The 288,358-nt window shown below is 41.7% G+C and overlaps 6 protein-coding genes and 2 long non-coding RNA genes across 28 annotated transcripts; 3 read left to right on the top strand and 5 right to left on the bottom strand.

The window, feature by feature from the left end:
• The first annotated feature begins 46,104 nt into the window (after positions 1-46,104).
• Positions 46,105-46,498, top strand: SMIM36 (small integral membrane protein 36). The gene has a single exon (XM_055726146.1). The coding sequence runs from the start codon at positions 46,169-46,171 to the stop codon at positions 46,496-46,498; it is 330 nt and encodes a 109-aa protein (XP_055582121.1). The 5' UTR covers positions 46,105-46,168.
• On the top strand, positions 46,484-90,332 carry MMD (monocyte to macrophage differentiation associated). 4 transcript variants are annotated; one of them, XM_027808213.2, is made up of 8 exons: positions 46,484-46,592; positions 68,477-68,650; positions 78,517-78,598; positions 84,308-84,468; positions 85,305-85,379; positions 85,763-85,864; positions 86,684-86,753; positions 88,063-90,332. In XM_027808213.2, exons 1-8 carry the CDS (start codon positions 46,552-46,554, stop codon positions 88,261-88,263), a joined length of 906 nt encoding a protein of 301 aa, XP_027664014.1. In that variant the 5' UTR covers positions 46,484-46,551; the 3' UTR covers positions 88,264-90,332. The 4 variants fall into 4 exon arrangements, with proteins under 4 accessions (XP_027664014.1, XP_027664018.1, XP_027664015.1 ...); XM_027808217.2 differs by lacking the exon at positions 68,477-68,650; XM_027808214.2 differs by lacking the exons at positions 46,484-46,592; positions 68,477-68,650 and adding an exon at positions 56,345-56,436.
• Positions 53,604-55,410, bottom strand: LOC129737315 (uncharacterized). Its single transcript, XR_008735033.1, has 2 exons — positions 55,098-55,410; positions 53,604-54,920 (listed from the first exon to the last, which is right to left on the bottom strand). It is a non-coding gene; the product is annotated as an uncharacterized LOC129737315 (long non-coding RNA).
• A 9,109-nt stretch (positions 90,333-99,441) lies between the features above and the next one.
• On the bottom strand, positions 99,442-134,882 carry HLF (HLF transcription factor, PAR bZIP family member). 2 transcript variants are annotated; one of them, XM_055726128.1, is made up of 4 exons: positions 134,533-134,882; positions 132,816-133,151; positions 104,927-105,147; positions 99,442-101,855 (listed from the first exon to the last, which is right to left on the bottom strand). In XM_055726128.1, exons 1-4 carry the CDS (start codon positions 134,636-134,638, stop codon positions 101,637-101,639), a joined length of 882 nt encoding a protein of 293 aa, XP_055582103.1. In that variant the 5' UTR covers positions 134,639-134,882; the 3' UTR covers positions 99,442-101,636. The 2 variants fall into 2 exon arrangements, with proteins under 2 accessions (XP_055582103.1, XP_055582111.1); XM_055726136.1 differs by having other exon boundaries at positions 99,442-101,852; positions 134,533-134,879.
• Positions 134,883-138,802: 3,920 nt separating this feature from the next.
• Positions 138,803-150,312, bottom strand: LOC114016387 (uncharacterized). Of its 3 annotated transcripts, none has more exons than XR_003560811.2 (4): positions 150,194-150,312; positions 142,851-145,465; positions 142,031-142,230; positions 138,803-141,094 (listed from the first exon to the last, which is right to left on the bottom strand). It is a non-coding gene; the product is annotated as an uncharacterized LOC114016387 (long non-coding RNA). The 3 variants fall into 3 exon arrangements; XR_003560812.2 differs by having other exon boundaries at positions 142,031-142,932; positions 145,259-145,465; XR_003560810.2 differs by having other exon boundaries at positions 142,031-145,465.
• A 4,815-nt stretch (positions 150,313-155,127) lies between these two features.
• Positions 155,128-231,414, bottom strand: STXBP4 (syntaxin binding protein 4). 11 transcript variants are annotated; one of them, XM_027808190.2, is made up of 23 exons: positions 229,619-229,741; positions 225,752-225,800; positions 222,199-222,272; positions 221,916-222,011; positions 220,888-220,957; positions 219,952-220,026; positions 217,693-217,778; positions 216,880-217,009; positions 216,188-216,320; positions 213,992-214,098; positions 213,411-213,591; positions 212,517-212,595; positions 209,632-209,714; positions 209,065-209,161; positions 207,611-207,723; positions 206,865-206,951; positions 205,316-205,381; positions 198,301-198,477; positions 196,099-196,215; positions 195,518-195,567; positions 194,241-194,374; positions 173,698-173,755; positions 155,128-158,130 (listed from the first exon to the last, which is right to left on the bottom strand). In XM_027808190.2, exons 1-23 carry the CDS (start codon positions 229,623-229,625, stop codon positions 158,019-158,021), a joined length of 2,181 nt encoding a protein of 726 aa, XP_027663991.1. In that variant the 5' UTR covers positions 229,626-229,741; the 3' UTR covers positions 155,128-158,018. The 11 variants fall into 11 exon arrangements, with proteins under 11 accessions (XP_027663991.1, XP_027663992.1, XP_027663989.1 ...); XM_055725987.1 differs by lacking the exon at positions 225,752-225,800 and adding an exon at positions 231,281-231,414 and having other exon boundaries at positions 155,129-158,130; XM_055726000.1 differs by lacking the exon at positions 225,752-225,800 and adding an exon at positions 230,645-230,667 and having other exon boundaries at positions 155,129-158,130.
• A 63-nt stretch (positions 231,415-231,477) lies between these two features.
• LOC102052554 (cytochrome c oxidase assembly protein COX11, mitochondrial) lies at positions 231,478-240,846 on the top strand. 2 transcript variants are annotated; one of them, XM_055726067.1, is made up of 5 exons: positions 231,478-231,828; positions 231,905-232,060; positions 232,782-232,907; positions 239,433-239,471; positions 240,628-240,846. In XM_055726067.1, exons 1-5 carry the CDS (start codon positions 231,493-231,495, stop codon positions 240,694-240,696), a joined length of 726 nt encoding a protein of 241 aa, XP_055582042.1. In that variant the 5' UTR covers positions 231,478-231,492; the 3' UTR covers positions 240,697-240,846. The 2 variants fall into 2 exon arrangements, with proteins under 2 accessions (XP_055582042.1, XP_055582039.1); XM_055726064.1 differs by lacking the exons at positions 239,433-239,471; positions 240,628-240,846 and adding an exon at positions 233,436-234,826.
• Positions 234,828-273,208, bottom strand: TOM1L1 (target of myb1 like 1 membrane trafficking protein). Of its 4 annotated transcripts, XM_055726046.1 has the most exons (18): positions 273,118-273,208; positions 272,780-272,887; positions 264,029-264,123; positions 261,734-261,865; positions 259,770-259,854; positions 257,509-257,587; positions 251,410-251,559; positions 250,860-250,979; positions 249,182-249,289; positions 248,384-248,500; positions 244,777-244,910; positions 242,296-242,356; positions 240,687-240,804; positions 239,722-239,818; positions 239,165-239,225; positions 238,171-238,258; positions 237,817-237,889; positions 234,828-236,867 (listed from the first exon to the last, which is right to left on the bottom strand). In XM_055726046.1, the coding sequence occupies exons 5-18, from the start codon at positions 259,805-259,807 to the stop codon at positions 236,804-236,806; spliced, it is 1,308 nt and encodes a 435-aa protein (XP_055582021.1). In that variant the 5' UTR covers positions 259,808-259,854; positions 261,734-261,865; positions 264,029-264,123; positions 272,780-272,887; positions 273,118-273,208; the 3' UTR covers positions 234,828-236,803. The 4 variants fall into 4 exon arrangements, 3 of the variants coding, with proteins under 3 accessions (XP_055582021.1, XP_055582029.1, XP_055582015.1); XM_055726054.1 differs by lacking the exon at positions 273,118-273,208 and having other exon boundaries at positions 272,780-273,084; XM_055726040.1 differs by lacking the exons at positions 261,734-261,865; positions 264,029-264,123; positions 272,780-272,887; positions 273,118-273,208 and adding an exon at positions 259,988-261,052.
• Between the last annotated feature and the right edge of the window lie 15,150 nt (positions 273,209-288,358).

The following is a 288,358-nucleotide window of genomic DNA, read 5'->3' as shown; positions in this document are numbered from 1 at the left end:
CATCCCCTGCGCATGGCAGGCAGAAGGAGCAACACTGTAAATTGTATCAAATGGTCTGATTAGGGTTTTTTTTCCAGCAAAATGTAAATCCACATTGAAACAAACTTTTCCCTAGGGCTAGTGCAGCAGTTCAGCTGAACATAAAAGATGCTATTGAAGCAATTTTTGGCATGGAAGAGATTAAGTACCGTGAAGTCAGAACTAAAAGCTTGCAGTTCAGCAACACACATAGCATGAAATTACATTCCTGAACATGCGAATTATATCATGGTCAGAACTCATGGCCATCTGACAACTGCCTTGGGAAGTTTTATATTAAAGTCCTGTCAAGCATTACCAGTGTCCTAAAGTGATGATGGAATGACTGATTAGAGAGGGGCCTGTAGCATAGCTGGCAGCTGCTAATGAATGGCCTTGAACTGCAGAGAAATGCTCCAGGCTCCTAAAGGAGGAAGAACATATTCTAAAACATTAGCTTATTTTAGAGGATTTTTAAGTCTGATTGTAAATGAACATGTACATTCACAAAGCGGCCTCGCTTTGTGTGACCAATAGGCATACCTAGATGCTAGAAAGGGAGAAAATAAAAAGCTGTGTTGTTTTTTGAATGGAGACCTTGATGGAAGGTCCAAGAAGAGAACTTAGCTCCTGTCTCCATCTTCTCTGAATTTACTTTTTCTTGTGGAGAATGGAAAGAAAAGCCTTTACGTTTTGATAGGATCTTTTTAAATACTGGCATGTTCCCATCATCTTATTTGATATATGAAGCATAAATAGGCAACTTTCTCATGCGTGGTCTGTGTTTATATTAACTCAGTATTATTATATGATGTTGGAACATTGTGATAGTGTTTGCCAAATATAAGCTTGTGGCTCGAGTTTCTGGATATATTTAAAAATTTCCAAGATGGGCTCATTAGCCACACTTCCATTAGAAATTTGTTCTTAACTGATGAAATTAATTCTGATTTGATTTTCTCAAAAGTTATTTTTTGAGACATTATTTCTTTTGTTATTTGTTTGTTTTAAGCATCTGTTCAGTTGAAAAACACATTATTCTTGTGCATATAAACAATCATCTTGTTATGCCTTACCTTCTTCACTAAAGTAGATGATCTGAAAATATTAATTCTCCAAGTTTAGAAACGTGCCCTTAGCAACACACCTATAAAAATATAAAATAGAAAGAAACTACTGTGCTTCCTTTATTCTGAATCCACCAGATTATATCTTTGTGTCACTGATAATAATAACACAACTTCCAGATTTCCATAAAACCAAGACTGTACCCACAGTTGTCTGTCGACAACTACTTTTTCATTATAGAAGGACTTTTATCTTCATGACAGTTTTATGGAACTGAGGAAAGAAATTTATACCGTTCTCTAAATCAAAATAGAAAACCATTTCTCTCAACCAGATTTGAGGAACTTTTTAGTAACAGATGTCTCCGGCAGAGTCACCTGGAGCCAGCTCCAGAATGCATTAGTGATCTATCCGTGCTTTCTGTGGGTTTTACCCAAAGTGCATTAAGAAAGAAGGTTCATTTGCTACAAGCATGATACTGCACTAGAATGTGTTAAACCAATTCAACTGCAGGGAATTCAAGTTTCAGGGTTTTTTTTCTCATAGCAAAAGCCATTTGGCTTGGGGCCATCAATTTAGCAATCAAAAAATCAAGCAGAGCCACAGTCTACAATCTAATCACATTGCAGTGAAACTGCAAAATAATCATAGTTGTCATTGCTACACAAAAGGTTGCTGTTAGCTGTCAATCTTTCTATCACCAACAGGAAAGTCAACGTCCACACTTGCTTAGGGAACCTTGGGGCTAAATCCTGAACAAACTTCCTCTGCAATAATTGCTAGCATAATAGCACGATGTGGAGACTTTGTCACTAGAAGAGCATTCTTCTTTAAATTGCCATATAGCAAAGCCAGCTCACTCTTCTTCAACACTCATTTTGTCTGTTCGGCTGCCAGAGGTTCTTGGTAGTATCACAGTGAGCTGAGAAAGCAGCCTTTCCAAAAACTAGCATTACTTGAATGCATCCAAAGAATAGCAATTAAACTCAGTATCAAACCCCCTTAACCCCTGGTCTACGTATTTTATTTGGAAACCATTTAATACATTTGTTCAGATAAAAGTCACTGTGAGAACTGTATTTTGGGATGACTTTCTGCTATTGTTGCAAATTCAGCAAAGAATACAGAAACGCTTAAGGTTAAACTAGGGTGCTGGTGCTATGCTGAACAAAGACTAAGCTAGTGCATGTAACTCCTGAACCAAACACTGTTCAACTTGTACCTCTGCCCTTCAGTGATAGGTCAACTGGTAAAGCAGAAAGGTGAACAACACATCATGGTTCGCACAATTAAAGTTTCACAACTCATTGTCACTATGGTGAATTTTTCCCATAGGGAAGGAATTTGCATACAATGTGAATATTTTTTCTAAGTTAAAACAAAACACAGTCTTATTTCATGTCTTTCAAGGAAGGTTTGGAGGATAGCCATATACATTTTGAAATCCCTGGACCAGAAATAAGCCACTAAAACAGATTTTGCAAGACGTGGGTTTTTTACAGTAAAGGGAGGGGATGGATCTCTTGTTCATTTTGGATCCTGGGAGTAAGATTTCATTACTCCCTTTCAAAAACAAAAGTAGAACAAATTGATAGCTTTAAGTTCCTTATTCAGGAACATTCTAATAACATCACACCTTACACTTTGGCTTCTGTAATAGCTTTTCCCTGAGCTCTTCACAGCAGGGTTCTGACTTTTGTTGAGTTAGCAGCATGTTCTCCAGAATAATGGTTCTGGAGGTAATAAGGAAACTGTAAAATGGAACCTGGATACAAGATACAATATGTTTGATGCCTCATACAGGCTGCTGCATGTGTTGCATGGTCAGTCTTAGATTTTATGTTTAAGACTAAGGAACCAACACTCACAAGGCCCTTTGTAAAGGTCCTCCTACATTTCTTCATGAAACAAATTCTCTTGGGCTTTTATATACATCTGTGGGTGAATGGGTATGTGTATGCATATATATGTATATATATATACATAAAATCCAGCCTTTAATATTCTCCCTTCAAAAAGTGATATAACCTTTAAAAGTACTTTTATAACCAGAAGCATCAATTTCTTTGCACTTTAAAGCTAGTGATTAACTGAATTATTTACAGCTGCCAGTGATCTTAATTGGTTTTAATGAACCAGAATGCATTATAAATGTAACTGCAAGGCAGCCTGAACTCCCAGTAAACTGAAGGCTCTTATTGATCTCAGTAGAACATGCAGGTTTGTAAGTTTGTGATACCTGGGGTTTTTTATTTTTTTATCTGAAAGAGCTGCTTCTATAATTGTTTAGTATACTGAAAAAAAATATGGGTTTAATTAAAAAGATAGTAAGCTACGAAAATAAAGGTGGGTTCTGTGCATGGTCTAGTGTCTGTATCCAGTTTGCATCTTAATAGATCTGGAAGAGTGCCACTGAGTATCCTGTTGCCTAGCAGTTATCATTTTTAGTCATATTTATTGAGCCTCTTGGTGCACTTTGATTTCTAGTTCAATTATCTGCTGAAATATAAGAAAGCTGCCTAGAAAATATATTTTTCCTACAATGTGATGTTTTCTTCTATAAAGGTAAGCATATAGGTTAGTTAGCTTTGATGCTATTGCATAGCAGGATTTAGTTTTGCTGTGTGATGATCGGAATGCCCAAATTATTTTGGCTTTCGCAGGGAGTTAGTACCTGTAACACACTGGGCTCTGAGCTGGTGAAGCCAACATGCTGCTTCTAAAATTTCCAAATTATTCTGTATCTTTAAAGAGTTCTGGTAGGATTACATCCTCCGTAGCAGTATACCTATACATGGGAAAGAAAAATGTAACCAATTCCCCTGCTGACCTTTATCTTATTGTGCCTATTTAAAACAGGAAAAGCATGCCCATTGGCTCAGCTAATACCTTAAATAACTAAAAGGCACCCTGCTATTTCCAATTCCTGACTACTTCCTTGTTTACTTCCCTCTTGGCTAGCAGCAGTTTGCATATATATTTATATATGTATGCAAATTTTCAATTCCAGACAGGTCTTACCCAAGAAAACAAAACAATCTGGGTAGCCCTTCCAAAAGCACTGCCGGGTTAGGCCTGTGGAAGGCTGAGCCATCTTATGCCAGCCCCATAGCGTTCCCTGAGCTATTGTCTGAGGTGGGCGATTGCCAGAGCTTATGTGTTTGGGACTTCCCATACATGAGCATCCTAGCTGACTCGGATGCTGCTTCCCTCTGGAAAGCTGAGTGCTCCAGCACCCATCAGGTGGGTGTCCTTGTCACAGCCTCCCAGGAACATTAGCAGTCCAGGTGCCCTGAGCTGACCTAGCGGCAGTGGTTCTGCTTTTTTTTTTTTTTTGGCCTGTCTTGGTAGTCCAGTTATTTTGAATTTAGTATCTTACTGTGTAGGCTAAAGAAAAATGCTCTCCTTCACATAAAATAATTAGTGGTTGATGGGGTGGAGCAGAATGGTGAGGGAGGTATGAGCCCACACTAGTGGGCTTCTGGCCAACTGTGTTGGGCACCTTCCTGCGTAAGAAGAAACCCGGGAAGTTAGTGTGGGCCAGCACTGTTGCAAAGTCAGGTTGTTACCGGGTGTTGCGATGGGAACCCCTGCCAAGGCTTCTGAGGTCAGGCACTCAACCAAGGAGTTATATGAAGAAAACTATCTGAGTCTCATTGCCTAGGTTCTGTTGGATATTTTTATTTACCTTGCTGAGTTATTATCTGTTGGTAAGAAGCTTACACTCTTGCTTTCATTTTAAGCTAGACAGGAAATGTGTTTAATGTATGATTATATTTTAAAATGTATATATATTATCCCTTTTGCATCTTTCCACCATTATACACAGAACTTCATAACTTTGTTAATAAGACTGGGTGTATGTTGGTCTTGAACAGTGTTCTTGGTGTAAGGAAGCAGGAAAATGAATGCACTTAATGGAAACCACTAATGTTCTATGTCTGTCCATTCGAAGCAAAGGTCCTGAGTGCCTTAATTACTTACACCTGGATACCTCTCCCTTTCAAAGGTACCTTAAAATACATATAAGGCCTTTAGGGATTTTTAAAAAAATCGAAAAAGCTTTAGCTTTTTCCTAAAACCCTTTAGGAACCTGGTGCCACTCTGAGCATCTGGATCCTTCGGCGCTTCTGTGAAATGTGTGATTTGCTGTTAGCCTGAGGGATCTGGATGGGATGGAAAATGAGTACAGTCTGGAAAAGCTGAACATCCTGGTGTATGTCTGGAGTTCACTGCAAAATGCTGAAGTCAAATGCTCTTTTAACAATTCCTGGTATGCCAGGTAGTAAATACTGTTACCTGGACCTGCAGGAGCCGATACAAGCGGTATGCCAATGGATTGGGGAGTCACTCGCACAACTTCTCAAATCAAAAAAGCTGGGGTAGATCTTGACTGCAGGGTCTCAGAGCAGCGTTCCCTGTACTTCACTAGCTACATTTGGTGCACGTCTGTTTGGTGCTTGTGGAGATCCAGCGGCTTTCCAGGGTGAACAGCTGACTGATGAGACAGAATGGCAGACAGACTATAGCAGTATGAGCAGATGGTTGTTATTTCAAATGGGAACGTTTGTTTTTTATTTGTAAAGTATGTTCCCAAGTAGATAAAAGGATGGCTCTCTGACTGTTTGTTGTGAGGCTTGAGTACTGTTTACTGAAGGGAAGGCTGAGAAAGGACTTGGCTATCATGCAACGCAGGGCAGGAGGGATGACTGGAGAGTTAGCTTTTTGCCTTGGCTGATGTTTGTGGGAACTGTGCATGACTCAACAGGCTGGTGTTGTGCCTATGCTCATCTGCCTGAACATGTGGGGGGCAATGTTGCTTCCTCTGCATGGGCTGCATCTGTGGGGAACAGCTGGGGAAGGTGAGGTGCTAATGAAAATGAAAGCTCCTTCCAGGTTCCCTGGTGAACAAGGTGAACCCTAGCTCATCCTCTTGCCATGTCACTACAGGCTGACATGTCCTCTCTAATTACCCTCTTGCAAGGGTTGTCAACCATCACTTTTAGAACAGAAGGCTGCGGAGGTGTTGGCCATTGGCAGCCCCTGAGCTCTCTGAGCTGCTGGTTCACATGGCTCCTGGGCAGTGGCCAGGGGTGTGTTTTGGCATGTCCCATACGGTCTGGACCTCTCCCGAAGGTGGTGGCCGGCAATCCTTGTGGTTTGCCAGACAGACATGTGGTGGAACTGCCATTATGAAACATGTAGTTTTGGGAAGGGAACTTACTTGTAAGAGTGACTATTTTGGAGTGAGTCAGTAGATCCACATCAGCACAAATGTGAGGCCAGTGGGAAGAAGAATCCTTCCAATCATGTGTATAATCTCGGCTCAATTTTTTAGAAATACTAGAAGCTTGCAAAAGCATTTACAGAGATACAATCCCTATGTTTTAAGGGAAGGCAGCAAAAAAGTCATTGTAGAGTTAAAAATAATCAACCACCTTTATTACATGGAGGAAACATGGCATGGGATGAAAGGAAGAGCTTTATTTGCTGTTGAAGATGTTAGATTCCATACGGTAGACAACATCCAAAACTATGAAGTCACTTCCAAAAAACACAGCTGCTCTCTGAGAGCTATGATTTCCATGTGACTGGGCTGCATGAGAACATCTTGGTGGCAGTCTCAGGACAGGAATGTCGTCATGAACACTGCTGAACTTTAGAGACAACTGGATTGTTTTTCTGGTAGTATTTAGTGACACTATTTTGTAATGCTAGCCTTTTGGAAAAAATACATTCCCCTGAATTAGCACATTAAGAGCTTGTTTAATGAATGTTCTGCCTTTTAAGACACAAGATTAAGCAGACTGTTCTATTGCTCTAAAACTATTATAGATTTATCTTAAAAGGCATATTCTAACTTAGGCTGTTGGCAAATTAAAGAAATTACTGGATGAAATCCTGGGAATGGTGTTTTGCTCAGGCTCAGCTTAGAGGGCCTTAGATGAAGGGGTGTGATACTCTCCCGAGAGACCATTGCTGTAGGAGTAAAATTCTAAGTACTTCAGTGCTACTGAAAGTCATTAGGACTTGGCAATGATTTTTACCTTCCCCAGTGTGTTTTTGTAGCTGCACAGTGGGATCTCACTCTGAGGTAGAAGGCGCTGCTCCTCTTCCACTTGCATACTAAATTCTGTAATCATAACAGTGATGTTTTCTGTCACTTGAAACAGACCTGGTATTCAGGTTTCCTTGTAGAAAAAAAGAGGTCCGTGTCCCGTCCCCCCCCCCCCTTCGCTCTTGCAGTGAAAGGGCAGTAGGATTTTTTTGTTTAGACACTTGTGTTAAAATAAATTTGTCAGCCACTGCTCTGAAAGATTGATCGACGACTAACAGAACTGAGTCCAGCTGCCTGTGAGGTCTGGGCTGTGCAAACCCCAAAAGAGCCTAAACACACTCTGCGTGTGGGAGAGGAGCCTCGGCTGCCATGCAATCACTTATGTCAGCAGACATGGGATATTCCAGCACTGGGCAAACAAATATACCAAAAAATGAGTAACCTAGTGAGAGAAAGTGACAGCTTTGGGAATGAAGGTGGTGAACCTGTTTGAATGTAATGTATACTCAAGCAGCTGGGGGAGGAGGACTGGCGTGGGCTCTCTGGTTTCAGTAACATGTTGGGTCAAGAAGTGTTTGAAGAGAAAAGAATGACCATGGTGTTCTTGCGGGGATGTAGTCAACCCAATTAAGTATGGTTTCTTAAATTGCTGACAAGTCTGTATAAACAAAGCTTGCATGGACTGATCTGAAGGTTACCAGAGGTCGTTGCCTTTAATTATGGTTCAGCAGAAGTTAGAAATTGAGCTAGAGGTACCTGAAAGGTGGAAAGCTCAGTGCTCCCAGCCTGGGTGGGTGTTTGTATTTCATGGGTGTTACTAAGCAGGCTTTCCCTGTGTGCAGTTTCCATCAGATCACAGCCCGCAACTGGTTTGTTTGGGCTCTGTGCACCACGATAACAATTTCCCCTGGAATTATGTATGTAGACAGGTAGCACTGAATAGTCTTATTTTCTGTAAATTTACAAAGTCTTGTCACCCAGCTACTGAATGAGTGACTGATCACTTCTGAGGACAGTACTTCAGAGAAGGCAATGTGGGGTTCTTACTGATTTTGCAACTTGCATACTAAATATAAGTGACTCAAATATTCCAGGCTTACACCAGAGCCATAGATAACAGTTGCAAACACTCCTTCAGTGGACCACGCTAGTTTTCTAATCGTGTTTTGTTTCTCTCCATCCTCCCTTGTCAAGCTTCAGAGTTTGTTGGCAAGGCCTCCAAATTACTGAGCTTGTATCAATATTCAGATTATTTCCCTTCACACAAACAATGGAGCACTTGAGCAAAAACCTATCCAGGGTCTTGGGAATTTCCTACAGACCTCAAAGGGCTTTGGAGCTAGCTCATAGGTGAGCAGACTGTTTCAGTTGGAAAGGCTATGTTATGAACGTAAACAATGTAGAGCAAGAAACAGCCTGCTGCACCCAAATCCCTAAGCTGCTTCCTTCTGTTCTTGCCTCCTCTTCAAACTACTAGAGAGCTTTCCAGCATGTGATTAGTTTCTCGTGGATCATGGCTTGTATCTTAATTTTCTTATTTTTAAACCAACAACCTTGGATGTGGCCTCACCAGACCTAGAAATTGTAACGATTCAACAAAGACGTGGATGTGGGCTCACTGGGTGCTTGTCCTCTGCAGACAGTGTGCTGCGTGTTCAGTAGCATGCCTTGGCTCACAAGCTTTCCCAGCAGGAAGCTTATAATGAAAGGTTTATTGAGCAAGAAACAGAAAGATTTAAACTAAAGTCACTCCCGACTGAACAGCTGGCTTTGTTTTTAATTTGTGCTATCAAGAAGGGATGGGGGTAGTGGGGGAGGGCGTTTTCCCTCCTTCATGCAGAGGACATCCATGACCTTCAGGTGCTTAATCACAGCATCTTACCGCTCACTTCTAACACTTCCCCATCTGTTATGTCTCTGGTCTGAAGTAGTAAAGTGCTTTAAAATTGTGATTAATTGTGAAATTAATTGCCACCCCCCCTTCCCAAAAGAAGCTAACCACAGCCAAAGCAGAGAGAATAAATGACTGGCCCTGGGAATGCTAAATGCCGGAGCTCAGTGCTGGAGGCAGAGCTGGAGCCCAGGACACAGCCCTCCTCCTTGCTTTCTTTCCTGATGAGTGTATTTTTTTTTTGGAGGCAGAATGTGTGTGTCAGGGTGGAGGGGAAGGGTGGAAATCTGGGGATGGAATTGTACTTGCCAGCTCTTACCATGAATTAATTGCATTTGGCTTGCCCAGCAAGTATTCATTGCCTTGAGAGAATACAAACAGAATTTTGCAAGACTGAACCAGCTCCAGCTGTGATGCTTCCTACCCCAAGCACTCCAGCAAAAAAACCCTGTGCTCTACCCTTCACTTTTTTGAAAGCATTAGTGATTGTGCACTTGATAAATGCTTGTTGCCACTGTATCCATCCCCAACTTCTCCCCTTCTCTCTGCAGCATGTCTGGTACTAGCTGTTAACTCCTTCACCTCCAGATATGGCTGCATTTCATGCAAGATCTGTAAGTGGTATGAAGTTCATAAAAAAAAAAAAAAGTGTGGAGCTCTTTAACGTGAGAATTGCTCTGTCAGTCTTGGGTATATCATTAATATGGCATCCCTTACCAAGTGTTGCTGCACTTCTCGCATTGAAAGCATTGCCATGAATTCCTGCCGTGCAGAAAAGGCCAGCACTTCCTCACAGATGTATTCCCATTGCTCAGGGAGGGGTCTGAAAGTGGCTGGGCAAAGGGTCAAAATCTCCAGGCAGCCAGGGAGCTACTGCCCAAACCAGCTGCCACCCTCCTCAGACTGGGAAGGGGATCCTGACTCTTCTGCCCCTTGTGGATGATGACAGTTCAGACAAAGAGAAAAATGAAGTAAATTATTTATATCTTGCATTAAAGCTACTGCTCCTGGGTGATAACTGTATCTTCTTCACACTGTACCCAGTCATACAAGCAGCTTCAAAAGAAAAACCTAAAAATCTCACCAAAAACCCAACAGAGGGTTTTCTGTGCTAGAAAAGGGAGAGGAAACTGCTTAGGCTTCAGGCTGATTAGAAATCCTTGGTTTATCAAAAGAATAGGAGCAGCTGCTGCTTTCCTTTGGGAGCCCTCAGTACTTGTGAATTGCTTTAGGTTCAAAGCTTCCCTTGCTACTGCACTTGCATTACTGACCCTTGCCTGGCTCACTTAGGGTAGGGGTTTCATTTCAGTAGCTCTTGGCTGGAAAGAGTAGACCTCAAGTCCTTACAGCTGTGTGGCTTTCTAAAAACTTAGTTTGAATAGGCATCTTCTCCCAAGGAGCAAGTACTACCTTGCTTCTCTTGTCCCCACTTTTTGTCGGAACGGTGTTAAAGATGTACCTTCTCTGTTCAGACTTCCTTCTTCCTTTTTCTCTGCCTCCCATGTGATGCCCTGAACTCCGAACAACTATGTGCTTGGCTTGTAGTGTCTGGTCTTCAAATCCTTAACGCGCCGGGCAGGAAAATTCCTATGGGATGCAACACTGATGCAGTGTTTTGCACCTGGAAAAGTTGGAAGATAACTGAAAGTCAAACCAAATAAGGAGGAAGTGTCTGTGCTCCCAGCTGTGCCATCCATATTGGGTACAGAACAATTTGTTGGCAGGTCCTGTGTCCTTGAGGATGCCTTCCACAGCTTCCTTGGAAACGGAACAAAAATCCAGGGACCAAAACCACAACTGAAGGCAGAATTCTTTCTGGCTGCAGCATACCTGGGGCCAGTAGGCTCCAGGAGCTCAGAGGCTTTGTAGGTGGATGGTGAAGCAGCAGTTTTGTGGTCCTCTCTCATCACTCAAACCAGAGCTATGTATAGACTATACATTCATCTGGGAGAAATGTCAGTGATACTAAGCCTATCCCCATCCATGATTACTGGTGGACAGGCAGTGCCGCGTGAGGGGAATGGCCAAGGCCATGCTGTGTGTGTGACTCCTAAGACTGGTACCAGCAGGAAACTTGTGCTGCTGCTGTGCTTCAGCAAAGGGGCTTTAACCTGTGATCTGGATGATTTTTGATACCTAGATTTGAGGGTAGGTGCTATACACCCTTGTCTCTTGACGTCTGATAGTCTCCTGGGGCAGGTATGTCCCCTTCTAGTGTCCGTGCTTGCATCCAGAGTCTTGAGCCCTCTTGCTTGCCTCCCCCAGCCCCTCCAGAGCCCATCCTGCTTCTATATAATAAATAAATCTGTTTTCTTTTGCCTTGAAAGGAAAAGGGCTGAGGGCTTCCTAAAACAAATTGGGTAAATTGTTTATTGTGCAAATTTCAATAAGGATTTTAAAAAGGAAGTGGTCTGTAAGCCCTGATAAACATTGTGTGGTAGATAGCAGTAGGAAAGGGTTGCAGTTCCATCTGAATGTATACACAGACCTGCGTGTCTCATGGGTACATGAGAACAATGAATTATATATCATGTGCTGCAAGGCTGGCTCCTGGGCTGTGAACCACCATCTCCCAAAGCCACAGGCACTGGAGGCCAGTGGGGATGGGGTACTGGGTTGACAGGACCTGTCTCTGACTTGGGGCAGCAAGGACATGAGTTCCTGCTCAATAGGTGGTACAGTTAGTGACGCTAATGGCTGTGGCTGGCTCTCCAACAGAGACAACTGCTCCTTAGCAGTGCAAAAAGAGAGTAAGCATTGAAAGGAGAATAAATACAGGCGAACATCAAGTCCCACTCTGAGCTGGGTCTTACGTGTGCGTTTGCTGCTCTGTTGCCTGTAGCAGCCTCTCTCCTCACTGAGCTCTGACAGACTGGGAATCTTGGCTTGCAGCTTACGAGTCCTGAAGAGATGGTTTTTTTTTTTTTTTTTTTTGCCTGGCCAAGGACTATTCCCATAATTATGTGCTTGAAGAATTGGGTTCCAAATAAAGAAACGATTTTACCTATGAACACATAATCTTTCTTCAAAGCATTAAAAAGGCCCAGAAAGCAAATTTCTAACTCTATTAGCTTGAGTTAGTGTGTGTTTAGAAACTTAAAAATCAGTGAAGTAAAGAGGGCTCAAGTGACATTACAGCAGGAAAAGTTCAATGTTAAAACTGAATATAAATGAACGTTACCTACAAAAGATTACCTTTTTTGGTCCTGTTAAGAAGGACCATGGTACTTGGCCTAGTGGTTGTGTTCATGAACTTGTAGATGTTTATTCCAGCAATTGGCGCTCTACCAAAATTTTTTTCATTAAAATGTAGGTAAACCCTTGCCATAACTATTATCTTAAAAGGGCCAGGGGGAACCAAACCTGAACAAAAAGAAAAAAAAAATCCCAAAACTTTAACTGCCATGGCCAGAGCAGAATATTGTTTGGAAGATACATGAGAATCTCATAAGATGTTGATTTGTATTGGCTTTGAAGTCCTTTATATAATAGTTTCACTGTCATATTGAAACTTATACATCATCTGTAGCTCAGTTTCTTTTCCACAGTGTTGCTGAGAAATCCCTGGATACTGGTCAAGTTCTTTTGACAGATGAAGAGAAAATATTTGGTGTGCTAAGATAATGCTGGGATGGCTTAAATAATTAAGTGCCTGCCCCTGTGAACCCATATTAAAGAGCTGCCTTCACTGTATGTCCAGCTCCACTAACCCTGGTGAAACAGCACAAACAGAAACAACTCCTGTGAGTAAAGCTGTACAGACTCAGGCACAAACGTTCCTTTTAGAGAAGGATGAAGGTGTGTCTGATGCAGCTGCAGAGGGTCATGGTGCAGATCACAATGAGGTAACAGGAAGCTCTATAGTTACTCTTGGTCCAGATGAGAGAAGTGTTTGTTTAGGAGTGTCCTCCCCCGAGCTGGGTAGCAGCAGAGTCATAACACTTCACTTGCATTTCAGAGGTAGAGCTACAATTCTCCTGGGGTAGGGGTGGGAGCACTGCAATCAAGGCTCCTGCCCTCAGCATGATAGGAGAGGTGGAGGGGAAATGATTTTCCAAGTCACTCCTAGGAGCTCTGTGTTTTCACATTAAAAAGGCAGGCTTGACTGATCATGCTGCCAAAGCGTTGGCTGGAATAAAACTCCTCCTAGCCTGTTTTGCAGACAGGAGGTACCGGATGGCTACACTAGCTTCTTTGGGGTACGACTTTTTCTGCTTCACAAATTCAGAGTGTTCCATGGATACATTTGTGCATAAAGATGCTTCAGTGGAGCTCCACAAAAGCAGTTATGATCCCGAGAAGTGGCAGTACACAATGGCCCAGCCACTACAGGGTGCAATACCCAGTCACATGTGGTTGTGAACATCCTCTTGTTCAAGGAGTTCTGGGGTCAGTTGGAAAAGTTGGGGAGGAGGTTTTACTATGGATAGTGTACTAGCAAAAAACTAGGACCAAGAGACTGAACAGCTTTTTTTTTTTGGGGGGGGGGGGGGGGGGGGGGGCTGGGCAGCCAAGGGATATTATGGCGAAGCGGGGGTTTCCACATCACCCACATCCCAGTGCAGTGGCAGCAGGAGAAAGGAGCAGCAAAGCACTGCCATCTCACGCCCTGCTCCCTGAGCGCTGGCAGGATTACATCTTAAACCCCGAAGGATGACTGCAGGCCCCGGCCAACTGTTTGTTGTGGGGTTGCTACTGGAGTCTGTGGTGTAAGGGAGTTTCTCAGGCATGTTGGTGAGTCATCTGATACAGGAGGAGTCTGAGACAGGAGCTACGCGTTGCCCCCTCACCCAGCAGCCGATCCTGGATGGTGACTGCTATTTAAATCGACAGCAGAAGTGTCAATGTATCTGTGACATTTTTTTAAAGATGGCTGAGGAGACCAGAAGCTGACAAATTATTCTTCCACTTCTCCCAGCTAATTTTGGATTAGCTGCCTTTACAAACAGGTGCTGACATGTCTACAGGTCCCAAAATTCCTCAGTGTGTGTCTTCGGGGTTTCCAACACCCAGACCTGTGGAGTGGAGAGCAGCAAGCTCAGGGTCCATCTTTTGGAGCCATCGGTGTCAGTGTTCCATCCTTTGGAGTATATGCAGGTGTGTCACATGTCATCAGGTGTGATTTTAAATGCCTTCTTGGTTGATCACTTAGAAGGAAGCTAAGCACCTTTCTCCCAGCTGCTCTCTTCTGCCCATGTTGTTGGTGTAGACTGAGTTTTGCTCAGTTCTGGCCTGGTGCTCTATGTAAGAAGTGCCCAGCATACCCTGGAGCTTGACCCAGCAGGGAATTGTGTTGGGCACAGCTCACAGCAGAGAAACGACTGTGAGTGCAGCCTGTGCAGCGCCACGTCGAGCTACCAGGAAGCTGGATGTGATGAAATGGCTTTTACCACAAAGAGGCATATCCAGGAGGAGGGGATCTTCTAGGAGACTCACAAGAGTCCATAGCTCCCTGTTCAGCATTTGCTGCCAGGAGTAAGGGAGCCAGCATGCATTGAGGGGTGGGATGGCCCCTCAGACGGGGGCTGCTTCAGCTCTGCTCAGGAGTGCTGAGGCTTTGCACCAAGATGGAGCAGGAGCAGAGTGGTGCTGAGGGACATTCGGCTGCACACTCAAACCTCCCCTGCAGCCTGCTGCTGCGGTGCATGGGAAGATGCTGTATATGCAGCCATTTCTGAGAGCATGTTTATCTCTGAGGCATTTCCAAAGAAAATACTTAGTTTCCCCAGCTTTATTCTGGCACAACTTCTATGGAAAGAGAAAATGAAAAACAAACAGAACTCCTTTTCAGAGAGCTCTGGTGCAAACCACAATTCTGTCCAATCCTTCTCACGTGGCTCAGGGCTTGCAGAGGTAGTCACTTCTGGTGGTGATTGGGCAGCACTTACTGAACAGCTGCAATTAAACTTGTTTTCTTTTTCCCCACTAACTCTGTGCCAGTACTTTCGGTTCCAGCTTGCTTGAAGGAAGAGGCGATCAGGCCTCTTGGATGTCCCTGAACCTCACCTCAGAACACTGTGTGAGAATGAGCATCACCTCCTCAGGGGCAAGAACCCACAGAGCTCTTCTGGTGGGGAGAAGCACAACCAAAGCAAAGGCTGCTGACCCTGTCGGTTCAGAGCAGCATCCTGGATCTGCAACATGGTGGGACTACCTGGGAGACCTGAATGCAAACTGGCAGCCAATTTATGCACAGAAATAGCATACATACTGAGTTATCTTTGAAAGTTTACTAAGTTCTCAGGAAGTATGATATTTTTTCAGCTTTTATCATGATTCTTACAGGCTTCTTTTTTAAGTCCCTGTAGAGCCACAGCACCTACAGCCTTCACGGGTTCATCAGCCCTTCCTCATCAAAAGCCCTGAATGCCATCTCTCCCACAGGAGCCAGCATCCTCCCCAGGCTCAAGATGCTCCTCTCAGCATGTAGCATGAATTCAGTCTTTGAGTTCAGCACAGGGGATGGAAAAATTATTCAGTGGCTTTTCTAAAGAAATGTAATCTGCACAAGTTGACACCATTAGGACACTATTAGAAGGTTCATACTTGACAGCCTGTGGTATCGAAGTGTGTCTATTTATCAGTCTGACTTCTTGCTATGTTTACCTCAACTGTATGTAACTATTACTGGTGTAAGGCCAAAGAGATGAACTAATTTTTAGTCAGCTGTAGCTTCAAGTGCAGATCCAAGTAGAAAATGTTACAGGTGAGGATGTCAGTAAGAATTCAGAATCTGAGGGAAAAATACAATGTCTTTGACTGGCTTGTTTTCCACTTTCCTTTACTGAATTCTGATTGAAGGACTGTGAAGAAAAACAGTGCCTTAAATCAACATGCTATCAAGTAACAACACAGCAGAAAACAGAGCTCCTCAGAGCTGCTGTAGGCCTGAGCTGCCCTGGGAACCGTACAAGCCTAAGAAGTCAAAAGCACTGACCTGAATAAGAATGAGACCATTTGGGGCAGCTGAAATTCAATGTGGAGCCTGAATAAAAGGCCTTCCAGTTCACTGAGAGTAAATGTGAATAACTTACTGTTTCTTGGCTGAAATTGCGGTGTTAAGAGCAGGCAGCAGCATTACACAGCACACTTTTCATTACTGATGTCAATTTTTATACAGTCCCAGTGGGACTATAGAAAACTCTGCCCCATTATGTTTCAGAACAATAGGATCACTGCAAAAGAAAGACACCAAGTGAAACGTGCCAAGCTAATTCCTTTCCAATTAAGCTTAAGCAAAAACATTCAGGAGCAAGCATCCTCAGATCTTGAGGTAGACAGAATCAATATTCAGATCTCCGTGATGTGGCTTTTTATGGCCTTTCTTTGTTTGTACCGTAATTTTTGCAAGGATGATTTGTTACTTTTCTGCTCTTCTGAAACACCGTTACTTGTGTGTGTTGGAGTCCTGCTATTGTGTGAGCCCTGAATCAATATAATGGTTTGCGTTGGAAGGGACCTTAAAAATAATCTAGTTCCAACCCCTCTGCCTTGGGCAAGAGGCACCTTTTACTAGACCAGGTTGCACAAAGCTCCATCCAGCCTGGCCTTGAAATACCAACAGCACGTTAGGAAGAAAAGTTGTGGGCTATGATGCTGATCCATCAGGTCTTGTCTCCAGTAGTGGTTGCTGGTATGAAGGTATAAGATTGACTTTTAGTGATGTTTGGATAAAGATATGCATTTATAACTTACATCTCCATAATCCATGCTTTCTAGGATGGCAAAGGTGTTAAGGAAGTGCTAATGTTTTATTGACCTGGCTTGCAATAGCCATTGAGGTTTCAGTAACTTAATGGCAGGCTTATGATTAAAAGTCAGACTCCTCTTCCCGTATCCATTTTCAGAGAAGTTAACAGTGAATGAACAGGACAGTATCAGAAGGTGTTTAATAACTGTTTGTAAACTGTGAGTTGGTCCTGAATAGCCAGCTGTTGCCAAACTGTTGACTTAGGGTGAGCCACCAGGTGCAGTGAGCATTGCTTCTTTTTTTTTTTTTTTTTTTTTTTTTAGTGTCTTTGGACAAGCACTTACAGTTTCTGTCAGTAACAAAGTAACCAAGGGGAAAGATGTAAAAGCTTTCTGAATACAAGCCATCCTCATTTAACTATATCATAAGGGTAATAAATACATCAGAGGGGTAAGCACCAGGGAGGAAGAAGAGCTATTGAAAGAGGACAATGTTGGCACAAGAACAAATGAGTGTAGGCTGGCCATAAATATACTTGGGGTGGAATTTGGTAGAAGGTCTCTGGTCATCAGAGAGAATTTCTTTCAGTTAAAGGAGTGTGGAAAAGAAACAGACATTTCCCTCCCCCCCCCAGATGAAGTTTACTAAGTGTATATGAGCAATTACATGTCACAATTGCTGTCTGCAGTTCTTCAGATCCCTTCCTGATCTGTGTTCCTATTTCAAAGGATAAAGGCAGATTTTTGTCACCCTAGTTCAGTAAATTTTTGTAAAGAAGGACTTCCTGTGCAGTTCCTTGAAAATACAAGCAATTGTAATTTCAGCTTTCCACAAAGGAATTTAGATTTCCAATGACTTTTTGATTCAGAACAAATTAGAGCACCAGCTGAAGAGTAATGTGAAGAGCAGCTAGCAGAGCTAACTGGTATAATTCTGCACTTTTCCAGTGCTAAAACCAGCAAGTCACTGGAAACTGGAATTTGCAAAGAAAACTGTGTAAATAGATCATAAAATGCAGAGAGAACGTAGTAAATCTATCATGTCTCATCTCTATAAACCAAATTATTAAATCCTCAGCTTTATTCAGAGGACTGCAAGTGTAGTTTGTACTCAGAGCTGCATGCCTCTTCCATTTCTGAAATGTAAAATTTCATCACAGGATGGGATGCAACTCACAGACGTGTCCGTGTCCTCCTGTCTGCTCTGTTGCACTGGAATGCTCACTAGGGGACACACAAGAAACAGCTGTCTCTGCTCACTCTTCCCTGTCGTCTTCTGTACACCCTCGGTGTTTGCAGTTGCTTCTTTTCTCTCCTTTTCTCCCTAGGAAAAGGACCAAACTCAGCAGAAGTGTCCCAGAAGTTCATGACTCGGTATCTCCAGCTCAGTGGCAAACATCTTATGCTTCACAGCCTCCTAGTTCAGACCCAGGGGCAGGTCTACATTTCCATGTGAACCAGCCACCTTCTTTCCTGGCTCTCTGCACCCAAAAATTGCTTCCAGGCTTTTGGCAGACTAATTGCTAAGAGGGTCCCCCAATGTTCCCTATGTGCCTTAACCTGTCAGCCCAGGTAACAGTCCCAACGTGTCCTGCATTTGATTTTTCTCCAAAAAAATGCCTTTAGACTGAACTTACTCTAGGACAGGCCAGGAATTTGGCAAAACTAGCTTTTTCATGGGGAGGGGGAAAGTTTCCCACTTGCTGAAGCTGAACTTCTGTGCAGGAAAATGCTGTTTCCAACTAAACTTTCACTGTAGTTCTTTGATCCACAGTGGAATTTCTGGACAAAATTAAAGTCCACATGAGGCCAATTCTTTTGTTTTCTTTCCTCAAGATGTTTGGCTCCTTTGAATCCTTTGTTGCATCCTAAAGGCACAACTGTTTGCCTGCAATTCACCCCTTCAACCTGCTCACAGCTACTTTTTTTTTTTCTTTGGCTGGCGTTTCTCATTCTTTTGCTTGGGATCAGCTTCCCTTAGTCCTAATTTATCTTCATACTCAGTGCTTCTTTTAATCTCAGTTTTAGGAACTACCTGCTTTAAGACAGGGTGAACAAATGGTGTGGAACAAAGGCTTGTAGAAACTAAAAGGTCTGCCTCTGGTCACTGTTCCTGGACCTCAGGTAAAATCATTGATTACAGAATTTCACCCCTCCATCCTAAACAACTGAGTTGCAGAAGACTTTTATTCCTCCTCCTCCTTATCCCAATAACATATTTGAAATTGCTATTAAAATTAGTAGTTTCTCTGAACTTACTCTAGCAGCGTAACTATAATAGTGTCACCTGACAATCTATACTAATAATATCAGAAGCACACAAACGATTGTAGAACAAGCAGGTTTAAATTAATGTAAACAGCCCCTGCTACAGAGAGCTGAATGTACAAGCCATTAGGAATGCTGACACGCTAGATTTTGGTATGCCTTTACAATCAGATTTCCTCCCACGATATAACCTGATTTTACTTCAACTCTTGCCTCTCTGTGTAATTTCTTGTAATGAGAACTTACCCAGCCTTGGAGTTGTTTATGGTTCTCAGTTCACTGAGGACAGAACTGATGCCAGTGCTCACATCTTCCAGTTGTTCTCTGAAGATGCTGTTACTGGCCATGGGAAACATTGTCAAGAGGTGATCTGTGCTAATAATATTGTAGGAACCCCTCAGACAGATTTTAATGAATTTTTGTAGCCAGTTACCCTCTGTTTCTCCTTTTTTTTTTTTTTCCCCTCTCTCCCCCCCCCCCCCCTTCCCAAATGTACTCAAGGAATAAACTGAAAAGCACTGTATATGTTATAAGCCCACAAGGAAATGAGCCAGAAAGTGATAGGGTAAGTCTGAGTTATTGAAGTTGGGTCATACCCTGAAGGAGATTACAGCAAGACAGGCCAACATAAATATACACTATATTTCTGTCATATGTCTTTGTTACCCTGGGTGGCCTGCAGTCAATTAACAGGGCAAGGGGAGAGAAGTAGAATACATGAGTATTACAGGACTCTAATCCAGCTGATTGGAATCCAGTTCTCATTAAAAGACTAATTTATATTCCTTCTCTGGACCAGAGTTTGATATTAGTCAGGTGTAAATCTGCAGAAATGACTATACTTCAGTGTTTTACTGAATTCAAGTCCCATAGCTATCAGAACCTGCCCCTTTTCCTCTTTTCTTGTTGAACGTTCCTAATCCCCTAAATAACAAATGGAGGTTTTCAGTCAAACAAGACCCTAGTGATAAGAAAAGCCATGCTACGTTAAATGCAAGTCTTGCACAGCCATTCTATTTTATGGATTTTCAGACCTTGATCCCTGGATAACCTATAAAGGAAGACTTACAAAGGTTTTGGAGAAAGATGGGCAATGCTGGAAGGCATTAACATATTGGCCACGAGTACAGAGTGTGTTATCTCTTAAGATGTAGAGCCAAATTCTGGTTTTCATTACGCTGGTGCAAATCTGGAAAACACTGCTTGCAGTGCTGTCACTCAAGATTTGCTCTTGGTGTAATAAGAAAAAGAGAATTGGTCCAGACGTTAAACCACCAACCCACATGGAGTTAAGCTCTGCTGTTAGTCTGGGTATACGCAGATGTAAGCCTGATTTTCGCTTGGGACAAAAATGAAGGCTGAACCTGAGTTGCTCTGTGTCAAAAACCTTAGAGACTTTGTCCATAATATGGGACTTTAAGCACCCCATGGCAAAGTGTAGCCCTGGCCATGTTGCTCCAGTCCAGGAATAAATCGGGGCTGCACCGTTCACCACAGGGCTTGATTTCTGGTGGCAGCTCAAGGCCAGGCTATGTGAAATGTTACTGCTCGCCCTGGGGATGGCTGTCAGACCTTCTCCAGAGGGGATGCTGTGCTCGTCCCAGGACACTCTGTGGCAGCTCAAATTCAGGAGTGACTTCTCCCTTCAAGTGGTTTAGGAGCTTCATGCTTGAGAGCAGCCCGCAGCAAGTGTGCACTGCGGAGTGGGTTTGGATGCTGAAGCATGCTTGGTCTCAGCCTGCAGTCTGGGCACGTGCCCTGCTCTGAGCCAGACCTATGAAGTGACTGGGCTGAAAATGCGATGGAATCAGTGCCAAAAAGGAGCAAAGCCTTGCTTCCCTGCTTGGGGGGCATTTTAACTCTGCTTGTAAGTGCTGCATGGGGAAGGGGTGCTGGAGATACCCATGCAGGACAGGGCTGGGAGCTGTAGCACACTGGGTGCCCCTTGGATGAGCAGGGATTACACCTGTGACAGGAGGTGAAGGCTTCTTTCATCCTCCATTGGAAACCCCCATGCTGACCCCCTGAGTTTCCTGCTTGAATCCTGGCAGGCCTGGGAAAGGCTGTTCTAACAAGCTCAGTAAAGGCACTATGTGATTTCTGGGCCACAACAAGCCTCCTGCACAAGATGCGGCACTGTCCCTCTTCCTCGCCCTCCCGGGGAAAGCGCAGCAGTGCCTGCCAGCACTGCATGGCTGGCTACGGCAGGAGCAGGGCAGGGTGGGCAAGGGGAGGCTCCACACTCACCCTGCTCCATCCTGTGGCTGTAAAAATAAACAAACACATGGTGGGGGGAAGACCCTCCAAAAACATTGCTCATTTGTTTTGCTTGCCTATCGCAAATCTAAACACAATATTTTCTCATTCTTGGTCCTGTATGAATTTCTGACAGTACAATTGGAGGCCAGCGTCTGGAGCGTATTGTCTTGAGGAGCTTACCAAGGAAATCGAGAGTTTGGTCAGCAATTGTAAATATCCTCCTGTAATTGAGTTTGTTTGTTCTGCAGTGTGCTCCGGCGTCACAGGCTGTGGGACACCCTGGCACCAGGTTACTGGTGGGAAAGATCCGCTGCTCAGATAAGGATGGGAATAAACTCCACCCACAGAAATGCCACAGAAAAACCTCTGATTTATCCATTAATTGCTTTAAGGGGTGGTGAGTGTGAGTACAACAATGGGGTATTGACAATAATATGCCTCATTGGCAGGAAAAGGGCTTTCCCCTTGCTCTGAGGCTTTAGTGCGCTTGTTCTTGGAGTTATTAAAAGTTTGCAAATCCTGCAGTGGCTCGGGGATGCAAAATGAAAGACAAGTACCAAGCAAAGCAACCACATGTTGGAATGATTGTTTCCTGCTTGGGATGAAGCAAAATGCCTCTCTCGCTGTGAATTATGCCCAGTGCTGCAGGCTGGGAGTCCACTTCTGATGGAGTTTGTCACAAGGGATGTTTTAGGGGTTTTTAGGGTTCTTTTTGTGACCTACTCCTTATTTGTAGTTCACAGTATAGGTGGTGCCCCGGGTCCTAAGCAAGCACACTGAAATCTGTTTGTGGAAGAAAAATTGCTTATAAAACCCAGCCATTTTCTAAAAGACTGCACATAAAGATTAGTAGAAACTGGGTTTCAGACAGCAAAGGCTGTGGGGAGAGCAGGTCTGGCTGCTCCGTGTTGAGGTGCCAAGGAAGTGAAGGAGCAGGCTGAGAGTTCAACCCTGGGGGTGCCTGAGACACAGTAACTGCTGGGGCTCAAATGAGAATGAGTGCTAGAAAAAATTGCTTGAGCCTCTTTTAAGTCCTTTGAGAGAGACGCTCCTAGGTCATGGGGCTTTTGCTCCCTACCTGTACTCACACAGCGACATGATGTGGTACGTTTTCTGCCCACAGAGGCTGGTAAACTGAGGCACGGCTCATCATTCAGCCCACTTCAAAGAGGACAAAAATCCCACAGGATCAAAATCCTCAGCAGTGGCCAGGTCTTTGGATATAAGTGATAGTCAGCCAGTTAGGGCTCTGTTGCTGAAATCCACGCCAGGCTGTCCTCCAGGGCACCCGCTGCAGCAGTTGGCCTGCCTGCAGTGCGGGCAGCGTGTCCCCAGGGCTCTGCCTGTGCCACCGGCGCCCGGCAGCACCTCCTGCTTGGCTGGCAGCAGGGGATTGCTGTAGCTGTGGGAGAAAAGGAGCTACTTTCTGTCCTGTTTGTCTTACATGCTTGTGAAAGATACACGTGCCACTGGGAAGGGCACGCCAAAGGCCACCACCAGCCAGAAAGGATCCCCCTGGCCCTGCGCACAGCCAACCCACAGCAGCGTGCTCCTTCATGAAGGGTTTTCTTCCCAAAGCCCGGTACAAACAGGCTCCATTCTGATGAAGACATTAATAAATCAAACCCAATTCCAGTGGAGTTAGTAGGGAGGAACTAGATGTGATACACACAAGAAATACCCTGGGACTCTTGAAGTCCATGGTTGTGTGCTGCTTGCGCCATGCCATTGTCTCGGAGTTGCCTGCTCACCCAAGACCGCTCAGGGTCACGTAATCCCATGGGCAGGATTTCAGGGCTTTGAAAGGGCTTTTAAAGAGACTTTCCCTGTTTCACCTTTTCAGTGCTACAGAAATTGTCCGTTGTAGACAGTGGGTATCAGGCTACAATTTAGTGGCAAGTTGTGCTGTTTCCACAACCTAGGCAAAAAAAAGGGCTCAACAGATGTTTACCTACTGGGAATTTAATTTCAGTATATGTTTCCTTGCTAATGAGTCAGAGGTTCAAGTCTGTTCCCTATTACACAGTATGAATCTAGAAAGTACACCAGATCCTACTCTCCATTAAATTAGGTTATGCTGTGAAAATCAGTGGAGTTGTTCCAAATTTGCATTAACATAATTGAGAGCAGAATAGGGCCCAGCAGCTCAGCTGACAGCAATCAAGTCAGTGCAACTTAACCTGACTAAACCAGAGAGACTGTGAACAACTGGCTGGTTGTTTTATGACCAACCTAGACCGCTGTAAATGTTGCTTTTCCGCTTGGTGCATAAGGTGATTAGAAGATGCTTCAGTCCAGCAGTTTCTTTAAAGCCCTTGTGAAAGGCTTCACTATGATGTTATGTACATCTACGAACGGCTTGATCCCGAAACCTATGGTTGATGGGTACCTATGGAAGTGGAGTTGTGGAGAGGCATCTGCAGCCATTGCCATGTGTAAGACTGCCTGGTGGGCTTGTGCTGTTGAGCACTGGGAGCAGAGCAACCTGTCTCGGCTCAGCATGCAAACGTACCAACACCTAAGCTTTAGAAACCTGCAGCATTAGAAGGGGTGGGCAGAGGTGCAGAACCAGAGCCCGCTCTGCTCCTTTTAACATTGGTGGGACTCATTCACAAACAGCAGGAAATAAATTACGCTGTAGATCTGATATCATGGTGCTGACAGCTGTGCATAGCAGATATCCGAGGTTTGTGGGGAGAAGAGGCTGGGCATGTTGTATATCTTTTAAAATGCCTATGGTTCGAAAGGCAGGGCTCTATTGTTTTATGTTGTGCAGAGGCTGTTCCCTGGAGGATATCCTGTCTGAGACGACCCCGTGCCAGTCTGCTCCATGTCTGTGGAGGGGCTAGATGGTTAGCGTGAAAAGAATTAAGTCATGCCTTTGTAAAAGTAGTAATTTATCTGCAGCGGCGAAGCAGGCGAGGAAAGCCTGAGATTTTGTCCCTCTTGTTGGTTTTTTAGTAATGTGCCAGCAATCCCACTCCTCAAGGCATCCCTATAGGCTGCTGGGCACCCCCAGTGCTCACATAGGTGTGCAAGGATGTTTCAATGTCAGTGTTTGTTTGCACTGTCTCCTGTGGGGAACACGGCCACAAAGGGAATCACCCGACTGCAGCAGTGTGAGCGAGCCCTAGCTGGGGGTCTCCGTGTGTTGTGGTGCTATTTGGCAAACGCTCTGGGAAAAGTCATTTATTCCAATGAAACTGCCCTGCTCAAGGATTTTTGTAATACCCCAGCTCTGACTTATTTAGCCTGCCTTGCTGGATATGAAAAGGAAATATATCATTTAAACTAAATAACGCACCAAATTATTTTGTATGTGGTATACAGTTTTGCTCCTGATGACTTTTTCCAGCTGTGGTTTAAAGGATGTGCTCTACTGTGAGCCAGCATCATCCTTGGAGAGACAGATCCATGAAAATCTGTCTTCAGGGAGAGCAGCTGGTGAGGCTCCGGGCAGTTTGGGCTCCTTGCCCATCCTGTAACTCATCCCTTTGATGCTGGTGCTGCCAGCCACACCAGCAGAGCTGTGCATGTGGGAATGCAGGATGTTCCCAGTTCAAAGGGGATGGTCGGGAGGTTGGGATGGGATGGGAACAGGCCCCAGGGTGGGTGGCAGCAGCCATTCTGTTCCCATAGGTTCTCTGTAAACACAGGCAAATGGTTCTCACGCATCTTTTTCCAGTGAAAAGTACAGATTTGGTGACATCAGGATGTTTTCTGAGTCTGTGTTGTGTTTGCTGAAGCTTTTGTTTAGATTTTTAGGTTTTCTCTAAAAATAACTTCAATGTCCTCTTCTAACATTCTCAAAACTAAGATGGCACCCTATTTAAGAACAAGGTATTAGAAATAGCTTCAGCGTTTCCTCCAATCAGGTAATTTAAAAAAAAGTAGAAAAAAAAAAAAATTAAACCCCCAAAATTTGAAATAAAGAGTTAGGATTTGTTGAGCTATTTTTTTCAGTCAATCCAAAGTAAGATTCCAGCCTTGCTGCCCCCTTGCAAGTGCAGACACATGCCTGCACTGATGCATGCCAGGACAGAGCTGACCACTGCCGTTGGCCTCCAGTGATGCTTCTGGGAGGGCAGAGGCAAGGGATGAGCCATCGCATTTGCAGTTTAAACCCCATTTTGTGAGCGAGGCCACAGGACACGGCAGCGCCCATCATCCTGGCCGGCAGCCACAGAGCCACAGCCCATGGCAATTTAGCTTGGCCCCAAGGGTGACAATTTATCCGGCCTTTCCCTCACTTTCCCAGTCAAGTAGGTCATCATTAAACTTGCCTGACCTTAGCTTGCTCTTTTCGCTGGATTCTGGTTCCTGAGCAATGCCAGGGCAATTGGAGAGGATTTGTTGTATTAACAGTTATAAATCACAGCCCTGAGTTGAGCCACCTCACCAGAACTTTTCTTGTGGCTCTTTTGCTCTCCCATCCAGAAAAACAGATGGTCACCACCCTCCCCTGCATCTATAGAAATGCATCACAAATTACATGGGGTATGTGTTTGAGTGCATGTGTGTGGAAAAATCAGGTTTTCTCAGCTTTCAGATTTTACAAGAATCGGCAAAAATTTGGATTACACTTTCTGCCAAAGAGGGAAAAAATCTATTATTTGCTGCTGTTTGGCAAGTGTGAGAGGTGAAGGGGCATGCAGGCCAGCGCTGTGATCATTCCCTTGGGCTGCACCAGCAAGGATATTGCTTCCGCAGAAGTTTTAAAAGAAATAACTTGTTTCAGCACTTCATTTGGCTACAAGTTCCTTTGGAATTGGCTCGAGTCTGGCTCTTAATGAGCTGAGAAGACTGAACGTCTTCTGCACCCAGCCTTGATATTCACCAGAAATTCAGCTCTTCTTTGTTATATACTTCTGTGAGCAAACTAGAGATGTGGGCAAGGCAAAGATTTTTAATTCCCTGTTGGGGGGGTTGTTCAAGATGGTGCAGAGCTGCAAGTCCCATGGGACGCCTTCCTGGGGATGGGCCACTGCTGTGTGCTGTGGTCTAAGGAGTGATGGGGTGTCTCAGGCTCATCTTCTTCCACCCAGCACGGACATGATACCACAGGTCCTTGACTTTGGCGGGTGGATTATGATGAGGCTGCTGCAAATGCTGACTCATTTGGCAGCTGGACACAGCCCATGAGTCACCGCGAATCACGACCGTTGCATCTTGGGGTGCATCACTGCCCTTCAAGTCTTTGATGTGAGCTATATGTATAATTCCTTGGAAACAGCTACCCCTAATTAAATCAAAGGAAAAACATCACTGGAGTTCAGAGCCTCAATAAGCAGGAAAAGCAGACTCCAAACATGAGCATTTAAGCCCGTATCTGGCAGGACACACTGAGTTCTGCTTCATGCAGCCAGGAGCTTCCAAATGGCACCGAGTATTGCAAATGACACAATGAAGCAGATCACAAAAATTGCTTCAATATAGCTTAGAGATGACCAGACACAAGCAGCCAAGCTCAGCTTTTCCCCATGCAGCAGGTCCACAGGGCGGGGTTGCCACAGGCTACAGAGGTGTGATCAGGGAGGGTAACCTGGTGGCTGTGGTCTGCTCCAGAGGCCACTGAAATTATTCATCAAAGTCCCAGTGCTTTCAATTGACTTTTGCAAAGATTGCAGGCATGTAAATATGCTAATCGACTAATTCAGCACTTAAGCACATACTTGAAGCTATACAGCTTTTTAAGTGCCTTTATGACTGGGAGCCAAGACAACCAGGGAACACACCAGATCACTTTTCGCTGGCTTAAAATCAACAGCAACTTTGGCGTATCCAATACAACAGCCATCTTCAACTCCCGTTTCTTCCTTCCTCTCCCACATGAGCCAGAGAGTTCAGTTCAGAGCTGCCAAACTTGCTGCAATTATCACCTCCATGCTGGAGCCAATTGGCACCTTCCTACCAGCCTGGCCCCAAAGTGGCCCTGCCACTACTCATTGTCCCCAAAACCACAGTTTAACCCTAATAGCAACCCCACTTATATCCATGCATCTTTCTTTTTTCCCCAAGTTTTTGTGATTGCTTGAGGCTGCAGGTTTGTGGCAGACTTTTTGGATGAGCAGGGCTCAGAATGCCACGGGCAGCATTGCTGCTTGGGTTAGACCAAGGTCTGCACGTCTTGTGTGGGAGCCCAGTTAGCTGGTGCTGTGTGGTGCATCCTATACAGCAACCGGGCAGGAAAGGCCAGGTTGGTCTCTGTGGCTCCTACTCTTTGAGTTTTGATAAATACCCTGTTCACCTTTTCCTCCCCATTTTTCTTAGCTGATTCCTCTGGTTCAGCTTAGCTGAGTGGGAGAGCTGGGTAAAGCTTTCAGCAAAAGCCTGTGCCCCAGGCAAGCGCTGGGGCTGCCAAGCATTTCTCCTGAGTGTGCATGCATTCATGAACACAAGAAAGAGTAAGTTACACATCTCATCTCAATAAGAAGATGATAAATACCTTTTCCTCTTGGACATTTTATTATCAGGGGTTAGTTTCGTTAGTAAGTGCCTGCACTTCTTCCTCTCAGGCAGAGTTCTTGACTCAGTGATTTTTGCTTTGGGTGGTGGTTTATTTTGCACAACAGCTGCTAGGAGGCAGCAAAGGCTGTAAACCCAGCCATAAATCCAGGCTGTCAGTCCTCTGTGCCCAATTGTGACAAGAGAAAAAAAAATATTATTAAGCTGTCTGCTTCGTTGGCTCGACTTCCCTTCACTTGAGGCAATTTCCTTTTGCAGTTGAGTTAAACCATCCAGGGAGATGGCTGCTGCAAGGGGAGCTGTGTGTTAACTGGGATCAGCGTGTCCCTGAGTTTGACACTTTTGTTATTACAGATTATTGCTTTTAGTGCTTCTTTAATAAGGAGGGAAAAGTGCACAAACTAGGAAAAGCTAGTGAGTCTCCAAACAATGTGCACTAGGTGATATTCGAATTATCTTCTCCAACCCACTGTGTCAGACCATGCCACAGCTGACTTTTTTAAGAGGAGCTTCTCAGGGACAGTCTTTCCCTCTGTCAAGTGATTTTGCTCAGAAAGGGAAGCCAGAATTCCCTTTTAGCTTCTTGCCCTTGGGGTGCAAATCCATACACAATGAACATCTATGAGATGCATCAGTCCTTTTAACCCTCACTGGGGTGAAGGGCTGGTGGAAAAGCTATGTGTAGGAAAGCAGCAGGTGGGAAAGCTCGGCTGGTCCAGGGTCTGGACATCTTCCAGCACAACTCTGGCCCTCAGGGGCAGGCTGGGAATGGGAGGTGAAAGTGGGATTTTGAGAAGTGACATTAAAGAAGCTGTGCGCCCTGTGTTAGCTTTGGTGTGTGATCTGGTGAACCCAGACAGTGTCTTTCATCACTCCTGTTGCAACAAATGAGGAAACAAAAAAACCCCACAATATAAAGAAAAGTGTTTGGTGAGCAAGAGAAATGGAACAATTTATTGCCAGTAAGTAAAGGAAAATAAAACCAAATGGGCTTAAGGGATACCAGAAAAACAGCCCTCTGCGTTCTTCTTACCAGAAAGGCAGACACACTGTAGGGGACTGAGGCATGTGATTCCTACCAGAGCTGGTGTGGGTTATGTGGCTGTCTCCTGGCTGGCTGTAAAAATCACTTCCAATATGTATGTCTGTGGGGACGTGTAAATTAGGGCAGGGAAGACAGCCCAGTCAAGTTCACAGCCCTGATCCAAACGAAGATGTTATTATTTCTGACTCTGCTTGAATCCCTCTTGTTGCCACTAGCAAAATACTCTTAACTGTTGGTGCTCAGGTTGTATTTACTGTGAATGTGGGAACTCAGAGGAGGCCATCTGCCCACCTCAGGGCTGAGAGGGGCCCTACCTGCTGGTTTTATCGGATTGCAATTACATTAACATCTTGACGGTTGGATTTAAGATTTTCTGCTAATAGAAGTGTGGTGGTGTTAATGGGCTGGTGATCGGGAGACAGGATTAAGGGGCCATTGCTGCAGTGGCCGTGCAGGTGTGGGGCACAGTGCACACCCCACAGCAAGCTGTGAGTGCCTTGGCTGTGAACCTGCTGGCAGAGTTTGGGTTTGGTTTGAGTCTCTGTATAATTCCCACTTCTTTTTGTGATTTCTGGGAAGAAAACCCCAGGTTGGTTGCGCTGTGGGGCATGTTGTGCTGCTGACATGAGCGGTGCTGCAGTGGCATTGCTGTGGTGGTGCACAGCCCTCACCCAGACCCTCACCCACAGCTCCCAGGGTGCTGCTGCATCTCCTCTGGCACGCAGAAACTGGCTCGTGACCACTGCTTGGGCTTCTGCATGGATGCACAGCACCTGCACCCAGCCAAATGGTCCTGTCCCCTGTTTTGCACTGTGGTTCACAGGCAGAGGAGGGCTCATCCTTCGTGAGCATCTCTCCACCCTCTGGCCACACCAGAGGCAGGAGGGAGATTTCCTTTGCAGTTAGATGGGGCTGAGAGGCAGCTGTGACTTTCAAGAACATAATCAACACTTTAGACTTAGCTAAACATGGATATTGTTTTGGGTTACAGCAAGGTGTGTGCTTGAGGCAGGGCAGCTGTGCTGGTCTGGCTCCATATGTGGCTGCTTTTACCCTGGGGTCAGGAGAACCTTGGCCCAAGTTTGATTCAAGCCACGGAACTGTGTTTGTAGGATCGATGTCAAAGTGAAACATGGGCAGGTCTGAGGGTGCCACCACTAACAGCTACTGTCAGCTTGGGGGAAAATGAAAACTGGCCACAGAATACATAGTTTTTATATGTGTGCATGGAATTACTAAAACCAAAACCATCCATTTATATTTTTTAACAGTTCTGAACATTTTTACTGTCTAATCTGTTGCAAAGTGCTCGTGCTGCAGGTTCAGTCTTTCCTGGGTTAAAAGGAATGAGTGCTTTTCACAGGCTTTCATATGCTCCTTCTCTGTTTGTGGTTGTTGAGTTCAGCATTTTTGGTGTGTGTGTTTTAAGGAGTGATTCACTTATTTTTGCTCAGGGCTAGCTCAGTTTCAGCTAGGAGCAGGCCAAGGAGGATATGGGTTTGGTTTTGCAAAACCTCATCAGTGACTTTCAGTTTGCTAATCCAAACCCAGAACTAAAGGGTGGCTTGGGTCCAGCTTCCAATTTGTCTAAAATGAAGTGATTGAAAACCAAAGCTGAGGTTTGGGAACATGGATCTCCCTTTAACCCTTTCTTGTTCCATCAGTTCATCTTCTCTTTGCAGAAAGAATGAGAAAGAGACTTTCTAAATGAGCACCAAATACCAGAAAACTTTTGATGGCATCCTTTTTGGTGACATGCTTTTTTCCTGATTGTGACTTATTTCCAGCTGGTCTCACTTTTTGCAGAGCTCAGCAACACACTGCTTTGGAGGTGTAACTGCTCGGGGGGAGTCTCAGCGTGGAGCAGATTTGCATCCAGAGCAACACGGACATGGTGTGGCTGTGGTGCCGATACTAGTTTGCTTACATCCAAGGAAGGGCCTGGGCTGTCTCCAGGGACATGAGTGAGCCCTGGCAGTCCCAGCCACGCAGCCTCTCCCCAGCCCAGCCCCTGATAAACCCAGGATGTAACTGGGCAAAGGGACATTGTCCTGTTCTGTGGCTGGGAAACAAGGCTGAGAGACAGCAACAGTTTGCCCACGGAGACACAGCAGAGCCAAACCCTGAATTCAGGGTTTCTAGCTCTTTTTCTGCTGCCCCTGACACAGGCTTACCTTTCCTTGCTGGTCTCAGGGCCACTGCTTGTAGAGGGTACAGGGGGGAGCTGTGATTTCAGTCCTGTTGGGCAAGGGGATTCTTTATGTTCCTGCATAGGGAGGCTGTGCACAGTATAACCCTTTTGGCTCTTTTTTCCCGTCTCTCTTGGGTACGCTTCTGTGTAAGCAGAGCAGAGCCCTCCGCACAGCCTGTCGCCCGTGGCGTGGAGCAGCTCAAACAAAACAGTTCATGTCAGAGGATTTTATTTCCACTTCAGCATTTCAGATTTCCGAGAGCCTCCAAAACACAGTGCTGCAGTGTCTGCAAGTGAGCATGAATTGAACATCTGGTAAAGGTTAGGGTCAAACATATAAATGGGGGAAGCACAGCACATTTCATTAAAATACTCAATCTGTGACGTCAATTGAACTGATCAAGCCCTTCTGCATTGCAGTTTGGGAACCATTAACTTTATCCAGTGGAGAGTGTTTATATGGAAAATATGAGGCCAGGAAGTTTCTCCTGATTGTGATATTAAGGCTATCAAAGGAGCTCGCTCTTCCTTTTTTTTTTTAAATCTCTCTGTGTTGCTCTTCCACCCCGTTACTGTAACACCAACCTCTGTCCTGGCCCCTACGGGATGCCACTTGCTGTCTCCTCACCAGCTGAGCCATTGTTGCTGCCTTCTGCTTCTCATGGACTTGGATGCCACAGGAACCTGTGGAGTTGCTCTCACTTGTCCCATTTTGCAGGGAGCTGTGCAAGGCGGCTTCCCACCACACGTGCACAGATTGGCCACTGTCCAAAGTACACTTGGAAGAATTAAGATTAGGTTTAGGAGTGTAATAAAAAATAGCTTCCATGGGAACAAAATTTCTGCTCTTGCAGTTGTTTAAAAATCAAGACGGTATGTCTACATGGACATAAAATATCAGGGGACTGATGTGTGACACCCTGGTGTGCTCACAGAACGCTTACAGTTGTTGGTCTTCTGCACAAAACATTAAAGGTCTTATGTTTTTCTCCAGTAATTCTGATTCATTCAAAGCCTATTCGGTTCCTGCCAGGCAAAAAGAGGTCTTGATTTCTGTGCTCCAGGAAAAAAATAGCTGCCACAGAATGACTTGATTACAGTGTCTGGTTCTTGGAAATCTGACCTGTGGTAAAGCTGGAAGCATTCGTTACGTGCCCATAATGCCTATGTCCCCTTACAAGTTCCTTCTTGTTGTACTGCAGCCCAGCCGTGCTATGGAGATGGCTATCCCACCAGGACATATGGCTGTATTTTACTTGTGACCACTCATGGTTGAGCTTCTTTAGCTACTGTGATAGCACCAGGGTAGGTGGTCCCTCCTGAAGGACAGATAGAACTTCATGCTGGCACCTCTCTAGACCCAGGCAGCTGCCTTTGGGGATGATGCTATGGATCTTCCTCTCTTGGACCATATCCTGCAGGTCCTTTCCCAGGTCCAGTGGCCTGAGCATGCTCAGGACAACATTGCTGGGAAATGCTGGGGCAGGTGTCTGGCTTCTGACCACCTTCGAGCAGGGCAGAAGGGGTTACATCACCAGCTGGATGTATTTTGCTGGCTGGCTGCAATTTGCTCACAGCAACAGGCTATGCACCTTGGTCCCAAAGAGTAAAATCAGAGCAATTACTTTTGTTGTGTCCCAAAGTATCTGAGACCTTGGCAGATGTCTGGGGTGAGACCACCCGTTCAGGACAGTGCAAGATGGGCCTGTCTGTTTTCCCACTGAGCAGGGTCCTGACCCATATTCCAAGAAAAACAAGATTAGGAAAGAAACATCTCCTTCCCTTTACCTCCCGAGGGTATTCGGTGAAAAAAGGTGAGGATGGGGAGGAGAGCTGGGGCTGGAACTGGGAGCACCTCCTCCCTCTTCCCTTCTCCCTCGGTTATTCAGGTGACTTAGCTGCTGGTACCCTGCAACCAAGCTTTGATTTCAAACCCCTCAGTGACTAAGTGTTCCGAACACATGTGAAGTTTATGGCTGTGGTAGGAACTGAGCTTCTATGTTCTGGATCCATCCATTTGAGTTTTGATCTCCTTTTAGCCAGTCCCTTATGTCCACAGTTTTTCTGATCAGGAAGGGAGTTTTATCCACTGTCTTAAACCCTGGGTATATATTTCTGTCACTGAAGTCTTTTCTTGAAATTCTCTTACCTTAAAGAGATAGTCGAATCTCACCCACTGCACACACCTTGGCAATGTTAGTCATGGGCCAGTTCAGCCTTGGATTTCTTGTAGAAAGGCCTCCAAAGCAAACTCTTCCTCCTTGGAAAAGGGGGCTCCCCCCTGCAGGTGGGTTTTTTTCTTTTTTCTTCTTTTTAAATTTGAAAGAGCTTTTGTTTAAGTTCTGAGCAAGGCCGTTGCTTTCAGTGACCTGATGTCAGGCACACCAACCAGCTGGGAAAACAAGAGAGCTGTAAAAGCAGCAGTCCAGCAAAGACATGGATGAAACCACGAGAAAAATGGGTTTCTTGCCATGCAGCTGGGTGGTCCACATGAAGCCTGAGTGTTGTGCTGAGTCTTGTGAAACTTAACACACCTCTGAGTACAAATATCTTCTCTGCAGGATCAGATGTCTCATTTACCTCCTGTTACCTCCCAAGACTTTTCTTAAAGCCATGTTTTGGTGTTGCTTTGAAACGGCCCTTGTGAAGGTGAAGGACAGGTACTGGGGTTGGCTACTGATTCCTACCTGTGCTGTGAGGATCTGTCGCTTCTTAGGAGGTTTCAGCCTCAGATCTGAGAAACACTTTGGTGTGAATCCAGAGCATCAGGATGACTTTGTTGAGTCTACCTCCTATGGCAACAACTGCAGATACTGCCACAGAAGACCTGGGGATGTAACACACCCAGGTGTCAGAGCACAGCCTCTTCTGGTGGCCTGAGCTTATGATGGCCTTCAGCAAAGCTACTCTGGCTCTCCGACATTGTGGCCTGGGTCAGGTCATACAGATAAACCCACCACCTGTGAAGCAGCATACCCCTTCCTTGCTATCCTGTGGTCACCTTGTCTCCAAGCGCTCCCGGTGCAGATTGGTCCCAGCACGTGGTGGCTCAGCCCTTCACCTTCCCTGCTCCTCCCACAGCAGGGGTATGGCAGGCTTGTCATGAGGAGATTGACCCCTGCCCTTGGAAACAAAAATCTCAAACATGTACTCAACAGAAAGGAGAGAGGACCTCTAGAAAGTGGGGGGATGCATGGAAAGACCTGCAGCAAAATTGCTGTATCTGTGAAAAATATACATCCTCCATGCTTTTTCCGTGTGAATCTAATCTTTAAATCCTTACACTTACAGACACATACCATCATACAAGTGAGCCGTTCACTTCATCACTGAAGAACTGCCCATGTCTACTATGGGGCTTCTTGTACACTGTTTTGTGGTTGAGGGCCATGCAGTTAGGCTTGGGGTTAGGGTTGGGGTTGGGATAACGCACCAGTGTGGGTCATTCTAGACCTCTGTGTGTCTCCCGTAAAATAGTGTCAAGGGAGCATCCATTTGATAAGGCAAGGCACAAAACTTATTTTCAAAAACATGTATGTGAAGCTCATGAGGTCATGATCCAGGATGGGTCAGCCAACGTGCTGTTTAAAAAGCATTACAGTATGCAAAATGAAATAATTTTTCTCCTTTGAATCATGGCAAGCAACTGAAGTGCTTCCAGACCAGAGCCAACTGTTTGAAATTGGATATTTAACTTCTTTTGTGTAGTTTAGCGCTGAGTCTCCATGTTGTCTGAGAAAAAAAAAAAAATCTTTCAAAGTCAAAAGGATTTGCCAAGCATGAGAATATTATTTTGCGCTCTAATTAGTTGATCTGTCAGAATAAGAACGAAAACAACACTTGGCTGCACTTAGTTTATTGAGGTACTGCCCTAACCAGGACAATATTGATGGTGGAGTTCAGACTCTTCACTACCAGGAGGTTCAGCCACCACTGCCCAGACATAGCCCTCACATTAGCTGAAGTGTGATCAGCGAGGTGGCACCAGAGGGGACAATGGTGTGTACCAGTCTCATACTGCACAAAGCTTTCCTTTGGTTTGGTTATGTCTCTGCACCGAGTGGGTTCATGTGGGCTGCAGCTGCTGAGCTGCTGGTATGCATCATTGACTCACAGACAAAGATGGCACATCGCTAACAATGACTAGATCATCTATGTCCCAAGGGATTATTGATTATCTCAGTATAATTGTGACCAAGAACTGCTAAACATTAGACAAAAGACAGAATGGTTATATTAAATTGAAAATAGATGTCCCTGTACAGTGTGGCACTCAGCCCAAGAGCATAAATTGTTGTATCATCCTCCCTTTTCACAGGATGACCTACCTCTGACACAAATGGTGGGTTTAATGCCTGGGAGATTTAAAGCTTAAGCTCTCAAAATTTCCTCTTTGGCCACCTTTGCTACCTGAAGATTAAGTGTGCTGCTAATCAAAAGAAGTTGCTGAGCAATTGGCTAAAAATGTTGAAACAATTCTCAGAATATCATGTGTTTATATCAGTTTTGCTTCTGATTTGTCTCCACTGAATCACCCAATATACAGTTAAATGCTACCAGGTAGTTAATTACTTACTTGAAAGCATGAAAAGAAGTAATTTTATTCACGTATTTATGCATCAAGTTGGCCATCTGCTTGAAAATCTGGGAAACCAGGACCTCAGCAGCCACTTGGAGACAGGAAACGCGATAGTGTTTCCATATAAGATTTTCCATAGAAGAAGCAGTAAAGCAAAAGTAAACGCCAGCGAAAACAGGCGTGAGCCTCTGGCTGCAACCAGAGCAGCCGAGGGGCCTTAGAGACAAGGATGTACACACCCACGTGGCTCTATCCATATGTGCTTCCCCTTTTGGAACCAGTTTATTGACTTGTGGGCTGATGTAGACAACTGGCGACATTTTTGTGGGGTCATAATTTATTTTGATCTCTACATTTCAACTTCAGTTCAAGACTCGAGTGGATCTCATTTGTATCCTACCAGTAGATGAAAGTGTTATAGCCATTTTTAGGGAAAAGCAACCTGAAGTATCAGTGTAGAGCCCAACCAGAACTATGGCTATTGAACTGACTTTGCAACAAATCATGTAAAACTCTAAGCAGTGCCTGATTTCAAAGCAGAACCATATTTTTGCAGTCCATGCAGACGGGTCTGTAGAACACCACAGGGGTTTCGGCCAGCTGGACTCAGCTCCGTGGCTCTACGGAAGGCTCAGGGCAAACAAGTCCTCATTTCATGTGCTTGTGAACATTCTCATGGTCACCTTCCCACCACCTTGACTTCCACTTCAGGTCAGGGCTTTTTGGTCAGTCGAAGGATACATTTGATTTGAGTTCAGCTGAGCTTGCGTTCAGAGAGGCTGAAATACATTGACAGGAACAGAACAAACCCAGAATGTTATGAATTAACAGTAACAAGACGTCCAATGAATGACATCAAATCTTGACCGAAGCCAAGCCTACAGTGATATACAAAGAGCCAGAAGACAGATAGGAACTGCAGAGGAAGCCAAAAAGGAACAACGCAGCTATGATAAGACAGCAGCCAGGAAAGAACAATGAAAAAATAATTTGGTCTAAATTTGCAGCAGAAAACCATGCCTGGTGCCAAGAAAGATACCCAAGGAACACGGTAGGACTGACTGCAGTATAACTGATGGACCTAGACAAGAGAGAGAGTGCAAGTGGCAGGAGCAAGGCTGGAAGAAAGAGTCCCAAACTTCCTGACAGCATGGACATGGTTCCCTCCTTGTCAGAGATGAAAAACTCCCAGGAAAAGTCCCTTGCTGCAGACTGCAGTTCTGCTTTTGTCCGAGGGAACATAACATTGAAAGGTGGGTGTGGAAGAAGCAGAGGGAGGAAAAAAAAAGCGCCTTATGGTAAACAGAGTGGAAGTGGGTGAGGCAGGGGAACAGGATTCAGTTCAGACTGACACATCAGTTATTTATTACTGTTTGTATCCCGATATCGTACATCTCAAAAGGAAGGCAAAGGCTTTGTCCTCAAGGGTTAGTTATCAGCACCCGAGGGCAGCTGGCAGCAGTGTGGTTCCCAGGACAAGGGACCACGTCCCTGGGGTGGAGGTGGCACCAGGCTGACATTGGGCATCATCCACAAGGTGTGGTGATGGGAATGGGAGCTCGGGGTGCTGGGATGGTGACAGGCTGCTGTCACATTTAACATTTCCCTGTGGGCAAATGAACTAACTAAAAGAAATGCAGGTTGCTGTGAAAGAAGGAAAAGAGAGGTGACAACACTGGTTAGGTTTCAACACAGTGGGAATGGCACAGTCAAGGAGTCCATCCCTATTCGGCAAAACACACAGGCATGTAGCTGTAGGCATCGAACAAGTCCTGCAGCCTTGACTGAGTATTAGGTATAAGCCTTTTCTGTTTTTCTGAATTAAACTGATGCTTTAAAACCTTTGCAAACTGGAAATCAGGGACAGCAAAGCCAGTCTTGCTCTATTTTTCATATTTATTCCCAGAGGCTTGTTGGCAAAATTGTACTCTGTGTACTTTTACAAAAGGGATCTAGGACATAATTATTTGAATAGAGAGCTATATGTGATAAAAATCTGTTTATACCACAACATCTCCAGCCAAATGATTGACGTATACATTTCTGTCCTTCCATTGATGTAACTTTTCAATTTCCTGTTGATGTCTAAGCTTGATTTATTTTTCCATTTATTTGGGTTTTACAAAAAGCACTAAAGAGCTTGGCACTTGGGTCGCGTTTTTTCATCAGTTCAACCCTCTTAGTCCTCGATCACTTCATTGTTTCTGCAAACAATGAAAAAGAGAGATGGAAAGAACAGCTGTGAACAGCTGGCTTGTTCGCCAGGTGTCTGACTGGTGTTCAAGTATCCTCTTTTGATGGAGGCCTGTATTCCCTGAAAAAAAACCCAAAAAAATGAAATTCAGAGTTCACTTCATGTGCTGCCTTCACATGATGTGACACAGTTTTGCAGAGATCCTAGCAAGGAGCCTGAAAAATCAAAACAAACAAGAAAAGCTGCTTCAGGAAACCTCAGGGTTTTTTTTTCTCTCCAGTTGCACCCCAGCTGAATTGAGCAGAGAGCTCTGCGAGACCTTCTTATGCAGATTTTGCCAAGTTATTTTTAAAGAATCCTTCCTCTTCTCATCATCCAACTCCTCTCTGCCTTCTTCACCCAACATCATATGGAACAAAGCAGTGGTCGGGATTCAGACCTGGAGACCTCTGGTTGTGCAGACACTTCAGCAGTGGATGCTCACGACCATGGTGACTCCTGCATTTTATCCTGCCTGCAAACCTGCACACTTGGGCAAAGAGCCTCTATCTATTCCCAGCTCATAAGAGCTCTCTGATTCCTTGAAAAGTAGCTACATGTTGCCAGTTGTCCCAAGGTAGAAGAGTCTTGAAAGTGAATCAAGAAAAAGCAGATTGAACTCAAAAGCAAAACTGATTTATTGCCCACAGATTTGTAACATGATCATACCAGCACTCAAACATGTCCCAGGAACAGTGATGTATTCCTTACATCCTGCCCCATGGAGGTTTATCCAAGGCAAACAGAAAGAGAGGCAAACACACACGTCACCCTGAGGAAAGACATACAGATTCTGTGGCGAACAGAACCAGGGAACTGTTCAGCAGCTCTGTCTGCAATGGCAAAAACTGGCGTGCAGCACTGCCACAAGCTGGAGCCTTCAGTTCCTGACCTTCCCCCTCTCAGCCTGGGTACTGCAGTTTCTCCTGTACATCTTCAGCACCTGACTTTTCTGGGAGGTCACCTAAGGATGCCAGCACCTATTTTCCTCTTCCAGGCTGCAGTTGTGCTGGTGAAGACATTTCCATCCCCAACACACCCCCAGCTCTCAGTGCACCAAGTGCCTCTTGCTAACATGCTCCAGCTGCTCAAGTCATAGTGAGCCAGATCAGCAAAATCCTGATTTACTGGGAATGAGGAAGGAAAGAATCTTCATAATTAATCTTCATAATCTTCTGAATCTTCATGAGTGATAAAACAAGAAGCTGTAGCACTCACTTTGTGATTTCTCGTATTAAGTGCTTTACTACCTACAATAATAATTGCATTTCTGGCAGCCACAATGTAGTTAACAGCCCCAGTTCAGCTGAACACACATGCCTGAGCTGAGTGCTGTGTGCACCTAAATCCATCCCAGTTCGGCAAAGCGTATGAACATGTACTTCAGTGCCAGGGAAATAATGGAAGTGTGTCCTTAAAGTCCTGGCTAAAGCTATTTGGGCAGCACCAAGTCAGAACAGTGGAAAGGGTGGGATAGTTTATATGGTGTAATTTTGAGATTGATCGTAAACTCAGATGGCCTAAGCAAAAGGAGATTCACTGAATTTGGTGCAACCATGTCTATATCACTCTGGTTTTGTATCTGCATTACCTTGATTAGCTCTTGCAGAAGATACTTCATGGGACAGAAGATAAACCAAGTGAGCAGCCCAGCTCCAGCACAATTGAAACTCAGTTTGAGTCTACTTCACCCATGCCGGTAAGACCCATTCCAGGAGACTTGCATTCAATATTAAACATTTTAACTTCCTTCTTCCTGGTTTTTAGTCATTTTACCATTAATAATAAGGCAGCATTTATGTTTGCATATACTTCTCAAGCAGCTGAGGACAAATGGACTGACTCAATATTTGACAGCACATCAAACTAGATTTGCCACAGTTTGAGGTAGTTGACCTCTCATTGGAAAGTTACCTAAAGATAAAAAATTAAGCATATTCCCTTTCTTCAGGTATTAATCATCTATAGGCTCTCACCCTACAGAGTAGCACTGCTTAAAATGCACCTACACTCTGTTGATATCAGCCCAGTTGTGTTGATAAAGTTATAGAGATTTATCTCACATGTAGAATTGGATCACTGTTCTAAAATCAAGTCATGGGTTTTACCTTCCACATCAAATCTGTCTTCCCGGTTAAGAAAAAAGTCAACTAAATTTTAAACTATTTTATGTGAACATTCAGCACCATTTGAATTACAACCTACTGGAAATCACGACAAGGATTGCTGTCTGACTGTCACACCCTGTGACCCACTGGCTAGTGCCAAGCTGTCTAAACCCTCAGCCCCTTTTTCATGCATCATCCTGGACTTGTGCACACTCTCCTAGTAAAATTTTTTTTTTTTCCTGCAAAATCCCTATCCAAAGCAAAAAACATCACAGCACAAAATCAGATCCTTTTCGGTTTTGCATCTTGCAGCACCAAATAGAGCTAGTTCTGAGGCCAGCAAAGCCCTCCAGCAAGGAGCTTGGGTAGGAGTAAACACCAGCACCCCATTTCTGTTTGATACCTCTCAGCTGGGACATGAGTTTGAGGGATATATTTCACCTGGAGCTTTGAGACAAAGAAAAAGCAATCAGAAAAATAGCTGATCAGCATCTGCCACCTTATGGCCGCTGCCTTTATTTTACTGAGGACCAGATCCTCTCCAGCTAAGACTTTTCTAGTAGGTTGATTTGCAGATAAAGGAAATTGGATTTAAGTCAGTAAGTTGCTCTGCTGAGTACAATGGGCTGTGGGTGAAAAGCATTTGCATGAATGTGGTAGCAACGATGCTGAAGCTTTTGGGGAGAGGAGCTGAAACATGCAGGCAATATTAATGAGCAACGCTTAATATGGTAAGATTTCAGTCTCTGTTTTGAGCTTCTGGGTTTTTTTCAGCATGATTCAGGATATGCTTAACCTCAGGTGTCAGCTGTCTCCCTCACCTCTGTAGGACTGCTCGCAGTCTCAGCATCAGACGTTTTGCTGACTAGTGTATTTGTGGGTTTGGGGTCCCAGGAGGGAACTGCAATGCAAATAACCGAGTAGACCAGTTCTGTACCATAATGACTATTTTGTATTTTTCCTTTTCCTTCTGGAATTTCTATTCCTTTCTCAAAACCAGAATTTTTGTAACTGTTTTCTAATGCCGTAGAGATCAAACGGATGACAAATGCACCTCTAAAGCGGCGGGAAATGGTTTAACCGCTGCACTCAAGCCCTTCCTGAGAAAGAGCATAGTACAGACCCTGAAAAGTAACAGTGGAAACAGACTCGTTTCTCTCTTCAGATGCTGACAAAGGATTAACACCATTGAGCAAAAGAACTTAAAAAAGCAGAAATCTCCTTCCCAACAGGCGGTGCGGTATCTTGCACAGCGGGATCTGCTTGAAACCCGGGGGACGCGGGCACGGGCCGTGACCTTGCGGGGCCGCCCGCCGGGCGGGGGGCGGCGGCAGCCGGAGCGGCTCCCGGGCCGCGGGATGCTCCCGTAGGGAGAGCAACAGCACCTACGTGTGGTCGGCTGAGCTAGGTAATCTTACAAAGCCTGAGCCGAAAGAGGCCTGCAGGAAAAAGCAGAGGCATAAAGTGCTGATACTACCGTGTACAGCTTGCTGTGCTTCGCAGGGGCTGCTGTGAGTGCACGGTGCTGCCACGTCCCCCTGTGTGCTGCCGGGCCTCTGGCTAGCCTTTGCCTCTGGTTGGTTTTAGTGGTACTGGCCCCTTTCCACCAAAGTTCTCAAATATATTACTTCTTGCACTACAGAAATAAGCAGGCAACGGGGGAGACCTGGGCGAGCAGCCCCTTGTAGTGCAGGGGGGTGTAAGGGAGGCGATCCAAGCCCTCTTACACCCTAGTAGAGCCTGTGTTAGAGGAAGGCAAGACCCCGAGACCTATAGCCTAAATACACACTCATGTGCAGCCCCTTACAAACGCCAGAAGCAGGTGTTTTCAGCACCCCAGAGGTATCCCCGGGAAGGAGCCCAGCTCAGTGGGCACGTTTCCACCACCAGTGTCTGTGCATGATGTGCATAACAAATCTGTTTTCATTGGATTGGCTCTGAGCACTTGAGATTTGGACTGTAGGTACTGGAGTAACTGTGGTTTGGTTCCTGATCACACCAGGTTTCTCCCCACTGCCCTTAAATCTCTGCAGTTTCCCTCTTAAGTTATGCCTTCTTGTACAGGGAACGCAATGGACTGGGGCAGCTGCCTGCAGCCTGTATGTGTCCACCTTTGCTGTCCCCTGCTGCAGAGACAAGGCAGGACAAGATGCTATTCAGGACATAGGTCCGTCCTTTCTGATACCCTGTCTCAGTCCATTCATTATTCTGTTTGAAATATGCTGGGATTGCTGTCATCCATATTTCCCTCTTTCACACTGCACCAGGACTGAAGAGATTTATTTCCTAGGGGCCATTTTTAGCGATGACACTGCAGTTAAGCCAATTAAGCCTGGCAGTGACGGCTATCTCACTGGGTCGTGCTCCGAGGTGCAGCCAGCTGGAACTGGGTCAGCTGCGCCAGGCGTGTTGAGCAGTATTTTCTGTAGCACACAAGGCTCTGCTGGCACTCTGGCTACTCAGGCTTCATCTGGGAAGCACCAGGACTGGAAACTGCTTTTTGCTTCCATATGGCTGAATCTAGCAAGGCTGGGTCCCTTTTGGGTATCCTGCTGTGTACATTCATCTCCATGTGTGGTGTGATGGGTCACCCTTCTGAGCTCCAGTGTCTTGGATCTACTGGCCAAAATGCTGGTGTGATCAGACCTAACTTGCTATAGTCAAAAAAAGCTGTCACGGCAGGGATCTATTATTTAACTCCTGTGTTATATGAGGAGATGCTGTAGTTTCTCACAGACAGCTTTCTTTACTTCAGCCGTTGCCTGCAATCCCTTTGCAGTTTGTGCTGTAGTTGCTCTCAAAACAGAGCACTTGTAGCTCTCTCCCACTCTCCCCACTCTCTCCCCTAGACATTCTTTTCAAAAACTGTTTTTTCTGTGATCCTAGAGAAGTTTTTTCCTGTTTTTAATAACTTGTGAACTTTTGTACTGTGAAATTCACTGTACAATGGCTTCAAGCAAAAATTATTTAAAAATATGTAAATTTCTGTTATGTACATTCTATTCCCTCTTCTCTCATCCCAGTTGAACTGGGTGTTTGCAGAAGAGGTGCTTTCTGTCCAGAAGTGTCTATAAATCGAGGTGGACAAAACAAAAGAGGGGGGAAAACAGAAACCTGAGGGAAGAACAGAGTGTGGAGTTGCACTGGTGGCAGCTGGTGGCCTTGGGTCTCCAGCTGGCAGCTCCAGCCCTCTGGGTGGGTTTTTTGTCAGACATTAAATAATGAAATAGTGGAACAAAGAAATAGTGGGCTCCAGCCAATCCACTTTTAGAGGCTATATCGCAGGTTTTGTGTGACCCACCATCTCTGCACTCTGGCAGAGCTGGTCTGGCCTTTGAAGCCATTGTAGCCCAGATGAATTTTGGACATCTGAGGGAGGTGGGTCCCACAGACACTGTCTCGCCTGTTGCTGCTAGAGCCAGCCCGCATGAGTGCAAGACAGTGATTTTTCCTTGACCATCAGTCAGGTTCCCGGTACTGCCTGGGGAAGCACATGCACAACTGGCTTAGGCTTTTCCCAGTCCTCCAAAGGTCCTGAGACTCTCACTTGCTTGGGGGAAATGTGTTCCTGCTCACTGCAAAGCTGGAGGAGCTGTCGGTACTCCATCAGCACAGATGCAAACAGGGATTTGAACAACTTTTCTTAAGAAAAGGATGCAGGCATAAACAGTGTGAGGAGGGCAAGGTGCCAAAGGTTGGTGGGGGACAGTCAGCTAAGGAGCTGTGGCTGCAGGATGGGCAGGAGGGAGCAGCATCAGGCAGAGGAGGGGTCAGGGACACTGACCCTGGGACTACTGCCAGCTTGCTGCAGCGAGGCTTCACTATAAAAAGCCCCAGCATGTGTGCAGGCAAGGTCCCCAGGGTGGTGTGATGCTCCTTCTCCTGGGACATGGGTGCTGGAAGGTGGTATTAGACCCTGGCAATCCTTGGGCACGGGAATGTTAAACAGTGAACGTCTATGGTCTGCTCTGGACATGGGTTGGGAGGAGGGAATAAGTAACGGTATTGAAGTCAAATCCCTTTGTAGACTTCATTTTTCAATGTGCTGACTCCAGACGCAGGCTGCTTTTCCAGCTCAAGGACAAGGAACACAACGAAAGCATGAATGCTCCTTGCTGCAAACCAGGCCCTGGGTACAGCCTTCAGGAGGTGTTTTAAAAGTATAATGTATTTTCACTCTAAGACAGCGTTTTGAGAAGCTGCAGAGATGTAGAAATATGGAAGCTTTTCTCTTTCCAAGAGATCACGTCTGCGGTAACATGGAAGGTGGTGCAGTAATCTAGTACCAGGTTTTACACTTTGGAAAGTCCCCCTGAAAGCTGGCATGAGGCCTATCTAAAGTGAACACTTAATGTCATGTATGTCCCAGCTGCAATATTAGACAGGAATCTGAAACCAAGCTATTTGTATGGAGGACTTCAGAGGAGACAATTCAGGTCTGGCAAACTTGCTTGTACTAAATAATGGCAAGTGAGAAAAATCCTATTAACTTTCTTCTGTGAGCACATTTTCGGAATCCAGGCTGCCATCTGAGGACTACTTTGAAAGACTTTAACATAAAATCCCCCCTCTCTCTCAATGTGTGAACCATATTGTATTTACTACTTCGGTACTAAGTTTTTGTAGCGCAACATGATTGAAATTTAAGACCATAAACCCTATCGCTTTTCAAAGTTGCTTGTGCTTGTGAGGCGTTTTTGAGGGATTTTCAAAAGACTTTCAGTTTCCCAGTGAGCACTGAAACCAAATCCCAGTTCTGATCATTGCTTTGGAGGATAGTGCATAACTGAAAGCCTTAGCCTGTCTTGAAAAATTTCAGTTTCATCTAAACTGTACTGAACAGCCAGATGCCTGGTCTGCTTCAGAGGTGGCCACGTGATGTGCAACAGATACAGAACGTGAGGGTCACACAAATGTGTGTCTTTGGTGCCATGGGGTTCTCTCCTCCCTGCTAAGCGTGCCTCTTGCAGTGCCAGGCTTGGGATTACTTCTCTGCTAAAGACCCGTGACGGCAGATGATGAGAGATGCAGCTGATGTTGGCCTTAAAATGAATGGCATGTGTCGAGGTTGACAGCCACAGGATGGATGGCCTCATGACATATTTCTTACTCACAGCTTAGACACGCCAGATCGGATTCCTGCTGACACGTAAAGCCCTTTTCCACAGCTCTGGCAGTGCTAAAAGCTGAGGCAGCCTAATCTTTTCCAAACCCTCCTGCACTGTAACGCTGACCAAAACTTTGGAGTTTTGTGTCGAAGCAGTGAGCGTGCTGACATAGGGTCTGTGGTGCTCATCAGCGTCGCCTCCTGCCTTTTGTATGTGATAGCCTTCCTGCTAGCATATACACTGCTACACATTTTTGTTTTTTCTGGAGGAAGGGTGGTCTCTCTAGCGCAGTTTTCTAGGGAAACAAGTAAGCGCTCTGTGGGCAATGCATGGCAGCTATATGTGTCCCGACTCACTCATCAGCTTCTGTGATGCAAATCTGGAAGATGCAAAAAGTACTTGCATGTTTTGTGGCTGGGCAACCGAGCACTGCTGCCAGGCGGAGGACAGCCACATCACAAACTTCACCTTTTTTTTTAACAAGCAGAAGATCCACATAGGCAAAAGAAATTTGTGGTGCCCAAGCTACAGAAATGCCCCAGTTGTGTTGTGCTTTTTTCTGTGTGAGACTTGAAGGGGACAGAGCAGCCTGCGGGAAGCAGGCTTCTACAGCTGCGTTTGTGCAAGGACTGGCTGGGCAGTGTTTGATAACCGTATTGTGACGTGTCCCAGTAACCCTGATATGGAATTGGGTAATAAAAATCTTTAATTAATTTTAAAAGCCCTTCTGTAGCATTAGCACAGGGCAAAAAGGTCTTAGTTGAAATCGGAATCAGGCTCATTAGATTTTGAGAGAAGTTACTTTGCAAATGACTTTTTCCTTGATTTATTTCTGTATTCATTTACTAATTACACAGCTCAGTTTTCTTCAGCCCACAAGCCCAAACCCACTTGTAGAAGGGATGTTCTGCAAAATGCCCCTAGAGGAAACCCAGTTTGGTACCTGCCCATCAAGGAAAGAGTCCCTGAGCAAGGGGGCTGTTTTCCTGTCAATGTAGCATTCAAATTTAGCTTCTGCCACTGTAGGCAACGTGGCATTAAAAGAAGGAGCTTAAGTTATTAAACTGAGCTGCTTTAATCATCCAGTTCAGGGAAATCCATTGCTACAGGAGACCTGAGGATTAATGTATTTTTACCGCAAAGCCAATACATCTATTCTGATCAGTTAGCAGTCGCTCACTTGTGCATATGAAACTTCATTCTCCGGGTTTGCACTCAATAGTATGGGACCGAATGGAGTTTTATTTGGAGATTGACCCTGTTACCTTGAATCTTATCATTCTGGTAGCTAGTTATGTTATTTTGCTTCTGGTTTTCCTGATCTCCTGCGTGCTCTATGACTGCAGGGGGAAGGATCCCAGCAAGGAATATGCTCCTGAGGTCCCTGCAGACACCCAGCCTCCGATCCGGCTGGTGGTGATGCAGCAGGGCTCCCCCGGCACCCGCTGGGCAAAGGGGCTCGTCTCTGGCTACGAAAACTCCTCTGACCTGCCAGGGAAAAGGACTACTGTTGTGTAAGGGGACCCTGCCTCAGAGCTCCGGTTTCTGCCGATCAGCTTGCCTCGTCTGCTATGTTTACTCTCCGTTTGCAAAAGGATAACGCGTTCACAAGGTAAGTTGAGACGCCAATTTATTTGATACGGTGCCATTGCCAAGGGGGTCATTTTATGTTCAGCTATGCTCTGCATTGATATAGGCTTGCAGTCCTGCCTGCCATCCATAAAGAGACTAATTTCCATTTACGCTGCTGCTGCCTTGCAGCCCACTGGCAGTCAGAAGCAGTGATGCTGTTATCCACTCGGGCACCGAAGAGGCCTTGGTTTAATCTCAAGTCGTGCTCGGTACCATTGTTGTTGCAGGAACACAGTGTTTTTCAAAGCATCCCATCCCAACGGGCTGAGCTGCGCTGCTCTGCAGCCTCGGCACATCTTTCTCAGCCGGCAGAGTGCAAATGACCTTGGAAGGCTGTTTATCTCTCCTGTGAGAAAAGAAACGCTAGGGATTTTAAAAGGCTAGAGATAGTGTCTTTCTGATAGAAGCCAGCTGCTGCTCCCATCAGAATTTAATACTTTCCATGTTGTCTATAAACTCCCCAGAGGGCAGTGCCAGCCCTGCCTTGGCACTTATTTTCCGTAGGTAGAACATAAGCTCTGCTTTTACAGTCCGGAGCACCCCTTGCCCCACACAAATCACCTGACAGGATACAATATGCTTCCTGGGAAAGCTGGGTACAATGCCTCCTACCTGCACGAAAGCATGAACCGGGGTGAATTTACCAGTAACGATAGGCGTGTGTCTCTGCCACCGTCTGCCCCACTGAAACAGGAATTTCTGACCCTCTGCAGCAAGAGCGACCTACGTCCTGGCTTTCAATGTGCATCTCCACGTGTCTGACCTTGCCTCTTGCCCCGAGCCTTCCTCCAGCTGTGTCATGTTCCAGCTGGGCCACATGAAGGCTGTTACTGTATCTCCTGTAAATCTAATGTTATCTGCATCAGCTCCTGTTGTTCTTCCCATGATTTGTGAGCTATAAGCTAAAGGCCTTGGCTAGCAAGTTTCTTCCACATCTTCCTTGTTTTCTCCCTCTCGGTGCTCGGTAGACTTCAGTTCACATCCTTTGAAAGGAAGGGAAATGTTTTCTTTGTGGCTGCAGTGTTGGGTAGCTGCTTCTGAGCACAGCCAGCTCAGGTCCTGCCCTGTCCCCGTCAGCCTGGGCTGCAAAACCCACCCAAGAAGCTGGGGAGATGCTGCCCGGGTTGGTCCCTGCTGTGCTCCATGCTGGCAGAGACATTTTGCCAGCATGGAGCCAAACCAGATTTCAAAACTTATTTGGCTGCAGGGAATTTGTGGCTTAAGTTGGTTTGTTCTACCCAAACGTGTCCATGTTTGAGCAAAAAACTGAAATCTGTTTTCTGAAACTCTAAGATAGGATGCCAGGTTACTGTGTCCCTCTAGACAGTGCTTGAGTTACTGGGTATGGTACTCTTTAACTGGTGGATTTTAACTGGTTATTAAGGGAAAAATAGCATTGACCCCACACTACTGCAGGTGTCTGTCCCATATGCTATTTTACATAATCTTAATGTGAAGTACCCACAGGGTCCTACAGAAAGCTTAAGTAAACGTGGTGAGATTTACTACCTGTCTAGGTCAGGTGTCGTGGATGACTCACTGGATGCAGTGGTCCTAATGCCTTCAGGACAGGCATTTTAAATACTTCCAGAAATATACTGCAGCAAATCGAACCACAATCGCTGTAGCTGGATTGCATGGTTTGTACTCCAGCTGGGTAGTAACTGGCTGCCTGTGCTACACCCCCAGACGTACTGATTGATGCATCAGCTGGCAGAGCATCCTGGCACTGGCAAAGAAATCTCGAGGTATGGAGTATCTCATTATTTATCTGTATTTTTAAAAAAGAAACCAGAATGGTTAGTGGTTCTTTTGGTTTCTAACTTCTTGAGGGTGAGCCCAGGTTTTGTTTTCAAGCTGTCCTCTACACCCCTGTGAGTTGCAGATACACCTGGCTTTGGAGGGAAGCTGGAACTGGAAGGAAGGCTCCTGAGAGCTGGAGTAAAACCCTTGATGTGACGAAACTGGTAATAAAGCAGAAGTTTGTGGGATGATCCTCTGCCACATATCATCATGCTGAAATAATTATGCTGAATGTCTTATTTTGGTTATTTAGCACTGAAAAAGTGCAATCAGTTAACTGCAAGTTGTGGCTGCTTTGGCAAAACTTGGCAGTGACCAAGCTGCTGGTATGTTATGGCCACTGCCACCCACGCAGGCCAGCGTTATCTTTCCTTGGGCTCTCCTATCTGCCTTATCTTCAGTTTACAAGCTCTTAAAAGCTGTTTGCTTGTTCATATATCATCCCACCTACTAGGAGCCTTCTGAGTGATAAGAGATCCTTGGTGTTAGGGAACAGAAATAATAAACTTTGCTAAGAAGACTTTGGGGAGACTAAAAAGAGCTCAAAAATATCACAGGTGTGGCACAGCTGTTTTCTTTGGTGAGATGTCATATAAAATGCCACAATGCCAGCAGAAAAGCTCTTTGATGAAGGTCACGCAAATGATGTAATGATACCATGACACATCTGCTGTATCTTTGCACTGTGTTTATGTAAGTAATACATGCAGAGATAGAGACTTGCAAGGCTATGTTAATAAATACTTGTAGACAGCTGAAATTCTCCAGATACGTGTTTTTCTCTAACAGCAAACCTTTTGTGTATGCCAGCCACAGACTCTTGGCTCCTTGAAACTCAGTGGCAAAGTTGTTGATTTTTGGCATGTTCGGGTTTTCTTGTTTAAGCTTTAGGCAGCGGGGCTGTAGGGCAGCAGGCAGTGCCTGGGGAGGCTGCAGGCAGCGGAGCAGCTCCTGGGAGCACAGTGTTCACTCGTAAGGAAAGTTATCAGTTGTGATAGAGCTGGTGGACTCTGCCCTGAAACGTGGAGGTAAATGACACTTTCCTCCTGGCAGCATTTCTAAGCAGTAGGTAGAACCCCCTTCCAGAAAATGAGACTAAAGTGCATCAGGACTTTACCTTCCCAATAGGAATAAAATGACTTTCTTAGGTTTGTCTATACCAGGACAATCCTGGTGTATTAAAGCAGTGAGAGCGCCCTTGGGTACGTACAGAGAACTGCAAGTAATCAGTCGCTGCAAGTGAAATTACTGCTTTGTGGAGGTCTCCACTACCATGCTTTATTTAATGACTGTGGCAAGATTAATGCATGCAAATGGACTTCTATCAGGCCAAGCCTGCAGGAAATCACCCTTGAAGCTGCATTCCCTTGAGTATTTGCAGTGCCCTGCCACGTCCCTTGCATCCTTGCAAGAAAATAGACACGACTATTCTCATAGCGGTGCAGCTATTTTCCCTAAAATATGTGGCGTAAAATGCATATCCCTTGTTTGATTTCACATGGTATAAAAAGCACCGTAAACCCAGGCTTCGCCGATAGCTGTACCAAACTGAGCTGTGCAGGGGAGTTCTGCGGAGACTGAGCTGTTCCTTGGAGATATCTGCAGCATCCTGCAAGCTCTGCTCCACAGCTGGCAGCATGGGGAAAGCGCCGGGACGTCACGCTGTCGAGATATACAGCTGCAGTAAAACAGCACTCATGCAGCTCTTTGCACATTCTCTGTATCAGGCACTTCCATCGCTGTTCAGTTGACCAGTTTTGTGCCTTCCGTAATCTTAACTGTGCCTGTGTAGATGTGTGTTTTGCCTAGAGGATTAGATGGTATTTTAAGGCCTGGACATGTAGCGCAGAAATACTGTTTTGAAGTAAGTGCCATTAGCAAATGAATAAGATGTTGGTAAAAACTGTGTTAACATTTATTCAGAAGCAATGAGTTGGAGAGCGTTGGATAGATAGACAAGGATTTAGGAAAGATGCTCTGTTCCCAGTTCTGCCCTTGGCTTATGGGTCATCCCTGGGCAGCTCATGTTCCCACTACACTTCGCTCCACGTGTCTCTGCTCCGCATCAATTTTCTTTGCTCTTCTGCCCTCTGCACTGAGATTTCTCTCCTTAGACATTTGTGTGGTTCATAAGGGGGTTACTACAGAACTGGCATGCAGGGGCTGCACCTGAATTTCACTCCATGACCTAGCCCCAGTAGGTTCAAAGAAAACAAAATAAAATATATTCCAACAGAAAATGGCCGGAGCGGGTGGTGCATAGAAATCCACAAACAAGCCACAGTAAATCTAGGGAAACCATGGACACAGAGCCTCAAAGCACTTGCTTTGGGTGAGCTGTGGTCATGGTGGCGGTCTGATGTTTGATTTGAAGGGAACTGCGTGGTGGTGGGAGGATTTATCGCTGTTCCGCAGGAAGCAGGAATTCAGTCTGCACTGGCTCGCTTTCAATTGGCTTTAGTGCCTTTTTAAAGTTATGTATTACCGCTTCTGTAAGGCCTTTATTAAAGGGTTACACAGATAGAGCAGGAGGATAAAATCTCCACATTTCTAGATTTCTTCAACATTAGTTCAAGTCAAATGTGTCATTAAAGTCTATGAATATATGTCTTTCATGTGAGCCTGTTCCACTGTAAATATACTGTCTAAGCCTTCAGATATTTTTTTTTTAATCCCTAATAAGCCACTACATATGAGTAGAGGATTAGTCCTGACAGGCTAACCCATATTCACAAGAGAGAATTCTTTCATTTTCTTTTTATTAGCACATTGTTCTTATGATGCAAATGCTCATCCCCTGACAGTGTTGCGTATAGAAGCCCAGTAACACATCCAATTCAAACCCCTTGGCTGTAAGAAGAGATAAAGAATAGTTTTTACTGCCTAGAACCACATCACCTTGTGTTATCAGCTATTCAGCTTGTGTAATGTTGGTGCTTTGGTGGGAATGCCAAGAGGCAAGAATTGATATTGGGTGTTTAATTGGGAATAGCGTTCTTCCAGCCATGAGCTAACACTGCTTTGTGCTTAGGGGAGCCCAACAGCCCAGAGTGCTGTCTTGCAGAAGGATTAAAACCCGCAAGCCCATGTCTCAAGCTGCCTTTGTACTTTTTATAGGGTAAAGCACTGACCTCTGTCTCCTGGTCCTGCTCCAGTCCAAATGACTTTGTGACATTCCCAAGTGCCTGACTCCCTGTGCTGAATCTGTCCCGTCACATAGGGTCTGGGTGCTGAAAGCAAATGCATGCGTACTGCTGATGTCCCTAAGGGACTCCTGCAGCCCGTACCTGAAATAGCTGCATTTCAGCGGTGGATGGAATGACAGCCAGAGCTGAAGGAAGGATACGCACGTGAGGAAGGTGTGAAGGACGGGGGGGGCGTAGGCAGGAGTCTGCTGGTGGCTGCTGCTGCGCAGGAGGAAAGCAGGTGGCCTTCAGGGGCAGCTGTCAGGACTCTGAGGTAGAGATCTGGTCCTTCATGCTTGAGTGATAGAAAACTAAATTAATTGTTTATAAATAAACTGCTCTGACATTCACAGCAGAAAGCTGTCTAACTTGACAAGAGAAAATCATACCAGAAATATAAGAGAGAGGAAAACTGGAACGGCTGCCATCTCTAGCTTCTGTTCCAGCTCCTGGTTTTGTCTCCTTGCTCCCTCTTTCTCACGTGTGCTGGTTTCCTTGGAGATGCTGCTGCTTAGTTTCCTTCTCTAATAATGACACTTTTTGACATTAACCTTTCAAAGACACATTTCCACCCTAACATGACAATCCAGGTGCAGTTTTTAGAGGCAGATACTTGTCACAACGCATCTGAATCCAGCATCTGATCCCTCCAGTCAGGCTGCGGATGGGTCAGCTGCCTCCCCGATCTGCAGCAGATGCTCTGTGTGGGCAATGAAACTGTGCCCTAGTTTCTCCATCTGTTAATGGCAGTAATAATTGTTACACAACTGGGGTGTTGGGTTGATTTAATTAATATTTATGAAGGAACATGAGATCTTTTCACAGGCAGTGCTGTAGAGATACTGTTAATTATGAATGATCATTTATTTGTGTCTCTTCCTAGGCACATAGGAGACTTGGACATATTGCTTAAGCACCCGCATTTTGCACTCCTTCGGTATTGAAGCTTATCAGGCCCGCAGTATAGCTCTTCATTAACCTAAAAATACACTGAGCTTAGCTGCTATTGACTTCAGCATGAGCAGAGAATAATAGGCTTAGCATCCACCTCTATTTGTATTAATGATATTACCTAAATCATCAATTTTTTTTATAACTTCATTAGGTAATATTTTTCGTGTTCTTTTTTTAGCCTGGCCACTTATTCTAAATAAAATAAATGTACAAATTCAGACCAATCTCAAGAAAGGGGAGGGGAGGCAGCAATCAGGCACATCCTTCCACCTATCCCTTCCTCAAAAAACACAGTGGGGCCCCTGAAGTTCTTAGGGATTAATGAGAGTTGCCCCAGGTTTATTGCTGGAAACTGGGCATGTATAATTAAAATCTAATAAGCATAAAGGTGGATTGAAAAAAAGATCTGTGAGTAGCAGCACTTGGTTTAATGTCTACATGTGCCACGTTCATTGTACCACTTGCTTATAATAGCGCTTATTACAGGTGATTTCTTTCCTATTCTCTGCATATTCTTCCCCTCTCAGGGGCACATTAAGCACAGACTTGACATGTCACCTACTTGTTTCCTCAAAAAGTGGAAACCAACTTGTTTTCCTTCCGAAAGAGCAGACAGCAGCAGCCTTGGCTGGCTTGCTCGGGGGGAACACACTTCACCTGTCCTAGTCTGAAGGACACGTCCCTTAGCAGAGGGAAAGGATCTGTGCCATTTTTGGTTGGTTCCCTGCTTGGAGCAGTGCAGGGATGTGGTTTGCTATCTGCAGGGCTCGAGGCAACATTTCCATTGAATCATTTCTCTTCAGCCACCAACTGCTCTGCAATTTTCAGCCCTCCAGGCAAAGCATGAAGGTTACAGTGGCAGATAAGGTGTGAACCCAGGGACACTGGAGGGAAAGAAGAACTTTTTACTATGATGGGAATAGTATTTTATCACTTTTCAGGGCATTAGTTTTAGACCAGGTTTACACTGGAACCAGGGTGGTTTAATAATGGGTGGTGGTTTTATTATTAGCAAAAACTCTGATGCAAACATGATTACACCAGGAAAAAGTAATTTGACTATAAGCTTTATTTTGCTTGCTGAAACTATGTGTACTAACTTGGCAAATAACCTCCTTAATTAATTGAAGCTCTGTTTACAGTTGACGGAGAGAGACAGCTTGTTGGGACATGCCGTCAAGTCTTTTCTAGTGCAGACAGGGCTCTATAAAGCTGCATTTTTATTTATATACATCTGCAGAATTGAAAATAGGGGCAGTGCTTGTAAAGCCAAGTGTTTTGTCCCTGGGGTATCGAATGGAAGGCAAATCTTTGGCATCAGGAGGCTCCGTGTTTGTTTTGGGAAGGAGAGCTGGCAGGGATCCCAACGCAAACTCTGAACATCTGAGGAAAAGGCTGGCTGGAAAGAATTATGTTGTGACGCAGACAGGGGAAAGCCAGGAAATTCAAAGCCAGGACAGAGACTCCTACCTTAACTCATTCTGGCATGGAAAAAATAATTGTGAAGTGTTAACACCACTTCCTTGGGATATGGATTTATGAAACGTGCTGGTGTTTAAGAGTTCCTTGGGACGATGGAGGTTTTTATCAATTCGTTGTGGTAGAGGTTAGAGAACTGCTTGGACAAGTGGGAGCTTTTAGCCATAACTGGAGAAGATATGGCTCATCGCTGTCAAGTCTGTGTGGTTTTGCAACTGTCTTGGCAGGGTTATTTAGCCTGGGAGGACACATGCTGCTCTCCTGTTACTAGCTCTATAGAGTGGAAGGGACAAAGGAGCCTTTTTCTTTCCCTCCAGCTAACTTTGACTTGTCAGCTTTGCAATGTGGCAGATTCCAGGGGTTCTCTCCTCTTGCGATTTTGTGTTCTCAGTATTACAAAAGTCCATCTGCTTCTTGGGGTGACAGTTGCAGGAGGATGTAAGATACTGTGGCGGGCTGGTTAATGGGAAATGGTTTTGCAGATGGGTTCACTGCTCTTCCCCTTTTGCAAACAGAAGATGCTTTGCCTGCTTCATCTGCTTAAGGTGAATACGTGGGTTTATTTCGCTGCCTGTTTGCTCTGGTAGTGTGCAGTAGAAGAGAGGATCCCCCAGTGTGGCATACAGCATCCGAGAGCAGCGGGGAGCAAGCAGTGTTTGTGACAAGAGGGCAAAGAAAGGTTCCAGCACTGGGGGGGCTGAACAGTGCCTGTTAAAACTTCCCCCCAAAGGTTCCTGAAGCCTGTTCCGCAGGGCAGAGCTTCAAAGCACGGTCACGCTGTCAGGCCACCGTTTCCTGTTTTGTTTAACAGCTGCTTGGGAGGAGGTGGGTTGCGACCGACCGCGGGTGTTTCTGTGCCCTCTCTGCTGGGAAGCGCACAGGGTAACCTGGAGTAACAGCCGTTAGAGAAGCCAGGTAATTCCATTTGTTTTAGAGCAGAAGTCAAAGCATACTTAGTGGATGAAAAGGATGAAGGAAAATGGCTTGAAGCCAGGCTGTGCCCTCATCACACAAGGGTGAAGCACCTCTCTTTGGTTCTACACTTAGCAAACTCTTACTCTTACCTGGACTGGACCAGGTCCAGCTGTTTGCTGTGGTTACTTGCTTTCCAGGCAAGTGCACAGCAGCACTCTCAGCTGCCTGATGCAGACGGCATCCTTTGATCTCTGGGTACTTCCCATCCTGTGCAGACAGGTGGAGCGAAAGTGGGGTCTCAGCAGCCACCTGCACGTGCTCAGAGGCCAGACCCCGCAGGACGAGCCCCCAGACCTCACAAGGGTTGCAGTGGTGCGTGTCCTCAGCAGGGCCAGGCAGGACGGGTGCTGCTAGCGGCACAACCCCGAGTGGAGCAGCACATAACAAAGCTGCAAGCACATGGGGCAGCCTCCTGTCACCACATCCTCTTCAGCGCAGCGCTCAGAAGCATCCTTTTGGGTCAGAAGCATTTTCCCACTCTCATTTGATTTAAGCACTATCCCATCCAGATTAGCTCTGCTCCTACTGGGCACCAGCTTTTCTGTCTTAATGGATAAACCTCTGTCAGCCAGATCACGTCTGTCTCAAACTCACGGAATAACCTGCCAGAAGGCAACAGGAGCTCAGATAAGCTCTGAGTTCAAAGGGGCACTTTGGGCTTAAAACTTGCAGTGTTGCCCATTCATGACTTTAACCTGGGGCAGGGACAGCAAGCGCCCAGGATGACTGGAACAGGGCAAGGCTGCCACGCTTCAGAGAGAGAAATAGGTTGGTAGGTACAGCCCTGGCTGCTGACACACCGCAGGCTCCTGCAAGGGGCATGTGGTGAAGTCAGAAAATGCTTTAATGTTTTGCCATGGATTTAAAAAATGGAAACAATCATAGTGCATCTCTTCTAATAAATGATAATACAGAAAGAAAAGCAACTCTATCAGCTTCTATGGGTTCTATACCCATATTAACGTATAATGGATGTATATAGCTACAGAGAGACACATGCCTTTGTGCACATAATAACAGGTTGTTATATAAAGATTGCAGGTGCTTCTGTTTTAACCCTGTATTACAGCATCTTGAATTCAATACAGAAGCCACCCCGGCTGGACTCTCGTTCTTCACCTCACCTTGGATCACCCTCTTTCTCTTCTCCAGAATGTCATGGAACAGGGCAGATGATCTCAGTCAACTGCATAAAGCAATTACTGTCCTAAGCATCATCTTTCCAAAAAGCGCATTCTGGGATACAGGGACAGCCCACCGTGTGCGCTTTGTGTCTCTCCAAAAATCATTGGTCTTTCCATCCTCCACTTTTTTTGGATTTGCAGTGGCCAGATTCTGCTGCCTGGGAGTCATGTGTGAACCCGGACTGGCTCTGGAGCTGGTGGGCTGCGCTCTGCTCTCCCCGCTGCAGGCAGGAGGTTACTTGAGGTAATTCAACAGGATTTCAGAGGAAATACCCAGGGGTGACACAAGTGCAAGTGCAGTGCAGGACAGAAAGTCCAGATGTGCATGGGTAGGTACAACCACGATTAATATTTGGCTGCCATGCTTCAGAGCCTGTGTCAAGACACAATTTGCCTCCTGGATGTGCTGCCTGAGTGTTTCTGTCATCCGTCCCTGGTTTCAGGTTGAGTGGCTCTCTGGCTGTCGGTTTTCACACTCCCTTTGTTGCTTTCTGTACATGACCACTAATTACTCCAGCTAATTAACTGTTAAAAGACAGTGTCTTGGTCCTCAAACCCAACCCATGGATTTGAGGAAAACCCTCCTGAGAGGCAAGGGCAGCCACAGTTGTGAGCACACTAAAACATGTCATTGCAGCATGCACCTGAGAGACGTAGCACTTCATTTTCTTTGCCTTCCGAGGGCCTCGAGCCACGTTTTTACTTGGTCGTCAGTCAGGATGCTTCGTAGTGGACAGACAGCATTTTTCAAGTGGAGATGGGATGAATGAAATCAAATACTTGTTTCAATTTGAACTAAAATATTTCATCTAATCAGCCCATCTTCCTCTGACACCTACCCATGGAAATACAGACTACACAGTGGCAAGTAACAGCTCTGAACCTAAAACTCGAGTCTCTCCCTCAGAGTCTGAGTGCTGTGTTCAGCAGAGATTTCACTGCGTTCCCATTTTTTTGCATTATTTGAGGTTTGGTGCAGTAGGAAGAGTTGCTCCTTTTGAAGACTTCAGCGTCTGGCTAAGCATCTCACTCTCTAAGTAGCTTTGCACCTTCAGCACTGGGTTCCTGCACAAAACCTGCCGTGCAGAGGGGATGTGCGATGCTGCTGATGCAGCGGCTCTGGCTGCTCCTTGCCCAGCCAGGGCCAGCGGCTGGTAACAAGACCCGTGTCTTTGTTGACCTGAGATCTCATTTCTGGCGGACCTGTACAATGATCTGTGCATTACGGAAGATGGACTTGTACACAAGCTATAAATCATCAGGTCTTTTCTTGTACTGCCTTTTGCATATAAGGTAATAGCAGTCCTACATTTTTTTGACAGTGCAGTAATTTATCATTTGACAGTGGCTTAATGTAAACCTGCTGTTCTTCTCACTGGAATTTGAGAACTGACATTACAAAGAAGTCCTTCCTTGACCTTTCCCTCTTGGACACTTCTGGAAATTAGAGTGTCTTCATTTTAATGAGCTCAGAGGATTGGGGATTTGCAAGAAAAAATATCAGCTTCAAAAATACCTAGCCTCCTCTGGCGAATATGTCAGGACATGTTTTTAGATACAGAGCTCTCTTACCTGAACAGGCTTGTGCTCTCCTTATTCTGTGCCTTCTTCAGCTGAGCTACTTCTTGGCTCCAGCCTACAGTTTATGATGCAAGGCCACGTTTACTTTGCACGAGGTATGTTGCAACATATAGATCAAATCTTCAGTTGGTATAAATCACTCCAGTCTTTGCTCCCCACTCTATCGCTTCTGCAGTCAAATCTAGGTGGCAAACCACGGGTGACTTATCTGTGTCTGTGTACATACGTACATATATATGCATAAACACAGACACGTTTGCAATATATATATACATCTTTACAAGGCTTCTAGGAGCTGTGTTTAAACTGACAACGCAATCATACATGCAAAGTGGAAGAAAATGCAGTAAATGGAACTGACAGTAAGAACAGAATGAGGTCAGGAGATGCCGATTTGGGGGCTTTCCTCTTTCCCAAGGGTAGATGGAGGGGTCCCTGGAGCTGCTCGATTCCCTCCCTGCGGGTCAGATCCTTGGCCACACGAGCTCTGAACTGTGCCCATGTGCAGGGATGAACCACGGGGAACATGGAGGGAGCTCAGCACCTGGAAGTGCTGCTGGCCTGCGGTCCCGTGCTCGTGCTGTCTGGGACGTGACTGCTGCTTTCCTAGGAGTGATGGTTTGTAACTAACTAGCTACTGGCCACAGGAGTTTGTAAAGGAAAATTAAATATTAGTCAGGAGTTGAAAAAATTCAACTGAATTTTTAATTATTTTTTTTTTTTTTTAACTAAAAAAAGTTTCAAAACTGGCCAGGCATCTTGTCTTTGAAGGTATTGAAGTTTTTCCATATTTGTCCTTTTTTGTTGGGTGAGATGATTTCTTCCAGCACTAGTGTCACAGGGTCAGTCAAATTTCAAGCCCAAGCTCATGCCTATGGAAATCCCCCCTGCCCTTTTACCAACCTGAGTGCCTGATTAGAAATCCAGTCTGCTTTCACAGCCAAGGGAGAGAGATGGGTACCTCCAGGGGAAATTTGGATCTCAGCTCGATTTTGTTTCTTCTGAGAGAAATGTGAAGTGATGAGGCACTCCATTTGGATGCACAGGGTCCAGTGGGAGGAACGCAGGTTTGGTCTCTACTGTACGTTTTGGGTTTCTGGTCCTGGAGGTGGTGCAAGCACAGCTGCATAGAAGATCCACTGCAGCTCCTTGTCTTAGAAAATGTTTGCTGTGAGAACTATACATTCGAGTTTGTATAGGTTTGGATGTTGTGTAAATAATAGTCTTTTGTAGTAACACCACACACTATCTTGCATACAGATTTGTTTAGCAGCAAGACAGAAAGCCTGGAAGAGAACCATGTTTGCAAAGGGCTGTAATGGCAAATGTTTCCTTCTCATGTTGAGGTGCAGCACGTAACAGACACTGATAGGTAACAGAGAATCTGTAGGAAGGGTGGTTTATTCTGTCAATGTCAAATTGACATACAAAATAGTACGGCTTTGTACTTGTATTTGCTGAGTTTATTAGCGCAAATAACGGTGAACAAAAAATAAACCATAGTGAACATAAAATAAACCACAGTGAACATAAAATAAGCCATACTGAAATATAGGAGTGTCAGTAACCCTTTCTTTGCTGCTGCCTCGGTGCATTTGTCCAACATGAGTGCCGAGCACTCCCCAACCAGGACCGAACAGTTCAGCTCAAGGAGAACCAAGGAGGAGAAGATAAAGATTATTGTTTATGAAATCAGGGTAAAATCTGGGTGGAGCGGAGAGATGTAAACATGGACACTGCTATATGAAGAGATGAAAGTGCATATATAAAATTCCCTTAGGCATTAAATCACAAGAGGCTTGCAGTGGTGCTGTACCAGGGTGGGATTGCTCTGCACAGAGCAGGACCTGCCGTTATCCAAGGAGTTCTCTGATTAAGGATGGCTTTAGCCTACACTGGTTTTAGCCCATTTTTAGTAACAAAAAAGAGCTTTACTACCTCACCTGCAGGGCAGCAGAAGACAGGGCTCACTTCTTCAAAGCTGCCTGAAGTCCCAGTGTAAGAAAAGTGACTGCAATTTCCTTGATCATGTCAAAAAAAATCTGCCACAGCTGACAGTTTCTGACTGTGCCCTCTCTTGGGAGCTGGGTGTTGGTTTTCCGAGTGGGATTGTTACTAGATACCAGCTTTGCCACTACAAGGTGAGGAAAACAGCTGTAGTTTTTACAGTCAGGTAGCTAAGCATGGTCATCCCTGAGTAGACCTATTGCGTTACGCTCACCTAGCTGTGGCGCAGTAAAAATTATACACGCCTTGTCTCCCCAGGGATTTTACAGCTATGGAGCTGAGGCACATTAATTATCCTGCCATCAAAACAAGCCATTCTCCTGCGCTGAGGACAAAGCTGCTGGCCTCAGGAGCTGGAATAACAGGGGCTACGTGAGGTCAGGGCTGGAGGTGAGCTGGCAGTGCTCCCCAGGGCAGGCACGCAGAGTGGCTGCCTGCATTCCCACGTGCTTAGCTCAAGCTCAGGCTCCGTCCCCTGCTATCATGCCCACTTTTGACAACAAAAAAATCCCAGCCTCACCACCTCCTCTGGGTGAACACTGGAGGAAGGATGGGCATTGTCCCATTCCCCTCCAAGTTGGGAACTCTCTCCAGCGTGCAAGAATTTCCAGCTGGCATAGGCACACCTAGCCCATGCTGCGACAAGCCCTTTTTCGGCAGCTGGGTGCACAGTTTTGGAGGGGGTGTCAGCATGGGAACTCCTGCTGGGGGCCCATCCTTGCGAAGCTGAAACACTAGTAGCAGATGACTGGGGTGCATCCCACGTGGGCTGATCAGTCCTTCATGGTGCTAAGGCTAGAGGGTGATGCACAGAGCTGGTATCTTCATGATGTTCTCCATCCTTCCTCCATCAAACCCTGGTTGCAGTGGGTAAATTGTGACCGAAGCAGAGACTCTGAACTGCTTGGTTTGTGGTTTTGCATTTCAGTATAAAAAGCAGGATTTGGGATGTAAAGCTGTGCAGCTAATGAGCCAGAATAAAGGTCCAGAGAGCAGCCCTGGCTTACACCAGCCATGCTAGAGTCACAGCTCTCAAAAGCAGCTGAGGATCTACCCTTCCAGCTGAGCAGCAAGGCTGGTTCATTCCTGTCGTGTCATGTTTGGTGCTGAGTGCAGGACCGCTTTCAGAGGCAGGCACATTCCTCACCCGCAGCAAAGTTTAATGGAGGGCTGACCCTTTGGGGCAGCTTTTTTATTGCAGGGAGGGGAGAGGGTTTATGCGAACTAGATTTGTGAAGGTGGTTGTACAAATATTTGTTCTCTGCTCCTTAGCAGCAAAGGGATGAGTACAAACAACATCTCCATTTAAGGTCCCACTCACTCGTTACAAAAGACTTGATCCAATTTTGGTTTTGTTACAGACCTCCAGCTCATTTTGTAGGTTTTGTAACGCGTCGCTCAGCCCCCACGCCATAGCACCGAACAGAGGCAAGAGTGTTGGCGGAGCGATGCTGCAGCGATGGAAATGCTCCTGCACAGGGAAGAGCTTTGGTCTGGGCAGTGGCTGTAAAAAAGGCACCTTTGGGATACTCAGTCCCTAATACAAGTCCGTCTATATTTAGTTATTGTAAGCATCCATCTGCACCCTGTGAACGCAGGATCTAGCCACAAGCATCCAGGCAACCGCATACCCAGTGCAGGTGGTTATTTACCCAATGAGACTTGGCTGTTCCAGGCAGTTCTCCTGCAGTTACTACATCAGAAGATACTGTTCTTACAATAGGAAATTAAAAAATTTCTAAAGAAAAAAAAAAAAAACCAACACAGGAAAAATTTTACCATGCGAATTCAGTGCACAAGTTAGATTAGGACTGCTCTGCAAACAACCCAGGATCAGGTCAGATTTTCAAGACTGCAGTTTATAAGACCTCTCCCTCCCAGCTTGGATTAAACTTTAGACCACAAATTAAAAAGTAAAGAGAAAATGTAATATTAAGTAGCTGCTCCCAAAGTGAAAATAGTCTGTTCAGGGTGTGATTTTTCCTACAGGAAAAATACTGTTTGATTATGGTGTTAAATACTGTGCCATATTTGACATTACAGAAAGACTGAGCCACAGCTGACTTTAATTCCGGTACTCCCTAATGTTAAGGCCTTTGATTTTTCAATTTTAGTACTATTCCTTTATGCTATAGGTGGAGAGATTTTGTGCATTAAAATGTTTATTTTAAAACCACCCTTTGTGTGGTGGAGCACAGGTCTCTGCTGTGCCTTTAGGAAAACTGTAATAATAACAGTTTGAACAAACTATCTTGGATGATTCCAAAAACATTTAGCTTAATTTCCTTTAGTGATTTCGTATCAGACATATCACCACTGTAATTTGATATTAATATTTTTTAAGTTTAAGTACAGGAACATTTGTGGTAGTTGTTTTTAGTAAGTTCCCCATTAATGTCTGCTTAACTGGAGACAGAAAGAGTCAAGCATACATTTAATTATGGAGAGTTCTGCATTATAGCATAAAATCTCAAATGAAAAGAAACACTCTTTTAATATGAATAATCTAGGGATTTAAAAGTATGTAATCTTTAAATAGCAGCATATTGATGACTAAAAGCAGTACTAATGGCTATTGCACTATGCTGCCTGTAGTTTAACAACTATTTTTTTTAACCTTCTACCTTGCAGGCACGCAAGTGCAGGCACAGCGTACCCCACGGTTTGGGTGGGATTAACGTGACAGTCCCAAGGGCTGAGCCTCTGCTCCCCAAAACTCTAAAGCGAGGGAGAGATGAGCTCCTCCAGCATCTCACCTCCCCTCTGCTGAAGGGCATCCTTCCTTGAAAGGGATTCCCTCCTTTTAGTCCCGAAGGGCACTAAAGATCTTTTAAATAGTTAACGTTCGTTCAGATGTACCCAGTTTTAGCTCTACTGACAAAACATGGGAACTTGGATTTGCACTGAAAAACCGAAACGTGCCTTTAGGAAATCCTGATAAAACTTTTGCCATTTTCACTGAAACCTTTACAGAGGTTTTCCCAGTGCCAAGGGAGGTAATAGCTCTAGGTTTCTTTTCTACAATTTCAAAAGCTAGTATTTAAGTAAAATACTATTACAAGACTCCAGTACCATTACAAAGAATTGGTAGCAATTCAGAAACCGACACTCCTATTCATGCTAGATGTGAGGCTGTTTGAAACGTGGCGTGTACAGTGGGTAACAGCCGTGCGGGGCAGAGCTGGCAGCGAGGGGCCAGCCGCGGGCGCGGGGCGATGCCACCGTGCTGGGTGGCTGTGTGCCCGGTACTGCCGGCCGCGTGACAGCCAGCAGCGGCGTGCCCCCCATCCTCACTCTCACACCAGGGCTGTATCTCGCCCTGTCATTTATAAAATTGATCCTGCTAAAACCAAACAGAGAGGAGGAGAGCCGTGTGACCTCAGCCGGGAGGAATGGTCCAAGCACAGCGCAGGAACTCCCAGGCTTTCATCTGCTGCCAGCGCCACGTCCCAGCTAGTGGGGAAGCTACTGAGGAAACAGATTTAGAAAGCGTGCCCTTCCTTCAAGGCTCTGGGTTCCGTTCCCAAAAGTGTGGCCTTGCAATTTTGCACCCACGAGCTACAGATAAGAAGGTTGTAGCATCCAGTGCAGCAGAACAAGGTAAGCCCCGCTGAGGATTCCCACTCCTCCTTGTGGGTAACCAGAAGCAGCTCAGAAGTGACAGCCCCGGGGAAGCAGCAGTTTCTGAAAAGCCATGCTCTGTACACACAGAGACCTCTATTTCAGCTCTCCATAGGGACATTGTTTATTTCTTGATTTTGTTAAACCAACTTATCTTCTCCCTGTAAATATTGCTGTTGAGCCTCAAGACCCAGGAATCCAGAGGACTGGAATAGGCTGTCTGAGGGTCCCATCTTGAAAAACAGCTTGAGGTACTCCTGTGCCCCTCTGGGCTGTTGTTTACCCACTCACTGTCCAATTAGCTCCTCAACACCCCCCCCCCAATTATTAGGTGAGGGTTTTTTTCCTTTCAGGCCTTCAGCAGTTACACGGTGGGTCAGAGTCTCCCTGGTGTTAAGTCCAGTCACCCAGTTACATCACTGGAACGCTGTAGACTTTCATCCACCACGAAAGAAAGAGAAGTCAAGTCAGAATCTGCCTGAAAACTTATCCCTTCCACCAAAGATAATACAATTTATAATTCTATCTCAAGGGTGTAGTGAGAATTAACTGGATGGTGGAGGCAAGGACTCACAAAGGTTGCCAATAGTAGTAACATTTGGTTTGCACTCGCTCTGCCAGCCGAGCAGACAAATTTGCGCTGCAATCAAACCTCTTGATACCTTTGTCTCTTGCAAGTCCTTTAACCTCTCAGCAGTTTGGCCTGTCCACCAGTAATGAAATGGTACATACCAAGTGTCTCCCGTCATCCAGAAGGGACATTGCGAAACAGAACTCCCTCTGCTCTTTGTAACGTACCACAACCAAGGGAAAGAGCATTTGGATTTGTGATCTTGGATACCATAAGTTATTTCTGCAGAACCACTGGGAAAAAAACAGTCTTTCAACATATCAGAGAAGTTGCAAGTTGGACAGTCACCCAGCTCTTCTTGTCCCTGCCAGCCCCCCTGCTCCCTCATTCCTAGACTGGCAAGCGTTATTTAGATTGGGAGATATGGTAGGGACAGCGTATCTGATGTTTGTTGGGCTCTAGTAAAGAACATACTCATTTTGCTTCTGAGTTATATTTGCAAACAATAGAGCAAAATGGATTCATATTTCATTAAGCCTGTTTAGAAAACCTAGAAGACCTGAGATGATACTGTGCATCGGAGTACAGATGTTTTTTTACCCTTTCCAAATGTCTTTAAGGAACCTAAAAAAGAATAAAACTAACAAGCTGTCAGCAAGATGCTTTGTGAGGAAGCCCCACACGTTGCTGGCAGGAAGGGCAAAGTGAGCTCCCAGGCTGCCTGGCTCCGAGCAGCCCCCGCCACTGGGGCTGAGGCACCTCTTCAGTTTAAGCGACTTCCCTTCATCTTGATCTTTGTCCCCTATATTTGTTTTTTCGTGTTTTTTTTTTTCTAAACTATTGAGAAAACTAGGTACGATGTTAAACTAAATTACTGTCATTAAAAAAATATATAATTCAAGCAAACATTTTAAAACTCTTAAATGAGAGACTATACAATCAGAGTAAAATTTCAACCATTTAACCACTGACAAGAAATCAATTTGTTTTCTTTTGCTAAATATGTTTAAAATCTCTAAGCAGTCCAAATGGGATGGGGAAATAATTTCCTCTCAGATGACAAATGATAGGCTAAATTCCACGCCCCCTGTTCACTTTAGGCTTGACCTAGAAATGAGAGTCCTTCCCTTAACTTAAATGGATTTTATGTCAGGCCCATTAAGTAACAGCTTATTTCACTTTATTGATTGTGATGTCAAAAACGAGGTATTAAGAGTGATTATGGATAGCAGACACATTCACAGAGCGAAACCCTAATGGTGGGAAGAAAAAAGGAGGGTAAGAGTTTTCCATGTCAATGTCATAAACATTGATTAAAGATGGTCCACTTTGCCTGTGGAAAGGAATTTAAACATGGAACTGGTTTATTCTGGTTTTGGTATAAGTGTGAACATTGTTCATTTACTTTTGAAAAGGCAAAAATGTGTGGCTAGATAAAATGTTGGAGCCAAAGAGAAATAACTTGCTCTGCATGGGTAACACGTTGCTAAAAAAAATCTTCAAAAGCCTCCACTTTTGGAGCCTCAGCATGCATGCCAAAATCCAACATCTGCGAGAGGGCAATTAAGGCTGGGTTTTTTCCAGGAGTGGGGTGCAGCTGGTGATGATGCTTTTCTTTGCAGGCCACAGTAATGAGACCCCACCAGTGCAACTGGAGGATTGGGTGGGAGACTTGGTCTCCTAGGATCTACTGACACTGAAAGTATATATTTTTATAATACAGTTAAGAGCAATTCTTCATTCTCTATTGCAGACTTCCTAAAGGCAGGCTACAACAGAATCTCATGATTCTGTTATCCCTTTGGTTTAAGAAACTGAACTGTAATTTTTCAGGCATTCTTGACAGTATGGTGCAAACCAAACCTGAAGACAAAGGCAGCTGCTTAGCTCCCGACTCAGGTTATTTTTATTTGGCCTTTCATATAAAATTATCTTTATGAGTGAATTTTACCTTTATATTGCCTTTTAATAAACTCCTATTTGCCTGTTAGCTTTAATTACGTACTGATTTCTGGCCACTCAACCATAATCAGCAGGTTAAAATCCCTGATCATCTTTTTTATGGCGCACTTACTGAAAGCCAAGAAACGCTGACATTTGTTATTTCTAAACAAGCCTTGAATTCTGTTACTTTTATGACTAAAGCTTTCCCAAAGGAAACACTATGGAATCGATATCTGAAAGCAAGATATTCCTGTATTTTTTGAAGTAGAAGTTCTCTGCAGTTATTAACAGACTGGATTCAGCTGATGACTCAGAATTTGTGCAGCTGGTCCAAGGCCAGTATGGAGACTGACAAGTGCTGCTTTTCTCTCCTTCAGCTCTAAAGATGCAATCTTTTCTCAGTTACACAAGGCACCTCCTGCCCTTGTGTCAACTTCTTCATCTAAGAGGGCTGAATGCATAACATGCAACAAGAAGGAATTTGATTTTTCACTCCAGAAAGTTCTTTTTGTAACAAATAAGTCAGTGTGATCCAGCTAGAGAATGTTACTGATTGAAATACGTTTGAGGTACATCGGGGATCCAGATGAACCCAAGTTTGCTAACCAAAACAAGGAAAAAATGTCAGTGGTTTTGAAACAGTCTCAACAACTGACATATTTGAAGATGTGCTTTTAGGATCAAGTATGCCATGGGATCTCAGCAACTTGCCTTTTCATATTTTCCTTTGTTAAAAAATACAGATTAATATCAAATTTATCTTCTTTGGTTTTCTCAACATGCACTTTGAAATCTATGTAATTTTGTTTTCTACCAGAAATGCAATACATGGCAGGACTATTATTTGATACACAGACCAAATGACTGCAAAATAATGTTTCTCCATTATTTTCCTGAATATGCAATTAAATTCCATTAGTCACATAGATAATCAAATTATAATTTCATGTCTCTCTTGTTTAGGAGCTTAATACTCATTGATCTGAAGTCCCTAAATCAGTGAACAACCAGCATATATGCTTTCTGCATTTTGGCTTAAGTTTTCTAAACAATCAGAGCTTAAATTTTTTATGACATATTTAGGTTTTATTTTTATTATAAATTTCCAGACTCACACCAAATTTTAAAATGTTAATAACTCAGCCATTGCTTTCAAGGTCTCAGTTCACAGATGATTTAAATAGTCAAATAATTTGAAAACACTCTCTTCTGAGAGTTTATAGCTACAGTACTCATTTCCCATTATCTGCTCTTATATTAAAGATTCTATCGACTTGAAGTACTTTTCCATTATTTCCCCAAGGTACCTGTTTATTCTCCCCACAAAATCTTGTGGGTTTGTGGCCATGGAAAATACACTTTTCTCAGAAATACTGATAAAAGAGAGACCTTCAGCAGAATTTGACATTATCTAGCCTCATGTAATCTGTATTCTAACACATGGCACAACCCTGTAAACCCACTTGTTCTACTTGCAGTAGATCTTCTCGATTATATTACTGGGTAATGCTGTCATCCCATTTCAGGTTTAATGCTGGTAGCAAGAGCTCTCTGACTTCAGGTAAATGTTTATGTTTCAACATTTCCACTGCAAGTGGCTGTATATGCCAAGGAGCTGGCCCTTCTTAGATACCTGTGATCACCCTAGAAAAGTTGCCCAAGCCAGAACTAATTCCATTAGTGTTTGGAAAGCTATTTATAAACCTGCCATCAGTGGAATGACCTTATTAATTAGATTGGGGGAAGGCTGAGGGAGGGAAAGGTGCTTGTTACACAAGACCACTGACATGCATTTCAGTAAGAGATGCTTTGCCTTCAAGCTAGGCTCAAAAGAGACTATTAGATAAAGCTGAAATCTGGGTCAGTTTGCAGCAAGGAAAAAAAAAAAAAAAAGAGGCAAGCTCCAGCCATGCTGCCTGCAGGACCTTCGTTCTGGTTCAGACCCAGAGCGTAACTGTTCACAGGGTGTTACTCTGCTGCCATGTGTCCTCAGATGTGCTAAGAAAGCCCAAGGGGTTTCTCTGAAGGGCTTTGGGTTGATTTGACCACTTGATCTGTACTGCAGAGACATGTTTGAGGAGATGCTAAGAGGAAGCACAGCCTCAAGCTTTCCCCCAACAATCCAGAGCACCCCACAGCTTCAGCGTGAGCTCGTGCCTAAAGTGGAGCACGAAGTGCTTTATCTTGAGCTCTCCTGAGACCTATGGCTGTCCTGGTCTTACAGTCCATATTATTGCAAAACTGTTTTTTTGTATTAGAAACTTGAAAAACAATAGAATTTCCTTTAATTGCAAAAGTAAGTTATGTTTTACTCCTTGTTACTCATGTTACAACCACAATGACTCCAGAATTTGTTCTCTAAGGAAGGGAAAAAGCTCTACCTCTCAATTTTTTAAATCAAGCCTTACTGAAACCATCACCTTTTTCCATTATCACGTATACCCATAAGAAAGGAGAGCTAGATCCTCATATTCTGTTTGCTGTGAAGTCAAAAGAAGACAAAAAGGTATTTTTCTCCACCCTTATTTACCAGAAATGCTTAATTTATTCTCCCATGTAGACTGGGAGTGGAGAGGAGTTTCACCTGTAAAACTCGTTTCCCATGCCTCATTAAGGGCCCCGTGCCGCTCAGCCTGCCTCCCTGCTGCATTAAATTGGCTAAGAGCTTCGTGAGCCACAGTATGCTGCCCTGCTGCCTCCAAAGTCAGCCTGCCACCACCAGCAACTCCAAAAAGTAAGTACCTGGGAACATTAGCAGTGCCTTGTCACCAGCACATCCGCTTTGGCATCTGTGGGGCTGCTTATGGGTGTCTGCTTCTCTGTTATCTGTTTAACAAATCAGGCGACTAGTTATTGTGCAGGCTTATAATAAGAACTTGTCTGTGCGGAACAGCTAGAAGAAATGGCTTTGGTGTGAGATGTTTAGTTTTATTAATGTAACCTCCTGACAGAATTTCATTCACCACTGACATCTTAGTGCCACTTAAATTTTCATCTTGCGTGGGGAAAAGGAAGCTTTCAGCAAGTCCTGCCTATTTGTTTGATAGATTTGTGCAACCCAAGAGCATTTTGCAATGCAGTGAAAACTACAGACCCTACTTTTGTGTCCCTATTTGCATAATCCTCTAAAAGCGTTTGGTGTCTGATTCAGAAATTAGGCATGTTTCTGTGTGTCAATTTAATGCTCGTAAATAGCCCTGGAGTACAAATCCTTCATCCCTAGAGAAGTAGAATATGCCTGTGAAGGGCCGCAGGAGATTCTGCATGGGTAAATTTTGACCTAGAAATAACCAGGGCAAACCACACAGCTCCTATGCTCACCGGCTTCACCGCTCAGACTGTCAAGAATAGCAACTAGTAAGAGCTCTGCTATGCAAACACCTTCTGTCTGGTGTCACATGAGTGTCTATTAGGTATCAGACTGGGATCACCTAGTTAATTTTGGACAATCCATTTTACAAATACCTCACAGCCCTGATCAGAACTAAATTCTCTTTTCCCAGTTAAAAAATAATAGATTAAAATTCTTATTAATGAACCCTTGGCTGTTGACACTCAACACATTGCTCTTTCTTCCAAACGCACTATGTGGTAGTGGCCCACAGCAGGGACGCATTCAGTAAGGAAAGTTCTTCCATCTTCTTGTAACCCTGACTCATCTATTAAAATACATTTCTGGCTGAGCTCGCTGTAACATATTTCTAGTCTTAAGAACATTTTTTAATCAAATGAACATGGAGTATTTGAAGATATTTTTTTCTTTCATACTTTGTAAATAAGAATAATCAAACTAATTAGGTTTTCCTTCCTTAATTTTGTATGCTTAATGCCAATTTTTGGATGTAATGGTTGTTCAGCCCATAAATAAGGGGTTTCTTTTGTTGTGATTTTTTTTTTGAGGCATTCTGATTCATTACATCATAAAAAGCAATTACAGAGATTAGCTCAACAAGAGTTACTGGTACTAAAACCATGTTACTGGTCAGGACCATCTTAATAATATCTATGCTGAGTAATTTAGTGGTCTCCTTAAGAGAGACAGACATTCGGTTCAAATCTTCCAGTTTCATCACTGCTGTCATGACGCTTGGTGGTGGTCTTAACCTGGTTCCACTCGGCCAAGCTTCATGACCTGAATGTTCTTGGTTTTGTTTGAAACGGATTTATATTTTTTTTTAACCGTATCTTGAATCTGTAAACCTTTGATGCTCCAGCAACAGGAAGCTACACCACACACCACTTGTTGTTTTAAAGACCTTGCAATTTGTGAGATCTGTGACCACAGAACCAAAGTGGAAAAACAGGCTTTCAAAACTGTGAGGAGAAAAACCCGATGACACATTTGGATCAGATGTCAAAGGCAGCAAGGAAGGAAATCAAAATGAGAGTGGCTTGGGAAGAGACAAAAGAAAAAGGCAAAGGGCAGCAGAGGGAGCGAGAGAAGACAGAGACAAAATGCAGCGCCTCTGTGTGCACCTTTGAAAGTCTCAGCAGATTCATTTGACAGGAGTCAGTCCAGCTTTTTACCAGAACCACAAAGAAGCCAGCCTTCCAGCCATGGTGTCCACAATGTCACACATTCCTGAACATTTTTACAGCCTGAAAGAGCAAATTATTGGGGCAGCCATAGAGGAATGCAAGGATGGGCGTGTGGTATTGAGCAGGAAGGTAGCTGCGCCACCACAAGTTCTACCTCGAAATAAAGCCATGCTGTTGGGATACTACTGAAGCTTCAGACGTTCAGATCCAGCCGTGCGTGTGTGGCTGGGTTATTCAGCGGTGTCCTCAAACTTTATTCCTTTTGGAGTAATAGATAACATAAGCAATATGAAATTTTATTTAGCAGTGACACTGTTAAATCAGATGACAGATTGTACTGACATTAATAGTGATATCTCACTGAGATTAATGGAAGTATTTCTCCGGGAACTACCTTGGCTCTGCATTTCAGGAGCTTTCCTTTTCAGCAACAAGCTCTACCCTCCCCTTTGAGCAAAGCTGAGCAACTGACTCTGTGGTCTTCTGGCCCAGCCCCAGCCACTCTTGCTGCAAGCCCCTGTTAGAAACGCAAAACTGCAATTTGTACCAGGAAAGCCTACTCCAGCCTGAAACTGGAGAAACCGAGGGGCAAGCCTTGCTGTGGCAGTTTGCAAAGCTGTTACCACCTTGTCATTTGCTCCTCCTGGCACGAAGAATTAGTAACAGGGACCGAGGGCCATGAAAAGTCAGATGTAGCCTGACGGGCAGCCAAGCCACGATGCTCTCACTTCCTCCTGCTGCCTGTGGTGGAGGTGGTTACCTGGTGGTGACACCTTCAGCTGGGGAGGTGACTTTACGGACCACGGTGCAGCAGTCAGCAGATCCTATCTGTCTCAGTCCTACCATAAAAGATGTTGATGCCAGATACAGTTTATTTGTCTAAGCCGGGGGTTTGCTTTGGTGTGCCTATACTAATCGCTTTTGTTGAGGGCTGGAACCGTTGAAAATACCATTGTAAACATGATCTTAGGTTGGAAGACAGGTTGACTAGAACTTAATACTCTCCCAATTCATGCCCTGATTTGCACTATACAAGGCAATACCATGCTCATCTTACAGCAACACGCTTGCCACTGTCTCTTCACTTGGCACAACAGCCCTGGCTTGGAACAAGTTTGGTTTGGGGAGATAAGATTGTGGCTTACAGCTGGGGGGGGGGGCAGGGAGATAGCTGGGCAGGCTCCCACCAGCAGTCTGGCCACTGTAACCTCGACTAAGAGCAGAGTAAATTATTCCACGCGCGACTTTATGCGACAGCAGAGCTGCGTCTTTGCTGGAGGAGCCTTGTGCCCTGCCGTGCCTAGCCATGCTGGGCCATGCCGTGCCAGGCCCCGGGGCACAGCCGGGCCTGTGCCGCAGCAGGAGCCCAGCGCCCCGGTGGGGGGTGTCAGCCGGTGGGGGTTCAGCCTTCCCCCCCCCCCCCCCCCCCCCCCCCCCCAGGCCAAGCCTGAGGCGAGATGAGATCTCCCGGCCCCCGCGTGTCCCGGGGGGGTGGATGCGGCGAGACTTTGCCCCCGTCCCTCGGTGCGGTGATATCGCGGCCGGCCCTGCCAGGGCTGGGAGCGCGGCCCCGGCCGGGGGGAGCCCTCAGCACCCCCCGCTGCTGCTTCCCGGCCCGGCGCTGGGAGCCCGGCTCAGCCTGGGCCGCCCCCGGCGCGACCCCGCCGCCAGGCCGCGGCTCCGGCCCCCCGCTGCCCGCCGCAGCGCTGCGCCCCCCAGGGCCGCCCCCCGCCGCCATCGGCCCCGCGCCCTCCCGCCATTGCCGCGCCGGGGGCGGCCGCTGTGGGCGGGCCGGGGCGGAGGGAAGCGCGGCCGGGCGGGCCGAGAGCAGCCGAGAGGCCGGTTAAAGCGGCCGCCCGCCCGCAGCCGCCCGCCCGGCTCCCGCGCCTCACCGACGGACGGCGCCGGCCGTCGCTGCGCGCCGCGGCCGCTCGCACGCCAATGAGGGCCCGGACCCCGGCCCTCGCCGCCTCAGGAGCCGCCCGCAGCCTCCCGGCCCGACCCCCCGCCCGCCGCCCGGCTGGGGCGGGCGGCCCGGATCCATGCGGCGGCTCCAGGAGAGGTTCAGGAGGTGAGGTCGCCCCCGGGGACCCCTCACCCCACCCCGGGCCGCCCTGAGGGCTGGGATCCCCGGCCTGCCGCCCGCTCCCCTGACGGCCGGGCGGGCGTGGGGGCTGGGGTGGGGGTACCCGCCGGTCCCCGCTGCTGAGGCGCCGGTCGCCCTCCCCGGGGCCGAGGGCCGGTGGCGGGCGGGGAGGGCAGGGCGTGAGGGGGGCTCCGCGTGGCCTTCGTGGGTTTAATTTTCTCTTCCTTCCCCATCGCTTTACGTGGATGAAGGGCCACGCACCCGGCCGTGTGTCCCACCCCCGCCCCGACCTGTGGCTCCCGAGCCGCGCCGTGCCGAGCCGCCTCTGCCCGCCGCAGGGCCGGGCCGTGCCCCCGCGCAGCCCCGGTGCGGGCGGTGGGCGCTGCCGGCGGCGGGGGGCAGCGGCCCGGTGCGGGGGGTCGGGCACACCCGTACGGATGTGGCTTCAGGTGCTGGGTGGCACAAAGGCCAGGCGCGGGGCCGGTGAGTGTTGAGGGCCAGCCCGGCTTCTGCTGCGGCTTCCCTCAGCAGGTGCCCTGCGCCCGCCGCCAGCCTGCCTCTGAGGGTTAGCGGGGGAGTAAAACCCAAAGAGGAGCAAAAGAGAAATCTGGGGGGGTCAGGGGGTGCTGTGCGCTCCCCCCTCACCTCAGGTTTGGCCTCTGGCGCTGGCCGGGGGGCTGAGGCGGCTGCGAGGCCAGCGGGGTGCAGAGGGGCCCCTGCCATGCTGAGCGGGCACGCTGCCACGGCTTCAGGGATTCCCCGAGAATTGCAGATTTCATTTTATCTCCAGTACCGTGTAAGTACGCGCACCTTCCCGCAGCGGGTGACGGCACTGTTATTTCCCCATAAGTGCCCTGCTGCTGTACTCATCCCAGTCATTTCTCTGGCTCAGCTCTTCAGTGATAGCGAAGATTCTACGAACAGTTACAAACCACAGCTAGGTATGTTCTAATCCAGGAAGGAAGGTGCCTGGGCCGGAGGAATATGGCTCTATTTTTAACCAAATGGACTGAATTCATCAAGGGGAAATATCTGAAAGTTTGGGCAAGGAAAGCAAGCTTTTATAAACCTATTCATTCCTCTTCAAAATTTTACCTAAACAGTCATCATGAAAATACATTGCTGATCTATTTTGACCTGCTTGTGGTTTCCTTTGTTTTTCCTCTTGAGAACAAAGAGATGAGATAACATTAAAATTGCTTCAGTATCTAAATATGTAACCCCATTTAATGTATGCCACTGCTGGTTTTGTGGAGTTATCTCCACCTGGTTGCAGTTTCTCATACACTGTGTCTTACTAGGTCTGAACGGCCTCTCCTGCTGCTGGAAAGCACAGAGAAAAAAAAGATGCAAAAAGGGGTAATGAACTTTTGAGCTGGTGAAAGGAAGTATGAGGCCTTTTGAGCTGAATAAAGGCAGCGTACTTCCTGAAAAGACTAAAAAATCCAGATCTCTGAGGCTATTATCAGTGCTTGCTGTTTTTACTGACATTTTAATTCATGCTTGAAAGAATAATTCATTCAGCAGATGGGAATCCAGAATAAGGCAAGGTTTAAAGAGTGCTTTTTTTTTTCTTCTGCAGTTTGGGGTATATGAGCTTGCTGTGATACCAGACAAATGCCATACAGATATCTGCCATGGATTTGGGATTTTAGAATTTATTTTTCTAAGCTGGGCTTATGTGCAAAGACAAAGCATTAAGAGCCCTCAGATTTTCCTCCTGCTTTCTCTCCCAAATACTGTGGTCTCTTAATTCTGGAATCACTACGAAACATAAAGCATCTACTCCTTGGAAATGAATCGGGACTTGAGATTAGGGGTGTCTCACAAAGAATGGATCAGTACGTATGTTTAACATTGTAAATATTTGACGTGTTGCAAGATCAAAGTTCAAGTAGTGTAAAGGGGGAGATAAGAATTTCTTCCCTCTTGTTTTAAATTGCCGTATGTCTTTCTTAATACCCCTTTTCCACTTATACTGGGAATGTGCTCATCAGAGAAGGTTGGTTGTGTACTGTGAAATTATGAAGCTTGGATTTCCTTGGCTTCAAGTAGATCTAGGGCTTTAAGAATGCATTTAAATTGTGAAAATGAACGCATGCCTCTTCAGTGCAAAAGCATTGTGCACTTGTGGCTGGCTACGAGTAGTTGTTAGTCTACTGTGAAATGAAATGAAATTTCAGAAAATTCATATTCTGATATTGAGGGAGTAAATATTTTATCTTAGCAATCACTGATTGTCAGTATCTTAAATGGAGAAGTATTTATGGGTTCTTGTGAGATAATGCTGCATATTCCCTGATTAAATGGCTCTGGTTTCGTACTGCTTCTGTTAAAGACTACATTAGGGATTTATTGGAGAATCAAAAGGCTTCGCTTAAAAGATGTTTCCTGTAAACTGTAGCCCTCTTCAGTGGGAGCTTATCAGGCTGTCCTGTATTTGCTAATAACCTTAATGGTTGTGTTACAGAGAGCCTTTATTTATAGGAGTAAACAGCATCTGAATGCTGTATATTGGGTTTCCACTTTTAAGAAGGTGAGATTATATTCCTCACAATTATCTTTTTCAGAAGAGGCAAACTTGACCCATAGTTAGGAGGAAGAACAATGTCCCTGTGTTGCTGTATTCACGTGGCAGAAAACAAAAAGTGTCCGTTGTTGGTGGTGATGTGGGGATTATTTATTTATTTCTCTCTGAGAAAGAACAGAGCAGTTTCTGCCTCTGGACTGTAAGTCTGCAGCCAGGTTCTTCTGCCTTCATACTGCGATGTATGCATATATAGCTACAGGAGTATAGGACTGACTTGCAACAGCATGTGTCAGAATAATTTTTCCTGGGTTTGATGAGTACTTCAGTGTAGTATCACAAAGCAGCTATTTTCAAACTTCAGGTCTGTTTCTTAAGACATTAAACACGAACTGTCAAACTGGAAATGAAGCAAACTCAAGAGAAGCATTGGCTGGAATTAGTGCCCTCATCAACCACTTTTTAAATGACCCTTCCTCTAAAGTTGTTGCTGATCAACGTTTACGAATAGTGTTATCAAAAGGCATAGGGAAGTAAGTGAAGCTTTGCTCTGCTGAAAACGTTCTCTGTGAGTAGTGACCTGAGCAAATGTGCTCCAGCGTCTGCTCGCTGGGTCTTGCCGCATGTTGCAGGTACCTTTCAGAGAGGAGAGGTGCAGGTATGGCCAGTGTGCAGCAAAGGTAGGTGCTGGGCTGCTGCGAGATCCTTTTCTGGAAGGTCCTAACTCTTCCTCCCCTGCCAGAACACGCTAGTGGTGGCGTTATTAGTGTAAACATGTCAGTGAAGGGGGGTGAAGCGTTGCTAAGGGTGGTGTTCTGCTGGGACTCTCTCTGGTGGAAGAAAAGTGAGTTTCAGCTATTGTGGGAGTCCTGTAAAGCTTTCTGTCCAACAGCCACGTTGCTAACCGTTTTTGTTGTTTTAATTTAAATCATCAGAATTTTTTAAGAAAAAACAGTTTAAAAAAGTTTTGGAAACGTGAAGTTTTCGGAAACCGGATGCTTGTCTGTTTTCTCAGCCTGAAGTTGCCATGCAGATGAACGAATGCTTGCATCATTCCTGTGCTGGCACAAAGGGAGAAAAAAAACCACAACTCTTTGTCTAGATAACAGAAAAAGGATAGCTTTGTTAATGTGTTTATATTCTGTTTTAATGCTAATGAAACTGTCTTTAAATTAGTGAGAAGAAGAGGACCTAATAATAAATTGACTCTTTTTATGTGTTTGTTCATAATTCTGTCAAAAATCTAACGTTACCCCAGGCTCTGCTTTAGAAAGATCAGATACCTTTTCTACTAAATAACTATAAATTAAAAGTAAAAAACAAAAAATAAATAATTAAAAGTAGTGCTTTGCTGAATAACAGAAGGTCCCATTAGCGGTCTACCTTCAATTATTTATAGATTTTTAGATGATAATAATATCTGATCTAGAAATTTGGAACTACTGAAATTATAAAGCTAATACTGAGGATAAGCTTGTACCTTTTGGTTCTATATTTTTTTGTTTGTTGGTGGTTTGTTGTTTGGTTTTTTTAATTTTTGACTTCTTGTGAGACTTCCAACGTACCACCATGGCCTTTGGAGAAATGTAGTAATATTCTAGATGTAATCACTGAAAGGTTTCCCATTATTTTTAATTTACGGAGCTGGGCAAGGGCAGTCTAATCCTGGTCACTTAGCTGAGCCAACAGATGCTTTTATTTTTAAATGTTTTCCTAACTTGGAAGCAGAACTGAGTAAGCTGAATGTTCCATCTTTAGAGGATGCAGAGATGGTCTCCAGCAGCTGTTGAAGACCTGTACGTACTGGGCAACAAAATAATTTTCTAAATGTTCTGTGAGCCCGTGTATATGACTACAGTGTCGTTAAGCTCTTGGAGATGAGAGCAAGGAGTCATTTGTCACTGACAAAAGAATTGCCATTTTTTAACAATATATTAACTCCTGTGGAGTTACTAATTTGCTAACAACCATTTATACTTGGTGTCTGTGAATGATGTTCACGTTTTTCTTGTCCTGTGTATCAGTAACAGTTGAAACTATTTTTTGAAACTGCCACAATTTGGAGAGAGGTCATGACACTGTTTTATCATTGTTGTTACATCCTCAAATATGAGGTTAGAAAAAAAATTGTTTATAAATCATTTAATAAATCAGTCAGGAGAGCCAAGTGTCTTGTATCCCAGAAATCTGGAACTGCTTACTCAGGCTATGAGCTTCTGGTAGGGTTTTGTTGGTTGGTTTTCCCTGCTTTGAGATCACCCAGTATTTTATGGATGTCATAAAAATAGGACTGATTTTGACTTAAACCAGGAGGGACATGGGAGAGGACCACAGTTTGTCTAACAAGCCCTTTATGTAAATCTAGCCAACAAAGCTGCTCTCGGTTCTGAAACATACAGACATGTTCTGTATTTGTTGTGAAGCTGTTCCTGGCTTGTTGGATACCTGACTAACGGTCAATGCATAGTTTTATAATAGTCTGGAGTAAACTGGAGTTTATTAGTGAAAGAGAATTGCTTTTGAATGATAGTAGGCTGTGCTGGGATAACATACATGGTACTGTAGCTGGAGTAGTTCATGACTGTCTGGTTACATACAAATAATGTGCTGTCTTTCAGAGGATTTTATACACAGATTTGAATTTGTGAGGTTTCACAGAAACAACTCCAGTGTTTGGTTTTTTTAGAAATTTTAAAAGCAACATTAGTACTGGCAGGTTATTCCAAAACTTTCTCAGATTTTTTTATTATATTTCACTTGGCTTGAAAAGACTGTTTGTTGTGATTGTTTGTTAGGTAGTGTTTGAAAATTCTTGGAGGAAAAGGCAGAATGTCTATGTAAAGCTTCTTGAAACTTTGCTGCTTTGGAGTGAACCGTTAGAGTCTCCTTTCATCCCTGTGTAGCTTGGGTCTTAGGTACAGACAGAAGATAGGATTAGCCTCAAAGAAAAACTGAGCCACCTAATGCTTCAAACACAAATATTGCTCGCTATAGGAACTGAAAAGCCAACGTTCAAGTTGGTTTATTCCAAGGTGTTATAGAACTGGAATATTGCTATAGTTTCAAGAACTTCTTAAAAGAAGAGTAACCTTGGCAGCTATGATGAAGTCCATATTTCTGGAGTAATTTGTGTCCGTATTAGGTAACTTAAATAGGAAATAGTTCATTCTTCATCCAACCAAGCTGTCGGAAAAGAGGCAGTCTGACTTCTATGTGCAGAGTCTTGGTTAAAGATAACCATCCACTGTGACAGACAGTCACAGAGTTTTATCTAACATGTTTCTGTTACGAGACCTTATATGGGAGGACTTAAAATTTAATTAACAGTTACTTTTAACATGTCTGTACTTATAATTTTTCATACTACTAGGCTGGAGGTACTCCTTTGTGACACCCAAAAGAGATGGTTTGTTAACTTTCCTAAAAATATCTCTTAATTGTTCTACAGGTTCATGAACCACCCAGCTCCAGCAAACAGCCGCTACAAACCCACTTGCTATGAGCATGCTGCTAACTGTTACACACATGCAGTAAGTACTTCTTTTTTTCTTTTTTCTTCCCCGCCCCCCCCCTCCCCCCCCTCGAACCAAATGCTTCAGTAAATTTTTGTGGGTTTGGATGGCTCAGTGCTTACCTTTGCCCAAGCGTATTCGTATTTGAAGCCTCTGTGGGTTTTGGTGTATAAGCTTCAGCTATAACAGGCTAGAAAATGTAACATTAATTAGATAGTTGGTAATCACTAGTCCCGGTTCTGGATCTCTAGAAGCTCCAGACGCTTCTTAAGATTCCTTTTCACCTAAGTTTAAGTTACATGTCTTCAACTAGATGGTTTTCTTCTGTCCCAGTCAAAGGATGACTACGGTAAAGTGAAAGTAGGCCTATACTAGTCAGCCTTGCAAGGCAGATTTCCCAGTGCTATGCTGACGTAATATTTTGCAAATTGTATACTGCAAGTATAGGAAAGATTTATTCCTGTTAGAAGTGGAAGGCTTCATAAGACCATCATGTGGGTATCAGCTAGAAGAGCTGGAATGACTTAGTTCTGATACTTTATATCTACAAATTGATTCTTTGACAAATCTGCTATTTTGAAAGATGCACTAACGATGCTGACAGCCGTACTAAAAATCCTAGTCTGTCCTTATTTTCATAATGTAAGGCCCTGTACTAGATTTGAATATATGATATATACAAAATAAAGCAAGCAGTCCCTTCTCTCTCTCTCTCTCTCTCGTAGTGATTGGGAAGTTTAATTTGCTGTCTGGCACTTTGAAAAGGACTTAAAAATATGTGTGTGTGTTTTTTAAGATAGCATTTGCCCTTTTATAATATCAGCTTGTGCTTTTCCTCAATCCCTTGTTTAACTCCAAACATCTGAAGTATGTTTGACTTTGTCCTCAGTCTCTTATCTCCAGTGTTTCCAAGTAAGCTACAGATACGAATGCTCAGGGTAGCGCATGGGACTCTTCAGTTTTAGAAGGAGCTCTGTTCTTAAGGATCCTTTGTGTATATTTTATAAATAACCAACATACAGCTCATTGTTGCTGGTAAAAACAGAATCACCTAGGTTTACATATAGAAAAGCTAACTGAAGTTTATGTGTTTTTAAGTCAAGGCTCTCATGTACAGCATTATGTAAATATATGCTTATTTGTCTAGAGAATGAAGCAACATGCTGTTAGTTAGCACAAATATGTAGTTTATCTCATAATCCTTGTACAAATCTTATTTACTCTGGCCAAAAAGTTAGATTTCAAAATATCTGGCAGAAGCTGCTGTACTCCTTAGCAGTTCTAGCATTCATCTAATTGAAAAACAGGCATGTCTGATTCCTGCCTGTTAGCAGTGGGTTACAGCCAGGATGTCATATCAGTATTTTGTGGTGTTCTACAGGTTCTGGGGAAGCTCTCTTATTACTTTCAGAACAGTCAAGCTACGTGCTAAAACCTATCATGAACTGTTAACAGCTTGGAGATATACAATATTAACATACCCTTTGGAAGAAAATAAAGTGTAGTATAAAAGAGGGATTGTTACTTATTAAATAAAATTGTATGCAATAAATATTTTTTTATTAAACTTTAAAGCCTTGAAATAGAAATCTGATCTGGGAAAGCAGAGTGGATTATACAGAAGCAGCTGGGGGGACGCACTTGCTTCTGTGTGTTACAGACCATTTTACTAAATGGTAGATGGTCGAGTGGTTGAGTCTTTGCCACTTGATTACAGTATGAGTTTTCAATTAGACATTGATATAATTTCTACAAAACAGAGTTTAGCAATGGTTCTCCATGCATTTTTTCCAAAGCTTTATTCATAATTCAGGAAGCAGTCAACTTGAATTTTACGAGCGTGGCTGTACTCTGCTGTAGGTATCCCATCTGTTTTTTGACTTAAAAATATGCAGTAGTCAGTTTAGGCAGGTATTTAAAAGGAAAAAAAAAAAAAGAAAAAACAAAACCCTAAACCCAGCAATAACTGGAGATACAGAATCCCATGTGTAGCTTTTTGTTACAGTACTTTGAAGGTAACTTTGTGTACCATAGTAAGGTATTTTCAAATTTATAACTAGTAAGGCTATTTAAAATGTCTTGGGTTTCTTTTTAGCTTTAAATGAAGCACTGACTTGTCCTTAGACGCTAGGAGTTAGGAAGGGCAGCTAAAAAGTTGAATACAGGGACAGAAAAGACTGCTCTCTGTGTTTAGAAGAACAGGAAGGAAACAGTATATGAGAGAAGGAGGAGTTGTAAGAATTTAACTTGTGAGGTAAGCTAAATCTAAGGGGAGGGATGGCTCTTTCATCATGAAACTTCTGATGTACGTAAGGCTTATCAGAGAAAAGATACTGTGTTGTATGAAACCCTCAGAATTTAGACACGGCTTGCTTTGTACTGCTCTAAAAGTTTCTTCCAACTGGCTTAAAAGGAGGAACTGTTCTTAAAATAAGTTATAGTCTCTCTGTTCCAGTCATGGTTTGTGCAGTGCATGGAAAAAAAAGAGAGAGGTATAAATATTTAAAAAATGAGGCTTGGAGCATTTAGCAGGCTGTTTGAGCATGGAAGTAGGGGTCATCAAAATTTCAGAAGGGCTCTTAAGATGAAAATGTCTCTGTTCCACCTGGCTGATATTAGCAGTTCCTCTGCGCTCTGGGTTGCACAACCGATGTTCCCAGTAAGCTTCCCACTGCACAGCGCTCGTCTCCTTCCTTGAAAAAACTGGTGAGCAGGGAGGCACCGTACTTGGCTTCAGGACTGCGCTCCTGGAGCAGGCAGCTGGAGGTGGACACGGCCCTTCCTGGTTCCCTCTAAGTGTCACATGCAATTTTGGCTGATTTGTTGATCTTTCCATTGTCCTCCTTTCCAAAGAGGAAGCGTTGGGACCATCTTCATGCTGTCAGTGTTTCCCTCTCGATGAAAGGCACGTGAAATTGGAACAATAACGCCATGCTTTGCTACAGCGGCTTGTGCATCAAAAGCCATTGTTGCCGACTATATGACGTGCGTAGCCTTGCGTACAAAGAAAATAATGTAACTTGGCGTGAATGTTACATACAAAAGCAAAATTTTTAACAGATTTTTTTAACCTCTCTGCAGGAGAGATTGTCTGCAGAAATATGGGAAGAACACAGATAAAATACTGACCAACGTACCAGTATCCTAAGCAACCTTAGATAGATAGAAGATAGCAGATGATTTGCCATAAGTTAGTAACCAGAGAGTACAATTTCCCTGAAGTGTGGCAGATAAGTTGTTTCAGCATGCATCTTTGTGCCTTAAGGCTTTTGCAGTGGGCACTGTTTGTGACTGTAGGCATTGTTTCCCAAAATACATCACACAAGGGTTGTGCCCATGTCTTTTCTTAAAGATTCCTGCCTATAACTGTAAATAAATAGATTTTTATCTTTTGTCTTCCTCCTTATCGCAGAGGGTTTTGTAACTTCATGCTCTAATTTTGTTCTGGCATTTTTCTAGAAAACTTAGTGAAACTAAGTTGCCTGCTGTCTTGTTCTGTAGATCTCTCTCAGCCCCATTTCTGATTTAGCAACTATTAATGAAGGTGCTACAATTAGTAAGATGGAATATCATGGTTCTGGGTTTGTTCACAGTACATTAAGTTGCTGGGTTTGATGATATCTGTTGGGAAGAGTAGTGCTTCATGATGAAATAAGCAAAGCTTTTTGTGACTCCTAGCTAGCTTTTTTGCTAGGAATGCTGGCAAGTTAGAAATGCTATGTCATTGCTGTAAACTGACATGGCACAATCACACTCATTCTATTAGTTCTGATTCTTTGACTAATTTTTTGCTAAACAGCCCTCCTTTTAAAGGACTAGTTGATTGCTTCTCCATTCTGAAGATTAAAACACAGTTTTTGGGCTAGAGATTGTTTTCAAATGAACATGGGAAAATCTGCCTAGTTTTGTTGACTACAGTGTTATATTTCTTTTGTAAGATGGAGCTTAGATATAATGAAGTCTTTTGTATGGTATGTTATCTGTTATGGCATTAGTAGCTAAAGAACTTTTATCCAGTTGGCTGGAACAGCAGGGTATCATTTCTGGATTTTGTCTTTAGCTATTTTTGGTCAGAAATAGTAATAAAACATCTCTTGTTTAGTCTAACTGTTCCCACGAAGCATATCAGGCACAGAGGGAAAGTGTTCCCGAATAGAATACTTAGAAAACACAGTAAATCCTTCTCATGGTAGTATAGCGCTCTTCCCTGTGAGAATTAGGATTGTTCTTCAGAGCCTTGACAAGGCAGAAAAGCAATGAATTCAGGTCTTCATTCATGTGCTCAGTCATGGCTGTATTCTTCATTCTGAAGGTACAAAGAAAGAGGTGATAAGAAAATTGTTTGTTTAATTTAACCCTATAACTTCACATACAATAACTACTGGGAAAAGTGATTGGTATGAAACTCTTGTGTTGGCCCATTTGAGTATTACGTATCATATCTTAATTTGTGAAATACTTTAGTAGACTGGTAAAAGGCTGGGATATCTGTGTAGGAAAGACAAGTTGTTCAGTGTAATATCTAAATCTAGTTTCCAGAGAGGTCTTCCTACCTATAAAATGGTATCAATCAGAGCTCCAGGCAGAATCTCTGAGCAGTTCATGCTCAGGCTTTGAGCAGGGGATTTGCAGGGATTTGCTATTTTACCTAGCACTTGGGTTGATGATACTTGTGGGTACATAATCTCTGAAACCTTTTACTTCTCTGTCAAGTTTAGTCAAAACTGAAATTTGCACTAGAAATTGGGAAGGAAACTGATGACCGTGGGTACAGCATGTCTGCACAGCTTAAAGAAACTGCTGAAAAACGGTTTCTGGAGATCAGTATCTTCCTGTCCCTGGAAAAACTGAATGACCCAACTGCCACATCTCATCAGTTCCTTGCTGTCTCAAGGGCTTCAGCTGCACTTTGAACTGCATGTCATATGTGGAAAACAGGCGTGACTGGTCTCCTGAGGAGTGAAACACTTGAACCTTTCTTGAACGTGGGGGCTGTCCGGGATATGTGTATGGAAATTTATGGTTTGTGATAAATGAGAAGCCAGGCTGGCAGGCTATTTTTGGCCTCAGAGTGCATGAGGTCAACTTCCCTAGGCTTGTTACAAGACCTGGAAAGTGTTTTCACCTCTGTCCAAATGCTGTGGATATAGGAATACCATACTTTTCATTTCCATGACTTTGCAGCTTTTGGCATAAATGTACTAAATTTTGCAAAAAGGAAGGAAATGTAGCTAAAAAAAGGAAGGAATGGAGCTACAGTTGATGTACTTCAAAAGCCTAAAGTAAAAGCCACTTTTTTTTTTTTTTTAAATCTCTGGATTAACTAACTACTTCTCAGATTCATTTGGTATACTCTGCATCTTCTGCACTATAATTGTGATCAGAGCCCCAGTTTCTTCCAGTCTGTAGGTAGGGAAAGGGCGCGGGCAGTGCAGGCTGGCCCAGCTAGATAGTCCCAGCTATCAAACCTGTAATGCAAAGCAGAGTTGCCAGTTTTGTTTAAACATTATTTGTTCCTAGCTTTGTTGTTTTATCATGTGAGGCTTGGGTTAAACTACCGAGAATTTAACCTGTGAAACTTATTTACAGTTCACGTGAACAAATTAATATCTTAAGGCACAGCATAGGGCCTGGAAGGGAACTTTATCTGCCCCACTGGTGCGGTGCTGTGGATGGTACTACGCTGGCTGCCAGGGAAGACTTAACAGTGGCCTTTTGTTTTCTTAGTTCCTTATTGTTCCCGCGATCGTGGGTAGTGCCCTTCTCCACCGGCTGTCTGATGATCGATGGGAAAAGATAACAGCATGGATGTATGGCATGGGGCTCTGCGCCCTCTTCATTGTCTCCACAGTATTTCATATCGTTTCTTGGAAAAAGAGTCACTTAAGGTATTGCTATAAGATGTATGTTTTATTTTCATGTTCTGTGATGTTTTTCCATTGTGTTTCTTGGTCAAAAACATAATTTTACAGAAGGTTGGAGTGGTACCTTGTACTGAATCACGAAGAAAACACTCTTGATTCTGTTGGAAGAAATAGTGAGCCAGGCTCAGAATACAAATGAACTCTAATGTCTGCTGCTTTTTCACAAAGAAAATATGTGTTTTTCTAGGCCCTAGTGTCTCTTAATCCATAAGATGAAATGGGAAAAACACAATCTAACTGCATAGTGGCTATAATCCCACTGCAGAAGTCAGAACATTGTCTGGGACTATGGTGTGCTCAGATATTTTAGGGAACATGGAGTTTGCCAAGGGAATTAAAATACGACACACAGCTAACTAGCAGAAAGCCTCCTTGGGAGCAAGGCAGCAATAGCAGAACTAAGATGCGATTTGATTTGTTATTTTTAAATTTTATTTTACTTTTTGGTCCCATTATGACCCGTCTATAATTCTGGGCCATAAACTGAATTGTACTAGTAGTCGCTGAATGGTAACGGGTTTTGGATGAGGCAGAGTTAAGGTGACAGCTTTCAGCCTGCTTGCTGGAGAGCAGGATGCAGGGGGAGAGAAGGGGAGAGGAGCGGAGGAGTGCTCATCTCCTGCGTGTCTTGCGTGTGACTTCCTGAAGCTAAAGTCAGCTGGACAGTCTTCCAGATGGTTTTAAGAGGTTATGGAGCTGATGGTATTTCCCCAAAGTAATCCCAAAGTGTGTCAGGAAACTGAAATGATAAAAAAACCTTTCCAAAATCTGTCTTGGTGACTTCTTCTCTCTCTTACTAGGACAATGGAGCATTGCTTTCACATGTGTGACAGAATGATGATCTATGTCTTTATTGCAGCATCATACGCACCGTGGTAAGAAATCTGAAGTGCAGTTTCAAAACTAAAGCTTTTTCCAATGTAAATGTTTTATCATTGTGACTTTCCAAAATCTATAGGTGTCTTCTTAAATGCATTGCAAAATGCATCACAACGTAATCCCCTGGGATTTGCTGAAAGTAATGTTAGAAAACAGCAGGATGGAGTTTATATTCCACATACCCCAGTTTATGCCTCCCTTACATCAATGCAAACGCACTTTCTACCTGTCTGGATATAGAATGTCCCAAGTGTCTTCTCCCTGCATCATGCCTAACTTTACAGCTCTAAATATTTATTTTTATCAAACCCTACTAGTCTTGTGTCGGTTTGGTCCATTCATTTGTGACTTTTGTCTGTTTAAATCTTTGTACCTCCAGGTTAAATCTACGTGAGCTCGGACCTCTGGCATCTCACATGCGTTGGTTTATCTGGCTGATGGCTGCTGGAGGAACCATTTATGTGTTTCTCTACCATGAAAAGTAAGAATTATTATTTGCATTTAACTTTAAACTGAAATTAAAAGGTGTGGGCTTTCTTGCTTTCTGAGGGTTCTTATCCAGCCTTTCACACATTGAAAAGTGGAAATACATGATGAGAGTGATGCAGACTTAGGTCTTGTCAGAAGATAATTATATTTGCCCTGTAATAACATGTCTTTAGGCTATATTATTGTCTTCTCTTAAAGGACTGGGAGGGAAGTATCCACTTCTAAAATTTTAACTTTTGCTACAACAAAGCAGGGGTGAGAGTGGGTAGGGTAAGAAAGCAGTTGAAATTATGAGTTTCTTATGCCCCTGATTTATGTAGCGTTAGGTAATAATACAATATTGCAACATTATATTGTTTATAGATACCGATGCATATTGACTCCTGCTACCTTCTTGGTTTTGTTTTGGAGTGCAAGTCCCTGAGTTTCAGATATGAATTCTTGAGCCTGCTTTCATATCCTCAGGGAGCAAGCAAGAACCAACTTTTTTGTTTTGGCAATGAGCTACTGAGGTTCTTGTTAAATAAGAAAATAAGTTGTCTCAATGTTTTATTCTCACTAGTACTTAATGCAAATGCATGCATTTAGGCAGTATTTAGAGAGCAAGGTATTACCTGCAGCTGTACAATGCAGAGATAAAAGGCTAGCTTTGTTTATGTTATAAAACATTGGTTACTTATCTGCACAGAAAGCTTTTTGAATAGTTTAATGGACCCATGCTAACATAAAACCTGAAATATTTTGTTACTATTGACGGAAATGTTCATCCTCTTGTACACCTCCTTAGATGACTCAAATTGTTCCTTTTTAGGTATAAGATCGTTGAACTCTTTTTCTATTTAGCGATGGGATTTTCTCCTGCTCTGGTAGTGACATCCATGGTAAGGAATGTGACTATTAACATTACAAACATGCAGACTTTCCTTTTATAACTAGCTTAAGTTCCACTGCAGCTATCTTTCATCTGAAAAGATTTTAGTCCGCCATAATTGTAAATGTTCTCTGCAGAAGAACCAAATATAGTCATTTATATTTAGGGTTTATGATTTACATGTCAATGAAATGCTACCTCGGTTTGTTGAATCTGGGCCACAGGGTCCAGATGAAAAGAGCTTAGGTCCCGGACCTCACTTCTGAAGACCCTCACTTCTGAAAGGATGTTGGACGTAACAATTCAATTACTTCCGTTTGAGTAAAAATGATACAGATGTGAAGTACCTTTAACCTGTTGAGGAATATTTCTAGATTTTACTGTTTATGAACTTAATGCCCACTTATTCACTTACAAGTTGGGAAAGAAGCTTTTTCTTTATAGCAGCGGAGTGGATTTCTGATAGCACGTTGTCTTTTCTCTTGGTATGTGTAAGAGCTCTCTGGAAATCAATTAATGCTGTGGTCTGGACCAAGATGGGAGAAGTAAATTGACTCTTGCCCCTTTCAAAATTACTCAGGGGCAACAAAGCTAGAGTATTTTGTCTCTTACTAGAGGCTTTTTTTGTTAGTGAAGCAGGGGAAAATTTAAAAGCTGAGAAGCAGTTGAACTGTATCAAACTGACGCACCATATCTGGGATACTTGATCTCTCAGCAACTGGTGCTTTTGGGTTTTTCGGGTTTTATTAAGAAAAAGCTTCTTGGTGCATTTGTAAAGCATCTACACCATCTTGTCCAACTCAAAACTTTATTGTTTACTTATAGTTACACGTTTTGAATAACTTTGAATAACCCTGTCTGCTGCTGATACAAATCTGGCACATCTAGAAGATAATGCCTTAACTGTCCATGTGAATGCTCTGCTATGCCAAAACCTTGCCAGGTGTTTCATCCAGCCAGTGGGAGTTGCATTAAACTCAACGCTTGCACACGGTGCTGTGGTTTTCTTTTTCTGCATGTTTGTCTGCTCTGTTCATGAGCATGAAGCAAAGCATCAAATTTGTCTCAATTCTTGAGTTATCCTGCTGTTACCTCTACAGTGCTATTGCGAGATATTCTATAAATATATTATTATATAGTCACAAAGTATAATATAAATATACTGATTTTTCTCACTTGTCTGTCTGTCAAATCCAAGATGCTTGAAGTTCCGACAGCCAGCTTTCTTCTCTTGGGGCGGAAGGCACTTGCTATTTTGTACCTAAAATACCTTTCCCTCCTTTATACCACAGTTCTAATCTTTCCTTGTTAATTGACAGAGCAACACCGATGGACTTCAGGAGGTTGCCTGGGGAGGCTTGATATATTGTCTGGGTGTGGTGTTCTTCAAGAGCGATGGAGTCATTCCATTTGCCCATGCCATCTGGCACCTCTTTGTGGCCACAGCAGCTGCTGTTCATTACTATGCCATTTGGAAGTACCTTTACAGAAGTCCTGCAGACATAATTCGTCACTTATGATTGATACACGCAAAGTAATCTGCACTTGGCCTCTGTAACAGTATTATTTGACCTAAGGAATTCGGGGAAATTGGACAATTGCACAGAAAAACTGCACTGACGTTGGTAGTTCTCTGAACACAGTTACTGTGAACTGATGTTGTATGTGTCCTGCAATTGCCCATCGTATGGCAAGTGCTGTAAATAATCAAGATACTGTACTGCAGTACCAAGAGTCCATTCCATGTTAGTAGAACTGGCTACCTGATGTTTACAAATAAATTTTGTATTCTAGTTTAGTTTTACAATTTTTAACTACGTGAATTTTTCTAAATTAGTGATTCAAAGGGTGAAGTCAGTGCAATAGCAAAAATCTCTTTTGATTTGAAATTGGTTTCTATCGCCTTTCCACTACTCATTTATTAAACATGAATCGGACAAATAATCTACTTTTACCACCCATTATCTTGGTATAATAAGACTTTTATAGAAACTTTTTGTGTTTTTTGTAAACTTGGGAAGTACATTTATTGAACTGAAAACACACAACTGTCATCTATGCAGTTACTCATGTTGCAAAATCTTGCAAGAAATGGTTACATTCCACACACTGTACTGACAAGCAAACATTGTACCTCTTCCAAAGGTTGTATTACAGGTGTAATTGTAATAACCACTTTTACAGACTAAAACCTAAATGTGATTCTGCTGAGTTTTAACATGACAGTATTCTGCTCATCTGTAGTACCACTTAAACAGCACCTTAATTTGGCTTTATCAGTGATGGAAATTAAGTGCTTTAAGAGAGGTAGGCGATGTGATTTTTCTCCTCAAGATTCCCAGTTCTGCTCCGTGCTGCCCAGCTAGGCAGCAGCCTGGATGAAAGCGGGCTGGCGGAGCTGGCAGTGGAAGGGGACAGCTAACACCCCCTGTCCAAACCAGAGCGCCGCTTATTTCTCCAGAGTACGCGTACACCTAGTAGTGCTGTGATACTAAGCTTGGATTTTCGAAGGGATTTAAACCTGCCACCAGAACAGTTCCCAGCGGCTTTTGTTGGGGTGGTTCTGTTGGGAAATCCCGGTCGGAGCAGCAGGAGCAGAGCGATTGCTGACCGCTTTGAATTCGAGGTTGTTGGTTCTTCCCAAGCGCAGCCTTGCAGGGAGGAGAGCCTGAAGAACCTGATACGGTGTCACTTGTCATTCTGGGGCTTGACAGAGTCAGACTGGTCTTGATTGTGTTGCTGCCCTTCTGTACAGGAAACCCAAACTTGTGGTAGCAAGTCATGATTGTAGAACACGTGCGTTAAGTGACCAGAAGTAGAAGAGTCATTGTAATACTGTTTGTGCAACAATTGTATCCTGTCCCACTCCATAATGAATGTCTTATATTAAGATTGACTTTATCCTTTTTCTGATTTACTCAGTTTTTCATGTCAGTATTTAAAAACAAAACCAAAATGTGTTGCCTTTTTCAGATTTTGTTCTGGATATTGCCTGTCTGCAAACAATAAGTAGCAAGATAGGGATGTTTTTCAAGGTACCATTTAATATTTCACCTAGATTTGCCAGTGGGTTACGTATTTTAGAATATATATATTTGTATACAGAATTTACAAGAGGGACAAACTTTAAATTCAAGGCATTGAAGAATTTTGCTGTGTGGTGTTATCAGGTGGTTGGAGAAACGGCACCACTACAGCAGACTAGCTAACTGCCCCAAGAGAGGACAAAAGGAACAGCTGGGCAGGTAATTCCTAGTACAACAGTCTTGCACATCTGGATGCCTCAGTTTTTTTAACATTGTGTCTATTTTAATATTTTCCACTTTTTGTGAGTTCGTATATTTTGTTTAAATGCAGTAACTGTTAAAACCACTAAAATACATGTAAAGGTTTTCTGTAGTCAAAAGTGAAACTATTGCTTGAATATGTTTTAATTTTAAGTTAATTTTTCATGGCATTGCTTTTTGGAGTGTTTGAAATGGTTTTTAAAAAATTTCAATTCGCCAAAAATATTTTGAATTACTGTATTCTAGTCAATATGATATTGAATGTACTAGACTAACAATAAACATTTTGTGCAATTTGGAAACCATTGTATTCGTAGTGTTTGGTGTTTTCCCCTCCAACACTTACGCAGGAAAGTGAGAGACTTCACACTGTTGGCGCTCCTGACACAAGAGATCGAGTTGAACCCAAGGACCCTTGTGCTTGCTCGGTCAACTCTTTAAAACGAAAACAGTAGGAAAGAACACGATGCAAGTTACTCAGTTTGTGCTGTGGAAAAAAAGTAGATTTATGCCCAAATCTTGATGAATTTGGGGAACTTACTATGCTCCCTTTTGCTGTTCTGGATCAATTGTCGTAGTATATACTGGCTTTTGAATTTTTTTCAGTTTTATAACACTAAATTTTTTTTTCTCCTATCCCTATAGGGGTATCATTGCATAAAATACAGACAAGCTGAACTAAAAATGCATTTCTGTCTGGAAAACAAGTATGTCAATTAGCTTTTTCCTTTGTTTCTTTTTTTTTTTTTTTTTTTTACCCCCCTGCTCCCCTGTCTAATTACAGCTCTCCAGGCTGGTTCCTCCCAGGAGTAACAGTGCTTTTCCCGGTAAGGTTTGCTGCAGTAGCAGAGATGTAATTTCTTTGCCTTCCTGAAGCAAAATGTTTTTAAAAGCACCTGCTTTTCTCTGTTTTCCGTGCCTCTAGGTTTTAGAAGCGCAACAAATACACTGAGTCTAAATGAAGCGGTGATAACGTGCGTCCTAGTTTTGCAGATCCAGAGGATGTCTAGGATGCAACGAGTACTTTGAATACTGGACACCTCTGGTCTTATCACTTCTAGGTTCTATTTTTTCAATACAATTTTGTTTGCATCTGAAAAATAATTCTGTTATCTGCAGGGATTCATTTAAGGATTTATTCTAGAGTGCACTTCTTCGAATTGTATTGGGTTTTTATAATTCAACAGCAACAAGGAATGCACAGATAAACTATTTGTGTTTATTTCTGCTACCAAAAGCAGTGATAAAATTGGGCTGCTTTTCTAATTATGTCTTCCCCACATCCCTCTTAATTGTGATTGTGTTAAGATATTGTATTATACTCTTCCAGTTCTAGGTAAGCAATGAAGTCCTTTCAAAGGAGGTTTGAGTGTCTGAACATGGTTTTTGCTGTATCTATTTGAATTACAGTGTAGAAAACGGACGCTTCAGGCTCTTTGAAACAGTTGGTTATGGTGCTTTTCCAGAATTCTAAAAACGAAATTCTGTGTCGGTGTTAGCAGACAGACAAGGTGGTTCCGTTTAACATCATTTAGCACAGCTTTGTTCTGATTTATTGGTTTTTTTCCCCCGACTGGAAGCGCCAAGCCTGCGTCACGCTCACAGTGTTCTGGTTGTTCCCCAGGCCAGGAGTTCCTCCGTGCTGGCTGTGCTGGTGACGCACGGCGGAGGCTGAGGGCCGGCGCTGTGGTGGGTCATCGGTCACAGTGTGGTTCCTTACCTGAGTTCCACAGCTGGTAACAGCTCCCGCACGCTGATCCACGAATTGTGTAAATCACACAGCGTCAGCATTCTTGGAGCTGCTTCTTGGTGAAATGCGTTTGTGTCGGGCTGGAATGAACCAGTTAGAGAAGGTACTAATGTTTTTCATAGAGGTTTTTTTCTTTTTTTCTATTAAACCTCTTGCTTAAGTGTCCCTTATGCTCAGGACCCCTACACGATTCTTTAGGTCTGGGGTATTTAGCCACGTGATTTCTCCGGAGGCTAAGGCCGTCACGTGCACATCATGTGCTTGACTAAGTCTTTCTCGGTGCTTTGCTATTTTTAAAAGAATGCAGGATGTTGGTCTCTGCTCGCTAATTGCTTTTGCCATCAATAGGTGTCATAAGATTAAAGTTAAAAATAGTCAACAACAGAACGGCCAGGATGACAAGGTGGGCGCTTGCCAGCTCCGCGGTGTGGGTGCTGTCGGTCCTGCCTTCCCTGCAGCAGCCCCGGCTTGTGGCACACGCTGTGGTGCGTCAGAGCTGCCGGCTGCTCGCTGGCGTTCTGCTCCTTGAAAATGGTTCGTTCCTCGTCCGTCTGGATAAACTCACTAAGAACCGTCACAGTCTGGGAAGGGCAGGCGCCCAAGACACCCGAAGCGTGCGCTAGTGGCGAGCTGGAAGCGGTCGGATGCTTTTCGTTACGTGTCTGGCAGTGCTGGGAGGACCAGTGCCGCCCGGCTGTGGCACAGGCGGTAGAGCAGAGGTGACGCTGTGCCGGGGGCTAAACACACCCGCCGGGTTCTGGATGCGCTTTGCAGCCCGCCTTGAAAATCAAACACGAAGAAGTTTGAGGTGAAACACCTTCAGAGCATCTGTGCCACGCACAGCCTGAGCTCACCGAGTCTTACAGGCTTTCCCTCTCTGGGGAGAGCGGTGGCTTTAAAAAAAGAGGTTTTCAGATTCCTGTTCGGGTAGTAGTTTGTCGCGGGCTGGCGTTCCGCCACTGAGCAGTTTGCCAGCTGCTTCTCACACCAGGCATCCTCCTGCTTGTGGTGAGGGTGGCAGTGCCGGTGCGCTTCGCAGGACCGGGGCACCTGTTAGCTGGGTGAGCTGGGGCACCAGCGTCCTCTTGCAAAGGGCTATAGCAGCGGCGCCAGCACCAGTTCTGTAACAGCAGTTACGTCATTGACTAACGAGCCTAGCGTCCTCTCAGAGGGAGATATTCAGATGTCTGTGGCTTAGTGGCACGAGCCCCACTTGGTGGTGGATTTGGGTGCGCAAATCCTGTAGGCGCCTTAAAAAATGTCCTTTAAATTTCCACCTAGGTGAAAAGCCGTTAGTAGAGACCTACTGAATTAGTGAATTTTGCTCCAGCAGACGTCTCCACGCTTCCTGGTGGGTGGTGCTGGCTTCCAGGCGTGACGCAGAGGTGTGTGCAGGTGGTCACCAGCCACAGTATGTGGCTTCTGTGCCAGGGTCAGCCTGTGGCGGAGCCTCGGCTCCGAAGGACGTTCAGCCCAGACCACGGGATGTTTGGCCGGAGAGCCGTGGTTATTTGGGATGTTGAAACACCGAAACCCAACCCCCAACACCTCCTGAGCTGGGGCAACCTGTGGCATGTTTGGCTTCCAACAGCAACGATTTATAGTGTCAGAAATGCTCAAGGGTTGAACATGGTTACTGTGGGAACTCTACCATCTTCTCAAACGAGAAGCCAGGCACTTTGGAAGTGAAGGATTAGTTTAGGAGGGGGAATGTGGATTATTTATTTTTTTTTTAATATGTATCTTCGTATATGAACATATTCGGCTGAATGAAAATGACTTTTGTCTTGAAGCTGATGGTGGTGCTGAGCACCTTAATTAGCCTTCTGCTAAATCACTGAAAGCAAAGCTTGGAAGGACTCTCCGGTATTATTAGCCCACCCTCGGCTGCGGGCGGCCGAACGCTGCGTGCCGTGCCTGGCGCGCTCGGCCAGCATGTTCCAAAAAGCCTCTGACACCGGGGCTTTCACAATCCTCCCGGCAGTTCACGTCGGTGTTTTACCCTCTGCCCTCCCAGGCTTTTCTCCCGCTGGCCCAGCCGTGTTGTCTGTGCTGCAATTTCAGTCTCTTACTCCTTGTCCTGTCTGCGGTGGCACCGCCGGGGCCCCCCAGCATCCGCAGGGCGCAGGCGCTTGCACGCGGGGATCCCCTGGTGGCACTGCTGAGGGACGCTTATGGACACACATTTTGTGCAGAATGCGTAACACATCTACATTAAATCACAGGCATTGTACACCACTGAAGCCTATTTTATACATAGAAATAGAAATGTATTAAAAATAGGCTGCTAAATATGCTTCCTGAAAACTTCATTATTTGTTTGTAGCTGTTTATCAATATCAATACATACGCACATGCACGGAGACACTCTGCATTATAGCAAATAACTATATAGCACATATATAGTTACTAACTGTATATAACTATATATAGCAAATAACTAACTTCATGCATAATACATAACGTATATTAAATACAGACCTTTGTAGCAATAAATCATATAATTAGAGATACCTAAATATAAACCTAGATTATTAAAGGCTATGTTTGATATATAATTATATATAAAAGATATTTGAATTGCTAGCTATATACACAATAGTATATAGAGACATAGAGACAGGGCACTATATAGCCACACATGTATGGGTGCACACGCATATGCAGGTCTGTGCATTATGACAAATCTCTTTTGTGCATGATATATAGTGTATATCATAAAACCAGGCCTTCAGAGCAATAAAATCCATTTATATATTATTAAGCTATATTAATCAGTGAATTGTGATAAATATACTGTATGAAATATTATATTTTTATATATATGTATCTTTCCACAGGGAGAGTGCATGCAATACAGGCATGTGTGCACACATGCACACACGGCAGGGTCAAGGGTGTGTGCGTGCGTGTGTTTGTGCATTATAGCAAATCTATTTTGTGCCTAATATATAACATATATAACAAACCCAGACCTTTATATCAAAACAATGTATGTATGTTAAAAAAAAGATACAAAGTCATATTAAATGTTGCTAAATGTGCTATGAAAGTATAATTAATACAATTAATAGCTATAAAGTCATATTAGTCAAGTAAATGCTGTTTAATATGCTCTATGAAAGTGTAATGCTTGAATTTATCTCTCTGCCTAGCTATGTGCGTATGCAGCTAAATGTGCGTATACAAACACACAGAGATGAGAGCGGGTTAGAATGAATACACTTGGTATCTTACATGACATTTCTAAAAAACCCAAAGCTTCATAATAATAAAATCTACTTTCTATATTTTTTTAATACATACAAAAATGTAAAACTACTTTTAAAAATAAATCCAGCTAAATATAGTACGTGAAAATACAATTTTTAAACCTTTATCTAAGACACATTATTTTGTGCGTGTCTGTGATTGAGAGTATGTGGGAAAACAAAAAAAAAACCAACAATTTTTTTAAATAGATCTTTCACCCATGAGTGCATATGCCCTTGTGCATGCATTTGTATGGGAAGGGAGAACTCGTGCGCAACAGTTTTTCTGTGTCATTAAACCAGATTTTTGGTGCATTATATATACTATATATTTAAACCCAAAATAACTATTTTTAAACTAAAAAATTTTATTTAAACCCAGATAACTGTTTTTAGATGCATAGTCATATACAAATAATTTTTAAAAACTTACTAAAAATGTTACATGTCCTAGATGGAAATAAAATTATTATATTTCTACATGACTAGATAGACACAGAGACAGCGAGAGTGAGGTGTGTACACGCTCATGCATGTGCCTGTTATGACAAATAACATTTTGTGTTAATTAATAACATAATATTTTGTGCATAATACGTAATGTATATTAAAACGGTCTTTTTATAGCAATAAAATATACCATTATAGCTACATAAATATAAACGTAGATTATTAGATTCTGCTAAATAAACAGTAAAAAAATGTAATTGATTTTGTATATACCACAGTGTGTGTATATATATATATAATTGGGAGATTTAGCTGTACAGACACATGGATGTGTGTGAGAATGTGCATGCATATGCATATATTATGACATACCTTGTGCATAATACCTACCATTGATCACAAAAAGACCTTTATAACAATAAAATCTTTTTAACATATATCATAGAGCTATAGTCAAATATTAAATCATGATAAATACACCATATGAAATACAATTATTAAGTTTCTGTCTTTGTGGAGCTATGCCAAGAGCGTGCGCGAGAGACCCATGTGTGCACAAGTGTGTGTGTGGTTGGGTGCTACAGCAATTATGTTCTGTGCATAACATATATAGTAAAAATCAGACCTTTACGGCATTGCAATCTATGTATGTGTGTGTGTGTGTGTATATATATATATATAGTCATACTAATAAAGTAAATGTTGTTACGTATGTGCTATGAAAGTGTAATTAGCCCTACAGAGAGCTGTATGTGCAGAGGCAGAGACACAGATGGGCACGTGTGTGTGTGTGTGTGTGTGTGTGTGTGTGTGTGTGTTAGAATGAATATGGTTTGTGTCTCATTAAAACCAGACTTTTATATTGATAAAAATGTTTCTGTAAATATACATAAATAATTTATAGAATTATAAAAATATAACAATACTTTCAAAAATAAATTCTGCTATATGAAAATGGAATTTAAAAACATTTTTCTATAGATACTTTTAATATCTGTATGTGTACTAAAATATATCAGTTTATTTTTATATATTTTAGAGATAAAGCTAGGGAGTGTGTGCACACATACACAGGGTGGGGGGAGACTAAGCAAGAGTGAATGTGTTATTAAAATGTATTTTGTGCATAATATACACTATATATTAAAACACAGCCCTTTGTATGTGTCCGTATGTATGATGCTCTGTATCTAGCTGTGTGGCTACACAGGTAACAGTGAGCAAGAGATGAGCGCGTGTGTGTGCACGCACACACCTGTGAGTATATGTGGGTTTGCATGTGTGCACACACATGCGTGTGTTCTAACAAATAGACTTTCAGCATAATATATAGCATAGACATTAAAACCAGACCTTTGTATCAATGCCACCTATACCTACATATGTATATAGATACATACATGCACATAATTTAATGGCTAACTTGTATAAATAAAGTTAGTGCCGAGTTAGTTTGTTTCTCACTCGTACAAACTATGTGTCTAAAAGCATGTAGTATATGGTATCTGCTGTGTGGTCTATACAAAACTAAATATAATGGAGATTAAAATTAATGACTTATTTTCTATACTAAAATAAACAAAGTATTCCTTAATAAGCAGCATTTTTAGGCATGTATTACTGTATGTTCACACCTCATGATACATAGAATGTGTATGATGTGTATATATGTACATAATTACATGACGTAACAGAGCTTACAATGTAGCATTTTAGTGCTTAGTATATGTTACATATAATATTATTATTATATATAAGTAAAATAGTAAATGGCACTACATATAGTACAGTTAGATTTCATGTATTTCTGCGTTCGCTGTGGTTACACGCGGCTGCTCTCCCAGGCAGCCAGGCTGCTGGCAGCGCCCTGGGGGCAGCTGGGGGGGGGACGATGTTTGCCCCCCCAGTTACCCCCCTGGGGGGACACAGCCCAGACTGGAGGCTGTGGGCACTCGCAGACCAGCGTATAGGGGAGAAAAATTAAATAAACCCTCCCAAAAGCCCTGAGCCCCGAGACACCAAAGCAAGCACACAAGTGAGAGAAGAAAAATTTAAAAGTTTATTAAACATTAAGAATAACAGACAAAAAAAAAAAAAAAAAAGATTTGGGCTGAACAGCATACAGGATGCAATCCATTTAATGTCATACACTTAATTTGATCTTATTTGTTAAACTTGTTTTTAAACAGATGCTGTCTTGTGGTGTTGCCAGAAATACAATGGTTGATCACTTGTAAGTTTTAATACACTTTTTTTTTTTCTTCACATAGGAAAAAAAGTCAACAAAATAAACTGCACATCTCTATTGTAAATTACATGCAAAAATAGTTTTAAAGCAGTAACTGGGGTTATTACAAACCCACAGAGGCAAGCTATTCAAAGGTTAGGTCCTTGGGCACGGCAGAGCTCCTCGCAGTTGCGGTTACAGCGCACGTCTGTGCTGGTCTGTGTAGGCACAACCTCGCTCAGGTGCCTGCCTTTCATTTCGAATTTCTTGCTTCTGTGGATTCAAGTCAGAACTTTATTTCCATGGTGCTAGGTTTAGTGGCTTTAGCACCGCTCAGAAAAAGAAAATAAGTAATCCTTTCCCCGCCTCCTCTGCCACGGGCTTTCCCACGGAGAGCCCCAAGGTGCTTGTATTCACAAATACAGCTCAAATTAAATTTCTTTTTAGAGGGTATTCTTTTTTAAAAAGAAAAAAAAAAATCACTTCTAAGTTTCAGCAAAAACAAACAAACAAAGACAAGCATTTTACCAATGCTTATGGTTTAATAGAGGTCAGTGAATTATTTAGACAAGCTATTAATTATTCTGCAAATATATATTTTTCTATTTTTATAAAATTACAATTTCATATACCTAATACCTACAAGCTCCTTCGTGAGCAACACTGCCATCAGAGGTGAGATGAGCCCAGCTAAGCTGTCCCTGGGAATGGAAAATGAGCTAAACTTTGATTTATTTAATTTTTTAAAATTTTATTTTGGGGAGACAACCTGGTTTTTTTCCAAGTTTTAGCCCACATATTTTACCCCTTTCATTTTTATTTTTTTGGGGGGGTGGTGGTGGTGTGAGCTTTTCTGATGGCAAGTCCCCCAGGCTCCTCTGAAAGTCCTCGCTCCCCCAAGAGCGCAGCCGCCAGCCTGTGCTGCGCCAGCTGCCCCGGCCGCTGCTGGGGGCCCTTCCCGCTCCGTCCAGCACATTCCCGCTCCCTGAGCTGCACGCTGGCCCTCCCACCCACCTGCACGGCCGGACAGGGCAAGGTGGCACCGGAGCAGCTTTGGGACCACTGGACACGGTAGCAGCTGGAAACCCCTGTGCTATCCAGCCTACAAAAAATACCATCTCCCACCCCTTCCCTGCCCAAAAGAAACAAAGGAATTATCTGCAAATGTATTGATCTTTTTTTTTTCCAAGCTGCCTTTTACATTTTAAAGAAGGTTTTGTGGTCAGAATGCACCCTACCGCTGGTCTAGCTCATACGCACCAGCTGCTCTCATGCACGCCGTCCCTGCTGTGCAAGCGTCAGCCCAAGGACAATCAGCGTGAGGGTGACTACAAGCCGCTGCGATGTGCCACGTTGCTGCTAACGCTGTGCAGCAGCCGCTGGCCAAGGCCTGCCATGGTCACGCTTCTTCCAAAGGGGAACAAGAGTTAGAGTTTATTTTGCAGTGGCTACAGCAGATGCACTGACCTGGGCCGAGCACCGTCAGGCGCATTTCTCTACCCACGCATCCAGTGGCTCATACTGACCTTCAGAAAATAACTTACTAGACTTTAAACTTTGCTGCAGCACATGGAAATTCCATTTGCTGAATAAATAGTCCACAGGCAAGTACTGCACGTTAAGGGATGCTGACAAGTCGGGCACGTTTGAGGAAAAATACTGGAAAAAAAATGCCATTGATGCGAGGGTATTTTTATGCTGAACAAAATGTTGAGTCCTTTGTAACAATCTCCTGAAGCATGAATAATGATTTAATGGAATGAACAACCTTTTTATTTGAAAATAATGTCAAAACACTGAGAAAACTGTGAGCAAGACATGTAGCACCATATTTTCCTCACATGTTAATAACCGTATGCAGTACGTACACCTGTATACATGAACAGAGCTATTTATTAAAAAAATTTCAGCTGGAAACAGATTCTAGCAGCAGCAGATTAGAAATGACTGGGTTTTGTGTGTTATGTATTATTTGTCTGCCTTTACAAAATATTGTATTGTCCAATCAATAATTGACTAAAATCCACGTTGTGCTTTGTCCCTGTTAAACAGTTTATATATGTGATTCTGATGGAAAATAATAGTCTCTCCTTTTCAGTAATACAGAACATCCTGGAAAGCTATATTACTTCCATTAAAATTTCATTTAAAGCACAGAACATGCCAGTGTGCCTGTGGTAGGCTTAAAATATTAAAGATTTAAAAAAAAAAACCCCAAACAACCAACAACCAACAAACCCCTAAGCATTTCCTTTCTGTACAATAATGGAGAATATATATCTTTGCTATGTATTTTAAACATGGAATAGCTTTATCTTTTTGCTATATATATGTCTTTCAAAATACATTGTCAGTATTTGTACTTGAAAAATACTGTACAAAACGAACATACTATAATTATTCTGTATAAACTTTATACATTTTATAATATCTATCCTTTTGGTCTATAGTAAACACTTAGATTGATTGGATTAACCACAGTATATGACAACACCGTCCCCTTCTGAAATACACCAGTGTCTCTTACATTCATTTTTCAGAAGTCCACTTTATATTAGAACATACGTGTTCAAAAGCAAATAGTTTAAAACAACAGAGTTCAGAACCATCAGTCCATGTCACACTCAAAACAACAACCACTAGGAAAAATGGGCTTTGCAAACCAGTGACTTCTTCTAACTGAATAAAAGTGATTTTTTAAAACAGCAAGATATAATCCACAGAAAATATATTACAAAACATGGGAAAAAACAACTGAATTTAGGTATTTATTTAAGTTTTAATCACAAAATGGAACTTGAAGAAATGCGTAACTAACTGAAAACAGAAAAGCCCCTCTGATGTCAACATCGGATCTGATTTGATACTATTAATTTTGTTCTCGTTTCAACTAATTATCCTGCTTCTTATACATGCGCACCCTAGAGCAGGGATACAATTAGCATGCTCACGTTAATGTGTCTTTTACTTTTTAACTTTTCGTTAAAGACATTAAAACTCCTGTTGGGTAGGGAAACCATCCTACGTCCACTAGGAACATCCGGGCAGCATGCGCGCTAGCGTACAATAGGATTATTGCTTCAGGTACAGACAGTGCAAAACACACACTCTGTGGTCTATCGATAGTACTCCTACCTACCTGGGGTCTGTGGAAATTAAAGGAATCTTAATAGCTATAGAGAAGCCATTATGGGATCTATAATGAGTATAGCTAACTCAGTCTAACAGCACTTTAAATCTGAAGACAATTATCACCAAAACTTAAAATACAACAAAAGCGATCTATAAATTAATATTTCTGCAGTGTAGTACTAAATTATTATTTGTGCACTTTATTAGCATGTTAACTTTTCTGATTAGACATACTTAAACAATAGCTTGTTACTCTCGAAAAAAACTTGAGATCTACTTTTTTTTCTTTTTTCTTTTTTTTTTTTTCCTTTTTTTATAATTTATACTGGGATCTTTCCAAGTAAATCAGGAGGATGGAACTGGTTACAATAACATAAAAACCCTACTCTGAAGCAGCACTGAAAAAATATAATAAAAAGCTTACTATGGCGGTTCTCAACAGTCCAGGTAAAAATGTGGCACCCTTTGAAGAGGGTTTCGTAAAAATGGGAAGTGCTGAGATGCGTGCGCGCGCACACACATGCACACACACAAGCGCACACACACATATACAGACATGTGAACACACATGTGCACATATACGCAGGTACACACATACGCAAACAAAAAAAAATAACGTTAAGTCAGTTTTGTTTCTGCTTCTGGTAAAGTGCTGAAGACAGAAAGGTTGGTTTGGGTGTGGTGCTATCAAACAGGAAACACATTGTCCATCTAGTCAAATGCCAACCCGCAACAAAAAAAAAAAAAAAAAAAAGAAAGAAAAAAGAAAAAAAACCCCACTTCCCCCCGCTTGAATTTACAGGGGGCCGTGTCGAGCTTCGTACTTTGCAAGGACGTTCTTGCATTTGCCCAGCTCTTTCCGTAGGTCGGCCACCTCCTGGCGGAGAGCCGAGTTCTCCTTCTCCAGAAAGGAGGCGCGGATGGCAATCTGGTTCTCCTTCAGCCGCCGGGCGTCCCTCGATCGCTTAGCAGCCATGTTGTTCTTTCTACGCCTTGCCCAGTATTTGTCATCCTGCTCATTAAACACAGGAAGAAACAAACAAGATATTAGATTTCAATAAACCCAGCAGCCACCAGGATGTGCTCTTAGCCGCAGCCTCCGGCCCGGGGGTGACTTCACTCGCATTCTGCTGGCCGGGCCCAGCGAGCCCTGACAATGCCAGGCGCTGCTGGGACAGAAGTTACAGACTTACATGGCATAATCCATCCAGAGCGCACAGATGCCTGCGTGTGTTTCCGTCAAAATGTTTACGCTAACCCCCTCATCGTCTTGACTGTGAATTCCTCCAAGGAAAACTGAAGCAATATTGCAGCGGCACAATTCATCTCCCATCTATGCTGACCTAGTTAGCATACCCACCTTCGCGCGTCATGACTCACTCGCTACCGGTTGCTGGAGCAGTACTAATTACCTCCTGTACGTCCCTGCTCATCTTTGCCAGCCAACACCTGGTTCACTCTTTTTGTTGGTATCACCCATTTCATCTCACCGTTCAGTTCTTTCTTCTGTTCAAAGCTCTTTCTCTACCGAGCCCCGAGGCGCTCCTGTTTGCACCCCAGTACAGCCAGTCACTGGAAGGGGATTCCTTGGCACAACGATGATGCTGCTTTGGTACCATCCGCAAAGAGATTAATACAATAGGCTTTGACCATGGAAAAAAAGCATTTGCCAGAAATAGATCCACTAACCTCTGAAGTTTCGTAAGCTAACACATTCCCAAAGCGTCATCCCTAAAGAATTGCCTCTAGGAGATCGCCTTACTGCATTGGTGCATCAAAGACTCTAATGACGACTTGATTTTACCTGATTTTTCCACTCTTCCAAGGAGGTGGCCTTCAGTGAAACGGCAGCTTAAACATTGCTTTGAAATGGAATTAAGTTCCAGAAATTTGGAACAACTCAGTAAATACAATGCGGGCAGAATCTCTCACGAAAAGTGAAATTCAGTCCCCCGCACAGTAAGAGTGATGTCGCCATTCAACCCTCAAAAAAAAAAATCAGGTAAAATCAAGTCAAGTCGCAGAGTTCAGCCTTCCCCTCCAAAGTCACCCCCCCGGTTTTGCGGGCTTGCATGTCCTTGCGTGGCTCTCTCGTTTCACCAAGCACGGTAGCACTGCCCCACATCCGCTACGGGGCACAGGGGCCATCTGCGCCTACGCGGCACTGAGCGCGCAAACGCCCCACCGCCCTGGGCCTTGCAGCACGCGGCATGCCAGGCCTAACGCTGCTGCTCTGCATCTTCTCCTGCTGCTTGCGTAAGGCAAAGGAAGGGCAAAACAACGGCTAGAAGTACCCTAGAACTGCTTCATATTAGTTTAGCTCAACAAGGTGTGCAGCAACGTTGATTTGGAGCCAACATATCTCTAAATTGCTCTTCACCTGTACTTAGATGGGACCTCCAAAAATCCTCTTAAAAACAAGCGTGCAGCAAAAAGCTATGACCCAAATCTTGTTTATAATTTCCCATCTCATTCCACTCCATAAAAATCAGCTTTAAATAATTTATTAGTGTGCCACCTAGGCTTCATCCCTCTTTATTTTAACAAATTGCTATGGCAAATCCTTTAATCCAGGCCTGAAAGAGGTAAGGCTGGCATTTCAAAATCACATGCAACCCAGAGACGATTGACTGGCCTAATCTGCTTACCATCCCCCAGAACTCCACAGCCGCTCCACATGCCAGGGCAGAAGCAGCACTTGGGTCAAGCGCTCTGAAATGAGTCAAGGGCAACTAGTGTGATTAACTCAGAGAAACGAGAGACCCTGAACTTCTAGTTCAGTCTTAGGCTGAAAACTTATGTGCCCCACTGCCGCATGCACGACACTGGTATTCTCCGCCTCAGCATGGAGCATCCAACAGCATCTTTGGCAAAAGTTTGCTTTTAGGATTCCTAGGAGATATCACAAAATGACAAATGGCCCACATTTCCGTATCAGACACCTCTCATCAGGCAGACCTCTCAGCACACCACGATGCCAACACAGCATCACTAGTAGTAAAATTTGCCCAGGTAAGTAATGGCACAGTACAGATAAAATCTTTCTAAATGAAAGCTGAGGATATTACAAAGTGACACCAACTACCACCTGAACACTACTGGAATTGTGATTTCTGTGCTTTTAGCTTGCACAACAGTATCCTTAGGGATACAGACAGCGGATAGCATCGGCTTCTTTCCCGAATGCTACGATCTGGTGTAAACACATGGCATTCCAGCCTCTTCACACGCGCAGCCAGGGATTCCCAGCTCCTCAGTCTGTGTTGGACGGCAGTAGCGACAGCAGAATGAAATTCTGCACTGTCCATATCTGATAAAAAAGATCATCTTGGAAATCATATATTGAGAATAGAATTTTGCAAATAATGACAATTTTCACAGTTGTTTGATAAGCTGAATCAGTTGATCAGTTTGTTCTGCTTTCCTCATGCTCTTTGCTCTTCACATCTCAAGCAGTGAGAGGCACAGACAAGGATGCTTGATCTTTTTAAATAATGTATGATTATTGTATTTTAAATACTGCATTAAAATGTATTTCTTGGGAGAATAATTACGTTGTTTTCCTATAACTAGTCTTGATTCTTTCACCTAGATTAGTAGCGTTTACTGCAGTGTTCCCATTCATTATTAAACAGAGCTAAAGAAACTTCCAAATAAAACATAATATACTTAATTCTAACATTATCAGGGACCTCCATGGACCCTGTCAGAGATGGATTCTTCCTTGAAGAATTCACAGTCTGTGCTGATGAGACAGAGAATGGAGGAAATGGAAACATGATCAGAGTGTTTCATAAGTGGGAAATATGGGACAAAGTAAGCCTGTCCAAGGTCACGCAGGAAGTCTCTGGCATACAAAGGAAATGAATATCGATCTCATGAATTTCAACTGTTGCATAACTAATAAGGGACATCCTCCCCTCTGTCTTATTCAGAACCGTTAACAGTTTTATTCTACAACGAAGTCGTATTTAGTTTGGCAGATTTACCTTACATGAGAAAACAGATTCACGCTCCAAACCTGCACCTCACAGAGTAACGATCACACAGTCTGTACAAACAAGCTTGTCACCAGTTCCAATTTACCTTCAGGTCATCTGGAATGAAGACTTTACGAGCTTTCTTAATCATCGGCTGTGGTTTCAGTTCTTCTTCAGAGAATTTGCGCTTACGAGGGTCAAACATCTCCTGGCCAGGAATACTGGAAAGAGCAAGATCTGCAGGGTCAGGTTCGTAGCCAACAGGAACTTGGATAGTCTCAGGATCAATGGGACTTGGTGTGTTTCGGTTTGCTGGCAAGATCTGACCTACAGAAATAAAGGTTAAATTCAGCTATGTTAGGGGGAAAAAAAAAAAAAAAAGTAAATAACATCACTGACCATGGATTTTAAAACATTTCTAAATACTTTATAAGCAGTAACTTTTTAAGCTTTCACTGTGAATTTGGTATCTACTCTTGCTAAATATTAGATTGTCCACTTTGTAGGGTGCACGTTCAGATTCAGACATGTTCATGCCATTATTTTCAGAACTGGTTCCTAATTTTGGTTGCTAATTAAGATCACTGAATCCAACAACTTAGTTGCACAAGACTGTAGGCAGAAGACATGCTGCTCCAACCTGTGCCACTTCATTAAGATCACATCCTCAGGAACAAATCATAAGTACTGTCATTGAGCTCTGATTTATCTGCAGTCCTTCCCAGATTTCTCATACACAGATTTCTCCATATACACCTTTGAGGGTACGTTTAGCTTACAACCAATGGTGCAGTACTTGCAAAATTGTACTTTCTAGCTGTGCTGAAGTACTCCACAAAGGCCAGTACTATTTTCTATTAAATACTGTCAGTAATATTCTAAAAGACAGTGAAGGAAACTAGCAACACCAAAGGCTACAGTGACTACTTAGAGAAGCTCTGCAAGAATGAAAGAATGCCACAATGCTCTTTTTATGGTATATAAAAGCTAATAAAAAGGAGTCTATCCCCAGAAAAGAATGATAACTGCCCCCTCCTTTTACTTTTTTAATTGTAGATATGGCCTTCAAGATTCTACAACATCAATTCAGGCACCATTCCCATTAAATATCCAATTTAAAATCTCAACCAAAGGTTCCAAAAATAGGATCCTAAAGTCAGCTGCCTAAACATGGATATCCCTCAGGGCAGAATTTTCAGAAGTTTTCACATCCCTCAGAAGTACAAGCCTTAGAGACTTCAGAGGGAGGACATCTGATTGAAGCAGATATTCTTTTATAATTTTGGCTATTAGCTAATTCACTTTGACTTTAGAGATATGACGCCTTTCATAATAACTACACAAACATCCTGTGACTGCATAATATTTCCTTATTTGTGCCCACATCTGCAATATTTAGGGTGTAAAATGGTAAACATTAAATGTCATTTCTAATTCGAAAGCAAGGCCAGTATTAACAATGTCATTTTTATTTTAATACAGAAGATCAAAACAACAATATTGGAACTGCATAGAAAATGCACCAGGGACTTGCGCTGCACAAACCAGGCCTTGCTAACAGACAGCTTGTCTTTTGTAACTCCAGTTTTAAAATGGCACTGATAAAATCTGCTTCCAGGAAAGGCTAGTAAGGGCCCGGGAGAAGAGAAAAGGAGGATCAAAGTTATTAAAATATATACACATCTATGGGACGGTGAGCGAGAGGAAAGGATGCTGCTACCCGCACTGCACCAACCGTGCTTCCTCCTCTGCCTCCGGACCTGGCACACGGCTGCCAACACCCCGGTGCTGAAAACCTGACGTTTCCTGCTGTGCCCCGTTAATAAAATCAGAAACCACGGCCTGCCTGCCTGCTGGCCACAGGGGCAGCGGCAGGCCTGTAGGCAAGGCAAGGCAGGCAGGCGGGCAAGGCAAGGCATAGCATGGCATGGCAAGGCAAGAGGGCAAGGCAAAGCAAGGCAAGGCAAGGCAAGGCAAGGCAGACAGGCGGACAAGTCAATGCAGACAGGCGGGCAAGGCAAGGCAGGAGGGCAAGGCAAGTCAACGCAGACAGGCGGGCAAGGCGGGCAGGCAGCAGCAGCCTCTCCCCGCGCTGCCCGCCCGGGGGCGCTCTCGCCTCGGCGAGCCGGCGGCGCGGGACGGGGGCGCGTTCCGCAGCCCAGGCCCCGCGTGCTCCCGCAAGCGCAGCGCGGAGGAGCCGCAGGGCGGCCGGGGCGGGCGGGGGGCGCCTGAGCGAGCCGGCGGGCAGCCCCCCCTCCCCCTGCCCGGCCCGCAGCGCCCCCCCCCCGCAGCCCCCTCCGCGCCCGCGCAGCTGCTGCGGAGATCCCAGCCGAGGAGCTGTTCCGAGCCAGCCCAACCGGCTCCGCGCTCGCGGCCCCGCGCAGCCCCGCTGTCAATGGATGGCTGATCTCATCTCAGATATACGGGCTGGCAGAAACTGGCTTATTTAAAGGATTAAACGCAGGAAAGCTTCCTGTGATGTGAGTGCACTTGCACCAGAGCAGCCAGGTATTTCTTTAGTGCAGACAAAATACAGACATATGCGCAGACAAATCTTGCAAATTCTGTAATACGGAATAATACGAAGCAGGACACTAGCTCTGAATACTTTTACAGTATTTCTGGTGAGTATGCAGGGTGTTTCTAAAAGCCAGCCGGATTGTGAAATCTGCCCCAGCTTCCTAATTGCCCTACACAAAAGAGCCTGTATTTAAATATTGCTGAAGTTCTAAATACACAGTATCAGTTTACATATTATCATTTACCTACAATGTGCCATATTACACAATTACATGAGCTTCGTAATCATCAGCCTCAAGAAAAATCTCTCTTAACAAGGAAATGGCAAAAATGCCATTTTTAAACATGGGAAACCAAGGTATTGTATTGCATTTTACCCTTGCAATAGCAAAAAAAGGGAAGAGCAACGTGTCTTCGACACGATCAGGGAGAAGAACCTACAGCCATCAGCATCCTGCCTCGCTCCCTGCGTGCACACACTTCACCCCCCCGGCCTAAGAAGCTCTCAGTACTAAAGACCCGGTCCTTCAGCAAACAGAAGATGCTCCAGGCGCCAACGCGAAGCTCGTTCAAGGTGAATGCTATGCACTAACACAAAGCCTGAAAAATCATGCACACAGCTAAACGTTATCACCTAAGCCCAGAGACTGCTGCCTGTAAGTTACTCCTAGGCTGGCACTGCACGCGCACCTCTAACATCTATGCGGGCTGACTCCCCGTTCTGTCACGCTCCTGCAAACGATCAGTAACTCCACTGAGAACGACAGAGTTAATAAGGGTGTCTAAAACCCCAGGCAGAAAAACCAGAACTTCCTTGACCAGTGTTTTACATTAGGCAACTCCTGGCACTTGGTATCTTTCTCTTTATTCTGTCAAGTTTTGCCAATAATACAAGCCAGGAACCTGTCTTCATTAGTTTACTGGCTAATGGCCATTACATCTATGTGCCGCTGGAACTGGTCATAACCCAAGACGACAGCGTGGGCTGCGCTGGACTTGGCACTGATATTCCTGCAGGAGTACAGTACGTGGCCTCATGTTACATCGCTCTTCAAGCTCCTCTCCCTGTGTGCGCATGGCACTTTAGCTGTGCATCCTTCTGCCAAATTTGTTCAGGGTGTTATTTTTATGCACTAAATTCCTCGCAATCAGAGGTAGGTCAAATAAGCACAGCAATCTGCACGTCATGTGCCCAGCAGCCGACTAATCCTCACATCAGCAAGCTTCACAGCTGTCACAACATCCAGAGAAAGAGCTGGTCTGAGGCTGTAATGCACAAGGAATCAGCCAAGGAGCAAGCCTACAACACCAGCCGCCAAGGCCAGGCGAAGGTACAGCACCTCACTGCTCAGCATCAGGAGCCAGGTGCCTTTGTTGCCAGTCTCTGTATTATTTAACCACCGTGCTCACAACAGCGGCCAAATTTTCACTGCAGTGAAGTGGCTGGACTGTTTAATGTGCTTAGCTTTGTTCTCAATGGGGGCTGACGATTGCCAAGTGTTTTGGAAAGAACTTAGCCCCTCTATTTAAGTTGCTGAAACAAGAGCTCTTCCAGCATTAAGCTCTTTTGGAAATCCAGCTGCAGAACTCCACGGTGGTGGTGGATGCAAGCTGGGAACAATGGTTAATGGAAACTTCCCCTCATACCACCCTAGTGATGTGTCTCAACCATGGCCTGGAGAGACCGCAACTATGTCAACACTGGCCTTTTGTCTGGAGACCTTCCCACTTGTAGAGTTCCACTCAAGCAACACCGAGTATGCCAGGACAGCCACAGCTCCAGGTGTCTCCTGGCAAAAGAATCAGCAAGTTTGACAACTCCAGCAGTTACGGCTGCCCCAGCATCTTGCTGTCGCTAACGCTCTTGGTGTTGCTCTGGCAGATATTAGCAACAGCGGAAAATTTTGCAGAAAGGAGGACATGAAAGAAAGTTGGCTGTTCTAACCCTTTCAGTCCTCCTCCTCCCAGCTGAGACTGCCAGTGAGGAAGTCCAGCGTAATGGCAATATTTTCAGTGTGGTTCCTTGTTCAAAGAGAAATGGACTGAAGCCATTCACTTGTGTCATCTAGGTCACCGAACTGCTGGTAAAAAACCAAAAAGCAGCTTTTAATTGCTTGCAATAACTAAAATTCACAATTCAAAAGTATAGTAGCATTTTTATGTACCTACAAAACCAAAATGCTGATCTGGTATCATGGGGAGCTCAATCACTGTATCCTGACTCTTAATTTCCCCCATTTGAAACATCCCACCTACCAGCTGTGCCCAGGAGAGTTAAGACGGAAATAGCCTCTTCAACTGCACCACTGCTTGACAGGCTTCTTATTTGTATTGCAAGAGTTCCCCAGTAAATTATGTGGAACTCAATTTTGAATCATTCAACTCCCATAGAAATGTGCCTGATTTTTCAGAAAATCTCCCTTCTTGCAGCCCTTCCACACTTTTCATCAGCTCAACAGCTGGCTGGAGAACAGTAACGAGAAAAAGAAAAGGGAGTGGAAATGTTCTAATCAAAATATTTTCCCCTATTTTTTTATGTGTGTGTCTGGGAGGGAAAGAAGACAGGAGTTTCTTCTTCAATTTATTAGCAGCCCAGAGATAAAATACATGTTTGCTAATCATTTTTCTTTATATAAGCCAAAGGCACTCTGGGTACGTCAGTCAAGACTATACAGTACAGCAGTTAAATTGACAGATAATCCTCACCCAGAGCTGCTCCGGAGAACCCCACTGCTCTGCTGATATGTCTTCCAAATCGCCTATCTGCTTGGCAGCTGGCCAGCTATTTGGGATAGCTCTCTTACTCCAAATCACAGCCTGTCCCAGGCTAATCTGTCATCTATTTCTGCATTAACTCCTTCAGCCTCTAGGAAAAGTTATCTCACTGCAGAACACAAGGCAGCAGGCAGGAACTGAGAGAGGCAAAAAATCCCCGCAGGCTGCAAAGCAAAAGGAGTATTCTGCAGGTCAAGACTTATCTAAGGACAGTATCTTGTCAGGCTGTAATTCCTCACAGTATTGTAAGCAACATTTTATCTTCCTATCTAATTTCCCTACTATCAGGATTTTAGTGTCTTCCCAAAACCGAAATATTTACATGGATAGTAAGATCATCATCTAGACGAGCACTGAAGGGAGCAAGGAGCCACGCTGAATGATCTTCCAGCCCTTCCACATGGCAGGACAAAACTAACCACTCTGCCTGGGGACGAAGATGACACTTCACCTCTGGGTGTATTTATGTAAGCCATTATTAGAGGAGCTTTATTTTCTTCCGAAGCAACAGGAGATTAGTGTATTTTGCCCAGTGCTCCAACCTGGCACAGACATTCCTCTGTTTCTTATCTTACACAAACTTGATTCTGCCGAACACGGGGTGGCTGCAAACACTTCCTGCGGAAAGAAGGATCTTAATCCAATGCAACACAACATATTCGCTGCTGTTAACACACACTAAAACACTGGCACATAAAAGTGTTTTTAAAATGTGTACTTTTTAAAGATATCAGCATTGTTTACAAACCTTGTGCATTTAATTATGAAAGAATTGTCATTTCCCCTCTCAGCATTGTGTGCCTCCCGCTCTGGGCCTCTACAGTATTATTACAGGCAGGACTGGTAGCCTTATTAAGATTGTCTGACACTTCCCATTAGAGGATGCTGTCTTCAGTTCCTTAGACCTTTGCCAGATTTCAACCATTCTGTTTGGATTTCTGTGTGCCAATTATGTTTCTGCCAAAATGGCTCTACAGTTTCCCGAAAAAGGTTCAGCAAAAATACTTTGTTTTCAACCTGTTAAAAATTTCTGGCAAACTTCTCACTGAACTGTGCTAATGGCCTGTGCATGGGAAGAGAGGGCAGCTCCTGGAGCAATGTTCCTTCCCTTTCGTTTGCCTTCTTAAAATCTACTGTGTGCATGCTAAGGCTGGGTGAGAAAGGGGCAATTTCAGTACATGATTAGGACTCAAAGCTGAGAAGGGGGCAAGAAGGTGACGATGAGGGAGACTGGTAGCCGAAGAGGAGAGGGGGCGAGCCTGGAAGAGGAAGGTTGCTTCAGCTAAGGCTGGGATGAATGCATTCCGTAGAAGAGCATCGTTGAAGGGAAGCAGGCAGGAATGTGCCTGTGCTGATGGTACATACGCAGCTCCAAATTCCCAAGACCCACAGATCCTCTTCTATCAGTAACCAGTGAAGTGCACTGGCAAAGTGCCCTGTCCCCCTTCAGCTTCTTACAGGGAGAGTAAGTTGTCATCCTCTGCTCAGTCCAAGCAGCAGGATGCTGTGGGGTACTGTCAGGTCCGTTCCTACTCATTTCCAATGTGTAGGGCTGGCACATGAGATAATCTAGGCTGTCTTTGCAATTTGTTTTCAAAATTAAATGCAAGAGTAGTTTTAAAAAGCACAGTCATGGTTGCAACAACCTTTGAAGTTTCGATCACGTATTTTTTTTTCCAGATCCTTTCCTCATTCAGGAGTCACTTGTTTCACCCATTCTGATTTATCCTAATGGAGCCATTCATTATTTGCCACAAATTATTCAAACCTCCTGTAAAGACATGATTAGCAACTTTTCAGGAGTACTCTCCAGCACTGACAACTACTGCATCTGCATACTTCACAGAAATGATTTTTTTCCCCACGAGACCCCCATGAAAGAAGGGGCAGCACCTTCCCTTTGCAGAGGAAGGACAAAGTACAGACATTTTACATCACAAGTAGGCAGCCAGCTTCTCAGGCTAGCTGACACAGGCATCTGCATTTCAAATCAACTCTCACCAACTTCTGCTGCAGGTTGGGGGCTGTACACCAACAGAAGTGAGGGCCACCCAAGGTATCAAACTGGGCTCCTCACAAAAAAGAAAGCAAACACACAGTGTGACAAGCTCTTATAATCAAATGACTTGCTCAGAACTCTGCTGAAGCTTCGTGGCAAAATCCAGTCTCTCTCTACACAGTTCTAGTCCTTCCTGCCAGATTTTCCCTTCTCCTCCCGCCATTCCCGCATCCTCTCACATCTGCAGTAAATGAGGTCAAGATCCTACAGACAACTGCTTCCTTCCTGATACAGCCCTGATTCAACGCAGAGCTGGTCTGACCTCTGCATACAAAAAGGGAAAACGGGAAAAAAAAGAGGATATAATGTAATTAAAGCCTGCATCTCCAAGCAGACAAGGTAGAGGGGGGTTGCTAGCTGAAGCTGCACATGTGGCCGAGTGTTTGCAGGCTTTTGAGGGCTTGACTTGGAACTCCTGCATGTGGTTAGCATAACAACGTGCATGTAATAGGCTACGCCTTTTGTGCCAGTAACATTTTGCCCTTCAAAAGTAATAAACAAACAAATACGAGGCACCACCAGGTAAAATTTTCCACAACGTCTACCGGACTTAAGGCACCGCTCTCCTGTAAGATCCAGACTCTGAAAACCTTAGCCCATCTTTAGCGTGTGTGAAGGCAGCACTTAGCTCTGTGAGGCCCCATTTATGAAAGCTACCAGGAAATCAACCTTCTATTTGCTCCCAAACCAGCCCCTGCAAGATGTCTGAAAGCAGTTGTTCCTATTCTGAACATTTCCCTTGCAGAAGTGCTACACACAGAAACAGAGGGTTTGATCCAGCTCCCAGGATACTGAACAGGGATTTTCAAATTCTTGAAAAGCATGAAATCCACAGCCCTCCTAAATGCCTTTTTGATTTTTTGTAGGGTGCTGCTTTCCTTACAAAGATAGGCCAAGATGGCATTCAGTGGCAACAGGGCCTGAAATGAAACTGTAGGGAAGAACATTCAGACATGTATTTAATTTTGACTTACGCCTGGCTTAGAAGCACGTTTCAATTCAAGATGCTGATATTCTCTGGTGCATTGGAGCTTTGTGACATCCTTTGGCACATCTCTGTATATTCTTGTTAACTAGCAATTCACATATTGCTTCCTCAAAAAGTACAATTCTTTCTTTTCTTAAAGGGAAGGTTCCAGAGAAGGATGGGAATTGTTAACTTGTTCTGAAGGAGACGGAAAGATCCATTTTCCTTTCCTTGGACAATTACACACCCAGCTTTAATAAACCAATCTCAAACAGTAGATTTTAGATACCAACCCTGCTTTAGATAACAGCCTTGTATGGCATCCATAAATGTGCCCTCACATGGAATACCACTCAAAACAAAGACAACGCCTGTCCTCAAGATGCGTTCACGCCACTGCCAACGTGCCCTGCAAGACTCCAGACCAAGTAAGTTCCTCTCACATTGTTCTATTTATTTAGCTAATGAACATCCAGGACAGCACACTCTCAGTCAGTAAACAGGTCTTGCAAAAAGCCATCGTGTAATCCTGAAAGCATATGCCACCCGTGACTCATGTATCTATTACCTAGTTCTGGTACCCAAGCCTGTCTTGCTTGGGTGTGTTATCAAAACACAGTCAAGTGAGATTTCAAATGGCATGGAATAGCCACGTGAAACAGGTACATTGCCTTTAACTCCCAATCAGTAGCTAATGGCAAGCCTGAGCCACAGACAGCAGATGCTATCAGCCGCTCTCTGAATATATGCCTTAAGAAAACGTGGTCACTGGGCAGAGTTACAGGAACTTGCAAATCTTGTCTTCTCTTTTGATCTGTTCTGTACAGACAAATCTGAACTATCCATTGCAGCAGCTTTTTTTCGCTTTTTTACATTTTTTGTTCACTAAAACAAAGTACACTATGTGACCAAATTAAACTGATGCTTTATAGAGGGCGATTTGTATAAAATAATCCCATTTTAAGACGTAAAGATGCTGGAATGGGGACACACTGTTCTCATAACCTTCTAAGTAAGACTTCGTGTATTTCCTTTTCTCTCTGCCTTCAATTAGGACCCTCTAACATGTTTTGGAAAAAAAACCACAAACAAAACAAAACAGCAAAACCCGAAAATTCGGTTTGTTATAGCCCAGTAACTGCAGAGGTCTAATTTGCTTTTACGTAGTAGTTTCATTCCGAGTGAGCACACACAAAGAAAGCACAAGGGTCTGTGGTTGTGTGTGGTTCTATCTTTTTCTCTGTTGATACATTTACCTTCATTTATGAAGTATACAAATGCATCAGTCTCAGGCAGTGTGAAAAGCGCTTCAGAGGAGGAAGGGAACACGAAACCGCAGCTAAGGGAAAATTCCAGGAGAACAGACTGTTGTTGCCTACGGATGTTACCCGTGTGCCCGTAACTACTTCATAGCTGCTGCGTAATACAGGTTTTTGTGGCACATCAGACACAGACAAAACCAAGGAACTTCAAAAAGCAAGTCTGATTAAAAGAAATGACAACACTGAACACTGGGCAAGACATTGTCTTATAAATTAGCTCCTAAATGTGAGAGTCGTCTAGCACCAGAAAATGGCAAGAAACTACTATACTGAGGAGTTTCAAAAAACAAAACTAATGCTCGCAGAGACTTCTGCACCTAAGAACAGCAGTCACAGTTCTATAGAAAGATGAAGGTAAGCAAGCAAAAAATCTCAGGGAAAACAGGACCAGAGAAAGCAACATATACCAAAATCTTTATATTTTTATCTTTTAAAAACACTAGCAGTGGAAAAGGTTGATGATGGAACATTTCTTGAAGAAATGCTGGAATCCTAATACTTATTTTCCTTCTTTGTGACCTCCTCTGCAAACTGTCCATAGCCCTGAACTAAGACTCTGAACACACTAAGTATGCATGTTCTGAATACAAGAGATATGCAGAACCTGTGAAGATTTTGAACTACGCCACAAATGAAATGAAAATTCCCCAAGACACAAAAGTCAAAGCTCCTTCCATCTACTGAGCAGTGCATTTATTGTGATGCCTTCAGGAGGCATCTCAGCAAAACAGATCAGTGAAACTTAATTTTGCTGCCATCTGAGACTACCATTTCTTTCAAACTCTTTTCCCCCAATTTTCAAGCAATAGAGATCTTACTTTTGCTATCATACACATTATAGCTCTCCATTGCCAATCAAAGATAAAAATAATATCAATAAATTAAGTCAATGTATTAAAGAAAATCAATATATTACAAATATTTTTTAGTGTAACCTTGAGGCCAACATCAAATGGTAAATCACTACTCAATTCACTGCACATGGGAGCTTAAGCATACATGCCTGCATTTCATAAATATACATGAACATAGAGGGCCCTGTTCCCTGAAAATTATCATTAAGAAAAGTGCAAGCCAATAGCACCCTTATTTACAGTAACCATATTTTTAATAGCCTTTTTCTACCAGTAACCATAGTTGCAAATTTCAAAATTAGTTGCCAATCTGGACATACCAAAGAACTTTCATAGAACATCATAACACTGAAACATTTCTTTAACAGAGACCCTTCTAACCCTTTGAATACACTAATTTTTGCAGAAGTCCCTGCCCATCTGGGAACAAAGCGCTCTGCCTGCTGCGCTGCACTCGGCCCTTCCTAGTGGCCAGACAACCAGCTCAACACCAACCCGATTAAAATTAAAAATAACATGTGTTTCTACTTTCATATGCAATGTATCACTGGTATGGAACACCACCATTTCAGGTTTAATTTGAGGGGGGGAAGTGCCAATGTACTTCGCTGTGACACCTCCAGTCTCTACAATACTTAACAATTTATATTAAATATAACCGTGCTTTACTAAAAGCTGATATCCAAGGAAGTCTGCCTTCCTTTTACAATGGTGGTCAACCCATTCTCTATACGGTATACCTGTGAGACTGCATAGGCCTTATAATACATTGTTGTCCAAGGCTTTTGAGAGGATTTGAGGGGGGGGACAGGACACGACACAATCCTTCATGTTATTTCCCTCTTATTCACCGGGTCGCCTGGAGGCAAAGACACTGCAGGCTTCACCCGCTCCTGCAGAACTCCCGCTACATGCCCCTGCTGAATACAGGATCCAGTCTGCAGGAGTTGGCCATGCAGAAGAAGGTCTATCTGTGCCCAGATGAAAGGAGAAACACTGGAGAATTGGAATGCACTGCAAGCTGAGCGCAGCAACAACTCACAGGCTTGGAAAATTATGTGGGCTTTACCTTTTACACTCCCGTTAACTCTGATTTTCATGAAGTAGGTGGTGTTGCTACAGCAACTGTCGTATCACATCATTTCTGCTGTCTCTGTCACAGAGATCATCTTATTTTATCTTAAACTCAGATATGCAGCTTTTCTTCTATTCTAAAGCACTCTATATTGCAGATATAAAAAATTACACAAAATACAGCTGTGACATATAAACGATATTTTTTTAAAATGTAGCAAAGCTTACAGAACATTTTTATTTGTTCTCCTTTTATCAATGTAGAAGGAATAAAGAAAATGGCACTGACCAGATTTATAGTGCTCCAGTTTCAGAAATAAATTAAGAGCTGGTCTCATGATAAAGATGCTTTGTTCCACCTTTAATGTGTTTTTCCTACAGAAGCTAACTCAGTGTTCTGGTGCATCTCACCAGAAGTAACTCATCTATTCACAGGTGAAAACATCTTGCTTCCTCATGCCCAGGCCATTTATGTACACACATTCCACACAATTCACACCCAGCTTAGACGATGCTGCCTATCCACCGCACACAACATGCTGTTCAACTCATGTACCTCACCCGCTTAACCTGCAGCTTAGAAGAAGCACCTACCGAAGCAGAAGCCTCAACCCATCTTCACCTGTTTCAGGAGGTTCGTTCTAGCTGCTAGGGATGAGGTGACCACCTGGCTTTGCAGCTCCCTTGCTCGGTAACCTGAGAAATCTGCTCTACCTCCTCTGCCTCCATTTTGCTGCCTGGATAAGGTCTTTGAGGACTCACTGCACAAGCAAAACCTCAACAAAATCCTGACGATGGAAAGGCTCCATTAAATTTTAGTTATTAACATGCATTCCAACTCGTGCACTCACAGATCCTCCTTTACAAAAATAAAAAAAACAATGTGGAACAATAGTAAATATTCAGTTACACCCTCAGGCTGCTCAGGAAATGAAAGCAAGCCCTATCTACAGTCAAAGGTTACTGCACAGACCACTCAGCTGCTAGCACAGCTGAGACCACCAGATCAAGCTCTGCCACAGCCTAAGCTGGTGAGCATTTATACCTGCTTCTTGGCAAGTCACTTTCAAAACGATCAGCACAATTCACCAAATTACACTTCACTTCTACCAGACAGGTCCTGGGCAGATGGAAATGTGCCTGCGGGGATCTAACCTGTGGGCAAGAACTGCATCTTGTGTACCTGGTTAAAGGCTGTGCACACAATTAAGATACAAAACGGCCTTTCAGTTCTTTCAATTACCTCACAAGCTTCATTTCAGTGCCCCAGTACTTGACAGCTATTCTTCAGCTCAGTTTCCTAGAGAAATGAGTTTTGTGCAATAGAGCTATGCACATGTCTGTCTAGCCTCCTTCCAACAACTTCTGAAACCGTTGGCCAATTTCAAACAAATTTGGCAGACAGATATCCACATGTACTACTAACAAGCTTTGTGAAAACAACGTAAATGAAAGAAGCTCTTAACTCCCTGGCTGAAGGAAGACTGCAGGTGCCTCATTACACATCAGAAAACCCATGGAGATTTTGCTGCTCACGGAAATAATTTGTTGGGCAGGTAGTAGGAAGGAAAAAAGAAAAGTATTCACCAAGTTATTATTCGTTATGGCAGTCAGGAAAGTCACTTAATCCTCTTGTTCTCTACTGGAACTGAGAATATCTTTTCGCCTTATCTGACCCACTCATTTACTATTTTCAGTAATCACAAGCAAAATTATTTGACAACTGCACTGTCACTTGACAATCTCTCTGAATTCCACACAGACACATCTGGTATTGATAGCCATTAAAACAGTCATGCACATGCCCTGTCTTAAAAAATCAATGTAGAAGACAATCAGATGTGGACAACTCAGCTGTCTGGTATCATCTGAGCATTTATTTACTCTTATACTATGTAGTGAAAACCAAAGCTCTACTAGAAAGAGCTTTTTTATATTATCCACAGCACTTATTACACAAGCAATTTAAGTCTTCCAACCAAGACACAGCAGGAGTGTTTGGGAATCAACAAATTTGCTCTGGCAGCAATGAAACATTCATTACTGGGTTTGGAGTAGGGAGGGGTTTGGTTGGAGGGAGGATTTTTTTTTTTTTTTTTTTTTAAGATTTTGTTAAAATGCAAGACAAAAAAGCTAGGTGAGGGATGCTGGGTAGGACTCGTAGCTCAGAATCAGAGTGCTCTAGATTTATGCTGGAAACTGCATATATCAACCCACTTGAGGGATGCAAATACTGTGTTAGTGTCTAAGATCAGAGGTCCATTCTAACCCTTTTCTTTCTTACTCTCACTGCTGTGATTTCAATGTTACGAACATCCACAATTACCAAAGCTTGGGGAAGAATGGGTTAAACTTAGCAAAGGAAAAACAAGCAAGAGAAACACCTTTCCTCTTTCTGCTTAACTGGATAATTGGTTAGCAGGAACCTGCTTGATGAGTTACAGCATCTCCTAGAGATCAAGCAATGCTGCTTCTGAACTGTATAAACATCTTTAAGCCAACCAACAGGGTACCCCTCACTAAGGTCGTTTTTTTGACAACTAAAATTTCCAGAAGGCAATGAAGCAGTTTGTATACCAAAGATCCATCCAAACCTGGTAAGAGCAGGGAACTGAACGATTTTAAGCAAAATATTTTATAGATGTCACGTACATAAAACTGTCTTATGGTCAGAATAAATAAAGTGATTAAAAAAACATGTTTAAGTGAATGACAAAAGACTAAATCATTCTACTGCAGCAGGGCAAGCATAACAGTTCAAATGAAAAAATACCAGGTTCTGCCCCAGTAATTTAAGGGGCTAAGAAAATTCTAGTCCTGACGGTTCATGTGACAAATCAAAGGGCTTCACTAGATCTGTACAATCCTCTGGGCTTATTACTTGATGCCATTTATCTATAATGCAAAGATTTTACTCAAGTAATTAGTGATTTTGAGTCCAGCTGGCTAAAAAGAAAGTACATAAGGGTTGAGTTTCACATAGGGATTATCTTGTCCTGTATCAGATGTGTGCGGAGGCACGTGAGGGTAAAAAAAAAAAAAAAAAAAAAAAGAAAAAAAAAGAGAGAGAGAGAGAGAAATCCTGATAATATATAAGTTCAAACCAGTCACAACTGTACAACTGCATAATCACCAAAGCAGCACCTACAGCAATCAGTGCAAAATACTGGAAGAGATCTACTTAGCACTGTCCATATTATTGTCTTCATTTCTATTTATTCACCTTGATGTTTCAATTAACTAAAGACTGCAGCTGATAAATAGACATTTATACATGCTGAGTTTTAACATCAAGAACCAAGCTCTCCCCTCCTGAAGCTCTGCCAGCGGACATCAGCCAAAAATTGCACCACAGGAGCCTTTTTTTTCTCCCAGGTTCTCTTCCCTCTGACGATGCCGGCAAGACTAAAAGGCAGCAACTGTAAATTTATATCCAAAAGAACAAAGTACCAATTTGGGAAAAAGTATTTCAGCTTTTGCCAGTATTGATCTGCTTAGAGACAGCTCAAAGCGTCTGATAAAGTCACCATAAAACCAGACTGCCAGGCTCAGTACTGTCCATGTAAAACACACCAACCAATCCACACACACTTCAAGAGGGATGTCCCTTCATAAAGTAAGAAGAACTGCTCCTCAAACCCTACTGCTTGTGATCATGTTTTGTACACCCTCCCCAAGTGCTACATCTTTTTGTACTATTTTTTCATAGAAGGGTGCCCTCAGAGATGTTGGGGTTTCAAACCCAGAGCCAACTTTCCAAAACACGCTGTATTTTGAAAAGCCCATTTTGTTTCACAGAGAAATAAATGAGTTTGCATCATAAAGCCTTTATCCCCACAAAACCAAAGTCTCCCATACAGTTTAAAAATCAAATCCAGCTTTATTTTCCTGCATGAGTCAGGCTCCATGCAAACAGCTTCAGAGGAAGGCAGACTTGGGGTGGAGAATAGAACTGAAGAAAGAAATCCAGAGAGGGATACTTGTTCTTCTAACAGCACACTCCTGTTTTCCCCAAGACATCTGCTAATATTTTCATTTTAAAACTAGAGGAAAGCCACCCCCTTCCCCCCAAAAAACAAGTTTTAAGTATTATAAAGACACACAAGGACACACTTTATTATTTCAACAATTATTGCTATTTTCAGAGCTCCGGCACAGCTACTTCCTTCCATAATTGGACTTCAATCAAACCCCAGTGAAGCTTTTGATCTTGGAAAGAGTAACAACATAGCTCTGTTATCGGCACATAGGGGGCAAAGAGTAGGACATCCAGAATTTTTCAATAAAAGAAAGTTAATTGCTTTGACTTGTATTTATCAAAGGTCATGGCTACACGTTCTGAGTGCACATACATAACGGTGCACACTGAGAAATCTTGTATTGACTGGCCAAAGTAAGTGTTGGGATTATACTATGTGTGCATTAAAAAAAAAAAAAAAAAAAGAAGAAAAAAAGCAGCAAAACAATGCTAGATTACTATCCAAATATACCCCAGTGGATGTCCTGCCAAATAGCAAATATGTGGCTGTAAGCTCCAAACTGAAATAAAAGCTTGGCCAGAAGCCCAGAGCTTCACTGTATTTTGCTCAGCTAGCCATAGTCTGGCAGAACAGAGTGAACACATTCTCAGACACGTGACAGAGCAGCCCATCGGGCCAAGCTGATTTCCTTGTGTTGGTTAAATGTGATCTTCAGACTGTACACACCAGTGGCTTTGGGAAAACGTGAGAAAGTGGGAAACAACAAGCCATGGGCTATAAACTGAAGGGCAGCAAAAAAAATTACTTAAGGAGTCTGCTCAAATGCTAGTGTTGCCAGTGTTGTATTTTAATGAGGTGTTAAGTGGGCTTGTAGGGCTGAGCACATTTGGCAAGGGTGCTGAGCACCGGCATTCACTTGGATTTGGATAGAAGTGACACCCCAGCAGCTCTTTCAAGGATGCAGACCCTTTTTTAAAGGACCTATATGATAAATTCTTCATCATATAGGATAATAAGATCTTCCCATCAGTGGTTCAAAAATGCAAAACGCTGAATAACTTTGAATTCCATACTCATGAGAATCAAAGGTATGTAGGCCTCTCAGGATGTGAACCAATACAGGAAGGGTGTCAATCTGATGGTGGTATACATCCCCTATGGTTCAGATTTTGCTGACAAAACTTAAATAGCTACCAAGCAGCACTACTGAACACCGAGAAACATTCATGAAGTGAGCCAGAACTTGGCTGAAGGATTCAATCCAAATACCAGGATAAAAGTTGCCCTGATGATAAGGTATATTTTGATAGTAGTAATTGTAACGTTTTTAAGTAACTGACTTAGAGACAAACAGCATCCAAGATGCACGTGATTCATGAGAGCATGTTACGTGTGGAAGCAGAAAGAAAAGCCTCCAAACGCCAAGACCTCCACAAGTATATCCCTGCTACAGATAAGAGCAACTCGAATGAAACAGTCATGACAGTACATAAGTGAGATTTGTTTACTTTCCAACAGAAATAAATTGACAACCTAGACATGTGCAGCAGCTGGTGAAATCAGACACACACATGACAATTACACCTCCAGTTCTTTCCTTCTATTTGGTTAATGATTTCTTTTCACATGTTCAGAACAGCTTGCAGACAAAAACTACCACAATTTTCAACAATTACTTCAACCATGTCGCACTGAGAAAATTGAACAGATATGAGAGTTTGGAAAAGTGTTTCTTCAAGCTGGTGATGAGTCCAGTCCAAGAGAAAGACTAGCTTTTCAGAGAGCAGCCACAGATGTCAGGTCTGGGGGTCTGGACAATCCATGCCCTGATTTTTTAAGTGCCAAGATACCAACAGCTAAGGTGTTTCAAACAGACACCCAAACCACAGCTGTCCAAGATTTTAACTGAAAGCTTGTGGTTTAACCTCCTCAAAAAGGAGATATGCTGGTTAACTTCAAATATGCTGCACTCTTTCCTAGTTTTCCCATTTAAGTACACAGTTGAGTGATGCAGGTGTTCACAAGGTCAACTTCCTCCTCCAATTTACTCAATTTGTGTGGTGCTCAAAAAAATGCCTCAATCACCAGACTCCTACCACCTCAGAAAATCCTTCATCTAACGAGGCAAAAAACAACCAGGTTTGCTATGTGAATTAGAATTAGAGTAAGGCATTGTAACAACATACAGCTAAGGAACATGGCACAATCTTGATTACCTGGCTTATTAACCTTATCTGTTATGCTCTTCTCTTCCAAGGGAAATAATCTTCACTACAGGGAGGAGATTTAACTCCTCATTTTTCCACGTATATGTACTGATACAGAGGGCATGCCCCTAGACAGGGTGACAAAAGCCATGCTATGGGCAGTCCCTTGTGACTAACCTGCCCGGGTAGCTGTGATTCCTGGAGAAGTCTGGCAATCAAGAGTGGGAATTAAACAACAGTGCCCCACGGTATTTGTACTTTTAGTCACCACAGTCTGCACACTCTTTACTGGTCTTCAGAGCAGCGACCACGCAGCTCAACAGGGCTCTTAATTCCTGCCACCCTTCTCTAGCTGCCTGGTCGCAGTCAGTCATTACTCCACCCTCACTGTGCAGTAAGCAAAGAGAACTGGGCTACTCCATGGGGCTAGCCCAGCATATAAAATGGATACACCAAATTCAATTATCTCAGAACGCATGTGAAACAAAAAAACCACTGAGCAAATACATATTGCTGTGAAAATTTTACTTGGACATCCATGTGCCGCTGTGGTGTGCTTCAAACAACGAGCTCAGCACTTATGGTTATTTCTAATCTGTATCTGATTTTTAACCCTCCAAAAATTAAGCTCAAGGAAATGTCTTAGTTTAAAAAAAGAAAGGGGGGGGGGGGGGGCGGCAGAGAAATTTTGCAACATTTCCCAGTAAACTTTCTCCAACTTAACCCTGAGAAAGGAGGAAGAAACTCTAGTGTCTTTTCAGAGTTGTTTTTTTTTTAAAAAAAAAAAAAACAAGAGACACTTCATATAGTGCATGCCACTGCCAGACCAAACAGGCTTTCAGGGCTCAGATAGTTTACCTTACCACAAAGGGTATCAAAATGTGTTGACGCTGTGCTGGAAACAATGTCAGAACGTAGAGAGGTTCAAACAAATTTGCAAATACCCGAACAATTATGTGTGTTCAGGGGTAGAGGGAATGGGACGCTAAGGGAGCTGGGGAGTCCACCCAGCAGCGCTGCATTATACTGTGAGCGTGTTGTGTCATTACAGCTTTATTCCGACACACCCATATTTTACAGCACACAATGTACTGTACCATTCACAATGCCAAGAAACTCAACATATCTAATCTGGCAGAAAAACAAAGTCCTATCAGGTTAATCCAATTCTTAAATTGCACAACTTTGAAAAGCCAATAGGAAAACAAATCTTCCCCTAGCTTGTGCTCCCCCTAGTCCTCCTCTCAACACACAATACCCTGCCACGACCTGCTTTTCCTCTTTGATCCCTCAACACTTTTAGCCCACTCTCACTCTCCCCCATTTCTCATTCACTGCTAACCTACCTCCACCCCAGCCCCCTGTGGCAGAGTGGAAAGTTCTGCTGATTAGCGCAAGCCGTGAAAGGCAGCTTTGTGTGCAGCGTCCTGGCCAAAGCACGCTGTGAAGAATGAATGGCAAGACACATATACAAGGTCACTTGGACACCTGCCCGCATGTGATACTGCAATAATTGTGATAACAGGCCTCAAATGTGAAGCTGGCTGACTGCAAGGTGGTTTCAAACAAGGCAGCGGAGCTGGGGTGCTTCTGCTGCTCAAGAGGAGCAAGATACAGCATTGCAATTGTGTAAAAATTCAGAAAGTTTTCTGGTAAAATAACCGTGCTCTACTTTGGAGAGGTCCAAGATCATCCCATTGCCTGGCTTCAGCACTTTCAAGAGCTTGCCTAGAGACTTTACAGTTGGTTTTGTAACTCCTTAAATGAAACCTTGGAGTCTCATATAATCAGAAGACTCCAGGAGACAAGGAAATTCAAAGGAAAAATAATGGTGGAAAAAAGTTTATGATACTATCCCCCCCCTCCTCCCAACACACTAAACCAATTAAACCTGGTTCCTTGCAGATTAATTTCTGAAAATGAATTGACATCTCGTAGTGTCTGAAAGGGTGTCAGCTTTCCCAGAAGCATTTCACACAGATCAGGCATTTTAAAGGTCCTATGTAAATTCGCTGATGTAGAAAACGCACATTTGCATTACAGCTTATCCTGCTCAGTTGCATATTCCCACCCTATCCACTCATCTACTTTCATGAAATTTTAGGAATGCAATCGTTCTTTCAGAATCACAACTTTCTTGCCACATTTGGTTAAAATCAGCCAATATATTCAAAAACCATGAAGCAGGAACACACCAGAGACCTACAATGACTGCATATGGTTTGTTTTCATAGGAAACGAGGTAAAAGAAAATACCCTAATACTCATCTATCACGGAGAGCAACAGAGCTGCAAGAGTTACAGGCATGAAATGGCCAAATGCCCCACGCTGCAACGAGGGGCCGCAGCTGCAGGGATTACAGACGTCAGTAACATCTATATTTCCACTATGCAGCACAAAGGAAGAGGGAACAGTGGCATATCTGATTGCTGCAGGGTCCTTCAAATTAAGTCAGTTTAACCCTCTCTGTTTTGATGAGGAACAGAATTTATTTTTGAGTGCTTAGTTCCTACTTACTAAGCATTAGAAGCTAAGCATGCAGCTGTTTTTTAAGCTGACTTCTTGCTGGAGTAGGACTCATTTCCAAATGTTGAAATGGTGCGTTTATAAAATGACCAAGCTGTTTTAACTCACCTTCGCTGTTTCAATGCAGCCCTCTTGCTTTGAGATTGTGTTTTATATTCTGCAGCCTTGAGTAATGTACTCTTCCACAAGAAGGTTTAGTGCTATTATTTCCGTAACCTCACTGTGCTCAAAATATTAATTGCTCTGTCAAACAGTTCTGCAGGAGTATTTTGTGTTTAGAAGTTTCATATTATTGTTCCTTCTGTTTTTCAAAATGCAATCTACAGTTTCCTTCCTCACATCCTTAGAATCTCAAATTATAAGCAGTTACTAATGGGACTGCATTTAATTTCTGGTTTGAGTGCTTTCATCTGCATCATGATTGCCAAGTTACCAGGTCACCTCAAATGTAGCAATGTCCACATACAAGAATTAACAGGGAGCCTTACATGTAGAAGTAAAGATCCAACCATTACCACACAAAGTAATGGATCTTGCTACAGACAGAACCCTGTTCATTCATTTGTTTATTAAATTCAGGAGTACCAACCAGTTCTGTAATGAATTACTTAATCTTTGACCTATTGTCCACAGCCATGTTCCAGAACAAAGAATTTATAGCAAGCTGAGCTCCCTAAGGCTAACTGGGAAAGAACACACTTTTTTCCCCCCAAACCATTCTCCTTCCTCAACACATCTTTGCCAAACTATGTATTTTCACCTCTCTGCTTAAACACCTACATATCTAAGGATGACGTTTTGTTACAGATGAGTTACTGTTATATTCACTCTAGCTTCTGCTTGTAGTAAATACATGGTAATACATTGATCTGCAGCTCCTGTCAAGTCTTGTTTCAGTAATAATCTAGATTTGCATTCCAGTTAATAAGGACCTGAGTTTTCTAGGTCCCTAATCAATCTGGATTTTTTATTTCCCCCTACAAACAGCCATACACCAAAGCACAAGCAAGGAGCTTCAAAATCCTCAATGCCTGTTTTCATTAAATGGCAAATATGAACAAGAGAATAATACAAGTAAGATGAAAAGCTAAAGCAGTTTCTCTCAAAGTTGAGCGAAGAACCCTGAAGCAAGAGCATGCCACATCAGAGAAGCTAAACCATGGTGCTGGGTGGTACACAATGAAAATCTGGGCCAAATTTAGCCCTGGCAAAATTTAGTTCAGAGAATGGGGCAGGGAAGCATAACTGTACAAGTTTCAAGCATGTCAGAAATGCGAGAGGTTGAACAATAACTTGTATTCATTTAAAACTTGATGGATAGCACCTCACTTATGCAAAGCTGAAGCGCTATGAAGAGCTCCAGGAGAAAAGAGAAAGAGAAAAGAAGAAAGAAAACGGAAAAAAAAAAAAAAATGTTGCAACACACACTGCCTTACGTACCTGTGTTAGCTTGTTAGCTTTCCCCACATTAGCTTCAAAGCTCTCAGGACCAAATTCAGCTTTGTAATAAATACAGTTTCTTTAATGCCATTTCTTCATTAAAAAAAAAGGTGATAGAAGCTACAAAATCTGTCATGCAATCATTTTGACACAACCTTGCATTTTACAGTTTCTATACTGACTCATTATGTATAAGTTACTCCATTAAACGCAGTAGATTTGAGGTTTAAGTAAATGTTTTTTTCAGAGCTTTTATTATCTACTTAACATAGAAGAGATCAAACTACAGTTTTTCTTGAATATCACTTAGCTGAAATACTCTTTTCTAATCATCGGTCTTCTGTGAAACGCAGACAAAATATGGGAAATATACATTTGTTATGAAAGAGACTTCAAAAAAGGTAAAACTTATGATCATGTTTCTGTGATATAAACACTAAATAGCTCCATAGCATACTGCCAGCCAACCATGCTTCTGATTTCACGATGCTCTAAAGTCTTCTTTACCAATGTTGAATATGTCCTTTCATCCTGAGAAAACTCCACTGGAGCAGAGAGCTGCTGCCCCTCTTAAAAAAAATATAATAATCCAGAAAGATGAATGACAAGAGAGTGAATGGTGACATTTTGCTGCTCCACCTAGGAGCTGATGGAGAGCAGTCAACAAGCTGCTGGCCTGCTGAGAAATACTGAAATCAGTAAGACCACATGAGGAGTAAAGTACTCATTGCTTAGATTAATTGGGCAGAATCTGGCCACTGCTAGCTCCCACAATTGCCAATCTGCTGTCATATAAATATGTAGAGATTGAACAATTTAATGTGTTGCCTAGCAGCTTCATCTAATCAGATAATATCAATGTCTTCTTTGTATACATCTCCCGATGAGGTCTTCTCTCTTAACTGTAACACATTGTTTTATAAAAGACTTCAGGGTATACTTGCTTCTTGAAAAAAAAATACATCAAATCACTGCACTAGAGAATCATTCAATCACTTTCCAATGCACTGAGTTGGGAAACAAGGCTCCAAGAGAGACACTGTGCTTTTTCTAGATAATTGCAACAAGTTCAACACTCAGACATCCTTGAAACATCTAAGGAGACAAACACCCCTACTTGTTCCCTCTGCGTATCCTCCTCCTAGCACTGGATAGCCCTGACTTGCCTAAGTAGCTCTGTGTGGAAAGCACTATTCCCAAGTCAGGCCAGGTGTATTTTAAAAGTATAGCATAAAACCCAAGATGTTTCATGCTGTTTACTGTTTGAACTCTGAATTAACTTCAAGTTCCTTCATGCAGTCAAGCAATTATTTAACCAATAATCAACATTTAACAGTGAATATTAAAATTAGATCTCCTGAAGGAGACACAGTGTTCTTGCTTCTAGCATTAACAAGGCTTCTGTGTTCAGCACTTTTTCCCCGTTATCATGTGACAGGCTATTTTTAATATTTGCCTGAATGTATTTTGCATCTCCTTTTGATCCAGAAAGGAGTCGTGCGACTTGTCTGCATATTGCATTTTCCTTGCCATGGCAGTCCAGAGCAAAGCTTCTCCGTTTCACTGCAATTTCAGCATCGGCTGGTAATGGCAGAAGCAAACAGCCGTGTGTGCGTGCCTGCAGCTCTAGCAAAAGCCATGCTGAGCCCGCTGCACAGGGGACTGCCACGTGCCTGAAGCACATGGTCATGCAGGCAACAGCCATCCAGAGCCTCACGTGAGAGTCAATGTGAAGAGCAGCTCTCGGTACCAGCCTGCCTGACGGTTTAGCTGGTCATTCCCATGTTGTCACATGGGAGACCAAAGGCCAGGAAATTCCCAGCTCCTCTTGGTGCTGGAGGTAGAATCCTTCGACTCCAAAAGAGGGGGCTCACACTGTGGCTTATGCACACCTAGTAACGGCTTGTAAACAATGATTAAAGCTTAGGAGCAGATTCCAGGTACAAGCTGGCTGCTGGGAATGCTGCCTTTCACACTACAAAGGCTGTGCTGGAAGAGGAGGTCACGTTAAGAAACACAAGGGAAGGAAGACTGCAATAAAGGGAGTGTTGCACACACACCCTTTTGTGGGCTGCCCCGTTCACCAAGTCATCCCCAGTATGCACTTGAGAGGCTGCATGGAGCAAGAACAAACCTCTCCCAATTGCTGCTGCGCTTGTCGCAAACATGAATTAAAAGAAAATGCCAAAAACCACCCAATCATGCCTAGTGTCAATCATTACAGTTCAGTGTCTATGGAAGAAGTCGAAGGTAATGGATACTGTGCTCTAGATGAAATATCTCAGCTGAATAAATAAAGCATGGCATTTAATAAAATCCTTGTGTTCTTGAGGGGGTAGGGTGGAGTAAGTACACTTCATATGGAAACAATTTTCAGCTTTTTGATTAACATACCCCTAGACTTGCAGATACTGCATAGAGGTGCATTTCTGCAGCAGATTACAGAACTTGTTTTGCCTTTTTTTATTTTTTTCTCCTTAAATAATCTTTGGCTGATCCTTTGCAAGTAGTTTAATGCATCCAGGCAACACAAACTGAAAACTAGTGTCACAGAACGCAAAGAACGAGGGAGTTTCTCAAAGCCCCGACAGCCCTGTACTCCTTCAGGAGCAAAGCAGTAACAATACATGGGTTATCACTGTGTCAGCAGCATCCGCACGACACAGCCCTACATCCAAGGCTTTGGTAGCAAACAGAAAACTCTGATCTAAACCACAAAATCCCAAACACCTTCTAATTAGGGCCTTCCACCAGACGTAGCTGATGCTTCTGAACTCTAATTCACTCCGTTCAAACCCTTTACAGTAGCTGCCCCATTCACCCAAATAAGGCCGACACAGGGAAAAGAGCCAGGTAAAAGTAACCACCAACCAGTTACCAGCAAAACGTGAACCTCCCTTTACATACAAACAGCTACAATTACTCCAAATTTCCTTAAAAGACTCCACAGTTAAATGGAGATTTACATTCCACCAAAAAAACTAGCAAAAGACAACACAAGGTGAGTAACAGATGAAGAACCACAAAACAGTGTCTGAAGTAACAAAATTAAAGGTTAGCTTCATAAAACCTGTTTTCAACCAATTAACCAGCATCCAATATAGAGACTGAAAAGCAGTTTTAAATGCGTCTACACATTACAATGAATGGTGGTCTGCAATGCTAAAAATACATTAAAATACCATTTTTTATTAACAAAATTGGTACTGTGAAAGAGAAATAAATCGCATTCCAGTCTTGCAACAGCCATTATCCTGTGTCCCTCCTCTTCAAAAGAAAACGCAGTATTTGCTATAGGTACATTTTCTGAACAGATTTATGGGAAAGTAGATGCTTGCTTTATTCTTTGCTATAGTCCAGAGAACAGGGACAAACTAGTGAGCCTAAACATTTTTCCATCAACCAGACAGTCTGAGCTGGAAATACTGAATTAAGTTAAATTTATAAGAAACCTTTTTGTTCTTATTTTTTTTACCTTTAAAAAAAAAAAGTCAACAGTGAGGATTTTTGTAATGTCATGCTTACAGTCAGGATCAGCTCAGCTTTGCTGAGCCTGGCGACACTTATCAGTGAATGCCAACACAGATTTCAAGATCTCTTCCAGAGAGGGTATAAAATACATATTTGGGCAATACCATTAGCTTCTGAAGTCAGATAAGGCATGTATTTCAACACATGTGCAAAACAATCTTTTTATGCCACTCTTCTATAAACCCTCTACATCCAAGACACACCATCTATGTACACGAGTCACATGCGGTGTTCCACGTGCACATGTACATCCTCCCTGATACAGAGTACACGCAGGTATAGGAGTTCTGACCAACTGCACGTGATACACTGATGCTAAACACTGCAGAGCCACTTAAAGTAGGGATGTAAGCAGTACAGGGTTTGACCCCTCTTTCAGCCCAAGTCCACACACTCAAACAGGCTTCCATTGTAAGACAAAATTCAGAGGACACAACAATGAAACATTTTTAGAAGAATTACCACCACTTTAAAGATTCAGTTTTCCTAAAAAAAGTAAGATCACATGGAAATATTTTTTATTGAAATTGTATACACTATACTATTTGTTCTTGGGTTTATTACAACAATACAAATCACAAAGCCATGCATACTGGAATAGTAGCTAACACCAAATAAAAAACCCTTTCTTCATATGACAGTTTAAAAAAAAATGTATTTTAAAAGTCTTAAGATACATTAACCAAAAGGCTCCATTATAATGATTTTAATATTTACTTTCAGACTAAATTCTGTATTTGAAAGCAGCACATTTGCCTTGGCACTTCTTATGACAACCTAAAATGATCATTTTTACTTCTACTAAAAATTTGGTTTTTAAAATATATACTGTCTTACATTAAAACTTTCTTAAATGCTAAACTCTAAGATAATCTTATCTTCAGAACAGCTTCTCTAAGAAAGATTTTTACATGGCAGCACACAAAAATTTCAACAACCTGATGATAAACCAGACTACTGTCAATTAAGTCATAGTGCCTATTTGTGAGGGGAGGGGGAATACTGATTTAAGAAATTGAATGAGCTCCCTTTTTAAAAAAAAAACACACTAAACAGAACACACATTTAACAAGCAAATTACATTATTCTTAAGGCAAGATGACACAGGGAAAAGATACCTGCAACTTTAGATGTTTTAACCTACCCCAACAGGCATAACTTCTTTTACAACAGTAAAGCATGCAGAGTCTCTAATGAGAAAAGTTTGTAACCCTGAGCTGCAAACAGCTCAGGAAAAACTCAAAAAAAAAAAATCAATGAGTTGAAAAGTCAGGCAGGCAGCTGATTACAAATAAAATCTGACAGGTGATCATTAAAAGCCTGGCTTATAACCAGCCTCCTCTGAAAAAAAGAATGGGGCCAGATTATCTGCTTTTAATTTTATGTGTGCATATGCGACAGAAAAGGGTGTAGCATATATGCACTATTTTTAAAAACTGGCTCAGAAAAAGCAAGGGATTTTTATATTCTGCTCTTGCCATCTGCAAATATACTTTAACTTTGGAAATCCTTACAAGTTATTGGTTAACTATGAAACGCCTTGAAACTGAAATACAAAACAAAGTAAAATCCACCTACATAAAGTAAATTAAATTGACTAAATACACACCTCTGACACGGGGACACAAGGAGTCTGTTGACAGGTTTGGGGTGTTTTGGGGGGTATTTTATTTCTTTTTAACAAGAAAGGAATGTTGCAGACTTGTAAGACATCTATTTCACCCTCCTCCACAACTTTTGTCCTTCTATTTATTTATTTTGCCTCCTTATCAGATGATTCTGACAATAACTTCGCACGCTGAGCGTGGCAAATGATCAAACAGAAGGGAGAGGAGTGGTTTCCTGCTGCCAAGAGCACACTTTGCTCTTGCAAACCTTGTATGAGCAGAAGAGCACAATAAATAAGTCACCCTTGGTCTTTAAAAAAAAAAAAAAAAAGGCTAAGCTCCAAGTTTTCCAAACTTCAATGTTGACGCTATTCCACTGACCATGATCTCAGCCATGCCTGTGTCATGCCAGAGCTGCTACTCTGGACTCATACTAGTGGCTCTAAAGGGATGATTTCAGGTGCTAATAAACTAATGCAAGGCTTCCACTGACATTAAATGGGTTTGAATCATGCATTAAAATCAGAACTTGAACTCCAAGATACTTTATCTGCCTACAGCTTAAGGTGAGTGCAGATGCAAGTTACCAACTAGAGTTACACTCAGTTCATGCAGACATAAACACGATTAAAATGCAGCTCCAAAATTCCACTCCTGCCCCACACACTATAGAAAAATTTACTTTGCTCAATAAAGAGAAAGATTATGGCCAAAATGTCAAACAGAAAGCACTGTCTTTAAGTTTTAGCTTCAGAATAATTGACCACTTCTGTGTTCTCACATCAAACGCTGGCGTTTTCTCTTCTACCTGTTCATTTAACACCATGGCATCTATGCATTCCTACTACTCCATTTGCGGTCTTTCTACTTGCCAATAGCTAGGCTACCAAGAAAGAAAGATAGGCAGGTTTCCTTGGAATTCCCACAGCTTCCTTGCATAATTTAAACCAAAATGCCAGTGGAGCAACTTAACAATAACCAGAGCTATTATTTTCATTTTTTGGAGTGCGAGTGACTTGAATCATATTGGAGCTCTCTAAGCTGCTTGTCAACCATACAGGGAGAATAACGATTTACACTAGGGAGAAAGGCTCATGCCAAAATCCGTAAGAAGTTCTTAGGGCTGATTTACCTGGTCTGACCGGGCTCTGCATGCAGTTCTGTGACACCATGCTTGGATGGACTGAAGTAGAAGCCCTGCTGCTGAGGTCCATGACAGAAGGTGATGCTGAGGTAGCTTGCTGGAGACCTGACTGGTGTGGGCTATGCTCGTGCTGGTTTGGGCTGGGTGGAATGCCATTTTCTGAGAGGAATTCTTCCAGGTCCATGTATTCCAACTGGAAAGTGTCTCCATCATATGGCAGTGTCTTGTCCCATAATGTTGGGCCCAAGAAAGCTGACTGAGGGACTGTGGTACTGGTGCTGTCATCATCTAACTTCTTCTCTTTGTCTTTTTCTTTACCGAATGCTTAAACAAAACACATAATAAAGATGTAAGAGCTCAGTAATTAAAAATATTGGCTAGTACCACTTTCATTATTTCTGCTGCACTGTCAGTTTTAAGAAACAAGTACTCCCTCCACATAATTAACTCCTTAGATTCACTCTATTTAATAAAGAATTGAAGGGTCATGCCAACCAAGCACCTCTGCTGGATCTAACTGTGTTTTTGAGATTTTCCTCTATTTTTAGTTAACAATCCCACTACATGCATGGCTTTAAGCGTCAGTTTCAATAAATACTCACTTTTAAGTCTGCTGAATACTTAAGTTAAAGCAAACTGGAAGCTGTTGCTGTATTCTGTTGAAAAGGAACAGCCTTAACCTAAAATCCCTGTAATTTATTATCCTGTCATACTTCTAAATTAAGGTCTCAGTCTTGCTAATCCTTACACAAGGAAAATAGTCCTCAAATTCAGTGCTTCTTAACATGTACTAACTTAAAACAGCAGTGAAGCCTGGCAGAATATGCACTGTGATGTGCAAAGCCAAGGAACAAGTCAAAGGCGGAAGGAAAGCAAAAGTTAAAATGATGCCTCCTACTCATTCCCCCAACATTCCGTACACCTTTTTGATGGGCAGCACCCGATTTCTCTACAAGATTTGCAAGACTGTATGCCTTCGTAACTACCACGCCTTCGTAACATTTTCTTTTTAACCACTGGCAGCAACCCCACCGAACTGCTAAGAGTGGCTTTGCAATGAAATTCGGGAAGCTGAGGGTACAAACCGCCTTGGCTCTACAAAACCCTTCACAGATTTCTGCTTTGAACGCGCATTTGAGTCACTCGAAATCCCAGGTGCGATCGCACCCGCACTGCCTCAGCTTTCCCGAAAAGTTGCAAGTTCCCGGGCCCGGAGCGCCCTGCAGCCGCGGGGTAGCCCGGCGGGGGCCGGGGGCGCACGGAGCCGCGGGCCGCCCCGGGGAGGCTGCGGCGGGACCCGGGCGCGGCCGGGGGGTGGGGTGGGTGGGGAATGGCGGGCCGTGCCGCCCCCCCGCCGCTTCGCCTGAGGTAAATCGCGCCCTTTAATTTATTTTTCCAGGCGGCCGGAGCCGGTGGCTCCGCAGCGATGGAAAAACCGAGCGCCTTCCGTTAGGTCAGGCCGGCTGCGGCCATCGCTCGCCGCCTAACGTCCCCGAAATCATCCCATTACTTAATCGCCGCGGGGAGAAAGTGGGGAGCGAGGCAGCGGCCCCTGAGGTAGCGGCAGGAAGGGGGCTGCCATTTCGGGGCGCCTGCCCTCGGGGACCCGGGGTGCGGAGGGGTGCGAGGGGGCCCGCAAGCGCCCGGAGGGGCAGAGCCGGCCCCGGGGGGCCGGGGGAGCGCGGGCTGCCCGGGGAAGCCTCACCGTCTTCGTGAGCGAGCGGCAGCTTGAGCGGGTTTTCCAGTAGGGACTTCAGCACCCCGTAGGTGGGAGGTAGGAAGGTGGGGTTCAGCGGGAGCGGCCGCGACATGATGGGCTTTGCCTCGGGGCAGCTGCGCGGCAGCGGTTCCTTCCCCTTCCTTTCGCGGGCGCCGCTACAGAGCGCGGTGAGACGGGCGCCGGGCCGAGCCGAGCCGCGCTGGCGAGGGGCGCCCGAGGGCCGCCGGAGCAGGGGCGCGGGAAAGGCCGCTCCGCCGCGCAGCTCCGCCGCCGCCGCTGCCCGCGCCGCTCCCGCCGCCCGCTCTGCGCCGCGCGCCCCGGCCGCGCGCCCATGTGCAGGCGCTGCCGGCGCTGACGTCAGGCGCGGCGCGGCCCCGCCATTGGCGCGGGGGGCGCGGCGGGCGGCCCCGCCCCTCTGCTGCGCCCCGCCCCGCGCCCCCCCCTTCGCCGGCGCGCGCGCGGCGGCCGTTACCCCGGCGGGCGGGGGGGGCGGGGAGCCGCCAGCGCCTCCTGAGAGAGCGGGGTCGGTGAGGAGCGCGGCCGCCCCGCTGCCCCCGCCGCCGTCTCCCCGGTAACCGGGAGGAATGTTAATGAGCGCTGAGCATTTGACCTCGCTCGGTGCATCCGAGCGTGAGGGCAGCGGGGAGCGCGGCGGCGCCCCTGAGGGGAGCGAGTGGGCGAGCCCCCCCCGCGGCCGCCTGAGGGACCGGACAGTGCCGCGGCCGGAGGGGCGGCCGGGGCCAGCCCGTGGGGGGGCGGCCGTCAGGCTGCCCTGGCGCCGGGGGAGCCGGCCCGGGTGCTCCTGTGATACACGGCTCGGGGAACCGGTTCCCGGGCCCGTGGGCGCTGCGTGCCGGAGCGGGCCTGCCATACGCCCCGTTGCCGCAAGCGGATCGCTTCCCTCACCAGTTACCGGGACGAGCAGGGGTGACAGAGCTGCCACCACTAGCAGGAGGCCCACCAGCATGTCCCAGTTCTGTGTTGGAAAGGGCTTCCCGCTTGCCAAGTTCCTCACAAGTTGGGTTGGCTTCCCACCGCTCAGGCCTGCAGCCGCCCTGGCAGGCCGCGGGCCCCACCGCACAGACTGCTCCAGAGCTGCCATCGTGCTGGAGTAACTGCAGCCCTTCAGGTGCCTGTAGGCATCTGTATCTCCCTGCTTCTCATCATCCTTTTGGGATTTTTGGATGGCATTTTGTATAGCTTTACAATCTGTATTTAGTGTTCTTCAAAAGTCAGTTCTTCTGCCAGTAACAAATAATCATAAATACTCACTACAAGCAAATACAGATAAATCACGTGAGTAAGCTTTTAGTTGGGATGCCCACTATTTGGAAACAAAAGCTCCCTGAGGAACAGAAGTCTGGCTTGGACAGTTACGTTATCCCCATATGCATCTCTCTCTGATTGCGTGCACTGACTAGCGTCTAGTCAAACGATCCAACTAAAACAAACAACTTCAAACAACTCATCAAAGTCTAAAGTACGTTCAAATCAATAAAATTGCACTAGCACAACCAAAACTTGAAGACTGGCAACTGCACTCATCAGGCCCTTCAGAACCAGAGACAGCGTAAGATCGATGTACCTATGGCACAGCTGAGCGGGGTTATGGAAAACCTTCAAATGCCACAGGCTGGCAACTGGAGGGGCTTCAAGCAGGAATATGACAGTAGCAGCACAGTAGTTTCGAAGCCACCTAACCTAAAAAAAGCAGTAGATTATTAAATGATTGTACATATACCAATGTTGCCTCAGACGGCCAAATTGCTAGTTACTGGAAACCTTTAATTACAGAGGTAGAATGAGCGACATAAAGATTAGGGCGATCTGCAATCCATATGCAGATACAGTACAGAAGGTTTTTTCTATCCAGTATAAAGAATAAAACAAGATACATTTAAGAGATCTGGTAAGCAACAAAGAAGACTACACAGAATAGAAGATGTCCAAGTAATGGGGGTATTGGGAAACGCCAGTTACAAACAAGATTAGTTAGGGATGTAATGAAAGCTCAACTTGAGCAGAACTACTTAGGTTTTTATGGTTATTGACCACTACAGACAAAATATACTTGACAGAAAGAAACGGCATTTTCTATGCAACAGAATGGCAGGAAAACTGCAGTTTCACTACTTGACACTGAATAGGATGAATTCTGTGTAGATCTGTGCAAGTGTGGAACAAAACGAAGCAGCCAGACATTGAGGACTGCATACAGTTACAGATGGACCATGAAGTGCTGGGAATGTCCTGGGTGAGAAAGCTGGAACAACTCTTCCTGATACATGGACCAGCCAGAAGAGCTGAGCAAAGTACCTGAGTTAGGGTGCTGGAGCTGGTTTTTTCAGTCTTACGGTACAACAGGAGCAGTAATTTAACTCCAGCCTTGTCCTGGATGCAGGCTTCATTCCAAGCAGCCCGAATCGCCAGGCTGGCAGGACAGCACCCTGTTACTGAGTACTGGTGTTGGATTTACCCATGAGTTACCGATTTTCACTGGCTATGCTTTTCCAAAGGTGGCCCCCGCTTCTTTCATGCTATTTTGGCCACTGGCTGAGCCTGCACGCTGCACTCCAGGTGAGGCAAACACAACGAAAACAGAGCTAATGATACACTAACTGGATTTCTACATTTTCCAAGCAAAATACTAACACATGCCAATGTTTATTGGCATGTATTCTTAGCTTAGCATTCACCCGTGAAGTGTTTATTTTATGGCTTATGAACAACTATGACAGCTACTTAGGTTTTGTGTAGAAAATACCTTGATCGGTCCCCAATTAAAAAAAAAATAAATCTCAGCCAATGTTTATGTTTCTGCCCTTAGTGTTTTCAACACAGAAATGTGACCAGTTATATGGCCCAAAGATCCTAGTTTTTTTCAAACCAAATACATGTAAGCTAATGTACCATTTTCCAAGATTTTTTTTAAAAGCAATTCTTTTCTTTTAGCACACACAATTTGAAAAGAAAACTTTAAGCTCAAAAAGCCTGTACACTTTTAAGGGGTTCTTCTACCTACGCGCCCAGGGTTAGCCACCCCTGTGGCAGCAGGAGCCCCCGTGGCCGTGTGGGCAGCCCCGGGGCCACCCGGCGGCACGGCCCGGGGCCACCTTGGCCCTGCCTTTGGTTCTGGGCTGGCAGCCCACGGCCGGGCACGGCGGGGCCTCGCCACCAGCACTGCGCCCGGGGTCCCCTCACGGGAGCGCCGGCACCTGCCCGGGGCCAAGCGCAGCGCCGCCGGCATCTCAAACGATCAAGGGATCAACTAACGGTGGCCCAGCCGGATCCTCCCGGCCCCCAGCCCCCTGGCCCCTGACCCCCGGCCCCTAGCCCTAACCCCTGGTCCCTGATCCCTGGGCCCTGTCCCCTGTCCCCTGATCCCTGCCCCGTGTCCCCTGCCCCCTGCCGCGCCGCCGTCACGCGGAGCGGGGGAGACGCACGCGAGCGCCGTCACGTGAGCGCGCGCGCTGACCTACTTTGGGCCAATGGCAGGGCCCGGAGGCGCGGGTGGCCGCGCGCTCCCCCGCTGCGGCGGCGGCTCCTGGCGGGGCCCGCGCTCCCCCGCCCCGCCCCGCCCCGTGAGCCGCCCCGCCCCCGCCCCGCCCCCGGGCCCCGCGGCACAACGGCGGAACCGGGCGACGCAGCGGGGCCGTTCCCGGGGCAGCTGGGCTGCGAGCCCGCCAGGCGCCCCGACCCGCCAGCTGGGGGGGCGCTGCCGCCGTGCCCCGCTGCCCCCCGGCCCGGCTCGCACCCCGGCGCGCTCCGCTCCCTAACGCGGCCCGTGTCCGTGCGTGCAACGCGGAGTAAGGGCGGGGGCTGTCCCCGCCGAGGCCGTGTGAAACGTTTCCCAGCGGCGCGGGGCTCGGTGCAGGCAGAGCCTGCAGCACCGCGCCCGAGGGACCTGTGCTCCCCGCTGTGCACGGGACACCTGGGTCACGGACCTTTAACCCAGCGCTGCCACCCCCACCCACGCCCTGCGCACCGCGTCCGCGCTTCGGTGACCCCACCGCCTCCCGGGGCAGCCTGCTCCACCGCTGGGCCACCCTTCCAGGGAAGGAATGTTTCCGACATCCAACCTGAACCTCCCCCTGCAGCCTGAGCCCGTTCCCCCTTGTCCTGTCGCTTGTTACTCGGGAGGGGAGACGGACGCCCCCCACCTACAGCCCCTGCCCCGCAGCTGTGGGGAGCAGTAAGGGCCCCCTGAGTCCCACTCTCTTCCCTACTGCATCTGCACAGCTTGAAACGACTTCTGTTCAGAACCACCTTCTGGAAACGAGACTGCAGTTTTTCTTACCTATACAGAAAGCTTAGGTGACATTGTCTTTGGGGATCCATCTAACCAGTATCTTCCAGGGGACCTACTTGTATTTTCTCCATAAACACAGATAAAACTGGGCCAGGAAGGCTGGGCAATAATCACGGCTTAGCGGAAATGCTGACACTGCCAGGCGGAAGGATGCCTGCTCCTGTGCTGGAGGACAGGTCTGTTGCAGTCACCTTGTAACCTAGAGCTCCACATGCATTTAAATCTAGACTGGTCTGAAGAATCCAGCCCTTTCCTCTGCCCGCCTCATCCTGTCTGTCCCAGGGTTAAACAGGAGCCAGTACTGTACGTGCAGTCGGAGAAGCCTCTCAAACCTGAGCAAAACTTCCCTGATCAGGTATGCATACAGTCGCAGCTGGGCTGCTGATGTCACCAAATTCCTCTGTTAGGTTGTTTTCTTTTAAATATGTCCTGTGCGGAGAAAAGAACTACAAAAGCAGGGGGATGGATAACAAGCTACAAGGCGGAGAGGATAAATAATACAGGAGAACAAGCTTTTGGGTCAGGCACAGGACAGACTGGAAAAGCAAATGCTTCCCAGTACCTTAAATAGCTACTGGTTTATTGGTAGTGAGCCCCACCTCAGGCCTTTAGGAGCCAAAGTGATGGATGAAAGGACTGAGATGCACAGAAAACCAGAGAGAATCTGAGAATTTGAAGAGGCTCAAGATTCAGCCTTTGTTTTAGTTCTAATTCATCCTAAACCAGTGAAATGATCCCAGATTGGCCTCAGATGGTGGCACATCTCCAGCTATATTTAACACAGAACTCAGAAGTACATAAAAAGCCACATGAGGATGTTCAGATACCCACACCCTACGTGGAGCTAAAAAGCAGCAGCTTTTGAAGAGAAGGCTGAGAAGCACCAAGGAGCAAAGTCTGCCCTCCACTTCCTTCATCGTCGCAGAGGTTCTGGAAGTAGCCCTTGCTTGGCTTTCCAAGTGAAAGCTGCTACCAACAGTGCTAAATTATTTAAAAATTGATGTTTATTGCTCATGTGGCGTGCAGCTGAGCGAGTTGCTGTGGCTCCTTGCAAGAGGAAAAATGCTTGTTGAATGAACCATGATCTGCCCCCGCCTCACTTTATTTTTTTATTTTATTATTATTATTTTTGTTAGGTTTAATTGAATGTGGGAGAGACAGGTTTGGAACTGCTTTTGGCTGATGGCAGAGGAACTTCTCTTAAGTAATCTGGAGCGGTTCCAAAAGGCATTCCAGTTCTCAGAAAAATAGGTATTACTAGTCATTGCTTATATGCTATGAGTTGAAAGATTAATAATTTTCTCTGCCAAGGTTTGCAGTCAGCCTTTACCATGACAGTAGATCAAATGCATGTACTTGCCTGGGCAGCTGACCTGATTTGAACTCAGCAAGTGTTACTCTCAGTGATGACTACAGTTTTGGAACAAACACTCTGCTATGCTTTTTAAAGCAACCTTAGCCTTGTAAAGCATTAACCAGCCTCTCAAGCCTGTTTCAAGCACCTAGTGCCCTCGGTGCCTTGGCGAATTGTTTAGACCCAGTAGGTGTAAGCAGCCAGATGACAGAACTGGATTGAGACAAGCGATAAGCGAGTAGCTGGCCTGTTTTGCCGGCAGACCTTCCCCTGAATAAGGACAACTCCCAGCTGGTGCCAATGGGAGAAACAACTTGATCCTTCCATTTATTCCTCTGTGCTCCGTTCCTCTTCCTGTCTCACTTTTGGCTTGCATGCTGCAGAAAGACAGTTAGAAATAGCTGTTCTTACATGCTCAGGCTGTTTGATTTTGGAAGTTGGCATTGGTTTTACTGGAGATAGAAGAGCACCCACGAGCACAGAATAAAACAGCCCATCCCCAGGCAGAGCTGTAACAGGAGGGAGGAGTGAAAGGTGCAGGAGCTGAGCATCTCCTCCTTATTCAGAGTTTCTATTGAAGTCAATGACCCAGATTTCTCTGACTTCAAATGGCTGTTTTCAGAGCGCTTGCCGGAGGCAGGGTGCTGGGGAAGGTCAGGCACAATGTAGCCTGATGCATTCTGCATGCATAGGCTTATCAGATCTGGATCTGTAGAACTTGGTGCTGAAAACCCATGTTCTTCAAGGAGGTCTGTGAAACTCACTGAATTGACTAGTACCCCCCAAGCTTCAGGCTTGCAAGGTTGCCCTGAACTTGGGATCTCCTTCTGTCCTGTACTTCTGTGATCAGTTCTGTGACATCCACCCTGCTCCCAGGTTTCCCTCTGTAAAAAAAAAAAAAATAAAATAAAAATTGCAGAAACCCCAAACTAGTTTTCGATCCCAGGGGCTTAGATTATTAAGAACACAGACACATGGTAAACCTCTCTTATCTTTGGCAAGAAAGCCTGGCCTTCTGCAGAAAGCTGGGAAAATCCCTACAGACAAAAATCAGGCTTCTAAACATAAAGGCATTAAAGTCATGCTATGTCCCCTTGACAAAAGAATCATTGTTAACTGCACATATTTCAGAAGAGCAGCAAGTGGTGCAGAAATGAACACTATTAATCTGTATGCAGTTCATCCTGCAGGTTTAGATTCATGAAGACTCGTAGATGAGACTGGTTTTGGGTCGTGCCCTCCCCCCCCTTTTTTTTTAATGTACTCCCAGTTACAGGCGGCAGCAAAGCAGGTTCCCAGTGCTGCTGTCAGCCAGCAGTCCCCTTCCCTAGCCCAGCCAGGGGGATTCTCCTAAATTATCGTCTCTCGTGTGGCCCATTTCATTCTCTTTAAATCTCTCATCAGAACTTTCAGTTGGAAACTAGTTGCTATCTCAGTATCAGAACAGGCACATTGAATATGTTGAAGATGAGTGTACCAGGCTTCCCAGGTTTTTGGAAACCTACTTATGCAAGTATCATAATGCAACACAGAGACAGTAACAATGAACACTGTCTTAAGAGGCAAATGTACCCTGGATTCCGTGCATATATCTCCCTACTTTATTTGATACAGAAAGCCTGATTAGATCTGTGAAGATTACAGTTTAAAAGGGCTTGGAAAAAATGGAGTATTAGTAACTTGGATATTTTAATGTATATTCAAACGTGGAATCACCTTTACTGATACAGAGCATCCCAAAGCTGGATTTCAGTCGTATGACTGTTTATCAAAAGAAAAAGGAGGTATTTTCCCAGAATCATATGTTGGCTTTGTCTTACCAGTGTCCAGGGCTGCCGCGTGCTGTGACGCAGGATGGAGCAGCTGCACACTGGGGTTTGTGCTCTGAGGGAAAGGAACGGATTCGGAGCGTTCAAACTGTGAGTCCTCCTACCTCTCCTTTCCTCTGGGCTCAGCAGCTCTGCAAAAGTCCTGCTGCCTGTTTTATCTTCTGAAGGATTAGATTAATTGCTAACATCTCCTGCGAGGACAGATGTGTACAGAAAAGACGTACAACAGAAGAGATGCATCATATTTGCCATTTCAAACAGCGTTCAGCCTCGTAAAGTTGTTTTTATGCATTGAAGTGAAAGGTTTCAATTAGTTGGGACAAATACAACGATAGCTGGCAGCTGTATTATAATAACCCTTCGATAAACGTGCGGACACAAGGAAGCACAGAAGCATTGCTATTGTTTGTTGCTTAATTCTGTCTTTGACTTTATTTTTTAATGCCAAGTTTTCTTTTAAAGTTATCTGCTCTGATCTGCAGTGATGTGGGTGCATAACTGACTGTATTTGGACTGAAGATATTCTTGTCTGTATGTTTTCGTGGCCAGGCGTTTAGAATTTAAACTATATCAAAAGCATCAGGCAGAAAGTTGTACTGAAAATATCAGACATAACTAGTTTAATATTATACCAGCTTTGTATTATTTTTATTCCCATTCATTTTTAAATCATTTTTTTTTAAAAAATCTTTTAATTAATTTCCTTGCCGAGTAAGTTGTTTTTGAAGGCTCACAACTAGCATTTTCATAGGCAGTCTTTTGTTTTTTGGTGTTGTTTTTTTAAGCTGCCAAAGGGCACAAACATACTTACAGTTTTCTGTAGCCATCTGACAGCATGTATACAAGGAAATAAAGATGTCCTCCTCCTGTATTTTCCCTTAAATGGCTTTGACCTGGAGAATACATTATGTTGATTGGCATGAGAAAGAAGGCTGTGATCTTGTTTTTACTGTTTGTTATAGCAGTTTCAAACTTATCAAAGGAAGAAATAGAGGCTTTTTGGATGGCTGCTTGCCAACATCACTGATCAGAATTTTAATGAGATTTTTCTTTTCAAGGGCCAAATTAGGTCTAATTAACAATATATAAAGCAAATGTATAATGCCATAAAAGGCATGCAGCCTACTGCATATAGAATGTGTTTCAATCTCTTTACAAATAGAAATGTTGAACAAAATACACATTCTTATGCTGTTTTAAATATATGCAACTTTTTTTTTTTTTTAACTGTTACGCCTTAATTAACAAATTGCCTTTAGAAAATGTGGTCCTAGACTTTTATAATAATTTTGACACCTCTGAAGGGGATGCAGGTGCTTATGGCTGGACCCCTCTTATGATTTCCATTCACTTTGACACAGACCCCTGAAAACCCCCGTCTGACACATGCTGCTGTCACAGTGACAGTGTGAGCTGGGCCCTGATACTTCCCCTAAGTGCTCCGTTTGCCATCATCACATCTTTGGATGGACCATGTGTTCCTGTTTATGGGCTGGATAACTAGCCTGCAGCTCCCATTTCCCAACTATCACAAAAGGCACGGTTATATTTAGTCTACACACACTGGTTTTCCTCCAAGCATTTAAGACAGAAAATGATTAACAACTACAGAACGTCATCCTCAAAACACAGGGCTGTTTCTTCCCCCAAAGTGTATTTTGTGCAAAGAGGGGTAAACCCAAAGGACTTCTCCTTCCCCCCTGCAAGACTGTGTTGTTATTTATGATACCGTAGTTCAGTTCTCTCCTGATCTGTCTTATCTGTTCCGCATGAATATTTCAAAAAAGGAAAGCATCTTTAATCAGAGTTGGTCAGATGCAGCTTAATGCAATTAAACAAAGTACGGAATCGCAGCTTCTGCCTAAACAAGCCATTTTATTCACATACTGAAACCACTAACCCGGAAGTCTCTTGCAAAGCCTTTTTCCAAATTTCATGTTTAGTAAACAAATCTCAGTTCTTTATCCCAGGTAAATCAATATCTCCTCTGATTCATTTAGCTCATGAAACTAAAGATGAATAGCAGCAGTAACAATGCGGGTAAAAAACCCACCAAAGCACACCAGAACAGAACGAAAGCGAAAATCAAAACAAGTACCCACGTTTGCACCAACTCCAGGTCATCATTTCTAGTAGAATTGGGTTGAAGTGTTCAGAACACTTGGGCAGGACTTTAAGTGTTGCTGTGGACCAGGTTTATCTGGAAAGCTGTAACTAGAGTTTATGCTAATAGTAGTATCTGGAGTTACTAAGATAGTCTATCAACTGACTGTTAGCTTTGGAGTAACATTGGACATATTCTACATAAGCTTAAAGAGCCATTTCAGATGTGTATTTCTTGAAGCGTGTAAATAAATATATTCACAGCAATTTTAAGGAAAGAGCCAAACCACAGGGCAGAGGGAGTCAGAATCATTTTGCATCTGTTACAACACTCAGGATGATGTTTTGGTTGATTTATAGTGGAAATATTTGTTTTTCAGCTGGAATTGTGGTAACTCGGAACAGATGTTCACAGCAATGTTGGAATACTGTCTTACCCGTGCTTCGCTGTTAAATCAAGTGCTGTTACACATTTAATCTAGGAAAAAATTAATATACTGTGAAATTACTAATCTCACGAAACATACATAGTAATAGGATTCCAATTTTATTGTCTTTCCATTTCATCAGACTCTCAAGATATATAATAACGCATGCAAAAAACTACCGAAGCCGCTAGATTTCATCTGTTTTGTGACCCTGGGTGGAGGAGAGGTGCTAGTCTATTACTATTTTTTTTTTCCAAAGGCTTGTAATGTTGACCCAACTCAGCTTTCTGACTTTTTTCCACCTTCACTGAACCAACGAATATTTAAACAAGGGAAGCAAAGAAGGTTCTTCGTTATTTGTATCTCCTAAAAGTCATAAAGAACTCAGTAAATTATTTTTTTTTTAAGTCCTATTTATATCACTTAAAGGCCTTGACTACAGAGCAGCCACAAATACAATACTCTTTTCCCCACTGATTTCCTCCTGTCCCTCAACATTTAGCTAGCAAAGGAGAGGGAGGGCTCCTGAGCTCAGCAGCACTTCTGTCAGCGTGGAGAGGCTGCCTGGTTTTCCCTTCCCTTTTTGCCAAGGGAGGCAAGCTACAGCTCCTCTCCAAGCACAAACACCCAGAGCTATTTGCTGATGCAAATTCCAGATTGCCAGCAGAGCTCTGCCTGATGTCTTTACCTTATGAGGTCTGTTGTTTCTTCTAGGAACTTCCAGATACTCCAGTGCGATGTCCTTGCTTCCCAGGAAAGACCCAAACAGGCTGGCATGCAGCTGTTTAATGATTACCCCATTCACGGCTACTTTTCTTTCCAGGCGGTATCACTTTATTCTTAACGGCCAATAGCACAGGCAGCATCAGAGAGGGGCCAGTGACTTGTTCCTGTGCTGAAGTAAATATTTTGAATTACAATTATGGCATTAAGCTTTTAAAGCTGTACACAGAGACGTTTCCACACCGACTTCATGCACTCATAATGATGCACGCTGATGTGCTCAGCCTGGGGCGTGCTGCCTGCTGCCGGGGGTATGATGCTGCCAGGGGTACGATGCTGCCGGGGTACGATGCCCAGCTCAGGGCTCTGCTGGCAGCAGCGCAGTGGTTAGTGCATGGTGCCATGGCTGAGAAAGGGAGAGCAGAGCTTGTGGAGCATGGCTTCCTGGGGCCTCAGCTGTTTTACACTGGCATTTCATCCTGAGAGATGCACCATTAACACTGGAAGAAGTAGAACCTCAGTACAAGCTTGTTGTACAAATGCAGATTTTACCAGAATATATTCTGTGCAAGCTTAATATTTATAGTGGTGACATGAGTCACCTTCTTAGATACCATGGATACAGCATTTCATCCGCTAACTCCATGAAGTACAATCAGCTTTTCACAGAATTTTGCACTTGCACTTGAACATCCAAATGATTGTTCTGCTCCTCGGGGCATTCCTTCCTCTCTGTCCTGCTGAGAACTGGGGCCAACAGGCACTGAAATGCCTCTATGGCCAAGAACCTTCCATGCAACAGAAACAAAACTTCAACTGCTGCAGACTTCTAGACAAGACTTTTTGGAACATTTCTCTGATGCTTTGCTCAGACATGCAGCGTCATTATTTTATCTTGGTCATTCTTTGACTTGCCAACTGATATATTATGTGAGTTCTTCCTTGGAAGAGCTGTTCCTTCTGCACGCAGGGCCACATTGTCTCAGCCTCTGAATTCCCTTGAGCAGTGGGCGTTAGACCCGGGCACCCCAGATACCAGAGTGCGCGGCTCCCACAGCTGTCTCCATCCTGCACTCCTGGTCGTGGGTCTGAGACATGTATTCCATCTCAATCTGTTTACAATATTTGTAACAATATTTGGGTTTTAAGCTACAGGGCACCTCAGGACTGAGGCCCCAGCTGGGTGTGAAGAGCTGTGCAACAGCACTGAAAGGCGCAGACCGAAATGTGATGTTTATCAAACACGTGGTCCGGGAGTTTTCATCACTGGAAATGATCTGTGTGCTACCACACAGAAAAGTTCGGAAACATTTTTTTAATACTGTGTTTGAAGAATAAAATTTTCTTCTGACTTCAACCTTTACACCTGATCTGCAGCCTTGACTGACCAAGACAGTTCAGCACAGGGGTTAAAGCACCGGGCTGGTGACTGGTGCTCATCGCCCCAGCCTCTGCCACCGCTTGCTGCATGACCTTGGGTGAGTCACTCGGTTTCTGTCCGTCAGGGTTGTCTTGCTCGCTGTCCTTGTTCACTGCAGAGGCAGGTAGGAGGATTTTAGGAGTAACATCTGTATTCCAGGTGAATATTTGCAGGACTTAGCTGTGTGATTTCGTATGTAAATAAGGTAATGAGGTCTGTTATGATTGCAAGCCTCTTGTACTCGACAGCCAGGTCCTTGTTTCCAGTAGTAAGTCCTGTAGCAGCACACTGTATTCCTCTGACCCTCTCAGTAACATCCTCTGGTTGCTCTCTCAAGCCCTGTTAATGAGCTGCTGAGAGGCCACGAGATGGCATCTGCTTAGTAACAGAGTTGGTATTGATCTCAGCTATTGCAGATCTCCCCACCTTGCCAGCACAGACAAACAGGCTGATAATTGCTTGTCATAAGACATCTGAACTGCAGAGTTTGAGGGTCTCCCCACCTTGCCAGCACAGACAAACAGGCTGATAATTGCTTGTCATAAGACATCTGAACTGCAGAGTTTGAGGGTTTGATCCTGCTGCATGCTGAGCGGCTGTTGGGAACTGAGCCTTCCTCAGCCCATCAGGGTGGGTAAAGGCTGCTGGACCAGTCTGGCTTGGGCAGGGAACCTGTGCAAGATACTTTCCCCCAAGAAAACACCTGGATTACTCTGCGTTACTAATAGGCGAGACCAGTTTGCTTACGAGTTGCACTGAGGTCCTTTGGAAGTCAGTCAAAGGCTTTCTTATGCTAAGATTAGTAGCTCATGAGTAATCTCTACTAGAAGAATGCACTCTCACTAGGCTGTTGACATTTCTCAGGTGCAATACCTCACTGCCACATAGAGTGGTTTTTAAAATCAAAGAAATCTGGGGAAATGTTGCATTTGTGGCACAAGGGTCAGAAATGGGTCTGCTGTGGTCCATGCCACTGTCTTTTTTGGAAAGGTAACACTGGCTTTATTATAAATGTAGGATTTGCTGTAAAGCTGAAGATGCTTGAAAATTTTTAAAAGAAGTAAAATATGCATGAGTTCACAGGAGAGGATTTTGTAGCTCTAACACACATTGCAGCTACAGACACAAAATTTTGTGCTTTTGGTTCATTTAGAGAAGACATGTTTCAGCACTCAGAGACACCCTTATGATAAGGCATCAGCACACAGCACTAATGAGAGTTTGCAAATCAACTGAGAAAAATAATTTGAAACTTTCCAGTTTTATAACAGATAACAGGAGATGTGATTTCTTTTCAATATTTATAACAGTCCCCTCAAAATTAAAAAGCATCAGTCTGATTTAGCTTTCTTCCAGGTTGTAGGTGCTCCAGGGGAGTAACTGCTATTCCTTAGCAGAGGACGCTGCACACAGAGCACGCTGACAGCCTGTTCCTGGCCATCCCCGCACGGAGCGAGGGTGTCACAAAGGGTGGCAGGAGCTATTCCGAGCTGGTGCCTCCTCCAAAGTCACTTCCCTTTCATTCAGGAATGTTTGTGGGTTTTTTTTTTTTTCTTCTGCTCCAATAGCTGCCATTCCCTGTTGCAAAGCAAAATGCCAGCAAGGTTTTCTGCAGCAGAATTTTGCTCTGCTAGAGCCCTGTGTGAGAGCAGCTCAGGTTTCCCTGTCCCTTGGTTTTCAGGCACTGTTTTCCAGCTGTTCACGCAGCTGCCAGCCAGACCAGAACAGCCTGGCACCCACCAAATCCACCGCAATGTTGCCGCTGGGTTTTTCAAAAGAGGTAAAATTTCACTCTGGCTCTGGATCTTAACCAAAGCAGATGAGGTTTAGTGGCTTCCCCTTGTCCCTCAGTATTTGGGCAATAAGGATAACGTTTGCCTGCCTTGAAAACTACGGAGGAACGATGGCGTTCCCATGAGAACAGTCTTGTTATGAACGCAGGGGAGGCTTCCCTGGAAATGTGGTACCATTCCAAGCGGTGACTCCAGGGAGAAGTCTGCTAGCAGCCTTTTCATCTTCTCTGCACCCTGACTCATGAATATACATAGGGAAAGTGGGAGCTGCAGATGAAAAGCGGCTGGGACCCATGTTGCTGTAGAGCTGTGGATCTTCCCGGGCACCCGCTGTCATTGGCTCCCCTCCTCCTGAGCTACCCGGTGGTTCAGCAGGTGTTCCAGCACCTCCCCGAAGGGAGCTGGCGCAGCCCGTCGCACCAGTGCGCTAGAGCAGCTCCGGCTGATTTTAGGTCACATTAACAGCAAAGCAGAGGGACCGGGCAGCTCTGCTCCCTCTCCGAGCCCAACGGCAGGCAGCAGCTCGCTTGTGATCTGGCTTCAAGGAAGGCTTGAATCTACTGGAATCCCACCGTTATCTATGATTTCAACAAGTACCCTACCTCCCCAAACGGTGTGAAGTGGCACACAGCTATCATGGCTGAGGTTCTTATCCAGAATCTGTGTGTAGATGTGCGATAGTCTTAAAGATCTTGACAGGTTAACTTTCAAGAAAATGTCTTGTTAGGGAATAGTCACTACTAGCAATTACCGTGCTTTTATCTGTAGCTGTCAATGCCCTGTAAAAAGAGGCTGTTATTCCCATTTCATAGAAGAAACAGATGTTCTGGGGATGTCTGAATAGATTTAACACAGAAATTGCATGCCTAAAAGGTGTTCTAGAAAATCCCATCATTATCACATGACTGATTTTATTCAGTGCACCCAGGAATTCAGCAGCTCTGCTGGTTGTGCTTTGCTTCTCTTCATATTTGTTTTAAAGCAATAGTTTTGCTTTGAAGTTTTCATTTTTCTTGCCTTCTGGGGCAGAGGAGGAGCTGAAAAGAGACTACTGTAATTTTCTTTTTGAGGCAAACTTTCAGGTAGGGATTTATTTGAAACTTCTTGAGGTTTAATTCGGTTTTGTGATCAAGAGACAGCGAAGTCACATTTGTGAAATCCAATTAGGCTGCAGCTCTGGCAGGGCCACATGACATAAGGCATGTACATCCATCTGACCCCGTCCTTCCCTGCTCTTAAAGCCTTCAGCCTCCATGGCAGAGCCGTGCTGCTTATCTCAGGTATTTGGGATTACTGCAAACTCAGTTTACCTGCTCAAGAGTGGTCAGAGCGGCAGCCTTTCCCCTGGGAACACGGCAGAGGACAGGGGCCTGGCAGCTGAGAACTGCTTCACTCCAGGGGATCCATTGGCGCTGGGCAGGGCGAGAGGAGAGCTACAGATGGATGTTGTGTTGGCACCAGTACCTGAACAACTACTGAATGCAGATAGTACAGAGGATGGGAGGCTGTGCTGTGGCCCTGGTTTCAGCCAGGAACTACAGGCAATTCTGTGCATGTCTCTACTCATTCAACCTTCCTGCCTGGAGCTAGAGTTTGTCAGTACCTTTACAGAGCAAACATTTATTTTTTGGACTGAGGACTTTCCACTACAAGAAGCCAAAAATTGTTAGTGCAAGAAAGAGCTTACCTGGTAACAAGCCTGTCTCAGGAACCAGCTCTTGTGCACTCGAGGAGGTGATGATGCACCCAACTGCATGCCACAGTCCTCACTCCCAGCTGCAGAGTCCCTTGGCTTGCCATTCCCTTCTGGCTATAGCAAAAAAAAAACCAAAAAACAAAAAAACAAAGAAAAAAAAAAGAAGAAACTAGATACTTTCTACTTCTCCTTACTTGGAGAGCAGTAATTTCTCTCAGCCAGCTCAGAAATCAAATTGCTAATTACCCTGCTGTGCTGCTCACCTCTCTGGGCGACAGTTGTCCCTGGCCTGGAGGAGTCCTCTTGTAGCACCCACTACTTGTTTTCTTTCCTGTAGCAAAACTTCATTCCTGATGGCTAACAAGTTTTCTTGTAAGAGGGAATCTATATTTTCATGAATTGGTGAAGTTCCTAAGGCCTTTTGCTTCGCTTTCCTGAAATTGTTCACTTTAAGCAGATTCATTTCTGTACACCAAACAGTCGGGACAAGCAACGACAGCAAACCTGGGCTGCAACAGCCCTCCCAGTTTGGTACCAACCACCAGTTCTGTACCTCTGAGCACAACAGCAAACCAGACTTTTCCATTATCTTCAGCCAGCTGCAGGACTTCCCTGTTCGTGTACTTGACTTTGACTTGATTTTTGGGTTTTGTATCACTCACTGCAGGACTCTCAATGGTTATCGCAACGCCAGAGCCTGTATTACAGTGCTGCTTCAGCATCTGAAGGCAGAACGGGTTAAGCGTATGCATCAGCGTTTAGGCTCAGGTGACTGGATTGCATTCCCAAAGATGAGCAGATGGAGAAATGAGTGAGATGAGATTAACTGCATTGACATGTTTTCCTTTAAGAACAAAATGACTCCTTTTGGTTGTATCTTTCCAACAGCCGAATAACAAGACAGTCACACTTCAACACTGTTGGCGTCCTGTTTCCTGTTCCTCTGTATCTTAATTATTTACAACACTTTTGCATTTAATTTGAAGGAATAATGTTGTGAGAGTGACAGGCAGCTTTCTTAATGGGCTTCTCTGCTCCTGCTCGTGCCATGACATCAATTACGTACAGTTGTCTTTCACTCGGAACATGTAACCCCCGTGGTGACTAATTACAGTATCTACCATTAGGGTCCTCAATGGCACAGACTGGAGATGAAAAAGCCTGCTGCTTGGGGACAGAAAGTGTCGCCATCCCTGGAGAGCTCCATGTTCCTGCTTTTCTCAGCCCATTGGAGTTGGAAAGGAATGGTGATGCATTACCAGCCTTTCCAGTGAAAATGAAAACGTTAGAAGGAACCCCAATGCTTTGCCTTTCCTAAGATCCTTTCTCTTTCCCGTATCAGCGCTACTGTGGTTATATTTTATTTTAGGCTGCAAACATAATTTTATTTCTTTTTCCATTTTAATCATACTTTTTAATAAGTTCTCTTCATGTACAAGAGCAAGGATTGTTCTTGATGACAATAATAATTGAGCCATACAGAAATATTGACTGCCTAATAGCTGAAGAGCAGGGTACTTAAAAGAGATTAAGACATTTTGGATCCATGTGTGGCTTTTGGGGGTCAGGGTGAAACCGTGACTTATTCAAAGCAGTGACAAAACTACCGATCTTTCACGGTTTGCTTTGAGTCAAGAAGCCTGGGAATCAAACCGGTATCCCCCATAATGAGTCTTGAGAAAATGGATTCTTCCTTGTCAAGACGAGGGATCATTTCAGCAAACTCCCTGTTTGCAGCCCACAGTGAATCATAGGGCATCGTATAGTTGCAGTTCAGTATCTCTATTCATCGGTATCTTTCATAACTTGAAGGAAGAATATAGCTTATGGATGTTTTGGAAAAGGTGCTGGACTAAATTCTGTGAGTCTTGAGCGCCACTGTAACTACTAAACAGAGCTTTGTCCTTTCTGTTACGCTGAGAATAGCAGAACCTAGAAGATACATATGCTCTAACGCAAGAAAATACCCTCAGACAGGAGTTAACCCTATACATGTTTAAGCTCAGCTAATCCTGGAAGTTGTAAATGGTGACCCTTACCATACACATCAGATCAAATATGGCCTTAGGGCTTCAGGGACAGAACTTGCAGGGGACACACTAACCTCCCAAAACGTAACTGGGAGCAGGAGGGATAAAGATTTTTTTTCATCTAGTCTCTTTAAATTTAACCAGTTTGGGTTTAGCCCAGATACTGTACCACGGGGACAGAATCATTACTGGTTATTAGATTTCAACATCCCATCCTCACATTTGGAAACATGAGGCTCTATTTGCAACAGATTTTGGCCCATTCAATTTTTTTGAATGGTACGACTTAACGATGAATGACACAAAACTCATTGCATCTTTGTGGGAAGAGAATTCAATACTATTATCTTGTAATAAAATAACTTACCTGTAAAGAGTGATATGAACATATCAACTTATTAAATCCATGGCGACATCAGCCACTGTTTGGGGGAAAAAATGTAGGATGAGCAAAAAATAATCAAACAACCAAAAGATATCAACAGGATCTGGATGGTACAAGCTGTGAGATGGCTGGTATTTTTAGTATGACAGGAAAACAATCCCCAGGGAAAGGCAAAGCTGGTTACAGAGGACAAAGGTTAGGCTTTATCCATTGGTATTTGATTTTTGGTACGCTATCATTGCAAGCAGTAAGGGGAGAGATTTACTAAGGTATTTAGGTACCTAAACATGCCTAGCAGCATTTATAGCAGCATCTAAGTAGGTTAGGTGCCTAATTCCCATTAACTCCATCAACACGTTTAAGCTGCTAAACATCTTTGCAAAGCTGGCCACAAAGCCGGAGCTGACGGGTGTCTGTGGGAGCCGGCGGGGCTGCGCTCCCTGCCGCAGGTGGGGCTCCCTGGAGCGGGGCTCCCTGGAGCGGGGCAGCGCGGACGGCGCGTGAGGACCAGGAGTGCCGAGCGAACACGGGCTCCTGAGCCGGCCTAAGGCAGAGCCAGACACAAGTCACTCGGGGCAATATTTGCAAAAAGGCCACTGAATGTTGGTGCTTGGTTTAGAGTACGCATTAACCTTTCTGGCTCAGTGAATTTCTTGAGCTGGGTGTTAGGAATCCCATCAGCTCCCAGCAAAGACCTGGCAGGCCACGGCACAGCGGCGTTTCCGGAGCTTCGGGAGAGCCTAGTCCTGCACAGCCTGAGCTCTTCCACAGCCACGACCTTTTTCCTTAAAGGATTTTCCTTGCCTTAACTCAATGCCAACAGACACCCTCCTGTGTGTCAGAAACAGACTTAAAGAATTGCCCAAACCGTTTCTTTTGGCTTCACAAAGCAGCCTGTCACGAGAAGCGTTTAAATAGCTGGTGTACGTTACGTATGCTGCGGTGTACGTTACGTGCGTTGGGGTGTACATTATGTATGTTGGACAGACCGACGTGCGCCACACATTCTGCTTGGCCGAACCTGTCTCCAGGACTCTGGTTTGTCGGATCTGCCTCCCCCAGCAAAGCACCAGCGGCAAAACCCGGCTCCCTCTGCCAGCGGGTGCTCCAGCAGCTCGAACACCTTCTGAGGAGCAGACGAAGCCACCCAACAGATAACGCCCATGTAGCAAATATATTCTGCAGTAAACCAGCTAGTTAAAAGGCCAAGTTACAGGAATCACTCCTATTCTATTGCACTTCTTATTTTAGTGTAAGTAATTTCTTATTCCTTGGTCTTCAGTAGAGGCTAAAGCCTCCGAGTGATTCCTAGGCAGGGGACCATTGGCTTCTGGTCCTTGAGCTACAACCACGGGAAGCATAAATACAGGCTCCACAGAAAACTGCACAGGAATTGTAGCAAGCCTGATTTGCTTTTTTAGCTTCCTTTAAAAGTTGGGTTTTGGTAATTCTGAGAAGTTTTATGTCAGAGCAGGAAAATTGGGATTTATTCTCTCTCTCCCCTTGGCTGACCATTGGGGTTCTGCCCCATCACATACCTACAACAGCTCTCGAAAGTAAGCGTGAGCTGATTCAGTAACACGCATAGCCCAAGTAGATGAAGAAGTGATTTGTACTGTTTAATTTCAGAAGTACTTTCTATCACTGAAATCTGTACTCTGAAGTACACAAGAGATTTCCACCACCACAAATGTATTTTGAGTACAAAGAGGAATGAACGGCAGTCTGCATCGGTTGTGGTTTTAAAGGGGATGGTATTAAACAGGGAGCTTTCTAGACGGAGGCTGAGTAGGATCATCCTTTGAGAATAAAACTACTTGAGAATGACAGTGAAATTCTCTGTACGGAGCCTGGCACCACTGCACACCCGTGTGAGTCCTCAGGGCTCCAAATGAAATCGGTGTCAGAACAGATTTAGTGCTGTAAGGTTGTGTCCAAGGTGCTCCCCTTTGCATCAAATGCCTGTGTGCAAATAGCAACTGTTGCTTTCCTCCACCAGACTGATCATAAAAAAATCTATAGAGGCTTTATGTATTTGCTTACATAATATCTGTAGCTTTTCCATACGTATGTGCACCTGCCAGCACGTACACCTGACTACGATGTGAATATTTAAGTGATGCTTATGGAATGGCCAGCTCACATATGTATGTGTGCTTCTATTTATCTGGTGGGGTTGATGAAAGGATCATCTAATTTACAGAGACACTGAGTAGTGTTACAAGGAAGTTATTTAGCACCTGCGAAGCTCAGTACCTTATATGCCTGTGAAGGTATTTGTGTTAAGCTATTTGCTTTGATGGGAGAACATGGAATTTTAAATTTACTGGAATATTTGTGGTATTTGAAGGGCAGTTGGGCTGCAAGTATTCACGTAAAGATTAACACCAGTGTGTAGCAGAACAGTATTTTTCACAATGTCACCTTTACACAGAAAATAAATAGGGGTACAGGAATCATTTATGCCTCTGTGGCCATTCCCTCATAAAGCTGTAGTTTTATTATTTTAAAAGATATAACAGGCACTTTCATTTCTTTTCCACTTTTTATTCTGGAATAAAAATGAAAAGTTGCTGTTTACAGTGTTGCATATTTTGACAACTGCTTTTTACAAACTACTTTTAAGTTATCCTAGAACTATTTTCTCAATATACACAGTTCAGCTTAATCAAAATAATTTCACAAACTTTTTCACAGAAAGGAAGAAACAAGGGGAGATAGAGAGAAATAACCTAGGAAACAAGTATGCCAGTGTACAAAAATAGATTAGAACATTTGGAGATTGTAGGTATGAAAATGTAGTCTCAGTAACGGAACATTTGAACTAGCGGATTACCTGAAGAGGTAACGCTTACCGGAGAAGAAGCTAGAGAGATGCAGAGATCTATTTCTAACGGCTTTAATTTCTAGGCAAATTTATAAGAGAGAGGGAGAAAGAGTCTCCAAGTTTCTGAAACGTTCCCGTCCGTGGGTGGAGACAGTAAGCAGCGCAGGCAGATCGCCAGCATTTTGTCTCGATTTCTCCCCCTCTCGTGCACAGCAGCTGCGCGTCGCACGCTCGGGGCCAGGGATCGCGGCCAGCTCCCCGGGAAGGGCCGGCAGTATGTGCAGAGCTGTCCTCCTCCAGCTGATCTACCAGGACAGCTTTAAATTGCTCTCCATCAAGTTTCTGCTCATGCAGCCTGCCTGATCCATAGTCTCTGTCCTTAAATAGCTTCTCCTATGAGAAACACCCAGCTAGCTGTTCCAACGCCGCTAGCAGAATAAATCCAGACTGCGAGGGTCAAGTGGAGACTCAAAGCGCTCTTGAACAGAACTGGAAAACTGGAATCTATATGCAATTGGGTATCACGGAAGTATGAACTGCAAGCGCCTGTCATAAAGCATCCAAATGGCTACTACAGCTACAGCAAATACCGCAAGGAATTCAGAACCATATATATCCTCTATGGGTCATGAGTCTGTGCCATTTTCAGAAAAGGGATTTCAATAAAAATGCTTCTTGAGTGTCCAGCCCTGAAAGTGAAGCACAAGCTCTGTCCCTTCAGGCTGTGAGGCACGTAGGAGCCACTGGAGAAAATACAGCTAAAGCATTTCTGTGTTATTGCTATGAGAAGTTTTCTTAGAAATAAAAGTTACTGTGGGTCTGCTGAGCAAGCTCTTCTTCCTAATCCACACCACCTGTGTAGATTCACAGATAATTTGGTTCTGACCTAGTTAAAAGTACAAAACAATTTTTTCCTATTTGCTTATTCAATATATCCTGACATCTACTTCCAGCAAAGCCTGCAAAAAAACTTTTGCGAACTGCGCTTTGCTCCTCCAGCAAGACCATTTGGTGATCTGCTCTGCAGCTTACAGGCCAAATGCAGTAGCTTGCTGCGCTGCTTCAACGAAGAGACTTGATTAGGATCGTTAAAAAAAAGTATATTATTTTTGATTCAAAAGGATCAACAGCTACAGTGTGCCTGACCTGGCACAGCTCTGTAATGCTCCGGACAGAGTCTGGCATAGGCACCTGAACTGCAAGTCTGGTCTTCACATCCATTCCTCAGGGTACAAGGATTTTTAAATCCATGCCACACCTGCAGAAGACTGACCTCAAAAAATGTGACTGCACAGCCTCATTCCTTTGCGTCGGCCAGCAGAGGTGAGCGGGAGGGCAGAGGTGTGCCTGAACCTTTCCAGGGAGGTTCTGAAGCCCTTCAGTGCGTGGCTCAGGAAAATGCAGATTGCAGCCTGTGCCTCCCTCACACTGTTACAGTCCCATTCTCCTTGGGCTGAAGGTCAGAGAGAGTTTTCTTCGGCGTATTCATCAGCGCTTCTGCGACATTTCAGGTCTTTCATTCATTAGTCAACACCTACTATATATCATATACATACACACACATTATATAAGGAGCCTCCAGAAAAACCGTAGCATAAGAGTCATGTATTTGACAAAGCTGACATCATACACTGTGCTGTGAATATGAGATTTAAAATATCCTGTTCTATTGAGGTACAGTGAAACCTGTTCATTAGCTTGCACTAGCACTCCCTATCATTTTCTTTATCCTCTTTAAATCATCACCAATGTGTACAAAATGATTTTGTTCTACTTAAAGACCAACTTTGAGGAGGTGACTGATTTCTGCTGATCCTGGAGGTGGTTTCACAGGTTTCATTGTACTTGAAACTTCACAGCTTCCACTGAAGTATTTGATGCAAGTATGTATCGGTTTAGCAGAGTACAAAAGTAGAATAATTTTCATTCTTGCCTCATATTGTTGACAAGAGTATGGTGTCCTCTACCAAAACTGTTTCTTTTTACTTGACAACTTATCAAAGACTCATTTTTCTAAAGCCCAACCATCAGTCTTGGTAAGTATTTGTTTTAAAAGTCATCAGGGCTTCAACACTTGTAATAAATTGCTAGATTTCCTCCATAAAAATCCAGATTTTCAGTAGTTAAAGAAAAGGCATCCACATTACACTCACTAGCACTGGTTAAAAACCCCAAACACAGCTCACCTTGCATCTTGCAGTCAGCCATCAGCTGGAACCTCCCATGTGAAATCACAACCGATGGTCCCATCTTAACTCTCAGGCTGGTCAGAGCTGTGAAAATTCCACTTCAGGTCAGGACAGTTACGCCAGTAGAGAGGTCATGAGCAGAGAGGATTGGGCCCTAAGAGAAGACCGATCCCTGCACACCAAACTGGGACAGATGAAGAACTGAAGGGAGCAGCGCTTGCATCAACAAACCCAACCAAACAACGGCAGAACCTCCTCTGACTTCAAGGGGAGAAACGTCACCAGGTACTATTGCATTAGACTAGAAACTACGTAGATTAAAAAGTGTGCATCTTCTCACTAACGTGCTGAAACTAGACAAACTACTATCTGTCAACAGATGTCCTCAGCTCTTGGACCCAGGAAGCTCTCTTATTCCATCATCATCATCCTCAGAGCAAAGCAAGCTTAGGGCGCTTGTCACAGGATGGATCCATGACGTTGTCTGTGTTACATGGCTAAAAAGAAACAAGAAATGCCATTAGCAACCCAAAAGAGGTTTGCCAATCTCCAAACAAGAAATACCAGCTGGGAGTCTGGAGTTGTAATGATCATTGCACCACTTTCAAATACGGAATTCACTTTAAACTATGAGATTTTTACAAAGTGTGGAGTCTTCTGGGTGCCAGAACCTGGACTGAGGGTCCCATTTCCCAATACATTCGAGAGAATGCTTTTCTAAGAGACTTCTGGTCTAGACCGGTGACATTTCCTGTTAGTTAATGGAGCTGTTGGAAATTAACCCAGCAACAGTGTACAGCCCGGACTAGCAAAGGCTTACACAACTCCAACACGCTACCAAGGTACGAACATTGCCATCGTACCAGTTAAAGCCTGGGGCACAGTGGTCAAGGGGAAGCTGACCACCAAAAGTGGAATCACATCGTAGAAATACACTTGGTTTGTCAGAACACGAGCTAATATCCCAGCCTCATTAAGTCACTCCTCTTCTTGCAGAATAAGGCAGACGAGCAAGTCCAAAAAAGGATGTTCTTCTCACGTCCTCCAGACCAAAATCTGGACGTGCTTCCGCAGCCTTTACACAGGTAATAGGAGGGAGTCAGTTCTACTTTTTAAGGCTTAAACCCTACATCTGACATGCAGCCTAAGCTGCTTTATAGTTTTGGGTGAGCTTCTATATGAATGGAAAGAACCTGATCAAGGGCTCAGTAAGGACAGATAAATGGAATAGGCTGACTGTTTGCGGGTGAGAACGCTGCACACCTTATGCTTGGTAGTATGCATGCTAGCCATACTGTGTGTGGGCACGGCACAGCCTCTTCTCCCTTCTGGAATAACGTGTGCTTGGGAAAGGAAATAGCTTCTTTTCACTTAAAAAAATCTCGCTAATAAATTCACAGTTTTTATAGTCAAGTCAGTGCAAAGATTAGTTCTGTAATATAAGTTCATTACAAGAACTAGCTGAAAAATATTGCACGTATAATACACACTGTAAAAGACAACAGCTGTTCTCACAAATTCTAACATACAGTGCACCTAAAGCCCATGCCTACACTCCCCTTTCAGGTGCGTTAGTTTAAATATATTATATAAACATAATTAAATATGGAACCACTCTAGATTTATGTATTCAAGTGAAAACGGATTTTGTCTTTCTGTCTTCAGTACTCTCTTGAATATCTGATTATGGAAACTGATACGTTCAAGTAGGAATTTGAGTCAATATTCCGCTACACCAAGTTGTGGGTAGGGGGACCACTGTTCCAGTCAACATGATCCTGCTATGATCTTACCTTGTATTCACACCTTTCACCCAAGTACCCTGAGCTCAGAATACGTTAGGTATGATAGACACCACCACTGTTTAAGAGGCAAGTATGATACTACTGTAAATCACATCATGAGCTGCATGAGTAGATTAACGTCTCCCTGGACTGGTAACCTGTGAATTTAGCCACTATTTCAACTGAAGCAACACCTTTGTGAGGTGAGGACCAAGCAAGAAAAACAAAATGTGGAAGATAAAGGCCATTATCCTCAGTTCTTACCCTTAAAAACCAAACCAATCCGAAAGCTCCAGTTATGTGTAAAAAAAAAAAAAACCCAGAAAAAAATCCTAAGTGCTTTTCAGGTCAGAGCAGCACTGGATGGACTCCATTCCTTCAGGAGTATATTACAAAAATGTGCACAACCTTACTGGAGCTGTAGAGGTCAGTTTCACAGCAGTTAAAACAGAAGTGCAACCGAACAACAGTAGCTACAGAAAATACAACACAGCAGATACTGACCGCTCGCAAGTTCAGTCATCATTTCGTTCTAAGAAAGTCAATGTACCATTTTTACTAGGAATGACAGATACTTCCCAAAGGTTTCCAAAGTTTAACTTTAGAAAGTGAGATGATAGCCAACATGAAGAGAGTCCTTTTAACAATGTTTTATAAGATGTTTGTGAATAATATCTAATCAAGAAATTCCCATTATTCTACAACATAGGGAAATACGTCTTCATATTTCCATTATGAATACATATTTGTAAATATACTAAGGAAAATATCTTTGCTGTATTTTTCTGCAATATTTTCTATACTGTCAGGAAATAATTCTTTTTTTTTCCAATAAAACTTTTGTTAATATGGCTTAATACAGAAGATAGCACTCTAAATTAAAGTCCCGCACGTGATTTCATTTATCAGCATAACGCCACAGAATTCCTTCCAGTACCTGCGGAATCATGGGAGCCGAATGAACTGGATTCCATCCATTCCAGCTCTGCCAATGCAAGATTTACTGCCTGCAGTACTATTTTAAGTGTTTATATTGCCTGCTTTTATCAAGCCATTTCTCAACAATCCATTACTGCATTTAAATAAGAAAAAAATTATTTAAAAAAAAAATTATTTTTCCCATTTGACTTGCAGCATACCTTGACCTGCTGTGCACCTAAATCCTTAGCTCTATTTTCTCACGAGCATGCAGTATCGATCCTGTGAAATGGGAGGAAGTGCACACGAGTAGAGGAGTTACGTGGAAAAGCATTCACATGTCTTCGATGTAACCAACTAAAGTGTTTGTTAAGTGTTTATTATTCAGAAGATTTTCTTCCTACATAATTTAGGACCAGGAGGCAAATGATAGCATGCCTAACTTCCTGCTAACTGCTGTAAGAACTTGATTTTGTTCTCTTACAAATTAAATGCTAAAACTCTCCAGACATTTAATAGTGCAGAATTGTGGCATTGACATCAGGATTACAATTTTCTGTATTCCATGGCATAACGTTGTTAAATCACTGGTGAGAAAGAACTGAACTAGTTTCCATCCATTTTCAAAATATTTGGGGCCAAATTTTGCTCTGTCAATCTGCTGTAAATGCTTCTGATTTGAACTCAGGTCTTTTAAACTTGCACTAGACACTGTCCCATGAATGCTTCTGCTAGGACAGATTGTTTTAAAACCTTTGCCAAAATCCTTACTAGGAAAAGAACTCTTATAAATAAACATTTAAGTCCAGATACCACGTCTCACATTGTAGACAGACACACACAATACGCGCAGATTATTTAGGTACAGAATAAATGTGTAAACCCCCCTGCTATTTATTTTTAGCTCTCCAAAAGTGCTGTGGCTAAAGAGCTTTGACATAATCAGTCCGAAGAGATAATCCCAGATTTACTGGTTTGCAGAACATTCTTGTATTAGAAATACATCCTCTCTGATTTGTGTGTTAGGGCCAGCAATAAAAGTGAGAGGGAATCCAAACCTACCTCTAGGTTTTGCTTAATTGATGAAACTGTTTTGAATATTAAAGTAATGTTTGGAAAGCCAGCATTACAAGTTCTAAATGTAAAATGTTTTCCATTTGCGAATGTTCCTGCTCAAAAGATTAATTTCACATTTACAGAGCAATTAACAATATTTAAAGATTTTTAGGTTTTCAAACAAGTCATTGCTATCGGAGGGTAGCCAAATTTATTGTCAGAAAACAGAAACATTTCATCTGGAAATATGTCAGTAGCTTATTCTGTCTTTTTAACATTAGTAAATTGCAGGACAAATTTTAGAGCTTGGAAAAACAAAACATGAGAATACAGGGATTTATTTTTTGGCAAAGGAATGGTAGCAAATTATTTGAAATACCATTCTAATTACCCTCCTTATGGCTCTTCTTTGCACGGAAAAGTATTTCTTTTAAAATGAGAGCTTAAGACAGACTTTTAAGAAAAGAATAATGCAAAGAAAAACTAATGGAAAAAAAACACGTCTGCACCTTTGTTAGATTTTGAGCATTGTCAAGACCTGCTTTTCACCTTAAATTGTATTCTCCAACTAGGACCAAACTCTGGAGCCCAACAAGGAATCATGAAGCGTCCTGCAGACAACACAACTGCTGTATGTCACTCTGCAGGATGCTGACCTGCAAAGCAGTCACGCACTCTTCTTTTAAGTGGCTTTTTTCTTTTCCCTTTTGACGTGGGACAACATTACACCACCTGGCTGGATTCTTCCAGTGCACCAGGGTGACTTAGCTTTAAAAGGAGCAATCTTGCACAAGACCCATTTGCCTGAGATCTCTTCAGGAGACAAGATGCAGCCGTAAAGAGTTAATCAGTCAAACCTTCATAATGAGTAGGGACCATACTCGTTAAGGGCCAAATAGGACTTAGCTGTATCTGAACCTGGAAAGCCAAATTCTGGCCTCATATGAACCCTGTGCTTCTCTACCAGATTGAGCAGTACTGAAGATGAAAGTGAAAGCAGAACTCTGCTCACACGAAACAACACAAACACCAAGGTAGCTATTTTCCTCCCTAAATGAACATGCCCCAGTACCTAAATACACATAATCTACCGTAGCAATTTTGCTAAACTTGTAATCTTTCTTATGTCACGTTTTGAGTTCCCACCCTTCGCTAGCCCTTTAAAACGCTGTAACGCTCAGCTGAAGAGTACTGATGCTTGATGGAGCTTTTACCGATCCGTGCACGACTGAACGTTTTTGCAAAGCCACGGTCACCGGGCAGCAGTGCCGACAGCCGCGAGGCTGGGACACGGGAACCCCACGCTCCCAAAGCTTTACCCTTTAGCACTTCCACTGCTGTTATGGAAATAATCATTAAAAACCCACTAATGGCACTGCTAGATGTAGGTGCAACGGGCTGGAAGGGGTCATACTGTGTACTACTCAGAAACGTATTCCACACCGTGCTTTTGAGTTTTTAGACTTACACGCATATCCCAGTGGGAAGTTCTAGAGGCCCCACGTTCCTTTGGTACACGAGTATGCAGGCCCCCACGCAGCGGTGGTTTGGAGGCTAACGAGGCCCAGAGCAACAGGAGAATAAAGAACAATGCCACTGAGCGAAGATCCTGAAACTTAATCCTTCATCTAGAGGTTGTATCGTCTTCCCTGCTTGCCCTTGCACCGGCTCCATCTGTGTAGCTCTTTGCTGGACTACACACAGCTTTGCAAGGTTCGTTTTCATTACTTTGTTCTTTGGTGCTGCGTCTTCCTGTTTCTGCTCCCCTTCTGCCTGGAACAGCCTTTTGCTTCGCAAGGATCCTTCTTCTCTTAAAAACCTACTGTCCCAAATCTTACGCCTTTGACGAGGCACCCAGCTCTTCCACCTCTATTTTCCTCACACTTCTCTAACTTCCTAAGGCAAGTCTCTTGGGCCATGATCAGCATTCCTTATGCACCTTCTGAAACACAGCACAGTAAGAAAAAATACCATCAAAAATAGATCCTGCACAAAAATGGAGTAGTCCTAGCTTGCACCAGGCACCTTGAAGACCTTCATGTTTTGGTGGGATGAGACAGAATTACCCTTCCTCATGCCAGCAGGTGGCAATGGAGCATCTAGGAGGTACCACAGAGCTGTCCTGAGGGCGATCACGGGAACAGCAGACCTCCTGCTTACAGCCAAGCCCCCTCCCATGGCTGTGGAATTTAGAGAAATACTATACAGCAAGCCTTGGGACACAGGATGGTGAAAACGCTGGAAGCAGGCTAATGCTGTTGCCCTCAAATCTCCACTGACACTGTTTCTAAACTGTTTTACAATCAGATTGAATATAACGTGTAGTTACTGTGCTGCACCTGATGCTTTGTGAATGCACTCCTGATTTTATTTAGGATTGCATGATTTTTGGGAGCAGAACTATTTCTCAGCTTTCAAGAGCCAGTGCTTTTAACACTTTACCCGTTACGAATTTAAACGTGTTATTGAGTTTTTGTTTCTTCGACTCCAATGTTTGACCGTGAAACAAGCTCGCCGAGCCAGCACGCACGGGCAGAGCCAGTCCTGGTATCTGTCATGTTTGGTGCCCTCTTTGACAACGCCACTTGCTGGAAAGCAGAAGTGAAATCCTGTACGGGGATAACCAAGTCAAGCAACAGAAAACACTTGCTATTTTGAAGAGCAAATGCTGGGAGGATCTGCAAGGAATAACTAAAGGATTTTGATTTAGTAGATAAGCAATCAGAACAAAATAAAACATCTGAGTGATGCTGATGCAAGTCTATAATCAGTCAATCCTGAGAGCATCTAGGGAAGACAGTTTTTCCAGACATGGAACCTATAGGCAGTTTGGGAAGGGTTTTTGTATTATATTTATCAAAATCAGATTATCTTAAACTAAATGTTCCTTTTTTTCCCTTTCCTCCTTCGGTTAAAATGGGTTTAAGACGGTACCCTCTTTCAAGGCAACATTTCAAAAGCCACACAGAGCATGTAATAGTACCCCAGGAGATGCTGGGCAGCTCCTGGAGAATGGCAGTGACCTTAACTTCTATTGGCTGTAATAAGATTGAGAGCACTTGTCACCTCACGGAGCTGTGTCCTAAGGCAACATAAATGTTTCTTGTCTTTCCCTCAGGGATCATAGATTTTGCCTGAGTATTAATTAAAGATTGAGGGATATAAAGTGAAAACCCAGAAGACAGTCTCGCTATTTATTCCTTGATTAAACCGATTAAACACTTGTCTACTATGAAAAATCTATGAGCAATTTCAGAAGGCAGCTATCACTGGGAAGATTTATATAGCCAAACAGTGTGCTATATCACTGAAAATTGTCAACAATAAACAAATGGCCCAATCTAAAATAAAAACAGTAATAACAGTAGGATCTCAGCCAAGGCTGAATAAGCCCAAAGGTTTGAGTGACAGGATATGCAAACTTTTCACAGTTTCAAAGCACTACCTGAAATCTCTCTCACCCCGGTACTAGCCAACTGCAATTCCTCTCAAAGTGCTGGTTTAATACAAACTCACAATCCTGTGTCTCAAAGTGAACACCATATACATTGTGGTGCAGTTTATTTGCATCAGAGCATGCTCAAGGCTTATGTTTAAGCTACACACGTACTAAACCGAATCAAAGCTGGAGTGATGGCTTCAGATGAAGCACATACTGGAACACCCTTGCTGCACAGCATTCTGCTGCCGACGGCTTTCCCGAAACCCAGGGCGTAGCAGGACGACTGGTGGTGTAGGGCAGCGGTGTACGTGGCTTACTCCACAAGTGCCAAATCCTGCCCTTACAAAGGAAAACTTAGCAGGAGTTGGAACTTTCACATTTCCAGTCCTACTCACAGAAGTCACTAGAGAGGTGAGAATTAGAGCTTTGGTCACATCACTGTGAGAGTAGAATTACCTGGCAGAAGTAACAAAAATCAGCACACTGATTTCAGTGGGATTGGTAGGTCAAGAGCAAAAAAAAAAATCATTTAGCTTCACGTATTTTCTCACAGAAGAAATTTTAACAGCTGCCTCATATGACAGGCCAGAACCCAGACAGCACACAGTACCTGTGGAAGTTGAAAGAATGTTTCTCCATTTTGGTTCTTGATATTAAACAACAAACAACCTCTCAGGAAAAGAGATTGCTCAACCAAAAGCAGCTTAAGGTTTTAACATTCTTGTATTACAAGCTCATGTTATCATAAAATCCAATGCCAAGTTTCCTAGTTTTACATCTGAGATTATTTTCCTTATACTCATGCAAAATGATTTCAGTGAAAATCAGAGAAACTGAATTCTCTACAACCCAAATCTCTGGCAATAACTATTTTTAAACCTTAGAAATTATTTGGAATTTTCATCTGATCCCGGCCCTCTGTAGTCTTCATGAATTTTTACTTAGGAAAATGTCTTACACGAAATCATTGCTGTGCCTTTCAATAAGAAATCTTCCATCATGCAAGTGGCTGTGAAGGAAGAACAAGGGGGTGCAATTTTCAAAGAGGACTATTACTTCTGGATATATTTATGCCTAGTGACCAACTTGAGACACAGCACAGAGTCAGACACTTCAGATGGCAGGCATTAACACCGTGCAAATAAAAGTTCTGAGATGTCTCAGGTTGGTTATCCAAAACCCCAGAAGAAATATGTCAGGATTACCCAAATCCATATGGTTACGTCTGAAAGTGTTTGAACCGATGCTGAGCTGACGGATGCAGAGCGCTTTGGATTGTTATACGTTAAAAAGCACATGGTTAGTGCTGAGCTTTATTTAAATATTTGCAACTTCTTGTGACTATATAATTATTCTTTCCTCTATTTTCAGGTAGGAGGACTTCACGATGACAGGGAAAAGGAAACATTTTCAAAAGCAACCTCTATTTTTGAGTCACATGTAAAATAGGAAAGGTCCAATTTTAAGAGATGCAAAGTCATTGCATCTTCCTTTTAACTCCATGAAAAGAGTGCTCCATGTCTCAAAATACCCATTCACACTCACAAAAAGTTATTAAGATGAGGACACCTACGATGGTGATTTTGATAAATGAAAATTTTGGTGCAACCAACTTGCCTTCCACCGCACAGGGAGTGGGGAACCGAGCTGGTGCCGGAGTCAGGCCTGGGGGGGTGCAACCACACGCTCCATCCAGCAGATCAGGGTTTTTCTTAGTTTGCTGTTCTGAACTCACTGCAACTTGAGTGGAACATACAGAAGTTTCCTTTTAGATCAGCTCTGCTCTGATTTGAATTTCATTGAACTTGGTTTTTGCTAGGAAGGGCCACTCCAACCACTACTTAGACAACCTGCAGATAGCTACTATATTGTAACGTACTAGTATATACTGGAATGGGACATCAAAAGCAAAGCATAACACACCCTGCTATGTTGGGTTTTGGGTCCTTCTTTTGTAATGCAGTGGAAAGTGTAAAGTCAAAGGAACAGCTTATCAAAGGAACAGCTTTGTTTTTTTCAATTGAGCATGCACTAAGTAAAATCAACCGTGATTTATTTTCCTTCTATGATGATACCTTTAGCTCTAGTGCTATAAATCATCAATGTTTATACTACAGAAGTTCTTCATCTATCACACATGCTTTGCTATTCTTAGTTCAGTCATAAAATCATAAACAGTTTCTGCGAATGCCCAACTTTCAGTAAAATTAATGACGATTAATTTGCTTCCCAAGCAAACCCAAACAAAACAGAATGTTACAAATTATGTTAAGTACGATGTGTTGGCTTTCAAAGTGGAAGCCTGATCTGTTAGGTATTATTTCAAAAGCTACCAGAACACATTACGTGTGGTTTTTATTAATCTGTATTTTACAAGTACTGACTTTAGGCTCCTACTTAACATGAACTAAATTCTGTATCTACCAATGATATCTTCATTGCCAACCTTGTCACTCTGAAGCACAGAATGCTTCCATGTGAAACTTCTGATTCTGAGATGAACTGCTGAAAGACAACCCTAAAGCATATATTACTGTTTCCCTCTTGTCATAAGATAGAAAACATCACAGCCCCTAATACATCTAAAGGAAAAGATCTCCAAAGTTTAAAATACTTGGGAACTTTTACTTGTCTTTCAGGAAAATTTAAGATAAACGTTCTTGAGGAAAATAACAGTTAATGCGGAATAGTTGGAACCTAGTCCTATTAAAATGCTAGAAAAAGTGTGTTTACAGGGGCAAAATTCACAGCTGGTCCTTACAAACTGTATACATATGCAAGGAGTGGGTGGGAGTGGGAGGGAGAATAGCAAGGCCCTACCTAAATTTAGGTGCCAGTCTCATGATACAGAGCTGCCATATGTTAAAGGTGAACACAGTGGGAGGATGGAAGAGATTAACTATAATGGGTTTTCTGGGAAAAAAATTAAGTGTCCCAGCTACGGGTTTATTATACTGTTCCTATGTGATTCTAAACCACCAGTGTATAACCATTAATTAATTAGCATATATGACACTGCACTGGCAGAGCCGTTATGCACAGACACTTTCTCCTATTTTAAAATCAAACCCAGATGTTACTAATTCACAAAATCTGTTCAATGACAGAATACACTTTCTGTTCCCACTGCTGCAGTGCTGTAACTACCATGAGGACTTTTAATGCCAAAGCACACAACAAAAGTGAAATTTAGTTTTAATAGTGGTGACAGCACTTAGTAACCTCGTTCAGTGTTACACCTGAATGAAGCCTGGGCAAAACCAGCCACATGACTAGCTTTAAAAGTGAACAAGACGGCCTTTCTTTTACTTACAAAACTTTTCCCATCCTAATGCCTCCCAGCTGACTGGTAAGCGCATACATACACATCTGGGTGTAGGTGATACTTTATGGGGGCTCATTGGCCCCTTTGTTTCTGCAATTTACAGACAAAATGTCAATTTGGGACAGGAATTTCTATTAGAAAATCAGTAATTGAATTTCTTACAACAGAATAGCTTTAATCATCTAATAAGTAAAATTAATTAATATGAAACTTTTTTACCTTATTATGTGGGGTCTCTTCAATACACTGGTCTTCCAAGTTCAAGACAGACAATGGAAAAAAATGGAGAAGGTTCAGTGGAGGGTCACCAAGATGATTAGAGGGTTGGAGAACTTGGCATATGAAGAAATGTTAAAGGAATTGTGTTTAGTCAGCCTAGAGAAGAAAAAGCTCAGGGGGATGGGTGTCAAAAAAGTCTTTCAATACCTAGAAAGGTAGTTCTGAAGAAGAGCACTTTGCTCAAAAAGATGTATGGCAACAGAAAAGAAGCGATGGGCACAAGTTGCTTACGGGGAAATTCTGTCTAGATTAAAAAAAAATATTCTTCACTGTGAGAACAGCTAAACATTGGAATAGGGTGCCCAGATAGGTGGCAGAATCTCCCTCACTGGAAAAATTCAAGACTTGGTTTGACAGGGCTCTCGATAACTTACTCTTCAACAGATGGTTAAACGAGATGACCTCCAGACATCCCTTCCGATCTAGACCTCGCTATGATTTTATTCTGTGATTTCAGAACTGCAATGGACTGCTGAAAACCCTACTGGGCTACTGAATTGTCACTTTGGGCAAACGAGGTCAGAATCTGAACTCGACCAAGCTGGCTGATATGGACAGTGACACCAAATGTAGACCAGTGCGGAAACCAGGCACCAGTAACACATTCCTCTTACACATTAACTGATGGGGCATGAATCTGGTCTTATGTATGAATGACTGATTGTACTGCTACATGCAAAATAAAATACTGCTTGCCCTCTCCACTACTTGAAAGTATACCAGGTTATCTTAAAACATACCTGGGGCCAAATTCAACCATTACTCTCCAGCAGGAGGAAAGCACCGTTATAGCAGCAATGAAGCTTGTCCCTACCTTTGAGTCTACTGATGTGATTTTTGTGCTGGTAACTATTAATTTTTATTTATTATATTAAATTGTATTATATTATATTAGTAAGACACTTGATTTTGCTTTTTTCCCAATGCATACTGAGATGTAACTCAGAGACCCTTACATTACTATTTGCTATTTCACGGTAAACCTATACACATGACCTTAATGCCTAGCACAAAACCCTGTGAGTTTATGACACACCAGCAGTCTAAAAGGTAGTTTTCTCACACCTGCCAGTACTTTGTGACTGATCTTAGCAACCTGGTTGATTGGAAAGAATTTACTGAGACTGAAATGATTTCCTGAATAAAAGAGACCGTTTCAAAAATTGTTTTGAGGTGAGGATTCATGGACAAGATACAGCTTTCCCTGGTAGGTAAAGGGAGCTGTTCAGCCCCTTAGAAATATAGCCATGTAAATGTTTTATTCATGTCAGTTATTCACATAAGTGGGTTTTACTTTAGTGTGTAACACAAGCCAGCTGGTTTGCTTCTTTTAAACTCTGATTTCTCATGCACTTCATACTGCTACACCCCCTTCAGAGATATTTATGGAAATTTCTCAGCAAGCTGTCTCAAGCTTATGTGCTATTAAGATTCCATTCTGGGGTGTTTACTGCATTAGATTTATAACATATAGATTTATGGACTCAGCTACTTGATGGCCCAATAAAGCCTGTTGGAACTGAAGGCAACTACTAATTAAAATAATATTAGATTGTCCTCAACATCTTGTAAAACTGCTGTGGATTTCAACAGAGCCACTGCAGCTTCTATATAGCCTCACAGCCTAACTGCACAGTATGAAAACTGACAATTCACATACAAGATCAGTTTAATTGTGGCTACACTTTGGGAATTATGTTTTTCTGTTTGTATACATGGAAGTGGGCTAGTGCTGAAACACTGAAACACTCTTAAGCCCCTCATGGCTTTGGCGGTTCTAAACACTAATGAAAGGACTGAAATTCACAGCCAAAGAGAACAAGAAGGTTACACTAATAGTACCAGGGCTGCAAAGTATCAACTATTCTGCTAATCCCCCTTTAAACAATTAAGATTAAATCCCACTGAAAAGGATCAGTTGATAAGGTGCACCTCTAGTGAAGTTCCTTCTAGAAAGGGGTATTTTCAATGTTGGGTAGCGTTTTCATCTTGAAATCTCTACCATTCAATGTCAGGAACAAGGGACTTGTGCAACCCCTGCTCCTTGCTCTAAATAGTTAACTTTCTCTGACTTCATACACGTCACAAAGTGTAGTACGAGGTATGAGTTTTCAAGCATGCAAAAAACCCGGCTTACACTCTGTAAAGGCATTTGGAAACAGTGATGAAAGCAAAATAAGGAAACAGTTAAAATGAATACTAATTACCACGATGTCTTATTGCAATGCTCATTAATTCCATTCTAATGAACTGCATCTAGAGCTCTTAACACTACTTCAGCGTGGTGGCTTCATTCAGAACAGAAGTTTTTAGACAATGGTCATGAAAGGTGATCTCCTACCCGTCTCTGCAATTAAAAGACAGATTTTCCTTGCCTGCCACATAAAGACTGACATGTAGAACTTTACAGGACAGATTACACAGAAGGTAACAATGATGGAAAACCTGGGACACTATCACTTGTAATTAAAGGGAAGAACATTCACAAGTCATTAACAATCAAAGATCAACGCAAAAATTCCTGAAAAAGCTTCATGTGAACTAATGGATTCAAATCTGTAGTTTCAGCAAGTGCAGATAACATGCAAAACATCTGATGCTTTGTGCAAATTGGGCTTCCACCACCTAACTAGCTGAGATTCTACTGTTGCTAATATGCATCTTACTGTCACAGCAGCAATAGTTCAGCAGCCAAGTACAGAACTTCGACATTTCTTGTCCATATTCAGCAAATCTAGCTTTCTGCTGAGTTGTCAAGATAAATACTTTTGTATGAGCAGCACAGTAACAAAACCAGGGAAAAAAAAAAGGAGGGGGGGGGAATACTTCAAGAATGTGAGATTTCTTCTACTCAGTTTCTAAATTTTACTTGCCTTTATTGCTAGGTAATACTGTCTTCAAGTTCAGTTTCCAATTACACAACAGAATCCAGCATCCTCCTTAACTTTGCAACTGTCCTATAATGGCTCCCCGTGTCAACAGACAGGAACAGTGCTCTATTTTAATAGTTGTTCTTGTATTTATTTCCATGGCTATGAAACCGGCTTTGAGTTCACTTTCATTTCCTAAGTTATTTTTCTACAATTTTTTTTGGTATAAATCCCATATAGTAACCTACATCTGCCTGAAAAGGAAAGCCACCCTTTGATTACAGCTGGAATGCAGGATCATATATGGTGTGTTTGGAAAGCTCTGCAGAAGAAAACATGTCTGCTTTAATACATCTAGCTCGAGGCACCACGGGGTGAGTCAAGGACAACAGAGCAGTATGCTTGAAAAAAAAAAAGTCACTGCTTTTCTTGGCTAGCTAATACATAAACTTCACTGTTATTTACGTGATTTTTGTAAGAGTTGGGGATAAAAGTAATTTTATTTCACTGCAAAGAATTATTTGCTGCCCCTCCTGTCTTTTAGGAGACTGTGGAAGTCCACCTGCAAAACAGTGGCCCTTACAAGATTTAAACAATATGCAAGTCTTAGCAGCTAGAATAACTTGCTATTAATGATGATTCACGATATATATGGAATGAAGATGAATTATATTTTTCACCAATTCTGTCAATCTTTTAGAAGAGTAACACACACACCCCACCACCACCACCACCACCCCCTTATATGAATTAATTTTCCCTATATTCTGGAAAAAACAACAGCATACTGTACAAATAACTTCTTGAAGCTTCTGGGACATTCACCATGAGCTACTTTTTTTTTCATGCATTTTTCCTCCCGAATCAGAGAATACAATTGAAAAAAATAATCTTTCCTACAGAATACAATAAATTCCTATAGCTTTTATCAAGCATGTTGTTGTAAAAAAGCTTTCCATTCTCTACATGAAAGACATTAGCCGGATATAAACCATATTTTGGATTTGGTTAAAAGAATAATAAAATCTTTTTTTCTTTTTGTAAATAATCAATCTGCATTGCATTTTTTTCTTATATTCTTTCAGAAAAATGATCACTAAGGAATTTCCCCCCTCCCCCTCCCCAGACAATTACATCTCCAAATGATTAACTGCTTTTAAAGCCTTTGTAGAGGTTTTCTTTACGCTTTGGACACTGTTATATTGTAACATCTTATCAATGTCACCTTTCCTCTAGTCGCCGGAAAGTTCTGAAAAATGAATTTGTTTGCAATATCCCCCACAAAGCCACAGGTAACTCCTGACACAAACCTATTTTTCTGTATTTTTTTTTGGGGGGGTGCATAACTGCTTACTGTTGCAACATCTGTCCTGAACACCTGTCAGTGGAATTCATATTAGTTAATATAACTACTTCTAAGAAGCTGGATATGAAGAATATGCCTTTATCTTTGGCAACCCCTCAAATATGCAGAAAGTAAACCCTATGGAAACTGTAGGTGTAATTTTCATGGGGTAGACATCAAGAACAAAAGTAGTATGTATGCAAAATATGAGAGAAGGCTGTTGCACCTGCTGCAGCTTCAGTGGGATTATCAATGGAATAAAAGTTGCTTAACCTGTGGCCAGTGATGCTGTAAAACGTCAACATTCTGTGATACTCAAGTTAGTAAGCCTCCATTTATCCTCTGTGTGTAAAGTCTAGAGTAGAAATTTTTAAAAAAATTACAAAAAGGTCTAGAGGATAAAATGAAAAGTATAAAGTTCTTCTAAATGAATGGAATGGCAATTGGAAATCTCTCGATCATTTTATAAATGTAACCAGACACTTTCAGTCCTGTTCGTTCACCCTCTTGCAGGAACACAACAACTTATTCCCACACAACGGAGCAGGATATGACATCAAAAAACCCATCAGTAACTTTAGATTTAGGTGAAACCACACCATTAGCTTCTAAAAATCTAAAAGAATTCTAAGAATTTTTCCACTTCCCTGAAATATAAAGACATTTTAAAAAATAGATATTTATACTTGTAAACTATTTAGGGGACGAGATTATTTTTTTTCTTATCTCCTGGGTCCATTATAGGGTCAAACACGTAAGTGGGGAAGTTCTCAGTGATGTGGACTAGCATTTTCTAAGACATCTGAAGGATTGAGAGGGACAGTTGTCACTGATTTTCATTGGATTTGTGACTAAGCCCTCTAGGACCCTCTGGGCAGTGAAGTCACAAAAAGCAGAAAAGAACAAGTGATGTTGTAATAAAGACTTATATAAAACATATAACAGCTTTTGTTATTTTACTCATTTTCCATTAATTCTAGGTTTAAAAAAGTGTTTGATGTACTTTTATATCAACTCTGGCCCAGTTTTCCACAGAACTACTCACTTGATAAAATATTTGATTCCATCTGCTGTATAAGCTTCTTCCCATCCATAAGGCAGACCTAAGATGAAATAAAGAAATAAGATATCTGTCAAAGCTTAAGTGACACAAAGAATGTAGTTCTGAAATGGTGTAAGTTAGAGTGCTGGAATTTCAAACCATGTCATAAAAAGCTTATAAATGAATTCTTACTCTTTTCATAACAGGTAAGATAAACAATACAATTTAGTAAATATTTGCTGTGTTACAGAGCTATAAACCATTTGATGATACTTTTATTACTAGCATTTCTTTTATAGAAGCTGACAGTGTGGTCAAATTAGTTGCAGTTAACTCTTTTTTTATTATAATTTACACCTGTATGAAGTGACCAAAAATACTTCCCATGCCTGTGGTCCCCCAAGGTCTGTTTTTACAGAGGCTAATAACTACATGAGGGAGAAGTCTGGGCAGAATGAAATCCTCTGCTGTTTGGTTTATCACCAGCTTCTCTGTTTATACGTAATTCTTTGGGAATTTAGACACAAACTCCAAGATGCTTAGAGTCAGATTCAGAGAAAATATGTACAGCTATTTGTATGGATACTTACCTGTGTCTGCGTATCCTGACAAAGGTTGATTTACTAAATACATTGCTTAATTTTGTAATTTACACTAATGTTTCCGGGAGTTGAAGTATTTAATACTGCAATGTTTAGCATAAATTAAAATAAATAATTCTGAAAGGGTGCCATTTTTACATGCACTGAGAAACTGTGCTCTTTTCCCCTTTTGTAACTACTAGTCACGCTAATCTTAAAAACTAAAGTCTTGGACTTTGTTCTTAGTTTGAAAGGCCCCTCCATGAGAATGATGAGTAATGTTGGGTACTATGCTACACCACTTTAAAAATAAAATTTTCATAGCAAACCTTTAGCTTTTTAATTACTATTTGTTCAAAGTAAAGCCAACTGTTTGTAGGGTTGAAAAGTGTTGAAGAAAGAAGCATCAGTCATGTGCAAAAATGCTCCTGATGTATGGTTTTGCGATACTATACTGTAATGTATATAAAGGAAAGTGCAAGGTCCTGAAAAACTTCCCTTTTTTGGAGACTAGAAATATATATAAAAGTAAAATATGCATGGAAGATTGTTCTGGAAGTGCTTTAGCTTGAAAATCACCTCAAAATGTTAGTGCCTTAGGAGTTAAACTATTTTTGTTCAAGCCACAGTATATCGCAAAGACCAGCTCATTAGAACCATCTGTGAGACTGCTTTCGATATAAAACTTTTATTTGGAAAATGTGCTGGACTGCACGCACCATATGATCTTTGAAAGCTACTTCATACCAAGGAATGCCCTGAGTGCACACACATACATTTTTTGGGGAATTTCTTTCTTAAAAGGCTCATTTTCTTCTCTCTCATCATCACACCTTTGCCGCTAGTGTGGTCCTTTACTTCTTCAAAATATGGAAAGGGATAACTTCAGTTCTTAAAGATAAAGATTACAGCTACTGAATCATGACTTGGCATGCTGAAGCAGGTGCAAACCATCTGAGAAGTAATTATACCTGCAGGCATCAAGGGAAGAGCAACAAGTCTACCAGAACTCCAGGATTCTGGAAGGGAACTTGAGAATTGGTAATTGTAGAACAGCACCATTACTGTCTATTACAGCTTGAAAAGCAAAAAGCCCATTGGATTAACTTTTTTTTCCCCTTTCACTTTTACCCCGTATTAGTCACTTATCTCAGGCTTCTTCCCATTTTCAGTTCAGAACAGATCTATACAATCTGTTCCTCAAAACATGCCACCTACTACCTTTCAGAGAGAATAAGCCACAGCTACTTCCCTTTAGATACAAGGTAGCTGCTGCGTAACAGTTTTCAGGCTCTTACTTCATCATGAGGGAAGGAAGAAAAGGGTATTTTAAGTTCTAACTATGCTAGACACGATCACTGGTTCTTCCTTCCTCTCCCACAAAAGATGGGACCTTTATTTAACAGGAATATTTTCTAATGATCTAAATGGCAACAGCATTCACCCTTCAGTTGCTTCCGTCTGCCCTGGCCTTTCCTCATTCCTGCATGCAAACACATATCCAAAATAAATGACAAACGGATTTGCTCAATTATGAATAGAACGTCAGCATCTGCTCTGCGCTCACACAGATCCCCTATATCACCTGTTTCATTCATCAATGATAATTACACATTTTTCACTAGGAATGTGATTAAAATGATGCCTTTTTTTTCACCCCTAAATGAAGAACAGGATGCAGGTAGCAATCATAACCGATGCTCTGTATTTTTTTCTTAACCACAAAAGACTATGCTTTTCAAAAAAACTGAGCACATTTATCATCTATAAATGAAGCCCTGGAGATATCTCCAAAGCACTATTTGCCTCCTTGACTTTACACGCATTAGATGGTGTATCCTACCTACCTACTCTTTGCGTGCCTCAAAGTTCCACCTACATCTGTAGGGTTTTTAATGCCTTTATTTTCCACATTTTTAATCTTTCTCCACTAGTTTTCCACTGCTGTTCCCTTTACTCCTTTCCTTCACGGTTAGATTTGTACTTATATTTCTTGGTATTTCCCATGGTAGCCAGGCGGCTCTCATGTTTTGCATCGTCTATTTCCCTAGACATCGTCTTCACTTCCTTCAAGCTCACTTTCTCCATGAATCATTCATAAGTTGATCTACTTCCTAGTGCTCTATTTTTTCACACCCTCCAGGGTCAGATTTGTTGCCTGTCCTAGTACTTGCTTTGAAAGGCTGCAAAGCTCTCACCTGGAGTAAACAGGAGGTAAAGGAGCTCAAGCAGTCAAAAATATAATCTGGAAGACACAGGATTTAGCCTAGATAAACTCTGGCAGTCTCAGGTTGCCTACATATTTATCATTTCTTCTGTGAATTGCTACAGTCTTTGATGAAACTTCATAAATAATATATCTTGGTTGCAGTTGTCTGCATATATCATCTTTGAAGAATTACAGATTTACAATATTTAAAAATAATTTCTTATCAGCAGAATATACAGGGCTTCTTGCCATTGAAGTATTTGTGATTATTTACCTTTTGCAAGGTAAAGAAGAGGTAAAACTGCAAATGTAATTACACATGCAAAAGAAATGGATACAGCCCAAAGCACCATTTGCCCAAATAGAATAAACAGTCTCCTGAGAGTGCATGTTAGCCAAAATACATTATAACCTACCATTATTTTGTTCTGAGTATATGCATTTAATTAGGGTTAATGCAAAAGAGATTTCTGTAATTCCATGCGAAAACCAAAAAGAGCAAACCACTTGCTGTTGTATGTCTACCAGTAAGTACCCTTGCAGCTGGTCACAGAGCAGCAAGGCAGTATCCCTGGGGACTGCTTGCCTCCTCAGCTGCAAGATGCCTGCTCTGATAACCACTATTGTAAAGTTAACATTATATAAAGCAGAAAGGCAATGAAACCCTAAGGCAAACAGAATTTTCCTGCTGCTTGATACAGTGTGGATCTAATCGATCTTTATCACTTCCTTAGGCTTGCAGGACAAAGAAAAAACACAACGACTTAGCTGGCTGCAGTAAGTAGAAAGATAAGCATCAGCCCTCACTAAAAACTTGCGTGAAGCAACAGACATGTAAGATTTTGCCTACTGTTTCCAAGACAGAATGCATCTACCCTCCCTCAATAAAAGCTGCACATAGCATGATCAAAGTATATCCCTAAAGGAAGAAGGGGGAAAATACAGATATTAGGAAAAAGCCTCATTTTACTGGGCAGTTATCAAACCTAGAAGCCATGCAGTAATGTACTTGGATGTGGGGTTTTTTTTCCCCAATAAGTTAGTTAAAAAAACATTAAAGCAAAAGAAATGTGGAGATCAGCAGATGAAACTAATAAAAGCAGATACCATAGCATGAATATTCAGTTGACTCAAAATTGAGTTACTTCCCCAACATCTAAATACCACAGTCCAAATTTTTTTATTTTTCTTATTTTCTGATCAAAACATTCAAAAGAAATGAGAGATTTAGAGACTGTAGTAAGAATGGCTCAAAAATTTACTCTTCACAAGGATTCTATCTAGATTTGGCCTAAGTGGGACTATTTAGATGCTTCAAGATAAGTATGTTAAGTGCTTTATTTTGGCCTCAAGGCCAGACTTTAAAACCTTGTTTCCATTATAAGCAGTCACACAGACATTACTGATGCATTTGAAAAGAGAGCTTAGGGATAGCCACCTACCAGAGTTGGTAATCTCACCCTAAAAACTCTTTTGTGAAGCATAAACTTATTTTCAGTAGCATTCATAGCTTCGTCATCCACCATCAAAAGGATGTCTGGCTACAGTTTGTCTCCTGTTGGGGCTAAACAATCTTGTGGCTGTATCATTAAACCACCTCGTCTGGAATTAATATGAAGTATCAAGCTAAAGGGATGTAATATCTATCTGGAATTCAAAGGCCACACAGTACAAGCCTTCAGTTTCACAATGAACACATTCTTTGACCAACAACAGAAACAAGGACACCTTTTTTACATATCCTTTTACCTAGCTTGACTTTTCTAGTTATACATGTTTTTTTAAGACAGCATGAGCTAGCCCAGAACTGCCCTTTGTTTATTTCCTCATAGTTTATTTGTATTTAATAATAGACTCTCAAAAATGACAATGCTTTTTAAGAAACAGGAATTACCTACTAAAAGTATTTCTGATACACAAGATTTGCTAAAGGACATTATAAACAGTTGTCTCTGTCACTTGATAAAGGAGGTTTTGAATTCTGATCTTTTCAATATCCACCATCTACAGCTCTTACCAACATTTAAACCTGCCTCATGTGGCCTCACTGATAATGCAAAATTCATTAGCCAAGATCCCTCATGCCTTTGGCTCCTCTCTTTGAGCTTTCTGGGCAACGCAGAGGATGGAAAGCTCCATCCATCTGACTTGCTGGTTCTGAGTTATCTGGTCTTGGATTCTGAGCGCTACTGGAATACGGGAATATCCCAGATGTGAGACTAGAGGTATCGTATGATGTGAGGCTGGCAGAGGAACTCCTCTGTGAGTTACACAATTTGACACAGCTAAAGCAAAAATTTGTACAGAAATATGCAGCCTTGTTTGTTGACTGTATTCAATGGGGTGCAGGCATAAAAAGGCCCTTCATTTTTTGAGGCTGTCTGTAACATATACTGTATTTTAATGCTTATTTGTGAATTAAGTATAAAACCTCAGATTCAAAAATCCAGCTTTCAGAAGTGACTATGTACTTCTGGCATTTGCTTGTGTGCCACTTTATTCTTTAGACCATTTTGAGTGCTCTTCCCACGAACAAATGTGTTTCATTTTATGAATAATACTCTGCTAAGGGGACATTCCTTTCTTTCACATATCAAATTCCATTTTAAAGCAATTGTGCTTTTCCTTTTGTTGTTGGCAATTTAATAAAACAAAGATGGAGTAAGTAGTTTTCAAGTAGAGACATCTGGGAAACACTAGCAACTGAAATTTATGCTAATTTAAGGTATGGTTGGCAGATTGGCTCGTCTCCCTTCAGTCTTGTTCCTAGAAACCATGCTTCAGGAAAAACATTTTTCTTACTTTGGATATTCAGGGCACGCTGAAAGATGACCTTGTGTTTTCCCATTTCCTATTAATCATAAAATACTGACCCATCTCTGTTGGCAAACTCAATCTCTTATTAAAACACTTATCTCAAGTTACAATTTAGAATGAGAGTTATAAAATCGTTCACTTCTTGTGCTGAAGGATTATATTGTCAACTTCAAGATATTTACGGTAATTTTGACATTACAAACTGTTACAAATGTTTTTCTTGTACTCTAATACTTGCCTGTGAATAACTTGGTACAGTTAATTAGAAACAGTAAGGATATAACAGAAATTGTAGTATGTGAACAATGACCAGTTAACTGACTAATTTAAGGAAGTAAGAATGACCTCAATTAGTACATGTGACCAGACATTACAGTAGACATACTGCTTTCCTAGCTAACGCATACGAAGTCCAAATCTAGAACAGACTCTGCCCAGCATGTGCACTTTATTTCTTCAGAAATAAGTGAGAGCTGTACTCATCCAGCAATGAGGTTGCTGCTACGGGTCTTCAAGGATGAAGACTTACCTTCCTGAAACATTATTTTTAAAATGTGCCTTTTCACAAGCTGAGTATTTGAGACACTGTGAAATGACATATTTTTCAAGTAGAGACTAATATTCTCGTTTCAAATAAAGTTTTAGGTAATGTAGGATTCAAGCAATTTCGAATGTTACTGAAATGAGAAGCAGTCTTAGCTGATGCTCATTTTTATTCATGCAGGTTACTAGTGAAAGTAAAAAATAAGCACAATGCACTTAAAGGCAATAAAATAGTTTCTTCTGATTACTTGATGGCAAACGTGTAGAACCAATTATACAGCAACAGCAGAAGTCACTGGAGCCTGCAGTACATACTTTACAGTAACATCACTATAGAATATTCTGACTTTTAAAGGGAGCGGGAAGAGTACAGCAAATTAAGGACTGAGCTGTCTGCGTCACCAAATAGAAACTGTTCTTCTAAAGGACACTTTTGTGGGAACAGGGAAGGTAAGTAAGCCACTAGCAGCTGACAAAAGACACCATCAGCTTTGGGGTTAAGTCCTCCTTTTAGCCCAGAGGTAAACCAGAAGATTCATGCCCTTACCCACTGTCCCAGGCTGGAATCTGAGCATCTACACCAGCTACTGATGTGAAACTGGGAGCGGCTCTTAGCATACGAAGAGCTGAAGGAGGACTGCATTCCTTGAAATGCTGACATGAAAGGAATTCCACGTACTACTACTGATTACTATTTTTGTAACTTAATCACCTTGCAGAAAAAGTAATTATTCAGCAACTTACATTGAAAAAACCCAAGATTATTATTTCAATATGCTTATAATACAATCAATATGTATCACATCTGCCTTACGCTGTCTTTTCACAGAACACACATTTGATAGAAGTTCAACAAGCAATTTTGAGGCGGCCAAGATACTATTAAGCAGAATGTCCCTCAACATTATAGCTATTTTAGTCACGGATATGGTAGGTTTGTTTAGTCATTAGGTCAGGAGAGCATATGCCCTCAAAGGTAAGGTATAATGAAAGCACAGAGGAATTTAACACTAGCTCATTCCGAACAAACACTGGATTTTGCATGATCTACTGGCTTTTATTATTTGCTTTTTTAAAACGCATTTAACATACTGATTATCTGGCCATTATTTTTGTATTATTCTCCTACACGGCTTCTTACTTAAATGCTACTGGCTGCCCAGTGAAAACACGTAAGAATGTAGTGACCACCCCCCATATTTCTGTTTATTGTGGTTGAAGAATCTGTGGATAGGGCGGAGGCAATACAGAAAATTAGAAAACTGCAGAATGCAGAAATCTACCTCCTTCAGAGAGAAGGCTGCAAAGAAAAAAACCAAAAAAACCAACCAGTGCTACTTATCCCCTGGTGGCTCCCATCTGCTTTAGTTTGCCAACTCAAAGATGTTTCATTTTATGTTAATGTTAAAGGCTGCAGTAACAGTCTCAATCAGTGACACAGCAAGAGAAATACAATACCCAAGAACCATGCAAGTAGTAGTGCTCCCTCATAAGGTCTCAAAAATGGTAAGCATGCTTCCCATTACATTTTTTTCAGTTTCACCCAGCTTTAAAAAAATATTTCTTTCTATGAATTAATTGCAGGGTTTTTTCTATGCTCATTCAGTATTGACTATTAACATGATGCTGTCTATTTGTGATTTGTCAAGAACACATTATTATTTCCAGGGCTGACTGAATACACTACAATTTACAAATCAATTTTTGAGGCCTATTTGCATAATTTAATTTGAAATTAGTTTTGTTTATACCTAGGAATCACAAACTGCTGAAGAGAAGACAGAAAACATTATTATAGAATTAGGGAACTGGTCCATAACTGGGGAATTCTACACAAATGCCATGTAGGCTAAAAAAATAAGTTACATTCATAGAAGTACCCCCTTGAGAACATTCTTGTTCTGAATTGGTACAATCCACTTTCAACTGATTAAAAAGAATCTGGAATAACACATTTTTATTCCAGAAATACAAGCCTCTGCACATGGGGCATTCACCACCAGGACTAACTAGGCAAATCGAAATAGCCTGGAATATTTCACTCTGTGTCCCAGCTCTAAACCAGTTCTTTTTTTCCTCAGTTCCCCTACTCTCTTGCTCCCACAATTACTCTGTCCTGGAATTCATCCATCTTCTCCTTTCCTTACTCTATCAACTTCTCTTGTCACCATCTATTGTGCTATCCACCCACTTCCATCACTGTCATCTCACATTGCTCACTGACGCATGTGATCGTTAAATATAAGTTTAATTAGAAAGCATTCATTGGTAACAAATTATAATGACTGTCTAAAATTAGAGTTGAGCAGAAATTGTCTGAGATCTAAAAAGCAATAGTATTACATGATATGCCTTTCCTGCTAAGTAATATCTTACTTTTTTGCACTGATGATGAAATTAAACTGTGCAGGGGGCTGGCATGAACCACCTACAATTGAGAGACACAGAACTACTCTCTGCTGAGCTCACTTAAGAATAAGTACAGACCAAAGTCGTATTTTTCCCTTTTGAATCAAGAATTGTAAAAATACATTAACACAAGATATCCTTTTAGCCCATTAAAACATTGCAGCTGAAGAAAGGTTTTGTGTACAGAAAGACATGACTTTAAAGCCAGCATATTCTGAAAAGAATGTCAAAAGTTCTTAGAAATTAGGAAACCTTTCCTTTTTCTGTTATAAATCCCAAGTGAAGAAAAATGCACCACGTGCCTAAATTAGCATACTTTATTCTACCTTAACTGTAAAGGAATCAAACGTAATACCCATAGCAATCACTAGTGCAAGGCAAAATCTCCATCCTTAACTCCCAGTTAACAATGCATATGCTTTACAGGACAAGGTAAGAGATCTAGTACGAGACTTAGGCACATTTTGTACCTCATTTAGGTCTCCTTCATAAGCACCAAGCGATTATGTTTTCCTCTTGCAAACTCTCCTTAAAATATACTTTTCAAAAGCTTCCTATATCATTCTTGGCAATCAACTTTCTCTGTACTTCTTCCCATTTAAATTCTCACACTTGCGCACCATATATGTCTAAGTAACTCTGCTAGCCCTCAGCTTCTCACTCCTACCTACTGCAAAAAAGTGAAAAAATGTGACAACTGAGGGAACTGACAGAAAAGCACACCAACCCTCTTAAGGCTGATCGCTTTAGCATACTCTGACATTCGAAACAGAGGTCTTGATCATCCCCCTGCCAGCTCTCCCAGGATGCTCACAGTTGTGGAGCCACAGAAAATTAACTCAGCATTAACTGCACAAAAGTACGCACAAGTCCTTTGATTCAGCTCCATACGGTTATGGCTGGTTTAGTTTTTGGTACCTGAAATAACGAGCCAGTTGCTGCCTGGCTGGTGTGCACAGGTACCCGCAGGGAGACGTTGGGTTGCCCACTGCTCCCAATAACCAGCCAGCTACGTCTGAAATGCGCTTGCAGCTCAGGAGAGGGATGTCAGCCTTGAGTTCGAGGCACTGATCTGGAACTGAGAGGGACCTCAAGGTTCAATTCCTGTCCCACCTGTATATTTCCTCTGGCTTTAAGCAATGTGAATCTCCTTTCTACAAAATCCAGAAGTTTTTTTAATTCTCCCCTTATGCCAAAGCATCATACTATAATTAAAGATTAACATACCAAAATTCTAAGCATTATGTCAACAGAAATTAATAGAGGGACCATTTAGGAAGTATTTACCATCCAGTAAAATCATTGATGCTGGAGAGTTTTGACTTCAGTCTCCATAGTTACCAAGAGGAAGTACAAGTACAACTTGTATGGGAAGAGGCACAAAGTCAATTAATTTTTTCATACCAGGGTCACAGTATGAACTAAACGAGTCCCTAAGACTTCTGAAGGTCTGCTCTTTCATGAAGTCTTCCTTCAGAGATGCTGGAAATTAACCTAATGAGACTGCACTAATCTTGTTAGCTCATCTGCATTTTAAGGTATAATAATATCACTTACTTGTTTTTCATTATTAAAATGTTTTGATTTGAAAGTCGGTACAGACAGTGCCTATTCAAAAGCTGACTCATCTCTTCTCATTAAAGGTAAGTGAATGGAGAGAGAATAAATTGCTTTTCTAGCAGCAGCAACAGAGCTCTGAAATCTAGGTCACATTGAAGAGCTGTCTTTAAAGATTGAATTGTCTTTTTCCTTGCTGTGAAACATTGGGAATAACATAACCATGTTCAATCACCAATAAATTAGCTAGCAACTTGTTCATAAATGATACTTTAAATGTATTTTTTTAATTCGATCAGACTATAAAATATTCCATCCTTAACAGCGTCACCTTTTATCTAGCTTCTCTGCTTCGACATAATTACTGTAATGTTCTGATTCTCGGACAGGAAATTAACAAGTGGGGTCTAATTGCTAGGTCCTGTAACAATACCCACTAGTAAGACCAGTCAGGTGAAAACAATGTCATTCCTCACTCGCATTCAACAAAACATGGTTTTAGTCCAAGTAAGGAGGATAAATCAGAAAAATATGTAAGTTCAGGGATAAATCAGGATTGAAAGCCCACTTGTAAATGGACATTTCTTTGAAATGTCATTGAAAGACAGGATTAGACTTTTGTTAAGAGCTTGACTAATTCGATCAAATGTTTGAAATAAATAGCGTGCAATTCAGTAAAGACAAAAGCAAAGCCCTACCCTAGGTGTGAATAATCAGTTGCACAACAGCAAGTGGTTTGGGTTCAGCCTTCAAATGCTTCAAAAGCCTTCAAAAAGGCTCTGGAAATACAGGAAAGCCCAAACTTCATATGAATCAATAACCTCCGGCTATCAGGGAAAGGGAACACTATTTGGGGACGTAAGAGCTGCTGTGCTACATATTAAAGCAAACACACGTACTATTCCATTTTTGTCTTCTACAGGAAGGTTCCAACTACAGAACTCAACACAATTTTGATGAATTGGAGAGAATTCAGAGAAATAAAAGGGTGAAGAAATGGCTAGAAGACATGCTATGTAAAGGAAAAAATGACCAAACTGGTATTAGTTCATTTTGGGGAACAGAAAACAGAATGGAGACATGATATGGTCTTCAAACATGTTCAAAGCTGCCACAAAGGAAAGTAGCAGAGTATTTTCAATAAATATAGGAAGACACGCAGTAATGGGCTTAAACTGCAATGAGAACAATCTAGGCCAAAGGAAAAGCTTTCTAATGCCAAAGATAATTAAGGATGGGCACAGTTAGCCCACAAAAAATGTAGAATATGCTTGACAAATACCTGTTTGGATTAATGCAGATATAAGTCATGGTGCTGGAGGCAGGTGGATGCACTACTTAACTGCTGGAGGTCCTTTCTAGCTGCAACTTTTCTGATTCTTTGGTGGTAAAATACTATGTGGATGTTAGTTTTCTAAACTTTTGTATAATTTACATTACATGCAGAGATCTCTTCTGCTTCCCATCTGCAAGGCATTTTTATGTCTTGTGCTCATAGGAGTAATGCATTTTAATTATATTATGCACCAAACTACTCTTTGCTTGTCTCCTCCTTTGTATTTATTGTAAAACCAAACCAACCTGGCCAAGGAAATGGGCTTTACAGTATGTTTTTTCAGGCTTGTCAGACAGCACCTGAACTCACACCCCAATAATAATACTAAAACCAAACCAGACCACCACCACCAAAAAGACAGCCAAAGGTGAAACCGTGGAAGATTTTTGCTGTCTATCTACTACTTTTCTAACAAACTATTCAGCCTTCATTTGGCTTCACTGGCCTTATTTATATAACATTATAGGCACTGCTTTTCAGTGCAGGTATGCACTTCAATACTGCTGTTTCAGCAGTGGTGATGCTACAGCTCAGTGGTCTCACATGTTTAAATCAGAGATCACTACCCAGCCTCAAAAATTCTCATGATTATCATAATGAATCCTGTAATGAGAAAGAATGTAAAAGTATTAAGGTTCTGTAGACAAGCTGTAAATCAGGTGTAAGAGTTTTGTGGTTCAGTGGCTGTTGACAAACTACAGCTTGGAAACCACAGCTATAGATCCAAATTGCTTTGAAATATGTGGATAACCATGCATACAAAAATTAATTTGGATCAAGCAGACAGCACTGAAATACAGCATCAAGTAGTATCAAAATATAAAAAAAGGCAATAAACCAAAATCAGTAAAACTTTTGCAGGAAACTTTAATGGAGGCTATGGCTGTCTGTTCTTAACTCTGTACTTTCTCATTAGTCATTCTCCTTTTCTGATGAAGATTTTAAGAGGGTAAGACAGCGTAAGGGTGCTACTTGACACTGTTCCACAGGCAAAGCACCAATTGACATTTTTGTTCAGTGAAAATGCACTGCATAAACATACAAAGTAACGACAAACCAAAACCAAACGATTTTTTTTATAACTAACGAACTTGTCAGTTATCTAAGAACTCAGAAGAATATTATCTATATTGTAATAGATTCTAGCAATATAGGTTACCATCCAAGGAGGAAAAAAAGCTGCTTTCAGGATTTCCTATCAATATGACACCTAGTGAGAAAAATAATTATTAAATTTAGGAGACTTCTGTTAAATCCTTGCTTTTTTTTTTTTTTTTTTCTTTTTTCTTTTCTATGAATGAGTCAGCTGCTTCATGGCTTGAATTCCTTTTAAAATGGGGATTATAATTTTAATCAGGGTGTATAAATTATGTAAATAAAGCAGGTCATATTAGATTTACAGACTAAAGAACGGACTTGTCTCACAGGTCTAGTGCTCCATTTTTAATTTCCATGCCCACTCATTTTAACTTAATTTATATTGGAAATATTTTAAATATTATACACTATTACATTTCTGAAGTGGATGCGATGAAATATTTTCAAATTCTTGGACAGATCTCCTTTTTGGAATTACAACTCTTCATTTGTATCTACCATGCAGGCAACATTGGAAATTTAAATGATTTGCAGAAAAATTCAGTCTTGCTGCAAGTAAACAGCTATGTAGAATAAGGTTTTAAATTCTTGACTGTGTCCTTGTAAAACTGTATTAAATATGCTTGGATTTTTTTGGGAGGATTAGAGAAATATTTTTCCTGTTATGCAACTTTGAATTTTAATTTTTCTGAAAGTACGTAAGTTGTTCAACTTTGGGTTTCTTACTGTGATCTGATCTGCGGTGTGTCTAAAGAGCTGCTGATAAGCCAGCAGTTTTTTAATGAAACATTCTCATTTTCAGAATGAGGCAAAAATTCAACGATGTCCATATTACAGGGCAAAAGGGATCCACTTCTCATCTCATGTGTATTATGTATTGAAACAATTAAAATTAAGTCAAGGGTTATTCTCAGTTTACATCATTGAAGATATGAAAGGAAAATTACTACGTTCTATTTAAATTCCCAAATTATATTCCTGTGTGCACTAGCAAAGTTTTCAGATCAGTAAAGAAATGTGGCTACTCCGCAAATTAATTAAAATACCACATTAAAATTTCTTGCTACCTTAAGTTTAATTTTTGGACAAACTATCCGTTTGCACCATAGCCACTGTTTCTGCATAGCGTCACTCACTCACAGTGCACGGCTGACAGCAGGGACCTACAATCCAGAGCACACGTTGGACTGGAAGATAACTGATCCTAGCTCCTATAAAGGTTTCTGTTGAGCAGAGCTGGAAACCAGAAGACCACTGCCCCACAGAGACTACATCAAGTGATGCACTGAGCATTAAGCCCCTGTCTTGCTTTATCTTGTCTTTACAAGATGAGACTGAGAAAACAAGTAACTCAATAAATTCCGAATTCAAGACAAACTGGGAGATGCTTCAGCTACACAAGGAAGAGGCTTTGGGTCTCATGTTGCCTTCAGAACTCGGCGGAGGCCAGGGAGACACGTTACAGGCACACCTAACTCCTGCTCTTGTCTAAGGGAAAATGGATTTTAGAACATTGTTCTTCAGAAGTTGAAAACATTTGGTATAATGTCACGATGCTACGTGAGGAACACAGTGGCAACATTCTGTGGCAAAAGACAGCGGTCCCTATGAGCTCAAAATTAAAAATTCAGCATGACTCTGCAAGTAGAAGGAGCCACTGATGACCAGGTCATATTCCAAAATTACCAATGTGATTCTGGGATTTATCTTTTTTCTTAAAATGTCAACTCACAAAAGATTCAACAGTAAAAAGCTCATTTAATAAGTTATTGTTATCACTTCTACAAAAATGAAATTACCCTCCCATTAATTATTTTTGTTTTGAGGGAAAAAAAATATCTTCAACCTTCAGGGACTAGCAGGACTGAAATTTTCCACACAATAAAACAGCTGATAAATTACCTTTTGGGAAAACTCACCTCTTTTGCTGTTGTTGAAAGTTTCAAACAAACAATACATTTTAATTTCACCAAATTAATATTCTCTAATGGAAGTACTGTCTCAGAAAAATGTTTAACTGACAAACATAACCTCTTAAAAGCATACAGCACTGATTTTACGTTTTAATTCTTTTGCTAGTCATAAACTATTAAAAAGAGGAGCTGTACAGATGTGTTCAGGATATACATTGTATAATTTAATAGGTCTTTTCTATTTCGGATTTCAGTAATTCACTGAAATATTTATGGCCTTGCCAGAACAACGAATGCACAGAGTTATCTCTTTAATCGTTATTATGCTGCTCCTTCCCAAGCAGCAATTCCAGTAAGGAGGAAAAGGTATGGTTCTATTTTAATAGCTGAAAGAATATTAAAGGTATGCTATACTCGCAATGCAGAACTGTCCCCACAAAGATCATCTTGCAGGAAGTAATCTTCTCTTTCTGATACTAAAAATATAAAAAGACATAGCAGCATGACTTTCAGCAAATGCTAGCAGTGAGACAGTATTCTTGGGGGTCAACAGATGACTCAATTTTGATATTCAGCCTCTAAAAATGCATCTTTAACACCACTAGCCTAAGTAACAAAAGTCAAGCTAGCCAGGGTATGCCTGCCCATGTGTTAGTTACATCTGGATTTTGATGTACAGACATAAACCGAAAAGGGAGCGAGGAGGGGAACTGCCCACGCTTATATGACAGGATCTTCAGAACTCTCCTCGTGTACTAAAGCTGATGACCTGTACAAAATTATAGCAATGTTGTATCTTTAATTTCAAGAATGAAATAGTAATAATGTATATGGCAGTCACTCTGTTGTAACAAACAAACACACCAAGGCTGCAACAAAGAAATAAAAGAAATATAATTACTTAATAACATTAGCTCTTCTCAAAGTAGCAAAATCACTATTTGCTAAGACTTCCTACTCTACCTTAGATCTTTGTTCCACCCACATGTCAAAAGAACGGGAAGGGACACCTAACACTTTGCTGAATATGGAATAGTTTTGGCAATTGACCATGGTACAGTTTAAAAAACCCTAAACCTGAGAAATGGATAGATTCCGTATTTCAGCTTTTAATGCCTGAGACGTAAAACTTTGTCCATGGACTAATAATCAAAAGCGACTTAACCATCACGAGAACAAGCACTAATGGACGCTGACCACCAGCAGTTTCCATTGCCTTCTTTTTATAGATAGCATGCAAGGAGAATGAATACAAAAACTAGGCAACTAACATGCTGCCTGTAGGATCTTCAAAATCAAATGGAAACTACTGTGACTAACAAGATCAATAACAGTAAAACAAGTAGGATTTATGGAAGCTATATTCATTTGGTGATCATTTTATTGAACTTCAGCATGACTGCCATGTGTCAGATCCCAGGCTGACAACAGATTGGGAAAAATATAGTTCAAGATGCACTTCTTGAGTTCCTGCTGAGTGGAGAAGCAGGCTTCATAGCACTTAATGGATACTGATGACTGGGATTATACCAACAAGAGCAGGATTGTATTTTTGGATAGAAATTTCAGAGGCAGAGTGAGAAAATTAGTAGTAAAAATACTTGAAAGTTGCATTATGCTAGTGCACTTTTCAAAATGCCGATTGCCTGCTATTTTACGAAGAGATAAGTATGTTCCAGTGTTAATCAGATTTTGGCCATTACCAGTACCAAGTATATTTCTTTTCTAATTTTGTGACAGAAAAGAAGAAAATGCTTTCTCAATTCTTTTTAGCATGATTTGCACCATATGGTCTACTAAGTGCAGCCAGCAACTACTTTTAAATGCTGCAGTTCTTTCACCGAGGCATTATTATCCTTTGTATGATGAAAGTAATTTTATGTCTTCAGGAGATGCTTCTATTCTACAAAGCAGAAAGGCCTCTCAAGACTTGGTTTCTAAAAATAGCTTACAGTCTTTCAAGAAGATAAAGGATGAATCTTCCAGGGGATGAGCTTGATTATTCCGTTTATTACTTTCTTATTTGCGCTTCTGGATCTTGAGGATCCTGTAGTAGTAAGTGCTGGAAAATCAGGGGTTTCTTAGTTGGTCGTGTTGTTGTTGTTGTTTTTTTATGTTATTTTTTTTTTTTTAAACAGAGTCCTCACTTGAAGAATCCCCTAACTGACTTCACATTGCTGTCATTCAACCTACAAAGCTGAAAACCGATCTGCAGCATTATCACAAGGCAATATGTACTTGGAGATTTTCAGGAATACACTGAACTTCTTTAAACCCTCAAGCAAAATGTCATGCTGTTTTGGAGGAAGAGGATCATTTGTGTGGCTAATTCTTAAATATGTCATTTTGACCTGGTTGTCAAGGATGATCTTTAACAAGGCAAGCAGTTTTCTTTTGAAGAACACTCCACAAACTTGTCTTTGCACCTGGACTGTTTCACATACATTGTAAATGAATCAAAAAGGTATTTTGGTTAGGGCTACTTTACTTCATGTTGTACAAAATGAAGCAAATAATGAAAGAGAAGTTCCATTTACATGATGAAATATATCGTGATGGTTGCCCACCTACACATTTTAATCCATTTAGCAATCTCAAAAATATTAACACCCATTCCCTAAGAATTCATTAATAAACTATTATGTAGAGGATCTTTCTGGAAAAAAGGAAAACCTTCAATCGGCAATGCAATGTCGATAGTTATGAAATGCTATGTATGTAAGAGCCCCCTTTTTATGACAGCTCATCTGCAAGAAAACAGATGATCACATGGGAAACATTTTGTGAGAATCTGGCATAGAGGACTGCAGACAGACTGCTATTAAATAGTTACCCTGCCTTAACTACTGAGAGAGAGAGAGAGAGAAAGCGAGCAAGGTTTAAAGCTTTAATCTCACACACAAGCTCGTCAGAGCCCAAATCTATCTGTAATACTCTACAAATCAGAATGAACTCAGAAGGATGACGTTCAATCTTTAAATCCTTCTCTGCAGAGCTATTTTTAACTCTCAGGTTCACAAAATGGATCCCTGCTGTGGCTCCAGAGCTTTCTAACATGCACCCTACCTATTACATTTGACACAACCACATGTTAGAATTCAGTTGCCTTTAGAACCAAAAGTTTTTCTTGCACAATTTCCTATGTAGTGTGATAGAAACAACTCAATGCGACAGGACTCTACCACTGTCACTGGTGGAAAACCAATTATCTCCTCTCCTGGCCACTGTTATTCTTTTCATTTCCACCAGTAACTTTAACTCTAATATTCTGGACACTTCTGAACAACTTTTTTAACCCTCTTATTTTGCTTTCTTCCCCATAGAGTAACATAATAAGCAAGTGTTGCACATATGATGTCAAATAAGACATTTTTTGTATCTTGAAACATTTTCTCAACAAACATATTTATTCAGTCCCTTTCTAAATCAATTCTCAAACAATTGATACTCAGTCATCTCAATCATCTTTGATACAATCACTACTGTCAACCATAATCCACCAGCTTTCCAAAAACTCCTGTAATGTATCAGGCCATTTCTGCTTTGATTTTGCAAATCAATCCATCTAAGCTGGATTAGAACTGACGTGTCTGTTCAACTATAGGTGAACACGACCAAAATATATCATCATATCGATGATCTGAACCTGGAACCGTACAATAAGGCACCACTGCTTCTTAGATTTCCTACTGCATGCAGTTTATTATGTCAACTGCTCATGAACTAGTGCAATTTCTACCAATGGGCACGGATTTCTGCTAATGACCTGAGGATGTACACGTATCTCCAAATGAAACTGCAGGCTACACTCACTCCCCACAGCAATAAAATCTTCATTAAGACACTCTGATACATGTTCCTGTACATTCAGCAGAATAACATGTTGTAAACATTCCGGTATGAAAATAGAACACTACAGTGTTCAGGAAATTCTGTTAGTTTTACATGATTCTGGAAATCTTAATCTTGCTCATTTTGGCATTAATTTTCTGCCTTACATTTTCCAGGAAAAAAATGTAATCTGGAATAACTTTATATTCTGATTACAGTTTGATGAAGGGCTTCACTGAACTGACACTGAACCTGCACTGTCCTCGAGTGCTATGGATAATTTATTCTGCCAGTTCAAGTCCAGTTTTAAATAATAATGTCTATCTTTTTTGCTAATGAACTGATACAAGATTTAAAAGCTCTGAAGGATTTGTTTCCTCAGGGTCATTTCCTGACTTCAAAACTCACATTTAAAAATCCTTGACAATAATGCTCTGCTCTTCTAAAAATCTGGACAAATCTCATTCTGATGCATCCTTTGCATCTTGGAAGTAGGATCTGTATCTGTGTGGTTTCAGATACTGAGCTATTAAAACTTATATTCAAAAATCCTGTTGACTCAGACTGCATCACTACTGCTGCTTAAAGCCCATTAAGGCCAATGAAAATATTCCCACCAGTGAGATTCAGGTGATGTCTCCTAGACAAGGAAACCGAAGTCTCTAGAATCCCATGTGACGCTGACTTCTGACTATTTCCTCCTAACATATAGATCAAAATGATCTTCAACTACGGAAAGCCCTGGGTATATTGTTTTTGGAAGAGCTATACACGCTATTAACAGAACCAAAACAACTTTTTAGTATTACACTTCTATTTTTCCTTCCATGAGGTCTTTGTTAAGACAAAAGCCTGTCGATGAACCCAAAAGTTAAGAGGCTGTGCAAAAGGCAAGGGAAACAGAAGAACAGAACTAAAAAGAAAAACTGAATCCACTGAGAGATCTCCAAATGATCTGCCCTGTGGCAGCAAATCGCTGCAGTCTTCAGTGCCATCCATCCATTGGCTTTACTGCCCTCTGTGATAGGTGACTAATTTCGCCTTGCAGCCTTGCACAGGACTTACCACTTGCCCAGTCAACCCTTCCAGAACAGAGTGTATTGTGTACCTCTGAATTATTAGGTCTTTTCAGAAATGTCTACCACACCCAAGTTAAACTTCAGAACAAGAAAAAATTTCTTGACTTATTAAACCACCGTATTCTTATTAAAAGCTAGTAAAAGAATAGTTAATGAGGAACAAAACTTGCTTTTGGCTTCCAAGAAATTTTCGACTGACAATTAACAAAACACTACACATGCTATCAGAAATAACATGAAGAAATACCCAATGCATTTTCCCGGAAGGAAAATTACGGTCCAAAAATATTCTGTGATTTCATTATAATGCAAAACGCTGTTTGTTACAAAGATTTACTTAATTTATTTTTTGTTCTTTGTTTATATATTTTCTCTAAAAGTCTCACTATTATTTATTCCACAATCTTCAGTGAATCTGAAAAATATACCCAATGTACTTAAATAAGGTCATTATTATTACACCCATTTGACACTGGTAAAATGCAGGCAATAAACTGCCCTGGGATATCTGCTTAAAGTTAAGGAGAAATGCCCTTATTATTTTAAGGGCATTGATAGGGAAAACCACTTTAACTCTAGACAATAGTTTTCCCTCATTCTGCATTCTGTATCAGTCCTAGGAAGTACTGACTAAATCTTAAGCAGCCAGAATTAAGGCAGCTCTGTAATCTTGGAATGAAACGAAAAAATAATACAGTGAACAAACTCTGCTGGGTGAAGCACACAACAGAAATGTGGCCAAACCATCATCTGAAAACAGTCCAATTGCAGAAGGTTCTGACTGTGGGCAGGGTAAGGTTAGGTTACGCTGAGGGTTAGGGTTAAAAAACCAAAGGGGACAGCCCTTAGCAGCAGCAGCCCTTTTCCCGTGTTTGTAGGTTCTGCCACCATCTATAAGATGGACCCCTTACCTATACCACTCTGGACAGGTGGACTCTGGACCCCTTACCTATATACCTATACCACCCCAATCCAAACAGAACCTCTACTCACGCCACTTTTCCTTCATTTGGAAACACCACCACCCCCGACACACACACGGTGACTACTCAAACGTGCTACTCTCAACTGGCAAGCATGATGCGAAAGCCAGAACATCTGATGGAAGAAAGGAATTATTTATGTGACTGTATACATGCAGACACACACACAAAGACGCACAGACTCACTCACAATCTACTTCCAAAATGGCACGGACAGACTTTGCAAGGTCTCTGGCTTCTGCTGCAAGAGCTGCTGTGACAGTAGGTCCAATCCTTCCCAACCGTGCAAGAAGTGTTTTAGTAGACAATGTTGTTCTTCTGTCACTAAGAGAATAAAAACCAGTTGTGTTTATTTGTAAGATCATAAAAGAAATGGTTACTTTTAATAAAGTAAACCTGTGTTTCTAGATTTATTTTGGTGTCACTGAATGAACAAAAGATACTCATACTGCCAAACTGATGAGTTTACCTCACAGCAGTTCTGTCTGTACAATAAAGGGAATAGGAAAGTCCAATTTAAACAACACTGATGTCTCAAAATCTAGCGTCAAGAAAAGCAACATACTTAAAAGTAATTTTCTTATTAGCATTTAAGAAAGGACACTGCTTTAGGGGGCCCAGTTCTTATCTTCTCTGCTGTTAGTGAGCCAGTTTGTCACCTTATCTTTGTGTTTTATACTTCAACCCATTTACTAAAATAAAGTCTACAAACTTTATAAAACATGCAACATCAGTCTTGTGCACTGATGAGAACTGCATTTAATTGATTAGCATCTGTGTATTAAAACATTGACATCTACAACATAATAGTTGATCTGATCCTGCTAAATTCCAGCTAAATTCACCTAAATAGATTTGATTTCCTTGAGAGCTTTGCTGAAAAAGATGGCAGGACCAAGACTAAACAACTTTACCGTTACATGAATATTAATGGAACACTTATCTGAGATATGTAAGCACAATCATGCTGATATTCTGAAGGACCAAAGGCTGCTCTAAATCTTGTTGGATATTCCTAGCTACCTTTTTAAACAAGAAGAGTAATAAAACTTAAATGCATATGCATGTTATCATTTTATTTCTAGGCTACCGGATTAATGATGATGCAAAATTGCTTGGGCAAATCTAAAAATAAAAAAAATTATAGCCCACTGTTAAGGTTCCTTACAATTTTAACTAATCCTTAGCACATTATAATTACTTTATGGAAACATCCAGACAACCATAGCTATGTAATTACTAACTGCTTTAATTTAATTCTGAGGTTTTTAATGAAGCTGTATCCTGAAAGCCTAATTTATAACTCATGCCACTCCCTCTCCTCCAATAAAATGACACTCAGAAACATACAGCAAAAAATATGGAAAAAGTAGCTATAAGACAGTATTTGAAGGCTTTGAAACAATCGTAGAGTTTTCCAGTATTAATATCACCACTTCAATATTAACAACTATTCCATTTTATTACCTTAAAACTGTTGAGGAAGTGGAGTTATCTGAAAGTATTTCATGCACCACCTGTTGGCCATAGTCAAGAAGTTAACAGTTTATAAATCAACATGGTCAAAAAGTTAATACTTTATAATGTGATGTTGTATTTGGGTGGGGGGGATTTGATTTCTAATTAGAGTCTGGTCTCCCCAACCAGAAGTGCGGAAGTAAATCCCAAAATATTATAACCCCTTTAAATGAAATAAATGTAATAACATTTAAATATAAACCCTCTTTTTTTGGTTTCATAACATTTCAAAATATTAGCAGATATTACTTTTTCTGTCTTTTCCTCTGGTGAATTTCACAGAAGTTGATACGAGTTTGTGAAACATTAGGTGAAAAAAATTACCTGATATTTCGTTTCTTTAGTATAGCAAAACATAAAAGTAAATTCCCACATGGATCTGTACACAGATAAATACACCGTCTTTATTTGTAGCAATGAAAGGATCTCTGCAAACTAGTTTATAGTCAGTTTACTATGTTTATTCCTCAGAAACATCAACACAAAACTTTTCCAAATAAAATATTGCTTGAAATGAAAGGCAAAGCTACCTCTACAAATTGTAGCAGTTTTTCAGTAGCCACCTCAAAGGTCTTCCTAGCCAATTCCGATTTCCGCAGCTGGCAGTCAAGCACTGTAACTCTCTTTCTCAAGTCTTGGATGTTATCCTAGGAAAGATATTTTAAGGCTTTTAGTCTAATAATTTTCTCCTATGGCTCACAGAGATACATGGTGTGAATTGAAATGGATGTCTGAAACATTTAACTCAACAGTCTTTTCTACATTTCTGCAAAATATAGCTGCTTCTGCAGCTGGTACGCCTGATGTGCTAGTAAATCAGCTCCCAGACTGCAACAGATTTTGGCAAATGATATAAAGGTAAATTGAAAGTGGCAGCTAACAACAGTGACAGGGCTGAAACTTAAGACAGTTCGAAATGATTTATGAACAGATCAAAACCACCAACCTGACAGTGACACTATCTGTCAGCAGGGTGGCACAAATAGCCAATATGGGAACAAACTCAGTCCATTAGTTTGCATTTGTACATCCTTTGGCCAACAGAGTAATTATGGCGTATCTTGGAGAAAATTACCCCCTAGGATCTCTCTACATGCACTTGTATAACCTATTGATCAGCGTTATGCATCCCTCTGCATGTGAACCCCTTTTGATCAGGTTCTGGAGTCTCAAGGTTTCAGCTTGAGTCCCTGGCACTGTTCATGTAAGAGGACCACGAGTAATGTCTTCACATGTATATGGGCATGTTTGTCTCGTTAAGCTGTCTGTTGAACACAAGACCTAGACCAAAATACTCTCCAAAATCAAGAAAAAATCACCATCATCAAAAATAAACTTTTACCTCACTGTGGGTGATCTTTTCTGAAAGCCCACTACCTACTATAAAACTCTTATAGAAACCCACCAAAACCCACTTGAAGCAAACGAGTACACACTTTTCTTTGTATATATCGTACAAATGACCAGAATCACAACCACTCTGAATATCAAAGGATCTGTTGATTAAACCACCTGTCTTTGGCAATCTCACTGTCCCCTGTTGCAGAAGGAGCTGGTAAGCCTTCCAAGGGATTTCACTCTTTGATACTAACAAATAAGTATACTATAGAGTTGGTACCTACTTGATACTGCTTCTTATGAATAAGAAATGCAGAGAATCAAATCTCAATTCAGATATTCGAGTGCTTACTCAGAATTTCAGGAATTCAAGCTAGCATCTCAGAAACAATTATCTAAGAAAGCAACCCACAGGCTCAGAATTTCTTAAAAGTTTTGATATGTATTCAAGTCCTAGAAAACAAACCGCTTCAAAAATACCTGACAAAAGATGGGGCATCACACACATGTTCAGAAAGAAGAATTTCTAGGGTGTGATTCATCTCATCACACACCCTCAAAATGAAATGAGAAGGATTCCTCCCTTGGAGCTACACACACTTGCTGTATTGCTTCTTTGCAAGCTTGTATACCATAGAGCTTGGCTTTACCTTTTAATACCTTAGAAGATTGAATTAATTCTCATGATAAAATAAGGCAACAAACAATAGGTCTTCATCAATTCATATGCACATCAATTTTCATGAGAAAAGCAAGGTAAACACAGAAATGCCAACTTGCTTGCACTTGTTCAGACTGCGTGTAGGAAAAGGATCCACAGTTATAGGGAAAAGTTTAAAAGTGCCTCAAATATTTTACTTCTTGGCATGTTTTGAAATGCCTCACTGGAGATGAAGTGGTTTTAAAATATGAGGTTCCATTAAAACAGGAAAAAAATTCTGGCAGCATACTGCTAGTAAAATGCAAATGATTATTAAATCTAGATTTGCTTAAGAATGATATTGGGCTTTATATTGTTATTATTTGCCTCACAAACATAAATGTGAGGGCCATTTTTACAGAAATACAAAAGGATACAAATACATGTACTGTTTTCAAAGACAATATGTCTTCAGTGCAGAACCTGTTCCAGGCTTTGATGCTTGAGATGTGCCATTTTGACCTATGACCCACATATGCTTCTAGCTCTTATTTTTGCAGCCCAAAGATATCTGGATAAAGGAAGACTCGCACACTTCACATTACCCCCTTCACTACATATTATTCCAGTTATTGAATAATACAAGACAAACACTGACCTACTTTAGAAAAGCAGATGAAAAGAAAATGAAAACAAGATACATGACAACAGCAAGGAAACCATGGTAACCACAACAGGCGACTGCTTTGCTTACTTTATTTTGGCCAGAATGATCAGCAAGCTGAGCCTTCAGCTCTACAATTTCAGCTTCTAATAAGCGAATTACTTCTTCATAGTCCATCTCCATTCCACGAGCCTGTCTTTGTGCAGCTTCTGCAAGATGAATCCTACTTCGCAAAGCTCTTGTCTCTTCTACAGCTGCCTTGGCTTCCTATAGATGACAGAATTTAAATGAAAAGTTACAACTCCAGCTAACAAAGTAGCACGGATCTAGCTCAAAAGTACTGCAGTCGGCATTAGGGCTACCTTTTAGTATTTATAGTTAGATTTTTTTCATTATTAGATGAAAGTAGACCAATTGCTAATTTTAAAGTGTGTGATGTGCAAACAAAGAACTGGTATTTACAGACAGAGATAATTCTCCTAATAAATTAAATCATGAATTCTATGATTACTGTAAATCTAACTGAATGAAAGGCTTTATAGAAATGCATCTGATGCTGTTAATCTGCCCCACCGCTTTCATACTAAATACTTCAATGCGGGATTATTTCATTTTTTTATTATTACTGCCTGAATTCACATTCAATTCAGAGTTTGCACATCATGTAGCTGGACTTCTAATGCAAGTATTCAGTTCACACTCTTCTCAAAAAAAGTGCTGGTTTTTATTTTTCTGTCTAGTTCCTGCTGTTATATCGTTATTCTGTATTGTGACAAGAGAGTGTTAGATAAGATTTATATACAAATATTATATGGAAAACAGGAAATGAGAAACTGTTAGCTTTTAATTCAGCTAAAGTAATCCCTAAAGGTCATAAAATCTGATTTTGAGAAGGATATTCCTTAGTACATTTTAGTACTGAATATTAATTCAAGTTAATTTTGATTTGTACATTTAGAAAGTCAAACTAAAGGTCTGGACAACATATGAATTTACACTAGGAAAAAAACCAAACAAACTGTTCATCAAAAATGTAGACATACAGGCTCACTGGCACCAAAACCAACAAACATCTTTCCCCTTAGCTTTTTATTAATCTGCGGAAAAAGACTGTGTATTAATTTCCTGAATCATAGAAGTTATAAGCTTTAAATACAGAAATTCATAGAGCTAGAAATTCTTTGTACAAATTTTTCAGCTAAGGATACTTAGACTATTCCTAGTCAACCTATCATGTCTTATAATTATATCCTGGTTGGGAATGGAAACAGAGGGGAAACAGGAAGGGGTAGAGGAGAAATAGACTATGAATCTAGAAGTAGGAAATAACTTTCTAGAAACCAGGTTGAAATCACTGTTTCAATGAAATGACCAAATATTCCCATTCTTGTGGAAGAATTGTTATATAGTATTTAACAGGTGTCAAAATATAAATGCCTAGAGAGTTAGTCAAGCTTACAAAAGCAGATCCAATTCTATTATTTCCTAACTTGGAAGTATTTGTTCTGTGCAATCAACATACTTCAAGTCAGGTTTTCCTATACTTTGTCATAACTTTTTTTTTTTTTTGGTAAAATGAAATGACCTACCAATCTCAGTTTCAGATGAATTTTAAACTGTACACTGTTAGACTTAATAAACAATATATTTTATTTCAGGCCATAAGTAAACTAATCTCAATAACATATATATAGGACACCATCTTCCTTGTATTTGCAATATATTATCAATTTGGGTGATTGCCAGGGAAATTCTGGTCTCTTAGAAAATAAAGCATTAGAAGAAGTAATCACTTCTGTAGCGAACAGTTACATCACTAGTGAATACAGATGACATTAATGTTATACAATTTGGAGGTTTTTGTTATGAGAAGAGATACATTTAAACAATCTTTAATTTGACAGCAAGTATAACGTGGTTTTTTTTCCTTTTTTCCTTTTGGAAGCACAAAGCATTAGATGAGCCTATTTCTACATGGCGATCACCTCCACCTGGCAACACGGATTATTCAAAAGCTTGTGGCTGCGTGTCTTTCTGCTATTCAGCTGGTTTGTTTTACAACTGTCTGTCTGCACAGCACTAAAAGAGTGTGAGGGGCCATTACTGAAAGCACTCACTGACAGACCACCAGAACAATCCACCCCTCCTGCAAGTTGCTCATAGCAGTTCTTCTTCCTAGAAACAATTCAGAGAACACAGGGGCTTCTAAGAAGTTGTGAATTTACAAAAGTAGAGGTCAAAATGACTGCCTCTGTAAAGGGAATCTTCTTGCTGCTCTAAGAAACAGTGTGACTCAACAGCAAGAAAAGCCGGGCCCGACCGATACACAGGCTGATTTGGTAGCCTTCCGTAACGGGCTGAAGGTGGGAAAAGGGAGACAAAAGTGAAAAAGATGCTCTGATGTTAAGTTTGAGTAATATAAATGAACACAGAGACTTGAACAAAAGGTGGCATCTTGAAAATGCACACATAGGAATTATTTAAATAAACTGACATCAGAAAAGTCATGGGAAAATTGCTGTAATGAAAAGGTTTTAAAATAAGACCTCCCTGAGATAAAGGTTTAATCTCTTATAATCCAGAATTGCCTTTACTCCTCTACTGGTTTGTTTTTTTTTCAGAAACCCAACTGTTGACTATTAATTTCTCTGTAATAGCAGACTAAGTATGACCAGATTTCAACAGCGAAAGACCTAAAGGAATAATTAACGAACAATGGATTCTTACATTACAATGAAACGATTATCCACACTATAACTGAATTAGCAAAACTTTCTGACAAAGCAGAGCTATTTGCTAGAGCAGGAAGGCACAAAGGGTAACGATACCACCAGGCTTCCCCATTCTACAGTTTCTGGAGCTGGCATTGCAGCAACATGGTGGGCTCTCTTACTCATGCAGGTAAGGGGCCCCTACCAGTGAAGAACAGATGGATAACAGCATGCTTCAGCATGTTCTCTTGTCCCAGTCAACTGCTTGTATGAAATAAGACGCAACAGAAATTGGAATCTGCAGCTGCTAATATTTCATCTACATAAATGCCTGATGGGACGGTTTGTCCTAATCTGGTATGAAGCCACTACAACAAATAAACTGCAGGATGGAAGAGCAAAACTGAATCTTTACAGAATCCATTTCAAGGTACAGGTTTCTTTCAAAGCCAGGTTCTGTTACTTCCTTGGATAAATTCAAGTCTCAGGAGACTGTTTTATCCAAGTAATATTCCAGCCACAACAAGAACCAGAACAAAGATATTCCTTTAAACTACATGAAAAATCGTAGTTACAATTCAATTATGTTTATTCATTAATTCTCCAGAAATTGTTTGCAAAAACATTCTTTAGAAGAACTTAGATTATCTTTACCATATATTAAAATGAAGAAAAAAAAAGCTAATGAAAAAACCCACCCAACCCAATCCTTATTTCAGACAGGGTAAAATAAACTATATTCTGCTTCCAAAATATCAGCCATTCAAGTCCTAGTCTTCAAAGTACCACTTTTCCCCTCAGAAAACATAAGCACAGAATAGCAAATCTTAGCCCAATGGAATATGAAGTCCAGCTGCACAGGATACCACAGTGTCCTATCTTTGTGACCTTCCACATTCACTATGTTTAGCTGAGGTGCTCCAGCTGACAATAACTGCATTAAAAAAGCTCTAGTAAAGAAGACGAGATCATTCAGGCTGGCATGACCCAGGCCATCCAGGCAGCACAGAATACAGTCAAACTCATCCAGGAAGATAGAAGACATCATTACAGATTTCCTCATTCACGGTGTTGACAAGACTTCAAGTACTCAAAAGTGCCTTTCTGTGTTTTGTGCCAATTTCAGCTTCCACATGGTTTCAAAGAAGGCCCAAATCAAAATCTCAAAGTAAAAATATATCAACTAATATATTTTAGTTACCATAGAGCAATATTAGAAAATAATTACTACCTCATTTCAAATTTAACAATATTTCTAATCTTCAGAGTTTATCCTGTTAGCTACTGATTCAAGCACTGTTTAATGGACTGGTACTACCCAAACATGTTCATTAATTGGAATATTTGTACGCCTGTACTAATTAAGCTGCAATCTCTACAATTCACAATTAGTAGACAATAGAAATACCACAAAAGATACTCCAATATATGACTGGTAGTCTATATCCTCATTTGAAACATCGGGGGGTTTTTCAGGAAAGCAGTGATTTTTACAAAATGCTTAAATTGTATTGAATCCAGAAGACCTTCAGCACATAATTAAGCTAGCTTGTTTGTTTACTTTTAAACAGACCAGTAAGGCACAATAATGTACTCATTAACTCATTTCACTAACTTCAGCTCAAGCAGGAATGCACCATCACAAGTTACATAGCAACTTGTACTGTAAGTAGCTTTTTTTAAAAAAGAAACTTTGTATCACCATGAAACTCAGCATCAACATTGGTTCTGAACTACAAAAATAGACACGCAACCCTGGAAAACGCACCAAGTATCAACAGAACTAAAATTTCCATCAAAAGCCTGCTTCTGCCTCCTAAAATAGGTCGCTGTAATTACATATAATTTATGATTTCTCTTTCATTTCACTATGCGGAACCTTTTCAACAGCAGTTCGAGAAGACGCTTGCTACAAAAGCAGAGCATCCCTCCCCCGGGGGTCGCGCGGCTCGGCGGGCCGGCAGCAGCCCCTGACGGCGCCGCGGACAGAACTAAAGGCAGGACGCCCTCGTGCGGCAGCCGCGGGCACTGCTGCCCCGGCACGGGCCGCCGTGCGGACCGCCTGGGCACCAGCCCAGCTGCCCAGCGGGGGCAGCCACGGGGACCCCAAAGAATACCGGGCCCTGGCCACAGCCTGACAGTGGCGGGGGCTGGAAGGGCCCGCTGGAGACCACCCCAGCCCAACCCCCGCCAGGGCAGGCTGCACAGAGTCACCAGAGGAGACGCCACCGCTCTGGGCAGCCTGTGCGGTGCTGTCACCCTCGAGGTCCAGAAGTTCCTCCTCAGATTCAGAGGCAGTCCCTGTGTGGCAGGCGGTGCCCGTTGCCCCTTGTCCTGTCGCTGGGCACCGCTGCGAAGAGCCTGGCCCATCCTCCTGGCACTCGCCCTTAAGATACTTGTTCACATCGGTAAGACCCCCTCCTCCCAGTCCTGCCCTCCCCAAGCAGGCCCAGCTCCCTCAGCCTTTCCTCATCAGGGAGATGTTCCAGTCCCTCCATCATCTTTGTGGTCTCCACTGGACCCCCTCCAACAGTTCCCTGTCTCTCTTGAACTGGGGAGCCCAGCACTGGACACAGCGCTCCAGATGTGGCCTCACCAGGGCAGGGCAGAGGGGGAGGACCACCTCCCTCCACCTGCTGGCCACGCTCCTCCTAATGCACCCCAGGGTCCCACTGGCCTTCCTGGCCCCAAGGGCACGCTGCTGGCCCGTGGGCAACTTGCTGTCCTCCAGCACTCCCAGGTTCTTCCTCCTCAGAGCAGCCTTCCAGCAGGTGACCCCCAGCTGATACTGGTGCGTGGGGCTGTTCCCCGCCAGGTGCAGGACCTTACACTTGCCTTTGTGGAACTTCATCAGGTTCCTCTCTGCTCGGCTCGGCAGCCTGCCCAGGTCTCGCTGAATGGCAGCGCAGCTCCATCAGCCACTCCTGCCAGCTTTGTATCATCAGCAAACTCACTGAGGGTACGCTCAGTGCCTTCACCCAGTTGAATAAGTTGACAGGACTGGACCCAGAAGTGACCCCGGTACCGATCACAACCCTCTGAGCTCTGCTGTTCAGCCAGTTCTTGGCCCACCTTACTGCCCACTCATCCACACTTCCTGAGCTTACCTAGGAGGTCGTGATGGGAGACAGTGTTTAAAAAAAAACCAACAAAACAAACCCAAAAAACCAGCCTTGCTGAGGTCAAGGTAGACAATGTCCACTGCTCTCCCCACATCTACCCAGCCAGTCATGCTATCAGGTCGTCAGGTGTGAGTTCCCCCTGATGTCCATACTGTTTGCATTTCAGGGTTTGTACTTTGCCATAGCTTTAGTCTAGACTGATAGACTGAACAGCTGCTCTAGTCTAGGGCAACAGAATGCACACACATTAGTGAATGCAAACATGACGTGCTCCACTGGAACATCCTTCCAGTTACATTTTACCCAAAAAAGAATCAAATTTATTTTCCTGCTGTGCCACAGCATACAAAGGGCAACATCACAATATTAATGGAAAAAGCTCTCCCTTTCTCAAGCAGCTCTCTTAAATTCAAGGAATAAAAGGTGATAATGAAGGTGTTGAACAAATCTATGTATACAAGTGAAAACATAAACCTAATCTTAATATAACAGTACGCAGAAAGATTCTTAAACTGTATCTTGCATTTTTACATATGACATCTGATGGAACAGATAGCCATGAGAAACTGACAAGGAATACATGTAGCAGTACAGGAGGAAAGAAAGGTGGCCGGGTCATAGGAAGGAAAGAGCTGACAAGTGGAAGCAGGAAACTGGAAAGTGACTTGGTTTTGAATCCAGGCTATAAATGACATATAACTGGAAATATCCATTACGAGACACAAGAAGGCTCAATTTCATAAGAAACTCTGATTTCTTCTCTCATAATTATAAATAGATATAGAGACAGAAACAAGACATTCCTCAAAAAACACTTACTACCATTTATTCCTGGTAAATACCAGGTAGAGCTGTCAAGTGTGTTTATTTTTTCATACTTGAAACTGGTTGACATAAAGTAGTTAACGTTATGACTGTAGATGAGGCACACTGTTGCCTAAGAACAGCAAAATCACTTCAAGAACACTTATAGACCAGAAAGATAATACTACATTATTATCCAACTTGTCTGATCCAGCTTGTCTTACGGTTCCTACCTCAATTCAGCAGCAGAAAAGTACTATTGCTCTAAAAACTTAAGGATCAGTATTCTCCAATTCTAATCAAAAGCTTTGTAGTAATAAAAGAACCACTTTGTGTTGAAATTAGTGTGAAAGGATAGTCTAATACAAGCATCAAGACAGAAAGAAGTGGTCCCTTCTCCCTTGCACAAAAAAAAAGTAAAAAAAAAAAAAAAAAGAGTAATTATATTTTTAAGAAACTTCAACATACTTGCTTTACTATTTGTAGCTGCTCTGTTAACTGTTTCTGTAAATTCACAGATTCAGACAATTTTTCCTGTTAAAATAAAAACAAACAACAGAAGAAATAATTAATAATTAGGTCTGAAAGAGTTTTTATTCCTAAACCCCAATTAGCCTTTTTAAAACTACAGGTAGCAATACTTAAACTCTATCAATGTATTTACTGCTTTCTGTACACCTACTACATTTCTAGGCCACAACACGTGTCTGTTACTAATGCTGTATAATCAGAAAACACATATTATTAAAAAAGTTCTGGTGGAAATAATAAATAATCAACAGCTTTTATAAAACCTGTGACAAAACCAAATTTTTTTCTCTAAGGGCTGATTTTTCAGAGTTCATTAATACTGTTTAAGTTTCATGAGCATCTGAGGATTATTTACTGAACTGATTATTTCTGTGATATAAGTAAAATATATATTTTAAGTCTCTTGCTACCTAGCCACTTAAAAGAGCAGAATACAGACATTTCTGCAGCTTTTAACACGCCGCTGTACAATCTAATACACATGTCAAGTTACTGTCAACATTGTGTGTCTGACCTTCCACCCACTTATTTACACCAGACGCCTCTAGGTATACCACTTTCAGAGGTTAAAAGTTCTAACAATTTCAAAAAGATTCTCACGCTGAGTCAGACCAAGGGTATTTCTCACCGAGTATCAAGTACTTGACTGTAGATTAAGGGAAGAGGGTAAGAAATGAGGCAATTACAGATTGATCATTGCCAGTTTTTGGTATCAGCAATTTAGGGGCTCATGATAAGTATTCACTACTTCAGTGTTCAATGTAAATCAATTATTTCATTTCAGTACAAAGTTTTCAGAAGAAGAATATTTGCACAGAATGAAGAATACATTTTTGGGCATGCCAACCTGATGTTTTTGTAATCTATACAAGACAGATTATTTTTTGGACCAGGAGGTAATTTGTAGAATTGCTTGTATCCTGGGATCAATTTTCCTGTTCAAGAACGAGAGCTAGGTATGCTGGATAAAGATTCAGAATTTTTTATCTTTTGGGTTGTCAAAAAAAAATTCAGGAGCATAGGACCATGGTTGTAATGCAGGGTATTAAGAAACAATAAATGTATTTGTTTCTTTAGGTCTTATGTATTTTGTAATATCTGTGAAAATATCTATGAATTTTGAAAACACATTAATTTATCCTCTAGTTCTGACTTCTTGCAAAAGTATTAGCATATGCTTAGACACTGTGGTTACTAGGATCACACATTTCTAAATAAAATTGCTATGCAAATCAGTCACTTCTGCAAATTCACTTTTGTGAAATGCCTTTAAAAATGTGTTAGTACTCAGTATAACAAAATTCACTGTCTCCAGAAATACACTGTACACATACAATCTTCACACATGATTATGACCGTTTGCTCTGCCTTTTTATTTAGTCATTTAAAATGGCATGTAAAATTCAAAAGAAAACCAGTACATTCCTATATACACTCAGAAAGAAACCTGTCTCTTGAACAATTTGAAGGAAATAAAAATTATTACCTTTAATTTACTCATTTCTTTTAAAGCTTCATTTCTTTCTTTCTTAAGTCTTTCCACGTCATCCTCCAAAGAATCACAGGTTACAAACTGTGTATTTAAACACATAAGGTCAGAATGTATTGCTAACTGTATCTTCCATGATCTTTAACATCTTATCTTAAAAGGTCTTGTTAATAAAATGACACGATAATCTTAATTTTAAAATAATTTAAAGCTCTGAAAATACTAAAAATCCTTCAGAAAGTTCTGTCCATCTTATCTTTCAAAGGAATTATTTTTCCTGTTAAAAAGGATTAATAAAAATATTTTTAAAGTACCAGGAATACAATACTAATATCCTGTTTTATTCAGTATTTTAAATAATATCTCATTTTATTTTAGTATTCCTATGCTGCAAATGCTATTTCTTAAAGTCACCTCTAGAATAAAGTGCTTTTCACTGTAGCAGTAGTTTAAATCACTGGGCCCAATAATTGTTTATCACTCGTACCAATATGTATTCCACTAAGAAACCTCAATAAATCACCACTGTCCATACTTACAACAGATTACAACGTAATTATGTGAATTGATTTCTGCAACGTAAGTTGCTTTAAAAAGCTTCACAGAAATGAAGTTATCTTAAAGAACACCATGATATGGAGCTCTTCTAAACATCTGTCCAAGATTTGGAGTAATTGTACATATAATAAGCTCTCCAGTAATCTCCTCCCAACTGTTAAACACTGCACAGGCATATATTTTACCTGTGAATCCAGTAAGCTGGCAATTTCATTGACCCCAAATGTCACAGATTTTTGGTCATCACCTGTTGCATTCAATTGCATAGAGAAGAGATTCCTTGAAACTTCAAAGAAATCTGAAGAACAATTTAGAAGTTCAGTTCAGTAGCAGTATTACAAGATGCAGCACAACTACTAATACTACAATCTATGGCTAGACTTTTATAAATGCAGTATCTGCCCTTCATAAGCTTTCTAGAAGAATATATGAAAAACAAACACATCTCTCTGAACAGAAACTTTTGGTAAAGCTGGTAAGAGTAAGAACAAAAATGTTCAAAACAGTTATTGGGCTGAAATATCCCTGAATCAAGTCCTGAAGGAGAAAAGAAAACAAAAGGGGGTGTGAAGTTCATCTTCAAAGTACATGGTTAGAGATACTCTACATTTGGCAGAGCCGTGTGAAAAAATAAAAAGAAATTTGTACACCTGCCTGCCCTTCTCAATGAATTGACCTTACTAGAGGAGACATAGTGTCTCTGCAGGAAAAAGGAAAAATTGCATGCTAGCTCACAGCTCAGTTTCCTTCGCAGGCTCTTTAAAACCCTGATACACACCTGGTAAAATTGATGTTGATCAAGTTGAAAGTTTTAAATACAAACACTACAGCATTCTCAATCAACATGGCTTGGATTACCTGTTCATTTAGAATGTATACAAAAGAGATCTGCCTCAGTATGACAGAAAAGTAGAAATAAAAATGTCAGTTTGTTTACACCACATAAAATCTGATGGAAGATCCAGTATCTTTCTTGATAAGGTGCTTGAATATCCAGTGTATTTTGGATGGTTAAGTACAAGAAATTATTTTTCATATAATAGTGTTTGATGCTGCTTTTCATAAACTTTAGGAAAAGTGAAGTTTCCATCAGTTTTAGCATCAAAACCAGCATGTCTCACAGTTTATAAGAAATACTCTTACATTGTTAAATGTCAACTACCAAAGTTGTCATAACCAATGCAAGCAACTCATTCCCATCAGAATTAGGTTTAGCTAGAAGAATCATGATGGTCTCCACGCAAATTTTTCTATATTCAATAGTTGAAATGTTCTTGCTTCTCACAAACTAAACAAGTTAAATAATCCATCAGTTTAACTACTTCAAGAAGGCTCTTTAAACATCAGTACTGTCCCAAGTAATATTTGGAACAATTAAAGTACCCTATTGTTAAGGCAAAAATTTAGGAATTTGTGAGCACAAAATCAAAACTTTGTCACGGCTGCTGTTTATTAGATAAATCTGTGATTTGCTTTCCAGTTACTTAGTTTTATACAGTAGAATAAGGTTCTTATCACAAAGTATCATTTTATTTGCTGTAGCAACCCAAGACTGACAGAAAATATATTAATGGTTATTACCTATAATTTCTGTATTGCTACATTTAATTATTTTCCATGGTAATTAACAAATTATTACCTCCAAAAGACACTGTTCCTTTAGAATCTTTCTGAAGTTGCTGCCTTAGGGCTTGCTGCTGTTCATCTGTGGGCTGAATCCCAAGATAATTCAATGCCTGGAAGGAGAAAAGTTATTTTGGAGAAAGGACTAGGGATAATGACTGCAGGGACGTGGGGGAGTAATTAAAGAGCTATACTTCAAAGAGCCTTTGTATCATAGTACACTCTCACTGACAACTTTTATTCCAGAGACGCTCTGTGACTTTTCCTTCTAATTGAGAGATGTTCAGATATTATTTAACCTTGAATACGGATGAGTGTAATAAGCAAAACCCTTTGTCCTTAATAAGTGCATTAAAAAATCCTGAGGGCTGTTCAGATTCCCAGAAGAGTTAATCAGTAATTAGATTAACAAAAACAGTAATTTGCCCAATATAAAAAAAATGAAATATTGGCCTGCAACCTGAAAGAACTATCCAAATAGGAAATGTGGTGCACAATTTGTCAGTCTAGAAATATGCTCCAGATGTTTTACGTGCATTATGAAGGGAAAGAAAGGAAAACGCAAAATACTGTAAGTATTTACCCTTTCCAGCTTTTCTGCTTTGAGACGAATAGTAGAGGTCTTTCCTTGCAGCTCATAATCATCATTCTGGCTGGGGGCAATAGCTAAGAAGAAAAAAATGAAAATTTAACAATGATATTGTTGTAAATACTGCTCTGAAAATTTTGTTCTGAAACTCTGCTCATGAAATGGATGCCAGCTAAATACCCACTTGCCACAAAGAAACGTTAATATTTAGATTGACCTTTTTGATTTGACATAATTGTAATAAACAAAAGTTATGGGTATCTATCACTTAAAACTATTTTTTCACATGAGAAAGTAACAAGTAGCAAATTGACAGAAAAAAAACGTGAATAACTTTAGAGCAATCCATCAAGCATAGGGCTTATACTTGTGATATTTTTCTCGCTGAGATACACAGTTACTCTAGAAACAGAAAGGGAAACACACTTGCAAATTCCTGAAAGACCTTCAAGACACACCCTGAGCATAATAAGGGTTCGCAAAAGCCTACCTAGTGATCTAGCAAACACTGTGGAAAGAGAGGGAACAACCTGGTGCCAGCCAAGGGCTGTGTGGAGGTAGCTTAGACTGAATTCCAGGAGGCTCCTCAGTATTTTTTTCTGGGGAGGAACTCTTCTCCAAGAACTACCATCCATTAAGCCATCGTCCATCATCCCCTCTTCTCCAGTCATCACAGTCAAAAATACAAGAAGTTTGCATAATTTTAGCTAATGGCCTTAATAACTTATGACACATCTATTTTATTTCCAACATACAGAAATGATTAAGCTCAGAAAAGGAAAAGAAGCCAGCTGTACTAAGCAGTCCATAGGCAAGATTTCGGAATAACTGCTTTTTTTTGTGTGTGTGCTTAGTTTTCATGGAACTTGAGAAATGCAGTCCCAGCTTTGCCATGCTTCAGACACACCCATGGATACAACACAAACAGAAGCAACCTTTGGAAGCCATTGATTACAGACAGGAGGCAAAAGGAGCAGTTAACTACCAATTTATTTGGATTTTAGATGTATGTAAATAGAACTTCATTGCTTTTTTTTGCAGAAGAACATGGAATACTTGTTTGCATTCATTATTCAGAAATACTATTTAGATCTTAATTTGTTATTTCATTAATGGACTAGAAAGGTACTGAAACCAAACCCCGTATTTGAAAACTAAAGGATCATGCAGTTTGAGAATCTCTCTAAAGGAACAGAAGGAATTGCACAGAAATCTTCTTTTTTTTTTTTTTTTTTTTTTTTTTGTTTCACAGCATATCTGTTTCCAAGCTCAAAGTAATTTACATTCTCTCTATATGCCAAAAGCATAAACCAAAACATCTTGAAAATCTCTGACACTAACACCTCTCACATGCTATATTAAATTCTGAAGACAGTAGGCTAGAACCTCAGCTGAATTGGCACACTTCCTTCCAATTCAGAATGAAAAAGCCTTGTGTATGAATCTGTGCAAGAATTCCATAAAATTATGCTGATTTTTCTTAGAGCATTTAAAAAACCCCACCATCTAAGAGCTACTTTAATTTTTCAAGGTTATCCTTGAAAAAGGGCAGCATGAGAGAAGCGGCAGCTTTGACTAAGGATGTGCTTAATAAGACTGAAATGAAAAATGACAACAAACAGTACAAACCGGAGCTGCAAGTACTTCTTTCCACTTTACTAGCTATGTTATTCAGGTATGTTAAGAAACTGTGGCTGCCTTGGTCTCTTTAAGCAACGATGAAGCTCCAGTGTATTGCATTATATTAATCAAGAGTCTTGTATTCTGAGTATATTAAAAAATAGCCTTTTGTGTTGTTCCTCTCATTTAGTTGTTGTGTTTTCCATGATCAATACGAAAAACCTGTGTGATCATTAAACTCCAGATGTAATCAATACAACAAACTTTACAGTTTCAAAAGCTCACATTCCAAGAAATGAAGCCTCCAAGAAATGAAGCCAACTGGCCAGATTTGCAATATGGACACTGTTTCATTTAAAATTTGGGTATCTAATACAGTCTGTAACAAATGCAGGTACAACCTAAATAACATCACTGGAGCAACATCTAGAATGAATGAGATCCTGTACGTTTGTCCCTCCTCAGCACATTATACGTCAAGTTGAGAAGCACAGGTTATGCTTACTCACTACTGCCTGAAGAATAGTCTTCATACAGAAACAGAACAGCATCAGTTAATCGTACTGTGTCAATTGAGACTTATTACTATGTTAGACTACTGCATTTTCACTGTTTATAAATACAATGCATATTTGTTTCCCAAAGGAATTACAATTGTTTAGTTCAGATTTGGTTCTGACCAAATTCCACAACCTATGTTTTTCCTCAGTGTTGTTTCCAAAATAGGTATTTAGAGATATGGTCAAGTGACTATTGTCTTTGTTTGAATGTCATGACTCTCAAATAGAAATATACACATATATATTCTTTTTCTGATTAATTGAAAAACTGTGAAAAAGAGGTCTGCATGTTATTTCTATCCTTCCAATATGCTGCCCTAATTTAAAAAAAGAAGTGCAAGCAGTATACATCCACAGAATTTCATCAAATCAAGAAAGCACAGTTTCCACGGCAACCTAATTTTGATCTATATGTGAGTCTTCATTAGCTGGTTTCTACTGAGTCTATTATTATTACCGCTGTATAGCAAACGTTGCGATCACTCATTTTTGTTTGGTTTCAGCTGTTTGTTAAAGACAATGCAAATTACGTTTGACAGAAGCTACTAAACAATCCATTGACCCCAGTTCTTTACTTAGTACTACAAAAATAGAGCAATATTCCTTTTTTTAAAGACTATTGGGTCTCACTATATACTATTTTCTGTATGACGGTTATTGCAGGAAAAAAAGGTGGCAGGGAATTAAATCATCATTTACCAGTGACAGACACATCAGTAGGACTGCTGTCTAGAGAAGTAATTGGAGGTTGCTCTCCCATCTTGACTCCAGTTTCCATCTAAGAAAGAAAATGAAAAGACATGAAATACCATTTCTAAAGCAGATCACAAGCCAAACTAGAAATACACATTAATGTACAAGAGGGGGAGAGGAAGGAAGACCAGAGGAGAGACTGAGCTGGACAGAACAACACATTTTATTCTTCCTTGTTCAGAGACAATACTTTATTTAGTTTTAAAAATGCGATAAATTGAAAATGTTTTTTTAAAAATTAAAATAATAGAGTAGTTTTAAAATCTTCTTTCTTATGGTCAGCATCACTTCTTTACACTAATCACGAGCTGTATGAATGGAAACAATTGTTGCTTAGCCGAAACAAAGGGGAAACCCCCACATTCTTCTAGGACTGATTTTCAAGCAAAAATCTCATCATCATGGAGGAAGTGTAACTTGTGACATTGAACTGTTCTCACACATACACAGCAGTCCAAGAGTACCTTATCTCTGAAATATCTAACTATATCTATCGATCTATCTCTAATTCTGAAACTTTACTCCCTAGAGAAACAGTAAGAACTCTGTACCTAAGATTAATCAAGATAATTATGGTTAACGCTTATTTTATTTGATTTTTTTCCTTATCAGAAGTCAACTAATACTCTTATTCCTCTCATCAGTGTAGTTTGCTGTTACACATGTTTTCTGGAAAAGTCATGATATTCCCAAGAATTAATATTTTGCAGGAAAAAGAGCCAGTAATTTTCTTATTAGAATGGAAACCGGATTAAAATAACCCTTTATGGAATACCAATAAAATTAGGAAAAACAATCATTTGCTCACTTTATACTAAGAGGAGTAATAAATATACTCACAGCATTTGGAGTGAACATTGAAACAACCTTCCCATTAGGAGATGCATGAGAACTAACTACTGCAGCCTGTTCTCCATACGCTACAGAAGATGTCGAGAGGCTGGAAGGATGTTGCAGGTTCTCTGAATAACCGGGAATACTTTTTTGTCTAATGAAAGCTATCTCCCAAAAACTTTCAAACCTAAAATTACAATTAAAAAGTTTCAACATATTGTATACCATACTGTTCACAAGATCGTATGTTACTCTCACAAAAATTGCCTTTTCCTAAACACTGTGTTTGTTATCATTCTTCTAAAACAATGTTTTATTCCCCATCATTAAAAAAGGCAAATACTGTGGTTTAGGGTTTTGTTTTGTGTTTTCTTTTGAAAGGAATGAAAGTATCATAGTTATACAGGTCTAAAAGGTGCATTTGAGTGTTTTTCTATGAAATTTTACTGCAACTGAATATTTTGAAAAAAATAATATCCCTTGCATTTCCTCTAAGTACACATAACAAGACATTTCATGTTAATATGATCATAAATATCATATAATAAAACAATCTGGAGGGTTAGCTGTTTGGCAGTAATAGATACCTTGACTTTTTTCTGTTGATTATACTTTTTGCCTCCTCGTAGGAGACACCAATCATTGACTCTTTGTTTATGGATACTAGTTGATCTCCAGGCTTCAGTCGTCCATCCTAACATAACAAATAAAAAAACCCAAACCCATAAATTTTATATTAATTGCTAACACTATACAAAGAAGTGTACAATCTCAACACTTTAATATATCCCCCTGGAACTGTTAAGACAAGAAATATCAAGAATGGCTATACATTTTGCCTGACGATCTTCCAGAATCAAACAATCATTTATTCACCAAGATAGCAGTAATTATAAAAACTTCATCAGACACAACGGATCTCAGATATTGTGTTGTGTAGAGAAGAAATTTGGACCCAGATACCTATTTCTGTTAAGCTCCCCCCCCCAAAGAAACAAACCACAGATAATAATTTTTCCAGCATGGAGTACCAAGCCATCTGACCACAGGAAGCTTCTTTACTAATTAATTCAGCTGTGAGATGAATTAATTTTTATTTCAAACCCAAACGTTCTTGGCTATAGATGGTACTCTTCAAGCACTTACTAGCTATACTAATCTTAATGAGAAAATTAGATTAGCCTATTAGGAATTCAACAGTCAAAACCATGACAGAAATAATACTGTCAACTTTGTGCTTCTGTTGAATTAATTGTAAGCTTTCTACCAACAAAGGAACATATGACATTTCTGTCTCAGAGACTGTAAGACAAGACAAGACATTAAACATGCTTGGCTAGATTTCTCACTAAGATTAAGCTTTCGTCACTCACATTTTCAAAGAGGCCTCAACAATTTAACTGAAAATTCATATGATTCACCTATGATTACATAGTTATGACAGTTACCTAATATAACACACATCAAATTACACATAACATGTCAGTGTTCTTCAGCTCTTAAGAAATTAATCACAGAATCAATCTGACCGTGTGAAACTGTGTACAGAAAAATACACAGCAAGTAAGTAAAATGCCTTTTCAAGATCAGTATAATTTTACATATTAAATACCCAAACACCATAATTTCAGACCTATGATAGCACTTGACTACATTTTTGGTCACTTAGTGGTTTTGGTTTTGATTAAAGAAAAAAGTCGTAGAGCTTTTATTTTGCTTGCATCCAGCCTATTAAAAGATACCCGGTGTAATGCTGCCCTCACGTGGCAGACTGAAAATACACCTGCTACTTCGGTTTCTCAAACGGGATAACGAAGATTGGGAAATTACCTCTGCTGTTGCTAATGATATTAAAACCTACTGCCGATTAATATCTCAGCCTATCAATTATCTGTGATAGGCTTTACATTATATGTTTAAAACGAGAAAAACGGTTTAGAAGCCACAACAATAGGTGAAATCAAAGGAAGAATCATCTACTAAAAAGTCCTGGAGAAACACTGCATTTTTTCCTTCCATCTTGGCATTTTAGAATTAAGCTTAATCTACTAAAATTCAATCAAAAATAATTATAGACTGGTTTGGGGAAAAACTCATTGCTCGTGAAATTAACTTTCACCCTCTTCCTTGGCAAGAGGCAAAAACTGGTTATCTACACATCAAAACAACCATAGTAATTCAGGATGCAAAGGAAACACTTGGATAAAGAGTATTTTGTACTTGAACTAGACGGTTATTTATTTACTTTTAAAACTGACAGGCCCTCCTGATTTACATAAATCAAAACAGTAATCAGTACTGATTCATACATTTTATCAGTCTGCACTATCCGAATATCTTTTTTCTAATTTGCCTACACTGTGCTTTCCAACTACCAAGGATCCATCTAAACTAAGACTAAGGGAAAATGATTTTTTGGATGTCCAAGAAAAGAAATGTCAAAGTAAGGAAAAGAAAAAAAAAAAGGCAGTATACTGTTCTGTCCCATCCTTGCTCATTTACCTTGCATCATGCAACCTCTTAAAGAAGTTGATTTGTTACTTTCCCATAAGTATACTGGGGAATAAGTTCCTCATTTACCTCAAACGAACTCATGAATAATTTATGTTACCATGTAACCATGCTATGACCCAATGAGATAATTCTGTTTAAAGAGAAAGCAAGGAAAACCCCAAAAAATGTGTACTTAAAATATAACTGTATGCATAAAATACTAAGTAGGTAGTAAATGAAAGCAAGAATACATGTGACTGAAGGGGGAGGGAGGGAAAAAAGGTCTTTACCTTATGACAATCACCACCAGGGATAATTTCCTGAACATATACCAAAGGCCCTTCATTTCTGTTAATTCCTCCTACAATATTAACACCTAGGCTTGTTTCTTTGAAAACAGTAATAATCTGAAATGTACCATCCCTATGAAGAGAATGACAAGAAAAGCAGAATTACTTCACAGAACTAGATACTCAATAAAGACTTAAGCGATACAGCATCTTACTGATTTCACAAATACATATTACAGAAATAAATAGAAATATGGACATTTAATTCAATGCGCAAACATTACACTGCCTACTTACTACAAAACCAGCAACTTCAGGTGCTATTTCTGGCAATTACAAACAGAAACAACGTATCATTTCACAAGGCTAAAAGCTCCTCTCTACTGTATATATATAAGGCTTATGAGAGTACCTAGGTACGTACACACCAGAAGCATTAATTATTAAGAGAAACTAAGATCAAAAGTCAACCTGATTAATCAACTTCTACCATGTAAGCAATATATAAATGAGAAAAAAACCGAATTGCAAACTTTCATTTTTAATATCAATGGTACTCTAAGTTACAGGATTTTTTTAAAAAAAGTAATAAAAAAAATAAAGTTGAACACTTAGTGCTGAACTCAAAATTTTCCTGAGTAGCACTTTCTACAGCTCACACAGAAGAGTTAATAGTCAGTTTTGGAAATTACTTTGCAAGCTTTGGGGATGATGCTGGGACAGAATTATTTCTGCTGATGGTGGTGATATTATCCTTTGAATGCAACTGAGGACTCTGTGACCTTGAGGATGACCCAGAAGAAGGGCTGTCTGTAGATTTTGCTTAAAGAAAAGAAATAATCGGAAAAAAAGAAATAAAAGACACATTTTGGGAAAAGCACATTTCAACTCATATTAAGTAAGTTCAGTAGTACTATTCTTATGTTAGAAAACAAACTGCAAGCAATCAGACAACCAAAAGAAAGCTTAAATCTACACAGCTAAGAATTGCGAGCAACCTAGGGCTCCAAAAATAATTCTTTAAAACATAGCAAGTGATTACTTTTTTCAAACTGGGTGCAAACAAATAAAAAAATTCAACTGACTTTCCTAAAGAATAATCACTCATGCTATATAAAGGCATCCTAATCAGGCAACAATGCCATGAGGATTAGAATTTCAAGGTATTCTAGCTCAAATTTTGATTTATACTTCGAAATTTTATGGTACATTTAATCTACAAGTACCAAATACTTTTCACGTTCTTCATTAATTACAATTGCTGAAAATAAGTGGGTGGTAGTATATTTATTTTAAGAGTTGGGGAAACTGACACACAAATCTGTCAAAGTACATGTTTAGATTACAATCTAAATGTTGAAGTCTAAGTAAACGTGTGTTTCGCTTGACTTTCAGCGACTTCCTCCAACATACCCTCCTCCCAATTAAGTGCAAGCTTCTACCCCCCGAAGCATGACCACTGTCCTACAGGAATATGTCAGGTTAGCTAGGAAGTAATCTCTCACCAGCTGACAGCTGTGTCGGTGAACTTCTTGTGGAGTTGGTATCACTGTGAGAGCCATACTTATCCATGAGGTCAAGAAATTCTTTCCTGTGGCAATAAAAAGATCCTCTTCATCAGGATTTGGCATTAAAATGCACCCTTTGAAACCTGCTACTGCTTCTGCTAAACAGTTCCCCTTCCTCAGAGAGGGAAGCTCAACTGAAAGAGTAAAGCCCTGTCAAACGTTCAGAAGGGGCAAGAAGAAGATAATGTCATACGGAAGGATAAGGATGGAAAAGCAACCGACTATGAATGAAATTAACTGTCGGTATAGAAGCTTAATTATTACCTCTCTTTAGCCTGGATTTCAAAAATTTGAAAACTTCTAATTCACGTCAACTACAGATAAGACAGGGGTATTACTTAGGTCCAAAAGAAGGTATTTATATTAGAAGGAATCAGATAATACACCTATAGCATACTCGTATTTTAAAGAATGCTTTTGGTTCAACTATGCTGAACAAGAAGCCAGAAGAGACTGACAAATGTGTGTCACCTCAAAAAAGAGGACAGAATAAATATTTATTAATTATTCAAGAATAAGTAAAACAGATACAAATTCTTAACTTCTCTTTAGCTTTCTCAGAAATTTGCAGTCTATTTCATATGAGGTAGAGACTATTATTATTAAATATTGTATGTGCTTTGGTTTTGCTTATCTTTTTCATGATAAAATCTTCCTAAAGAAATCCCAAGAGTAGATATAATAGGCAATTCTTGGTCAGGTGCACTGTTCAAAAAATAAAAAAATGAAAGCAGAAGCCTATCATATTGTAACAAACTGACAAAAAAGCAGCTGAGATGCACATCCTGTATTACAAGCATTAAAGAGAAAACAAAACCTCTTGATTAATCTAATACTGAATGCAGCCTAATTAAAAAAGTTTATAATCTGAGATATGATTACCTCAGTAAGAACAGATTAAAACATATAAATAATCCAGAATGATGTACATCAGAAACATCAGCAAATTAATATTATAGAATTAGTGAGAGCACATAAATTAACTGATTGCAGGGAACATAATTCCCAAGTAATTCCAGTGACTGCAGAGGGTTGTTGAAATCTGCTGGATGCCTTATTTTTTTTAAAAAGACAAAATGTACTGAACTAAAGGCTGACCCAGGGTACACACATAAACACAGGTGAGTGTAAATCAAATAATCTTTTAGCAGAGGAAGGTAAAGTCACGAGAAATTAATTCAAGAGTGTCTGAGTGAGGGACTGTATGTAGTGGTAAATTCTGCACAGACCACTGGGCACCCCCGGAACAGTACTCATGGATTTTAATTATTCAAGGAGTTTAGCGGAACTAGGTCAGTATGCTTTAGACAAAAGCAGATTAAGAGTGGACCTCACATACATCTAGGCAGCCTGAAAAAAAGAGAGATCAGAGGCTAGAGAGTGATTTAAATGTCTGTCAAAAAATAAAGGAGCAGAAAGACGAAGCTTAAATCGGACTAAAGGCTAAAGGAATTTAGAGAAAATTCCTTTATGGAGAAATTACTCTGTAAGTGGAAAAGCAAGTAACAACAGATAACTCTTGCAATACTTATCAAATACAGTTACATAACAGCTGTTTCCTCCAGAGAATTAAGTCAAAATGGGATACAGACCTGGATCCCAGTGTTTCCGATGACTCTCTGCCAAGACTGGTTTATATGCCTAACTTTAAATAGCAAGGTTAAAACAGTATTTAACATAAGTGTCCTTATAATGGACGCATTTTGGACTACCTGCTGCAGTGAACAGTTTAACCTACTTATACAAACTAATTCAAAGCTCATTAAAGATTGAAAAGGAAACTTCTAAGGGGAAACAGTAACTATATCTGCCTTTTTTCAGAAGGCAAGACTACCTTAAATGATACAGTTCCGTGGTACTGTAGGTCTAATGGAGTCCTCACTTTTTCTTATTTTAAAATGTAAGAAATATTAAATAATCACAGCAAGCAATTTTTAATGGTATTAGCTGGTAACGTAACATTTCAGTCCTCTTCATTAAACTGAAATTAGCCTGAGTTTCCACTTTAATTGATGCAAATGGTCTCAGAATGAACTGGTATCAAATTCTACACATAAAAATGTGACATGTGCTGCAATTTTGTGATTAAAACTAATCTGAAAGAATAATACATGCAAGCCCACCCATCCAACCTTAGATATAGTGTTAGCTTTTTATTAGTTTTGAGGTTAAAACAACATTTTATTTTTCTCTTACTTTGCTTCTTCATCTCTAGCAACTAGCAGAGACATATGATTAGATGCTGATGCTGTTCGCAAGATGTCAACAGCCCTAGAAGGGAGGGAAAACAATCAAATAAATACACCAGGGTACTAGTAAGGAATACACGGTGAGTAACGCTAAAAGAGCAGGAAATGGACAAATCCCTGATGTAGTTAATAGTTTTCACTGCCAAATACAAGGAGAAAAGCTTGCTAGCAGCATAACCCAAATTAAGCACTGGAGAATGGAGTGAAAGACAGACTATGGTGAGTCAGTGCCTGGTGACAGGAGTAAATCGGGACTGCCTCTCTTCCCCTTTCCTTTTGTCCCCATCTCTCCTCAGTCCATCCTACTGCCTTCTTGGACCTCCTTCAGGATTAACAGCCTCCACCAGAGGAAAACTATTGCTCAGATATATTTCATTGCTCAGGACTTCCCTCAGCCACATACACTGTAATTTTTCCTTGAATTTTAAATCTAGGTCTCCAACACTGTATCGATCTCTGGTGATCCAGCTACAGACACCATCCAACATATTCTATAGAGTTTTCTAAACAACTTCTCCTTCGCTGTCCCATTACAATGATACCTGTTAGCTGCATCATTTACATTCACCAGTACTGAACCAACAGAAAGTTACAAAAATATTTTAACAGCTTAATGTTTTAATGCTATTTTCACATGCATTCTATAGTCTACATCATTAAGAAACTATCTCATTCTGTCGCCATAAAAGCATATAAAGTCCTGTCACTTTTCCACAATTTCCAGTTTTGCTGAATTAGATTTATAGGAAAAATTATTTGCCAGTTGAATTCCAAGGACCTCAGGGGAGTTGTGCTCTTCTAATCAGTGGTCAACAATCTCAAAAAAAACCCATATATAGTATTTCAAGCTCTAATAAACATTTAGTAATCAGTACAAACATACCTTTCATTGGTTACTCCAATTAAGTTTTCTCCGTTGACATCCAAAATTAGGTCGCCAGTGAGCAAACGGCCTTGCAATGAAATCAACATTAATGAATGAATCAAGAGGAAAATGGTGAACATATTATATAATGGTAATAGAACAGGGCTTTTTCTTTCAACTTTATGTGGCCTAATGCAATGGACAATCATGACTTTTAGCAGATTAGGTTCTGAACCTAATTAAGCTAGGTTATTGTGATAAGACTAATAATTGTCAAACAGTCTTATTAACCACAGAATAACCACTGAAAATAAGTGTTATTTAGCTATTTGTGTTATTTTCACATATTACAAATATTTGTGGGATGCAAATTTATATTTCACAGTTGTAGAATTAACTTTCAGCTCCTAACATACACGTAAGTTACCATGTATAGATACATTAACATTGATAAAAACATCTAAAAGATTTTTAGAACCAATTCTATTTTGACCCTTCTGCAAATCTCAAGATTAGGAACTATCACTTTTGAAGTAGATCTAGATTATTTTAAATTATCATTCTGCAAAAGACCAGATGCAAACTCAAAAAAACCCATATACAGACCTAGGACAGAAGTATATTCTGTAACTTTATTATTTCAAACTCTACCCAGTATAATTTCTTCTTCCACACCAAACATCATAACCACCTTTTAAAAATAAATTAAAAAAATAATTACCAGAACTCATTAAAAATACTAGTTCTATAAAAGAAACGCCACTCTTATCCCTTACAAATTAAAAGAAGTTCAGCATCTTAACACTTATTTAGCAGTGCTGAAAGACTGCCTGTTGCTTTCGCACCAGCCATATCTAGATTTGAACAGATTTTCAAGAACTGAGAGTATTAAAATCTTTTCCCATGAAGAGTCCAAGTTTCATTTCTCTATCTTAAGGTAAGCCACTATTTTAAATATGCTTATCCACAAAGTAAAATAAAGAGGACTTCTTTTGGCAGCTTTTTATATGCAGTGTGCTTGCAACAAGAAATTTTAAATTACTTACTATCTACAGCAGCAACCCCTCCAGGTAGAATTCTCTTTATGAAAATCCCATAATCTTCTGCTGTTTGTGCCCGATAACCTCCAATAATTTTAACTCCTGCAGAACAAACAAAAAAAACAAGCAAGAAATTGGCTATTCCACCCACTGTGCTAAATGGATTTACAGTCAAATCCATAAAAGCCAGATAAATTAAACTCATACTGATGACTGTGAATTGGAAAAGCTCACCAGGTGCCTTTAGATTTAGTTTACTCTGAATCAACAGAATGTGCAATCTAATTACCTAATCCATTTTGACAATCAGAAAAAGAAATGCGGTGAACAGCTCGATTGATTCCATGAGGGCCCATAATAGTCCTAAGGAATAAAATAAAAGTCATTAAATCCCTAATTACAATAAATGTATTTAGAGCTCTGTTAATATAAGAGAAATTACACTGATCATGTTTTTAACTCTTAATACAAGCCAAAACCAGTTTTCTCTACTGACAACTTTATATTGCTTGATACCTCTCCATGACTCCTTCCCGCAATAGATTAAAAAAAAATAAATATATTAAATCAATCTCCTCATAACAAATATAAGACGGCAAGGTAAAATAAAAGTATATGTAGTTTACTTCCTTTTTCCCCAGAGCATTTCAGGCTTAATTGTGAACGCCACTTTGTAATAAAAGGATTATGATTACATAGAAACAAAATTCCACAACCTGGTCCAGCTTAGCATTTAGACAAGAAAAACATATCATAATGTGTTAGATCAGGTAATGAATATTAAAACAAAACCACAGCTAAGACAGTGTATACAAAAACATTTTCTGAGATATCTAACATATAATTTTGTCTTTATTTACGAACATAATATTTCCCTACAGTCTCTCATTTCTTCACTCAACACTGTTTTCTTTCCCTGTTTTAAAAAAAATGCTTCTTTACAAACTCTATTGCCTGCTCCCCTGTGTACCCTTCCACCCCAAGACAAAATACCAGGATAGCACTTGAAATTGTCTAAAGGCAGATGAATATTTTGGAAGCAGGTGATAATGTTAAAGAATTAAGCAAGAATGTACAAAGTAAAATTAAAGAGTTTTGAAAACTAAATTTAAAGTTGAATTAGAAACATGACCAGCATACTGCTATGAGGATGAAAAGTGTTAAGAATTACTATAAATCCAGATTATCCTTTATCATTTTTTACTTTCATTTAGATGAATAACTACAAAATCATCCCAGTTGTATCATAGTTCCTTTGTCCTCCCAACTGTACCATTTTTGGAGAAGACTCACCAGACCCCTTATAGAAAACAGAAGCAGAAGCACCACTTAAATTTTTTCTGCTTTGACTTATGTACTGTTCTATATTGGACAGTAAGTTGCATTTTCTAGAGCATGATGTTAAAGTGAAATGGAACAACTAGAATTCATTAGCAGGGGGGAAAAGAAGATCAAAGTGGAGGACACAGTGACCCAAATCCTCCCACACAATCAAATCCAGCACACAGCCTGAAACTGCGTATTTCTGCAAAAGCCGGAGTACGTGTCATTAAAAGGTGCCATGTCAGAGGGGAAACAGAAATCCAGAAGGTCAAAACGTTCCTAAATTCTAGTACGAGGCAAGAGATCCAGCTTGTAAAGAACATCCATAATTCTTTTGGTTTTGTATAAGAAAATGGATGTTTTTTTAATCAAGGGCACTTGCTCTGAAAAGCAACAATTTGTTCCACAACCTCAAATTCTCAAGTATCTGCAAAATTAGTCTTTACTTTAGAAAGGCTGGCTGTAAGAACAGACCTAATTAATCTTTAGAAACAAACAGGAAGCCTCTGCTTCAAATACTGTATAATTTTCACTGTAGTATATCTTGAAGTATTTGTTTCACAGGCTAAGAGGAAATGGTGAAACCTAGTTAATTAGTGCATCTGGCCATTGACAAGACTGAACATGACCTTGCTACTACACGACAAGAGCATAAGGCACACTTTGTAAGGCTAAAAGTGAACCAAACTGCTTTTACTTAATCACAGCCTGAAAGGAAGAATAAATACTTAAGTCTATTTCTCTAACAAAACTTTTTTGATAAACTACTAATATACTACGACACCAAAGTATTTTGCATTACTGACTAGTACTGTCATCTGAATTATCCCATGAACTTTTAAGTGTTTTGAAGCTGAAAGACAACATACTACTCATGTTCCCCACAGCTTTATCCTGATTTGTATCCATCTTTGAAAGCTTCAACAACATACACTGATCTTTGACACAGGCAGACAGTTTAGTCTGGGTTTTTTTCCTGCCTTGCCTTTTGCTGCTGGCTGCTCTGTTTCTTGCTCTGCCATGCTTTCAGCAGTTTTCACACGGCATTTTTTTATTATAATAAAAAAGCAAGAACAAATGTTACTTCACTGAACGTTATTGCACCGAAGTTTACTTTTATGAAGTCTTAAAAGATCAAATCTCAGACTTGAAGTCTAACTTTCAGAGTTCACCACAAAAAGCAGAACCTATTTATATACTACCACATAAAATGATGAAATATGATCAAATCTAGGCACAGAACACTTAACAGGAAAGGATCTACATTTCTGTAAGTAACAGGCAATACTTTCAAAAGAGAGACCCTAACTAACATAAAGTGGATTCTGACAGAGAGCATATAGAGAATGTACAAACTAATAATTCACACTGGAGAGGAGCAAGATATCTCTGAAACCATGAGATTGCCATGATGTCGTCACCTACAATTAGAAAGAACTGACACTTTGAACAGTCACCTTTACAAGGCATTCAGTTCTGTTTATGCTCTAAAGACTAAACTCCCCCAAAACATACTATTTAAAATTACTTAATCACATAAAAGTAAAGACTATCTTCAAAAGCCCTGAATTTGTTTAGCATATCACATCTTGCTGATTTTTGGTGTTAGTTTTTTCTCCCAGGTAACTTAGAGATGGATCTTCAAGTCACTCTACTTGTCATAGTTCTAATAAAATAAACAGGGCTTTAACAGTTTCATTATAAAAAGACCTGGATTTAGCACCCATCCAACATTTATTTCACATTACCATTATTTAATATTCATCAAACGTTACGACTGCTTCCCCCCAAACATTAGAAATATGCTCAACACTATGAATAAGGAAATAGGCTTCTAAACCAACTGGCAGTAAAATGAAAAATAATTTCCATTTTCTTTGTAGAAAAAGATGCAAATTAAGTAATCAGATGTCGCTGCTCATTCCTCAAGAAGTCATGCAAAAATACTTGTAAGCAAGCTTTTAGCACACAGAAAAGTAGAGATGTGAGGCAACAGATGAACTAAAAAGGAAGACTACAAAATGTACACTGTAACTTTCTTACACTAAAAAATACTAAACTCAACACTCCAACTGAAGTCCTGGAATGCTGACAGACTACGTGCACAAAATTTTGTGTAATGTTCTAGTAAAGGCAATTAATATTAAATCTATTGATACTTTTTTCTATTATTTTTTTAGCAGCAGATACAAGGAAGTTCAACAGCTTTAGGTTTTATACCTTCTAGAGACTTATCAGAACAGACAGCTCTGGATAGTCTTCTGATCTGTATTCCTGAGCAAGTATCAGTTATTTATGTGAAGAAACAAAATACGTATCTAGGTTTATCAATGAAAGAATAATTTCCCTTCCCTCACAAAATATGTATTACTTGACACTTAAACAAAAATCTAAACTATAAATTCTGGCTGCTTATGAAAGGAAGCTGAAAACATCTACAACTTTCAAATTACCTTTACTGTACTTTTCCCCAGTTACAGACTAGAAAAAGGCTGTTGGAACCTAATGGTTAAGCATACCAGTATAAGAGAGAAAGACCATCAAAACGCTCTGGTTCATCTTCATCTCCTGGTGACAGTAAGGACATTCTTCAGTACAGCAGCAAAGTCAGTGACAAAGCAACTAAAATACACTGGAGCTTTTCGGTTCAGCCAGATAAAGGTTATGTGCAGGACAATTTCTGCTACTAACTGAAAAAAAACCCCCACCAACCCAGACACAGCTCCAGACGAGTGTCTCTGCCTATTTAATCTTCTCTGAAACCCTCTGCGTCATATGGACTAATTCACCTATGGAGGTAATGTTTACTTTCTCTCTGTTTGAAATGGCAATTTGCAGCAACTTGAAAGACCGATAAACACAAAGGGGAGAAAATTCACCTGCATTTACAACAACTGTGATTATGCAATCTCTATCTGGCTGCCAAAGGCAAATGAAATAATTAAAATATTTTCTCATGTTCCTCCAATAGTTTATTTACGTGCTCCCTCCAAACAAGGTCAAAAGCAATAACTTATGACCTTTCTGAAGCAATCTTCCTAGCAGACTGGATTATGTACATCCCCACACAAAAGGGAAAGCCAACAAACCAGACAGACTGAAAGCATTAATGAAACAAATGCCACTATGCCATTACTTTGCATTCTCAATCAGGGTATTGAACTGCGCCATGCTGTAACTTGGCTTTCACTCTTTCAATATACAACCGTCACAAGTTAATACAGAACTTGGGTTATATACTTTGCCTAGAAACAGAAGCTGACACATCTTTTTGTGAAAGCAATTGAAAATGGTGAATTTATATCATGACACTGAGAATAACCTAGTTGAAAAAAGTAAAAAGGATACCACTGTTCCCGAGGTAAGACTCTCTTCTAATACCAGGCTTGTTCTTGCAGAGATACACATATTTTCAGAAGTTCTGAGCACCTGACATCACTTTGGTTAACTACTATTCTCTTCCAGACTTGCATCAGAAGATGCACCCCTATTACTCCCCCTCTTTCTAAAATATCTTAGCAGTTTAAAATGAAAACCAAATATTCTTGCTCACCAAGGGCTTTGTTTAAGTAGAAAGGTGATTCCTCTCTAGCAGTGAGTAACCCCACGATGAGACAGCATCTGTCAGTGTCTAGAGCTGTACAGCAGGACAGCTTGGCTACGCGAGGAATGCATATGCTTATCTCATGCACCTTTTTTTTTTTTTTTTAAAGTTGTAGTGACTGTGGTTTCATTAGCACATGATCATTCTAGGGAAAGGATCATTTTGCTTACAGGTACCATGCTATGTAGTGTTCCATATACAACAGTCAGTCCCTAGAGCCTGCAATCTAGACACGCAAGAGGGGCAGAAGGGCAAAGGGACCCACCTTAAGGAGCAGATCAGTGATGCAAGCGGGAACATAAACCAGCCTTCCCAGCTCCTGAAACATGAAGAGCTCCAACGGCATTATTTGGATGGCTCACATCCATCCAGTGACAAACGTTTGGCCCTCTGTAGCCTTTTCTCAGCAATTTTAACTGTGCTGGTGTTTACTGACATTACAGTCCAATAAAAAAAAGCCACTGATATTTTAAGCATCATATCAATTAGATTAGCTCTAGGCAAGGTTACAGAAGATAAAATACCAACAGCCTTTCTCCTACAAAACTGTCACTGTTCTTAACACCAGTGGAATCCAATTTGTGGTATTAGTATCAGGAACACTTGTCAAAACAAGTCACTCAGACCAATATGGCTTGTTTCCAGTGTCATGTTTTCTGCAACAGAAACACACATGCACACCCCCCCTACCCCCGGTTAAATGTATGGCTCAAGGCTATGTATTTCCAATATTAAAAAATAAAAATGTTATTTTTAGTATTATCAGCAGTACATCGCTTGTTCAAGCAATTGCTCCACCCTCCCTTCTTCAAAGTAAACTATGCATTGCTCAGCTTCCTCACCCCCAAGGCTATCACTCTCTACCTTAAAATTCTGCTGCTGTGCTGCTTTTAATGTTTCCAAAGGATTCATCTAGGAAAATGGTATTACTGCTTCTCTTGCAAGTTTTCTGCCTTTCAAGAACATACCCAGGGGAACACAAAATAATTTTTACTTCCAGAAAGGTCTAGGAATACTGTAACAACTTAAAACTCCATAGAAGCTGCTACCAGTAAGTAAGACTGTATTTTTAAGAGACAGGTGTTATTTTATGCAGCAAACAAAGATTCTTTTTCAAACACCTAGCAAACTACTTTATTCTGGAAACATTATCAATTATGACTCATCTTTCCCAAAGGAAGTTTTGTAATGCTTTAGCAACTGAAATGGATTAAAGGATAATTTAGCAGATGACAAAAAGATCTGCAGAATCTTCAAAAGCAGGATTCACAAGATGCTTTTGTTATAAATAAAACAAAGGCCTTTTACAAAAGTTCTATACAAGTCAATCATGCAGTCATGTAGTCTTTCAGGTTCACTAACCCAAAAAGGTAAAATTTCATTGATAGTAAGGACCACAGCCAAGAGAACGCTGTATCATATAGCATAAATAAATTCTTCTAATCTATCCCAAGCCACTAATTATTCAAAATACCTTTTGCTGATTAGGTCATAAAGATTAAAAGGAAACATATGTCATTATATGGCAATTGTTAAACATGAAAAAAGCTTGAGCAACACTGTAATTGTGGAGAAGCATGAACGGTTTGAGGCTAAGCACTTGTGTAGAAAACAAAGGTATTATTTAAAGTTTAGGTAAACCTCAATTAACATATAACCAAGCACATTCTTGAAGCATTGTGCATTGATACTGTCTCCCAGGGAAAAAAAAAAAAAGTATAGAAAACTATAGTCTTCCGTCATCTTGTAGCTGAAGTGCAGTTTATGCACCTTTTGTGTTCATCTCTTACGTGAAAAATTGCCTTTGGAATTCAGTGATCTAATAACTACTCATATAATATACCTTCCACACAAACCTAGCAAGCTATAGCTGTTGTAAAAGCTGTTTATCTTTGTTATATACCACATATTTCCACCAGACAAGCAGAGTGTTTGCTTCTTTGGGTTCCAGTAAAATCAAGTTAATTTCTTTAACGTTTTGTGGATTTGATTTTCGAAAAAGTCAAGTTATTCAGAAAGGTGGTATAATTCAAAATCTATGGTAAATTGTTTGACAATACTTTTGAATAGTGTTTTCTGGATTCTGTTGCACAGCAAACATGATAGTCCAGCAAGAGCTGTCTGTGCCCATTTCTAATTATGGTTTTGATGACAGCACTGGCATGGTTACTTAGCAGTTTGGGAAGGGTCTGGAGTTATGATTTTCAATTATTTGTTTACCACTTAGAATCTGATCCGAGCTTTAAGTGGATAACATTATGGTTTAAAGAATTAATATAATGATGATTTTATATCCCATGGCACTGGTAAAACATAAGATGGTTCCAAAGCACTACATATAAAACATTAAAGGCATGCAGACGCAAGATTCTGAAAAAGTAATGAAATACAATACATAATCTCCATACAGCACCTTATGTTACTGTAGGTACCCTACGAGTACATGGAAGTAATTTGCTGTACACCTTACAAGTATGTTTTCATAGCTGCAGAAACATTAAGGAATTTCTGCGCTGGGTTTTATCTCTACAGAACCAGTCCCAACTAAGTGCTGATTAACTTAATAAAAAGCTTAAGAACTGTTTCTTCCCTTTATATGTAAATTCACTGGTGTTGGTATTAGCTTGTCTAAGACTTTGCTTCAGACTCTTTCAATATCGAAGTCATTTTTCTTTAAGACTTCATCAAAACAAGGTCGTACTAATGAAACTTCATGAATTGTCACATTACAATCCACTAATAGCTGTATTCCTGTGTGTGTGGAAAAAAAAAAAGTACTTACTTTTCATCTGTGTTTGTTAGGGGATCTTTACTGGACATCTTCTTAGGTGCACTACTTTAGTAAAAGTTGAAAATGAAGAATTCTGACACATGGAACACTGGCTCGTGACCAGGAAAATAATTGCTGTAAAAAAGTAGAAACCACTTTTTGAAATTTACATGGCAATAGTTACTTTCAGACACTGACAACAACTCTTATTTATTGCTGACTAGCTGAAATCAAGTGGGAAAAGAGTACTTTCATGATAAAACAGGTAATGTTTCATTGCTGAAAACAGTAAGCAGTTAATGACTCAGACTTTGCTGTATATAGTACCTAACAATCTGGCATCCTAATTTTCTCTTAATTAATGAGGTAGGAATTAGGGAAAATCTGAACCCCCTGTGATAAAAATCTTCTAAAAAAAAAAACCCAGAAGTAACTGTGATTACAATTCCATGATAAAAGTAATGTAACTGCTAAAACCAAAATCTTATCTTTTTTCCAGCTAAGATACCTTGGGGGAGGATACATTGTTTTGAACATGGTAAGGTGTTTTGTGCGTCTTGTTTTCTCACATCTTTTAAACTTACTGTCTAGTATTCAATGCCTATGGAATTCTCATGTGAAATATGTAAAATATAGGCCAAATTACACGCAAAATAAGAGTTACGTACCACTAACATAGCAAACCTCAAGTAATTCACATTGTGTTTTTATTAGCACATTCAACAGGTAGACAAGAAATACAGTCCTAAATGTACAGAGCTACCATCATTTGAAAAATTACTGCAAAAGTAATGCAAAACCTGTTTGTATCAGCAGCAAGGCAAGAGATGGCCGTGGGTGCCAGCGACATGCTACCTGGGCCAAAATCAGGTAGGGTCCCTAAGTGCACGGTGTCACCCTCCACAAAAAACATATTGACCAATTCCTTCAGGTCTGTATTTCTACAGGAAAAAAAAATGTGACTTCGCTTTGGAATACCACAGATTTTCCTGTAGTAAAAAAAATTCAGCTCTCTTGCTAAAGGATGAAAAAACCCACCACATAAATACAGAGGGAAAGACCGGAATGTTGCCTTGCTCTGGGCTCCATCATTCTCTTGCTCCACACCTGTAAAGGGAAGATGAAGCAGCATCCAGAGCCGTCTGTCACTGTCAGTCACTGCATGGTTCGTGTTACTGGAACCAGCACAAGAGCAAAGCACTGCTCTTAAAACAAGAAATTCAAGCACTGCAGAAGTTTAACAGAGTGGATGGGACTGTGAACAAAGCCCGTGTTTGAGAACTCGCCTGACCCTGCCTGTCCCAGAGATACTACTGTTTACCAGGTGTGCTCCATCACTTTGCAGCATTGCCAGAGCCTGTGCCCAACCCAACCCAAATCCACACACAGCACAGCGAAATGGAACTGAACCTGAACCACAGCACCGCTGGGCGGGAAAAAATAAATAATAATAAAAAAATACCGGTGCCAGTGCCTGTAGCCCAGGGAGACCTGCACGAGGGCAAAGGCCCGAAGCCCCCTCCGGGCCCTGCCTCCCTGGCTCGCTCCGTTACCCCACTGTGGCGCCTGGCGCCGGCCCGCCCAGGCCCCCGAGGCCGAGGCCCGCGCGGTGCGGGGCCCGCCACGGCCGCCAGCCCGGCACAACCCGCCGACCTCCGGGGCTGCGACAGTTACCTCGACACGCAAACTACGGCTCGAGCGGCCTGGCTGGGGCGGGAGCGAGGGATGGCGGGAGGGACAACCGGTGGGGCCTGACGGGCGCCTCAGCGCCGCTCTGCGGGGCGGCCCCGGGCGGCAGCGCTCCCGCCCCTCACGGCGCCGGACAGCCGCGCCGCCTTCTCTCGCGAGAGTTGCTGCGCCCCGCGCGGCGCGGCGGCCGCGGGGGCATGGGGCTGTGCGGGGGGGGCTGGGCGCGCTGCGGGGCGCTGCGGCTGCGGCTGCCCGGGGCGCGGGGCCCGCTCTGGGCGCTGCGGCCGCCGGGCCGTGCGGGCGGGTGGGCGCCGCCGCGGGAGGCTGGGCACTGGGCGGCGGCGGGCGGGCCGGCCCCAGCCTCGGCCCCGCGGGGGGCCCGCGGGCTGCGGAGCTCCAACCCCTTCACCCGGCGGCAGGAGGAGGAGTGGCGGCGCCGGAACCGGTCGGCGCTGGCCTACATCGTGGCCGCCGCCGTGGGCATGGTGGGCATGTCCTACGCGGCCGTGCCGCTCTACCGCCTCTACTGCCAGGTAGGCCGGGCCGGGCCCCGCCGCGCCGCCGCCGCGCAGCCCGGCGGGGCCGCTCACCGCCTCCCCTCTCCCCCAGGCCACCGGGCTGGGCGGCACCACGGGCGCCGGGAGCGGCGCGGAGCGAGTCGCTAGCATGGAGCCGGTGCGGCACCGCCGCCTCAGGGTCACCTTCAACGCCGACGTGCACGCCAGCATCCAGTGGGAATTCCGACCCCAGCAGAGTGAAATCTACGTGAGTTGGGGGGGTACGGGCCCGGGAGGCGCCGCGGATTGCGGGCCCGGTGCGGGAGGAGGCGAGCTCCTGCTGCCCGCGGGGTGTTATCCCCCTACATCCCAGCAAACTGCCAGAACAGGCTGGCCAGCAAAAAGCATATTACATATACACCTTATGTTATATACATATAGACGCCATCAAGTCCGTGTGTGCATATATATTTACACAGAGATAGAGAGCTACACTATACCTAAACCTGGGGGGGGGGTTCTTTCTCTGCTGGCCCCTGTCCTTGTAGGACTGTTCTTACATGGAAAAGAACCCCCAACCAACCAATCATTCTAATGTAACGTCACTGTTCAAAACTAGTTCTTAATAAAAAAACTCAACAAGTCATGCTTGCTTAATTACTGAGCCCAATACGGAAAAAATAACCTTAAACTGTATATGCAAGGGCATATTCAAGCTCTATATGCTGCTAAACTACTGACAGTAATAGAATTCTCATGGAAAACTGGTTAAGATTAAAAATGCACACAAACGACATTATTGATGCTTCTAATTTTGAAGAGGGGCGAGTTGTATATAAGCAAAATATTTGTCAAGTAGCGAAGTAACCAATTTGAAACTGCAAAAGAGAAAATGAACTAGTTGAAGTCTAAAGAACACTGAGGGATGGTGGGCTGCAGCAGATTAAAAAAAAATAAAAATAAAATCACTGTGCAATTATTTTATGCAGGTGGTACCAGGAGAGACCGCACTGGCGTTTTATAAAGCGAAAAATCCTACTGACAAACCAATAATTGGAATCTCTACCTACAACGTCATACCCTTTGAAGCAGGACAGTATTTCAATAAAATACAAGTAAGTGTGGACAAAGCAAAGATTACATTTTCCTCTACACGGAATGACAGTAGTTATGCATTAAATAACTTTGCCTCATTTTACTCCTGGATCCCATTCTTTGTATGCCAACATTTTAAGAAAACAGCTTGATTTTTTCACATGACTGTGCATCAGTTCGTTCTTGGCCGTACTGTCTTCATAAGCTGCAGTACGTGTCCAATTAGAGAAGTTCCCAAATGTATGATGTTTAATACCACTGACTTTAAGGGCAGATGGTAACAGTGTGAACTAGCCTGGCCAATTTGTACATTTGCACATTCATTAAAAGCTATTCCCTCCCACCCCCCCACCCCCCCGTAACACAAGAGGAACAGAACTGCTGTCTTGTTGCTCCTGTGCTTGCTCACTCCCTTGATTTTAGATGTACACCTGTAGATCAATGAGAGTAGATTTTAAAAGATGAAGCTTTCTCTCGTGTTGGCAGAGAAAGTTTACCATAGCTGCTGTTGTCGAATTGTTCAAGTGTTTTTTTCCTCCCCCCTGCAGTGTTTTTGTTTTGAAGAACAGCGATTAAATCCTCACGAGGAAGTGGACATGCCTGTCTTTTTCTACATTGATCCAGAATTTGTAGAGGACCCTAAGATGGCTAAAGTTGATTTGATCACCCTCTCTTACACTTTTTTTGAAGCAAAGGAAGGACAGAAATTACCACTTCCTGGATATCAGTAATGGGCAAACTCTACACAATTTGACTTCTGCTACCTGACTACCAGTTTCAAAACCATTTTTCCATGGAAGGAATAACTGCAGAGTACTGTGTAATATGAAATTATATTATTAAACCACCACGGGTACGTGGTGTTGTTATGAAAGGGTGTATTTCTTTTTAAAAATCCAAACTTAGGTAGTTGGAATATTATTTCTTCATCAGACAATAGAAGGGAACACTGTTGCTGGAAGAGAGGTTTTCTCAAGACATCTTTTGTAAGATGATATGTGTTGGCTGAATATTGTAAGACTAGACTGTATTGCTATGTAACACTCCTGTGGCACAGGAGGATGTGATGATTCAGAATATGATGCACCCTGTCGAATTATTACTGAATCAGTAGTTCATTTGGTAAGAGCAGATTGCTCTAGAACTGTTATAATTTGAATGAGGAACAGTAATTTAAGTGTAAGCACATCAGATCTGTGGTATGGTTTCCATTTAGAAAGACTATCTTCAAATTTCAATGTTGTGTTCAACTAATTTAAAATGTCTGTACTGCTAATGACCGCTCTTCCACTCTGCAGAGGGCCGTATGCTGGGCACCTCTACACAGAGACAGGCTCAGCTTATGTATGAAACGCGTAGAAGGGAGAGGCAGCACATAAACAACTGTGCTAAATTGCAGGCTCAATTAACAGCATGAATTAACATCAAAACCCAGAAGGAAATCAGCCTCATTCAGAGGTTAAGCCCCACAAAGCCTGCCCGGCAGCCTATCGGTTTTTCAGAGGTACTCATAGGTACTCTGTTTACCGTCAGAACACGTAAGCCTGTATTTATGTAACTTTTGGTCATTATCTGTAGGGATAATAACACTTTTATCATAGCTCTCTGCAAACGAGAAGCAAGTTGCAGAGCAAGTTTAAGTGACCTACTCGTTTTCAGACAGCCCAGTATCTCATCCCATATGCCAGTTCTTTCTACCCCTTTCAGCAGATGAGATCTAATAAAGACTACTGTTGGTGTGTCTGGACTCTAAAAAGGCAATGGGTATATCAGAAACAACTTACAGTCACTTTAGTCTCAATTATGTTTGTATACAGTAATTTAAAACCTGCTTTTTTGAAGATAAATGGATACTATCTTTAAAATGCGTTACTGTACCAGTTGTGTGTGTTTAAATAGATTCTGGATGACATTAATACAGTGAAGACCTGACATGAAAGTTTTAACACTTTTTGTTCTTTCATCTTTCTAATGCATTTTTATTCAGCAGAACACGTGGAGCCCACGCAAGTGAAATACATCTGTATGAAGATAGCAGCAAGCTTTATAAACTATAACTCCAATTATGCTTCAGGGGAAAAAAAATAAAAATCAAGGCAAATCTTTGAATCCAGGCTAGGGAAGAAAAAAAAAAAAGCAATTCTTACCTGGGTTGTCTTAGCCCATTGTCTTTTTGAAAGCTGAACTGATTATATCAGTTCTCCACATAGTGCTTTATTCTGGCCACATGCTTCGAAAGAAAAGGAATATCCCTCTGCCAGGTGCAAATTTCATAAAATGTGTGTCTTCTCTCAAATTTGAAAGCTCAAGTTTGAAAGCCCAAGTTTGCACAGATACTAAGCACGTTCCAGCTATAAAACAAGCTTCATAACCTCAACAATTAGCCAGTTCCCTTTCATCTATCTGTGACCATTTTGCTTCTGTAAGTACAGCAAAGTTTAGTTAACAGACACCCATTACGGATTGCCATACTGAAAGAGCCTTTTTAATTTGTTACACTTCAGTGTCCTAGGGTTTTATCAATACAACTCAGCTGTAGGGAAGAAAGGAAAGAAAAAAAAAATTAAAAAATTGATCCACCTCAAATCCTATTTTCAGCAGTTTTCTCAGGCTGCTGTCTAAAACATGGCAAATACATGAAAAATAATAATAAAGCAGCTTATCTTGTCACTTCTGCTTACAAACCCCCCAAACTTCTTCAAGGTTGTGTATCTGATAGAAGGTCTTCTAATGGTCCTACGGCAGACCGCCAAATTGCTAACTATGCAATGAAACTCCATGAATTCACACTAAAATACTTCCAATACTATCTGTGTTTGGTATTTCATGGAATACGCATGTCCTCATAAAAACTCAAGAAGTGATGGAGGTTAACTTCTCAGTAAGTGTTTGCTTTTATTTGGAATTATATGCTACAAAAATTGCAAAACTGAGAACTTCTTATTGCTTAAACAGTTAACATTTAAAATGCATATTTCATCAAAAAATTGCTTATCAGCTACGAACATGAACTAAGTTCTCAAATTTTATATCAATTATAAATTCAGAGAACTATACCTATTAAAGTGCACACTTTACATTCAGCATGAAAATAGATAAGGCACTTCAAATATTAAAAGACAAAACTTATTAACAGAGTTAAACCGCTTGATTAAAATAAATGGATAACTATTGCTCATCTGCATTGTAGATAATTATTTTTTCCTTCACCAGAACCACTTCTGCAGGGCAGGAACACTGAAAGAAATTACTTATCCCCCTCCAGTATTTATTGAGTAAATAAAAGCAACAACGACAACACAGGAACAAGAAGGGTTTTTTTTCTGTTCTGTTAATCATGGATGACAGCAGTTCATGTCCCACTTCAGGTTCTTACCAGGACAAAAATCCAACTATACTGCAGGAGGAAAACAGAATCTGTATTCAGAATATGAATGTAGGAGAGTAACACTGCATGTCTTCAGACATCTATCCAGGGGCCCAATTTTAGAGAAGTCCTATATATGAAAAACCCCTTATAAATTTCTAGGGAGATTAACACAGAGAGCAATAAGGCCAAAACAGAAACTGGATTCTGCAGCTTCTGTAAACAGCTTTTTTGTTTACTTGTGTCAGGTGTAAAGGATTAATTCATGCACAAGTGAATCTGGAAATCGTTTTAAAGGCCTCCAAAATACGTCAAAAATAATTATGCAAGTCACCTTGAAGAATACACAATTGAGCATTTAGGACAAATGATCAAGGTGTAGATCCAAGAGTTTTTCAGCTTCCACACAGTTTAGTGTTCTAATACTTATTGTCTGTTGTGTCAAAATACAAAACTCATTCTGTTATTCACTTGTACGTTATCGGAAGCACTGCACAGGACCAGCACCAGAGAATAAAGGGTGTTTAGCAGAAGACTTCACCCCCGCCTTCAGCATCCTGTATTCTTTTTAACTTCAGTCTTCAGCACATCATCAATTTCTTCATAAACAGCTCTGGAAGAAGAGAAACAGGGAGACTTCTACATCACAGTTGCTTCACTTTGATAAAATGCACCAGTTAAATCCTGCCCAGGCATGAACTGCCAAGAGTGTTTGCCTAACAGAGCAGCATCAGCTGCAGGATGCCCAGGTTTCCATGGAAACAAAGGGCCAATCCCACAGTGTCTCTGGGATTATACATTTAATGAGACACCTCTGGACATTGTCACTTTTGATTAAATAAAGTTTGGGAACAGGACTGCAAAACACAAATGGCAAGCAAGCCACGTGGCACGCAATTACTGCACTAGTTAAAAAACATAATTAAAACTTCATTGAATTTTTCTACCTCAGAATTCAATGCCACAGAAATAAATTTTGTGTAGATGACTCGGATTTTTTGCAATTTACTAGTAGAAAGGAGAGTTTTGCCATCCACTTAGTTTCATAGTACTTTTCTGGCTGACCATTTGACCCTTTAGAGAGTCCCAGCATCCATTCTCTTCTGCAGTTTATATTTAAATTGAGGATTTTCTTGATATGCAGAACAACATTCTTAAAAATCATGATTGCTGGGAACAGGAATTACTTTGGTTACCTTCCTCCAGAACCACCTGTGTTGAAGCGTCCATCAGCTTCCTCCACCAGGACCGTTACTGTGTTTTATGCACCTTTTCTAATTGCTGGATAGGACTTTAGTTTTTGACACAGCATTACTTCACCATTTTTACAGATGCTGTTTAATGAACACACTATAGGAGTTTATTCCTTAATGGGTTATGCCAGAAATATTGGAAGAAAAGAGTGGGTGCATTTTGTACATTATGTATACTGACGATCCAGTTGGGCAACTAACTCAGTCTAAATAGTGTAGTCTGTTTTCTCACTCAGAAGAAAAAGCCATCTCAGAAGCCTTGCCTTTGGCACCTACAAAACCCGTGTATCTATTTTAAAAGTTACTTACTCAGTAGGAGCCAAGGGATCAAATTCCATTATTTCGTAGTAATGAGGTGATTGTGACTTGTTCTTTGATGCAGCTGAAGAATAAAGATAGGCAGATCATCCAGATGTGAATTAAATGTAAATGAAATGTGTGCTTACTGCGTGTTACTTTTTTGCATCTTCCTGAAAATCGCAAATTACTTCCTCTGTATCTAGTTGCTTTAAATGCTAAAATGGACAGACACGTCTAAGAGAAGCCGTATGCAATATCAGATTCTGTCTGTCTGTTGCTGGTCCTAGTCTTTGACAGCCATTATGTAACCAACACAAAAAAATACACCTCCACGACAGTCAGGTGGTCTGCAGTACTTCTTACCTGCTAGTGACTGTCCGTTTAATGATGTAGTATGTCCAGTCTGCAGATTTACTGGATTCAGAGGCACTGGGCTTAAAAGAGTTGCCAGCTAAGGACATCAAGCAAAACAGTGCATAAGTGGATTGTTATATGAAAGAGAACTGGTTTGACTTGACTTATCTTTAGACTTTCAGACTACTGCAAATACATTCTAAGGTCAACAGTTACCAGTCTGATTAATCTCCATTCTCCACACACAGTTCAAAACATCTTTTTAGTTGTTATCTATAGCACATTTGTATGATTTACTTCTCTGTAATTTGTTACACTACACAGACTCAAAGGCCACAGTACTTACAATAAATACCTGCTTTTACTTGCGGTTTAAAATGGGAAATATGCGTGTGTTTGGAGTCTGCTTCTCATCTTTTCAATTTCATAATGCCTACCACAGAATAGCATTCAAATGCATAACATTATCTCAAAGCCCCTTTATATTTTTTTGCATTCTTCCTGTCACAGGTCTTAGGTCTGCAGCATATGCCATTTGTCCTGCACTGTACTTGGTTTTTAAGCATTTGAGGTTTTTGGTGTGGGTTTTTTTGGGGGTGGTGGTGGGTTGTTTTTTGGGTAGCGGGCTTGGTTTGGGTTTTTTTTTTTAGTATCTTCTTTGAGATAGCAAATACACCATAATCACATAATGGCAGCAGGTGATCTCCCCTTGTTCCTTCACACAGCAACAATGTCAGTACAAATAACAGTTTGTATTTTGCTTTCTGCAACCCCCCCGAGATTGTGCTGGACCCCAGAAATATGCTTTCATATTAGCATCTGTGGTATCAAAAGAGAAAAGTTGGCCTGGTCACCAAATGCAGAGTGTTCCCTGATGTATGGAGAAGGGCCACAGAACAGATCTTTGCATCCCATTTGGACAGCAGTTGGGGTAAATCCAAACAGTTCTCATTTTGACAGTTGCCAGCAAAGAATGATTATTCTGAACATGAGTGTTACTCACATTGCTATATGAATGTCCAGCTGGGTTGCTTACACTAGTGTTTTGTGTTTCAGTTGCAAATCTAGGAGAGAGTAATACATTGAAAGTAACTGAGAAACTATAAAAACTGTATATTCTGATTGTTACTTTGGGTTTTTTTGCTGGTCTGTTTTTACCTTATGTCACAACTGAGTGCAGCACAGATAGAAGGAAGGGAACTACAAGGACACCTGCTTTAAACTCTCCCTATTGACCTGTACAATTCATCTGTTTCTCCCTTTCACTGCAGTATTGGCAACACTCAAGCAGAAAATCATTTCTCTCTCAGGTATGTTTTGACTGTTGAGCTATGACTAAACAGTGCTGCAGTAGTAGCGTATTTCTAAGCATGGTAAGCAACATCTAGTACACAGGTAGTTTTCACTTGTTTTACTGGAGTAATCTGTACAAACAGTACATCTGTGGTCTCAGAGCTTTCTATAAACTATTAGATGAATTACTAATACCTGAGTATTAATTAGATGAAGTACTAATACCTCTGAACATTGGTTATCTGTCCTTGGTAAGAGATTACTCACGGAAATTGCTGAGCTTTTGTAGCAGGTGCTAAATCTAGCTGTGGATAAATAGATGGATGATGCCTGTTTTTATCTTCAGGGTGTGCAGATATGCAATCTGAAATTCAAAGCAATAATTAATGATCATTTAAACATTAAGCAAATGTTGTACTACGAACATTGAAAGAGTCAAGCTTTGTTTGGAAGGCATCTAAAGAATCTGAAATGAATTGCTGTTTATCACATGAAAGGCAGAATTTTAATAACTCTGAGAAGGTATTACGTGCAATATATTTATCTCCTTAAAATATCAGAACATCATCAGTAGTGTTATACACAGTAGATGCCACTTAAAACTCTTTTCACTATTTCTAAAAGATGAGAATGGAATTATAGGCATTTATCCCTGGGGGGACATTCACACCTTTAACTTCAGTGTAGGGACTCCCCTGGGATGGGTAAGGTAGGGACTTCTGCAAACAGTAATTTAGGGTACCAAAGGTAGGAGATTTCCCACTCCTCTTGACTATGAAAGAAGTCTATCTAGAGTTAGAGGAGATGAGTACCTTTCTCAAAGCGAGCTGTTTCTAACACTGAGTGCCTCCTGAAAAAAGCTTGGCCATCAAGAAGGTATGATAAGAGCATATCTGTGCTTTTTTCTTCCAAACCTACAGAACAAGCAACTACCAGACTGTCTTAAAGGCTTCACTGTAATAGAAAACAGAACATGTTCTACTGTTCAAATTTACATAACAGGGGAAAAAAAGATTGTTGCTTCCACTGTAAACAAATTACAGGGAACTTCATACTACCTTACATTTTTTTCCTATGTACACACATCAATGCTCCTTTTAAGGAGATTTAAGGTAAAGTTAAGGACTGTCTTTGTTTTCTTTCTTACAAGGAACTTCTTGATTCCTCCACTAGGCTTTGTTGGTTTGCATTAGGAAAACACACTGCAAGGCAAACGTGCATTCATTACTTACTAAGGCCTGAAGGAGACACTGCAGAGTCGGTCTGCACCGCTGCTGAGGTAGGAGATGGAGAATCTATGGAGAGGTCAAGCAGATCACTTGAGGGAGCAGATGGCTGTTTCCTGTACAGCTTTGCATTTGAAAAGGAATAAAGTTGTTTGGTTTTGTTTTTTTTTTGTGTGGGTTTTTTGTTGTTTTGTTGTTTTTTAAAAGGAACTTGTATAGTTTTAAACAAATTGCTATTTTCACAGAATATAAACTTAGTATCATAATAATATAATGAATATCACAATAACATAGTGAATATCATAACATTAAAAACTGGCAGGATTGAAAGAAGACCAGGATACTTGTGTGCATGTATGTGTGAGAGACAGCTAATGAAACAAGAAATGCTTTCCAGAAAAGATCAGTTTCAGCAAGTTTGCTATTTCAAAAAAATGAAGAAAACCAATTCTAAAATAGGAAATAGAACAGACTCAGTTCTAAAAAGCAGTTGAGCAATCATGAGCTTGTTTAGATACAGGCTTGGTATCAATCTTCTGATTGATCCTGTGCAATTATTTTCATGCTACTTATTTGTATTATTGAGTTTTGATACATACTAAGGAGAGATTTTTTTTCCCCCAGTCCTGTTTTAGATCGGAGAAGTTCAAAATCAAAACAATGTTTCCTAGGACACAGAAAAGGGTTCCCTTTGTTTCTTCTATGAACGTGTTAGAATTAAAAATGTAGCCAACAAAAGAGTTTAATAAAACCACCTGCTTGAATCATACAGGTTTGGTCACACCAGATTAAAATAAAATAAATAAATAAAAGATGATGCATTTTAAACTTGAAGACTGCTGAGTAATACAAAATTGCACAGACTGCACCATTTGGACTATTAACTAATCCAACAGAGCACCCATCAAGCAAAAACATCCACCTACATAACCAGAATGCAGTAATAGTGGCTTTTCAAGGAAAACAAGATCATCTTCTATCTTTTTTTAATAATTGTCAGCTCTATTTCAGCATTTCGAATGCAGTCATTTTCATATTGAGTCCTAGATGACTATACAATTATGGCTTAGCAGAAGCTGAAACGTGCAAAACTACTTTCGGCAATATAATTAACAACCATAATTATCAATCAATAAAGGATAATCATTAAAGAATTGCTACAAGCCAATAGTCACAATTCAGAAAAAGCTCTGACTCAGAAAAAACATCAGTAATAGTGAATTCTGATAGTGTAATAATATTTCAGCCTATATATGCTTAACAGGGAATAAATTAAAAGAAATGTTATGCCTCCTCATTTTGTATATGGCAGATAATGGTGCTTAGCTGCAGAGGTCATAAAACAGTATCTGCATAGGTGTCTGTCTCTCATTTTTCCTGACCAAGCTTCCACCTTAGATTTGACATTATTTGCTACTTTAGTTAGATGAATTTGCATGAAATTCTGCAAATGAGACTTTAGAAAATAATTGATGACTAGTATCAGCCTGTTGTCTCCTGTACCTCTCAACTAGAGAATAAAATTCTGCACATACCAAAACTGCATTTTTCATCATGAACAGAAAATGGAATGTTTACAGTCCTGCAGCTCACGAGTTCATCTATAATGACTTACCTCTGTGCGTTCACGTTGTATTCTCTGATTCTCCAAAAACCGGACTCTGTTTCGAGAGAACCTGTTGAAGTTGCAGAGTTAAATGTTCACTCATATACCTGTGATGTCACTCCTAAGAATATGAAACCAGTTGTGATCAAAGCCTGATTATCAGAAGACTCCAGAGGCACCAAACAAGCACTACAGATGCTTTTCTCTGGGGCACTTGTCTCTGCACTAGCAATTTGACCCTCTCTTCTCCAGGACCGTGGTCCTCTGATGACCTACACTAACACTAACATAAAAGTTTGATCTTGGAGACAGCCATCTGTTCCTTCCAAAACAAAACCGAGGCACAGCTGACAATAAAGTCTGCCTCTGTTCACGCCAGATGGGTAACTATGAACACGCACTGTGCCAAATCTGACCCCTTCTGACCAGAACACCTATAACCAAATCCCAGGAAGTTTCTGTCCTCAGAGGTCCCCACATTCCCTCCTACCACCTCAGGACAAACCACACACCTATCCTGGTATACAGCCCTCTCAGTAGTTCAGCCATTTGGAATATTTTTTTTAAAAAAATAATATATGGAAACCAAAAAATCCACCTATGTAAATATGTGTTAGAAGCTGTAACAGTGCTACAGTGGGTCCAGAGGAGACCCAGTCAAGTGATACTCGGCATCCACAAGGCCAATGTATTTCAGGAGTAAGAGCCCCTGGTGGTATGGACATGAAGCTGTCTGTACAACTCCATTTGCTTCTCAGGGTTACCATGCTGGTGGGGCCCACAACCATAATATATATGCAGAGAGGAACAGAAGGAAAAAAAACCCCAACCCTTTACAACTGCAAAACATAAACCATTTATCTGACATTTATCTGAAATGCAGAAAGACCTGAAGAGTTGCTAAAGCCACTAGAGGGTGTCATCGTTACATACATGAGGCCAGTTTCTCCCACAGTGGTGATTGATACCTGATTTAATTTGGACTCTACGCGAATAATCAGAAACAGAGAATGCAGCGTGATTTCTCTTCGAACAATACACACAGTATGAAACAGATGCAGCTAGTTAATATCACTTTGGCCTTTACACATCTCACTGTACAGAGGGAGTTTCAAAGAACAAACCCTCTGCAACAAACTACCCAAATCCATTGCAATACATACCAACTTAAGTGCAACGCATCTGCACCCAGGAAGACTCATTACATATAAACCATAATGTTACAGTCCTAAAACGCAGTAGTTTTCTGTCCAGTTTCACAATGGCAAATTAACCGCTCCTTCAATCACCAGGTGAGTCCTTCATAAGGAATTTGTTGAATTATACCCACAAGCTACTATTCAACAGGTTCTTGGCCTTGCCAGTATCTGTCAGTCGTAACAAAAATGTAAGCCCACATCTGACTTCAGTGGATTTACAGAAGCTGAACAGAATTCCGTTTTTGCTTTACTAAAATGAAAAGCTTCCTAAAGGAAGAAGTGAGCACACAATTTTTTCAAGGCAATACTGTAAAATAGGCCAACACTGCTGTAGACATAAAATATTAAAGCTAAATGTTGTCAAGATTAGGCCCAAAGTTTGTGCCATGATAGTTAGAACTAGTGGTATTTTTCGTGCAGCATTCAGAAAAGGATTGTAAAGAAAAGATGACTAAATTCTTTAAATCTGCTACATTTCATCATGAACCATTACACTCGATGCATAACGATTTCTAGAACATTTCTTAGCCATGGAGGAGATGAACTACTTCACATGGAAGGCTAGTTCCTATTAAACCAAAATGCTCTCTGTGAGTACACATGTGATATTTTGAGGGCTAACTGGAATTTTGAGTTTAAAATTAATTTCAGGTTTGCTAGCATCTAGTCATGCTACCAGTGACATAATACACAAACACAGCGGATGTTAATACAAGCACTGCGGTGCTTCCACGTGTGAAAGAAACAAACATTTTCTCCTGTACAAGTAGAACAGTGTGTTTCAATCCGGTTGAGAAAAGCAAGCGACTCTCTCGGGCACGCAATGAGGCAGAATGCTGCTCTGTGGCAGATTTCTGCAGTAATGCTGTCAAACTTGTTTAGAAAGGAGAACAAGTATTCTTTCCTGGAAGCATATGCACTCAACAGAGATAAGGACCATCACCAGTACCAAAGGGTTTGTAGCAGACTGATTACAAATTCACTGTGCACTACCAAAGAGGAACGTCAAATTCCAAAACGATTTTTGTTTGTGGGCTTCCATCTGATCTCCTGTCTATGCTGTTACCTTTTTTACCCGATTCTAATGGTTTTCTAACTACCTTTATGAAGCATTTCTGAAGTGTTTAGGAGAAGACAAATAGATGATTTTGTCTTTTTGCAATCATGTTTCTTTTCTGGATTTAAGGATAAAATATGTTTCTTTGTGGAGGATCAACATTAGATGTATGGATCACCGTGTCCATTAAGTGTGCTTATTTAGTTAGGACACCAAATGTATCCAACTACTTACCTTTCATGTCCCAGGAGGACATTATTCAGATCTTCATTTACTTGTATTAACTCAACTACCACATCTTCATTCTCCACTGTCACCAACAATTCCATGATCCTCTCCTGCATCATCCGACAGGTCTTATACAGTTTCTGCCCAAGGCAAGGGAAGAAAAAAAAAAAAATCTTAACTGTGGTCTCCCAGTTTGTCAGTTCTGGAGAAGAATGATAAGACACTTGAGCACTGCAGACTCACGGGTAACATTCCTTATATTACAAACCGCATGCATACCAAACATTGCAAATAGCGTAATTTTCATGTCTTTGATCTCTGCAAGGCAGGTTGACAACTCCTATCATCACAGCCAGCACTCCTACCCAATCCCTACCTCTTGACCCACCTTATTTCTAAAGATATATCTGTCTCTAAAGTCTAAATTACAAATTACAAAACAACGGAGACCCCTCTGGGTGATGCAGAGCAAATTTAATTTGATCCTGTTTGAAGCTGATTAAAGTCAGCAGGATACTTCACATGGATGTAATGGCTGCGATCCTGTTCAATGTCTGCTTGACCAAAGGACAATAGCAGACTAAAGGACAGAAGTGCTCGGTGACACAAGTCTCTACCTCTAACTGCTCCTCTAAGAGGGGAGGTTTGCATGCACTTAATCTTTGCATTTTTTGAGAAAGTAACACGAACCTAGCAGAATCAGCTGATACAAGAATTACGAGGGTTTACTGAGCAGAATTATGCATTAATGCCAGTTGAAATGGAAGATAGCTTATTTATATTCCTCTCCATTACAGCTTTTGCATGTTCAAAGAACCAAATTCTTTAGCAACAGGAACTTCAACTCAGCCAACACTTTCCCCCCCTGCAGTGCATGTGCAAATGCTGGCTGGCTCCGCTTAAGGGGAAAAATTACTCTATTTGCACGCTGCTATTAAAAAATTGCTCTGGCTAGTATTTTCAAAGTGATATGATTTTTCCTCAAAAACTATACTCTTCAGGTAAATATTTTATTTTTGTAAAAAGAAATTTTGCACCCTTTTGCCAAATCTGCATAAGGATTACAGAGTACTGTACCTTTCAGTACTGTACCTTCATAGCCAAGGATAAAACACACAAAAATTTATTCAGTGTAATGTAAGTAATTAAATATAAAACCTCTCCAACTCCGCACTTTACTACCTGATCTGCATTTTAAAAAAAGGCGTGTATTTCTTATGATTCCATTGTACAGGCAGCCTAGTTTTGTAGATGTTAATATTCAATAGAAAAGAAAATTGAGACACTCATTCCAAGCACAAATTTGCTAGACTTTGCTCCGACCCACAACGATGCATGCACTCATGTTTTGAAAAAATGGGAGTTTTAGAATGATGGACTACCAGCTGGTATAACAATCATCAGCAATTCCACGGAATTTGTGCTAACTCTTACCAGCTGATGATCCGGACTCAGATTCCTGCATGTCCCTCAAGTATGGCTACTCACTGCCCAGTACAAAAGTTTGTTACCTTCTTGGCTGATCCTGAGCTTTAGCTACCCTTTAACTACTGTTCCTAGCCAGCACAGCCTTTCAAGTGAGGTCTCCTATCTTAAGCCTTGTCCAAAACAGGGTGGAGAAAGGGAGGAGCCTAGCCACTAATGAAGCTACAGGACTGAAAATATGTTGCACTGATCACGTTTACCCTGTTACAGTTTTTATTGAAAGACTCCAGATAATCAGAAAGACTGAAATTAATGTCTCCAACTCACTCAAAGCCTAAACAAGCAGCTTTTAACGAAGGACACTGTTCTCCGACAACAAAAGCCTAATCCAAGCAATCCAGGTAGAACCAAAACCAAAAAGAAACACTAAACATTGTTAAAGGAACAGGCCAGCCACCCTTGAAAACAACAGAAAGAACAACAGTGAAATTAGCATAGAAGGAATGAGTTTTCAGTCACTCTCCCACAAATGGGAACTCCACACCCTGTCCTCAGACTTTTGCCAAAAATTTTATTACTGGGAGTGTCAATTAAGAATCCGCTGGTTTACTGTGGGCAACCTAATCTGTGCACCCCCATGCAGAAGGGGCTACAGCGGGAGACAGGAAAGGAAAGACATACAGACATACCGCTCCTGTTCCGCAGCCAGAAACACTTCCCTTGTCATGGACTGGACAGAGGTGGCCGTATATATTAAGCCAGTGAATTCTCCTACCTGGTGTATCTTTCACTGGCTGCTTAAGTCATCTAGGCCAGTTTGCACCTTGGCATCCTCCCTGGTGGCAGTAGCACTACAGAATTTAGGTACTGTGCGTAGAACCGCCATAGATTAGCTGCTTAGGTGGTGTCCTTTGCTGGAACAACCTATACTCAATCTTATACCGCAGGCAAAGCCAGCCCTCTGCAATCTATTGCAACAGCTATTTGCTCGTGTTTAAAGCCTACTCTGCTCAGACCTTTGCTTCTTAGGCCCTTCCCTCCTTGCATTTGTAGCTCCACAAACCTCTGCAAAAAAGACAGTGTTGGAGATGCGAGGCACTTCCAGGGGAGCAAAACCGGATTGCATCTGGTTCCTATCTGGTTCCCCCAGACCAGCAGCGCTGCCTGTCATTAAAGATGAGAGACAGTGGCAAACTGGTGCTCTGTCTCCATATCTCAGCTCCAGCGGTAAACTAATCCATGAATGGACACAGCTGAACACCATGACCTTGAAGGCAAACCAACAGCACTTGGTACGGGTTCCTTGCAAAGGAGAAATACTCAGCTGGGCAAGAGAAGCATACCAAAGGGTTGTAAATATTAGATCAGCTCTCCAACACATTTAATGCTGACAAATTACCAAAATGCTTCCTCATCACAGAAGTTCAGAGGTAAATTTAGAAAGAGAAGGATGTGATAAAAGCCTTTTAAATTCTTGCAGACAATAAGAAACAGAAAAATGTCCATTGATATAGGTCACTGTTGAAATACTAAAGTAATTCTGCATTTTTAATTTCTAAAAAAGAAAATGCAGCATGAGCAAGATGAAGAAACAACATCATAGGAAGAAGAACACCTGTACGTTCACTGTCAAATCTAAACTGGACTATTGCAATACATCTCCTTCAGGCTACGCTTTAAGAGCACATGGATTCATCTATAGCACAGCAAGCTCCCAGTCTTTGAGGTCACGCACATAAAACCAATGCTTTATATTCCACACTGGCCTTCAGTCTGCCTTTAAGGTACTGGTAATAATAAAGTGAGCACTGAAAACTCCAGGACGGATATGAGAGACTGTGTCATCATGCGTTTTCCCACAAGGCAACTGCGTTCAACTGGAATGTTCTCCGGGCTGTTTGACAGAACATGCTTAACAGAGAACGCTCCATTATGAAATTCCTTTGCCCTTGGAATTCCCTAGAGCTTAAATCTGCATTGCAAGCTGTATTGTCCTTTCCTGACTGTCTAGATGTCAGGGGAAGGTGAAAAAGACAAAAGAAAGCCAAGCAAAACCAGAGACAGAAACCTATTGTTGGATTCCATCTGGCAATCTGAATCCAGATGTTAAAAGAAAGGATACAACATATTTTAAAATCAACTTTGACCAAACCAAACCAATATGCCCTACTAATGAATTACTACATACCTGTAAAAGATTCATATCATCTGGATTTTCAGAGCCAGGAACATTTTCCTTTAATATTGTTGACATGACTCTCACATTCATTTTTGCCATGTCCAGTTCACTGTATAGTTTCCCAATCTGTTGAGTTCAACAGGACAGAACATTGTGCAGGTGAACAGAGTGAGCAGAATAATTCTTACCCCTGTAATATGCACTTTCTTCCCCATTAGGTATAATGATAGGTCTAATTAGCATTATTTTACTCCAATGACATGCCATGAAAATGAATGGAATTAGCTCAGCTTTTATATGTGCAATCTAACTAAGATCCAAGTCTGATAGTACGATGGTTTTCCTTACAGTTAATCCTTCTCACTATGTTACAGTTACTCTTTTTAGTTATGTTCCTGCTTAGCCTGTAGGTAAGTGAACTGTCCTTTCCTTCCTGCTTTTTAGAATAATCTCTTCACACAAGCCTTATGCAAAAGTAAGTTTGGCTTTCTCGCTTGTCTTTGAAGTAACTTTAATCAATTTGCATAACAACATCATATGACATCACTAGATCTTCTCATGCTTGAGTAAATGATTCCACTTTCTGGTTCATGTACAGCTTAGCATTTATTGAATTCACTTCTGCTTACTTTGTTTTGGCACACCACTACATAAAACACCTTCAGGAGAACAAACCTAAACCCATTAATATAGGTGCCACTTGAACTGACAGTCCCTTCCAGTGGTCTATGCACCCACGTTGTTGAAATCACACATTAACAGTATTTTTCCAGCAGACTCGCACTCCTTAAACCTGTAGTACTGCACCTGCTCCGAAGTCAACAATAATGTTGGGCCCGTGGGAAGAGGCAGCAAAGAACGTTTTGCAGGATTGGCAGAAGATGGTGATGACTTTGTAGAAGGCTGAGATGAAGTCTGTGGAAAGATAAAAGACAGAGCTTGGGTTTAACAAAAGAATTGAAGCAGACATCCAGATGAGCAAGCTACAAAACACCTTTGTGAGACTAGACAACCGGGCATTAGCTTTCTCATAATCAATGCTTCCAGGGAATTTAGTGAGCAAGGTCTATTTACAATAATAAATGTAATGGCTATTTTGTAATGAAATGAGGCTTGGAATCCAGATGTCTTTTAAACAGGCTTGCAAGTAAATTCCATCACAGGACAAAGCGGGAATGGCTAAGAACAGGGTAGCTCCTTGAGCTCTTAAGCCATCTAACAGCCACAAGTCCTTCCCAAAGTGCTGTTGCAATTTTACAGTGAAGGACAGTTCAGAATGGGATCGCACCTGGAAGCAGTGGAAAGGTTGGGGGGTTAAGTCTGGGTCTCTGCAGAAGATGAACTACAAAGGCCTTCTGGATCAAAAAGCTGGAACACTTAATCTGCAGAAAGCTTCGCTTGCATTGCATTTGAACTGACTGCTGTCAAAAAAAATCCAAATGCAAAACTCAGCCTGCACAAGACTACACACTTCAAGACCTTCACTTCCTAGAAACTAAGGTAAAAACTGTGTTCAGGTCCGCTGTTACTGAGATCAACAGAACATTTGCCACTGATTTTAATTAGCAGGCACATGTTAGTAGACAGAATTGTCGCTACTGTACTTGGCGAGGAAATAAAAAGTATTGAGAGCATTCTCCACACAGCTTGTTCAAACCACCTTTAAATACATAAGCTTTTCTGTACTTCACTATTTAATCATTGACTCAAACTCAGCATAAATCTCAGTCATTCCTGTCTGCACTGATTACAGACATTTAATTCTGTAATTGCAAGGTTTTACCCAGTGGTGGATGGCTTTCACACTCTCCGAAACTCCTCTAATAGAAAAAAAAAAAATCTGGAAAGAATGTCTTTAAAACACATAGTGTATTTTCAGCTAATGTCCAGTGCTCAAGCCACACTTATACTTAATATCCTAGATGCTCCACAATGGCATATGCCTAAAAAACATTTAGTGTGTACAGGCTTTGCAAACAGCTGGAGATATATATATAGACAATAGTATTTTCTTACAGATTTCTGTATCTCTTGGTTTAATTTTCAAGATAAACAATGCTCATATCCTGAACAGTATGCATTTTCATGAACATCTTACTCATATTAGTTGAGGCTTTCAGAAGATGGCAAGTGTGGAGCACTCAGCTCTCATTAATTTTGAGGCAAACAGCGTGCCCAAACGCTTTGCACACTGTGAAAGTCTCAAGAGAGAGATGCTTTCTTTTTGAGAATGTATCTGCTAATCTGTGGTTTGAAATAAAATGAACTATTATACAGGCCAGGCTTCTTTGTCGTTATCTTAGCTGTTATAATTGAAACTGATTCACGTGCTTAAATAGGTTGGTCATATTCTGCCCTGAAGCATTTAAATAAAAAAAAAAAAACACTCAAACAAACACACCTTCTTCATCTACAGGGTTCATGCAATTAACACAACCTCTTTCTAATTTACAATGGTTAATGAAGTATCCTTGTGTATCCCCACCTTAGGTCCCCCTCTGCTGCTGTCAGAAGATGGAAACTCCACTCCTTTCTTCAGCAATTCCAGATAAACTTCTTTTACTTCGCTCACATCCACCATTCCTTGGAAACCTCGAGCCCACGTCTAGTTTTGAAATAACAGGAGCGGGAACAGTCACAGAAATGGACAGTCAGTGGGTTAGAGAAGTGCTTCTAACAGAAGTGGTCCTAAGTGCAGGTCATTCCCTCCATACACTCCAGCTAACTCCATTCAAAGCAGCAGCAACCACGAATGCTCCAAAGTTACTTCTCATCCTGCTTGCTAAGTGCAGCCACGGAAGGAGCACATACACAAACTGAGAAGGGAGTATAAAAGGTGGAGGTTGACAGTTTTTCAGTTTTTCCTCTTTGTCTCCCAGCCTGTGGTACTCCTGCCGGAAGCAGGAGCAGCAAGACTCAAGTCTGCTTTAGGAAGAGGCTCCCATGAGTATGTTACAGCACAGAAATGGGCTGCATTGTTAAATGTTTCCCACATAGCAGAGACACAAACACTTAACTGTTTACTTTAGACTTACCATGACAAAGGTCAAGATTTTCTCCTGCATGTCAATTGGCAGATTGTATCTTGGATTCAGTAGCTTCACCAGCTTGTCTTTACAGAAATCTTTCTTCACAACTAAAGACTGGAATCTTGGGCCACAGTTCTCTATACACATATCAAGCAGCTGCACACACAAAAAGCTTGTTACACAGATACTGGGGGGGGGGGGAACAACCAAGCCCAATTTGACTGCTTTTGTTTCCTTTTGTTTAATTTCTCCCAAGGTGTTATGGGGGAACAGTATAAATGGATATGAGCAGATTATTGCCAGCTATCTCACTAGAATGTCTGATGAGGTTACTACAGGGAAACAGCGGCTCATTGTATGCACTTTTATAGCTATGCAATACAAATGAGATGTGTTAGCCAGAGTATACTACTTTTAATAGAGAAATATGGTCACGTTTGTTTCCATGTCATAGCAGTTACTGAACATACACTACCTTAACAGCATGAAATCTGTCCAGAGCTTAAAAAATGAATTGTACAGATTCTGTAATAGAATTAATCCACTGCCTAGCACATAGGTACCCTGATCTGGCAGATTCTGAAGAGCTCTACAAGAGGAGAAAATAAGATTACTAAATGCCTCTCTTCTAATCTGCCCTGAAAGTGAGAGACTAATGAAAAAACAGAAAAGAGCAAAGTCAAAAACTCCGAGTATGATTTCTCCCCGTGTTTTAAAGGTCACGCTGGTTTGAAACAGAATAGCCAAATTGTTCAAACTGTCAGATTCATCTTCATGAAAGAAGTCTACTTCCAAAACTCAGCTTGGAATGCTCAAGAGTAGGATCCCTGCAAGCAACATGTCTGCCTTACGAAATACAGCAGTATGGGATGACATAATACTTCTCCCTTGTACACTTGGAGTGGTCAATTACAATTCCCGTTTTACAGCAGACATATCAAAAGCTGTCACTATGTCCCAGTCACCTGAAATCAGGCCAATACCAGTCTTGATAGGAGACTGGGGTCAGTCTGATCAGGTGCAGAATCAGGAACAGCACTCATCTTGCCTGGCTCAAATCTGGAAATCAGCCACAGGACTACGATGCCCCATGTACAGAAACACTGTCACTCTTTGCTTTTTACTCTTCACCCATAACTCAACTTTCCCTCCCAATTGAAAAGGGAAGATGGAAAGGTGAAAGCAAAGGGTAGAAATTACAGAAGTTTACAATGTTTCATGGGTTGATACAAAACTTTCCCTGAATCATGCAACAGACAGGATATATCCTCAAAAGGATGCACAGATTTTAAGACTATTGTAATCTTGATAAATGTAGATTCAATATACTTTCCTATTTAGAGCAGACTATATTCGACTAAGTTGAAATCATTTTAGTAACTCATTTTCTAGCCTCACGACTTGGGGATTTTTCTCCCAGTGTGATCAGGAACTTATGGGAGAACAGGTTTAAGACCAGAAGAAAACACATTGCCGAAATGAAAACAGGGTAGAACAAAGAGACGCTAGCAGACTGCTGTGCAAAAAACCTGAGATATAATTACAAAAAAATCTTGGCTCAAATAATTATTTTTCATTTGAATGAGTACATGAAACATATGCTAATAAGCCAAGTCATTTGCCTGTGCAGTACTTCAAAGATGGTCTGTGTTAAAACATTTTCAACCCAGTGCATGGGAAATTTGGTATGCTACTCTCTATTATTAATTCCCTACTTAAGGGACTGAGTATTTACCCTCTGAATGGAAGTACTGAACGAGTGGGCTAGATCCTCCACTCAATTATGCCAGTCCAGCCCACTCAGGGTGAAACTAAGCTGGCGTAAGAAAGAAGAATTTGACTCAATTATTTTTAACTGGACCATCCATGAACAAGTCACTTCCATGCTAATAACACCTTTCATTAGAATTTCAATATGGTTAGTTACCATTGCAAATAGGACTTCACCTTCCCAAGCAGTTCCATTGGAATGAAGAGATCCAAGGTGGCCAAATCAACCACTGCTCCACATAGCACAATAGAATCTCAATAAAAACATGTTTTAATAACAGAACTGGCAAATTAACTTCAACCAAACCATTAAATTTCCTCTAAATGACAGGCAGGACCTGAGAACTGCTGAAATTGACAGAGCTGCTATGTTCCAAACTAGCTGACACCAGACATCCAGCTGAGAAGACATCTGCACTGAGAAGGGGCGTGAATTCCACTATCAAAGCCCTCTGGTTCACATGACAGCAACACAAACCTAAAATTATAAAGGGCATCTGAACAGAGGTGAAGCCAAATTGTAAGGCAGAAACAAAAAAGGGAGAAGTTGGTGGGTATTACAGAAAGTCAGCTGCATTCCTTATCAACAGAGGCCTCACTCAGAATTCAGTAGGACTATATGCGCATCTGAAGCAGCCAGGTATGGCCCATAAAGCTGTTTGGAGCGGATATAGTTTGTGATGGACACTTGTCGGACCCAAGGTGAATGCAAGAAAACACAGATGAACAGTTTGCTGCTTCGTATTTCTGACTCAGAGGGAACAAGTCATTAATCCATACCCAGGATTACACTCTACTGAATATATACTGATGTCTACCCTGTAGAGTGTTTGAACAGCGAGACACTATTTCCAAGTGCCAGCATTTAAAAGAAACCTGTATGAGTAGCTTTTTCAGCTGCTATTCATCAATTACAGTGTAATGGCTATGCAGACTTTACCAAGATTCTGCGTTTCAAAAATATTATTTTTTTTGAAGTTTTTGAATTTTTCAAATCACACATATAACATTGAAATATGGATTTCTTTTGCTGCCACTCAATGTCCTTTTCCTTTCCTCTTTGCCCATATATACCAGAAAATGCCATAAAATTGACTAGGACTTTTTAGATTGAGGAACCGGAGGGTTCTCTCATGTTCTAGGTTTTTAGATCCCCTGCTTTGTGAAATGTTAATTTAATGAAGGAAAATTTGAATTATTTTTTTTTTACATCTGAAAACTTACAAAATACTAAAACCAAAAAAAAATCATAAGACAAAAAACCAAACTCCAAAATATAAATCTAACCAATGACTTTAAAATATTTCCCAACAATGTAATGCAGAAATGAAACAATGATTTCATCTTAAATTTATCCCCACTGCTTTGTATGCAAGTGTGTGTGTGGATGCAGATACAGAGGGGGACACACTCAATAAACTGCTTCCCCATGCAAAGTTCCTAAGGCCTTACAGGCATCAGAACTGGGGCATTGCAGTAAATGCTTTACAAAACCAAGGGAGATCCATGGAGACAACTGAACACGTGTCTCAGCACTCACAGAGTTTACATATCCAAGGTCTATTAGTAATAAGGAGTCAAACAGCATACACACTTTGTTGGATTCCTGCCTAAAAGTTCTAACCCTCTTCGCTCCAATTGCAAAATCACCACTGCCAAGCCCGATCTCTTGGCTTTATCAAAGATTGTGCATGAAGCAACTTTATGGCCTGACACACATACACCTCGATCCGCGTGACTTCATAAGCACCAGGTAACTTCAGTCAATCACAGCACATGAAGTCAAGCCGCTGCCAACACATTATACAGCTGGCACTTGCCCTTCTTCCTCCAAGTAAATAAATAAGCGTCTATGAGCCAGAAGGAGAAAGACACTGTTGAGATTTAACATGCCTCAATGACAGAATCAGGGCTAACACGTGCAGTCACACTACTTCAGATGAAGACTTTCACATTTCATTCTGTGTATCCTCTGGAAACAAGCTCCTTAAGCAGTTTCACTAGAAAGATTAAGTTCCAGAATTTCAAGGTTGAGTAAATAAAACTGGATCAAAGTACATTTCAAAAGAGAAGTGATTTGTAGATTTGGTGCCGCCTTAGTTGTTATGTTCTCTAGAGGTAACTAGGTAGGAGAGACAATTTGATGTAGAGTCTCAAAAGCTGGAGGATCACATTTACTGTAGGAAATACAGGCAATTACTTACAGTTCACCCAAGAAGAGCCCTTATTTTTGTAGAAATCTGGGAGAAAAGCAATTTTTAAAAGAGTTGCACAGGGGGTCGGGGGCTTGTGTTTTAGGAACTGAAAATTATTTGTTTTTCCATTTGCAATTACTTGCTGTTCCAATCTAGCCATTTCAACATAGGAAATAGGAACAATTTCATTAAGGCAATTAAGAACATAAACCCAGAAGATATAGCACATAGAAAGGCTGATTTGGGAACAAAGGAGTTAGAAGTCATCCATGGTCAGTAACGATGTCATCAAAGGGAAGGTTTTACACATGCTAAACTGATGGCAGTACTGGTAGAAAACCAGAAAAAGGGAAGGAGCCAGGAGCAAAGGGAGGGGCAAAGGATGGAAGATCTTGCATAAGAACAAGAACAGGAAGAGAGAGAGTTAGAGGAAAGGCTGGCGCTTATTTTATTAAAAAAAAAAAAAAAAAGATTAAAGGAAGTCAGGGAGAAGAAACCTGTGGTCAGAAAACAGAAGCTGGTCCAAAAGGATGTCATCGCCTGGCAGGCACAGTTACGTACAGGTGAGTGGGTGAGAACTGACATGGAGAAAGGGGCCTATAATGGTAAAGAGACTGTGAGAATGTTTTGAACTACAAGTACAACTGAAACCTGGTACACACTCCATCTGTGAGCAAATACAATGAGTTTCCTGGTCAATGGGATAAAGTCCTTCCTTGGATACACCTGAAACAAGATCCTTCTCCCACTTTTATGTTCTTAAGAAATAAGCTATAACTTCACTGTGGGTATATCTACAGAGTAAATATCCAAAGAAAGGCTCCTAAATCTAAATGCTGGGCTATCCTGACTCCAGTTGACTGTGTCAGATATTCAGAAAAGGATTTACATGCACCAAGACTGTAGGAGAAAGAAACCAGATCTGATACAGGGCCTGGAATTACAGCAGAAACTGAGTGTTTCTGTTATGCAAACACATAGAAAACACCAAAAGGTGACTCATGAGACAGTGGAGGAGGAAGCCAGGAAAGAAGTGAGGAAATGGAATGAGCTGAAGTTAACGTCAGTATGTTTAACACATTTATCTACATCTCTTAACTTGTCAGAAGACACTTAGGCAATTGCTAAGTGACCTACAATTTGACACTATCAATCACCTATTTTCCTTAATCACATCTCAACATATATTGATATAATGATTTTGCACAACAAATACCAAACCGGTGAGTAACAGGACCTGGTACAATGCAGACAGACCTCTGCAACCTCAAAAGAGGAAATGCTAAAGAAAATACTTCTAGACAAATAATGAAAGACACAAATCCACAGCAACATGAAGTACAAATTGTATGATTCTTCTCACAGTTGCACTACTGTTAGTCAAGAGGAATTCAAGTTGGGAACTCTGGACTCTGGACAGTGTTAGGAACTTCCTGCTACTGCCTACATTATCATTGTAGTGGGAAACAGAGAACAGTTAACATACTCCAGTAAACCTTAAATTGACTGAAATCACAATACTTCCCCAAACTCTGGGATAGTTCAAAAACACTGTCAGATTCTGGAGGCCAGGTTATCAAGTGAGGATATTGCCCCAACCTTTAGTCATAACATCTAATGTGGCTTATCCTGTGTCTTGCTCCCTTGCTTAACTCACCATCATTACCCTTTTGTTCAAGTTTCTCATTTAAACGTGGTAACACTTACCTTTACAAAACAGGTACCGCACATTCCACTGTGCTGCATACCATGCTTACTTTAATTGAGATCAGTACCACAAGGTGAGCAATAGAATGGCCAAATGTAGCTTTTATGTAATATCCCAACCTCCATATCTTTCACAAATAGGTGGGGCACTCACAGAGGAACAGTCACAGGAGTAAATAAGAACTATATTGCTTTTATGCAGTACAAGTTGAAAAAACAAAAATGCAACAATAAATTTAAGAATTTGTGTCATCCAGGACTCTATGGAGCACTAGTAGACCATCTGATCTGTACCGTGGTAGTGCTGTACACACAAACAACAGAGACTGAAAACATCCTGGAGAGTTGTGTCAGTGATAATTTGCATGCCATCTTATCGTTTAAAATGTTTGCCTTCTTAGTGTCTAATTAATATAAATATAGCTGTACTTACAGACAAGGTAAGCCTGATCTCCTTATGGTTACAGTTTTTTGAAAGTTTTTTCTTCAGTGCTTTAACTGCATCTTTAGGCCTGTGACAAGAAATTAAGTAGAAAAATTTACCAGTGAAGGCAGACTAATTTTCTAGTTTTTAACTTCATCCAAGAGCCAAAAATGCTGGCCTGAGATACAAGACAAAATTCACTGCTGTATTTACACCCCTATAAAATCAGAGCAATTGCCCCATTGATTTTAGCAAAATCATTTCAGCGTTGAGCTAGATTAACAAAGCAGCGGATTATGTTTGCCACTACAGACTGTGCATTCCTCCAGAGATCTGTGCAGAAAAATAAAGTTATTCCCCTCTGCAAAGTCTCCTCCAAAATTATGTTATTTCACTGCTGTACAATAGATTTATTTATCTAGCTTTTACTGCTATGAAAGGGAGTAGCAATTGCCAGCTGTATCAAGAGTTGACTGGTACCCATTTTTCATGTATGATGCAATTAAAAAATATTCTCCTGGGAGTGCTGTCAGGAGTAGGGGTGTCTTGGCTAACTTCCAATCTTATAATTGCAGGATGCTTTTTAACTTATCTGAGTAATTACCATGTACGGATGGACAACCGATTCCGCCCCAGAGATAGTGGCATTTCTAGCCTAGTCGTTTTGATTTCTATATATACACCCTGTTATCTTTTAACTATCTATGTAGGAGGGAAAAGGTGGAAGATGGTATCAAGCTTATCACATGTGGGAAACTGTATTGCCTTATTAATATGGTCTATCTATAGTATACAATTATTAGGGCCAGCCCAATGCTCACGATCAACAAAAACAAGATATCTTAAAGTCTCTTTAGGATCTCTCTAGAATCTAAGACGGAGCAATAGGCACCTATGTTTCAATAAGGAAAAAAGAAATCTTTGGGAAAAAAAATCCAAGCAAATTAAAATTAAATAAGTATTTACCAATATTGTACTTTTCAGTTTGAAATGTTGTTGTAGTTCATCAGAAAAAAAAGAGGAGATTTCTCTGGTTCTCTTAATCCTGTAACATACCTAGTCATACCAGTAGAGCATCAAGTGATGTATGGAAAAATGTTTCCCTTGCAAAAAGCTGTACTACCACTATTCCAGTCCTGCTTCTTGCTTCTCTCACCGAGGCATCTGGAAATGCTCTGGTCAGGAGCTGGATATTGCATTAAAATAACAATTTTCCTAATTAGATACAGCAGTTCTGCTGTGCCTAGTATCCTGTTACAGACTGCGACTAGTAGTAGTTGCCCAGGAGGAAGTTAGGAGGAGTTCCTCTGTAACATCAACTGTGCACAAGAGGAAACAGTGTAATAAACAAAGGCTCTGTTGCATAGTAGCTCCAAATAAAAACTAACGCTGAGGGTCAAAGCATGCTGTTTCTTATGGCAACGGCGAGACGTGAGTTATTACTGACCTTCCAGGCTCTAAGATCCATGGGTGAGAACATGGGATCCGAAAAAAATGAAATGAAGGAAAAGCTGATACAAGAAAGATACTTGTGCAGAAACTAAGACATACCTCGATCTCCTGGAGAAAGCTCTCCAGTCGGTGTTAAAATACGCCGCTGCTAGCAGCGAGTTCTTGCAATGCAATGCCGAAGCAGATCTTACAGGAGAACAGATTTCCTTCTCCCCCTTTTACAGGTGGGAACAAGGAAGCACAAAGCAGCAAGTGGCCGCTCAGTGTCCTGGGAGCAATGGGTGCACGCCTGGATCCGATGGATCCCAGGAACAGCAGCCTGCCACGGCTTCACTCCTGCTGCGAGGCTGAGAAACTGCACAGTGGGGAGCTCCGATGAAGTTAAAAGCTGAGTTTTAAATAGTGTTGGAGGCAACCAAATGCTCGAGATCTTTTTCCAGGCTGGGTTTGCAGAGCGCAAGGGTACCCGTGCAGCTTGACGGGCGGTACAGGTTACCTGAAATACCTCAGGCTCCGGCGAGAAATTGTCACCCCATCCCTCTGCGGCTCGGCTGCTGGGAAAAGCCTGCAAGCCTCATCCCCGAGAGCCCTGACTGAGCAAAAGGCCCCGAAACAGGCAAAACTCTTCCCCGGGACCTGAAGAGCCCAGCTCCCCGCTGCTCCTTCGCTCTGGGTAGCCTCCCTGCGCGTCCCAGCTGCCGGCTCGGTTCGGTCCGGCCCTCAGCAGCGCCGGGGCCGCTGCCCGGGAACAAGCGGCGGCGCCTCCGTCCCGCCCGCGGGGGCACTGGCGGTGCCCGGGCGCCCCCAGCCCCGCTCACCCCTCCTCCGTCGCGTTGATCACGTCGCAGATGTGCATGAACTGTCCCCACTCCTCCGTCTGCAGCGCTCCGAACGTCGCCCGGTCTGAAAGGCAGAGGGGAGCCGCCGTACAGCCGGGCCGGGGCCGGGAGCCGCCGCCCCGCCCGCCCCTCACGGCCCGGCAGCCAGGCGGGAACCGGCTCCCTCAGGCGGGCTGCGGCGCCCCCTCGTTACTCACCGACCAGGCTGCCCACGGCCGTGCCGAAAGGGTCCTTCGGAGTCTTCCCGAAAGCCATGGCCGCTGCCGGCGGAGTGGCGCAGCCTCTGAGGGGCGGCAGCCCCGTCCCGTCCCGCCGGATCCGGCCGCTCGCTCCCGCCCCGCCGCTCGCTCCCTCCCCGGGACTGGGGCGGGGCCGCCTCCAGGTGCCCTCGCGTTTCCGCGCCGCTGCCCCGTGCGGGCCGGGCCGGGGGCCGCTCCGCTCGGGTAAGCGTTGCCGCGCCGACGGGACCCCCCGGGCCGCACCGGCGGGGCCGCTCCGCTCGGGTGAGCAACGCTTACCGACGGGACCCCCCGGGCCGCCGGCCGGGGTCGGGCCTGCAGCGCGGCCCTGGCAGAGGGGGGCCCGCCCCGCGCCCCCTCAGTCGCGGACACCGCGCTTCCACCGACCCACGGATCCCACCGACTTCCACCCGGCATCACGTCGCCACGTCCTCCCTTCCCTGCTCCTTGGCCAGCATCTAACGTGCGGCCGGGCCCTTCCACCGCCCAGCTCCATGGCGGCTGAGGCCCCTCAGCCACCTCCTAAATGGGACTGAACAGCTGGAACCAGGAGAAACTGGGAATTCCGTGAGGTAAAGCCTGGGCCGGAGGTACCAGGGCTCCAGCCCGCTGGCATTTCAAACCTGGAAACCTGCGTTAACTTCAGTGGAACGGGATAAAAATACCGGCCTGGCAACGCTCACCCCCACAGTTCTGTGCAGTGGCACAGAAGACTGGTGTTTTTTTGTCTTTTCAGGTATTTTGAGGAACTTTTTATAGCAGAACTGACTTTAAAGGATCAGCTTTTTAAGATCTTCCTTTCAGGTACAAAACCAGAAATCAAGCTTTTCAAATGCAGCAAAATAGAACATACACTATTAAACCAATACCTGATGCAATTTGCTGGTTAAATTGATTACACGTACTTCATTTTAGAGGAAGACTGCAAATGCAGTGACAGTGACAACTGCTGCACACTATGTGCAGAGACATTTCAAACTTTAGCGTCCACCGCTGTGAAATCGCCAGGGCTGACCAGTGCTCTGGCATATGTTTTCTTAAATCCGTATGTTCTTTTCTGTTTCACAGATTTAACAGTACAGATCTCAAAGAAGCAGGGGGAAAAAACAGCGCATGTAAGTTACATTCATCAAGTCATCCCTCGTATTATGTAGGAACCACTGACATGTTCCTTTTGCCACATACAGGTTTCCACATGTGGGACTTGCTGCAATTACTATCAATGACATCCACGGTGTCACTTCTTCACAAGTCTGACTATCTCAGACCTATAAAATACCTGGGAACACGTGGCATGAATGAAAATTAAAACCTCAGCTGTAATTTTTGTTGAAGGAGAGTTGTAATTATTTCAGTATCAAACAAATATGGAATCATATTAACTAGCATTTGAGTACAGCTTAATCACTTATACAGCCAGAACATCATACAACCAAATAAATTGTTTGCCTGACATTAGAATTTCATGAATTAACAAAGCTCTGTTTGCACTGGTTGAGAGTTCTGCCTGGGATAAGCTCTTTTTACTGGCTTTTGCATTTTGTGTAACTCTGTGGCCCCATCTACTGGATGGCCTTAACGTAAAGGCTGGAGGAGCACAGACCTTGTGTACCTGCAAGTATCTCTACAAAAAACAAGTTATTACAAGAACTTTCAGGAAGTTGATCATGCACAATAGATGTAGGAGCTGAGTCTTTTTCTTACTCTTTCTGTAGGAAATCGCTGGAGTTAATTATACAGCTTGGCGAGGTTCCACTTGAGGGTCTTTCTAATGAATGCATCACAGTTTTCCACACTTTTGTTAGTCTTGTCATTTGGTTACAAGCCAGATGTCATCTGTCAAAACAGGAGTTTATTTATTCTCGGCTGCAGGATTTGGGAAGACATCCTCTAAACTTAGGTATTTATTTCATTTGCTCTTCAACACTGAAACTGAAATAAGGGCCTATTTAAATTAGCCCTTGTTAAACCTGCAATATGAGTTACATCTTGTTTCAGAGACCATATTTTATTGAGCTACTCAGGGGCAAAAAAGCTTACGAAGCCTTTCTGTGTTGGAATTTACTGGTTAAAGTTACTCATTGAAACCAGCTACTGGTCTAGATCTATGAACTCCTAGTGGGCTTCAGGTTCTGCTTGAGACAAGCCTGCCTGACTCTTCACCCTTCTCTGGATTGGAGTCCTTGGTATTTGTGAATCAGTGGTCAGAGTCCCAGGAGAGTCCTAGTGCACTCCTTGCAACTTTACTATGATTGCAGATATAAGATTATACTTAATTATTACTATTAAGGGACATTTGCTGTCTTTTGCAAGCACACATCGTATGTTATAAAAAGAAAGAAGGAAGAGGTTAAATGATTTCTTTTTGTAAAATGTTTGGGAACAATAGTATTTGGTGGCATAATTTATGCCTGCCTCTTGAGCTAACATGTATTATACCAACATAAGCAGGCTTGTCAGCGTAATTTTATTTGTACTAGACATTTTGTTCATGTTGCTATGTCAATTACAAATACAAGATCACATCCCTAATTGCAGTAGCTATGCAGAGATTTTTTCAATCTAGTTTTTCTGTTCAGAATTGTGTATCATTAATTTAGTATTTTAAAAATTGCAGCTGTACCTTATTTAGTCTTCACTTCATTTTTCAAGGACTCACATACACAACACTGAGTGAAATACTTAAACAGCAGTCATATTCATAAACTGATATATGATATTGACTTGTACCTGCTAAAATTTGTTATATGAAAATTATGAACCACGGGGATGATTTTTGGTTTAGTTTAAAAACGAGAGAGATTCTTAAAAGATCATTATTCAGCAAAGATTAGGTGAGGAGTATTCCCTCCTCTGTCTCCCAAGAGCTGTATTTACTCTCACAATCTTCACCAGAAGTCTATTTTAGTGTGATTCTTCCTTGTTATCTAGTACAACAAAGATACAGTCGGCGGGATTCTCACTGTAGCTCATTAGACCAGATGCTGGTTATGGCCTGTGCTGGCAGCTTAACTTGAGCAAACAGCTAGAGGGCTAAATCAAATCCCTTCCGCATCATCTCCATTAGCTCATTGTCTTCGGATAACAGCAAACCTAATCAGGAGCTGTTTGGGCAAATTCATGTTTGGGACCCAGTCACACTAAAAATACAGAGGTGTCCCCAGTTTTATTTTTAAAAAATATCCAAACGCTGTTACGTTAGCAGCATATTTAATTTGCCTGTGTAGAAAAGGGGAACAAATACCGCAGGGAGGGAGCTGCCTGTGGGCTGCAGAGGGCAATCTTGTTCCACGAATCTCCTCAGTTTTCATGCGGTGGCTACTCGAAGTGAAGGATGGTTTCTCGAAAAGGCAATACCCTATCAGCCATGTTGGGTTTTCCTCACGTACACGGCGTGGGTCAGGTGCAGCTGTTTAGCATTATAATGCTTTCTTGTAATTTGAAATTAAATAAATAAATAAATCTCTGTATATGCGATGCAAAGCTCTCACAAGGTAGAAGAGGCAAAGGGATGTGGTATTTTTCAGGACTGACAAGTAGGTGACAATCAGGTTTCCTCACTCTCGGTTCTGCGCTGCATTTCCTGGACCACACAGCCTCAGCACACTGTCACTGCCTTGGGACTTTCTTGTGAAGTTGGACAAATCTGTTTTTCTCCCCCTTCTAAACCACTGAGAATTCCAAGTGAAAAGATACATATTTAATAACACACTATGGAAGTCACAGCTAATTTGAAACTAAAACCATGTGTACCTTGTTTTACATAAGATTGATTGTAAAATCTTTCAGAAATAGGTATTTAGCATCTATTCACTTTTTTTTTTTTTTTTTTTTTTTTTTTAAGATACTACATATTGCCTCCCTCTGGGATTCTACCCTAACGATGTGTTCATCTCAAAGTTTCCTGCCTCTCCTCTCTTTCCTTGCAGGATACAATCCTCCTTTTTCACTGAATCAAGGCTGGAGACAAATATTCTGTTTTGTATTTGGGAAACTTACCAAAGCCTTTTCTCAAGTTCACCTTCTCAGAGACAAAGATGCATCATCCAGTTCCCCCAGCTTCTTTCCAGAGGCATATTTTCTTACAATGGGTTCTAGATTTATAAAGAAATGATGAAATCATTATTATACTGCAGAATATTGTGAGTCTTGACTCAGCTTTCCATTATGAGGTTAATTATTAAATATACTTTATCCACTGCAAGGTAGAATCCTCTGCTTGAATCTCACAGGAAAACTTACAAAGAAATAAAAAACTCCCTGAATCTTAAATTACAGGAATTGTCAAGAGTTTTCCCATTAATGGAATACAATGGGATATATATATTGCGGCGTAAAGAGCAAGTTGGAAGTGGAGAATAAGGTATGAACTTGGTAATTCAGATTTACAGCAAACTAGCATATGTGAGGGTGGGAACTTTTCTATCATCTTGTCTGCAAAGGAAAATGGCAAATAACCGGTTCATATTTAAGCTGAAGAACCTATGACTTGGCAAAACATCTCTTCACATTAGAGACTATTTAAAGAAGTTTCTTTTAGAAGAGATCCTCTCTGAATTTGGACAGTAGTAAAACATAGTTGTCCAATGAAAACAGGAATGCCTTCTGAGTTACGACGAGATTTTTTTCTCTGTGGTACACAGCAGGACATTGAGATTACATATGGTATACATTACTGTGGGCTACAAGTTAACTTTGTTTTCAGATTATTGAAGTTCATGATAAAAATCTTCCATTTCTCACTCTTAGTTGCAATACAAATTTCTTTTTCTTCCTTGAACAAGCTTGAAAAAGTCTGTGATATTAATTGTTAGTGCACATTTTTAAATAAAAAAAAAATACTTGACAAGTGATGAGGTCTTCAAGTAGATGTTTTCATATATAGGTGTGCTGAAATGTGATATAAGAACAAATATTTTTGTCTGGTGTTTTAAAACAAAGTAAAAAGCAAAAAACCAATCCTCAAATCCTTACATATCAAGTACGTGGTATAAGAATCCTTCCAAAAGCTGCAGGAATCAACCTGCATGAGCCTGAATCAAGCTGATACTTTCAGTACCAACAACAGTCTTGATTACTTGGACACCATTGCAATTATCAGTGCAGAAAGCAATCCTGGAAGAAGCGAAAATTCTCAACCTTTGCACATTGGCAGCAAGTCTGGCTTTTACCAAGAAGGTAATTTTTCTCTTCGTGACACTCCCACTGCCACCTGAAGTGCAAAACAGCTCTAGGCAAGAGCTTAGTTCAGCACTGTTTCTTATTTTCATAGTTTTTAACAATAACTAAAACTAGATCCTTTTAAAACCACACATATTTAAAGAAAATGGTTTTCAGACACAGTGTCCTGATTAAATAATTTCAGCAATATTTTCTCACAAATAGACGTACTGGCTACTGGAACAAATATCGAAAAGCTTCATAGTTAAATCCCGGACTGGTAGCAACATGTCACCCACAGAGCCCTGGTTCAAATCCAAGCCTTCTCCAACTAATGTAATGCCTTGCCGCTCACATGGCTATCTCCTGTCCTAATTAACCAGGAGTCTCAGCTGAGCTCTCTGCTGGATTTTAATTACAGCATTATTAATTCATGGGGAAAAAATTGACAGATGTTTCAGGTTGGTCGTAGCAAATTAAAAGGCAGGTGCTTGGCATAAAAACTCAGAAAAGATTAAACAAATGACTCATGGATGTTTAGCTGTTTTACAGTGAGCAGTGTACGTAGTACCATTTAGTATATTGTAGCACAGAGTGACTTCTCAGGATAAAAATAACAATAGCAACAGATTTTGCTCTGTCTAGTTTGTAAAGGTAAAGAAGCTTATAAATCTGTGTTCTTAATTTGGTTTATAGCTTTTGTTGGGTTCATTTTACTCCTGTTTCCTCTAAAAAAAGAAAATCCACTATTTTCTTGGGTTAGTTTAAAAAAAAGTGTGATTAAAAAAACCCATAAATACCAGAACTAGTTGGTTACTCTACAATTACTCAAACTGAGCATATATATAATATGAAGTAAAAGACTAATTTTCATCTCTTACAAGGGACAACAAATGTCATAATTTTACTAATAACTTCAATCATTTCACAAAGCAGCTTAGAAAAATGTTAGCTCACATCAAATAAATGCATTACAGGAAACACAGGCATGACCTGAAAAGCTACCAAGGTCAATATTGTAAGGAAAGCAAGCAGAAGCCAGTGCCATGATTCTGAGCTCTCCATCAATTATGCTGTTCCACAGGAGTCTTTATCTAAAGTCTCAACAAGTCTCATCTGTCATGATGGTATACATGGTTTCTTAGTTGGAACTGAGCAAAGAGTCTTTCAGTAGAGGGTCATTTGGATACAGGTTCTTTGTTGGGGTGTTTATCTGTTAGGGAAGGAAATGTTACAATGTCTGTTTATTTTGTTTTTTGTTTAAACTGAACACACATAGGCAATTTATGCTACAATCCTTTTCAGAACAAGCCATTTTGCAGGTTTTTTTTCCCCCTGTGTTAGTATCATATAGAAAAAATGACAAAGGCATTTGCCCATGTTAGGATTTCCCTAGTGTTTTTGTTTTTTTTTCTTTAACAAAAGGACTGTGCAAACTACCCTTTTCATCTGAGTCAATCCAACAGTTATTCAAAGCCAAAAAAATAGTTAGGATTCATTTTGAGAATGCAGAATCAGATACATAGACAATTTCAGAACTAGAATTGAATGAAAACAGATTCCCAGGAACAGGTTTGATTTTGACAAATCAGTATTTGTTTATCAGAGGTGTTCTATTGGAAAAATTTCCCACCATCTGTAGATTTTACCACACATCAATTGCCTCAGAGCTAGGAACTTAAAAGAAAACAAACCAAAACCTCTTTCCAATAGTGGAGACTGAGCTATAGGGACCTACCAAAAGACCCACTTCAAAGGCAGTGATATTCCTACTGTCAGAGTGGAGGATGTAGAGAAAATGTTTCCAACTTGTTAAATGGCAAGAATCAGCTGTATATCTGCCAGTTAATAGAAGAAACAAATAAATACAGATTTTAATGCTGTAACTCAATGAAAACTGAAGAATATCTTTCCTGGTTGCTAAGGGAGGCAAATGTTCATCTGGTTTCTTAAAGTCTGCCTGTGTTTGGACTGAGCCCTCTTCTAAGGAAGAAAGTATTCAGGTTTCTTTTACTTCCACCACACTTCTGCATGGTTAGTGACTGCTGGCCAGTGCACGTGGCTCTGACCTACAACCTACAGTGGCTGCTAATAGACTAATGCATGTGGCCTAAGTGGAGATTCACGGCATTGTCACCTCTGTGTCATGCTCCTCGAGTACTGTGGAGCAGGGAATCACACACATTTCTCATGGAGTTCAGATTCTTACTCTGCATTGCAGTTCACTGGGTTTAGAAGCATGTATATAAACTGAGCAGGTCGTACAGCGACCTGTCATGGAGCCTGAGCTCACTGTAATTAAGTTCAGTAGGGAGAGAAATTGCAGAAGGTACGTCCGCTGTATCAGGATGGAGCAAGGTGAATTTATTACTGGTTGTTCCTCTGAAACTTAAGATAAATATCTCTGAATCTCTGTTCAGAACAGCTGTAAAACTCAAAATATACTCACTGCTTTGGCTGCATCTCCACACTGATGTTTTTGGCAAACATTTCTGTGCAGTACATTTTACCCAGGGAGCTAGAGCACTGGCATTTGCAAGACCATGCAGCTACCAGTAATTTAATGCTGTGTGAAACAATTCTCATTACGTCTAAAAGGTACAGTTCACACACTGCAGGAATCCCACCGGTCTTTCTAAAAGCAGAGAACAGTTTTGGATGCACTGTGCGTGCTCACTCTAAGAGACAGCACATGTCCTGTAGGTTAACTGGAAATTTCAGCTTGTCTGTACTGGTGTTTTCATCACAGCTATCACTGGATAATTATGCACCAATGCCAGCAACGTAGGAATTCTTTAGTGAAATAGTTACCTCAGTAGAAAAGTATCAAAATTATTTGAACTGTTTGTAGTGAAAACAGCTGTGAGGATGAGCCTCCAACAATTGCTTTTTCCACCATGATCAGTATGCCAGAGGTCTTCCCACACTGGACTGTTACACCAAGTCTGTTGCTGCTTACTAATGTGGTTAGTTCTGAAAACGAGAAAGAATTCTTCCATCTTTTCTTTTTTACTAAGTTAGGACACTCCTTTTTCCTTGCAAGGACATTCATTTATGTGCACTCCCTAATTCTGACCTTGTGAGCAGAAAAACTGCTAAATGGTACACATAGCTCTGCTTGAAAAGACGCATGAAATTCAGAGCCGAACTATACTTTTGACCTCTCAGCTTAGAAGAATCAATCCTTGGCTTTGCACTGATGCTTTCTGAAAACCATTGCTGAATTTCAGCATGAAAGCAGTCTTTGTGAATCCAGGCTAGGATCCAGCAAACCTAAACTCAGTTCCCACTCCGTCACGGTCCGTGCTTGTTCTGGCTAATCACTGCACAGCCCTGGCAGGGGGGAGGAGGGACACGGGTGTTTGCGTTGCCTATAGAAGTGGGTATGAGACATCATAGGGAAAGGCAAAAGAAGGGCCTCGTTACACACGTGCTGGCTGGTGCCAACGCCTGCTCAGCACCGCCAGTTCGGGCAGGAATTCCCTGCCTGAACAATCCCTGTTAGAGAGACGGGGAATACCAAGCAGAGTTCACAGTGAATTTAGTAGGAACTTTGTGCAGTTTAACAGCACATACAATGAATAAAGACAATTTTCCAGCTGCAGAGCAGTAACTTTCTGCCTTTGCTGCTTGTCTGGTACAGAAGGACCAGTTTAAGAAGGCTGGAGCATTCCTGTGTGTGCTTTGTTCTGTGCAAAGCCTAATGCCAAGAGTTATCAATAGTTTGGTGCAGGTTGTTCTCCTGCTCCTGCTGTTCTCATGTTCTCCTGCTGACACACTTGACAAATCACTGTCTTTTGGCAGTCCTACTTAAAGGAGCGTTTGAGATCCAGCAATAAGTAACTCAACTGAAAATTGCCACACTTCTCTCAAAGTGAGATTTTGTGTCAGAAAATGTTCCTTAACAGTCAAAGTGGATATCAATACCTGTCCTTGGTCAAATGTGAAGAGGGGGAAAAGGTGAGGCTGGAGAAAATGCTGTTAACATCAAGAGTAACAGAGAGCAAGTAACTTCCCAGTTCGTGGTGAGATGTCATTTGACAAAGCAGTATCCTGCAGGTGGGAAGCATGAAAGTTGTCTCCTGATATACTACATGCATGCTCACGCAGTCACCTTCCCTGGATACTTGTCCTATTTGCCAAAAAGCATTTCTCTGATTTCACAGAAGGCCCACCATACATTTCTCATTTAATATAATATTTTCTTGTGGTTGTTTCTAATTTTCTTTTGCCCTCTCAAATTGTTACCAGGCCCATTCTCCATGACAGAATTGTTCCCTAAAATGTTTTCCATCCACTTACCCATGGAACTGTGTCCATGGTAAAGGTTTCTCCCATCATGAACAGAAACACAAAACTACAAAAAGGGCACTGACATCACTGCTCACTTGATCGCTTGCTTACAGAGCATCTACACCCTGTATTTGCATCACTGCTATGAAGGTGCCTATTCTTGCAGTCCTCTTTGCAGGGTAGACCTTTACAGTCTGGCACATCTCCATACAATGGGCCCCCAGACAGCTCTACCTGTATGGATCAGAGATCACACTATTAACTCTGAAGAGCTCAAACCTTTCCACCATACGCACTTGTAATGCACTCTGGTGCTCAAACTCTCAGCAGTTATAAATGACAGCATCTACTAATTTTAGCTACTTATATGACCCCCATTGCTACAGTAACTGAACACTTTGATCCTCCTTAATGCATTTACCTTCCAATTCCATATTGAGGTTGTGAAGCAGCAATAGAAAGATTGAATGTTAGAGTCATTAATTTATCTGAAGTCCCTCTTTTGATGCCTAGTTCTAGAGATCTGATGCTTGGAACATGCTCTTAGTTGTGGCTTGACCACAGACTGGAAAATTTGGCTTCCATGCCTGCCCACAGAGTCTTTTGTCATGACTGAATGAAATAGCTAGGTCCTTAATTCACACCTGTCTTCCGAAGCAGTAATGAGGTGCTCTGCTGTTGATGTAAGCGGTACCAGAGGATTTTAATTGGAAATATGTGGGATTATGCCTTCTTTCATAGAATTGGCCTCCATATAGAAATTATGTGAGGGTGCTGAGGGTGCCTCCTTAGTCTCCAGCCACTGTGTTTTTTATTTTGCATTCCATTTAATGAGCCTCACTTTGCTTATGCATCATGTAGGAAGTCTGAGTATTGTTAGGATTCGAACTTTGTTTGATGCCTGCGAACTCTTTTTTTCACCTAGATATAAGGTATTTCCCAAGGTTACACAAAGAGATCTGTGGTAAATTAGGGAATTGAGCCTAAGCCTCTTATATCTTAGAGTAGCAGCCTGACTGTTGCTTTCAGAAAAGCTTCACTACATTACACCAGCTAAGTGTCTGGCTCAGTCACTATTCTGTGGATTACCAGAGGGCAGATTAACTGGAGTCTACTGAATTTTTAAAACATAAAATAAAGACCTGCTATAAGCTCTTAACAAGTTTCTCCTAGCAAGGTTTTGAAGAATTTCCAACACTGTCTTAATTCGGTATCTATATATATGCACAGAAATTGACAGCGCATGTACCTACATAGTAGTAGAGCAAAACCTCGTAACATTATTTAAGGTTAATGAAAAGCAATGTCATTCCTGACATCCCAGATAAATTATGTTTTCCATTGCTATACACAAATGCACTGAAATATAGTTAGCATTTCATCTGCTAGGCAAGAATAACCTCAGCCCCTTTCAATTTGGAATTCTCTAACCACCCATGGACGATAAGATGTTGAGCATTTACCATCAATTTTCTGACTTTGTGGGGAATGAAGGCTGAAAGCAAGGCAGACGGAGCCTCTCATGCAGTGGCTTGTTAGTTATAATTTCTTTACTGTGAATTCGTGCCTACCCCTCAGCTGAGCCAAATCCATATTCAGCTGTATCTGATAATACAACACTCACAGCTCAAGGTCACTAGCTCTAAATTGGTGCTTGCTTTTTAACTGGTCTCACTTGAATGGTAATAAGCTTCAAGTAGTGCTTAGTCTTAGCTTTGATTCAGTTAACAGTGCGCCATCATCTTGTGAACAGTGTGCTTGAGCTGCAGTTATTCATGTTATGCAGGTATTTGAGCTGTTGCTCAAATCAAATGCAAAAAATATGCAATATTGTGCAATATTGTCAGCAGACTTCTGAATATAGATGTATGTTTACCTGCACAGTAGGAAAGTGATCACTAGTTTCTCGGTGTTTCACATCAGTTCTAGTTTTTTACTAATTCCCGTGCCAGTGGAATACAGATACAATAGAGGAAATGAATTCTGCTGCCAGAACCTGAAACAGCAGCACAATGGGAACAGGTGCAACGGCGCAAGTGCAGCGCATGGCACGCTGGCAGGCTGTGATCCTGAGACTGCTCCCATGGAAGACAAAAAGAAATACCTTTCCCTTGCTCTTCTTTCAGTCCTTTTATTTGAGGCCTAAAGGCAAGCCCAGTAAAATATGGCTAATTAAACCTCTGATCTTTAACCATTGTGTGGCTGGCGTAGCCTTCACACAGTATCACACAGTGAAGCTGCTACAAGTAACATCCTAATAACCTGCTAGTATTCATTAACAGCCGTTATAGGGAATTAGTTTCAGAGCCTCTCTGTTTAACACAGACCAAGACCTTTAAGTCTGCATACTGAAACTATTTTTAAAAACCCAGCTCAACTGCAAAGTGGAAGAGCTAAACCCTGTGAGGAAACAGTAATGACCTTTGCTGGTATATAGTTTGCTTTGCTCAAGGATGTTTAACTTCTTGATTCAGTCAGTCATTTTAAACAATGCACAGTTTGGCAAGCCCTTTGTAATTTCCCTCATTCTTATGAATGCTGTTAATATTTAATATTTAGCTATCAGTTGAGTCAATCTTTATTCCCCTGTAATTTTTTTCAGTTCTTTCTATATTTCTGATAACTGATTGTAAATATACATTCTACAGAATGACTGATTTTATATTTTTAGCCAGAAAATCTTGGTGCTTAGCCCTTTGCTTTTTAAAAGGAAACTTATTAGTTTTTTATTAAGACTTTTTGAGTCGTACCATGATGTTGTCAATCAATACTCTACAAATAAACAGTTGTTCAATACTCTCTCTACACTCCCAAATAAAAACATTTTACTTAATGTGTACTTCATCTAATGCATTATTTCTAGCCAATACACATTTTTGTAGCTGTGGCAAGCGCTGCTGAACCTTACAGAAGCAACAGTTCAGATGCTTGCAAGTTCCTGCTCTGGATGGAAGTGTCTTCGGACTATCTTTATCATGAGAAACCACAGCTTTCCCTCAGGGTGAGGCATCACATGAAATCATGGGATATCCATGAGCTTGGCAGTATGGAAAGCTCTTCAACCTTTTTGTAGTACCAATGATTTTCCAAGTATTTCTGTACATTGCTGGCATCAAGTTAAAGACCACAGACACTGACTACTAAAGAAAAATTTAGGCTGATTGGCAAAACATTAGCAACTCTAATCCTATTGAGAAGCGCCTCCTCCTTCCCTTGTAATACATGGGGACTAGCACCAAGCATAGACACATCTGACTTATAATCAGAAATTGTATTTAATGCACCAAAATTACCTACCAGGACTCTGTTAAAACAGAGGTAGTGCAATGCAGGTTATAAAATGAGGATGAAGGAGCCAGGACCCTTGAGATCTTGCTTCTGGCTTTAAAGCTGACTTGCTGTGGTCTTGAGGAAAAAATGAAAAAGAAAAAAAAAATCACTTGCCTCTATGCTGTAATTTACTCATCTGAAAAAACAAGATAACTTCACTGATCTACCTCACAGGCACTGTGTGAGACTTCAATAATATTTGTGAAATTATACAGTGATCCTGGCAAGAAGTGTTCTAACGGAGCACAAATGTCAAAGATTGCTTTCAAATCAGGCAGGTTTGGGAGCAAGCGCTAAGTACGCACCAGACTGACATGGATGGTGCTGTAGTTATTTCCACTGTGATGCCTCTCTTATTGTTTCATTTCTGTTATGGCCTATTTCTTGGCCTATTTTGATGAGTTAGCATTGCCTAAGACTTTTATTTTTTTCCCCTCCAAAATTTCTTGTGTCCTCCTCAGCCCTGCTCACATTTTTTCACAAACTGCTCATGAATTGCCTTGGCAGTAAGACAGTAAAGTGATAAGTCCTCTTAGAATATGGCTCATGGTTCACTGGACATCAGCAAACGCTGTCAAAGCTGATAACCTTCAGCTGGGAAGGTAACAGTAGTTTCACTCATGCAATCATTAACCTACTGCACATGTTAAAGAGTTTTATAGAGTGGAGCCAGGCTAACAGCGTGCTCAGCTGGGCAAAGGCAGGCCAGGCCACTGTCATGAAATTTTATTCATGAAGGTGGCCACTGGCCATGAAATTCAAGTACCCAAGTAGCTTTGGTATTGTACACGGAGGGAAACAATCACCTTTTGAAGCAGCTCAGTGTGGAACTGGAAGGGTTATGGCTGCCCAGATAGACCCCCTGGGCCTGGGGGAGGGGGTGGCTCAGACAGTAGGCTAGAACAGGAGGCTGAAGCATCACTACTATGATAAAATATAAAAACATGGACAACCATGACTGCTGTCTCTCTCTGCAGCATGCAAGAGAACTAACTAGATTGATCTCAGAGGTTTAATACCATGCTTGTGCATTGAACTGGAGCCTCTTAAGTACAGAAAAAAGCTTCTGTGGTATCATTAGGTGCTTTCCTTAAATACCCATTTTTTTCAAAAGGCATTAAGTACCTACTTACCTTCAGCATGTGGCTAAATCTTATTAAAACCCACTGAGTTTAGGCATCTGCTTAAATGATTTAGTAACTTAGATTCTTAAATGAAAAAAATAAGAACTTATTTGTTCTGCTTCTTCATCTGTATCTCTATCTCTATGCAAGCTGTATGTGGTAAAAGAACAACCACCCCATAAATAGGAACAACAAAAGGAACTAAAAATCTTCTAGGATGAACAGATTGATCTAATACTGTATTTGTTTAGAACTTTCTGATGATACCAGATGCTGCTGATGACTAGCAGGTCTATTCCAGGAAGGCACAAATCTGCTGTGAAAAAATAAGTGCACAGTTCCAGTGACACGTCCTTTCACAGACTCCTGCTGGAAGTCAAACCTAGCGGAAGATTTACTCACTGCGCACAGCAGGGCAGTTGGCAGTGGTAAAAGTTCCTGATACTCCTTGCATGTTTAGAATATACTGAAGGTTGAACCATGTTGATTAATATACATTTGGGGAAGAAATCATCTCCACATGGTTCAACTGTGTGAGCAATCATAGTACATGTGAAGACACCATCACTCTTTCTCAGAATCACGGCAAGACCTTTTGGCTGCCCTTTCCCTTTCCTCTCTGTCCCACAGGGTCATACCCAGTCTGGAGTCCTCGCACAGCTCCTGCTGCAGCCAGAAGCCCCTCTTGCAGCATGGCACAGCAGCAACATTGTGCTCACAGGTGCTTGGGCACACACCTACTGCCGCTCGCTGCAGCTGTGAGTACTGTCCCATTTATTCCGATTTTGGTTATACCTACTTGACTTTTTTTTAAAATAGAATGTAAGTATATGGACTGTGATGCAGTATTTTCCACCTGCTTTCAGTTCTTGTTAATGTCTTTAAGGTGCTATGAAAATAGCAATGACTTTAGCCCTTAGATTTCAGGTAATAAGAACCAATTAAAAGTTATCAAATGTTCAACACTTCTCTGCCCTCTAAATGTTGCTTAGAAACAGAGAACTTTGTTTTATTTCAAAACCAATTTCCATTTAGACAACCTTGTATTTGTGAACAGAAAAATGCTAGAATTAAAAGTAACATTTCAAATTTATCCTATTCCACGAGACACATGAAAACGCTCCAATTCAGAATCAAAAAGAACTGTTGGAAAATAAGGAGTCTAAAAATCAGTCAATGTGGAGATCTCTACATGTCCAGGGCCAGTTTGGCTTCGGAATTGGAGAGAGCCTCGCTGCATTTACAGCCTGCGCTGAGAAGTAAGCCTGAAGTATATGCCAAATGACACACAGATGCAGCTTGTGTGTTGCTTTTGGGACTTGAGCTGGCATCTTCATGCAGAGCTGTGCAGGTCTGTGTGTGTGGAGCAGAGCGTGTCAGAGATCTCTGATGCACTGTGTAAACATACCCAAGACATCTGCATTTTTGTCTTGACTCTAGAGAGCTAATTTGATGAAGAAACAACTGAAATAGCCAAAAAGCAGAAAACATCTGTGGAACTGGACATGGCTTTCAGTCCTGTTATAGTAGTTAGTGTTGCTCAAAGCAAGATTTGCAGTATATTAACCCTTACTTGCTAAGGGCACCTGGATTTACTCACCTGGTGGGAATTTTATGTCCAGCAAGTTATTTCAGACTTCAATAACTGTGTGTTTCCTTTAGAATGTTTGCACTGTATTGCTTACCTATTTTTCTTAATATTCCCTACACAGTTACAGAGTGTAGGACCAGGAGGGTGGAGGAGGCGAAAATCCCATAAATTTGAAAGAAGCTAGAGACTGTATTCATGTTACCACATCTTCCCTGTGGCACAGTGAATGATCTTCTATTTCTGACTCCCATCTCCTGGTACTTACGGGGGAAAGAAACCATGCCTGTGAGATGTTAGTCACATAGTTTAGTGCAGTACCAAAAAATTTCTAAGGTGAGGAAAATGCTACGTGGATCTCTAAAAAAGAGAACAGAACAGGAGCTGAAGTTGTAAGAGGTTGCAGGAGCAGCAGGGACTGACTTTGAGACCAGGCTGGCAAAAATCCACTTACAGGGACAAGTTTAAACTGCACTAAACGAAGTGGGAGCTCTTCCATTTCTAGCCTAGAGGCTGACCACAGGGGCAAACACTTCCCCTTGTGTAAAGAGATTAATATTGCTTCTGCTTTATCCCTGGTTTTAGTTCGGCAGAAGTACTGAAAGGGAAAATTCAGCTCCATTAGAGCAACAAGAAGAGTTTAGCAGGAGTTAATACAGAAAGGTAATTAATACAGAAAGATCAAACTATTCCAAGTTTTTAATTTATTTGAAGCATATTTGAAACACATAGGGAATTTTTATCTAACCTCCAATATCCCACAATCACAAGCAAAACCTTCCTGAAAAAATTCTATATGATTGCACAGAAAAAAATAAATCCAAGCAGCTGACCAGCAAGGGAGGAGTAAGGTCAGACACTACTCCTGATTTTTTAACAAAGACTAGAAACATTGCTTTTAATTTCAGACCTCCTTGTTTCAATCAACTCTCCTTGTCTTCAACACACATCCCTTCCTCCCAGGGCTTTCCTGCTAAGAGCATGCATCAGCAGCTTGGGTTTAAGTTTGCATCAAGCTGGTTTTTATAGCAGTAAGCCCACTTGGAAGCTACAAAGACACAGCGTGTTTCTTGCTGCCCTGCTTATCAGTCACAACAAACGATTTATAGCTGCACTTAAAAAAAATACTAAAAAAACCACAACTCAGTACAGGCTTTAAATAGCGCCAGGTTTAAAAAGGAGTGAAGTGATTCTTTTCCAAGATTTTGGCACAAAACCTAGTTGTGAGTCAGGTAAGCTGAAAAATTACTACATGTCAATTTTTGGAAAACGTTTTAAATGACTTATTGAGACTTTAGCCTTCAGTCTCAGCAAATTTGAAAGCTGCTGTGTTAAATTATCCACGTAAAACAGGATGTGCTGAATTAATTTCATATTAGGACACAAGCTCCAATATTGATGGGGCTACAAACCCTCAGGCTGACCCTTTTACTTGCTCCAAAATCTAATTCAGATTGCCCTGAAATTCAATTTGCCAAGGGGAAGCACTGGATAAAATAAGTATTCCAAATTAGGCTAATGTATTTTAAAGAACGTGGTAATTCCTCTCCACGATCCTAAGAAAAGCACACAGCAAAAAATCTAACACAGAACAAAATCCACTGCAAAAACTGGCACCAAAGTTACTGATTAATTTTTTTAATATATATATATTCAGGTAATCCACCCGGGGTTTTCATTAGATCTTAAAACCATTTCACATGGGTCCCCAGACCTTGAACAGGTCTTCTGCAAGGTCTCACCTTCAACTACAACTAGCCAGAAGTGATACTATCTGGAACATCAGATTCTTTCACCAATTTCTTTTCTATAAGCAGTGTGTTCTATATCGCTGCAGAGAAGATCTAGTCAGCCAAATCTTTGACAGTGCTTGCCCATTATTTAGAGCTTGCCGCTGTAGCAGGATGGCTGTTAAAAATGGTGGGGTTTTGTGGAAATTGGCACACATTACCCTTCTTTCATATGTTTTGTTGCCTCCTCTGTTAGGATTAACCTTCTCAAATATCCACCCCTCTCACATCCGTCAGATGGTTGCTTTCCGTGGCCCAGTTTTCTTTTTTTTTGCCCGTACCACTGATCTGGATTTTGGCTCAGCTCTTGCCAAGCATAGCTGCCGTTCTCACATAATACTAATGCTGCTTCTGGAGAGAGCTCAAAAAGCCTTCCATTTTGCCTGGGTGCCTTGCTTGCTTGCTTTGCTTTATTCTTTCCCTTCACCCATTGATCTATACACACTTTCAGCTTGACAGGAAAACCTGGTCTTAGCAGGGACAGGCGTAATACCTATATAATCACTAAAAGGGGTCTAGGAACCAGAAGTTTTAGGAGGCTTGCCTAAGACTGAAGCCTGCAGAGTATTAATGGCATTGAACTTGATACCTGCACTCCGGTCTATTCAATAAAGACAGATGGGCAGCTCTAGTGGGAGATGCAGAATGCCTGTGAGATGGTACTTAAACAACTTAATCATGAAGATTTAAGCCAGCATTCACCTTTTCACAAACCTTTCTTTGCAGAAATCACAAGCACAGTCGATAAAATTTGTCCTAGGTATTTCTTCTGTAGATAAACCAGAGTGGAAGGCAGGGTTAATTATATCGCCTTAAGCCACAGAAATTGTCTTATTCTTTTCAGTAACATTTCAGTTGTCTTGGGCTATTAAATACTACTCACAGCTGCTCTCTCACTGATTCTTTGGAAAGTAATGTTGGAGATGCTTAGCTTGTGCCGTGGCAGTCACGTCAATGTTTGCAGGCAGGGCAGGACCTTGCCCTTCTAACCTATGTTTCAGCTTGGCGGCGGTGGTAGGATGTGGATCACTATTAGCCAGAAAATGCGCATATATCCCTCATTAACTCTTTTTCTAATTGTGATAAATCCTCCTTAAATTAGCTTTGAAATGCCGTGCCTTATACATTCCTTGTTCGTCTTTTGTCTCATGGGATGAAGATGTTTTTCCAGCACCAGGAATTACTATCTAATAACTTGGCTATTTAACCAAGATTAAAGTGAAGGCTTGTAGGGATCATGTGTACATTAATATCATTATAAACAGATCCCTTTCCAGAAATATCATGAAATTTGCAGAGGACCACTGTGTCAACAAGCAGCGGCAGAATCATAGAGGGTAATCTTTTATGGTGCTGCATGTAGGGAAGATACCTTGGCTTGAATACTCTTTGTAATTTAAAAAAAGGATTATAAGTCCAAGCAGCAGCAGTACCAAGCAATTAATGAAATTACTCTTTTGGGAGGGCTCAGTGTACACTCTTAAATATATTGAAAATTAGTCACAACTCCTTAAGGAGTCTACTTGGAACAAAAGCCAAATTTAAATTCTGAAGTTAATATAATAATGTGGAATAAATCTTCAGACTGCCAGTCCACAGGTTCCCTCAATTAATTTGGTTTCGGTTTTTTTAGTATCTAAAGTTAGTATTTTTAACTCACACACACATTTCTTTATCTCTTTTTTTTTTTTACATTTAGTTTAATATTTAATTCCTACTAAGATTGTTTCAAATGTAATACATTTAAATATCATAATCTCCCTGGGTGACGGCAGATAAAACAAAAGTGGGCTGTATGCAAACAAAATCTAGTCCAAAGCAGCCAGGCACAGTCTTGTATTGCTGCAAGCAACAGCAACCCATGTCACCAGCTGATGCCTTTGCAGAGAAAGGCAGGAGGTTTTTTGGGTATCCCTGGGAAGAGCCATTCCGCAGCATCACTCTAAGCTGTTTGAGGAGCATTGACAGTGGGAGATCAGAGAAAAATCCAGCTACTTTTTTTGAACCAAATTCATGAACTGTCATTTGGCATTGGTGGTGCTTACTGACCTTTTGAAACTGTTCCCCAAGTAGCTAGAGGAGGATTTAACAAGCAGGTCTGGATGGAGCTGTGCTGGTGCCCAAGAGCTGTACTGTCATCAGAGCACTTCTGCCTCTCGGGGGGCAGGGGTTTCTGCTTGTGTGTACATGAGGATGCCCTGTGACAACCATACAGAAGTCTTCCAAACATCCTTAAAGAAGGATACTTTTTTTTAGAAAATACAGGAAATTCTTTGTGTCTTTTCTTTTTTTTTTTTTTTTTGGGGGGGGGGGTGTGGTGGTTCATAGCTTATAACATCCCAACTACAACAGACTGGCCACATTCCAGTACTTCATTGAAATAAGCCTCTGTGTTTCATTAACGTTTGTCAGACATGGTTTATTCCTTTTTCTTTCATCCTGCCTCTGGAGAGCACTGTGTGAGACACGGAATGCTCGGTTTTATTTTCACAGGGTGGATGTGGTTTTGGGTTTTGGGTTGGTTTTTTTTTTTTGTTTACCCGCCGCTCTAGTCAGTGAAGAAAAGCAATTCAGAGAAGCCTGGTGGGTTTTGATAGTGAAGATGGAAAGGTCTGTGGAAATCATTTACTCTTAGTACTTTGCTTTGCAGGTTCAGACCAGTAGCCAAAAAAACTGTGTCTCCTTCACCTAAGAGGTGAAATTGCCTTGTATCACAGAAGGATTTGTGTGAGGAGAACAAATTCACTCAGGTGAAATTCTCAGGTCCAAGAGTTCAGGATATTTTGCAAGTCATAGCATTGTCTTGCAGCAGTAAAACTAAATATTTTTATGGCTCCTGGAAAAAGCTGGGTGTATTGACACAACATCATAGAGGTAACACATCAGTGCAAAGCTAATTTCAGGTAGAGAACTGGACCCCATCTAGACTGATATTCTTCACTTAAACAGCAGAAATTTTGTTTTTTCAAATGCTACTGATTTTTGGCTTATCTGTAGAAGAAAGGGGAGTTAGAGGAAAGACAGAGAAATTTTTGCCTAATACCAAATATTCATCCATATGCCAATGGCTAAACACCATTCCAAACCAAATCAAACAGCAGTTGTATTTATTAAGAGCTTAATTTATCAGTTACTGACGTTTATTTTGTACTTGTATAATATTGAATATTGCTTTTATGTAGCGTTTCCGTTTGACAAAGCTGGTGAGTGTCTGACTGGTTGGAAACCAAAGATTGCTATCACAGGCCATGGGAATACACGAACTGCATCTCTCTGGCTACACTGACAGCTGCAGCCCTGTGTTTAAGAAATACACTGTCTTGACTGGGGAGTACAAAGAGAAGGGCCTTAGAACGGGGAAGTAAGGTTGGAAGGAAATGGGTATAATTCATTGAGTATTGAGCAAGACAAAATAAACTACTTGTGAAAGCAAGGCATGGGCTGTGGTAAGCTCCACTGCCAGCCAAGGAGGGCAGCCCTACTTGCACTTTAAGGAAGATGTGCTTTTTCTAATAAAAGTCGTTGCCAGCTATAGTGGCTTTTGCCACAAAGAAAACTAGTAATATTAAAAAAGCCAAACCATTACTGTGTTCTATCTTTCCTTGACTAATTTAGGACTGTGATGGATCCAAGTAGTCTTTCTTTTTTTCCCATTACCGTCTCAAACCCCAGGAAGGCTGGAGAACTGAACGACTGGTGTAGGTGGTGGGTTTTGTACTAGAGACTGCTTCACTATATAAACCAGGGTGAAATTATCTTGCAGTATTTCAGACAATGACCTTTCAAGTAGACAGACCCAATGATTTTCAGTCAATGCTCCCTCTTCTTGATTTAGAAGCCCATTCAGGAGGTAAAAAGGCCAGTTCATTGTGGCAACTCATTATTCCACTGTGCTGCTACATCCTGATAGATAACAAACCTGACCTTTGCTACAGAAATAGGTTGTTGTGGGCAGTAAAAGTTCACTTTGAGTGACACCATGCATGCTAACTCTCCTGTAGACAGATGGCACGGAAGCAGAATATGCAATCAATGCTCCATCTTGTGGGGCTTGCTGAAAACCTGTATGAGAAAACCTGTGTCATCTTCCTAGTTCGACAGCCAGGACCAAGCCCCTGAGTCTCAGGCCTTAGTTTAGTGTCCTGGGAATACCTATAAGCCCAGAAAAAAAATCACAAATTACTTCATTTTTGTTTAATGAAGTGAGGCTCAGTTGAAATTAAAAAAATACAGAAAGGTCCTTCTTAGACCTAGTAAGGCATTGGCTGTGTGCTTGGTGCCAATATTAAAACTGTGCTCTTGAAATTCTGGCTGCAGCTGATGGTGGTGAGCACTTAAAAGTGAAGCCGAAACTATATGGTAAATTCAGCCCTGAAAAGTATGTGCTAATAGGTTTGTGAGGAATGCACTAATTATGGCAATGTTCAGTGGTTCCCTCTTCAGATAATTAATTCCAAGCATAAAAATTGAGTCTTGATATTCTTTATCACATCAATTTTATTCTAATGTCATCTGACTTGGTATAATGAGATATTATTTGTTCTCAGGATATTTTTTTTTCAGTTGGGCAATTGAACAAAAGCTTGAATAATCCATTTTGCAAAGTTTCCGAAGTGAAACAATAATATCATCCAATACCTATCAGTCTTCAGAACATGTAAGCTCACAAAAACGTTTCTCTGTTCCTCATGAGGCTCTCTACTAAATCAAGGTACTTCCATTCCTTGCCTTCCAAGTGAAAACAAACAAAAACCCTGATCTGTTTTTTTGATCTGGTGAAGTGTGACCGTACCTGCAAGAGCTGGTGTGCCAGAGATGTGGCACTCCGACTGAAGAAGGCACTGGCCACCACTGGCCAAAGCCGGCAGTAACAATGCAGAGAGACCTGCGGGCTGCTGACATCACCGCGGCAATTACCTAAAAAGCAGTTCACCTACAGAAACTCACCAGCAAATTAAAGATTCTCCCTAAGAGAAAGGTCTTTGGCATTCTGGAAATAATTACTGCTTTTCATTCTTTAAAGCTTGTGTGATTACCTTAAAGTTTTTCACTCCTATTCTGCTTCAGATGATGTTTTCAATGACACAAGTCAACAGTCTCTACCTTTTTACACTAGCTGAAGCTGCAATCAAATCATCTTGTTCTTGCTCCACCATTTAGGTGGTTTTTTTTTTTTAATTTTTAACTGAAACATCTGTAGTTTTGTGAACAGCTGGAACACTCAAGTTTCATTTCTAGCTCTTGTTTGGAGCCTGCAACGGCTAACGAGGGTGGTGCTTGTATGGCAGGGTTGGCTTGGTGGGAAGCAAGTGGTGTCAAGAAGCCAAAAGACTGAAACTCCAAAACTATTTTAAATACTACATCCTCAATGGCCACAAGACTCAGGACAGTTATCCTCCCTAATACAGGGTTGGGTTGTTTGTTAAGCACTGGTAATTAGACTACCCTTGCTGCCTTGTTACAGTACTAATAAAAAAACTGTTAAGTTGGCTTCCTTCCAGAACAGCTTATTTCAGGGCAGTTCCTCCTCCTAGGCTTTCTGTTGTGAACAATTCCTTATAATCTCTGGCTTGGACACTGCTTTAAGGCCAGTCTCTTTGAAAAGGAAAAGAAAAGAGAAAAAAAAAAAAAAAAAGATGAGAAGGCAGCTATTTTGTGGAAATTTTAGCACTTAAAGTTCACTTGCTCACAGCCAGAAGTTGCTGTGTGACTTGACCCACAGACTATAAGGTAAGAATTTTCCAAAGTATAAGAGTGATTTAGGATCTCAAATCCCATCAGTGCTCAATTGGCCTCTGTTCCTAATGGACGTCTGAAACCCCAGCCTCACTGGCTGCCTTGGAAAACTCGCCAAAACTCCTCTACGAAGCAAGAGGTACATTAATTTTGTAGGTTAATGCCTTAGCACCCCTGAGGATCCACTAGAAATGACTTTTAAAAACTAATGCCATCAGCAAGATGGTCCAGTAAGAAACTGGCATATTTGCAACATTTCTTTCCACATAAATCCCCCGCAGTGAGACATTTTACTGCCTGGACTGACCTTACTTTTTTTTTTCCCCTGAAGCTGCACAACAGCTAAAACACGAGGGCTGAGCTGGGTGCTCACATACGTTACTCAAGCGAATTGCGATGCTGGAGAACAACAACAACCGCGAGCTCGCAGCCTGATCACAAGAGGAACGTTTTTTTAAAAAAAACCCATTCCTAAGTTAACACCAAGTTAACTAAGAGGATACATAATCCTTTGCTGCTTTCACTTCATCGACACCAGAGGAATGGATACTTTAGAACGAATAATCTGAGGGGTAAAATATCAGATTTGAAATATCTCATCTCTAGATAGAGCCATGCACCAAATCTAGCTTGGGTTGTATCTTGCCATTCAAAGTTATGCATATTTCAAACCTCCTTTATTTACTTCGTAGAACTCGTCAGATCTTAGAACTTCTATTTTGCAAAGTATTTCTAAACTCATATTAATCTATGTTGAAACAAAGAGACAGGCAAAGCCCCAAAATGTCTTGGAAATAAAAGAAATTGGGTATGGAAAACTGCTATTTGGTGTATCATTTTATACTTTTGTCCTCTTGCATATTTTTATATTGTTTTATGCCAAGCTGGTAGCAGTGATTCATTATGTGAAATTGGAACATTATAGATTCAATATGGAAGCATTTGTCTTAGTGACAGAAAAGGATCCGTTAGGTCACTGAGCCACTTCCCTGCAACTGCAGGAAATTGCATAAAAGACACATAAGCTAGAAATATCCCCAGAAGCTTAACTCCATTCAGCTGTGTACCCCTGGATTTACAAACCCCTGAGTATCCCACAATAAAAAGAAAGCTGTCAGAGGTAAAGAAAAGCCTGAGAAGCTAACCTGTGCTGTAAATCTGGGCTATAAAACAGAGCCCAGAAGCATAGATGGTGTACTAGGTCCTGGCGCTGGCACAGACTTTGTGAGGTTCCATAAAACAAATATTCAAATCACAAATGTCTGGCGAGCAGAAAAGCCTGAACTTAGGGACAAGACATTAATGGCCATGTGCGTTGCCTTCTCTGCAGGGTCATTTAAAAAATGAAAATCCCTTACAGCCTTTTTCATCCAGGCTCCAGGGACCTCAGTGCCCTCCCTGCTGTTGCACAGTGCTATGAATGTTGCTTCGCGTCTCCGTGCAGACCCTCTGATGCACGTGGGAGTGAAAGGAGCTCTCTAAAAGTAAGAGATGACAACATCAGTTCCTATTCTCACAGCAGACCAAGCCGTAAGAAGAACTTACTGAGTTGCAAAGGATTGTAATATAAATAGCACTATTGTACCATTATTTTTATTCCTTTGATATTCTGTAAATGAATTGGCCATAGACATTTTACTGTGTTTGATTAGAGTCTTATTAATCCACATGAAAGAACCATGAAGTCTTTCAGAGAGGATATAGAAGAGCAGGTATGGAATATCTAAAGGCAGGAGCTAGACAGTACAAAATCTAACCGCTCTGAGGCTATGCAGGTAGCTGTTCACTATAGATATCCTTGCAGCGGCATAACTGAATTGGAAAATGCCCTGAGATATCCTAAGAAATAAGATGCTATAAAACTGTTTGGGATCATGAAACAATCTGGAACATAAAATCTTTCAGAAAGTACCAAAAATTCAGTGACTTTGAGAGTTTACCCCTTTAATCCTAAATAACTAATTTGAAGGTGGAGGTAAGAAAAGAAAAACAATCAGAAAGCAAATTGCAAAACACTGGCTAAGCAGGAGGAATGATACCAAACCTTTATCTTCTTTGGCTGGGAATTCAGCTCAATTTTCCATGTGATCTCCTTCAATGAAGGGAAAAAACCACACCTTTCAAGTGTCCAGAATTAAGTTACGTGATTGATTTCTAGATGGTGGTGATCAGGAAGGGTCATACTATTTTAAACTAAATATCATCTCAACATCAAGAATTGCTTAGTGCCCTTCAAGGAACAGCAGATCACCTGGCAGAGATCCGCTGGTTCCCCGAAAATGCCCTCCCAAGCTCTCAGAGCGGCAGTTGCACCTCACTGATCCAGGAGATGTCCTTGTACAAAAGCTCATGTCCAACCCTATTTATTCGGGTCCTTTTCCTTAGTGCTGTTCTTCCAGTGCTTTGGCCAGTGACACCCCCGAATGTGTGAAATGAGCAGAGGAAAGCGTTGACCTTGGTCTATTGTCCCACCAACAATTTAACTGAACTATGTATCGAGCTTTAAAGACTTTTAATGCAGATGTCTAAACGTAAAGAGAATTATATCATACAGCCGGCATTCACAGCAATCTATGTAAGAGCTAGTGCAATTAAAATTGAGTATTTTTCATTTGAAGCATTTGAGATGCTCTAAAGCTTTGTACAGCTTTTTGCAGAGGCAAAGAAAAAACTTCTGATTTGGATAAAATCAGCCGATACAGCTGAGTGTTGGTACTGCTGCCTTTTGAAACAGGACAGGGCACAAGTCCTACCCTCAACTCAACGAACTCACACCCAGACTTTATTCATTATAGCATTCAGTAATTTACCAATGATGTGCCATTTGTTTGTTCATTGTAGTCATTAAATATTTTCTAATATTGAAAAGAATTGTGAAGAGTATACTGTGATTTTAGAAACTGCTCTTTAACTACTCAAACTTGTGGGTAACTAGATTTCTAGCTGGCCAGTAAAAAAAAGCCAGGGTGTTACCTGGTTTGTCAGTGGACTCACTCACGGAGGGGAAAGTTGAGAAAAGAATCATGAAATCTTGCTTTTCGGGCAGGTGCTCCAAACCACCAGACACCGTTTTTTCCCTTCTGAGGCTGCCAGCCAAATGCATGCTTAGAAGTACTTACAAATATATCTGTGTTGCAGTCTCTTGGGTCTCAGGTTGTACCTCTCTCTCTCAAATTCTAAGCAGAAAAATGCACTGCGGAGTGTTATATAATTATGAAACATGCATGTCTGATTAGAAGGGTAATTACATTGCATTTTGGTATGTGTCAGCAGCAAATGGTGTTCTTATAGGCCAGATCATAATATATGCACTCTCAACCCTAAACCTCACGAATTTCTCAACGGCCATTTGAAGGTAATAATAGAAATCCATGTTTTAATATTTAATATTTTCAGCGCCTGCTCTTACAGTCATTATGTATTTTGGGAATGAACAGCTGAATCCATCGTCCTGTCTCCATCTGACTCTCTAGAGACATTTTACCTGGACCTCGCTGCTTTTTTCTCCCTCCTACATAGGCTTGCTATATTTTCATTTTTTATAACCAGGCTGTATATTAACAATGAGGACATTAACTCATAAAAACATTAACTCATGGGGGAAAAAATAGCCCAACAGTGCATCCAACTCCCCCATGTATTTTGACATTCCATTTAGCAAATTCTGTTATCATTTTAAGAGTAATCTCAGCTCTGAACAACGACAAGGGAAGTAGAAGGCACGTGAAGAACACCAGACAGACAGACAGACATAGCAAGTCTGTTTCAAATGATGCCAGAACTGAGTGTCAAAGCGCAGAGCTTTTATCTCCCACACAAAAGACCTCAATGCCGAAATGCTCAGGGGCAACTCTCATTGCTGTGCCTGGCTGGTAACAACAGTAACTGCTGCTCATGTTTCTCTGAGTTACTAAAACACACTTAAAGCTTTCCCGTGTTGACGTTACTCTGCGTATGCTACTGTTCTTCCACTTACTCCATGCAGGTCGGACCAGGGCCACGGTGCCCCTAGCGCTGCTTTGCTGTTAAGTTTGCCCCCAGTCACACAGGTTGTGAGCCCCGCATTTACCTGGTCACCACTGACTCGAGGCTGTAAAGAACCAGTGGGCTCAAAACCTGTCTCGCGTTGCACTGAAATCTATGCGTCACGGGGCAGAAAGTCACCGCTTCGGGTACTTGAAGGTGCACATGTTTTTCTAATGCAGCCAGATGCAAGAAAAACATCTTCTTCTTGCACAGCGCTTTGGTGTGCCCGCAGTGAAAGGTGGAACGAGTCTACACAGCATAAGGGTTTCGGTGGTCTCCCATCAGAAAACCTGTCCTGTGCTGAACTGGTGTGACGTGGCGCTAGCAACAAACAGCAAGGAGCTTTTGCATTCGCCCAAAAAGCCTGCAATGATAACCAGGCCTTTAGGGATGGTCTCACCTCTAAGGAAAGGCAACAGAGGCAACTTTGGGCAGAGGCAGGGCAAAGCACAGAGAAACTCAAGGCCAGGTGATGCTGCAGAGAAGGGGAAAGCAAAATGGTGTGAGGCTGCTTTGACGGCAAAACTCAGTTGTGCTTAAAGATGCTGTCATCTAAAAAAACCCCACCAGTGTTTATTAGGAAATCTGTTAAGGACCCATGCCTAGCAAGGAGCGAGAGCATGGATACTGGCCGAGCACGCTAGCTCCTCTGCACAGGTGGATGAAGAGCAGCCGTTTAGCTGCACCAGCTCTCCGTGCGCGCAGGAAGCACTATGGGGTGTATCAGCTGGGAACAGCACTGCCTTAGACCATCTCTGTGTGTTTCCAGAAGGGATCCGGCTTGCACAGGAGCCAGAGCTTTTGCAACCATCCATTTAGAAATTCCTTAAGAAATTTCTTTTTTTCCTTCAAGCAGCTACTAACAGGAAGATATTTTTTTTTATGAAGAAATGAAACAGCAGAAACTGATGGAAGTTTTGATGTTTCCTCTCAAATCCCATGTTAGCATTAGCACTAAACAGATGTCCCACATTCCAAAGAAATGGCAGGTTTGGCACCTCTTCACGGTTAGCAAATTTAATTATGGCTTCAAATGCAATAATGGAGCAACCTTGCTTGGCTATAATTGGATCTGCAATTGGCACCAGCTTTCCTTCCCTCACTGTGCCATATGGGGAATGGCAGAACAAGGTGCTGCATATGTTTCTGCTGAATTATACTGGGTCAAATCAGGGTCAGATTAAAATATTAAAGAAAGGAGGGGAGGGACAATCAAAAATGAAGAGTGGGGCAATTTCTCAGACCAAATTATCTGGTATCCAACTGGATGTGAGCTCCAATA

This window comes from Falco cherrug, chromosome 1, assembly GCF_023634085.1.
Source record: "Falco cherrug isolate bFalChe1 chromosome 1, bFalChe1.pri, whole genome shotgun sequence".
In the NCBI taxonomy this organism is placed as follows: Eukaryota; Metazoa; Chordata; class Aves; order Falconiformes; family Falconidae; genus Falco; species Falco cherrug.
This window is presented reverse-complemented; position numbering and strand designations above follow the sequence as displayed.

Bases quoted from the DNA above. Each gene is read 5' to 3' on its own strand.
- MMD (XM_027808213.2), top strand. From the start codon at position 46,552: ATGTTTACTCTCCGTTTGCAAAAGGATAACGCGTTCACAAG. The intron at 46,593-68,476 runs GTAAGTTGAGAC...TCTCCCATGTAG, and splicing joins AAGGATAACGCGTTCACAAG to ACTGGGAGTGGAGAGGAGTT. The intron at 84,469-85,304 runs GTATTGCTATAA...CTCTCTTACTAG, and splicing joins TGGAAAAAGAGTCACTTAAG to GACAATGGAGCATTGCTTTC.
- SMIM36 (XM_055726146.1), top strand. From the start codon at position 46,169: ATGAAACTTCATTCTCCGGGTTTGCACTCAATAGTATGGGACCGAATG.
- STXBP4 (XM_027808188.2), bottom strand. From the start codon at position 225,819: ATGTCCTTACTGTCACCAGGAGATGAAGATGAACCAGAGCGTTTTGAT. The intron at 222,273-225,751 runs GTATGCTTAACC...TTTATTCCTTAG, and splicing joins GGTCTTTCTCTCTTATACTG to GACTATTATGGGCCCTCATG. The intron at 209,162-209,631 runs GTAAATACTTAC...TTCTCCTTCCAG, and splicing joins AAGCAGAAAAGCTGGAAAGG to GCATTGAATTATCTTGGGAT.
- TOM1L1 (XM_055726040.1), bottom strand. From the start codon at position 260,045: ATGGCTTTCGGGAAGACTCCGAAGGACCCTTTCGGCACGGCCGTGGGC. The intron at 259,855-259,987 runs GTGAGTAACGAG...TCTGCCTTTCAG, and splicing joins GGCCGTGGGCAGCCTGGTCG to ACCGGGCGACGTTCGGAGCG. The intron at 249,290-250,859 runs GTGGGGATACAC...ATCTTTCCACAG, and splicing joins GCAGCAGAGGGGGACCTAAG to ACTTCATCTCAGCCTTCTAC.
- LOC102052554 (XM_055726064.1), top strand. From the start codon at position 231,493: ATGGGGCTGTGCGGGGGGGGCTGGGCGCGCTGCGGGGCGCTGCGGCTG. The intron at 231,829-231,904 runs GTAGGCCGGGCC...CCTCTCCCCCAG, and splicing joins TCTACCGCCTCTACTGCCAG to GCCACCGGGCTGGGCGGCAC. The intron at 232,061-232,781 runs GTGAGTTGGGGG...TATTTTATGCAG, and splicing joins CCCAGCAGAGTGAAATCTAC to GTGGTACCAGGAGAGACCGC.
- HLF (XM_055726128.1), bottom strand. From the start codon at position 134,638: ATGTCGCGGCCGCTCCCGCTGAACCCCACCTTCCTACCTCCCACCTAC. The intron at 105,148-132,815 runs GTAAATCAGCCC...TTATTTCTGTAG, and splicing joins GCAGAGCCCGGTCAGACCAG to GTCAGATCTTGCCAGCAAAC. The intron at 101,856-104,926 runs GTAAATTGGAAC...GTGTTTAATGAG, and splicing joins TCATTCCAGATGACCTGAAG to CAGGATGACAAATACTGGGC.